This window comes from Thunnus thynnus, chromosome 14 (assembly GCF_963924715.1).
Source record: "Thunnus thynnus chromosome 14, fThuThy2.1, whole genome shotgun sequence".
NCBI lineage: Eukaryota > Metazoa > Chordata > Actinopteri > Scombriformes > Scombridae > Thunnus > Thunnus thynnus.
The window spans coordinates 25851955-26100483 of record NC_089530.1 but is presented as its reverse complement, the minus strand read 5'-3'; the positions used below and the strand labels follow the sequence as shown (position 1 = coordinate 26100483).

General features: G+C 39.2%; 6 protein-coding genes, 3 long non-coding RNA genes and 1 other non-coding gene across 13 annotated transcripts; 6 read left to right on the top strand and 4 right to left on the bottom strand.

The window, feature by feature from the left end:
- Positions 1-37288: 37288 nt before the first annotated feature.
- On the top strand, positions 37289-39358 carry LOC137196541 (uncharacterized). Its single transcript, XR_010931254.1, has 3 exons — positions 37289-37776; positions 38143-38219; positions 39131-39358. It is a non-coding gene; the product is annotated as an uncharacterized lncRNA (long non-coding RNA).
- A 6411-nt stretch (positions 39359-45769) lies between these two features.
- On the top strand, positions 45770-49175 carry ciao2b (cytosolic iron-sulfur assembly component 2B). The gene is made up of 5 exons (XM_067610711.1): positions 45770-46022; positions 47484-47561; positions 48020-48145; positions 48289-48334; positions 48559-49175. Exons 1-5 carry the CDS (start codon positions 45894-45896, stop codon positions 48657-48659), a joined length of 480 nt encoding a protein of 159 aa, XP_067466812.1. The 5' UTR covers positions 45770-45893; the 3' UTR covers positions 48660-49175.
- A 3350-nt stretch (positions 49176-52525) lies between these two features.
- On the top strand, positions 52526-78141 carry wipf1b (WAS/WASL interacting protein family, member 1b). 2 transcript variants are annotated; one of them, XM_067610709.1, is made up of 10 exons: positions 52526-52684; positions 62937-63044; positions 71864-71966; positions 72870-72984; positions 73164-73343; positions 73453-74179; positions 74615-74712; positions 74877-75101; positions 75896-76009; positions 76484-78141. In XM_067610709.1, the coding sequence occupies exons 3-10, from the start codon at positions 71907-71909 to the stop codon at positions 76534-76536; spliced, it is 1572 nt and encodes a 523-aa protein (XP_067466810.1). In that variant the 5' UTR covers positions 52526-52684; positions 62937-63044; positions 71864-71906; the 3' UTR covers positions 76537-78141. The 2 variants fall into 2 exon arrangements, with proteins under 2 accessions (XP_067466810.1, XP_067466811.1); XM_067610710.1 differs by lacking the exon at positions 62937-63044 and having other exon boundaries at positions 52535-52684.
- Positions 78142-80126: 1985 nt separating this feature from the next.
- On the top strand, positions 80127-80208 carry trnas-cga (transfer RNA serine (anticodon CGA)). Its single transcript has one exon. It is a non-coding gene; the product is annotated as a tRNA-Ser (tRNA).
- Positions 80209-80715: 507 nt separating this feature from the next.
- gpr155b (G protein-coupled receptor 155b) lies at positions 80716-92332 on the top strand. Of its 3 annotated transcripts, none has more exons than XM_067610705.1 (20): positions 80716-80825; positions 81424-81641; positions 81946-82093; positions 82206-82335; positions 82437-82615; positions 82803-82955; positions 83059-83126; positions 83638-83809; positions 84523-84678; positions 84945-85028; positions 85187-85310; positions 85416-85500; positions 85946-86033; positions 86177-86405; positions 86586-86663; positions 87117-87271; positions 87547-87642; positions 88360-88424; positions 88510-88647; positions 89529-92332. In XM_067610705.1, the coding sequence occupies exons 2-20, from the start codon at positions 81484-81486 to the stop codon at positions 90115-90117; spliced, it is 2895 nt and encodes a 964-aa protein (XP_067466806.1). In that variant the 5' UTR covers positions 80716-80825; positions 81424-81483; the 3' UTR covers positions 90118-92332. The 3 variants fall into 3 exon arrangements, with proteins under 3 accessions (XP_067466806.1, XP_067466808.1, XP_067466807.1); XM_067610707.1 differs by having other exon boundaries at positions 89471-89669; XM_067610706.1 differs by having other exon boundaries at positions 80726-80825; positions 81427-81641.
- Positions 92333-92859: 527 nt separating this feature from the next.
- On the bottom strand, positions 92860-102179 carry LOC137197355 (transmembrane protein 41A-B-like). Its single transcript, XM_067610708.1, has 5 exons — positions 101684-102179; positions 97609-97759; positions 96838-96999; positions 95239-95377; positions 92860-95148 (listed from the first exon to the last, which is right to left on the bottom strand). The coding sequence occupies exons 1-5, from the start codon at positions 101821-101823 to the stop codon at positions 94913-94915; spliced, it is 828 nt and encodes a 275-aa protein (XP_067466809.1). The 5' UTR covers positions 101824-102179; the 3' UTR covers positions 92860-94912.
- A 3978-nt stretch (positions 102180-106157) lies between these two features.
- Positions 106158-108741, top strand: LOC137196540 (uncharacterized). Its single transcript, XR_010931253.1, has 3 exons — positions 106158-107048; positions 108507-108582; positions 108660-108741. It is a non-coding gene; the product is annotated as an uncharacterized lncRNA (long non-coding RNA).
- On the bottom strand, positions 107819-108965 carry LOC137196539 (uncharacterized). The gene is made up of 4 exons (XR_010931252.1): positions 108886-108965; positions 108677-108755; positions 108483-108575; positions 107819-107960 (listed from the first exon to the last, which is right to left on the bottom strand). It is a non-coding gene; the product is annotated as an uncharacterized lncRNA (long non-coding RNA).
- Positions 108966-117903: 8938 nt separating this feature from the next.
- bean1 (brain expressed, associated with NEDD4, 1) lies at positions 117904-165064 on the bottom strand. The gene is made up of 5 exons (XM_067610704.1): positions 164901-165064; positions 156900-157019; positions 133392-133595; positions 131928-132069; positions 117904-119550 (listed from the first exon to the last, which is right to left on the bottom strand). The coding sequence occupies exons 2-5, from the start codon at positions 156922-156924 to the stop codon at positions 119163-119165; spliced, it is 759 nt and encodes a 252-aa protein (XP_067466805.1). The 5' UTR covers positions 156925-157019; positions 164901-165064; the 3' UTR covers positions 117904-119162.
- Positions 165065-175017: 9953 nt separating this feature from the next.
- Positions 175018-211521, bottom strand: cdh5 (cadherin 5). The gene is made up of 15 exons (XM_067610694.1): positions 210893-211521; positions 201091-201330; positions 200493-200772; positions 199787-199909; positions 199437-199604; positions 199098-199279; positions 196796-196900; positions 196111-196253; positions 195884-196017; positions 194539-194648; positions 193957-194059; positions 188628-188758; positions 188306-188420; positions 183355-183487; positions 175018-181561 (listed from the first exon to the last, which is right to left on the bottom strand). The coding sequence occupies exons 2-15, from the start codon at positions 201328-201330 to the stop codon at positions 181183-181185; spliced, it is 2346 nt and encodes a 781-aa protein (XP_067466795.1). The 5' UTR covers positions 210893-211521; the 3' UTR covers positions 175018-181182.
- Positions 211522-248529: the final 37008 nt, after the last annotated feature.

The following is a 248529-nucleotide window of genomic DNA, read 5'->3' as shown; positions in this document are numbered from 1 at the left end:
CTGCTGGCAGCTTATTGTGGTAAACCAGCAGAGTATGGAGGTGATGAATTAATGGAGAGCCTAACGACTGTACAGGATGGTAATGGAGCTCTTTGTGCATCAGTGGCTTCCGGGTTCACAGGGTTAATGGGGTATTACTCATCTAGGACCGTGATGGCAAGTAATCTGCTATGGAGGGCTGAGAGCAATGTAGGGAGGAAAGAGAGGAGCATGTTATGGAGGAGAGGAGAGGAGAGGAGAGGAGAGGAGAGGAGAGGAGAGGAGAGGAGAGGAGGGGAGAGGAGAGGAGAGGAGAGGAGAGGAGGAGAGGAGAGGAGAGGAGAGGAGAGGAGAGGAGAGGAGGGGAGAGGAGAGGAGAGGAACTGTAGGAGGAGCAATGTGAGAGGAGGACTGGAAAACAGAGGACACAGGAGGAAATCATTTGATCGTTTGTCTTTGTGATGGCGTTTTGTCCAAAGTTGTGACATATAAGTGATATACAGGAAGAGAAACCAATATTTTTCCTTCATTCTTCCTTTCTTTCTTCCTCTTCTTCTCTTCATCTCTCTCTTTTTCTCACTTTTCTACATTATTCATCCGAAATATACAAACTATATATTCGGTAATCTGATTAAAACACTTATATTGTTGTTTTTTTTGTTTTGACCAGCAACTCCACAGTGTAATTCAACTATTAATAGTCCTATACATTATATTTTGGAAAAGCCTTTGCGAAATAGAAAACAGCATATGTTAGTAGTTTGCTAATGATGGTATTAATATTTCATTATGCCATTATCAAAGCACTATTTCAATAGGGTCAAATATAGTATTCAAAAAAAGTTATTTTTTTAAGATATTAGTTATACACTGAAGCTTTCCACTGACTGCTCAGAGAGTCTTTCTCTGCCTCCCTCAGTGCTTTGTTGTTGCTCCGTGTCTCCTTATTGTTGTCTGTCACCACCTACACCTGTTTCCTCTCTGCCAACCTTCTGCTGATTGAGCTACATCAGCAGAGATGTTTGGCTTAAACTGAATAATAGCAAAATATTATTTGTTTTATAATGTGTGGCAATGAACTACTGACTATATAGTCTACTAAGGTAGCAACAGGTTCATGTATTTCAAAATCAGCAGTTTGCTTCCTTTGTTCAGACCGAAGAAGCTGAATGTTATTGTGAAATGAAACAGTCAGAGCTGTTGAAGCATGTGAACACATTCAAACGCTGCCACAATGAATGAATGAGACTGTATGTGGAAAGGTGGAAAAGATAAGATATGAAACCACACAATGTTCAGCAACCTCTTCCTTCACTACAGACGGCACTGTGCTCTTCTGCAGTCTCATACCTGCCTCGTATTTATACACACGTCTATGGATGTGTGGCGGTTTGTATTGTCTCACTGTGGTGTTTCTGCTCCCTGTTGCACTGAAGGTCGACATGTGAGCAATTTTTCATCTGAGCTGAAATTCATTTTGGCTGCCTGCCTCTATCTCTGTCTCTCTCTGCGTCTGTTTGGAGGAAGAGGATGATAAATCAGGTTAACTTAACTTTTCCTTTTGTCTGCGGGGGCAAAGAGGTCTGAGGAAAAGAAGTGAGAATAAAAACTTTATTTTTGCTGATTTCAGACAGTGACACATCTTATTACTGCTCTGTCATCTGTAACCCACACAGCTAAGTGTTGTGGAAGAGTTTAGATTGTTTTGTTAATTAGTTTTGGTGTTAGGATCTTACTAATGGTCCTAGTTGTGTGTGAAATATTAAAGATAAAGCATGCAAAATATTTGTATTGATGCATTTATCTATTTTGACTCTGATGTTTTAGTCTTTTTCACATGATAAATACAGGATAAATGCATAGGGAAGATATTTTAGATCATATTACTGTGAAATGGGTTAGCCTGTCCCAGTTTGCTATATTGCTTTTGCACCTGGAGGCATGTAATGAAGGGTTTTATGTGTGTGTGTGTGTCTGTAGTCATGTCCTTCAACTTGTTAACACAGACTCGATCTCTCCACACTTCTTCCCAAAAACCGACACGTGATTGAAACACTTAGGAGACAAACACAAACAACTGAAAATTGGCTCCGAACAGTGCTGGCATTTAAGTATTAAATCAACAAACAGCCAAAATTGGGTCCTTCATGTCCATTTAATGATAATCAAGAAGTGGTGACAAAGCCTGGGCTGATGAAAGGACTGCATTCAGACCGGGCCACGCAGCGAGCAGTCTGTCTAATGTATTCCTGTTCCTTTGTAAATTTGTCATTTGTTGCATTTTCAGTTTGTCGCTTGCAAGCTCTGATAAGGGAAATGGAAAAGAGAGGCTTGGATCCCCTCCAAGTTTTTAAAAATGATTTTTTTCCCTCTTGTCGTCCTTCATTTCGGAAGGTCTCACAAGCTCTAAGAATTTTGAGCTTCATCGGAGGTTCTTTAAAGGATGGTGCCTTTGGATGTTTAAGCCTATTAACTGGCAGTATTTTTTTTTTCCCTGGCAACCATTGGTTTCTTTTCATTTCGGTATAAAATTTCACAGAAGCGTGATGCCTAATATTTTTAATTGAACATTTAGTCACCCATTTTCTTGTCCAAAGTTAGTTTCTTGCCATATCGTGAAGTTGTGAGTGAGGACTGTTTTGTCTTTGTTGGTGCATTCATGAACACTCAACACTGAAAAAGCTTTTCATCTGGGAGCTACTTTGTCAGGAAACGTCATGAAAGTATTAAAAAGAAGAATGTTGATTTGATATTATCTTAAAGCGCTTTTGCTATTTATCACCTGACAACATGGAGCAAGATTTTATCCAAAAGGTCCCCTCCGGCAAATGCAATAATGTAATTCTATCCAACAAGTAAAGTGGAATAAATATTTACTCTGTTTGATAACCTACATGCCAAGCAAGCTTCAAATGCAGGTTGATTTTAACAGTGTGAGTAGAAATGCATTTTCTGCGTGAATGTTCCTCAGCCTTGGCACTGATTCGACAAGTCTCTGGACTCTTCTGGAGGGATGAACGCCGTTCTTCAAAAAGATATTCCTTCATTTGGTGTTTTAATGATGATGATGGAGAGCGCTGTCTAACACGTCAGTCCAAAATCTCCCCATAGGTGTTCAGCCGGGTTGAGATCTGGTGACTGTGAAGGTCATAGCATATGATTCACATCATTTTCATACTCATCAAACCATTCAGTGACCCCTCGTGCCCTGTGAATGGGGGTATTATCATCCTAGAAGAGACCACTCCCATCAGGATAGAAATGTTTCACCATAGGATAAAAGTGATCACTCAGAACAACTTTGTACTGATTAGCATGCCAGCAAAATGCCCCCCACAGCATGACAGAACCACCGGATCCCCTCATCCGATCTCTGTATGTATGTAGGTAGGTATGTACAGTATGAGGACCAGTATGCATATGTGAGTCTGTATGTGTTTCATTTGCTCCCATTTATTTATATTGTAAAAACAATGTTGAAAAAAGCTTAATATCTTAAAAAGTATAAAAATAAAAAGTAACAGCATAAATGTCCCTAACGAACTGAATATATTGATATATGAATGGATTCTGTAAATGAAAGTATGCAGAAGTAGTTAGCCAGCAAAAAACATACAGAAGAAAAAGAATAATAAAGCTTTGGATAACAATAATGTGCTTTCAGCAATCATATAATTAAATGAAGTGATGCCTTCCTGCAAGGTTGTAAATTAATATAAGAAACATGATTTTAAAAATGATAAGAAGTAAAGTATTATACTGTAGCAACATACAACTGGTTTGGTCTCGTAATGTTTTTCAAACTCAGATATTCTTAAAGGTTTTCTTCAAGAACTCTATTATTGAACCATTAAAGTCACTGAAGAGTGAAGGCTTGAAAGGAAGTTTAAGGGATTTTTTTTATAAGAAAAAAAAAATCCCTAAATGTTCTTCAAAGTCTTTTTACTTTGAGAGTGCAGCTGCTCCATGCTGCCATTTGGTATTCTGTTTATGACTGTGGAAACACAAACTGTGTCGTTTTGGCTGCTCTGCACAATCAAAGCCCATCCAGGAGCTTTGATTACATTTTAAAAACAGAAATTACAGTTTTTGTCAGGCTGGTGCTGGCAGAGGAGCCGCCCTGCATGCTTCATCGTGATTTAGCTTCTTTTGTTTGCTCAAAGGAATATGTGATTGTGAAGTTTACCTGTTATCAGCTCCTCACACACACACACACACACACACACACTTCAGACCAATCAGTAGTCTAAAAGACCGTCTGCACTGCTCCATTAGTGGACTATGAAATGAAAGTTAACAGATTTGCACCATGAAATGTGGCCTGCAAAGGCCAAGTGTGATAGGACTGTGCTGAATCACAATGCTGCTAAAACTACTCAGACAAACTAACCAAGTCACAACTATTCCTGACTCGCTGCCATATCTGCACTAATTTGCTCCTTCCTGCTGTATATATCCCGACCTTTATTGACCTGTATGCAGTTCAGCAACACGTACCTACTCCGACTCTGTAATCTGTCTTTCAACTTCTGGTCTACATCAGAAGTTGGTAAATGTTGTGTTCTGTACGTTGACATCTACTACTTGTGATTGCCTTGTGCCTACATTTTAGCAAATAACTGACTCATTTAATAACGGACAGGGCAAAGGGCTGAGTTAATGGCAACCGTAACCTTGCGCCGAAGATCTTTTTTAGTGTGATATCTGTGGTGAATGTGATCGTGTCAGGTCATATGACTGCCTCAAATATGTGGTCCAAACTTTGAGAAATGTATAGCAGGCTGTGTGAACCAATCAGGGCCGCAACTTTTTACTTGTATTTACTTTAGCCAGTCATACCGACCGGAAGTTGAGAGACAAATCCAGAAATTGGACAAGCAAAAAAAAAAAAAGGGGCGGGCTGCATTAGTTCAATAGGAAAAATTAGAATAAGTAAACAGTAGCAGTATTGTGATCCAGCTGCAGCAGGGCCATCAAACCAGCCTGGAGAACTGCTTTACCTTATGATATTTGGCTATTAAATTACATGGTCTGTAAATATTTGTGTGTACATACAAATGGCTTTTGCTGTCTGTTCTGTGCATGTCATACCATTTTGTGGTCGCCGGAGAGGTCAAACCAAGAAAAATCAACAGTGGACTTTGTTGAAGCAACAAGCTAAATGTTGAGAATGCAGCAGTTGTGCAAAAACACTGTGAGCATAATCCTTCCCTCTATTATAACCACAGATTGCATGTATTCATCATCTGTTTTGTCCTCTGGTGCTTTTACAGACACTACCGTCGTTTCAGGACTGATGTTATTCAGAGGCAGACAGCTCATCAAGATGATTGACAGGATGTGACGTCCGCTGAGGTCAAGTATAACTGTGAGTCGTGTAATTCGATGGTTCAAGGCAAAGAGTTACATTCAGTAGCTTTAATCATTTCAATGAGCTTTACTCCCCTCTGTAGAGAATTTCTCTTTTCACTTGTCGTCCTCCGGGGAGTTCAAAGGCCAGGACCAGCTGCTGAACGACACCAGGAGGAGAAACAGTGTCTTGCTCAAAGACATTACAGCAGTGTTTATGTTTTCCAAAGCGTGAGGCTCGAGACTCCCCGCTCAACAAACCTCTCTGCTGCTCCGACTGTTTCCTGGTGGCCTCCAACTGAATCTGGTTATCTGTAAGTTTTCTAGCCTAAGCTGCTGAATAAATAAGTGGCTTTTCCCCGGTGTGTTGCAGGACTTTCATCATCCTTAGATCTATATTCAAAGCTCCTTCACATAAATCGAGTGTGGAAAAGGTGATACAGCATCTGTTTCAAGGGGCTTCTGCCTTATTAGCGCGTATGCAGTAACTTCTACGCACAGTTTACTAAGAAAAGGGCTTGATTTCATAAACCCTTTTCATCATTCATCACAGCTCTTGATCAAACTGTTTACCATTTAGTATTCAAGTTTGCACTGGTGTGATTTTTAACATTCACTGGCCTGTATGTCAAAAATAAGACATGCAGTGCAACGCTGATCTCAAACCAGCAAACCTGGCAAACATTGTTAGCGTCTTCAGTCCATTTCAACAGCGGCACGGTCACATGGTAAGTAATTTTGGAGCTTTTGGAGAGATTTAATTGCCTTTTGGTCCATTTATTATAATGACATTCACTATTGCATAGAGAGGTCTCATACTTTGTTCAAATGGAGCCAAGAACATTTCATTTATTTTATTTCTTTTTCAGTTATTTTAAGAAAGTCATGTTTTCAGAGAGGAGCAGGACCTCAGACATCTGCTCCAGAAATATCAATTCAATCATACTGTCATCATTTTTTGTTTGTTTTTATCATTTAACTTTTGTTAATTTCCATCATACATATTTATCAGTGAAATTTCTATCTCGTAGCCCGGTATCACCTCGAAATCTGCGAAGGTCAAGTCTTTTTTTTTTCATTTTCTTGTTTGTGCTCTTCAATGTTTTTATACATCTTCGTATTTTAGCTGCTCTGCCTCTTCACACACCTTTGTAACGGTGTTAAGGACGGTCTATAAATAAAATGCTCTGAAATCTGAAAATATTTCCTTGTTCTCACCTGTCATCCTTTTTCCTCTCATCTTAAGTAGCTCACAAATAGTGAAAAGTGAAACTGGCTTATGTTTTAAATCCTACAGACCTGCAATAATTATTTTTTGTTTCAGTTACAACATAAAATGACGAATATAAGAACAATAAATGACAATCAGAGGGTCAGTATGCAAAGAAGGCATTAAAACATTAAATTATTGAATAAGTTAGATACAAAAATGGGAAAAAACAACACAATACAAATTAAAAAGTGAGCTACAGCATTCTACCTGTAGCAGTATAATCATGAATATCAATATGAGTGTTAATATTTTCCTTATAATTGTATCAACATGTTGGAAGCTGGCTGATTGTGTTTGATATCTGCTGCTTCTCCCTCACTGAACCCTGGAGATCTGATGCAGTTTAATTAATGATTTGATAACTGTTGATGTGTTAAGAGGAGCGGAGGCATGAAATATGTCTGAGCGGAAGCAGAACTAAGCAGGATTTCTTTCCACCTGGTTCTCCATATGCTTTGTGTCTGGTTGTGTTTTCTCTCTGTCCTGCTTTCTCTGTTTTTTTCTATGTTTCTAATTCAGTGTATCTCCTCTTCCCTTGCTTTGGCTGACACACAGAAACACACACACAAACACACATGTGCACGCAAACACACATGCACACACACACACAGACAAGCTTGAAGCAGCAGGAGACATGAAAATGCGTATGTGTTAAGAGCTTTGCAGACACTTTACCATTGGGGCTAGAGGGATGTGTGGAGAAGAGTGCTATTTTGTTTCATTAAAAACCAGCAGCGGTTCCACTTGTATCAGGACGGTGTCAACAGAGTGTCAGCGATACTATCTGTGAGTCAACTTGGATGAATAAACAGCTCTGCACAGTCAGAAGAACAGATGATTGCAAACTGTGGGGCTGAATCTGTTGTATCAGACCTTATCAGTGTGCAGGTGTGGAGTATCAAAGAGGAGCCACGCATGGCTTTCACTGCTGGAGGTGATAACAGCGTCTGACGAAGGCCAAAGCATGCAGATGTGGTGTAATATCACACATTGTTAGTGCAGATTAAATTGATCTTCCCGCTCTTTAAGATATATTTCAAAAACAACATTTTATCAGCATTAAATTCATTAAAACAAAAAGAAATGCACTTCACATGAGTTGTACAGAGCCTCTGAGGTCCTGAAAGATGACACAATATATTATCTTGTGTGCACAAGATAAAAAAAAACATTATCTTTTGGGGCTTTTGGGGCTCCATAGAGTTGAGGTGGATGATGAAAAACTAATGTTTTTTGTTTCTCAAATGATATAAATAAAAAAAAAAATGCAAACCCCCCTTTTAGTCTGTTGATTATAAACATTAATGTAAAAGGTTTGTGTTGTACAGATTGCACCTTCAATTGGTGTCATATGAAATACAATGTTTTGGGGGATGTCTTTATTCAAAGTACCTCAGTGCAATCAGTGCTTAGATGTTGGGCCATGCTTGCAGTATGCGGTAGGAATAATAATGTCAGTCTGTCACTGTCAGTCTACCACTTTGGTCTAGATTGAAATATGTCAGTAACTATTAGATGGATTGCCATGAAGTTTTGTAAAGATATTCATGGTACCCTGATAATGAATTATATTGACTTTGGTGATCCTCTGACCTCTCCTCTAGTGCCGCCATAAGGTTCACATTTGTGAGTGAAACATCTTGACAGCTTTTAAATGGATTACCATGAAATTTGGTTCAGACATCCAAGTCTCCAACAGGATGAACTGCAATAACTTTTGTGATCCTGTAACTTTTCACCTACTGTGACATCATCATTAGGACATTTCAATTTGTCCTATAGGCTACCTGGGTTTATGACTCAATACTTGCAAAGTTAATGATGTTCACATCAGCCCTGGCTATACTTTGTGTTTAGTTTTAATTAGCAAATTAGTTAGTTAGCTAAACTAAGATGGTGGTGGTGAATGGTGGTAAACATTACCTGCCAGCTGTTAACATGTTAGTGTTGTCATTGTGAGTATGTTAGCATGCTGATGTTGTCATTTAGCTCAAAGTACAGCCTCAAGATGTGTTCAGACAGAATGCGAAATTTGAACGTACGACCAATTGTGTTTATTCACCCCATAGACCCAATGTACTAATTGTACTTTAGCTGTAAGCTAGCTAGGAACAGACACACCATCTATGTCTGAGTGTTTTTGTGTGTTTGTGTTCAGTTCAGCCTCTAACTGAACGCAGAACTCACCAAAAATGTTTTCTTTTTAGCGTGGATGTGGATATCACTTTCACAGTCACTCTCTGGGTGTCATCCTGCCCAACCAGCAGTACCAGAGAGGTAAAGTAGTCAGCTGGTTTCTTCTTGACCAACGACAATCATTTGCTCAATGTTCTTGAGCCATTTCATATTATGTCAAATGCAGCTCGGTATGACGGACACATAGACATTAATGACACAATATTGTCATTCCTTCACATTATCTGGTGTTCTATGATAGAAGCAGGTTTGGTGAATGTGAAGCAGGTTTAAATGCATTAATAAAACACGATATTTATTCATGACATATGACTGCAGCAAGAAGCAGTGGAAATATAAACAGCCAGCAACAACAAGAGGGACAGAGAGAGAGAGAGAAAGATGGCATCACTGCAGGATGCAAGAAATAAAAACATTAGGAAGAGAAAAAAAACAACAACAAATCCAGGTCAGAATGATAAGTTATTAAGAACACTGAATTCATGTACAAAATGTAAATTTGCACTCTGCATCCCTGAACTAAGTGGGCTGCCCACAGAGAGCCTCTCCTTTCAGTCCTGGTTTAGTTTCCTTATTATATTAAATATTTTATATTCTATTTAATTATATAGTCTCTTAAAAGCTGCTCAGCTTTGCACTCACTGATTTTGATATTCTATTTTATGGTATGCATTACTTGCTTTTATTGGACAAGTATACACTTGTGATGTGCTATTGCATGTAGATTTTTATTGTGCATCTTGCTTGTTCTTTTTGTATAACTTTGTATGTTGTTTTTTACTCTGTACTGTTTGTTATTGTGTTGTTTCTTTGCTCTGAACTGCCCAGGGACTGCAGATGCGAATTAGCTTGGAGCTATAATCTGGTACGGTATATCAAATGGTGACATTTATGTTTGAGCTGCACACTGTCCCTTTTTAAATGAAATAAATAAATAAATATATGCATTGCAAAGGGTTTACTGTAGCATGTTTCCAGCTCAGCATTTTTTAAGTGGCTGTGCGCCAGGTGCTGAGTAGATATTTCAGACTGAATAGATTAAGAAGATGACACACACATACAGATTTGTACACTCTTTCATACACATAGAACAAATACACAAAAATGCTAACCCTACAAGTGTCAGCCTTGCTGCCGGACACTTTGGACTGGATCTCTCCCCCACTTCGCCCTCACCTGCCTCTGTGTGTTTGGCTGGCAGTGTGTGAAGAGCAGCCATCTGTTTTTGGATGAGAGCTTGTCCTTTCGTTGGCCCTTTTTTTGTTATAAATAAAGCATCTCCGGCTTTTTTCCCTCTTTTGTTTCAGAGGGAAAAAAAAACATTGAAATGTCATTAAAAGGGCCCAAATTTCCACTAAGAGTATAATTTGACCACTACTTTTTAGAGTGCAGGATAGGTAATGTGTTTATACACCATTTATCGGTTGTATTTATCTGGCTGTGTAACCTCTTGAGCGGGGGCGTCCTGTTGAACCAATGATCTTACATGTATTTACCATGTAACCATGACAACCAGAGTTTCGTCCAGCAGGAGACTATTGTGTCATGTCATACTCTTCTCTATCCACTATTTGCTATTGTTCTTCCTTTTAACCATCCAATTAAAGGTGAAATAAATAAAAACATTCAAGGCTATTCTGAAATTTTTTTATTGGTTATATTGTGTGATAATAACAGGGTCACAAACCTCATCACCAGACAACAACTATTCAAACTATTAGATGACAACAGTCTTAAAAGTCTCACTTACAATCTGTACACATCAACTATAATATAGTTAAGGTTAGGAAAATCATTTAAATGGCAAATAAACTGGGGTTTAGGGTTAGGCAACTAAAATAATTGGATAAAGATTGTGGTATGTTTAATAAAAAGGTGAACATTAACTTCAGATCTGTGACAGGATGTCAATGCACGGACTGTCAATCACTGCTGTCAATCACACAGCAGACATCAAAGTCTTCAAATCTTATTAACGGACCAATAATTTCTAAAATACCACCAGCATACTTATTAGAGTGCCCGAAATTAGCAATTGAGACCATAATGACTTGAAAAAGCTATTTGATTTAGTATTTCTAGAGAGAAGTTGACGCTTTTTGAATGGGAGTCAGTTGGAGCCAGGGATTTTTTTGGAACCAGCACCTAGTGACTGTTTGTAGCATTTAAGCTACTTCTGCATTGGCTTCAACCTCAAGCTGTGTTAGTCACCACTTCCCTTGGACAGAGCCGGGCCCAGTCTTTGTGTAAAGCTAAGCTAAATGGCTGCTGACTCCAGCTACATATTTACCACTCAGACATAAAAGTGTTATCAATATTGTGATCGAACTCACTGCAAAAAAAGGGAATTCATTTATTTCCCAAAATGTCAAAATATTGCTGTATTGTTTTACAGCCCAGAACAGTGAGAGAGCTGCAGTTGCAGACCAAAGCTGACATCGTCTTTTCAAGAGGGAATAATGATGCTTATGCAAATGTCCCCAACTATGGTCGTATTTGTTTACAGTAATTACACCGATGTATCACGGCTAATTTGACAATGATTCTGTATATCGGTGTTAAAAATGGCACATTTAGCAATTTAGCAACAATTTGATGTCCAGCATCCAAAAACACATTTGGTCAGAGTATTACATCATCTTTGCTCAGACACCTTCCACACGAGAGTCTCCGAGGCTCAGGGAGGAATAAGGATGCTAATATGCAAATTAATTATCTTCACTTTATTTAGTTGAGAATGTTTTTAAAAAAGTGTTTGCATAAAGTCGGGGAGAAAGTTGACCTGAATTCAGCAATACCAACATAGTCCATGTAAATAAAAGCTTGTATTACCTGCAAGTGCATCAAGCTACAATCAAATTACTGACATAATGTTTCATATGTTGGCATTTCTGGCTCTGTGGTTGGTATGGAGCTGACGGTGGTAGAGAGAAGGATCCTAATCCTGCAAACTGCTGTCTATCATGGACAATGACAGTCACCCACTGCATACCACCGTAATGAAGCAGAGGAGTACGTTCAGTGGCAGGTTGCTGTCAAAGATCCTTTGTCCCCCAGAGCCATTAAGCTCAGGAGGACGTTGAGAGTTGAGTACTGGACCTGATGCTCTGCACCTCTGCTTACTATGATAGTCACTTTAATTACTGTCATAGTAAGTTTATGTACTGTTTATTTACTATCATTGCACATTCTTTTTGCACCTATTACATCAACAATCTCCATACATACAGGACCGTTTCTTATTGTTAAAGCTAATTTTTGATTGTTACAGCCTAATTTTTATTGTTACAGGTCAACTTTTGTTGTGTGTGTGTGTCTATCTATCATATAATGTACCTTTGCAGGGATTTGTAATGTTACAAATAACTTTTTAGAGCAAAACTATCTGCTGCTTCTGAATATGTTGGGCTTTGCTTTTAATATATTTTAATTTCTTTTCATGTGTGAATCCTTTGACAAGAAGAATTGGAATCAGGATTTGATAAGAAGTGGACTCAAAATCTACTCAAAAAACCCCAAAAGATACCCAACTCAACTTTAATGAGTAGACATAACATGTACAGTAACCTTAAAATAATTAATACCTCAATCTTAGTCATTTCACTAGATCTTGAATGTTCCAACACCTTCTCATCGCAGGTCGTCAAATACAGACGCTTTGTCAACACACCTAACTATGTTGGATTTTCTCTCTATTGCTGTCTTAGATGTTGCACTTTAACGGAGAAGCTTGCTGTTGCACCCTGGGAACTCCACAGGTTCCTGTTTGCTGAACCTTTAAAACACTGTGTAGATTATTCAGCATTTAAGTGCCACTGTGGCTTCATTAGCTGCCATTAATTTCCTTAATTATAGTTTTAACAGGCCCTCCATTATTCCACCCTGTATTTTGAAGAAGTGCCGGGTTTTAACTAATCATCTCTCCCTCAACCTGAACAGTTACTCTACAAAAGGTTATTGTGCTTCGGGTCATTGAAAACCTTTCACACAGCCCTTAGAAGTAATTATGAATTCTTTATTCTGAGCAGATTAAAGTCACTAAGGCATGAAGCCGCTCTGTCCTCTGCACTAAACCTGAACAATCTGAATGGAGGCTATTTAGTGTGGAGGATGTTCCTGTTAAATCCCACTGATGAAGGTGTATTTTATTAAAAAGATTTAAAACCCACAAGGCAGCGGAGGAGGCGGACATAAGGAGTCCGAGGTGAGACCGTGGTTCTTTTTTCTCAGCTACTGTTTGTAGAATAAGGATGGCAATTTCTAAATCAGGTATTCATCATTTTAATTAAAAAATGATACCCTACGAATTATGAGGCCCCTAAGTACAAAGCACATACAAGAGTGAAAGCACAAACATTAATGGAGATGAGCTCCAAATACAGAAATGAAACAAAAACCACAACACGTACAAAAGTGAAAGTGCAACTTCAACAGGTGCTGATAGTCTGTTTTAACTACTTGAACCCAGATTTTCCCTTAAATATCTTCTCAAGTCATTTTAAAATTACCAAAAAAATAATTTTCTAACCTGTAAAATAATCTTTTGCTTTTCGAGAAATATTCAAAGCTGCAGTAGATGAAGTAGATGTCTTGTGCATCATTTTTTAAACCTCTCCCTGTAATTCGATTCAGCGTTTCTCTTTGGAAACTTTGGGATCTTCACCAGAATTACAAATCCATGGTTCTGTGGATTTGAACAAAACTTGCCTGCACAGCGTGAGTTTGTAGGCCTAATAGGCTAACCAGTAGGGTGAGCGGGGTTAAAGAGATGAAACGAAGGTTCTGTGAGCAACCAGTGCTCCAAAACACTTTAGGAAGGCTGAAAAGACTGAAAATCTCATTATTTAGACACATCAGGTCTTTGCCAGTAATTTCTGTATTAATGATTAATTAATTCTACTGTGAAAATGTGAATTTATTCTTGAGAGTTTAAGTTTTCTGATGTTTTTGCAACTCCTACTGCCCATAGATAGCGGTTGATGAAGACCGATCATAACGCAGGACCAACGACAATCTATTTCTTTATCAGTATCATTATTGATTTATTTAACATTAGACTCTGATGTTCCTCTGATTATCTGAAGTCCTGCCAGGTGACAGAGAGAGAGAGAGAAAGGCAGAGAAAAAAACAAGACTAAGAGCTAATCTTTAAGATAAAGGCACAGTGGTGCTTTGGGCTAATGCTAACATGCTCACAGCGCAGTGCTGACAGGCTGATGTGTAGTTGGTCAGAGGTTACCATGGAAACCATCTTAGTTTAGCCTGTTAGCATGCTAATATTTGCTAATCTTGCACTGAACAGATGTAAGAGAACAGAATATAATGAGGTTTACATGTAGACCAAAGTAGGCCTATTGGACAATGATTATAGCATGAAAATGATATGTTAAGGGATCACTGAAGTAATTAGAATTGCTCCTCTAGAAGGTCATTAAATACTGTAGCAAATTTCATTTAATAATTTTCAAGATATTTCATTCAAATACTAAACTGTCAACTTCATGGTGGCACTAGAGGAAAGGTCATCCTCTGGGGATCATGAATGTCTGTGTGAAACTTAATGGTTATTAATCCTGTAATTGAGGTATTTCACAGTCTGGACCAAACTGGACCAACTGACCAACATTGCCAGCTATGTCGCTAGCTGCATCCAAATGACAAAATCTATAATGAGTCAAATAATCTGGACCGTTACAGCACTTACACTTACTGACATTATCTCACTATCCCTGCCTCAAGTCTCCTCAAACTATCTTTCTTTTTGGTTTTTTGTGTTTATTTTACATCTGCGGTTGAACTAGTCATAATCTAATCATTTACTTTTTTTTTTCTTCTTATTTTCAAGAACAAATACCCAGATATTGTCTAAAGGAGCAGATCGGTTTCACCTGATTTTCAATTTTTCATGGATTTTATTGTATTTTATGTTCCCAAACATCAGAAAAGTTGTTTTGTTGTTGTTGCTGTTTTTGCTGCAAACTCTCTGTTTACATCAAGGTCCTCTCATGTTGAGCTCAGAATATCTTTCCTATAAATAGACTATTCTCACTGCACAATCTATTCTTATAATCTGACTATTGCCAAGATGTTTGCATTACTAATTTTTTAATCACATTTCCACCCATTTTATTATTAAACATAAATCCAGATAAATTCCCAAAGTCTCTGCATGAAAAAAATCAAATTAGCTTCACCTGAACACACACACACACACAGCATTCAAACCATCACAGGCTGCCAGGTGCTTTCCGCTTGGCAGCAGCAGTGTGGTAAAGCAGAACTGAATAATCAGTCCTAAACTAATCCGTTCTAAAATAGCTTCACTTCAGCCCATCCTCCAAGCCGTTAACATGCCTTACATGGAGCAAACTGATTTTTCCGGGCCTGATTAAACTCAACTTGCCTGTGATTGGTGCTGTTGATTGACTGCTCAGTGATTTCCCAGACTAATTCAGGTGGCTGTGATTGCCAGGGCCTGTTGTGTTGGCAGAGACTTCATTTCAACACAGATTAGTAAAGGGGAGCATGGAGGAGACATGTCTTTACTTCTACAGAAGAGAAAGCAGAATGATTTCTGATTTTCAGTGAAGTCTTCTCAGAAGACGGCCCTCCTTCACTTTAATTTTTGTTTTCTTCTTCATTTTCTATAAAGCAAAAAGACCCCACACAGTCTGATAACAGGTGGATAGTGGATTGAAAAACATCACAGAAAAGATTCTCATACTGCTTGTAAACTTTCTCACCTAAACTTGATCCTAACTCTAAATTTAATCCAAAATCTGAGTCTTGATCCACAAATGGCTCCTCACAGAGTTCAGGGACCGTATTTATCAAGCTTGTTAGAGAAGGAAATCATTCCTAACTGGCCAAAAAACTTTCTTAACTTAGGGAATTACTCCTATCTCAGCCAATATTTAGGAGAGCTCCAGAGGAGACCTCACCTGGCATTCAGGCAAAGATATTCTGTGAGTGGAGAGATGTTTTATGAAAGCTTGATAATAATATGTGTATTGAAAGTGTATTTTTAACTCCCCCAAAAAGTGTTGTAATGGGGAACATGCAGCGTTGCAACAGTGATGAATCAAACTTTAACTTATCGATGGCCAAAGCGCAAAACCTCCTATCTGCAGAATTTTCTGATTGGTGGATTTCGCTTTGGATGATGAGAACAAGGAAGGCTGCTCATATTCAGTCTGTCTGCAAGATAATCCCGCCCTTTGTTGTGACAGAAAAGTCACACAACAAAACAAAAACACAACGCAGAGTCCCTGGATGTGTAGAGAGGCTACAGCACGAGTGGGTCACACAATCACTGAACATTCATTTCCAGTGGACAAGGAAGCAAATATACTGAATTTAAGGAATTCTGAGCCTAGTATACTATAATGTAGTAACTATTACATTTACTGCATCTTTTTACCTGAAAACAAACTTAATTTTATTTTTAATTTAACTTTAATGATTAACTTAATTTAGAGCATCGTTTTGTAGAACCTCTTCCAACTTGCATCAAGTGCAAAAGCTCCTATCTGCACTTTGCGAGGCATTAATATCTAATCGGTATTGTTAACACATAATATAATAATATAGTCCAAAAACAGTGTATTATGTATTGGGTATCCTTAACAAATAGCATTCTGCAAGAAAACAAGTTTTTTTAGTTTTCTCAAAAAAGTGCATTTTTCAGATAGGAGGTTTTGCTCTTCGGCCATCGTTATACTGATATTGCACATGTGACATTGGACTAAAACTTACATGAACACAATCAGGTCTCTCTGGCTTGATAGGCTAATGATTCTCATCTTCATTACAGCAGGTAAAATATTTTTTAAAAGGTCTTAAATCTTATTATTAGAGATAGATTATGTTCACTGTGCATTTTCCAAGACTGTGAAATTACAGAAAAAATAATTTCCCCCTATTTTTCCATAATAATATAGAGAACTTCAGTTAACAGGAAGTGTAGTTAAAGGTGAATTGCACAGTGGGAGAGAAGATGCCATACAGTGGTGACCATAGCAACACAGTATGCAAGATGCTGCAATATTATGGGAATTGTAATGTGGTTGCTGAGTCAAATTTGGCTTACGTACTATTTTAATTTAGTTAAATAAGCTTACATTTTAACTCATGTGAGTAGCTAAACAGCGTGTATATACAGTATCTATGTAAGAGAACTACAATACATCATCATAGTTTCTACTTTGTGGCTCCGAGTATCATAGAACAACAAACTCTCTCCTCAGAGTCCTTCTCCTTACTGAAAGTTTCATAAATGATTCCTAAGAGTTATATTTTCAGCATGATTTCTAGTGACCAAGTGATTCTGAGAAGTTTGATAAATATGGGCCCAGCATGCACACTTGTAGACACACACACACACACACACACACACACACTTACAGGGGAAAGCAAAAGAGAAGGTGATTATGTGGATGATTATGCTGAAAATATCTCTGCTTTCCCCTGTGAAACTTGTTGAGATAATCACCAGAGGAAGCAGAACTTCAGCACTGACATGTTAACAAGTATTTGTGAGGGTGTAACATCAACAACAACACATCCACGACCTCACACACACACACACACACACACACACTCACACACAAACACACCCAGTAACAAATGGCATATTGTAGAGATTTGTGATATTAATTCAATGCCATACATCTGAGGTTTAATAGCTTCTACTTTCCAATAAATCACAATTCCAATTTCTTGGGAAGGAAAACAACAGTAGGGAAATTCATCATGAGGATGTGCTGTATACAGTTTTTGTAAAATCTCATTCTACGAATGCATTTTTTAATGGATTTTGTGTTGCAGTTTGTTTCTTCCCACTGAAATTAATTTTCCAGCTTCATAGAAAGAGGACAGCGACTGTTGAGAGTTACTGATTGCACATTAAAACGCAGGACTTGAACCTCTGTTTCTGATTTTCACAGAGTTATAACACATTTACAGACTAGATCCTTCATAATTTAGTCATGGTAACAGTTTCATGTAACATTTTAAACCCCTTATGGGTAGATATACTGGTTATCACTGTGACAGTTTAGTTTAACTGGGGGTGCAGAATATAAAAAACATATAAAGTTGGAGCACAAAGGAAATTTCTTGTACAAAAAAATAAAGTGATTCCAGTGAAAATGAGCACTACATATTTCATGTCGTGAGCCCATTAAGATGAAGTAGCAATGGATAAGAGTTCATTATGGATTTATGTGGATTAGACTACTGTTTGCTGATATTAACATTTCAGTAAAATGTGGATATTAGCTCGTTAGTGTTGTCTACCTCTGAGTAAATGAATATGATAAGTGTGTTTGATTGCATATCTATTATAGATATGATTAATAGAACACCTGGGAGGAAGATAATTTAAACTGATTATACTGACATTTTGTCTTTTTTTTCACAATGTCAGTATCACATATACTGTAAATTAAAATGATGAAATAGTGAAAATAAAAGATACGCAAAAGTAAAACTGTGTGAGGAAGATACTGAGGTGGACAAAGTCACTTCAAGTTAACTTGTTGACTTTCAGCCAGTTTGTGGCTCAGGAGCTACATAAGTGGCCCACGGTGTTATTTTTTGGGGAAAAAAAAAAAAAAAATGTGTGAAAACAGATTCTTGACGCTTGTATGTTAATCTGCTCTAATATCTGATTAGCATTCGTCCTTGGTGGAGACCAGTGAACCCTCAAGCCTGCTGGTTACAAAGTGAAAGGATTACAGTCTGCCATCAGGGGGTGTAAACATATGCACACACACACACACACACACACATAAATGAAGCTCACACATGGAGAAAAACACAAAATCATACATTCTGCCTATATGTTGTACTATAACCTGAAATTTACTGTAACCTTTTTCACTGGGATTGTCTCTTTTACACCTGGCATTAAAATGTGACCTGTATCTAGATATGTTATAAAGAAAAATACATGTAAAGGCACTGTGATTGGAGCGCGATCCGATTAGCCAGACTACATTTTTCGAGGAGATCAGGCTCACATTGTATTCAGATGTCAGCCAGATGTAAATGCAATTTGTACAGCAGTTGAAAGATCACCAAGCTCCGCCTCATCCTGACAGTTATGGGGCCTTTTTTCTATGAACAAAAACACCATCACAATAACAACATGGCTTTACTGCCAGCTACACCTAAGTCAAACCTTAACCCTAAAACCAAACCTCAAACAGAAGATCAGGACAACATGTCCTCAATTCTCTAAAATGTCTCTATTGTTACTGTACTGGTCCTCAGAAAGATAAATACAACAGTACAAACACACTCACAAGTGGGTCAACTGAACACCTGTACAAACCGCTGCAGCGTATTTTATGTTTCTGAAGCTTGTCATGTTCAATTTTTGTTGACACTGTCAGAGAAATGTTCATATGTTGCAACATACATCACATCATCATACAGTTTTTGATGCCCTGGGATGTTACAGTGTTGTATTGGACTGCAGCACAATAATGTAATGTTAATGCGTGATTTGATGGTTGCTTTGCCAGGTGTTGAGTTTTCTGAAGTTTAAAACTCTCCCAGTGAGCATTTATCCTGTAATTTACAGGTAAAAAAGTTAAAATCAGGGAAAAAGTTAGTTGAAAATGGGAATTTTTCAGACATTTGGGTTACTTATCGCTTCTGTTTAAACATAATTTCAATGACTGCTTTTAAGATAAGTTAAGTTAGAGCTTTATTCATCCTGTCCCATTTTAGATTATGTTTCAGGTATATGGGGTTATAACAGTTTTTTGAAAAAGGGAACATGTCCATAAAAAGGCAATTAAATTCCTTTGGGAGTACATAAATATGCATCTACTGTATTTTGTATGAGGTTGATAAATTGTGCTGTTAGATGCTGGTGGGCATTCATATAAACATATTTGGTTTGTTGTTGATTAATGTGTCTGAATAATCTGATGAGAGTTAGGTCATGTAAATGGCCAGACACGAAAATAAAACAATTCATTCATTTTGAGGGAAATTTAAATGAGTAAAACTGTTTATTAAATGTTGTTAATTAAATGTTATTTTAAATGAAATCAGATCTGAATGAGTATTTAGTATCTGCTACAGTGCATATTGAAATACAGTCATTTAAATGCTGTTGAAACAGTAGCTACATGTTAGATTGCTAATTCATGCTTACTGGGCTGGTTTAAAGCAACATTTTACTGCCAATTTGTTCCCTTGAGTACAATTCATATTTAATTTCTGTTGGATCTCCCTCCTCTAATTAGTTATACTGCTTTTAGCTGTTGTTGTCTGTGTCATTTGTCATGTTCACCAAAGGTAATGTGATGTCTATTCGGCTGTGCCAATTTTTAAAGTCTTGTCATTTTGTCAGCTCTCATGTTTGCAGCACCCAGAGGAAGAGATTTACCAGCTCTTTACTGCTGCTATGAAACAAATAACCCTCGCTCCTAAAGGCGTCCAGTAATGGCTTTAAAGGAAAGAAGTTGGGAGTCTTGTCCTCTTGTTTAGCCTGTGGGGAAAAGGCTGCTGTTCTGGCCACTAAATGATCAATCTATGCGGTGAAGAAATGCCATTCGATCAGCAGATTGGCCTTTCTGGATAAATCTCATTAACTCAGGAACATGCCATTCTGCCGTCACTCATCAAGCCAAAATGTCACAGAAAATTGGCACCTTTGCTCCGAGTGCAGAGAGAATTCATATGAGCCTATGAAATGTTCAACACCTTGAAATGTTCTGTTCACCGCCTTGCAAGGCTGCGACTTCTTATTTTCATTTCACACTCATCTCGGCTTCACCTGGTCGTGCAAGATTGTCGGGAAGTCTGGATGTCTTCCTCATCCGAACAACAGAAGTATAATATATCCCATCGCACATGGTCCTGATGAACAGAATGGGTAGAGCTCGGGACTAAAGTGAGATCAAAAGGGCTCTAAAAGATTTTTGAGCTTGCATGATTTTAAGAAAAGTTTCACAACCTGTCTTTGTATATCATATTTTGTGAGCATGTGGAAAAACTGCATGAATCAATTAAATAAATAAATTTTAAAAAAGCAGAATTTTGTGAAAAATTTGTGAATGTGTTTGCATAAACTTACTTGGAGATAATTCATACATGCATGACAGCAGGTCACATGACAAGACTTTTATCTATACACCACTACCAAACTCTCTAGCTGCAATATATACTTCAGAGAGTAGTTTGACATCCGGGGAATACGCTTATTCGCCTTCTTTATAGAGAATTAGATAATATGATTGATACCATTATCATGTCTGCACTTTAAATACCAAGCTACAGCCAGGAGATGGTTATCTTAGCTTAGTTTAGGCTAGCCGTTTCCCTCTGTTTCCAGTCTTTATGCTAAGCTAAGCTGCCTGTCTCCTTGCTGTAGCTTCACATTTCACAGACATGATATGAGAGCGGTATCTCTTTTAATCTAACTCTTGGCTAGAAATTGAATTAGCATTTCCCAGAATGTCCTTTAAAGGTAAACTGTTTCTTTAAAAGCCACCAAGAGTGATTTCTAGATTTTATTTTTGTGTCATTGATGTGTGCAGTCAGTCGGGGCGGCTGTGGCTCAGGAGATAGAGCAGGTTGTCCATTAATCAGAGGGTCGTTTGTTCGATCCCTAATTCCTCCTGTCCGCATGTCGAAGTGTCCGAGATAAACTCCAAATTGCTCCCGATGGTTGTGCCACCGCCTTGCATGGTAGCTTGCTGCCATCGTTGTGTGAGTGTGCGCGTGAATGTGAGTGTGAACGGGTGAACGAGCAGAGGAAACGCTTCAGATAAAAGTGTTATATAAATGCAGCCGTTTACCATTTCAGTCAGTCAGCGAGTCCGAGCCAAAAAAAGACGAAGGAAGGGGGAGAAACCTTCTTGACACACATGCTAGTTGAGCAGCTTTCATTGGAATAAATGGACCACAGTGTTTACTACATACAGGGTCAGATTCAACTTTCTAGACTAGATGAATTTGAGCGAGGAAGGACGGATCAACGATGCTCTCTTTACTCAACAGGTACCATCGTGATATCCTCGAGGAGTACGTTCATCTTTCATCAACAGGAGATGTCAGGGTGCAGTGGGAGGCGGCGAGGTCATGGAAAAGATCCGCCATTTAACTAGATAATTCATAAAATCTTAATACATCATGTGTGACTGGTCAGATCAAAAGTATTTGTGCTCGTGTAAGATGTGTGAATAACGACATGCAGTGTTACCGTGTGATGAAATGAATTCAGTTATAATTAGAAATGTGACACTGACACCTTTTAATCAAATATTTAGCCTTAGGAGAAGATGAAGAGGGTGAGATAGGAAATGTTGAAATGCTTTTTAGCCGAGAAAGCAGTTTTGTGACATCAGTACACCGCTATCTCTTAAAGACAGCTTTAATCTCAGAAGTTTTGCTGTGAGATTTTTTAGCTTTTTCGAGTTCTGCAGCTGTGAACTCTCTGAGGAGTGTTTAGATGATGACATGACTCAAGTATTTAAACTTTTAGTATAATTAAATTAAAAAGATGCGTATAAAGTACAGAAGGTTGTATTGCAGAACTGTCTTCATCCTCAGGACACACAGTGCTTTGACACAATTCAGCTATTGGAGGAATCAAGTTCCTGAACCTTTGGTACCTTCTATGATCTTTCATATTTCCTTCTGTTGTCCAATGAAGGAATCCCTGTATGATTGAAGCTCCAGAAATCTGTATGTAAATTTCTACTGAGGCTTTCCTTAGCACCGTGTGGAAACTGAACTATGTGGCTCTGCGTTATGAACTACTGAGAAACATCAACCTCTAAATAAACATGCTTTTTGCTGATGTTTTTAAATGTCAAATAAATGATGATCTGGGCTATATTTGTGAGAAAAGAGTGTGTGTGTGTGTGTGTGTGTTCAAGCAAAGTTAGAAGAGCCAGAGCAGATTCCTACTCTGCAAACACAGAGCCAGATATCATGCCTCCCATGTCCATACAACCCTGGGTCACATCTTTGTAATCTGACAGGGAGGAAACTCAGCTAAAAATAAATTCAGGACAGAGACACTGAGGATGTAGAGAATGGAGAAGACACTAGCAGTAAGGCTTTTAGCTTTTTTTGTTAGCTGTAGGCAGAATTTGTAAAGAAGCACCACTGGCTGACATACAATGAGAGAAAGGATGCTTTGTGTTGATCCTGAGGGTGTTTTTGCTTTTAAGCTTGAAGACTACTCTCTCAATGCCTTCAGGGAGGGAGTGAAAGTTTCAAAGATAAAAAAAAAAAATCAGGCAAAAGATTTGAAACATTTCCAGAGCATAAGAGCTAACAAGAGCGAACACAGAAATGCTTCGAAAGCATCTGGGATAGTAAAAAAAAAAAAAAAAAAAGGCTCTCAAAAACCCACAAGAGGAAATTATTAGAGAGACAGTTGGATGCTATGCTTTATTTGACCTGCAAATATGGCAGCTCAAACAGAAATGACAATACCAACATTGTCATTTTTATGGCCTGCTGCTGTAGATTTACTCTCTGGATGCAGCCCAGGATCAGTACGCTACAATGCCAACAGCATCAACAAAACACAAATGTTGCTTCTCCATGGGTGGTTCTGTTGGATTAATTAGTATATTCACCAACTTTGTGTTACATACATTTCAAACTGAGAGAAAGGGGAGCATTTACACTGACCCCCGTGACATCTCCCACAAGGAGTAAATGTCATTTTAGTGAAATGTCCACAGAGTCAAAGAGAAGAAAAGGATGGAATTTAAGATCTTTCTGAATAAGCTGGAAACAGTAAATATTTGAGATGGGAGAGAAGACACCCCCGGTTCATATTTAATTTAACATTTTCTCTCTGTTTTCCTCTTATTTTCTTATTCCAGGCTGGTTTCTGAATGGACACTCAGGCTGAAGTTATTCTCTCTTGGTTTCAGGTATATATTCACCCTGAATAATCTCTGAATAATAAAACATTTGTAGTACTTTAGAATAAACTACACAGCCTTCTTTCACTGTAGTCTGTCATTGGTCATGAGTCTGACCTGATCAGTCATTTAGTGCTACCCCCCCCCCCCCCCCCCCCCCCCCCCCCCTCCCCTTGAAAAGATGGACAGCATCTTCTATTTATTCACTGTTTGGTTAATATTGAGGTTTCAAACAAACGACTCAGACGACCACATGAGTGACAACATTAAAAGACTTGAGAAGGGTAAAGTGACTGAATGTAAATGCACAGCCACTAAAACAACTGAAAGTGCAACTCCTCTGTTTTTCTCAGAGTTGAACAGAAACACAAAATGTGCAAAATGTGTGAAATTCTGCTTCCTTCAGCCCACCGTTCTGGTTTTTAAAGTGCCTCTGTGACACATGTGCTCTGCAAAAAACATTTTCTTGCGTGCTAGCAGACAGATTTAGCAAGGTTAGTGGCAATGTTAATTAGAAAAGCACAGATTTTCGCAGCGAAATATGTCTCTGTTTTGTTGTGAATAGATTGTTTTCTTCATCATTCATGCTGTTCATACTAAACACACGGTACTTTGTTTATTCCAAAGAGACTTTTGTTGCTGCTGCCTGAGACATATAATGCATCACTGCCTGTGAACAAAAGGAAAAAAAAAGGAAAGAGGCACAGCAAAGTTGCACTGTATCATGTATCATAGGAGAAAATGTTCAAGATTATTACTTTAACATTCTCATTATCTTCTATGCGCTTTGGGACTCCCCACTGCTGAGCTGCCTGTTTGAAAGTAAAGTGAGGCTGTAGAAAGAGATGCATACACAGCAAACCCTCCCCGTGAACACAAGTGAAATAAATAAAACAAAAATGGTCAGCCCTTTGTTCTAATAGAGTCCATATATAGGACAAAAGAGTCCATAAATACTGAACTGTGCTCTGTGAAGCAGACCGGCTTCCCAAAGGGTTTCAATCAGCCGGCGCGGTACTCGTCGTCTTTCCAGTCCTGCTTCAGCCCGGTTTGAACTGCTTCCCATTATTGGACAGAGAGAGACTGCTCAGCTCTTAAAGCCTGCAGTCACTCAGGCTTATCTTAATAGAGATCTCCCTCTCAGCCCGAACAATCTATTGAATCATGTCAATTTGGCAGTGAAGGCCAAGTGAAAACACAATATGGTGAAGAGTTTATATATAGTGTAGTGCAACGGTGAATGCCCTGTGGTATTGTCTATTTACAGCACGGATTGAAGGTTCATAGATGTCATTAATTCACTTGAACCAGTTTTAAGAAAGTTTTTAAATTTTAAATTTGCCAAAAAAAAAAAAAGTTTAAATCTATGAGAATTTAATTTATGAGAATGAAAGAAATCCCAAGCATCTCTTAGATTATTAGTGTTATTGATTAGAACAGAATATCATCAGGTGTAATTTGAGAGTAAATGAATGTAATAAAAGTCTTCCAACAAGCCTCTTTTATGTCACTGAGTTGAGGAATGAACGACTTTTGGAACAGATTAACTTGATTGGACACAGATCAAGATATGGCAAATCACTGTAATCACGGCAATCACTGAGATTTGGTGAGATGTCAGTTGAAAACCTAGCTCAAAATATTTAAGTTTCATTATTGGTAATTCATATCACACAACACAACCGTGTGATGTTTGATTAAAAAATATATATATCAGTATTCAGTTGGTTGTAATCTGCAACCTCACCACTAGATGCCACTAAATCCTACGCATTGGTCCTTTAAGTTTAAAGTTAAAGAATTGGGAATGTGTTTTTAATTAAGTACAAACATGTGTGTGCAAAATTAAGTCTCCAAAACCACAATAAACCCCTGCAAGTTGAGTAAAACTGGGTATCTAACCTTGATACCTTTCTATGTAGTATCAAATATTGAAAAGTTGGCATCCATGGCTTGTTTACGGTTTCTATGATTAATGTAAATCATTAGACTTCGCTAACTTTAGACCATAATTTATTTAGTTCTTTATTGAACACTGATGCACTGAACATGTTTTGTTCAGTAAAAAAAGGTAAAATAAATAAATGTATTTTTAAAAGTAATGTTTTAGTATAAGTGCCGAAACTTTGGTATCGATTTGGAACAAATAGCTGAAATGTTTGGCTCTTTCACTTTGATATTAATGCAGATCAAAATATAGCGTTTAATGTGATTGCAGCGGTGTGTACTGTTTTAGATTAATGACTGAATAATGTCACATGTAAGCTCTTTCCTTCAGCTGATAACAGTAAATACCTGTAGCCACCAATAGACCCAGAAATGCCACTATTTGCACATGACTAATAGTTTTTAATAGTGAAGGATTTCAGCTGCAGCTCCCCAGATATCACTATTCATAGAATTTTAATGTAATACTATATTGATCACATATTCCAGCTGAGTTCTCCTCTTTTGAAATGCCGGCAGCCTCTAAATTGACTGGAAATTCAAAGACCAGTGTAAATGAACAGTTCACTCCCACAATATTTTTATGTATGACTAAAATATGGCAGCCAATCTATGAAGTGGAGCTTTTTCCATCTACTTTACCACTGGTAACTACTTGAAAATTTTCATCACTTGTTTTGCTCTGAGAAATGCCCGACACTTGGAGCCAGAATCTTCAATTACCATTCCTTCAGACAGATGTTATTTTCCTCTGAAACCCTGTGTGCTGGCCTGTCCCTTCTCTCCTCAGCCTCTCCTCCACCAGGCATGAGGGCGTTAAACTAAAACCCCTCATAGATCACACAGCAACATCACTACTGTCCTTAAAACAGCCTCTTCGTAACTGTGTCTCATTTTGAAGTAAAATGGGTTGGGTGCTCAGCTGGAAGTTTTCCACTGCCCTGGAAAGCTGCAGGGCTTCTATGCTTATTGTTTTCAGACGGACAGACTGACATCTTTCTTTGTGAAGTTAGTTTTACATATCTATCTTTGTTCTGTATTTGCTCTCGCTCCTTCTCTCTCGATTAAAATGCCCATCACTGCAGATTTAATTCACCGGTTAGTCAGTTCCTTCTGTAGAGCCAAATATGAATTAGACTGAGGGCAGTAGACAGGCCGCACTGACAGAACATAATTACAGTAAAAGGTCAACAGAGACCCAATCTGCTCTAACGATAGGATGGGAAATGTTGGCTGAGTCAGAGAGTGTTACACACTGGCAGAGACAGACACAGCTGCTGGTCATTAACCAAGGTGTTTAAACTTGTTTAAACTTCAGAACCAGTTTGTTGTTAGATTAACTTTTATTATTGTAAAACACCAGTGCTATACTGTTATATAGGCTCATCATTTTTGGTCCATACTACTTTCTTATGGTATACAACATGTACTATGTATTAAGTATTAGGGATGTGCAGAGGGCTCAGTATTTGTATTTATAAATGTATTTGTTGAGGCAGCAAAATTATTTGTATTTGTATTCTAATAAAAGTGGAAAGAGGCTCAAAAATCCTGTTTTTGTTTTTATTACACTTTTAATTTTAGAAAATTAAAGTGTTACAATAAATATTCATGAATAAACTACCTTAAGAAGGAAGTACCCACATCAGGTCTTGAACTGGAGTCTCCAAGATCATAGACGACTGCGCTGACTACTGAGTTACCTATTTATACTCCCATAACACAGAGCCTATTTTTTACAACATAACTTTGTGGAAAGGAGAAGGGGAACAGCAGGTTATGGAGAGTCCCTTGGGAGCACTTTGTGTGTGTCAGTAGTTCAGCTTTATCTCTGGGGAACACCCCCAACTCCGGGAGTGATGTCCAAATAAGGAAATGTGCGTCATGTAGCAGGTGGATGTGACTCCCCTCGTTGAGACCTGCTGATAGATGTAACAGCGGAGCAGTGGAGAGAGACTGAGATAGCGATGTAACCGACCTGTGCGCTGGTATATGACTTTTTTTTTATTCCCAAAAACATATAATTTTTAAAATATTTGTATGAAACAAATATTCATAAAAAACCCACTATTTGTGCTTTGCTGAATAACATATTTGTATTCAGTATAACACTAGAATTTTCTATATTTATTCAGGAGTGTGGTCTTTCAATTTGAAACATGATTTCTTGATTTCATGTTCAGGTTTTGTAATGCTTTCCTGCAAAAACCCTGCCCTCATGTTCAAATAGTCCCTGCTCATGTACAGATTTGCTTTGCTCCTGCTCAAAACTGTCTGCGCTCAAACATACTCTCACTTGCTCAGATGTTGTGTGCTCCAGTTTAAGTCCTTCTCTTGTATTCAGGTTGATTCTGTATGCTTGTGGATTTTCTCTGCTTGCACTCAGATATACTGTATTATTGCTTGTGCAATAGTCCCTCTCCTTGTATTCAGGCTGCTTCTGTGCACTTGTGAAACATGTGCTCTCAAATCTCTACCCTTGCTCTCAGATTTTTTGTGCATTTGAACTTATGCTCTCAGCAACAAGGAAGTGCTCTGACTCTGTAATTTTGCCTTTTAATTTCCTGTCTGCACCAGAAGTGGAGATACGTCACATTGTGTACAACATTTGCTGTGTGTGGTCACCTTGTGCCCACATTTAAGCAAATATCTGACCGTGTTTTATGAATAAATGCAGAGTGAGGGTCTCTGGCACAACTTCACCTACTTCCAAGGTGCACGGAGAAGGGAAATAAGTCTAGAAAGATGAGAACTCCTGCAACACTTGTATTATGAGGAACAACTTTATTAATTGACCGACGCGTTTCGGCTTGTGGCCTTCAGGGTCATCATAAAAAACATTACAAACACCATTTAAATAAAGTAAGTTGGGTATGAAAAAAGGTAAAAGGACCCTCTATATAAAGCACTTTACAAAGCCTGTATGCCATATCTAATAGGCACGTTTTTGGATGAACCCAAGTACCACCCCCTAGTTGCACCTTTCTAGTTAAGGGACCAAATATAGTGTCACCCATGTCCCTTCTTTGACAACGATTGGCCTGAAACCACATTGACCATATATCCAACCCATCTTTGTAGATGTCCCATCAGCTGATATGTGTCTATTTGTATATGATTGGTTGTCTTTTATACTTTTTTTTTTTTTTTTTACCTTTTTTCATACCCAACTTACTTTATTTAAATGGTGTTTGTAATGTGTTTTATGATGACCCTGATGAAGGCCACAAGCCGAAACGCGTCGGTCAACTAATAAAGTTGTTCCTCATACTACAAGTGTTGCGGGAGTTCTCATCTTTCTGTTTTATAAATAAAAATGATATACAATTTAATTTTGCAATGTTTTTGCCATAATAATCATTAATTACAGTTACTCCTTTGTATTGTGTGTTGTGTTTATATTATTCACACCCAAATTTTCTCATGGGACAGAAAAGTTCAGGACTGAAATAAAATGAATTGCATCGTGGGACCACAGTGTGCATCAACAGCACACTGAAAAATTGAGTAATTCATTTACTTTTACAATATGAATGCATTATATACTCAAAACCTGTTTAGAATTAATATTGTGACCTTGTCTGATCCTTTCTGAATATCGTTGCTCGTGCTGAATAACTCTTCTTGTGTTTATGCCAATAATACATACTGCTGTCACTGCTGCTGCAGGAAATGCATCTCTCCATGGTTTTTCTGTGTGAAGACCTAACAGACACCAGAGGGGTTTGAAACAGTACTTGTGAAACTTTTATGGACCGGGTGTAGGTTGAATCCCTGTTGTGTCGAATCACATGATGACCAAATTATTATTCTTTTAATGATAGTTGAGAATGTGCCGTTAAAAACATGTTATCGCATCCAGAAAAGATACAACATATGTAGAATTACATATACACGACCTAACATCATGGAGCCTACCTGCACATGTGCACAAACATCAAAACACACACACAAACACAAACAATGTAGCATCAATGTTTTATTTGCCAAGGTTGTTGTTCTCTCTTGTTGAAATCAACCTCCGCTGGCGGCTTCAAAACAACAAAGTGATTCTCTGTCTTGATGTAAGGCTGCTATAATAAATTCATTAGAACAAAGCCTGTGTGTTCTTGTATTTCTTGACATAATGAGACAGACAAGGTCAAGAAGAGTACACACAAGAAAAAACAGAGCTGATTATCCCTCCAGTAGCCTCGCAGGAAATACATTCATTTCTAAAGAGCACTGCTCCAAAATGTAAAACACTATATGAAGTCAATATTTATAAACACTTTACAGTTAAAACAGAGACTGTAAAGAATAATGGCCGTAGTCACCGTGACGTCTGGCACTGACAAAATGGATATGAGCCTGAAATGGTCCACATGTAAAATAGCAAATAAGGCCCAAATATCCCAAATCAAATGTGGGCCTTTTAAGGTAAAGATGCTCGCGCTGGATGTGGGCCAGTTCTGGTTTATCTGGTTTGTTCTTGGTTGACATATGGCATTGCTATGGTTTGCTTGTGGCCCAGATCTGGGAACACGGTATGTGGGTCGGATGAAAGTGCCAAAAGTGTTGGTTGTGAACCCGGATCTGGGCCACAGAAATTTTGCTATCTGGGTAGAGGGTCTTTTAGTACAACCAAACGCTGAACAAGACTTTTTTAAGGCGACCTAAATGTAAAAATGATTTTCATTTGAATTCCCTTCCTCAGGTCTTGTCGACTGGAGGCCAGGTTCCAGTCTAGCTCTAGATTCATAAGTAGTATACAAACATGAAATTGGTATCAATCTTCTCATACTTCTCGGCAAAGATGCAAATTTTCCAAAATCTTATGTTATGAATTGTTCTTCCATACTGTAATTTAGCTTTCTTGGTCTGTTCTGTACACATAACATCTATTGCATGTCTGTCCATCCATGAAGAGGGATCCCTCCTCTGTTGTTCTTCCTGAGGTTTCTTCCATTTTTTCCCCATTTAAGGTGATTTTTTGGGGGGGTTTAAAGCCCCTTGAGGCAAATTTGTGATTTGTGAATTTGTGATGTTGAACTATATAAATATATAAATAAATGACATGAACTATTCCTTTGAATTAACTTGACAAAACAGAAATAGAACAACACTTAACACATAATCTTGGTTGCAGTATGTTTCATCCAGAACTAGCTGTATTTGAATGTAATTCATGGGAGACAGTGCTTTGTTTGTGGATTATATCACCAAGTGATAACATATTTCTACAGAAGAGATCTGAACATAGAAAGACACCAAAAGGTATTTCATATGTGGATAGCTTAAACAAGAAAACAATTAACTATTCAACTAAATCCGTTTGTTTGACGTTATCAAAAGATGGTTAAAAAAAAAACAACAGTGACCAGTGTTAAAGTCTGACACTTTACACTCTGAGAGGTTTTTCGACGTGGTAACATCATCACTTCACTTCTGTGTTTGCTTCTGAGACAGAACAGTAATATTTTTTTAAAGCACTTCATGGACTGGCACCAGCTTATCTTTCTAAAATCCTCACACCCTGTTCTAACACTGGACCCCTCAGATCTGCTTCATTCCACATTCCCACTTTAAATCCAGAGGCGATCAGGTATTTTCCTTTGTTGGCCCTGAACTGTGGAACAGTTTTCCTCTCATTATTACACCCTCCCCTTCAAATGATATCTTTAAAACCCATCTTAAGACTCATCTCTTTTCTTTAGCCTTTTAAAAGTCATTATGAAGACATGACTGGTCACGCTCTGCTTTTATTATTTTTATTATTTGTTCTCTGTGCAATGCTGCTGTGTTTTTATGATTTTATCTAAATGTTATTTATTCTGTTCTTCATATGTGATTTTATTTTATTGTCATCTCTCTGTTAAGCACTTTGGTCAACATTTGTTGTTTTTAAATGTGCTTTTATAAATAAACTGACTTGACTAATTTGCTCACATGTCCACAAGAGGCTGATTTATGTGAAAACCTAAAAATGATCATTACTATTGACGGAGCACCAGGAGCGCAGGTCTGAGTCATCAGTAACCAAAAGATAATTTGTCAGCCCAGCCAGTGTGGTTTTGCTGGATCTTAGATGCGGACTAAAATTTGTCAAAAAGCTTATCATTTGATAAATAAGTGGTGGGTTGTTTGGCTGCGATTTTTCAAGCAGATATGAGGTCACAATTAAGCTGATGAGTCACGATTGAATCACTATGAGAGGACAAAATATGAATTAAAATGTGGATTTAAACAAATCAAGGTTTAATTTGTTGTTGGTGAAACATTGGTGATGGAAAGCGTTCGTATTTAGCTATCTTTGTGTTGGTGTGCGAGGTTAAATCAATATGAAATCCTTTCTACCTCTACACCCTCATGTGTCACTGTCTGTACCTACTCTACCACAAAGTTATAATCCTTTAATACTGAACTCTGCCTCTGAACCCCTCTCTCTCTCTCTCTCTCTGTTTCTCTCTTGTCACTCCGCAGACAGCGGGTACATTCATCATCGTCATTCTTACATTTATCAAAAGTTTTAGAAAAAGTGGCTTCAACCCAACTTTTAGCTTTTATGTGTCATAATAACATCTTTGAGAAGTTTCAGTCAGCTTTTAGAGCTTTACATAGCATAGAAAGCGCCCTCCTCAAGAAAACCAATGACCCCCTTTTAGCAGCCGACGGGGGGGGGGGGGGGGGGGGGGGGGAGAGCGCAATTTTAATTCTTTTAGACTAGTGCAGCTTTTGACAAAGTAGATCATGCCATTTTAACTGGCTGTCTTTAAACCTGGGTTAGCATCAGAGACACTGCACTTAGTTGGTTTTTATTCTTACCTTTTAGAAAGAACCTCTTCAGTCACCATTGGTGACTCGTCTTCTACAACTCACATTACCTGTGGTGTACCGCAAGGTTCAATTTTAGGTCCATTTTTTATTTTCTATTGAAATGCTTCCACTTGGCCAAATCATCCAACGTCACAATGTCTCTTTTCATTGCTACGCAAATGACTCACAGTCATACTTTCCCCTGAGAAAAAAGCCTATCTGCTGCTGTAGATTGTCTCAGTGATGTAACCCAAAATCAGAAATCATATTGTTCAGTCCCCCAAACCCAATCAGTCTCATTGAGAGTGGCCTTGGTCCCTTGTCTGCTAATGTGAAGCCTGCTGCCAGAGCTTTGGGAGTACTGTTTGATTCAGTTTTACGCTTTGAAACACAGATCAAAATAGTTTTCCAGTCCTGAATCCTTCAAATAAGAACCATCTCCAGAATTAAACCAGTGCTCTCATACTCTCACCTGGAAAAGGTAATTCATGCACTTATTTTCTCTAGACTTGACTACTGTAACTTCCTCCTTTCTGGCATAAACCAAAAGTCACTCTCTCACCTCCAACTAGCTCAGAATGCAGCAGCTCGGCTTACTTCTTACTGGTTTTAACAGACGACATCACATCACCCCAATCCTGGCGTCTCTCCACTGCCTCCCTGTTCAATTTAGAATTGATCTTAAGATTTTACCGATCACTTTAAAAGCTCATCTAAGCTACATAATAGAAATGTTGACCCCATATGAGCCAATTCGCAGTCTTAGATCCTCAGGTGGGCCCCTCTGACCGTTCCAAAGTCGAGGCTTAAATCTAAAGGTTACCGTGCTTTAACCGTCAGGGCCCCTCGGCTTTGAAACAACCTGCCTGAGGAGATAATCAGTGACTTCTTTTAAATCACTTCTTACATCCCATTTTTATAGACTTACTTTTATGTGGCTTTTTATTGCTTTTATTATTTTTATTTGTATTTATTTAGATTTACATTTTTTAACTTTTATCTCTTTTAACGTCTTTATCTTTCATCATCCTTCTGTCTTCTCTCTACTGTGTTTTTGCATCTTATTTTAACTTTATCTTAACTGTATATTAATTTTGTCTTCCTTTTATTTGGCCTTACTTTTTGGCTTTCTGATGTTATATTGTCTTCTGAATATTCTACTTTTGCTTTGTCTGCCAAAGCACTCTGTGAACTCTGTTTTTAAAAGGTGCTATAAAAATAAAAGTTATTGTTTTTATGATCAGCCAGTAGTCAGCCTGTTTTTGTGATCATGTTGTTTTTATGCTTTTATGAAATCAACAGACTCCCTGCAACCTTCCTCTCAGTCAGAACATACTGTTACGTCTTCTTCTTGAGAAAAGTAATTGTTTTTTTTCTACCTTTTTCTGAAAACAAAAACTTGAAAGATGCTATTTGACAGATGCTAGAGCCACATAAAAACTCTACACATATTGGCTTTAAAGTCTGAATGTTTGCTAGGATCAGGGTTTGAACTGATATCCTCACCATTCAACGTGAGGCTTTTTCACCACCAGGCGGTCTGTTTTTTCACATTTCCTTCATACTGAGAGATATGAGAGGAGGTGACCGTTCGAAGGCTCTACAGTTATGGCTTTTAAAAGATAATTCCTTGGAGTCACAGGGTCTTTTTTTTTTTTTTTAGAGGTTTTACAATGTGAAACTAACCAAAATGCCCTGCAGGGAGAAATCAAAAGTCTAGCCGAAGCAAAGGGCTCTGAAATGTAACTGCAGAAAGAATGACAGACATCAAAAAGCATCTATTTTACAATCTTCCAAAAGCAGATATTTTCTGTTGTGTGAATCCCACACATGAGAGCAGTCAAAATGTTTAGCGGTTAATCTTGAGAAAAAAAAAATCACAAGGGAATAGAGCAATGGGAGGAAAGTCAAAGCATTGATATATCTCTCCAACATCTGAAATATTTCCACAGAAAAATAAAAGCAACTCATCCTGTGTTCTTTACCAGTGTGAATTTGGACATTAACTGATACGGCTATGTTTGGAAATGTATGACCTCCAAGGATTCAGCCCACACCAAACTTCAGAAGAGTTATCAGACCTCACAAAGCGTGTTGGGAATGTAATGAGCTATTATAGATTCTGGACTTCTTGGGTATACCATGCAGGATAGTTTGAAAAAAAAAAAAAGATTTTCTCTTCTCTTCAGCTCTTTATTTGAATTTTTACTTTTTATATTTTTCATTTTATACATAGGATATGTTGTCAAGACTGTTACACCGAACATTTTAAAATGTCCCTCGGATCACAGAGCGTTCTTTTTTACATTTCTCATTTTAACAGATGTTTAAATTGAAAAGTATTGATTGCATGAAAACAGAAATGATTTATGGTTTAAGGCAACAACACCAGAATCCTAAAAGTAAATGGAAGATAGGAATACCTGAATACAAAAAAAGGATCTATAAACCTAGATCTCTAAACATTTTTGTTTGAATATAACAGTGTAAGAACAATCAAAAATAGGTTAACAGAGTAAATCATCCAACTATGTTTAGGTTAATTTAGTTTGTACAGTTGGATAAACTAAAACTATGTGAACTAAGTACGTAACTGAAGAATGTTGCACTTCATTCCTACTGTGTGTCATCCATTGTTTTGTCATTATTTTATTGTAGGCTACATGTTTGAATAAAACCATGCTAAAGGGTAAGGCTGGAAATGTTCTATATTTTAATTATTGTCAACAAATCTTATAACCTGAAGTCGTCCATGGAAACTGTTTGGAAAAGGACGGGCACTTTCCAAAAAAAAAAAAAAAACTTGGTAAGTGATTGGATGAAACATCTGTCCATCACAATCTATCCCCATCTTACCTTGCAAGGCAGCTGGATTCACGACGCTGATCGGCCCACACCACCAGTGGTCCGGACACAAGTGGATAACTTGAAGCCTGACAAGATGGATTCTCATGTGATCTCGTGATGTCGTTATCTCGCAGGTCCAGCTGCCTCACAAGGTAACAAATCTTATGTGCAGAGCCAAACCAACGATGAACTCATCCTACTTACAAGTATTGTGTGTGTCAAGCCCTCCAAATTAAACGACCAAATATGTTGTTTGACCATGTGACTTTTCTAATCTGGCACCCTGATCGGCAGTAATCGGCAGGACAACATCATTTGTCTGCGTTTTTTTTTTTTTTAATGATGTGATTAAGGTCTGGTTAGGTTTGGGGAAAGATCATGGTTTGGATTAAAATGATCACTAGTTATGGTTTTTTAAAAAACTGTCTCAACTTGTGGTTGAAAATGTGACACTTGCAGTTGGAAATGGGAAAGCAAAGTCCACTTACTGCAAGTTAAACCATCGATCCAACCTACCACCTGAGTGGCATCTGTCACATACAGGTCGTTTATGGCCGACTGACATTACAACCTATTGTGCTGTTTTTCTTGGGTGGACATGCTCCTTCTGAAGTTTTCTATCTTTCACTGTTTTTACTCTTTGGAGACATTTACAGACAAGTTCCAGTAACCGCTCTCTTCAGGGAAGGAACATGTCACCCAGTGCAGCGGTGTGACTCATTGTTTTTAATAGTTTTTGAACAACGGAAGTCTACAACACAGAGGAATAAGATATATCAGACTTTGGATACACAAACAGTACTTGGAAGATAAATTCATTGTTGGTTTGTCTCTGCACATGAGATTTGTTCACAATAAGAAAAATATAGAAAATGTCCATTCTTATCCTTTAACATGGTCTTAAAATGATAAATCTGCTGCTGAGAAATCAGAAACAGTGACAAATAAATACCATAGAACCATACATGGGAAAACTGCATCAATGCGTGAGATAAAACCCCCTCACAACTCCCTCTGCCAAGAGTCAACAACAGAGAATATCACATAACACTGTCACCGGGTTGAGTGTGTGTGTGTATTTGTGTGAGCATGTATGTGTGTGTGCATATATGCATCTGTGATTGATGGATAACGTTGCCAGTGTGGAGAGCAGACATCTGTGCCAATAAAATATTACATGTTGCTATCAGTGAGCTGTCATGTTGCTCATCCCTTTGTGAAGGCTCATTTCCCCTCAGCACAATGAGGAGCCAGAAAACACTGCTCTCCTGATAGGAGCTCCTATGTGGAGATAGCCGGCGGCCAGAGTGTCTGTGTGACTGTCAATAATAAATAAACTGAGAATGAAGCTGTGAAGAGGGAGGCTGCTAATCAACTGGAAGACCTGCGTTCCAGCCCCATGACGTTGGTGAGTGTCAAGCTCAATACCGCCTTGGTGTGAAGATGAAGCTGCCTGTAGGAGACACAAAATGAGGAACCATAAGCACACTTTCAGAGTTTTAGAAAGTTTCTTCCTCATCATTAATGGTATCTCATGTAGAGATTTTCAAATTCAAACAAACTGTGAGGAGCAGGGCTGGACTGGGACAAAAATTCAGGCCGGGAATTTCACACCTACCCAGGCTACCTCATAGACCAGGTGTACTCAATAGGAGGACTCCAGTCCAGATCCACACAAACAAACACAAATGACAATCCAGACATAAATCTGCATGTTTCCGCACAGCTAAATCTTCAAAGCGCATCACAAAGGTGCTCTCATTTCATCTCCCAGTCACAGTAGCATAACACCACAACTACAGAATTAAACTGACTGAAATCATCATATTAAGCTACAATCAGAATAATAGTTGAGTCAGCAACACAGCAACAGCAGGCAATCAAGGCCTGAACGGCAAACACAAGAAGCTCTTCTATGAAATAAGAAAATAATGTATGAGTGAAGACAAAAGGTGCCACTTTTCCCATTGAAATATGCTTTTTTGAACATAGTTTGTAGCTTAGGCTACTCTGGTTGTGCATGTTCTGTGCATGGGATGTAATTTTACTGTTCATACACCAAATACTTATAAGTTACTCCTTCAGATCGCAATTATGTTCAGTTTGTAACTGTTAAAACATATGTAAAAGGTATGTGCAACAGTTATTTCCCATGGCTTGTTAGCTAACGTTAACATAAGTGATGCTGCTAATTGCGATGCTAATTAGTTAGCATAATACAGCCTTTGGAAATGCATTGATTATCCAAGCAATTTAGCTTATGTGCTACAGTGTATACACACCTGTCGTGGGCTAGTGTTTGTGACCTTGTGTCTTTTTTGCAAACATATCGCTGATTTTTGGCAATTTCACCATGTTTTTGCCGTGATTTACCTTAATAATTTTGTATTTTGACACTGGCCTGACAGCTCAGGCCAATCAGGAGATGAATCAGGTCGGCTAGCGGGAATTGGCCCACCGGTCCTGAGGCTCAATCCGGGCATGGTGAGGAGTCTCTTTTAAGTATAACAGCTCAATTACGAGATGTGTCAGTAATACAAAGCTGTTACAGAGAGTGTTCTCACCATCTCAGTAACAGTGTGAAATGTCAGCAGAGGAAATACTTTCTGTATTCCTGTTGAAGATATAATTAAATAGCCCAGGTCCAGGTGAATGTAGGTTATGTCTGAGTGTGCTGTTTTTTCGGTCTATACACACAAGATAAGCTTCAGGTTTCCAGGACAGTCAAAGAATTTTTTCACTTACTTTCTGTTTCTGAACTGAAGCTAATCTATACTTAGTGTTTCTGACCTGAAGTTAATTTATTTTCTTTTGTTTCTGAACTGAGACTGATATGTTTCTTATCTGAAGCTGACTTACCTCCCCGTGTGACTGAACTGAAGTGGGTCTCATCAGCTCTCTTGACATTCAGCGACGCCAAGAAGAGAGTGAGTGATTACAGCCCCAACCATGATGAGAGATGACAAGTGACTCTGCCTAAATGAACAACCTGTTTCATCTCGATGTTTTCACCTCTCTTTCTGTTAGTCTCTGTGTGTCCCTCCAGATAGTGCTGCTCCTCTCCTGAAGAAAAATAATGACATTATTAATTAACACTCACTCAGGGAGGAAACCCCTTCCCACTGCAAAGTGCCATCAAACCCACACTGGAGAGCTGAGCTCATTCAGAATACTAAAAGCACCAGATGAAAAACAGTTGCGTAGTGGTGTTTTGTCTCTGAGCAAAATGAACGCTGGTTGAAGTTAAATGAGGCACGCAAAATGCTGGAGCAACGTTTACAAATTGGGAGCTAATTTATACCCTTGAAACACTTTTAGGCAATTAATGGTAATGACTAATCGTTCAACTGATTATTTCTCTGCAAAAACTTGCCTGAAAAATTCCACAGCAGCTTTACACAGAGACTGTTACATATGTAATTTAGTTACGAATAGATTTTTGTTTTTTTTTCCTTGAGCAATCTTACAGCACACAACATTTACACTTCAATCAGGTTCACATGATGCCAGACCAACTGGCAGATAAAAACACAGGTTTGTTATGGAGACAGTTTTAGACCGTGTGTTAGACAATTTGGCAATTTATATGACAAACATAGTATTGGGTGCTTGCTCTAGCTAAATTTGATTGGACTGGAAACTTTTCCCCAAGCTAAATTTGTTTGTAAATGTCCCATTTATTCCACTATGAGTGAATGTCTGCTATTTCCTCCTGTTACTACTACTGCTTTTCCCACGCTGTCAAAATCACTTTATTCACGTTCCTCGAGCCAAGGTCAGTAAGTCCCAAGATGCCATTCTTTAAATATTGCTGCAATACTGCTATTCTGTCTTTCAGCCTTGTGCACCCCCACCTCCTTCCCATCACCACTATGACCTTCATCAAACCCAGGGACACTCACCCACAAAGGTTTCCATCAACCACCTGCTGCCTCCAATCCACCACCACCATCATATAGACTTCATATGGGCCTACACTTTCATGAAGATGCTTCACATTGATGGAGTCTAATTGCCAAAAATCTTTCTGTTGCTCACATCAATACATTTTGTGATGCACTTCCAACTGGTCTCTCCCTATTGAACTGTCTCTTCTTGGCTGTTTCAGTGTTTCTGAATGTGCATATAAGTAGGAAACTAGACAAACTTCTGAAATGTGAATGTTTCTGATGCAATGCAATTATACAAAACATGGTTATTATTCTTAACTGCAACAATTCACTATATTTATTGCCTGAATTCAGAAAAGTTTTCTGTAAATAATATTTTAACATGTTCCTTTAACAAACTAATGTTTCTTGTTCACTTGTAGCGTATCTTACCTTCTTCTCATCAGAGAAAGAGAAATATGTCATCTGACATGAAATTGTGTATTTAAAATGTATTTTTGCCTTTACTGAACAGAGCATGTGAGGAAGGTGTTGTATTCAGTTATTAATTGTTCTGTTCTACATTAGACCATAATGTGGTGTTGTAGGCTAATAGACTATAGGAAAAAGGCAGGAAGTGACTTGTGTTGTTTCAATTGCATGGATGTATAAAGAGAACACGCTCTATGGGCCCCAGCACCCATAGAGCATGCTCACTAGAGACTTCCACTGGCCGAGACGGCTGACTTTTGGTTTAGTCCTCCGCTAATTTGAATGGGGTTAAAATAATTCAATCATGCGGCTCTTCTAGACTTTCCAAATGTTATCGGAACAAATGGATCTAATTCTGATAATGAAACAAGTCGTTTCACAGGGGTTGTGAAGCTCAAAAAATTCATCCACCATTTTACAGCCGCTTGTTTTCTAATGATTGCGTGCAGGAAAAATGCTGGGACCCTGTCGGACCTGGAGTTGTAATGCCACGGTTTGGCCACTATGTTAAATTGGCCTCAAAACCTGCCGCACTTTGCCTGTATGCCATGATGGAGAATGTGCTTTTCCACTGTTTTTAAAATCAGTAAGCATCCTACCTGATCCTGTCTTATTCTACTGATAAACCCTACAGACTATTTAAATAGAGGATGTTGTTGGACACCACATCATTGCACATTGTCTTTGTATTTTCTAAGACAGTGTTTGAGCTGACCTTGCAGCTGAAGATGCGTGTTTAATTACATGAATCACAAATGATGGTCAGCAGCTCGTCCTCTGTGTGAACAGAGACTATATACTGGTTTATATTTACATTCTAAACTTCACTGTCATTATTCAGCTGGTATTCCTCGCTGTGGCTTTGAAAAAAAAAACCTTTGTTTATCTCCGCCTTCGGTATAATTTTGACCTTGCGACTGTATTTTTCATTCAGTAAATCATAAATGATGGAGAGAATCTCTCTTTCTTGGAAGACACAGAGGCTCTGTGGAGCAACAAACCCGCTAACAAAATACAATATGTATAATACATTCTATGTGCTTCTCCTGTGGCCGTAAGCTATAGGATAATAAAAGGCTGTCGTCTCTGTAGGCTTAATTATACAGAAGGAAGAAATCTTAAACAATCTAAACCTGTCAGTTTAAAATATATTACTTAATGAATTATTGGTCAGCTGTCAGCCTGCATGTTTATCACATTAGAACATTAAAAATCTGAAAAAAATGCTGTTATAAAATCAAGACATTTATTTCTATATCATTGCCTCGGAGCTATGTATGCAGCGGGCCGTGTGTGAGTTTTGTCCTCGTCTTGCTTCACTTGAGTATCTCTGGAGAGTATCTCTCCACTTTATTAAAGCACCAAAAACATTACAGTTGTGGTTCTCTGTTCCTCAGGAGCCCGGAGCCCTTTCATTCTGATCATCTAAATATTAATAAGGGCCTAAAACCTACAGTTCTCTGTGATTATGGTTGTGTGTTGTGTGTGTTGTTGTTGTGATGGCCAACCGGTGTGTCCCGTAATTGATTTGCTGTGGTCTCAACACATCACAGAAAGAAGCAAACATGTGCCAAAAGAGACCAAAAGACAGCAGCCAGTTTTACCAATTAGCTCCTGAAGACCAGATTAGCGCTTGAGCTAAGCAGAGGACACCTGGGATGATCAGAGAGGTAATTTTGCTTATCAGATTAATTATTTGGAAGGCACTTTGGGGTGCATAAGATACATAAGAGGAAGGTGCCTTTTGCACTTTATTTTAGCAGCTATTGCCACTTACAGTACCCATGCCAAGCAGTAATGCTTAGATTCTAGTGTAATTGCAGTGTTTTGAGATAACCTGGGGGAAACTTTTTAGGTTTTAAATGGGATATATCATGCTTTTTTGTGATTTTCTGTTAATTTTATACTGTTATGATGCCCCCTGTTTATGTTAAACTTACAATATTACCTCTACTTCCTCCTCATGATGACATCAGATTTTCGAGCATGCCCACAAATCGCCGTCTGTTCTGTAGCTTTTGTTGCTAAGGTTGTTCACATCGTCCACTTGCTTATTTTGGATCGGATTCAGGCTCCAACATGTTCGGATGCATTTGAGAAGTTTCCATTTCAAGTAAAGAACGAGAAAAGAAAGAAAATCTGACTACTGTTGTTTGTTTACATAGATGTGGCTTTCAGGAGCTGGCCAATCAGAACAGAGTGGGCTCATTGGTGGGGGGCCTTAGAGACTGAACTGAGAGGCTGCATAATGAGCCAGTATAAGATAAATAAGGAGGTTTTTTTGTAGTAGAGCCCCAGAGTAAAAACACAGATCCGGAAATGTACGTGATACATTAAAATTAGTTGTTTTTAACTTTCTTGCAATGGTCTAACTTGTTGTGATTGTTTCAAGCATATCCCGGCCTTCATACTAGTTCATACAGTGTGTTCTCTGACTAAGTCTAAAGGCAAAAGTGTCTACAGCTGTTTGAACGGCCACACAAAGCCAGAGTGAAGGCCTGCCATTATACATAGTGTTCATAATGGTACAAACTTTTAGACATTCTTTCCTCAAAGGCATTCATGGTGTTGCACTTATTTGAACATACAAAAAGTGATGGATTATAGTTGTGTGACGAGAGCTTGAGAAAGAGGTTCAAACTCTGCCTACTCTGTCTCACCTCTGCACACCTGGCCAGTCGTTACATGAAGCGGAAACGCTTTCAGAGTGTTTGAAAAGTTACAAAAATTGTCGGAGGCAGGCCTCACAGTTGCAAAATTGGAAAGGTATTCAACAATTCATCAAACACTTTTGTTTGAAACACCTGACTGACCCTGTTTTCTGAATATTGATGCCCTTTTGTATGCAATTTATATTACAAGTTGTCTTGTTGTCGTCAACAGCTTTGCGGTCTCATTATATGCGCATCAGGTGTGCTGCTCTGGGCCCATCAACACCAAACTAGTCGAAGATTAAGATCTGGTTCCGTGTAAATATGGGACCCACTGTGTACTGAAACACTAAGAACAAACTAGAATTAATCATCTATTACACACAGTGCACAACAGCTGCGGGACAGTCTCATTTTCACCACATATGTAGTCAGCCCCATTGCTTCCACTGGTATTGTTAGGAATTTTAAAAAGACCAGTTTAAATGCAGAGAGGCTGAGGTTGTACCACTCTGACTGTTAACTAGCCACAAACAGTGCTCATTTTCCGGAAATGTTTAGACGTCAAACAGAACGTGGGATTGTTGTTTTTTTGTTTTTTTTTTTCCACAGGATGCCATGTCAAACTAAAAGCTCATCGAGATTCTCGACAGCCTACAGCAGCAAAGTCGCATTTGTCATTCTGGTAGTGCACAGCATTAATCTGAGGTTTTTAACTCTCCTCTTTCAGCTTGACGGGGACATTCTGGCTGCAAACTGCAAAGTTTTCATCACAAAATGATAAAGTTGTTAGGATCAGGTATAATGACTGTTGTACCACGTTATGTGATTTATAGATTTCCTTATTAATGAAGCTCTGGAAGAATTTAATATCAAAGATATGTGTGACATAGGTATGAAATGGTGTGTCTGTTGGGAAGTATCAGGAGAATAATGTTATATTAATGCTACCAATGGCTACACATTAATAATAATAACTGTAATTCTTCAAGAAACCAAACTAAGGAGAGGGAAACATCATTCTTGCTCAAACAAATCTGACGTGTTTAGTGAAGTCAGCCAATTATTAGAGAGACTGTTTCCATAGAATCCATCTTTCATAAAATTATCTAAAAGTTTGTTATCTGTTCATCCAAATTGTCACAATTAGACAAATATTTCACCCTTTTCCTCTGCTGCTGCCCTTCTGCATGACATTTATATTACAAAATGTCATGTAGGTGTCAGCAGCTATATTCAGCCTCATTATATGCACTTTTTTTTTTTTTTTTTTTTTTTTGAAAAGGTGAACATATGTTGAAATCATATTGATCAGTCTCCTGCATTTCCACTGACTTCAGCAGCTCATTAAGATTCTGTCTTGATGAAATCAGCATTTGGGATGTGGCCGCAGGCTCTGCTGGTGATGATCTCATCACTGTATTACAGGTGAGAGACATACAAGTATTCCTGCCATTTGTCCACTGAGGGTTTCTCTTAATCAGACTGTTTTTTTTAAAGCTGAAACGTGACACTCGGGACAGTATTTATTGTCTATAGGAAAAAACATTAAGTTTGAATTAAATAGTATAAGTTATACTGAAAGCTAGTGGGAGATGTCTCAATTCAAAAAAGTGTTTATCTAATCCACCTATCAGCTTTCACTTGTTTAGTAGCAGACAAATCACCGGCAGGGGAGACAGTAATGGAGAGTGTTTTCTCTCATTCTGTCCTTTACACCACTAACTGGCTCAGAAGGCATTCACTGATTTCAGGCATATGTTGGTTTCTTTATAACAAGGTGATCGTCTCAGCTTACTGACGCCACGATCTGTTACTCAGCCCTAATTTCATCATCATACTTTTCTCTGTGTCTATTACCCAGAAAGGTCCTTTCCCTGTTAAGTGCTACAGGGTGGTTTGTGTTTGTGGTTAAAAGAAGGAGTTGTAAGTTAGATCTGAGAAGTCTGACTAAGACTGGTGTGCACAAAACTTAACAAACTATTCTGTTTTTTTGTTTGGTCAATTACAAAACAAACTGAGCATTTTCATCACATACAGCCATGGTGTTGAGATAACTGAATTAATCACAAAATTACAGGTTAACAGATAGATTATTCTTAACCAAAACTCCTGGAGATAATTTTGTCCTTTGGCAGTGTAATAAACTTTGAATGGTGTTGCTGTTGTTGAGGTAAAATAGACCATTTCTGCCATCTGTTGGACAAAGGAGGAGTCATGATCAGCCAGTAAAGGAATATTTCACCTCAAACAACAATACAACTTATTCCAAGAAAATATTTTATTAATACTTAACGTGTAAACACATAAAGGAAAGCCATTTGAAAACCAGTGGTGGAAGAAGTATTCAAGTCCTTTGCTTAAATAAAAGTACTAATAAAATAAAACGTAAAAATACTCCATTACAAATACAAGGCCTGCATGAAAAATCCTACTTAAGTAAAAATATTAGCAGCAAATGTAGTTAAAGTATTGCAGTAAAAGTAGTGGTTTGGTCCCTCTGACTGATATATTATTATATATGACATCATTAGATTATTAATGGTGAAGCATCAGTGTTAGAGCAGCATGTTACTGTTGTAGCTGCTGGAGGTGGAGCTAGTTTCAACTACTTTATATACAGTTAGCTAGTTTAGTCCAGTGGTTCCCAACCTAGGGGTCGGGCCCCTCCAAAGCGTCACCAGATAAATCTGAGGGGTCGTGAGATGATTAATGGGAGAGGAAACAAGAAAAAACAAAGTTCTGATACACAAATCTGTTTTCATTTTTTGGACTTTTTCTCTAATCTTTGATTTTTGGTGTAATATTGGATCATTAAAACATTTATTGAAATGAAAGCATGTGAGAAGTTTAGAGGGAAAAATCACTATTTGGTGGAGCTGTTAACAACTCATAGACATCTGAAATGTGACCCCGACTACACACTGCTTTTTGTAAGACATCAAAAGCCAAAAAGGTTGGAAACCACTGGTTTCATCTTTATTGTACTTTAAAAGCTTGTTATATTATCCACTGTGTCAAATCTTCATCTGAAAAGTATCTCAAGCTGTCAAATAAATGTAGTAGAAAGTACAATATTCCCTCTGAAATGTAGTAGAGTGGAAGTATAAAGTAGCATCAGTAGTACTTCGAAATTGTACTTAAGTATAGCATTTAAGTAAACGTACTTTTCACCACTAATGAAAACAAAGATACAAAAAGGTAAAAGAATGTGAACGTGATTTGAAGAGACACAGAACAAGACACGGGTCACATATTTCAAGCTATGGCTCAAAAAATTGGAGGATGATTGTCTCTCTAAATAAAAGGACAGAGTTTCACACAATAATTCACCTTATTGTCACTTGTGAGCAGTTGTAGTTAGAACTTCTTAAATAGAAAACCGTCTTTTGTATTTAGAGGTGGAACTTTTTGGGTGTACTGTCACTTTAAGATTATTTCCCTACTTGTTGGGCTCTCTCGCTTTCCGTTATTCCCGGAAGTGTTTGTGTTGGTTTGCTGCAAACAGGTTGCGCAGTGTGTTCAACGCTAGCATCACAGGTTCAGAAAGAGGTATTTACAGTTTACCTTGGACTGAAACACCGTCTAAATGTCTGGGGGAACCCGTTTGGAGAACGCAAACCCTGTGATTTTCCAGCGGTCCGGGGAGAGACTGCTGACAGCGTCCGATGAGGATGAAGACGTCCACGACCCCATCGACGACAGAGAAATATTCGATATCCTGTTTTTGACACTAACTCACAGCTCGTTTTTCTCTGCTTTACATTGGTTTTACTCCTGACAAATATATCTGTACTCACTAACTTGTCTGGCTGGTTATACTGGTGACAGCAGACGTATTTCTTTCCTTTACTGGCTGTTGCGTCATTAAGTTAACATGAACAGCTACCTAAAGATGATAATAATAACTTTATTGATGTAGCACTTTTCAGAAACAAGTTACAGCGTGCTTTACAAAGACATAAAAACAGCAAGAAAAAAATACCAGATACTTATTAAGTAAATGGAGAATTGATAACGATGCTGAAGTTAGCTTCTGATTCGGGGTTAAGGGGAATGTTAAGGGAAACATAAATAAAGATATTTAGCGGCTGATTCTCTGTTTTTCATCACTTACACTCATGAAAGAGTGTTAGACATAGTAGCGAAAGCCTTAACGCTGTTTAAACCCAATGTCAGATTCGTGAAACCTTTATATTGCTTATGAAAATAGATAAAAGGGCGATTTCACTGATGTTACGCCATCCAGACCACATCAGAGCAAGTCCAGATCAAAGGCCACTATATTTAGACTTGTCAAATCTGGACTAGTTTACCAAGGAGACTCTAGAGATTGATTAAAACACAGTTTCAGATTTGAGAAACCTTTATTCTATTAGTGAAAACTGGAAACGTCTGATGTGGTCTGGATGGGGAAATACGGTGAAAGTGCGTTTTTTTTCGTTTTCCACAAATAGAATAAAAGATTCACAGACGTGAAACTGTGTTTTAATCAATCTCTAGAGTCTCCTTGGTAAACTAGTCCAGATTTGACAAGTTTAAATACAGTGGGCTTAGATCTGGACCTGGTCTAACGTGGTCTGGATGGGGGGGGGAGCAGTGAAATCGACGATGGTGAAGTTAGCTTCTTATCCGTCATTAAGGGGAAAGTTAACGGAAGCATAAATAATAATATTTAGCAGATTCTCCTTTTTTTCACCACTTACACTTATGAAAGAGTGTTGGACATCGTAGCAAAAGCCTTAACGCTGTTTAAACCCACTTTTAGGTTTGGGAAACCTTTATTTTGCTTATGAAAATAGAAAAAAGGGCGATTTCACTGATATTTCTCCATCCAGACCACATTAGACCATTTCCAGATCAAAAACCAAGGATCTCTGAATACCAAGTGTAACATTTCTTATAAAGGGAGAGCTGTTTCTCCAGATGTGTTTGTTAGATTTTTAGATTCATAATTGTAATTTTATTTACAGTAGGGTCTCAATATCTGAGACGAAAAGTGGTCTCAGACTTTATATAAATCTAATCCCTATAATCTCAGCTCAAATCTCAGTCTAGGGTTAGGAACTGCTTGTTTTATTTGTTGATTGAAAGGAATAATATAGTGACCGCATTAGAGTTCAGAACAGAGGTAGATCTAGTGTTGTTTTCATATTTTTGTCTTTAACTAAAGTTACATCTGATCAGATCCATCAATGACCCAGAACACCCCCTGTCTCTGGAGGAACTCAATGTCGTGGAGCAAATCCGAGTCAAAGTATGTCCTTGTAAATTTGTGTCTTGATGTTATTCTTAAGATTGTTTACAGGATGAGTGGAAAAAAAGCGTGATAATTAATTTAAATATAATCTTTCTTTTTTTTAAAATATGAAAACAGGATTAAACTTAACCTCGATTTACTGTTTTTCACCATGTTTCTGTCCCCTATAAACCTAAATTTACTGCTTTTATGGTTCCTGAAAGAAAATAGTGCCAATTCAATAAAATTCTGGAGACAAATTGGTTTATTTTGATATCAAATAAAATCAATTATTGGCAGATTTTTTTGTTGTTTCAAGAATGAAAAATATTGAAGGACTAAAGAATGTAGTAACAAAAAGGTTTTTCCAGGTCTTAAATACAACAGGCCACCTATAAATGTCTTCCTGTTTTGAATTCCCTTTTACTAACTTTGTATTTATTAAGCTCCCTTCTTTCTGTTTCTGTGTTGCTCAGGTGAACGATGCAGAGAGCACTGTGGGTATTGAATTCACACCCACGATCCCTCACTGCAGCATGGCGACGCTCATCGGTCTGTCAATCAAAGTCAAGCTGCTTCGCTCCCTGCCGGACAGGTTCAAAGTATGTGAACGTGTGCTGACACTGGGGATGCACCTTTAACACCTCGTCTCCTTTGGTCGATCGTTAGTTGATAATAACAGCTTGTTGGACGTTGTTGGATTTCTGCGTGTCTTCGTCTAAATGCAGTCTGTGTTTCTGCTCAGATTGACGTCCACATCACTCCAGGGACTCACGCCTCAGAGGAAGCAGGTAGGAAATATCACACAGAGACAGCAGATGTGATTAGATGATGATATTTTCCATTTAGTGTCAATATTACTGCACATATCTCCCGTTTGGGCATTGTTCATATCCAGTTCAATAAGCAGCTGTTAGCTACAGTGTCATAGGTGATAATAGTTACAGCTCATTGTTAAATAATTTGTTTTATTTACATGTTATGTGACATTTTTTTTATTGTGTTGTGTGTGCAGTGAACAAACAGCTGGCAGACAAAGAGAGAGTGGCAGCAGCTCTGGAGAACTCCTCGCTACTGGAGGTGGTCAACCAGTGCCTGACCTCCAGGAGCATCTGAGCAGCCAATCAGCTTTGTCATGTTCTGCTTTCAGCCTCTGATTTGTGCAGCAGAACGCACCGAACAGCCAATCATCTTTGGCTCTTTCTTTGACAACTCAGATGTATCTGTCTGACCAACTATCACTGATCCAGATGTGAATAGCTGCATCTGGTAGACACTGATGCAGCAAAAAACAGGATCATACAGAGTTCCTGTTCCAGTGTTTCTTGTAGGGAAGTGTAGGGAATCCCAGTTCAAAGAGAATAAAATAATCATCATGCAAACCGGTTTAGACAAAGCAGAGAAATTATTCTTCTATCTGTGAATTTTAGGGTCATCACTGTTAAAAAGTTCAGGGTTTATATTATGTAATTTGTATTGTAACGTATGGATTTAATCATTATTAGAATAATATTTGCCCTCAACGTCTTCTGAAAATCTGCAGCAACAATCGTCACCTGTATATAATATTAATGCTTTTGAAATTTTAGTAAAAGATTGCAGATCAGTAATGAAAATAAAATGATGAACATATTTGTGTTTTGTTTTTTTATTTATTTTATTTTTCAGGTATAAAAAAAATATCATCAGGCATTGAAATTTTTGGTCTTGGCCAGCAAGTATTACTAAATAACTGGCGGCTTTTCACTACAAATTACCAATATATACCTGATATTATGTCTCCTGAGGGCATCTTTTAAAGATGGATGAAAGTGTACCAATTTATGAATGACATTTCACCTGTCTGCTGTCTGTTGGACACAGCAAACTGGGAATTCAAAATTTGACATGCAAGTCTAGTATTTAAACATACACACATAAGGCCAGAGCTGTTTTTAAGGGAACTCAGGGAAATGTTTTTCTCTGGAGGACATAAACTAATATTAACAGATTATCAGATCCTAGTAAACAAAATAATTTGAAATAATCATGATAACATAATTTGAATAGTAATATTTTACAAGGCACTGATTTAAGTCACTGATTTTCTCTGCACTGGTGTGTTTCAGTTGTACCAGTAGACTCTGACCTGCAGTAAATCCCATAATGTTCAGATTGTGTTGACACTAGCTGTGTCACTGACTTGTTGTAGTGTATTGTATTAGTGTTCTAGTATTTTGTTACCCCACCCTAATGGATGTACATTGAGGTGAACAAAACAATAGTAACGACTTTCAACTCTCAACTTATTCACTTGAACCACAAATAAGTGATAGCACTGAAAACACACTTTTAAGGTTTTCCAACTGCTCTTTTTAGTACAATACTGAATTTTGGCACCAAATTTAAATGATGAACCATGAAAAATCAAACATCCCCATCCAGGTTACTGCTGCCATTTATGATGAAGAACATTATACGTATTTAGTCATGAAAACAACTTATCAGTGCACAAGAAAATATTGCAAAAGCAAGATTGACTGTCATGAACGATCCACACAGTAAAATTCCATATAACTCATCCATATAAAGCCACCAGGAGGTGCTCTTGTCCTGTCCACGCAGGTTCACTTCACTTAGGCGGAGATATTTTTGAAGTTTCTGTCCTTCAGATTTTAGGAGGATATCTGGCAGAACAAACCACAGCTCAGATGCGTCCAACATGCCTGTCCACCCACACCCGCCTCAATAAGGAAACTAATGCTGCCACAAATCTTTCATAACCAAACAACATGGCAGGTAGTTTCAAAGCAATGTAAGCTACACAGATATGATAATATATGATGCTTCCTCTATCAAAAATGTTTACACAGATGGTTGACTGACAGAAGCTTAACTGTGGGAAAACACTGTAGAAATAAAACTATCATGATACAAATAGTTTGAGATCTAGCTCTTGTTTGCACTTATATAAGTTGCATTGCACAGAAATGGCTGTTAAATGCATGTAACCTAATGCAATTTTTAAAAATCTATGAAAATATCACAGTGAACAATTTCCCGTGTAACCTATACTGTCGGAAAACAGAAGTAAACAAGGACGATCATGTAAACAATCCTGACTCTGTGTGAGATATTTGGTGCCATTCGTCACAAAAACCACAAACTTGTGGTTGATTCTGGACGTGAAAGACATTCTTTAACCCTATTCCAAGTTCTCTGTATAGTAAAGCCTTTACAATAGTATTACAGGCATATTTGTTTGGGGGAGTAATTGTTGTTCCTTAAGCCAGACTAATTCAAATTTTTTCCCTCTTGTTTCACATCTGGAAACATTGCATCACTGCTAAAACCCCGGATAAGAGACCCAGCCTGCACAGCTGCATTAGCCTGAAGCCAGAGCCGTGCATACACAGAGTTTAGTCAACCAAAACAACAGGGATCAGAGAGAGAAGCCTACTGAGTCACAAGAAGCAGCTCAGGAAGCCAGCAGGGTTACTTATTAAAATGAAAGTAGCCAGACAAACACAAAAATGCAGGCTACAGTGTATTTATGTGTATTATACTGACAATAATTTGTAGTTTAGAAGAGCAGAAAACTAAAGCGGAGGCAGCCATGATTTAAGGCTAGACAGGGGCCATGGAGATGGATAATTATCTCAGGGCCCCCAGTTGAGCCATTTTCAGGAGGCCGGGAATAACTGACAGTGGGCTAACTGACAGTTTCTAAACATCATATAAGAACATTTAGATTTATGGTTAAACAGTTTTGTCAGGCCAAGAAAACATGATCCTCTAGAGCTGTTTTCATGTTAAATGAGATTGCAGATGGTCTAAAGTGTTTGTTATCAGACATAATGTTTGCTAGGTAGATTTTTGTAAACAACGAAACCCTAATTTGATAAATGTAGCCATTTGTTACATTTATAAAGTTAGCCACACATAAGCTAGCAGACAAGCTAAAGGCTAGTGTTAGTGTTAGGTGATGAACAACATGCTAGAGTCATGTGTCCTTTATGATTATTTATGACTGCTGGCTGTTTAGACCTTTTATACTCTTAATTTGCTCTGTGGAGCAAACATCAAACACATTACTTCTCCATGTGTGCGTTGCTGTCTTTCAGACTGTTTTAACTGTTTTATTCTGGCTTTGATTGTCTTTGTTCTGTTTTTACCTCTTGTCGTATATGTTGACATGTGGTGACTATTGTAGTTTCCCCTTTGTGGATCATTAAGTTTATCTATCTGTCTAGTTATTTGTATGCTGTGTGAAAAAAAAAGTTTCCAGAGATGTTTGTATTATTTATGATATAATTTAGTCAACTTGATGCCCTCTGGTGTCAGTACATTAAAGGGACAGGTTCACAATTTTTCAAGTCTGTCTTAAAACAACAGTCAGGAGTCCAAATGAACACTGAAACAGGTTTTTCTTGCCATAATCATTCCTCTTGTTCATACTGGCCATTAGAAGATCCCTTCATGATGCACTTACAATGTAAATTAAGGTGTGACAAAATCCACAGTCCTCCTCCAGTGCAAAAATGTATTTAAAAATTTATCTGAAGATAATATGAATAATATTCAGCATCCAAATGAGTTAAATCAAGTAGATATCTTTCAATGTTTTTGTTTTTCTTACTATACTTCCACTGCAGCTCAACAAGGAAACACTGTCTGAAACACAAAGAGCGAATTTGATGCTAAATGAACATGAAATAACTAACTCAGACTGCTGAAGCCTCATATAAGCTTCAGATAAAACTTTGAAACTGTTCACATGGACACCTGACTGTTGTTTTAAGACACTTGAAACATTGTGAACATATCCTTTAACAAAATAAGCGCTTTAGTTGTACGCTATGTAATAAAAAAAAACGTTTTCAGAGAGTTTTGTATTATTCGTGGTAGCATCTAGCCATTTTAAATGCTCTATGGTGTCAGTACGATAAATCTCCTCCTCCAGCATGTTCAGTAGGCGAGAGTTAGCACAACCCGGTGTCTGCACGGCTCTAGATGAGGCTAGTTTAGCTGGCCTGCCTGCCTGCCTGCCAGACCTCTGCAGACTTCAGGATTGGCTGCACAGAGGAGCTCAACGCCAGCTACAGTATATCGACGGTCGATGGAAGACTATTAGCCGTGCACAGTACTTCACGCTGACAGAGGTAGGTTGAGCAGACATTTATCCTAAGTTTGGTCAAACTTTTATGTCTATGTGCGTGTGTGGAAAATAACCTCATTGAAGCGGAAACCGTGAGACCCGAGTTCGGGTTCACACAAGCAAAAAAGAAGTTGTCATCCTCCGGGAAGGCAGCTGGGAATGATTCCAGCAGTGATGGCTGTTTACTGTTTACTTCACCGTCTAAAGAAGCTTTTAGTCGGTTATAAACGTCCTGCAAACTCGTACAAGGCTCTGCCAGAGGTTTTGGCAACAAGCCAAGGTTTGTTCTTTCTTCTACCATCAAATGATGGTCAATGTGAGACTTGTATTAAACGTGTTTTTTTTTTTCTTTTAAAACTCCTTGTGTTTCCATAGACTGGTCTGCTGTGGGGGGAAATAGCAGGTCTCATGCAGTCCAGCATGTGTTTTGAGCAGTGAGAGGGAGGAGAGAAAGAGCTGAGGGAATGGACTGCAATGTTTTGACATATTTGGGTTTTGTTTTCGAAGAGCTTTGTAGGGAGAAGGGACCACTGGTGTGTACACAAACACACACACACACACACACACACACATACATGCACTCATAAAGAAATGCTGTTGACTTCAGCTGGACTTTCATCCGCATCATTAAATGTCAGAAAGTCAGAAAGCTGAAGGGAAAAAAAAAAAGGAATTTGTGTGTGTGCATGTGTTTGTTCGCAACCAGTTTGACTGAATGCCATTTGGCTGCAAGCAGTCACTCTGCATGCATTCACACAGACACACACACACACACACTTCCAAGGCTGAGCTAGTTCTGTAAACATTTAGTTTATAGAGAACGGCTTGCTTTGAATGGAGGAATGCAGAGTAAACACACGTCGATGCAACGACTAATCTGATGGGAAGCAGGGTAATGAAACTGCTTTCCACAGCGAAGAGGCCTGTGTAGTTTTCCTTATTACGAAGCAGTTTTGCAGATAGATGCTGTTGCTGGCTTTTCTCTGGTCCCAGTGTGACTGTTATGATTCATTTCAGCGGTTTGAAATTTACAGATGGCTTGATTTGAGGATTTCTTCAGAACTGCTTTGGCTGCGCCTCTGTGTGGCCTGAGTGGCTTTTTCTCGGTAAAGTGGAAGCGTACATGTTTTGAGTAGTTCTTTCGCTGGCTGGTTGGTTTGTTAGTCCCTGATGTCAGAGATGCAATCATGCAACAAGCAGGTCTAGTCAATATGGTTGAAATCACTGTATAAAAAGGAATATTTTTTTATGATAGTGGTATACTTTTTATCATAATATGGCAAAATCCCATAAAATGATCAAATGGATGTTGAGCATACATGCATTACATCACACAAAACCTTCAATAGCTCAACTCCAAGCTAGTAAATGTGATCATATCATCACAAATAATATTACACTGGAATTTAAAATGTGTATGTGTAAATATTTGTGTAGAAATGCCGATTGTGCACATATTGTACACTCCAAAACAAAACATATTCAATATCTGCTCATCCCAGTGTCAGTTGAAACTGAACTCACAATAGGTTTACTAAACAGATATGATCTGTCTCAGAGCAGATAGTAGTAGTAGTAAATAGGCTGCGGTTTGGCCAAAGAACAATGGGATTTTCCTGAATCAGTGATATTTTTTTGATTTTTTTTTGGGGGGGGGGTTTGGCTGTTGCTGAGGAGGAGCAGCAGCAGCACTACACACACACACAGGCAGTTCAGTTATTCTTGGATCCTGTCAGTATACCATGGGTTTCATCAAAACTTAAAAAGGGAGATGTTTTGGTCATAGCAACAGCAGAGAACAGCCTTGTTTATGTGCTCATGTTGTCTCTGGTTGTCCTCTCATTCATTTGCTTTGTTACAGAACTAGTTTTAGTTCATTGTAGCTCTGAGTTGTGGGCATTCCTCAGGAGCACAGTGTTGTTTAGGAAGTGAGGGGCTGGTTGAATCTCCCTGCTCTTCCATTTATTCAAATATATCTTGTGTCCTCTGTAGAAATGCGTTCACAGAACCTCTCATCATTTCCTGGTGTGTGTGTGTGTGTGTTCAGAGATAAAGAAATATCATGTGAAAAGAATTGCAACACTGTTTAGCGATGTAATTCTTGTGTTTTTTGCGGTCTGAGGATAGAGTGTGCTATATAGTGTGTGTGGGTAGTAGAAACATAGCCTTATGCATAATATGCTCTGTCTTTGTGCTCGGCTCTGTTTCCTGTGTGAAGCATGTGATCTGGCATCTCTCTGTCCATCCAACACAGAAACTCATGACCATGTGCCTCATGTGTTGTTAATGCAGCGAGCCAAAGTCATCAACAGCCACAGTCGTGATTTTCAAATGAAGAACAGATTTATGTGGTAACTCAACAACACGAGATGTAAAAGCAAAGTGGAGGTTGATGTTGCTAAGTTTTATTTACTCTACCACCACTTAGAATAAACTGTATGATCATATCCAAAAGGTCCAGTTTGCCTCCACAGTCCAAAGTTGTCCTTTGATGGCAACCTGTTCAGGAAGTATCATGCCCAAAGCATGCTGGGACCTACTGCCCTTCCCAGGAGAAAATGTATGGATATTATATTATAGAGCTGCAACTATTGGTTGTTTTCATCATTGATTAATCTGCTGGTTATTTTCTCAGTTAGTCAATTAATCATCTAGTCAATGAATGTTAAAAAATAGTGAAAAAACGGCCTTCATAGTTTCTTAGATGTCTTCAATTTGCTTGTTTTATCTGATTCCACCTTCTCAAATGTGAACATTTACTGGTGTCTTTAGTCTTCTGTGATAGTGAACTGAAGATCTTTGAGTTGTGGACTGTTGATCAGGACCACAGAAGACATTTGAGGATGTTATCTCGGGGTTTGAGAGACAGTGATCAACTTTTCCAAACAACCAATTGATTAATCGAGAAAATAATCGACCATGTTATAGCTTTACAAAAATATAATCACTGAAATAATGTGTGTTGCTCTCTGCTTATCTTAGATTCAAAGCTATATGTTGATCTTTTTATCTCATTTTTTAAATTATGATATCTTTTTTTTTTCCACAAGTGAATTGGAGTAAAACAGATAAAGTTAAAAGTTTCTAGTTTTGCCAGAGAAAATTCTCAGTGAGTCAAACCAGAGGTTGTCATGAAAACTGTATTACACTTAGTCAGTTTTATATTTCACAGCAAGTTATCACACAGTGGAAGCTTTTGAATGACATTCTTCTTCATCTTGGCCTACAGTATATGAGTCATTTGTGGTGTGATGTGTGATCACAAAGCATCTAAAGTGACTGAGTAGCCTGCAGGCGAACTGCACTAATATTCATGTGACTGTGACATACAGGATGGGAGGCATGTCATTTCTCCTCTCTTCTCTTCAGTCTTCATTGACCTTCTGTACTTGTTTATGCTAATGAATCTCCTGACTGTGTTTGCTCTTTGGAACTGCATTAGCAACTACCACATTTCAGGTTCTGTGGTTAGATGAGTAAACATGGAGAAACACTTAATGACCCTGATGACATTACTTCAGGCCGTGTATTGAGACGCAGGACTTACGCGTAGCTGGTGCAGATGTTGAGGAGTGACAAGGGGAAATATAAAAAATACTGAGACATAACCTGGCTCATTTTGCCAACCAGACTGTAGTTTGGCTGTGACTGTGGAAACATTTGAAAAGGACTGAGTTGCAGTGATGATATTATGATCTTGAGGAATGTACAGGAAGTACAAAAACATTATAATATGAAACAACAGTTGAGTGAAGGTTTTAATGTTCATTTTTTTGTTGAAATAGTCAAAGGCATTGATTCAACTTATTAACCTCAACTTATTTTTGATATTTTCCCCTTCCCACGATGCATAATGACGCAGTGTTTGCAACTGATGCATTAGCATTTTATTAGCAACCTTCTGGCCCCTTTATACCTCTGCAAGTTTCCTTTTGTTGCCCTGAAAACTCATGCATGACTGGTGATGCAGAGTGGTATCAATCGTCTCATCTAACTTTCAGCCATAAAGTGAAAATGTTGAACTGTTGCTGACTTAATAATTGGTATTCAGTTTAATATGACTCACAAATATTTAGGGATGCACTGATACCGGTATCAGGTATCGGTCCAATACTGTGCTCACGTACTTGTAATTGTAAAACTATTCAGATACAACTGCACCGGATACCATTTGACAGCAACGTGACATGAACCTCTCATCAGTTGAGCAAGTAGGCGGAGGAGAAGCAATGTCAGCAGTTTGGAGATATTTTAGGATAAGCGATGATGACAAAAAGCATAGCAGACTGCAAACTATGCTCTGCGAAATTATCAAGAGGAGGGGTGAAAATGAGCTCCTTTAACACAAGCAATTCGATAAAACATCTAAAGAACCAACACAACACCAAGTTCAAGGAATTTGCTAATGCTAGCAGTGGGAAACAACGACAACCAACTTTGCAGCAAACGCTGGAGAAGTGAGAGAAAATGTCCAGAGACAACCCATGGGCGGTAAAAGTAACAGAAGCTTTTATCCAGTACATTGCTCTTGATGACCAGCCGTTGTCAGCTGTCTTCTCAGTTTACTGGAGCTGAGGTATGAGATTCCCAGCTGTCACCACATCACAGAAACTGTATTACCAAAGCTGCACGATATTATGAAAAAGCACATCACCATTAATATTTGGACTGTCAGTGTCAGCCCCGTGTCTCTCATCAGTTTGACTGTGCAGTGGATTGATGAGGATTTTACTCCCCTGAGAGTCGTTCTACAAGCAAAGCAGCTCCGGGGTTCGCACATTAGCCAAGTCATCGCAGGTTCGTTTGATGATATGCTTCAGACGTGGGGGTTCTGAAAAGTTTTGTTCATGTTGTGCTCAGGGATGACGCCAAAAATACGATCAAGGCCATGAGTGATGCTGGACTCCCTAGCCTACCGCGTCACTCACACACTCCAGCTGGCTGTTAACAAGGGTCTTTTGGCTCAGAGAGGTGTAGCTGATGTGGTGGCAGTCGGTTGTAAAATAGTTGGACATTTTAAACGTTCCTCCTTAGCCTACTCCCTCCTGGAAGACATTCAGGAGCAGCTCAACCAGCTAACCAGCTAAGAAGACTCCAGCGAGATGTAGACCAGCTGGGACATCGAGCAGAGGCGGGCTGAATATGAGCTCCCTGACAATCTCACCGCTCACCACTGGACACTTGTGGAAAAGACTCTCAAATGTTTTTGGCTCCGTTTGAGTTAACCCGGAAAGTGAGCTCCTCTGATGCTTTGGTATCAGATGTGATTACTGCTGTGACCGTGCTTCAGAGACTTTTGACCAAAGAAACAGACCATGGCATCAAAACAATGAAGGGAACCTCAGCTGCAGCCGTCAAGAGATGCTACTCTGATATGGACGCCACTGCGTTGCAACTGTACTCGATCCGAGGTAAAGTGTGTGTGTGTGTGTGTATGTGTGACATAGGCTACTTTTGGAGATAAATTTCAGACTAAAGACCAGTTAATTGAGGGACGGCTTGTCCAACTGGGGACAAAAGCTGTGTCCCCAATTGGTAAAATGCAGATTTTTGGCTCAGTGGTTAAGTTTAGGGTTTGGTTAATGATTAGACCAGGGTTAGGGTTATATAAGTAGTGGCTATGGTTAGGGTTAGGGTAAGTCTTCAGGAAATTATTACAAATCCATGTAATGTCGCCAAAATTGGACGTGTGTGTGTCTGTCTGTTTGCTGAGCAGAATGATGAAAACAGAACTTTGTCATTATAACCAACCTCAAACTTTTTGACATTCATTCTGACAATTTCAGACTAGCTTGTCTGTTACCAGCTAAAATATTATTTTCTCTGTTTTAGATATAATGATGTTTTTTTCTGAAACATCAACACTGCTACAGAGGCCGAAGAGATGGTGATGCTGGAGCTGCAGAAGGTGTCTGGAGGAGAGGCAGACATGCAGGAGGATCTGGGAGAACCACCTGCCAGAAGGCAACGCAAGGCCCAGATTTGTTTGATGAGATATCAGATGAGCAAGCATCAACATCACTGAGTAGTACACCAGTGGGTGCTGCCATTCAGTTACAGACGGTTAGAGACCTTTGGAGAGACCACAATTTCTCAAGAAGACGAACCACTGCAGTACTGGGGGGGTTAACAAAGTGCGGTTTCACAGTCTGACCCAAATGTCATGCAGATACCTCTAGGCGCCATGTAGTAATGTGGAAAGTGAAAGGCTGTTCAGCTCAGTGTCACATATTGTAGATGAAAACAGAAACAGGCTCACAGCTGATAATGCAGAGAAGCTTCTTTTTATCAGAAAGAACCTGCCTCTCACCTTTTCGAAACAGGCTTATTCCTCACAGACAGCACGTACATCACATATCATTTCAGTTGATCTGCTACAGTTGTATGTTGTGTGATACTGAAACCACTGAATGTTACAGGTAACGTTTAAATAAAATGTGCGGCAGTGCCATGTTTGTTCAGGAAGGTTAAAATGTCAGCAACGGCTTCATGTTGTATATTTAATTTGTTACATTCAGAAAGTGATGAAAATAAAACATGTTTTCAAAGTCATTGTTAGACTTGCAATGGAATTACTAAATACTCATACCAGTACTCGGTATGAGGAAGTACCCAAATGTAAGTACTTGTAAGTACCCTACAGATGTTCCAATAAATGCTATTGAAATTTACTGCTGCATTGCCTCATCTTCCTCTAATCTATTCCCTCATTTCCTCCGTGACTCATATCCTCATTTGTATTCTCTTCTTATTCAATGCCTCTCTGTTGCGGTCGTCAGTGTGCGTATATTTACATGCACAATCAAACGTATGACCCAACTGGTCACTGTTTCTCATGTGAATTTGGTGTGAAAATTGCAGATGGGACACTCACAATTACTGCAATGTGATAATGTAATACAGGAAAACACCTCAGAAATCATGACAGCACATACCAAAACTAGAAAACTGCTTTTCAGCAAAAAGAAAAAAAGTATCACAGACACTGACGACGGCGTAATCGATCTCTGTATCAACAATCTTAAAATTGACTGAGTTCAATAACAACAAAATGGAACAAAAAGGGAAACAGTTTCCCACCAAATTGCTACTTACTGACTTCTCCAGAGCCACATTAGCAGCATAATTATAACCAGATTTGATCATTTTAGAATTATCACGAAGATGAGGAGCTTTTTATCCCAGGAGGACGCTGGAAAACTCGTCCATGATTTTGTTTCCAGTCGGCTAGACTCAGTGTTGCCAGATGTTCGATCATTATTGTAATGGTATGATTTGTACGGTGGCTTCTACTAGATTTTAGAACTGATTTTGAAATTTTAACACTCATTTTTAGGGCCTTACATGGTCTGGCACCCCAATATCTCTCTGAGCTATGAGCCAGGTAGGTCCCTCAGGTCATCTGGAGCAGGCTCTCTGGTTATTCCTCAGGTCTCCACGAAAATTGGTGAAACTGCTTTTAGCTTTCATGCTCCAAGCCGTTGGAACATCCCGCCCAATCGTGTTAGGTGTGCTACAACGCTATTGTCTCTGAAAACTAACTGAAAACATTCCTTTTTAGCTGCGCCTTTCATTAATCAGATTTCCCGGTCTTAATCATTTTATTTTATTCCTACTTTTTTAAATGGTTTTTAACTGAGGTGTATCATTTATGTGTTTGTTTTAATTGTGTTTACTTATGTTTTAAAGGTGCAGTGTGTAGGATTTAGTGGCATCTAGTGGTGAGGTTGCAGGTCCCCTTCCAAGCTTGTAGGAGAACTACGGTGGCCGCGAAACTCGCAAAAAACATGAACCCATGGCCCTCTCTAGAGCCAGTGATTGGTTTGTCCATTCTGGGCTACTGTAGAAACATGGTGGTGCAACATGGCGGCGTCCATGGAAGGGGACCCGCTCCCTCTGTAGATATAAAGGGCTCATTCTAAGGTAATGAAAATACAACAATTCTTATTTTCAGGTGATTATACACTAATTATAACATACTTATGAGTATTATATTCCATTTCTGCCAGGTCTGTTCCAACAGACGCCACTAAATTCTACACACTGCACCTTTAACGTGTACATTATCCATACATAGTTTTTGTGACTGCAAATTCTGTGGTAGCTCACGCTCAGTGAAGCACATTGTGCTTCCACCTGGAATGAAATGTGCTATATAAATAAAGTTATGTTTGCTTACTGCAGGGCATTGTATTGCAATGTAAATGTTTATATTACTTTGTCCACCAACAAAATGAAACTGGGTTAAAAAATAGAATTGGAAACATATGAGGTCGCAGAACGCTGATTGAGGACAGTTTTCAGATTTATGAGAAATTACCTTTTATGGGAATGTAGAGGTATTTTTAGTTTTAGCATGTTTGTTTCATTCTCAGTCATTTTACCAGTATCAGTTCACTTCCAGTGTCTGCATTAGTAGAAAAGGCTCTGTAGCTTTACATGTGGAGTCACATTGAGTTCCTGTTGCACATTTGTTTTGGATAGATAAGCCTATGTGCTGATTTTTCATTTAACTTGCAGTTTTTTTTTTTAATAGTGTAAGCGTTTTTTCTTGCAGTATTAGCCGATTGCAGTAGCCTCTGTGGGGAAGACTGGCCTTTTTCATGGTTAACTGAAGTATCAGCTCAGACACATTTTCCCCCTCACTGAAGACTGGTCCCTGGTAAAGAAAAACAGCTGAGTACATGGGAGAAAGCCAAGGTGTCTCTTTAAGACGCAGCTCTGGTGCTGTAGTTGGCTTGAAAGAAGAGACAAGAGGGAGAGTATTTGAAATGCAGTCGATGGTTGGCAGACTGTGTTGCGAGGCAGGAAGTGTGACACTGAGAGTACAGGAAGTGGCTGCTGTGGAGCTATGCTAACCCGTTCTCTTCTGGCAGGGGATCTATCCAGCAGCACCAAGCGCTGGGATCAATTCACTTTCAGTTCATTCAGTTGAAGCTGTACTTCATTTTCTAACAGGAAAAACATAAGCAAAGGCTCCTTTTTTAACATGTGATGTGTGAAAGATTTCTGGTGTCTTAATATATTTCAGAATGCAGTTTGAGAAAATCCTCTTTCTGAGGTGGATTAATTGCAAGCAGACAGAGCCCAGTCTTGTTGAAAGGACGGCAGCGAGAGACGGAAAAATACAATTTCCCTAAGAATTTGCAGCATAGTCACAACAGAAGAAATAGGCAATCAGAGAATTTTATGGAGCACACAATAGCACACACCAATTTGCCTTTTCCAGGTTTGCCTCATCTCCCTCTTAATCTATTCCCTCATTTCCTCCACGACTCATATCCTCATTTGTATTCTCTTCTTCGTCAGTATTTGCTTCAACTTCTTCCCAGTCGTCTTTTACCTCTCCATTGCGGTCGTCAATGTGTTTTCACAGACAGTCAAACTTATGACCCAACCGTACACACTGTTTCTCATGAGACTTTGGTGTGGGGAAAAAAAAAAAAAAACAGCAAGCCACGTCTGGTCTTTTTGATGTCATGGGTTCCTCTTTCTCTCCATCTTCTCCCAGGATAAACAGAGGAAGCACAGCATTGATCAATTATCAGCTGTGTCACTGACTAGATGATGAAACATCTTTACATTGTGGTGTGATATGAAAAAATCAGATAATAATCACAATAAGGTCAGTATGAGTTAAATTAGGAGTTTTAAAAACTGTAAATCATGCAAAGATATTCCAGTAGAGACCCAGAATATAAACACAGACCTGGAAATGTGCAGAATATTTCCACTTTATATTGAATTTACAATGTATTTTGTTTTTTTCAGAGGTTTGATTTCATGGATCTAGCACCAAATGAGACCAAATGAGTCTATTTTTAAACATTTTCTGTTATTAAATTTATTTTAGGGGATTGTGCAGCCTTGTAGATATATGCAAACTCAATGCATTTTGTTGGACTACCTAGAAGACCGAAATATGGTGGATTTATATTTACTTAGTTTTCATAACCTCGTCGCAGACTTTATTTTAGACCTAAACTCCAGTGGGAACCCCAGCACACGCCACCACCCCCCCCCCCCCCCCCCCCCCCCCACCCCACCCCTCCTCCCTCCCCCAGGTAGGGAACTGAAAAAGAGGAAGTGCTGTGTGCTGTATATAAGGTTTTTGTATGTCTGTGAAGAGGAGGGACTTCTCTGAATGTGTAATGTGAGTTTAGAGGAAGAGGAATCAAGAAGTTCTGCTCGGTGCACAATGGTTTTTTTAAAAGTTTTTTAGATGCTGCTAATCTTCCGCTTTTTTCTGTTTTCAGCTGTATGTGGCTGCTGTTCACGTTTTGCATTTTTATGAGGAATGAACTGAGGTGCTTCTTCTACTGTCTTCTGAACATACTGCTGATTCTTCTATGGACACAGATTGAGTAAGTAGTCTTATATTTCACAACCTTGTAGATGTAAAAAAAAGATTTTGGGGTGTTTTCTTTTGGTGATAAAAGTCAAAGGAACAAGCTTGAGTAGGTCTGAAGCCTGTCTCTAGTTTACTGACCACTTTTTATAGTTATTTATTGCCTGTTGTGATTATGAAGAGAATCTCTGTTAAAAAGACTTCTGATAATGTCGGTTTCTCCGCAGTTCAGCAGAGGACATCAGCGTACTAGTCCTGTTTAAAGCCAAGTGTCTCTCAGAATGTGTTTCCTGTGTGTTAGCAATAATACAAAAATAGTAATACAAGTCAGCAACAAAAAAATTAGTCATTGAACACAAGGATTTGTATCTGGTGTAAGACAGCAGAGGAGAGAGCCAGGCACAGTTTAACTCAGTCATGGCAGTATTTTTAAAATGCTAACCCACATGACAGGAGTATGATCTGAGAATGGCACAGGAGACGAAATTTGCTCAAACCAGCTTCAGTAAACTATCTCTGAATTAGACCCTGTTATAAAGTGAGTGAGCAGAATATAGCTTTGCCTCTTCAAGCATTATATCCTCTACGTTACAGAGCAGGCAGACGTCGCCTTGTTCAGAAACACCTTGTGAATGTGTCTGTCAAGCTAAAAATGTGATGATGGTAACGTGACATTTGATCAGTTCATGACTAACCGCAGTGATGTCAGGGGTCAAGCTCATTGTTCCAAATGGCTTTCATTTTGTCATCAGTGTATTTGTCCAATAAGAGCTGATACACAGACTAGAAGGTCCTTTTTATTGCATTTGATGCCTTTTGATTGTCTGATTATGTGTCTGTGTAGTTGTACTGCAGAGCATGAAGGTATGTCATTACCAATCAGTATCTATACATAGGAGATATTTGAACTGATTAGTCCTTGTTTGACATTTATTTGGTTCATCAGAGTGCTTTTATAATATATACAGTTAATGTATAGAGCTTTATCATATTTGGTATGTCACCTTATATTAATAGAAGTGGAATCTAGAATATCTGCTAATTGCATTTTGATTACTCAGAATAACTGGAGGTGAAATAAGGTTTTTCAGCTGTAAACATCATCAGTTTTTTTTGCACCAAGTGAAGGAAATGGCATTGTTTTGTTATTTTTAGGAAGTCGTTTATGCCATTGAGGAAAACCAGAAAAAAAACAACTGTTTTGATGATGGTGTTTCATGTCGCTCTGTGATTTGTTCCACCAGAGCTTGAAGTTTAGTAACTTTTTCAGAGGCATATTTAAATCTACTTAAGCAACATCTGGTTTCATATCACATGTATCAGGCACACACACACACACAAAGAATCTTTGCTAAATCGATGTCCCTCAAATAAAAAGACAAACACACAAGAGCCTTTCAACAGAGGAACACTCATTCGTGAACATTTCCGTTATGAAATGTATTCAGCGTTTAATTCTTAATTTGAAGAACGTCCTGCTGAGTAATCTAAAGAGTCTAAAACACCAGCAGCAGAACCACATCTGTTGCCTGATTTGGTTGCAGTGTGTGTGTGTGTCTATGTGTGTGTGTGTGTGCGTGAGCAAGTGCATGTGAACGCACCACAGGATGTTAGCTTAGCCACTCAGCACTGTTCCTGCATTGCCAACACATTTATTACTAGCCTGGGCTGCGCTGAAAACTTCTCAGATTACCTTTTCCCTTAGTTCACTTTCAAAATCGACTCAGATTTTGATCTTTTTTTTTTTTTTATGAGTAGCAGCTCTAGAAATTTTCCCTGATGATTCCAGTGGAGACAGGAATGTAAATGTACTATATTTGGATGTTTCTAAGTGTGTTTGATTTGTCTTAATTGTTACCTGAAACCTTGGCGTTTACTACCGAGCCGTCTGAGAGGTTGGGCGAGGTTAAGTGAGAAGTGATGGTAGGGTTTCAACTTGATGATATATCATACTTCCGCCCACCATCACCCTTGTTAAAACCACATGTTCCTGCATCGAACCACAACCTCTTTTAAGCGATGCCCAAAAAATGTCTTAAATGTCTTACTTACTCAAAATAATCTAATCTAATTAAGCTTCAATTGCTGACTTTGATCAGATTTCATAGTCACAATTACACAAATCTTAACCCACATTTGCACAAAACTGGGTGTTTTCTAACCCGGTGGAGCAGCAGAAAAGAGCAGAAGTTGAAGCCAAATGAAATATGGTTGTGATAATTTTGCCTTTTTATTGTCTGCTATGGACACAAAAACTGTCTCTTATCACATAACAATACACCAAAACTGCATTATGTCCCTTTTTAAACAGCCTCCAACGTGAACACAGTATATGAGATAAATCTAATTTTCATTTTCATACACCAGTTTTAGAATATATTTGCTGAGTTGATCCGTTTGGGGTGTTAAAGAAAGGACAGGTTTTGTAGACCAGGGTGAAAAAAAACCACTGCTGTATTGCGATTATAAATTGTGTGCAACTATGCATGCATGTGTGTGAGTGCAGTAACTCTAATGAGGTCGTGGAGCGCAGGAGGTTCAGAGGCAGGATGAAGAAGCCTTTTTTTATGGCCATTTGTAAACTGAAACATATGTGAGCCTTATTCTGTGTGTGTGTGTGTGTGTGTGTGTGTGTGTGTGTGTGTGTTCTGACGGTGTCTCTTCAAAGGATCTCCACCCTGAATCCCTCATATCTCCCTCTCTGCTTCAATCCGTCTTTTCTCTCTCTCTCTCTCTCTCTCTCTCTCTCTCTCTCTCTGTCTATCTCTCTCTCTCTCTCTCTCTGTCTCTCTCTCTCTCTCTCTCTGTCTCTCCCTCTCTCAGTCTGTCTGTCAAAGGAGCCATTGTGAATGCTTAGCTAATATTAGGCTGCATGTGTGAGTAAGAGCTAGGGAAAGGGAAGTTGTGTAGCGCATTTTAAATTTCAACACACAGGCCTGTTTCTGATGACGGAAGTCGATGTCTTTTCTGTGCTCACTTCCAGCTGCTTCAGTATCATCTGTGAATCTTTCACCGACTGAAAGTCAGCTCGTAAGAACATTTGCTTTGCTTGCTTCCAGTAATTACAGTTTTTTGGATATTTTGAACTGTCAGCCACCCTATCAAGGAGGGGGCTTTCCATCACAACCCCCCCACACCCCCCACACCCCTCTCACTTGCAACACCTACGAAACCCAGACCGGCACCTGTCTTCCTGCCTGATCTCATCTGCCGGCCTTACATCTGCAGTGGTGTCAGTGTCATAACGTAACTGCTGCAGGAAATGTGATTGTCTTTGTATCCTGATTTAAAACCGTGAAAGCTAGTCAGCCATATTTGAAAAAAATTACACCATAGACTGAAATAAGTTGTGACAGTGTTTACTTTCAACCACCTCTTGCAACCCCTACCCTTCCAGTTCCGCATGTAATGCTGAACTTTCATAAGTTCAGCATAATTTTTTTTTTTTTTTTTTTTTTTTTACATGTAATCAAATACCCTGAAATACATGTATCTGCTGTAGAGGTCTCAAACATGGAGGAGGCCAAATAGAAACATCTGCAGTTGTCAGCACAGTGGAAACGTGCACGTGTGCATTCGGCTTTAAATCTTTAACTCTGCCAGCTCGACTTCAAATGGCAACTTTTGCACAGAGGTTCACCGCTGTGAGTGACGTTTTCCTGTTCAGCTGAAGTTTGTCTTATGTAGCCAAAACTTTACCCTAATAACCATGGTTAGAATTATGAGCTGCAATAGTTCTGAAACAATAGTCATTTAAACTATTATTAGATTAAGTGATCAGCAGACAGCTGCTGGTTCACAAATGCAAATAACTTCCTACTTTTCTCTGCTCCATATCATAAAATGAATGCTTTGGGGTCTTGGGTTGATTGTCATGCTAAGTAAACAGATTTGAGGCTCTGTTGACTAGTGAAGAGCATTTAACTGGATTTTGATATTTAACAGGATTTGATTTGTTGATTTACTCAAAAGAAAAGGCACAAACTATGAGCACACATTTTATCATAGTAGTAAAACTTAGTCTGTGTTTTAAAGTTTGTGATGATTTCATAACTGTGTGGCCCAGTTTGTTTTTAATTTTCTGTCATCTCCAGACCTTTTCCTCCTGCTCTCCATTTGTCCTGACAAAGTTTTGGATTAAATTGTTAATCTACCATGAAGTCTAAACATTGTTAACATGTGTAAGAAGTCTCGATGTGAGACTGAGTGGGGCACTAACTGGCAGGTGGTAACTGTTAAACTGGTAAACTGAGATTTCTTTTAACCAGTGAAGGCAGATCATAGTTTCTCCTATAGCTATTAATCCTCGCCGAGGTGTCACTGATTGAAATGTGACTCTATTAAAACATGCAGCGCAGGTAGTTTCTATGTACTCCAGCTTCCCCTTAATATCACTCTTTAGTACTCTACTTCAGTGTGGGTACATGCAAACATCATACACAATCACAGTCTCCATGTAAAGTACAGCAGGATTCAGCTCTGACACTGATGCATGTGTACTGTACATGTTGTCCTGTTTACGCTCTGCTCTCACAAGCTTATTCTCTGTGATGCTTTACGGGCTTTTTTCCCATCATAGTCTATGTTGGGGGAAATAGGACAGTCATATAAAAGATGCATGTAAACAGCTTATTGTTATTAAGACCTTATATGTGGGTCAATCTGTATTACGGTTAGGTCAGTATATTGATCATATGATTTAGTGGCCACAGCTGATTTAACAGATATAAGGTTGTTTTACTCAACAACATCACAGAGACAGTTTGTAAAATCTGCTCACATAACCTGATCAGATCATTATTAGTCTGTGTTTCACTGCAGATTTTAGTATCTTATGATTTTCTTAATACTATTGTTCATATAGAATAACATTTAGAGGGAGACACTGAATCCTTGAATCTTTCAGTTTTTGGTCAAACTGGTTGCATTTATACACTGCACAGAATATATTAGACTAGAGCTGCAACGATTAGTCGATAAATTGATTAGTTGCCAACTATTAAATTAACAGCCAACTGTTTTGATAATTGATTAATTGTTTTCAGTCATTTTTCTAAGACTTATCTGGTTCCAGCTTCTCAAATGTGAATATTTTCTGGTTTCTTTAGTTTTTCTGTGAAAGTAAACTGAATATCTTTGGGTTGGGGACTGTTTTGAGGATGTCACCTTGTGCTGTGGGAAATAGTGATCGAGGAAAAATATCAACAGATTAATCGATAATGAAAATAATGGTTAGTTGCAGCCCTGTATCAGACATATGTTTGTGCCTTCAATCTAAAAAGCTCTCTTATATCAGAATCTGCTTTGACAAACATGTTCGTTAAACTGCACCACGTGCAAGAAAAATGCTGAAATAAGGTGAGAAACCTCTGTAACACGAAACATTCTAAAAATATTTAACGTGTAAACAAGCCCAACCACACGCCACCAACAAGTTGTGTGGTGCGAACAATTTGTTTCACATCCGTGCTTCATCAGGTTTGATCATTAGCTTTTATGAAATTATATTCAGAAATATTCTTCAAAATTGCTCCACTTACATGTTGCTAAACTTTTAGTATTAGCATATACTGTCTAGGCAGTCAGTTTTATCAGTTTTGGGTCTGCAAAAATGCTACACCACTCAAAACCAGTTTCAGTTTGGGCTCAAACTGAAACGACTGGGTTGGATTTAGATACTCAGGCCTGAGTAACCGCTCAGATGTTGGTGTCATTCTTGGACAGAAGCCAGGTTTAAGCTGCCGCACATTCAAGCTTTCTTCTGTTCCTTTGCTTCTGTAAATTTTTTACAGCGTACTGTAAACTGCATTCACCAGAAGATGTGAATGCTTTTTCTCTGAGCAGTGGAAACTGTTAGTTATGTTCAGAGGAGAAGAAAGAGACAAAATCTCAGTCTGTTTGACTTTGAGATATTGATGGTGGCAGACCATGCAGGGAAAGTAAGATAAGATAATGAGGGAGAAGTCACAGGGTGAACTTTGAGGAACAGCGTGAGTGAAGGAGGCTGATCGAGCATACGAGGATAAACTTCAAGAAGATGAAAAGCGAGTGAAGGAGGGAGGAAGAATAGCTGATAAACGAATGCAGTGTGAAGGAGAGCATGAGATTGATGCACGGTTGAGATGAAGAAAGTGAGCGGGATGAGGAGAATGTCAAAATGACGCATAGCTCAGATGGAGAGGTATCATCATCCTGGCTGCCGGATGGCTGCGGTGCTGGAGCCGCGTGGTGACTTCCTGTTTGTCAGCAGCTACAGGAAGTAAGAGGCCCCTAGAGGATGGTCTGACTGTATGTGTGTGTGACTTAAAATAAAGTGAGAGGCCGAGCTGTATAAGCGTTTGTGTGAGGGGAAAGAGGCTGATCTCAATGTGAGTGTGAACATGTGAGCGTATGTGTGACGGAGTCTTTAATGTGCGGTTTTTATCGCGCTTGTTGTTCTTGCCGTTTAACTGGTTTCCTATTTCATTTAGCTCAACCTGACCTGACCTCTTTGATCTCAGCGTAGCTACCTCTATTAATCAAAGGTAAAACAAGTGAAACTAATGGCATGAAATTGATTTGAAACTGTTTATCTTCATGAGTGATAATCAATTTGGCTTTACACTAAGCATGGCATCACTCATACAGTTGGATGCTTTTAAAAAATAATGCCATTTATAGTTTTTATTTATCAAATAATTCATACGAAGTTCAGTAAACCTAAATGAAATCAACATTTGGTGCAGGCAGCTTTGACTTTAAAACAGCACCAGTTCTCCTCGGTACACCTGCACACAGTTTTTCAGGTACTCGGCAGGTCGGTTGTTCCTGCATCTTGGAGAAGTTGCAACAGTTCTTCTGTGGATTTCGGTGTCTCAGCTGCTTCTGTCTCTTCATGTTAATCCCAGACTGACTCCATGATGTTGAGATCAGGGCTCTGGGGGGGCCAAACCATCTGTTGCAGGATTCCTTGTTCTTCTCATTGCTGAATATACTGTAGTTCTTTATGACTGCTTGGCTGCATGTTTGGGGTCGTTGTCATGCTGCAGAATAAATCTGGGGCCGAGTGGACGCCATTCTGATGGTATTGCATAATGGATAAGAATCTAAACATCTAAAGTGCCTAAAAGTTTTGCACAGAGTTTTTGGGTCAGTCTAATACAAGTTGTGTTTTTGGTATTTATGTCATGTAAATATTTGTATGTTTATATTATCTTTGAAATGCAGATAATGTGTTATATTTTTCTCTTTTGGTCCTGATCTACCGAAGTATCTCCCCCAATTCCAAAGATGTACTTTGAAGCAGCCCCCATTGTAAAATCTTATACTGGTAACAAAACTACCTAAATCAATGGTTTAAAGTGGAACTCCACGCAGAATCAATCAGATCAGACAGCTGCTGCTGCACTGCTCTCTGTGGGATGAAGCTTTCATCCATGTTGCTCTTCTGGCCCCAGCTGAAGCAGTGATGTCAGTGCAGGAGTTTTTCCATCAGCTGTCAGTTGCAGACCTACTTGTACTTCACTTATTGGGATGTGACCAAAAGTGTAACATGCTGAAACGTTAACAGTGGAGCAGCAGTTCTGTGTACAGTTACTCTAAAAGCTCGTCTAAAATATTACAGGCCTGTGTCGGTTAATTAATAAAATGTGATGTGATAAAATGTGTTGTTTCCTGCCAGTGGTTATACCAACGCCATCTTAATCAGGGAGGAGGACATTTTTGTATTTTTACATGCATATTTTGCTTAGTGCAGCTTTAATAAAATGCTTTGCTTTGTGTTGCTCTGGATATTACACGCATGGATTATGTGACGTTGTGTTAGAAAGGGGTAGTTGCTAACAGCAGCTGGTTATCAGTCTTTGTGTTTTTGTGTGTTTTGAAGTCTTGTTTTGCGGAACTTGACACTCAAGTTCCTGCTTGATTAATCATTTATTGTGAGTCTGTCATTGCCTGCAAGCTCACTATCAGCTGATATAAATTATTGTTGTTGCTCTCATATTTTAATCTGAGCATTATGTATTTTGCACAAGCTATGCCTACTATATCTTTATTTCTAGTTCCTCCAGGAAACCACTATTTAAGGAACACATCTTGCAAAATTCGCACAATTTCACTCTCTCACTCTGAGACATATTTGTGAGATTTTGCAACTTTCAGTTTTGTAATTTTGCACCCCCTAGAAGTATCTTTTCAAGCACAACATCTGTGACATCATATATTTAATATTACTCTGAGGGGATGTTTTGAACCCTGAAATTGGGTGTACCACACGCCAACATCTTGGCCGTTACTAAAGCTGGAAATTCCTTATTTGTGGCGTGAGATAAAGCCTGGGCAGAGCTTAGGTGCGGTGAGCAAGCAGCAACCACCACAGCTGAATGTGATGGGCTGAGATCTGTGCCAGTCAAGCAGATAACCCCTTAAAATGTCAATCTGTATCCTGCAAGCCGTAAAAATTAGCTTCTCAAACTTGTCACTAGAACTCATTTAAGGAAGTGAAAGTAACCGCTGTAACCAGCGCCTTACGTGGACAAAATATGTAGACTTTTTATTTCTACAGAAAGGTTCAGGGTTTTCCCAGTCATTTCAATACCGTCAGATGCCAGCAAATAGTTGCCACTAGAGGAAATGCAACTTAAGGCTGTCTTGCATTTGCTTAAGCATTCAGCTGTGGTAGTTTCTGCTTGCTTTAAATGGTCATAAAACTTTTTTTGGGACACATTAGAGCTGCCTTAAGGACCTTCATTTCTAATTTGGGAAGCACTGCAGAAGCTGAAATATCTGTCAGTAACCGGGTGCTTGATTTTTCTTATTGCCCAATTTTCTTATGTGTGTGTATCGTCTCTCTATCAGGGTACAGCGCCCAGTGCAGACAGAGTGAAGTGGAGCGAGGAAGATGCCTGCCCCACCTCCCCCACCACCCCCAGGGCCTCCCCCTCCTCCCTCCCTTGCTGTTGTAAGTCATCCTGTCTGTCTCTCTTTCTCTCTATCTGTCTGTCTGTCTTGTCTATCTCTCAGTCCAGTAACTTCTGTCCTTTTGACCCTGCTCAGCAGAGCTATCTTGTGGACAAATCATGTCATAACATACTGACCGTTGACACCAAACACTTTTCTCCTACTGTTTGGTCTGTGTGATCCTCAAGTCACTGCCTGTTATTGTTCATTCACAGTTTTACCTACACACTCTTATCTGAATTCCCCTTTTTTATGGTTTAAATTGATGCAACACGTTTAAAGTCACAGTAAAAGGGAAGTCAGAACATCTTTAGCTTCTGATGTATTTGGAAGGGAAATTGAATATTTGGATGATGTAGAATTATAAGAGGGATTTTAATCAATCCTTTTAAAAGCTGTGTATGGCTTAGCAGCTACAGTGCAATGCAGAGCAGTTGGACTGTTGTTGTAAATCAGAACTCAACCACTTTCTTTTGGAAATGAAGACACGTACCTCCCCTTGTGATATTGCTCTGCTAGCTACGACTATACACAAGCGGTCAAGTGCAGTTTTATGTGATGGGTGTGGTTAGCTTGTCGCAAAAATCCACATTGAATGGATACAGTTTTGTATACACACCTGAATTCAAGATGAGTCATCAAACATACAGTTTAAAGGAAGAGGCCAGACGGGGACGTTAATATAAAAATACTCAAAAAGGATTTTTGACCTATATTTGGCATGAGAGATAACTGAACAATTAACACAGGGACAAAAGATTAAAACTGAAAAAAAAACTTTATTTCACTGTCTTGAAGATCAATAAAGTCCATTGTTTTTTTCCCCTTTATGTGTGTTTTCTGCAGCTTTACTCTGTCTCAGTGACTATATATCCATGTATGTATATGTGTGTTTGTGATTCAGGCCAACACAGAGAGGCCGAGTCCGAAGGGAAGGAACGCTTTGTTGTCTGACATTTGTAAAGGTGCCAAACTAAAGAAGGCTGTTACCAATGACCGCAGTGGACCCTTATTGGACAGTAAGCCAAGACCACTTCAGTACCACTCATAATGCCCATCTTTATTGTCCCTAAAGGGTAAATTTGGTTTATAGCTAGGTTACAAAGGTAGTCTCGCTAACTTAGTATCTTATAGTAACTTATCTGTATACAAATGTGCATCAAACAATTATGTTAATCATTTTTGCTTGTCCTCTCAGAACCCAAAGGAGGTGGAGGAGTAGGAGGAGGTGGTGGCGGTGGAGGAGGAGGAGGAGGAGGAGGTGGAGGAGGTGGAGGTGGTGGAGGAGGTTTTGGTGGTGGCGCTCCTGGTGGTTTAGGTGGCCTGTTCGCAGGAGGGATGCCAAAACTGAGGTCTGCAACAAACAGAGACTCCTCTGGTAAAAAAAATAAAATAATATTAACAACAACAATACAAGAAGCACCGTGTCTAGTAGTGTCAAAGCACCTGTAACAGTTAACTTTACAGTTGCCTTTTCTCTCCTCCAGACTCAGGACCCAGTCGAGCACCTATGCTCCCCCCAGGAGGCCGCTCTAGTGGCCCCAGCCCCTTCGGTGGAGGTGGAAGCCCCTCTGGCCCACCTAAACTCCCGGGAGCCCCTGCTGGTTTCCGTAGCAACGTCCCTGATATTCCCAAGGGCCGTTCGAATCTCTCAAGACAAGACACTCCAGGAGGCCCCCCTCCTCCCGTACCCAACACACCTCGACCAAACCAGAGCTTCCTGTCTCGTGGGGGCCCACCGCCGCCGTCACTCCCCGGAGGACCCAGACCCAGCCATGCTTCTTCGGGACCTCCACCTCCTAGTGTTCCACCAGGGAGGCACGGGCCTCTCCCCCCACCGCCAGGAGGCTCTTCCCCTGGCCCACGAGCGGGCTTCTCCGGGCCTCCTCCTCCACCCCCAAACAGCAGCCGACCTCCTTTACCGCCAGCTCCTGGAGGGAGGCCCCCACTTCCTGACGACCGGCCTCCACCACCACCAGCTCCTCTGGGAGGTCATCGGCCATCTATGCCCCGCGATGTTCCCCCTCCTCCTCCCTCTGTCAACTCCAAACCACCTTCCTCTGTCTCTTCCCCCTCTTCTCGTTCCTCCACTGGCGGGGGTGCGCCGCCTCTCCCACCGGGCCGACCGGGCCCTCCTCCTCTCCCACCCTCCCCAGCTGGAGGGGATGATCACAACATCCCTCGTCTTCCTCAAAGGAACAGCTCACTTAGCAGGTACTGGTAAAACTTTCTCTGTCAGTTGTTAGTGGTATGATTAGCATTGAGACCAGGTATGTACACATTTCTTATCAGGCATCAGACGATGAGAGAATGCTCTTGATTGTTGAACTTACGTTGGTGGCTGTGTCAAAGTTTGCATAGATTTAGATCTAATAGCTGTTCTGTGATGCAGTAGGTTACACATCATGCAAACTTCTTCATGTAGCCTCCCTCTGAAAAGAACAGTCCCTTTTTAAAAAAAAAAAAAACTAGACCTGTTAAAAAAGTTGTTTGTTTTAAGCTCCGTCCTGCTTTATACACTTAAGTGCATTAACATGTGGGAGCCATCCAGATCTGATTAAATGCGTGCTCTCTGTTTAGCATGATTTTTTTTACTACAATACTGTATAATTATTCTGTAGATTAAGTGTAAGTGTTTCTCCTCACCAGCCCTTCAGGTCCACCGCATGGCCGGACAGGACCTCTCCCTCCCCCACCGAACGAGAGGCCGCCATCTCTTGGAAGGAACCAGTCTTCCGCACGCACAGGTTAGTAGCCTTGATTGATTAATTAAACTATGGATTACTGCTGTATAAAACCCATATGAAAAAGTGTTTAAGATGGAAGCTAATTTCAATGTGGTATCAGTATCATAAAAAATTCACTTCTTTTCTCATCAGCTTACATGTCAATTTTATGTCTACCTCCAAAGGGCCCCTTCCTCCCCCTCCTCCCTCAGGTCGTGGCGTGGGTGGGGGAAGTGTGAGGTCGTCGCCAGCTCCTTCTCCTCTCGGTCGGCCAGGCCCAGAGCCCCCTCGTGGTGGACCTGGCGGTAGACCCCCACTCCCTCCAGACAGGCCTGGGACAGGAGGGGCCCCCCCTCCTCCGCCACCCATGGGCAACGGCTTCCAAAACTCTCACCACAACCAGATACAGGGTGAGTAGATCCCAGAAGGTGCAAGTTTGGTTTAATTGAGTATCGATGAAACCATTTGGGGGGAAAATAGAGAGCAGGAAGTGAACACAGTGCTTGGGACCAAAAAAACCTGAGAACTCTGTATTTCACTAGTAAAGGGTAAGATGCAAAAATAGAATGATGCATAAGTGCATATATAGTAAATTTTAGGTAAATTAAAACGCTGACATTGAACAAAACAAGTCTAATATATTAATCCATGTGTGCAGGCTGAGGATCTCTCTTTTTCAAAGACTGTACCCTCTTAGTCTCTACAAGAGAAACTCGTTGCCCTCAGTGTTGTTTTTACCAGAAGTTCAACTCTGTTCAACTATGTCAGAGGAACCCACTGACCTCCGTTCCTGTTGTTTTTATCCCACTGCACCAAAAGAGAAAGTTTGATTTGGGAGATGGTGGGGACAAGAAGTGACGGAGATCCCTGAGTGCCTTGCCCCAGAAACAATCTGGCAGCTCACATTTTCTGAAGTCTGTCACAGTATTTTGTGACTATGTAGTGCTTTTGAATAGATTTTAGACACAAAAACATACTCTTGTTAATTCTGGATATGAAACTTTTAGAATACTGACTGATATCTGTCTATTCAGCGTTAAAATACAATGATTTCTTTTATTTAAATTTTAAATCTGACCTCTGTGTATGTTGTTTATCTTTTGTTTGCATTGTGTCAAGTGATGTTCCTCGTCATTGTATCATGAGAGTTTTGTCAGAATGATGCAGGACAGATCCACTGACCTCTATTTCTGTCCGTCAACAGATGAGTGGGAGTGTCGGTTCAGTTTCCATCCAGTGTCGGACTTTCCTCCACCTGAACCCTACGTGCCCTTCCAGAAGACCTACCCCAGCAAGATTGCCAAGACTGACGGCAAAGGTCAGACTCACATAAGCACACACACAACTTGTATTTACATAAAACACTTACATCAATGTTGGGTAAAAAATACAACGTTCAAAGTGTTGTTTCCCAGGAATTAAGAAATAGAGCCCTGCTTTCAACTTGACTTTTGTGCAGGCTGTCCAGTGGTATTTCTGAAATGTACATAAATGCATACTCTACTGGCCTGTTTGTCCAAAAGTAGACTACAAGTCTACAAGTGAAATCAGTTTTATTTCAAAAGCTAGATGGTACTGACTTGAGCTAACATTCCCATATTTGATCACCTTTTCCATTCGCAAGTTTTTGTTTGATCCATCTTGGAAACACAGACAAATGGAATATTAACCTGAAGTAAATAGAGCTGGATTGTGACATAGTGCCCCCCTGTGGAAGAAAATGAAATATTCTCTGGAAAACAAAAAAAAAACAAACCAAACACTAACTCCTGTGTATTTTGCTTCTTTGCAGGTTCTGGGAAGAAGGAGAGAGGAGCTCCTCCTCTTCCTCCTATATCCAGGTGAAGAAGAGGCATCACAACACCTGGAACTACTTTCTCTGTTTCCCTACCTGTGTCTCTCCCTCTCTCTCTCCCTCTCTCTCTCTCTCTGTTTTGCTCATTGTGCTTTGACCTGCAGCATGTGGATCATGTATGGACTATAATATGGACTTGAAGTACAGTTGACCAAGTAAAAGAACAGACTCACAGTGTGGAATTTACCCCACGTGCCTCTATAGCAGCAGAACGGTCGCATTCAAGGACCAAAGCGTGTTCATACTCTGGTATACTGTGTTCAGATAAAAAGAAAAAAAAAAACTAAGGCACTAGAAAAAAAAAAAGGAAAAAAAAAAGCAGGTTTACAACCATGCATGGCTGCAGCTGGATGATGCGTTTTTGGGTGGGCTTTCGTCAACCTGGTTGCTGTGAGACATAAATCACTTATGAACAGTATTTTCGCATCGTTATCCACATTGACTCTAATCCATGTTCCAGTGGAAGATGCTTCCCAGCACCAGTCCCAGAAAACTTTTTTCATCCCCGTACCTACAGTTGTCGATGGATTTCACAAATTCCACACTTACTGTTATATTTCACCACCCACCTGCACGTTTAGAATAAAACTCTAGACCTTCCCAGCCTGTTTACACAGACAGCATTAGCCGAAGCTAAATCAACGTCTTCTGGCAAGATTACTGTCAACATTGAAGTCCCAGGGTAATAATGACGCAATATTGCAGGGTTTATTATGCAACCATTTGGCTTCCTCAGGGGTGTTGAGAAGCTGTTAAATTTTTTTTTTTTTTTTTTTGCTAGTGTTTCCATTGTGCCTTTTTCTAAATGTAATTTCAGGCTGCTTAAAAGACTTAAGGGAATTAGCCAGGGATGCCTTTTGTGCCTTTAAATTATCTGTATGTATATGGTTCCCCTGTTTGTTCAGCTGGATTGGATCACCTCTGATAATGTAAAAACAGAAGCAATACAGCAACTCGAGTGGACGTCTAGAATGTTTAGTATAAGAAAGTGTCATAATAACATCATTAAAATGAAGCCTCCTATAATACATAGACAGACATGGAACTAAACTAAACATGGCCCTGCCACTGCTGCATAAACCATCAGGGGAAACGCGGGTGTTTAATTTGCCAAAGCCACATGTGCCTTCACAAGTATGTGTATTTACAGCTGTGCATTTCTGTTGGAACCACTGAAAGGTACTTTTCATTTGATTGTTATATGTGATATGTGCATGCATGTAACGTCTATGATTTGAAAACTCTGTTTTAACAGACATTGTATGAGGGTTATGGTAGCATTGGTTTACAGTTGAACTGATTTTTTTTTTTTCATTTCCTGTTTTGTTAAAAGCTGCCTTGACTTACAATGAAGGACCTGTGTATGTATCTGTGTGATTTAATCAAGTGGTATTGGAGGACTGTATTATTTTAAGTTATGTTTCAGAACTGTGCAGTATTATGTTGCTTCACCCAGCACTGCTTTGGTCTTTTTGTATACGTGTTGTATTAACTTCATGTGTTGGTCAAAGAAATCTTTTCTTAAAGACAATCAAACAGAAGTAAACCTATTTACATCAATAAATAAAATGCTTTAAGATGCTTTTTGTGCTCTACCTCGGGTGAAATTTTCTTTTATTTGACTGTACATTTTAAATAAATAATTTGACATTCCAGCACAAAGGACAATAATTTGATCAGAATACAGATGAAGTCATTTGTTTTGTGTTATTACATAACCAATATGCATCATTTACATTTTTGTGCAATAAAGCTGGGCAGAACATTCATACAAAAATGTGTCATGATATACAAACCGTCTGGGATTTTGGATATTATGTTATATAATATGATTTAGTTTAAATGCTGTCATTTGTAGAACTTCCACTACTCAACAACCTCTAATGATCATTTCTTGATTTTCTCTCCTGTAAATATCTATAAGCATCAAATTATCATCTGAAATATATTGTCACATTAATGATGGTATTTTGATTTTTTTTTTTTTATAGTCACCCAGCAACACTGTGGAATCAAATGAATTGCTCAATGTCACTGTCGTAAACTGAGGCTCCTCTTCAAGTTATGAGGGACCTCACAGATACTTTTTCGAAGCTCAGTGGGTCCGTTGTAGCCCCCTGTGCTGCTGTAGATGCTGTTACAGGTGATACAATAGCTCAACTACCTGAAAGTATTGTTCTTCTATGAACACAGTGCTGCACAGTTTCAATACACTGCACTGGGATTAGCTGTGTAATTTTGACATTATTAACCTAAAACTAAATAAAATCCAAGTTCCTCAGAGAGACTCTAATACACCAATGTTCGCCTGCGGGCTAACTGAATGAGATACAAAAAGTTGAAGTGGAACACCAGTAGAAATGATCTACCAGGAACACAAGGATTATTTTGGGGTCTTTTCACACTAATCTCCTAAAAGCTCAACAGACTCTTAAAGGACAGGTTCACAATTTTTCAAGTCTGTCTTAAAACAATAGTCCGGTGTCCAAATGAGCACTGAAATAGGTTTTTCTTGCCATAATCATTCCTCCTGTTCATACTGACCATCAGAAGATCCCTTCATATTGCACTTACAATGTATGTGATGAGGGACAAAATCCACAAGCATCATTCTGTGTAAAAATGTGTTTAAAAGTTTATCTGAAGCTAATATGAAGCTTCAGCTGCCCAAATGAGTCAAATCAAGTCGATGTCTCTCAACTTTAGTCTTTTTAGTGCCAAAGTTCCTCTTTTTGTTACTATACTTACACTGCAGCTCAACAGGGAAACACTGTCTGAGGAAACACAAAGAGGGAATTTGATGCTAAAAAGACTGTAAATGTGGCAGATATCCACTTGATATGACTAACACAGACTGCTGAAGTCTCATATAAGCTTTAAATTAACTTTTAAATACATTTTTGCACAAAATGACTGTGTGGGAACACTGTATTTTTGCCCCTATCACTTACATTGAAAGAGCATTTGAAGGGGATCTTTTAATAGCCAGTATGAACAGGAGGAATGATTACAGCGAGGAAAACCTCTTTCAGTGTTCATATGGATACATGACTGCTGTTTTAAGACACACTTGAAACATTGTGAACATATCCTTTGAGTGGAAAATTGATGGATTTGTCAGTTTGATCAAATTAAAGTTCCTTTTTTAAAGACAAAGTTATAGCACAATGATATTTTACTTTTCATAATTGGAAATCAGTGTGCAGTTTAAAAAAAACTATCAGAAATGTCTGTACAAGATTATGTGGAATACAACAGAAAAGAAACTATGATGTCTACTTTGTTTGACCTGCCGGACATTTGCCTGTAAGTAAGTGTAAGGTTTCAGCAAGTATTTAGACACATCAATCATTCTTTAATCATTTTATGGTTTATATTGTTGCATGTAAAATCCAATGAAACCTTCCTTGCAGTTCTAGATCTGAAGCTCAATTATTTGCAGTGTGACACTGATTTCAGAAACCTGTCTAACTGAGCTTTTGGCTGTGAGTATTGGTTAGAAATAATATATCTTCATGGGGTCAAACAAAATATAGACTCAGAGAAATTTGATGTTATAGCATAAAACACAGTGTAAGTGGCTGTGATGGCCGAGAGGTTAAGGCGTTGGACTCGAAATCCAATGGGGTTTCCCCGCGCAGGTTCAAATCCTGCTCACAGCGTTAATATTCTCAACTTTGGTCGATATAATTAATGAAATGATTCTTGTTCAGCATCATGGTTTCATTCAAAGGGCCTGTTATCTGTTAATAAGACCATCGAAACGAATATGTGATGTCTGTTAGGTAGGGAAGCAGCACCGTACCTATGTCACATTATGCTGCAAATTCCATGTGATGAAAATAGCCAGGAATTTAAAGGGAATAGCCTATTATAAATTTCTTCACCATTACTGTGTTTGAGGCACTGCTGTTCAAATTGAAGAAATAATGTGAACTTATTTAACCAATAAATAGAAAAAAATATAACAAACCACTTCACTTTGTTGGCTATTTCCTTTGGTAATCACATTTTTAAATTAAATATTCAATAAGCTTTGAGGTCAATTGCCCTCTCATGGATGGAACAGCCCGTTGTCACATACTACACGTTTCTTATCCAATCACAGTTGGATGCTGAAGCGAACCTGGACGATCATTGGCTCAGCTGCCTGTCATTCATTTTTCAGGGCGTTGCCACTCTCGGCGGCTGTCAGATCTAAACGGTAAAAACAAGAGCTTTTTCAACCCGCAAGTCAGTTAAATCTCGTGCTTTAAATATGGTCTATTAAGTAACAGAGGTAAGCAATTTAATTTCTAAACATGTCATTTTATATGCGATATTCGCGCCAGATGTGGACGATATAGCTTACGGCTGTATATGCCCTGATGTTTTTAGCATACACATAGCACTAGCGCTAACGCTCAGCTGGCAGTGACAAACGGCGCTGTCATTGGAAGCTTTTAGCTTTTAGTTAACGTGACATAGCTAACAGTTTTGTTTTGCTACAGAGCCTTTAGTCTGTATACATCTCCTGTCATTGACTGTGCTAACTTAGCTAGCTGTATGTTCATTCTGGGCACCGTGACAGACGGTTACTCAGCGATCCATCCCTCCATCCCCTTTGAATAAATTACAGTAATCGGTGTTATTGTGGGTTCCCTCCGGCTGGAAGAAATCACCACTTGCATCACGTGTTTTGTCTTAGTGACACTCATTTTCATGCTTCTCTCTCTATGATTAGACTGTTAACTTCTATCTCGCCTTCTCCCCCTCAATCTCTTTCTTTTTTTGTCTTCTTTTAATCTCTTTTCTCATTTATCCTCCTCTCTTGTTGTCACTTTCCTCTCACTTCTGCCTCCTAACTGTTAATATTTTCTCTCCTTGCCTTCCTCCAGCAGTGCTGATATTCCCCAGCCTTCAGCTGACCCCTCTGATATTCCCATCCAGTCATCACCATGGAGACTGCCAACAACTATGTGCTGATCCATGGGAAGAACATCTCCCATAATACCCTGGCAGGCTCAGCTGCTGGGCCCCACATGTCCATCGACAAGCTTTTCCCAGCTCTGCTTGAGTGCTTTGGTATCATATTGTGTGGCTACATAGCTGGCAGGTAGGGATGCACAAAAACAGTGACACACTGACTGGATATCCAGACCATTTGAAATGTTTGTTGCCCCAGTGTGTCATAAAATCTTTAGTGAACCTTTAGTTTACCCCTAAAAGTGGCATTGCTGATAGGGTTGAAAATAACAAGACCCAAGCAAATATCCTTTTAGAAGGTTAGTTTACTTTTGTAGGTATGCAGCCAGCATTTTAAGCTGTATACAGGGAATCTAGAATCATCCGGTGAAAAGTGAAAAACCACTGTGTGTTTTATGTGTGTTAATGGCTATTCCCTCCGTTCCTACCTACAGGGCAGATATCATCACAGGGAGCCAGGCAAAGGGTCTGGGGAACTTTGTGTCAAAGTTTGCTCTGCCAGCTCTGCTCTTTAAAAACATGGTGCTGTTGGACTTTGGAGACGTCATCTGGGCGTTTCTCTGGAGTGTCCTGGTCGCGAAGGTTGGTGTCTGTCTGTGAATCTCTGTCTCAGGAAAGTCTAAATCATGTAAGACAATACTGTGATAAAGAACCTCACAACAGCCTGACTTTGATGCTTTCATCCTGTTTGTAGGTGACAGTGTTTGTGCTGGTATGTGTGCTGACACTGATGGTGGCCAGTCCAGAAAACAGATACAGTAAAGCTGGTCTGTACGCCATCTTTGCTACTCAGAGCAATGACTTTGCCTTGGGATACCCGATAGGTGAGGCAGAGTAACACTGCTGTATATTCCTGTCACAAGTTGTCAGTGAAGAAGAATACTAATTCAGCTCTCTATCTCTTTCTCTGTCTCTGTTTTTCTAGTCGATGCTCTGTACCGGAGCACATATCCAGAGTACCTCCAGTACATCTATCTAGTTGCTCCGGTCTCCCTCATGCTCCTCAACCCTATTGGTTTTGCTCTTTGTGAGGTGCAGAGGTGGAGGCAGGCCAGCCATCCACAGCACAGCACAACTGGCATTCTGGGAGTTGTAGTCCTACAGGTACTGTTCATACTGGTGTTTTTATGGTGAATAACAAACCATAGCAATTGTAACACACCTATACATGCTTAAAAGTTAGATTTAAAGGCCCCAATCTGTACATTTGTTGCTGTCTACCACACTTTATTTTTGACACTACTAGCTGCCATTATTTATCCCTGTGAAACTCTTATTGTTACCTCTCCAGGTGTTGAAAAACCCCATAGTGTTCATGGTGATAGTGGGAATCGTCTCTCATTTTGCACTGGACCAGCAGATCCCTGCTGTGCTGTCAGAGTTCATAGACGGCCTGGCCAACTCCTTCGGAGGGGCAGCTTTATTTTACCTGGGCCTCACTATGGTGAGTTTGGCTTTGTTCAGTCATTTGTACCGTCCTGTTTTCAACACTTCTGAAACATGAAGGATGTTATCAGTGTAAAGACATCTGTCTGTTTCTGCGGCAGGTCGGGCAGCTTAGAAAACTAACCAGAGACACTGGAGTCGCCTTGATTCTCCTCATCACAGCCAAACTGTAAGTGGGACTGTGTGCATGTGCGTGTATGTAGTAAAGGATGGGGGATGATGGCCATAGTTAGTCCTGGTGTTGTATTGGACTTCATTATATTTAAAAGTGTTTTATCTTGAAGGGGACAAAATATTGGAAACACCTCAGTATAATGCAATCCAATGCCACACCATCTCTATGGCCTTAAAATTTACTTAAAATAGATTTTAAAATGTATCTCTGACACAAGCCAACAAATACTGAATCTTATAAGCATCACAAAGAATTTTTTTATTGTGGGGCTGCTTTATTGTGTTTAATAATTATAATAATCTGGTAAATCACAGCCACACTGGCTGGTGTATCCAAAACCATGTTAGAAAAATGATTGTAAAAGCTTTCTGGGTTTTGTGACAGTCTATCAGCGTGTGGATGTTGTTTCCTGGCCTGATTTTCATTAACTAGAACTACTTAAACCGCTGGTTAATAATGCTGATTAATGTATTTTTTTCTGTTCCTCACTACCTTCTCTCTCCAGTCTGGTGATGCCGCTGGTCTGTAAAGACATGGTGGATATTCTGGACGTAGGAGTGAACAGCACGAATGCCAACCACACCAGTTTGTCTAACTTTGCTTTCCTATATGGAGTCTTCCCAACCGCACCTAGTGTAGCCATCTATGCTTCACACTACAACATGGAGGTAGAGGTGGTAAGTACTGTTCATAGAAATATTATTTTAAATAGAAATTTGTTAAAAAAAGAGTTGAGCAACAACAATATTTGAAACATAGTTAAATAGAAGCCGTTAACACACAGCTCAATAACTCTTTGTGAGATACATAAATCAGGACTAAAAAAAGAGGAATCCTCTACTTTAAAAAAGCCTTTAAGCTTCAAAAAGCGTTTTGAAGCGGTTTGACCTAAAAACAAGTCGTTGTTGTTGTCATGGTGTGTCAAAATTACAAGGCCAATACCAATCTCCTGGTCAGGTCACATGACAGGAAAGCCCATAAGCCATAAAGGGATCATACACACACACATACACACACACACACACACACACACACACTGAAGCCAAACAAGCCGAGAAAATGCTTGCTAGTAGTGTGTCATTCGAATATTTCTGTAACTGTAAATGTCAACTGTAAATACAATACACAGTATTCATTGCCTTCTGAGACCCTCTCTTGTACCATGACACCACCCAGCTACGGTATATTCCCGTCCATTAGATGTAGTAGTGAATTATGGAGATTTTATGTCATTTTTTTTAACATGGAAAAGAAGCACTATCAACACGGACATCAGGATCTGATTTCTTGTGTGTTTGGTGTATTATAGCCGGCTGACGAAAGTCTGTTGTAACCAGATTTCTAGTCAGTGTTTTAAATTTGTCTCTCTCTCTCTTGTATTTCTGTCTAGGTAACATCGGGGATGGTGATCAGTACTTTTCTCTCTGCACCGATCATGTATGTGTCGGCCTGGTTGTTAACAATCCCTCTGATGGATCCGACGCCCCTGGTGACAGAGCTTGAGAACGTTAGCTTCAACATCAGCATCGTCAGCCTCATAGCACTGGTACGTGTGTTTGCACATGTGACTCGGAGTAGAGAGGGTCAGTCAAGCTGACAAGAACGAATACTGAAGGATTGATTTCTATTCAGTCAATAACAATTAGAATATCAATAAGATGAATATGAGTATTAATGTGAGAGCTGTTTTTCAGACTTCATGAGGACAGGAATATGGTTAGATTACATTTTATAAAGAGATTAAGGAAAGGACAGTAATTTACCAAATATAATGATATAAATCTATGATCATGTGCCTGTGTTTTCTCTCAGGTCTGGACCATAGCGGTGATGCTGCTCAGCAGGAAATTTAACCGACTTCCTCACCTCTTTGCCTTAAATCTTTTCCTGGCTCAGGTTGGTCTCCAGTCACAACTCAAGTAATTTAAAGCTTAAAAACAGTAGATTTATTTCAATTGTTGGACAGCATATGCTTCATCAGTGATGTCCAGGAAATGTCATTTGAGTACATTGGCTTCTCACTGACTTTCTTATTCTGCCCTTCTCTGCTCTAGTTCCTGGTGTGTGTCAGTATGATCCTGTGGAACTTCTTGGTGAAACAAGAGGATAATCTGCTCGGCAAAATTCTCACCTTCATTCTGCTCTACGGGTCTCTGTACAGCACGTACGTTTGGACAGGTGAGTGTGTTGTATTAGTGAGCGGTTAAGAACACTTCTGAAATGAACTGTGTTTAGTCTGTTCACACTGGTGTTTGCGTGTATGTGTTTTGCTCTCTCTTCTAGGTTTAATCCCGCTCTGTCTGGCTCTGACTAGCAGAGATGATCTGCTGAGACTCCGACCAGGAGTCTTCATGATTTTAGGTTGGGGGTAGGTCAACATGAACAAACGCCACCAGACATTTCTCTAAAACCTTTTAAATCTGGGTTGTTTCAATAGAGACCTTGTTAAAAAGCAACAGATTTGCATTGCAGATCAACATAAAGTCAAATCAAATATTTGATTTCCCACAGTTCAACTACTAGACAGAAATCTCAAACATTAACATTATAAGGGAAACAGTCATCTACTGCAGGCTTTATTGACTTGTTTTATGACGTGCAGGATAACTTGACACACAAATAGAAACATAAGGTTTCATGTTTTTTATCTGTGCATGAAGTTATCATCCAGTGGTCAGAGACTTGAGGAAAAACAAGATAATAAAATGAATTACTGGCAGGTAGATCATGGAAAATGCTTGGAATTTGCTTAGTTTGAATATTTTGTGTGTGTGTGTGTGTGTGTGTGTGTGTGTGTGTGTGTGTGTGTGTAGGGTTCCCTTTCTGATGGTCGGCGTTCTTATGATATCAGGAGAGAGGACTGATACCATAGACTCTGCCTTCTTCTATGGCAGAGCTCAGGTTAGAAAATAACTCCACATTACCTTCAGTTTTTCAACACAAACAGACTTCTACTTTTGGTTATGATAAAGATCTTCTCATGAATCCCAGAATAAACTGGTGATTAAGTAGTCTAATTCGTATTCTTTTCTATTCTACTTAAGATCATCAGTACAGCAGTGGTGCTTGCAGTCAGTCTGGTGCTCGGTGCAATTTCTCTGATGGGTCTCAGCCAGGGAGACAGGGAGCAGGGAGGCTACCAGGCCCTGAACAGAGCTGCTGTAACAGGCATCAACGACGAGCTGAGGACCCCTGGTGGCGTGGATGATTCACAACAACAACAACAACAACAGTCACAGACGGCAAATTCACCCGCCTGCAGCATCAACTCAGGTAGCTGGGTTCTGTGTTTATTATAAGAAGCAAATCTGTGTCTGTTGGAAAATGTAGGTTTCTAGGATCTCACTTTTTATGTGGACAAGTTAGAAGACAAAGAAGCGCAGTTTAAAGTGGTCCATAATGTCAACCAATGATCTACAGCAACTATTTCCACTGTTTCTGTTGTGTTTCCAGACCTGCACAGCTGTTCTCCTCTCCAGACCTTACCTGACATGATAGCTAGCACGCAGAGGGAGCACACAAACAGCACAGGTAACAAACACAAATTAAATCATTTAATTCTTCACCCATTGAATGTGCATTGCTTTATTTTCCATTTTACATATACTGTATTATTAAATTAACATGGCCAAAGTTTGCAAACTAATTCATTTCCAAAAACCTGATAGAAAATAATTGATTTCTATGCTCGAGTTTATATTCAGGCTCACATAATGTTTTCTTCTACAACTAAAAGGTTAACACAGAAACCAAAGAAAGATGCCAGCAATAATCTGCACAATAAAATGGAGAATTAAGATTTGGTTTACACATTTATAACTTAAGTTGGAACCCTCATCATTTCAGAAAAACAGACAAATATAAAGTTTTTCAAAGTGTGATGAAAGCTGTGCAGTAAAACGGCATGAAAATATACAGAAGCGAACATATAATCCAATTACCCATGAATGTAACTGTGATAATGTGGTTTTTTTTTCTCTCCAGGCCACACTGGGGCTTTGTGTGACGGACAGCAGAGTTCTTCCTCCTCAGAGCAGCCGCTGAACCTGCCGCCACCCGGTGGGCTTCCAGCCACCGATGATAAACAGACAGTCAGACACGTTCTGCTCTGTCTGCTGCTCATTGTCAGCTTGTTAGCGGTGAGAATAAAGCACTCTGTTAATGAGCGTGTGTGTGAACGTGTGAGTGTAATTAGCGAATTAGCGGGAAGAAAACCAGTCACTAGATGCTTGTTAAAGCTGATGGAAGGTGTGAAGGAGGCCTGTGTGTCACATCCAGATACTTGAAGAGTTCAGGGTTAAAAAAATCAACGTTAACTTACTTGGCTGACCTGTACAGTATATATACTAATTATGGAAAGCTTAGATATGTGTCCTGATGTTTGACTGGTGAGTGTTCCTGTTCCTGAATATAGAACCTGTCCAGCTGTCTGTGGTGGTTGTTCAACAAAGATCCAGGAAGACTTTATCTGGAACTACAGTTCTTCTGTGCCGTGGCAAACTATGGACAGGTACCACTGTGTGTAGTGTGTGTTTGTCCATGCATTTATGTACATTAAAGGGGACGTATCATACTCATTTCCATGTCTATATTTTTATTCTGGGGCTCAACTGGAGTATCTTTGCATGAAAAAAACTCCATATTTATCTTATACTGGCCCTTTATGCAGCCCCTCAGTTCAGCCTCTGTCTGAAACAGGCTGTTTTAGCTCCTGTCTCTTTAAGGGCCCCCCTCCTAATTAGCTCACTCTGTTCTGATTGGTTAACTCCCGGAATCAGCATCTTTGCAGACTTCTGGGTGTCCACGTAACCAAACAGTAGTAGTCAGATTACAAACTTCTCAAATACAACCATACATGGAATAACCTTACATACATGGAACAACCTTAGCAACAAAGACCACAGACCAGACGGCTGTTTGTGGGCATGTGCGAACAATCTGACATCATTTCGATGGGGAAGTAAAGGTAAATTTGCAAACTAAGTGTTCAGATCAGGCCAAAGCCCTGGCTTTTGACTTGAAGGAAGCATTTTTACATTCATTCACCTCAGGTTTTGGACATTTGACCATGTTTAACACAGACATCATAACAGTATAAAAATAACAGAAAATCCACAAAAAGCATATGTCCCCTTTTAAATGTTTAAAGACGAGGTGGGCACAAAAGTAATGTCTTCAACTATAACTATAACTTTAAATACAGTATTTCTCCTTCTCTTTGTCTCAGGGTTTCCTGTCCTTTGGGATCTTTGGTCTGGACAGACACCTCATTATTCTGCCTTTCAAGAAGAGGTGAGATGAGACTTAATGGTTTCTAGATTCATTTGGGACCAACTCAGAGACACATAACTACAATGATGGTTCTGCCTTGTGTCAGGTTGCTCAGCATGTGGCAGGGCAGGGACAGCGAAGAGTTGAGTCCTTCAGGTGTACCAGAGGAGGTCAGACTTACCTGTACCCAGTTTGTCCGTTACCACAAAGACCAGTGTGTACAAGACATAGTTCACACACGCAGGTACTAAACTTTTTGTCTGTGCATTTGAAAGTGTCTCTTTGATATTGATTTATTTAATTTTGCTCTGTTTTTGGATCTGAACTGTTTAGATGGTCCCCATTAGATAGATTCTGATCCTGTTAATTTCCACACTATAACCACTGTGTCATTATTTTATTTTCATTTGATTCTTCAACATATAGATTTCCCTCTGCATCTTCTTTGCATGTTAACTATCTGTTGATCTGTTTTGCTGCAGTTTGCTGATAGAGACCCTCTATCCACCAAGTCCTTTTTCCCAAAACAAGTAAAAGTTTAGCCATTACACATGTATGCGTTGTACATGGAAGCTGCATCATGGTTTGCAGCCATAACACGAACATATAGAAGCATTAGTTATAATCACTGCTGTTGCCACACTATTGGAAATGCATGTATTAATGTTTTAAAATGTAACTTTTTTTAGTGTCATGCAAGTTATAGTAAAAAAAGTACAAAATATATCTAATATGCATATAGGTCAGCTTTTTAGAGTGTGTTTCCCCTTGAAACACCACATCTTAAGATGTCAAATATGAAATTAAGCCTCTCTCGCATTTGACGCATAAAACTTTACTGGTTTAGTAAAGTTTTTGTCTTCAGCTCTAACACAATTTTTGTTGATCTCAGTTTATTTTCTTTGCTTCTAACACATACAAAATTCTTTCCACTATTCCTTTCCCCTTTCTCCTTTTTATTTAATCCTTGACCTTTCCTTTTCTACCCGTTACACATGACCTTTTTTCCTCCCTGCTTTCCTTTGCCTGCCCATTTCCTCTTTCTTTTCTTCTCTGTCACACCCTAGTGGCTCAGGGGAGAGTGTGAGCGCTTCGACAGGTGAATCCTTCCTCTGATAATGACAGGTTTGGAGGAGGAGGACTGGAGGAGGAGAATGGGCTTTTGAGACATTCCCCTTCCCGTCAGACCCGTCACCTTCCCCCGCATCAGGATCTCCAAGCCCAGAACCTCCAGGAGCAGCTACACGACGAGACAAAGAATCTGCACCGGATTCACCAAACTCACGACCCGGCTGAACCCTGCGGCCGGCGTTCCCCTCCATCCCGACCGCAGCCGGAGCCTGAGAATGAACGCCGAGCACATATTTCCGACTCAAATATCCCAGAGGAGCAGATTTCCCATCTCCAGTTTAAGCAATCTCATGACCCAGCTAATCCTCAGCCCCTACACGAGCATGGTCCCCATCTCCCACAACACCCCCAGTCCCAGCTCGAAAGCGCATTCCGGGGCAGTGACTTGGTAGACTGGCTGGTCGAGCGGGGTCTGTGTGCGGGGAGAGCTGAGGCCCAGCGCTACGGAGTTCGTCTTCAGCAGGGAGGGGTGTTAGATCACTCGACAGGTCAGCATAGGTTCAAGGACGAAGTGACGCTGCTGTACCACTTCACCCACGGGAGAGGGAGGGAGAGAGGTGCGGGATTGTCCCAGAACATGTGAGAGGAAGCGAGGACCAGATGGGGAGGAGGGGGGAGAAAGATGAGACAGGAAAAAGGAGACGAGGAGGTCCCAAGCAGCAATCACCATGGCTGAGTGCCAAAGGGGAAGTGCCTTACGGTGCAGTTTTTCCAACAACCACTAGATACTGTCTCTGGGAAGGCTAATTGTGTTGAAATCAATCAGGCAGTATTTTTTTTTTCCAATAAGAATCCAGCCCCTTAATAGCTAATTTCACCTCTTCTAATGTATGTTTTTTTGGCAATTTGACACAATTGTTCCATTAAGATGATATAAAGTGGTATATTTGAAGGCGTATTTACCTCGATTGACAGATGTCCTGGGCTGTTCATGGTGGTTGCTGCTTGCTTGTCCACTCAGGTCCACCCTGATGCCCAAATTTAAATATTTCTAGCTCTAGCTACTGAGAAGCTTTGTTTTAAGGCCTTTCAACAATGTATGCCTGACATGAGAGACATTAGATGAAAGAGAAAGAAAGTGGGACAAGTTTTTTTGATTCCATTTTTTAAACTTTTTTTGTTGTTTTTTTTTTCACTGCTCTGAATTAAGCTGCGTTTAATTGAGCAAGTGGACTACTTAACGACATATTTTCAATGTGTGAAGGACAAATCAGCTTTGTTTTAAGGACAAGTTGCTATTCAACCTATCATCCTCAAATATCATATTTTTATGTTGTATTTGCGTGCGAGTAATGAGAAGACGATAAGATTATACCAGTGAACCGACACTGTGGTACTGTATGTGTGTGTGCCAGCAAGCAGCGAGCTGCAGCGTCCCTCGTTTAAAGGCTTTGTCGCCCGCTCATTCTACGTTACCTTTTCTTTCAGATGACATGAAATCATCCTGAACCCTGCCTGTTATTTCACTATTTGATATTTTGCACGCTGTGTCTTTTAACCACTCTGGTCTACGTTGACTACTTGCATGACAGAGAGCAGTACGGTCTTCTGCTCTGCACTGAAACGTTTGCACTGACTGAATAACTACATATTTCACATTTTGAAATTATGCAACTCACTGGATATTTGTCTTGAAAATGTTTTTCATTGTGTAACTGTGCCGCTGCAGTCAATTTGAAACATTTGTTTGGGACTGACTGTAGTCACGTTACTAAATGGATTCATGCTGCCAGGATGGAAACTTTTGGAAAAATCAGCCCAAGCCGGACCTGAACTCAAGTTATTTGTTTGCCACTGAGTTGAACCCGCAGGATATACGTGTTTTAGGAGACTGATCCCCAAAACCAAAATTCAATTTCCCTAAAACCTCAAGAAGACAAAAGTGTGTAGTTAAGTGAGGAATTCACCAGAACACTTTAACTAAAACACCTCTGTCCATTTGAATTGCTAATTTTATCTTTTTACCCTTTGATAAGACTGAAACTGACTGAAACCAACGGTTATAATCCTAAACTTTGATACAGTTTATGTGTCCTGTAGCTTGACGACTTCTTACTTCGTCTGGAAGTCATAACCACTACTGATCTGTTGTTGCAACTGTGAGCAACTCTTAACACTAACTACACTACAGCTATGATTTGCCTGTTAAGTTGCTGCTGATTCGTGATATTGTTAATATGAAGTTTACATGTATAGGTGGGGTTGTGGAAGATGGCTCCATGGTGATATATGCACATATTAGTAGGGACAAAGACCACACTAATGTCAAACCGATGATGGAAAAAGGACTCTGACTGCTGATTTGATATTCTGTGAAACTTTTGTAAATATTCATTAATCTCTGAGCAAAGTCCCAATGGTTTGATGACCCCTCAACTTTTATTTAAAGCATCATAAACCTCCCAGAAACTTGTATGTGCATATATTTCTATCTTTGTCTTCTGTCAACTGACACCGCATTTAAGTTCATGCAATTCACATCAGGTCCTTGTGTTTACTGAGTTGTTAAAATGACTTTCTGTGACAGAGTGCCTGCCTCAGCCAATGTGAAGGTGTGTGTGCATGATCAAAATATGTTTTTGAGTTTCTGTGTGTGTGTGTGTGTGTGTGTGTAGGAAAGTACTGAGAGAGAGAGAGAGAGAACAGGAGAGATTTTAATATGAGACGTGTGTTGTTGATAGACATGACAAGTGTAAGTGTGGGTGTTTTTGTTTTGAAGTGTGTTGCTGTAAATCTATCAGGGTCGATGACCATGTGACCATAAGAAAAGGCACAAATAAACTTGCATCCAAATCTGATCCCCTTCTCGAGCAATTATTGATTCAAATGTAAGAAGATAAACTTGAAATACACCTCCAGTAAAAGCAACAGTATACAGACTTCACAGATTTTATTACACCATTCTTCAACATAAACCCTGCAAACATGTTAAAAAAAAAACATTTTTGGTCAAAGAGGAGAACAAAAATCTCTCATCCTAAGACCCACACAGCCCTTTAAAGCAACATAGTCAACAACAAAACATTTTCTAGACAGACGGCCTCTGCATTGTGCTGGTGAAAACCTCTGGCGTAAAAGTTCTTCTTAAACCTGCATTTTAAGTCTTAAAAAACTATAATTTCACTCAGTCCAGGCAACTTGGAGGGTTGGGAGGTCAATTTATTATCAGTTCCATCTTTTAACAACAGTAAGTGACCCTAATATGTATTTATATATTAGTGAATAGTGGTGTTAGTCATTTTATTTACTGATACTTTTCAGAGTTCCTTGGTATGATGGCACTTTAGGTCTTTTTGACATTCACAACACAGTGGAGCCTCCAACAGACTCCAGCTCACAGAGCCACAATGTTTTCACTGTTTGTGTTCAGAGCAGTTAAATCCTGAACTTCATCACTACACTGTCAGACCACAATATAAGATTTGATATCTAAAATAATACAAACTACACATTTTACAAAAGATCATCTTTAAATTATGTTAATCATGAAATACCTCTAAAATATACAGTAGAAGATCCAGATCTATAGTGTTTTGTCAATCAAGGACACCTCTTTGCGCTACAGTCACACCTGAATTTAGAGCTCATACAGTAAGATTATGTGACAATTATACATTCAATGACCCTACACTTAAACAGTATTGTTTACGTTTCTTGATAAGAAGCTATATTTTAATACTATTCTCTAAAGACTCTCTGCTCTGCAAAAAAACTGACTTTAAATAATAAATAAGTACACGACCAAACTATCAAACATTAACAGTAAATCAGTTGATAGTGACATAAAACATACTGTAAGGTGCAACACTGCATTCAGCTGAACAGATAAAGGACTCATACAGTAATCACACAGGTATGGTTTTCCTCAAATTCAATACATTTGTCAAGTTACTGCTCCTTCGACACACACATTGGTTGAAGTCACAGAACTGAATTTCTACAATTTCTAAATGTAAATGGAGGGAAACAAGAATGTATTTCTTAATATAATAAGACTTTCACTGGCTGTAACACATCCATCTGTATAGTGTCTACATATGAATGATCTGCTTCTGAAAGTACTGTGAAACTCTGCGTTTTCTGAGTCTGAAGTAAGAAGTGAGGAAGTAAACTGTAATGTCACGGTGCTCTTGAGCTGCACAGACGCACAAACTCTGATTAGAAGGATATAAAAAGCCGTGCTGAACGCTCGCATTGACTTCAGTGAGCTGCAAACTCCAAACCGCAAGCGAATGGGTTCAGAAAAGCATCAAGTTTATCGTATGTTGATGCTACGAATCATTCATGTCCTTTACTTTCACACCTGGTCTGCAGTGAGCTACTGGAAAACCCACCTGTGGATGCAGCCAGGATCACATTAAGACACGTGTAAGTGCTTTAGGAGACGGAGACGGAGAAGTTTCTGAAGCCCTAACGGCTGCAAATAAAGTAAACGTGTATGGAGAAGATATTAATGTCTAGCGGGTTAACTCTGGTCTCCATAATTCCCAGTAAAGTGTTTAATCAGAACACACAACAAAGACAAAAAAATAATCCAACGTGTTTACGCCAGAACTGTTTCTGGGGCTTCCTGTGCAGCTCTACAGTACATATTTATCACACAAATTACTTTTAAAACTCAGTGTGATAATTTAACAAAATGGCAACATAGTGGACCTATGTGCTAGTTTACTAAACTAGCACAGTTTACTAAAATAGGCCGGCGTGAGGGAGACTTACACTACGCTGAGATAAATGCTTTGTTACATCCTGTAGGAGTGCTGCAACTGACAACTATTTTCATTATTGATTAACTGTTTTACCTATAAAAAGTCAGAAAATAGTGAAAATTGCCAGTTATAGCTCATGGGGAAGTCTTCCAATATTTAGTTTTATCTGATCAACAGCCCAAAATCTAAAGATAATCAATTTGCTATCATGTATGACACAGAAAAGCTTCAAATCCTCACATTTGAGAAGCTGCAACTGGCAAATTTTTAGTGTTTTTACTTAAAAAAAAGAAGACAAAAACAATTATTCCATTATCACTTTCTGTCGATCAATCAATTCATCAAGGTATCGTTGCAGCTTTACTTTAAATACTTTCTTTTTTTTCGTAAATCCGAATATTTTTTTCTTCTTTTCAGAAGAAAACTTTACATGTGTGTATCAGGAGTCAGAGATCTTTTGGAAACTCTGGTCTTAAAGCCTGGTGTAACAAGACCTGAGGACGTTTCCAAATTTTAAAAACAGATCATACTAGAAATATGATGAGCCTCTTAATGTGCCCTTACAGAAATCACAAGGCCGCAGTGCACATAAGGTCACACGCCTACCAGTGAAGACCTTGAGTCTTCTGATACGAGGTTGCCTTTTAGGTTCCCTTTGTTCCCCCAGAATCATCGTCTCTTCCGGCCCTGCTTGTTTTTACCCTGACTCTGTCCGTTAACGTCCATGCCGTCCACGTGGAGATGATCTTTGCTGTAGCGTTTGATCAGCGCTCCCGGGACCAGAGCCATGAGGGCAATGGCCAGGAGCTGAGCCAGCGTCCCCCAGGAGAAGATGTCATCCAGAGAGGAGATCTCTGAGAGGATGGAGCCCGTACGAACGCAGATGAAGTTGTAGGGGATCAAACCTGGGAGGAGAAAGCAGCGGCGTAGTGGTCAGTGTTTGTAACGGTTAGTTAGTGCGCTTGCGTGTAATTTTTATGTGTGAACAGGCTCACCTATGAACACAGAGAAGAAGAAAATGGGCATAGGGATGTTGAGGACAGGACAGGTGATGTTTAGGAACCAGTTAGGAGTCATAGGGAAGAAACGAAGGAAAAGGAGGAAGAAGAACAAACTGCTACGATTTTCCTCCACCTGACACAGGGAGGAAAAAGCGGGAGAGAGAAGGAAGATAAAAGAAACATATAAAGAGATGAGAGAAAAAAAGAAGGGGGGAAAAAAGAAAATAAAGGCGGAAAAAAGATGAAAGCAGTAGCAGACAGAGTCGCTACGTTGTTTCTTGTCTATGTAAATCCATAGAGAGGTACTAACAAGACTGCATAAACATTAAAGGGGACCTATTGTGCTTTTTGTCATTTTCAGTCATATATATATAATGTTACAGTGTCACATGTTCATAATAAACATGGGCAAAGTTTCAAATAATGAGGTAAACAGAAAGCCAGCCAATCAGAACAGAGTGGGCTCATCGGGAGGGAGGACCTTAAAGAGACAGGAGCTAAGACTGCCTGTTAGAGACAGAGGCTGAACTGAGTGGCTGCATAAAGGGCCAGTATAAGATAAATAAGGAGTTTTATGAACTGTGAATCATGCAAAACTACTCTAGTGGAGTCCTAGAATAAAAATATAGAGCTGGAAATGAGCATAATAGGTCCCCTTTAAATAACACATAAATAATATCATAATAATAAAATAAACCCTTCCATCACTGCCGTTGTTTTTTCCTATTCTGTATATGCTGTTTTTTTCCATTTTCATCACAGTGTTGCAAAATGCACAACTGAAAAACTTAACTTTCCACTTATTACACAACTCTTTTTTAAAAGTCAGATTTTTTTCTTGATAATTATAGAGGCCTTTCTCAATTCAGCTTGGTAGAAAGTCACAGAAGTTAGGAAAAAAGAGGTTCAAATCCAGAGTTTGCCAAACCAGCAGAATGGCCAATCAAAACCAGCCCAAAAACCAGAACTCAAAATACGCCTCTGTTAAACCACATCCACTGCTTTTAAAGTCCAACAGCATTGCTATCATTCACTAATGTATTTTAATATCTACAAAATAACGTCATAAATGTTGCAGTTGCAGTCATCTGTTGCAGTTTTCCAGAGTTGGGACCAAAAGGCGTGCGTCACGCGGCGGAGAGCCTTACAGCACGTCGTGTGTGTGTGTGTGTGTACGTGGGTGGGGTGTTGGCATGGGTACGCGCTCATCTGGAGTCAGTTTGGTAAGATTTGGGTATAATAAATGATTTCATTGAAAATGTGGATTTTTATTTGCAGATATTATTCATGTAATTTGCATGTAAAATAAGTCTACCCATGGCAACATTTCAAAAGTAGCCCAATTCTGCAGGAAAACCGCAGACCTGGCAACCGTGTTCAAATCCCAGAGCAATTACAAGTGATTAATCTTCCATAGTGTTTATAAAACAGTTTCAATTAACTTCACATTATTTAAAACAACAAGCAATCAGTCATTGCAGTAATTTATTAAGAATTTATAATGACCAAATAGAAAAAAAACTACTGAAAACACAACTAAAGTACAACTATAAAGTTACACCCCTGTATTAATGACGGAGGCTACAGGCCTACCTTCCTCTGCAGCAGCGTCACCTTCTCAGGGAAGAGCTGAACCACGTGCTGCTTTCCAAAGTTGGAAGACAGCAGGAAGCAGAAAGTAGAGCCGAAAGTGGTGAGCATGCAGGCCAACAGCAAACCCTCCCAGGGCCCGAAGATCGCACCGGCTAACATGTTCTGAAGGAGAAGTTAGAGAGAAATGAGTCAGTTTCTGCAGACAAGACAGAATAAAGCAGATCTATGCGTTGAAATAAAAAATGGAACATGATTCCAGAAAATTCTTGAAATTAGCTCACTGGAATCAGAGGAAAAATGCATTTAAAAATAAATATAAATATATGTAATAGGCAAAATGACTTGTTTGGATGAAGATGTATGATGTTTTTAGACACAGTACACAGTTTCTCTCCTGGTTTTGTCAAAATGACAGTTTCAGTGATTAGTCATAAGTCAACAGAAAATAAATTGCTGACTATTTTGATTATCAATTACTTGTTTTGAGTCATTTTTAAGAACAAAATGCTAAAATTCTCTGGTTCCAGCTTCTTAAATGTGAGTATTTTCTGGCTTCTATAGTCCTCTGTTATAGTAAACTGAATATCTGTGAGTTATGGACTGTTGTATCTTGGGCCATAGGGAAAAGTGATCAATATTTTCACCATTTTCGGGCATTTTAAATACTGACGACTGATCCATTAATTGACAATATAATAACAGATGAGCCAATAGTGAAGATAATCGGTAGTTGCAGCCCTTGTCATTTGTGTGTGTGTGTGTGTGTCTCACCAGAAAGGAGGAGCCAGGGATGGCGAAGGACTGTTTATACAGGTAAGCGCTGCAGAACAGCAGCAGAACGTAGTCGTGATGTTCTCTTTTATAAAACTTGAGCATCTCTGCGAGCTCCCGCAGCTCGTCCAGGTCCGACGGGAACTTCAGCCTGAATGGAAACACACAACAGGACACACACGATGATGAACAAACAACTCTTTAGAGAATTAATTAATTAATAGAAATAAAAACATTGTTTACTGTTTTATTATCTCCATTTCTTGTGACCCAAAGAGTTTTCTTAAGGACAAAAGACATCAGAGTAAGTGAGACACTTTGTCCTGGAAAGAAAAGCTGTTTTGGAAATTTAAAAAATGTACTTTTTCAAATCTTCGAGGACCACAAACTAAATTACAGTCAGCTTGATTTTATCAGAGCAGCAGCTGAGGTGTCAAAGGTCGACGTTTCAAACTCTGCACAAAAACCAAAACTAGCTGCATGTTTAAATATTACATAATAGAAAAACTACATATTCTTGTGATTTTGGTGAAGTGGCTCCTTATACAGAAAATCATAATTATGAACTATTCTATTCTTCAGATAGGATGAAGAGGAAAGACCTTACTTATTTTAGAAACATTTGTGTGTGTGTGTGTGTGTGTGCGAGAAGGCGAGTGTGAGGGTAACAGGATACATTTGATTGAGCGACAGAAATAGCATCGCTGCCTGTAGACTTGAGCAGAGGGTAGAAAGAGACCCTCCAAACACACACACATACACACACACACACACACACACACACACACACACACACACACACACCAAAATCCCCCCACTTGAAACTCAAGATGCCGGCTTCCTCTACCACCTGCTCCGGCATTCAGCATTCCTCGTTTCTACTGGTTAGCGGACAAACATGCCGTTCCGTCATTGGTCGGCAGGTTGATGATGTGTTAGCGCTCAGATACGTGGAGCTGCGCGGATGTATGTACAGTATTTAAGAAGGGAAAAGTATCATCGTGGGCACTTTTAATTTTGCTTACTCAAAACCCCATGAGAAATGTTCTGTCTGTACATGCACAGACACACATATTAACACGAGTGAGACTAAAGTAGACGCTTCACAGGGAGGATTTTAACTCACAGAATTAATTACAAACACTGATATGAGGTTTGGTTATATTAGGTTGCAGCTTTAAAGGTGTTTTTAAAGCAACTAGAGTTGCAAATAATTATTTTCACTACTGATTCATCTCTCAATTACTTTTTTTTGATTATATACCTAATTGTTAAGACTATAAAGTGTCAGAAAATAGTGAAATATAGTCCGTCACAATTTCCCAGAGCTCAGGATGACATCTTCAGTGCTTGTGTTGTCCAACCAGCTGTCCAAAATAAAAGATATTTAATTTACAGTGATACAGAAAAAGAGAAAAGCAGCAAATTCTCACATGTGGGAAAATGGAACCACCGATGTTTGACATTTTTACTTGATAAATGACATAAATTATTATAAATTATTAGACTAAGAGAGATAAAAAAAATGTAGCATCAAATAACATTTCTGTAACCATTTTTGTCAGATAAAAATAACTTTAATAACCAGAAATATGCTCTTAAATGCATGCCAGCTGTTTTGCAAGAGTAGGTGTTACACAAATGGAGACTGGAAATCGAAAGGTTAATCTCAGGATTTAAGTGCCAGCGCTCAGAAAGCGTAAAGAAACAACAATAATAAAATAATAAAATAAACAATAATACTCCCAGTTCATCACACATGAAAGATAACTAATATGGTAAATTATTAATCCGATCTCCACTTTCAGGTCACTGAGGTCATCTAACCAGATGTTACTGGCTTTCCCACCTGATGGCTTTAAGTTAAAGGTTATCATGTGTTTTTGTTAAACAGGAAGAGTAGATTTTTTTTGTCTTTAAAAGCATCATCTGCACTCTGTAGCAGTTTTGTTTTGTCATTTTAATTCAGTGTATTAATGTAATTTTGTTGTATTTGGTTTTAATTTCTCCTCCTGTTGTTCTGTTAGCAAGAGTACAGTTATTTTTTCATATTTCCTGATTTGGTTTCAAACATACTAAATAAATAAAGCCGGCTTGTCTTGGTCTATAGTGTACATGTCAAGTTAATGTGTAACATGCCTGCACTGCAACCTACCTGCAACACAATTTAGAGCCATTTAGTGACATGAAAGAAGTTTACATTTCTTTTTAAGATTATTTTTGACACACGCACGCACACACACACACACACACACACACACATGCACATGCACACAGAAATACACACGCATGACTGGGCAAAAGGGGAAGTCATCTCATTGGATGCATTCACATCGAGTTTAAATGACCTCATCAGTAAGAGTACAGTAATAATATGAGTTATATCAATTTACTGAGTCTAAACACACACGCACACGACTCCTGCTCTTGGCCTCAGAGTGTCTTGGTCGACGTTATTTTATCAACCCAAGACAACCTCACACTCGTCTGTCTGGCACATTGCAGCGTACCACTTACAAGACTCACTAATGCAACACACACACACACACACACACACACATACACACACACACACACACACACACACACACACACACACACACACACACACACACACACACACACACACACACACACACACACACTCATAGATAAAACTACTAGAACACATTAAGAAACACACACACACATTCTGAAGAGTAATGTGATCAGTCCAATATGTACTGAAAGGAGAGAAGGGAAATTTAATATTTCAGTGCTATTTTGACTTTATTATTGTTATTATTGATAATGATAATAATAATAATAATAAATTCAAATGAAACACTGCAGTATAAATGTGGAGTAAAGAAATTAATTCCCTCATTCATTCTGTTAATGTATTACTTGTCCTTTCCCTGACCCCAGCGAGGGTTGGGACCCCCCCAAGATAAATATGGGTGGTCACAAGATGATTAAAGGAATAAATAAGAAGCACAGATTTCTTCTACTTAAAATTATGCTTTCTTATTTTGACTTTCCTCTTACCTCTTCATATTTTTTGTCACCTCTTTTGTGGCTTAGAAACGTTTCAAATGAAATGATCTGAGGAGAAAAAATGACTCTTTGGTAACCTGTGAGGACACTGATTCATTATAGAGGGTCACGAGTCAATAAGGTCGGGAACTAGTCCATCAGTGAGGGAGCAGACGAGCTGAAGCAATTAATCGATCAGAAGATCAACAGGAAATTAACTAGCAACTTTTTTGATAATCGATTAGTCGTTTCAGTCAGTTATGAAGCAAAAAGTCAAACACTCTCTGGTTCCAGCTGCTCACTTGATGAGGATTTGCTGCTTTTCTCTGTTTGATAACATTGTAAATTAAATTTTTTGCGGGTTTTGGACTGTTGGTGGGACACAAATAGACATTTCAAGAGGTCACTTGGACTCTGGGACCATGTGATGGGCAACTTCTGTTTGTCATTCAAAAAAAAAACAAACAAAAAACATAGATGATCATTAAAAAAATGTAATTGGCTGCAGTCCTTGGAAACACAGAGGCTGGAGAAAAGTTTAACAATCATGGCAGTGGGGTTTTTAATTTATAGGCCACCTGATGTTCAAGGTACTGCACTGTCATGCAGGGAAAAACCCAAACCAAGGAGCACAAGGAGGTGACTGCCAGAATATATATTTTAAAAATATGTAAAAACAAAACTAAAAACAGCTGTTTCATAAATTATTGTGGCTGTTATGTCAGTTGAAACTTAACTGTATGTGAAGAAGTAGCCTACGTGAGTAAATACACTTTTGGTTTGTGTGATTATTCTTTATAGTTTTTATTATAGTTTTTATTATATTTTTGTATGTACTGCTAAAAACAAAACATGATTAAGCCACTGTTGTTGTGGCTGATTTGAGAGTGACTCCCAGCTGGATAACATGAGGAATTAAAATGAGGTAACTAAATTAATATAGAATTCAAAGAAAGTGGATTAATTGTGGTTGCATTATTTTTATTTATAGGTCTCTCTCTCTCTCTCTCTCTCTCTCTTTTTTTTTTTTTAACTGTATGTCTCTTTCCATTACCCATACCTGTACTCTTGGACTGGCTGGTCCTCCTCCTCGGAGGCCGACGGGAGGTGCTCCGGTCCCGGGGGAAGATGAGTCGACAGCAGGTAGAGGTAGACGCTCGCCGCCGCCACAATGGCAGCCAGTCCCGCTAAGGAGCGCATGTTGCTCCCCGCAGAAACTCCCCGTTCACCGGCTGTTTAGTTTAGCAGCTCCGCAAACAAACTCCGGCTGAATTTAAGAGGAGGAGAAGAAGACCGCTGGAGGAGTAAAGTCGACGTGTTGCGGTTCAGTTGGACGACACCGAGGAAGGAGGGTGTCGCTTACCGGCCAGCGGGCTGCAAATGACGGTTGTCATTCTGGCTGAGGTTCGGCAGACGGATCACATGACAGTTTCTCCAGACTGTTGACATGTGTGCAGCGCTGTGGTTTCTCTCTGATTCCCGCTCGTTTTTTCCTCTGAAGCTGTAACTTTTCACGTTACGTTTTCTATAAATCGCCCTTAAAGAAATACATTAATCACTTTCTGTGTACAGGTTATGCAGTTGGATATGCGTTTATATAATAAGGCCACTAGAGGGCGGCGTGGTAAAGGCCATGAGGAGTTCAGAAGAGTCAAATTATGACTTAAAGGACAGGTTCACAATTTTTCAAGTCTGTCTTAAAACAACAGTCAGGAGCCCAAATGAACATTGAAATAGGTTTTTCTTGCTGTAATCATTCCTTCTGTTCATACTGACCATTAGAAGATCCCTTCATGATGCACTTACAATGTAAGTGATGGGGGACCAAAATCCACATGCAAACATGCCACGTGCCTGCCTGGATACAAAGGTCAGAAGATGTGAAAATTGACCAGTTTTTTCAAGATGGCCGACTTCCTGTAGGACTTAGGATATGGCTCCAAGAGGCTTTTTTGTGCGTCTTGACATGTTACATGTGCCTCCTGAATTGAATTTTTCTACGTTAATTTCGGAAGGCGGGGCTACAATTTTGAATTTTTCAAGGGGGCGCTGTTGAGCCATGTTGCCACGCCTATGCAAAACACCTATCCAGGATTTTAACTGGTGTCACTCCAGACATGTACAGCAAGTTTCGTGACTGTAGACCCATTCATTGTCCCTAAAATACAGCATCGTATGTCATGGCGAAGGATGTGTCGCCATGGCAAGGGCGTTTTGATATGGGTGACGACCTGCGGAATGTAGCATCACCAAGGTCTTACATCTTAGCTAAGTCAATTTCAGGTGCATCGGCCAAATTTCCTAGGAGTAATACAACAAAGGACGACGCATGATACTTCCTGTTGCCAGTAGGTGGCGCTATGACTTAGATCCAATATTGACACATGTATGTGTTGAGGGCAGGACTGTTTCTGAGCACAAAAGGTTTGGGTGTCTTAGGACTGTGCACGGCGGAGTTATGGCCGTTTGAATTTTCATGGCGAAGGACCGAAATTGGCGGCAGGGCCACACCCCCTCGGCAATGTGGAAAAGTCACGGTTTTGCTAGGTTTTCATGTCCCAGGTCTGTAGATGATACTGACCGAATTTAAAGTCGCTGGGGTCAAACCCCTAGGAGGAGTTTGTTAAAGTACGCGGGCTAGAAAGGTGAAAATTGGCGTCCAAATGGCAACTTTGAAGCAAAATGGCCGACTTCCTGTTGGATTTAGGGTATGGCTCTTAGGGAGTTTTTGGTGTGTCTGGTCATGATACATATGCAGACCAAATTTCATTGTTGTACGACGATCTGTATTTTTGTAGATGGCGCTGTGGAGCCATTTTTGGCGGCATTTCGGGGGCGGGGCCCTCGACGGGTGCCCCGAGAGCCCGTGCTCCCCTGCGTTGTTGTTGTTGTTGTTGTTGTTGTTGTTGTTGTTTCTTCGGCCGTCTGTAGACTTACATGCAAGTGATTTGACTTTCAGGGGTATTTAGTAGCTGTTGTTACTTGAAACTCACTGTAGTCCTCACTGTTAGTAGTCACTTACGCAATAGTGTGTTGAGTACTATGTCATCCATTTTGCAGTTTACAATAAAAATCTGTAAATATGCCACTTACAGATTTGTACCATAAAGAGCAAAATGTACAACTCGACACACAATTGTGTAACTGACTACTAACCGTGAGGACTACAGTGAGTTCCGATTAACCACAACTACTGAATACTCTCTAAAGTCAAATCACTTGCATGTACGTCTACAGTCTTGATTGTTTGGGGGCCAAGGTCAGATTCCTCGTGTGTGGTGCATTGTGGGCTGTTGCATGAGTGAGAAGACAGGGCCACGTTCAAGGTCCTGCCGCCCTGGACCACCACACCCTGCGTGCTGCCCTATAGTCGGGACACAGGGGGGCCGCATACTTACCACCTGACCGCCGAAGGCTATTTATTTTTTGTAGGTGCCTTTATAAATAGAGCATACAACTGTTATTTTCTACTTTCACAGAAAAACACTGTTACAAGCAGTGTAAATTAACGGTAACTTGTGTATTACTGTTAATTTGAACTTTTCACAAGCGGCATACTTACAGATTTTTAACGTAAACAGCAAAATCTACGACATACTCCTCGACACACTATTGTGTCACTGACTACTAACAGTGAGGACTACAGTGACTTTCAATTAACAACAACAACTGAATAATCACTCGTATGTGAGTGTACTGTCTATTGGCAGAAACAAACACATTACTGTTCTCGGTTTCATTACATAATGTTTGTGTGGTACCTGTGTTAGTGAGGAGCTTGGTGGCCTCCAGTAGCTTCTCTGTGTAGACTCCAGGCTCATAATTATCCATTTCAGAAGTGACCGGCTGGAAAACTCTGGCAGCACGGCCTCGGATAGCCTCAGCGGTGCGACCCAAACCGTCAACATCTTTCTCCTGCAGAGCGATGACACTTCTGACACGTCCTCTAGCATGTGGCTCTCTGGGACATCAAACAATGATGCAGTTAGTTGTACATATGTTTTTAGTCAACCACCTTGTTGCAAACATGCCACGTGCCTGCCTGGATACAAAGGTCAGAAGGCAGTGCGGGAATATATTCAGTTTTTTTAACCTGAGACATGCTTTAACCACAGATGGAACATGTCACTGTTGAGTAGATTTGCTTTGTCAAAGCCACTAGGAGAGCAATAAAATAAGCGCGGCAGAAACGTCAGCTCGGACCACTGTGTTTAACTAACTGACTGCTAACAGTGAGGACTACGGTGAGTTTAAATTACTTTTTTTTTTCCACAAACCTTGTTACTTGACATAATTACTCAGACAGCAACAGTGAATAAACAGCCGTTTGAATTGTGACTTCAAATGTTAAGAAAAATTATACAACTTCAAAATGTTTCTTTCAAACCGCGTCTCACTTTATTAACATTATAAATGAATGATGCTAAACATTTGTACACAATTAGAGAGTACTAGAACAAAGCATGGAGTTTATTCAGGTAGCTTAACATTCAAAAGTCATTTAAAGTGACAAAATATATCAACATGCTCCTCTAACTGTCACATGTCAAAAAATGCTGGGAAGACTGAACTGGAAAAATCATATGGTGAAAGAACAATGGGACAGCTTTAGTGGGTGTATGTCTGTAGCCTAAGAATCTGATGGTTTGGTACAGTACATCTGTAATCGTTGCCATGTACTAATGCTCACCACATTATTGTAACCAAATAACTGCATCTAATATCAGTGCCTGAAAATTGGCATTTTCCATTAAAGAAGCCCTAATTAATGTCCCTCTAATGCAAGTTGTAACCAGACTGTCCAAGTGTGTGTTTATATAAAAGTTTGTAATGAGCGAATGACTGATTGAGAAAGTGAATGACGGTCACTATGAGTAACCAAGACTAAGTGAGTAACTGAAAAGTCTGGCTAAGAGACTGATTGTGTGGGTGGGTGAGAGGGTTCGCTGTCCCATTCAAAAGCCCATTAGTTTCTTTAGGAGACTGAACACACAAGGGTTGACTGATGTCATCTTTCTCCATCTCCAGTGAAAAGACGGGGGGCCTCTCAGTGTTTATCCCTGTGAACCACCTGAAAAACAAAAACAGTGTGTATCATAAACTGTAGTAGTAGTATAAATAGCACACTTCAGTGTTGCATCTATCCAGGAATGCAACACAGCGATGGGATATTATCGACATAATATTAAGTCATTTGTCATATAAAACAAAGTAAAATGAAACTCACTGTAATTTGGAGCATCAGAATCACAAGTCCAGCTCCGCTCTCAGAAATGTTGACTTGCTGCTGAAACAAGGCATTATTTTAGTAACAGTACACATGTAGTAGTTAGCAAGACTGATTTCAAAACTTGCTATCTGATAGAGCCTAATTTGTAGAAAACTAATTGTTAAAAAGGCAAGATTCTGTGTTCCATACCCCGCACAACCCCAGAATTTGCCGTTCTAGACCTATGTAAAGAACTATAAAATCCTCCTTCCCCTCCTCCTTCTGTGCAAAAATATATTTAAAAGTTTATCTGACGCTAATATGAAGCTTCAGCATCCAAATGAGTCAAATCAAGCAGATATCTTTCAATGTTACAGTCTTTTTAGTGCCAAAGTTCCTCTTTTTGTTGCTATACTTCCACCACAGCTCAACAGGGAAACACTGTCTGAGGAAACGCAAAGAGGGAGTTAGATGCTAAAAAGACTGTAAATGTGGCAGATATCCACTTGATATGACTAACTCAGACTGCTGAAGCTTCACATCAACTTTTCAATGCATTTTTGCACAATATGACTGTGTGGACACACTGTGGATTTTGTCCCCCATCACTTATATTGAAAGCACATTTGAAGGGGATCTTTTAACAGCCAGTATGAACAGGAGGAATGATTACAGTGAGGAAAACCTCTTTCACTGTTCATATGGTCACCTGACTGATGTTTTAAGACACACATGAAAAATTGTGAACCTATCCTTTATGCAGTGACAATATTTATAAATCAGGATCTTTATAGGCACTGATTCAGTCACTGGGTTATTTGTACATTATAAAATACAGTGCCATGCAAACATATTAGACACTTTAGATGTTTAGATTCTTATCCATTATGCAAACCATCAGGGAGGCATCTGATCAGTCCTAAATTTATTCTCCAGCATGACAACGACCCCAAACATGCAGCCAGAGACATAAAGAACTATCTCCAGCAACAAGAAGGACAAGGAGTCCTGAAACAGATGGTTTGGCCCCCACAGAGCCCTGATCTCAACATCATGGAGTCAGTCTGGGATTAACATGAAGAGACAGAAGCAGATGAGACGCCCTGAATCCACAGAGGAACTGTGGCAGGAACAACCGACCTGCCAAATACCTGAAAAACTGTGTGCAGGTGTAACAAAGAGAAGTGCTGCTGTTTTAAAGGCAAAGCTGCTCACAGTAAATATTGATTTCATTTAGGTTTCCTGAACTTTGTATGAAGTTAATTAGTTAATAAAAACAAAAACTATTAATGGCATTCATTTTGGAAGTATCCTAACTTTACTTTTAGGGCCTAAAAGTTTTGCACAGTACTGTATATTAAAATAATACTATCTGCTCATCAAACATAGTTTTTACTGTTTACATTTCCGATTGTTTGCTCGAGGCCACTTATCTGGCTGCCTTACACATGTAAATACTCTCTTCCTTTAAACACACATGCATATGATATAGAATATAGTGTCTCCTTATTTTGTTATTGCACATGTTTACATTGTTTTATATTTTGATTGCATGCTCTCTTTTTATCTGCCTTTTGCAACGTCTCCTAGGAGACACTTTTCGTTGTATAATGACAATAAACTTAAATTGAATTGCATAATACCGGTATAAAGTCTAAAATAAAATACATATAACATACAAACATATACAAACATTTCTTGTACATGTCCTTTTTTGGTTTGTTTTTTAATGGTTTTTACATCTTTTTATGTATTTATGTGCACATGTCTTCTATGGAAGGATATAAACATTATGGTTACAATGAGGGAGAGCAGACTGACCAACATAACATGAAGACGCTAATCAATATTGTTTTGTCTAAGCAGTATTCTCATATTGCATCCATTTTTAATGTTATCTCACTGCAGGTTCCATCTCAGAAATCACATTCTTTAGTCTTTACCCTTTCCAAATACAAGTATAAATCATCAATCAACACAGGAAAATGCTTCAATGTTGACTTTATTTATTTAACATCATATGGTTGCAACAGTTTGGGCCATATTTAGAGGGAGCTGGGAGCGGGGGGGCGGTAGGGTTAGAAAGTTGATGCTGTTCCCCTTCGATCTCATTTATGCGGCTTAGCTTCTGCAAAAGAAATTTAGAACATTTAGTCACAAATCGTAAAAGACCTAATAACCACAGCATTAACACAACACAAACCCTGAGCTGTTCAGAGACTGAGAAGATATCAGTCTTGTTTTATCAATGTAACAGGCTTTCTATGTGAATGGCACGGATTAGACATGTATTTTCACTCGTCAGCTACTAAAGTAACCATCTTTAGTAACCATCTTTCAGCCCTTTACCTTAAAAATGCGCTTACTTTAAATTACAGTTCAAAAACACATAATCTCATAGAATAATTTCCTACTTATCAGGCAGCCTTTGGTTTTCATTCACTTCAGTATGATATGAAAGCTCACTCACAGAGACTTGAAATTTACTTTTAGGACAGAATCACAATTTTCAAATCTGTCCTAAAACAGTGTGCAGGTGCCCAAATGAACATTGACAAGTGTTTTGTTTGCTGTAATCATTCCATGACAGGTATGAATTTTAGAAAGTAACGTGAAAGTGAAATAATGTCACACACACACACATTTTTACCTTTTTTGTCTTTTGTATCCTGAGGATCGTTGTTGAAGAAGGCGTCCACATCAATGTCCTCGATCTCATCTACAGCTACTCCCTCTTCTTTAACTATAAGGTTGGAACACATTTGATGTAAGTAACAAATCCAAAGTTTTTGGTCAGTGTTACTTTATTAGACATTTATTCTCACAGGCACATGGAGGACAAACCTGGCTCGTCGTCAGTGAACGCAGCTTTCAGCCCGACCACGACAGCCAACAGCAGGAACACGAGCTGAGCTTTCATTTTCTACAAGAAAGCAGATGAAGGAAACGCTCAGTTTAACTGCAATCCTCAGCCTTTTGTTTTGTGATAAAGATTAATGATGCTTTTAAATAGTCAGGTAAAAGCTGAAAAGAGAAATTAAATAATAACTCACCTCTGTTTAAACTCACCAGCAGCAGTCTGTAACAGTGAAGTTTGAGGTTTATGATGCGTCTGGATTGTGACTGACTTATATAGCAGACTGAAAGGCCTCAGGCTGGGTGTGTCTAAAGAATCTTAGCAATCTAACCTGTTCAGTTTAAATTAGTTCCAAAAATAAATCACTCACTCGCTGTATTCAAAAGCACAGAGCGTGGACAACAACTCTTAACTGCTTGTAGCTGCATGTTGGAAAAATTTAGCACAGCAGTCAGATTGCATTAAGTTCAGTGACACATTTTTCTTTGCACTGATATATTCTGATGATGAATTGAAACAACAATGACTATGAAGTTGTCTTGAAGCTTTAATTTGAGGGTTGATTAAAGTAGTAATTGTAGCCATTTTGTATATAATGTATGGGATTGTACTGTTGTGTGACCACAGCGGGAAGAAACTTTGTCTCCTAAATGATAAAACAGAATTTAAAGGAATTAATGAGAAGCAGTGTCAAGTGTTAAGTCTGAGTATAATCACAACATTGAGACTTATCCTGAGGTGTTGGAAATGACCTAAAGCTCCCAGTTTAATGGAATGAATGAATTTGTTAACTAAATATCAAAACTCAATATCAGTGTCCTATGAAATGATGTTAACCAGAAGATCAGAGATATATCTATATATTTTTTCCCTTTAATGTAGTTTTCTCAGATGTCCTGTTGTCTCATAAAAACATCTTAAAGGACAGGTTCACAATTATTCAAGTCTGTCTTAAAACAACAGTCAGGTGTAAAAGAGGTTTTCCTCGCTGTAATCATTCCTCCTTATCATACCGGCTATTAAAATATCCCCTTCAAATGTGCTTTCAATGTAAGTGATGGAGGACAAAATCCACAGTGTGTCCACACAGTCATTTTGTGCAAAAATGCATTTAAAAGTTTATCTGGAGCTTATATGAGGCTTCAGCAGTCTGAGTTAATCATATCAAGTGGATATCTGCTACATTTACAGTCTTTTTAGCATCTAATTCCCTCTTTGTCCATAATGAAGGGATCTTCTAATGGTCAGTATGAACGATGATTATGGCAAGAAAAACCCATTTCAATGTTCATTTGGGCTCCTGAAAAACTGCCAACCTGTCCTGTAAATAAAACATGCCCTGACAACATGACCTATCTGAACACATCCAGTTTATGAAAGGTGACGCTCACACCACAAACATGTTCTAATTAGCCTCAAGCTAAACTACTCCACACTTCTCTTCTTCAAGGGATTCCAACGATGATGGGTGAAAAAAAGTTGCCTATTCATGTTTTGCCACATTGTCGATGAAGGGTTTCAGATTCAAGCTGTCGCCGCAGGAGTTACGTTGTCAAGATATTTGTATGACAATGAAAAAGAGAGGAGATTTGCATACAGCGCACTGCGGCAGGAGTAGCTCATACATACAGGATAATCAAAGATCCGTTATCATCAGTGGCAGCAACATGTTTTGCTCAGCTGTTCTTTGGGTTTGTAAGTTACATATGAGTGTTACATTCCTGTGAATATGTACCTGTATATGTGTGTACAAAGCAGGTTCAGTGAGTTTTCCAATGTAAACCTGCCTGAAGCTTCATATAAAATTAAGATAAAACTTTTAAATGCATTTATGCTCAACATGACAGGAGGAATGATTACAGTGAGGAAAAAACCTCTTTCACTGTTCATTAAGACAGACTTGAGAAATTGTGACTCTATCCTTTAATGAGATATTACACATATTACATAAACTCAAAGTGAACTTTGTCTTAAATAAGTTTTTAATGTCTGCGGGTTCTTCTTATAATTTCTTCCATTCACATATCACATTATCATTTGTTTTAAATGCAAACACACAATATCTTTATTTCAGTTTAAGCATTTGATTTATGAAAGAGAAATTAAAGTCCGTATCTTGCATCCTGTATTCAAGTGTATGTATGTGTGTGTTCAAAACAAGCCATTCAGATTCATATAAGAGTTCAGATTTATTCATTCTTTACCAAAGAAATATCTTTAACAAATTCTCTAATATAGAAACATAAAGAAACATTAATAAGTGCAGTTCTTGATACATACATGATGTTTGTTGTCTCAAAGAGATGGGAAGTGATACACGTGTCAGGCATTTACATTAGGGATGGGCCCGAATACAAATACGTTATTAGGCAAAGCACAAATAGTGGGGTTTATATGAATATTTGTCTCATACAAATATTTTTAAAATTATTTGTTTTTGGGAAGAAAATAAAAGACATGTCAAATACCAGTGAGCAGGTCAGTTATAGTCGCTATCTCAGTGTCTCTCTGCTCTGCTGTTACGTCTATCAGCAGGTCTCATTGAGTCACCTGCTACATGACGCATATTTCTTAATTTGGACATCACTTTAATTTTCATCTTTAATATTCTAAAATTATAAGCTTATTAAAAACAAAAAAAGGGATTTTTTAGCCTCTTTCCACTTTTATTCGAATACAAATACAAATAATTTTGCTGCCTCAACAAATACAGATACAAATACAAATACTGAGCCCTCTGCACATCTTTAATTTACCACTGTACTAATGAGGAATGTACCTACAAAATATCCAAGCTGAAAATAATAAGCGATCTGGAAAAATACATCTCTAGTTTGACTAAAGGAGTCACAATCGTTCTGAATAAACATTTTAATGAACAAATACTCTAATACTGATGACTTCAATGTTCTTTACATTTTACTGTTCCTCTAATTTAATAAAGCGTTAACTTCATTAAGGTAAACTTTACAGTCATAATATTCAATATTTGCTCCAAATCCCTTGCAATCACTGACAGTCTGAAGTCTTCTACTCACAGACAACAGTATTTATACAGATATTCATCTTCACCAGCTCTCCATGGTTTCTTTTTAAATATATATTTTTAGAGGTCTATCTTCATGTTGTCATTCCTGCACACAAACTGCTAAATATGAACTCTGAGAAAGTGACAGGGGTTGTGGGAAAGGATACCTGTTTGAGGATTGAGACTGAGATGAACATAACATTTATTGAGGGTAATATTATTTACCCTTTAATGAAATTCTCTCAGATATCCTGTTATCTTATATCAAAACTTAAAATAAAACGACCTGACCTGACGACATGACTGTTGTCCAGCTGATGCTGCGACCTATAAACACACATCCAGTTTGTGTAAGATGTGCTCACACCTGACAGCAACAAAAAGTCTCAGAGTCTTTCTCAACTGGCGAGAAAATCATGTTGAAATTCAACTTCCATCTGAGTTTCCATCAGACAAACTCGTTCTAATTAGCCTTAAGCTAAGCGGTAGTGTTGACCTATCTTCAAGAGATTCCAAATACGGATGCAAATATTTGCCCATTCAGGTTTTGCCACATTCTCTATGAAGGGTCTCAAGCTGTCACCACAGGAGTTCAACCTTTCTGACACAAATAAAGCAAACACTAAGGTCTTATCAAGTTGTTGATATTAGTCTAATCCACGTTTGCACCTGTGTTTTATGGAGACAAATAACATGACTATGATTTGCATGATAATGAAAAAGAGAGGAGCAGGAGGTGCTTAAACATGCAGGATAATCAAAGATCCGTCGTGATCCAGTCTCTATCTGCTCCTCAGTCCCTCTGCACTGCCCTCTGTCTGTTCTCAGCCCCTGCTCACATCTCCGAGGCCATGTTCTTTCCTCCGACTCCCCAGACCTGCCATCTTCAAGCTGTCCACCTGATGCCCTCAGACTTTCCCTCCTTTCCCCACTCAGTAATTGTCTGCACCTGCTGCTCATTCCCTCATCAGCTCCTCACTATGTGTACTGGTCCTTTTCCTTTGTTCTTTGCCAGTTCATTGATGTTGCTTTATAGGATACTTGCTTTCTAGCCATCCTGATCCTAGCTTATCCTGGACTTTATCTGTTCCTTGTGGTTTGATCCTTTTTGCCTGTTTATCACCTGCCTATCTGCCTTTGAACTGGTTACCTGTTTTTGGACTAACTCCTGTTGCTACCTGTAAGTGTGAGTTTTTTGCTTTTGCATTAAACCACCTTCTAATTTCACCTGCCTGTCTCATGAGTCCGCATTTGAATCCTCCACCTGTCTGTCCCGGCGCCATTCATGACAAGATCTATCATTATCAGTGGCAGCGACCTGTTTTGCTCAGCTGTTCCTTCAGTTTGTAAGTTACATAAAACTAGAACATTCTTTTGGTTATGTACCAGTATGTATGTACAAAGCAGGTTCAGTGAGAGTTTTCCAACACAAACCTGCTTTCAAGGACACGTTCACAATTTGTCAAGTCTGTCTTAAAACAAGAGTCAGGAACCCAAATGAACACACATGTTTTTTTTCTTGCTGTAATCATTCCTCCTGTTCATACTGACTATTAGAAAGATCCCTTCGTAATGCATTTACAGTGTAAGTGATGGGGGACCAAAGTCCAAAGTCCTCCTTCTGTGCAAAGATGTATTTAAAAGTTTATCTGAAACTAATGTGAAGCTTCAGATAAACTTTTAAATACAAATGAGTCAAATCAAGTAGATATCTTTCAGCGTTACAGTAATTTTAGTGCCAAAGTTCCTCTTTTTGTTACTTTTACTTCCTTTCAAGGAAACACAAAGAGGGAATTAGATGCTAAAAAGACTGTAAATGTAGCAGATATCCACTTGATATGACTAACTCAGACTGCTGAAGTCTCATATAAGCTTCAGATGAACTTTTTAATGCATTTTTGCACAAAATGACTGTGTGGACACACTGTGGATTTTGTTCCCCATCACTTACATTTAAAGCACATTTGAAGGGGATCTTTTAATAACCAGTATGAACAGGGGGATGATTACAGCGAGGAAAACCTCACTGTTTATGGGCACCTGACTGTTGTTTTAAGACAGACTTGAAAATTTTCAAACCTGTTTTAATGTCTGCAGGTTATTCTTCAAATTTCTTGTTCTTTATATCTTAATTTCTACTTAAGCATTTGATGTGATTTTTATGAAAGAGAAAATAAAGTCAGTCCCTTATATACTGTATTCAAGTGTGTGTGTTCAAAACCAGCCACTCAGATGTATAAGAGTTCAGATTTATTCATTCTTCTCTACTGAAGAAAAATCTGACAAAATCTCTAATACAGAAACATAAAGAAACATTAATAACTGCAGTTCCTAATATATACATGACGTTTGTTGTCTCGAGAGCGAGAGAAAGGAAAAAGAGATGGGAAGTGATACACGTGTCAGACATTTACACACCACTTATTGTACTTATGAGGAACGCACCAACAAAATATCCAAGCTGAAAATCATGTAACACAAAACGGGACTAAAAATGTGCAAGAAGTGGGAAAAATACATCTGTCTAGTTAGACTATAGGAGTCACACTCGTTCTGAATAAGTACTTTAATGAACAAATACTCTAATACTGATGACTTCAATAATCTTTACACTTTACTGTCCCTCTAATTTAATAAAGCGTCAAAATACTCCTCCGCTTAAACACATATGGCCATGTAGACCCAGGTGATCCTAATATCTTATTCAGTGTCCAGGATCACACTTTTAAATCTACTTTTTGTTGTGTGTGGAAAATTATTGAATAGGTGTGGAAATAAAAGCTGAATGTCGTACTGTAGGTCTGCAGTACCCTCTGCTGGGTGATAGTAAAACTGAGTTTGTGTTTACAGGATGGGATGATCTTTGTTGTGATGCATATTTTCAACATACATACATGGAAATGTGTGTACATACATATAAAATGTAAATTCATCTCATTTTAGAATGGCTATAGGCTTAAAACAGAGAGATGTGTGTACATTAGTGGGAGGTTACGGGGGTTTTAGAATTTTTTTTATTCTCTGTGTAATTCTACCTTTTATACACTGTATTATATAAATATATAGACAGTCAGCATCTCATAAAAACCCTTCATCTACTTTTTATCATTTTTACTGACAATGGCTTCTTTCTCACAAACAAAATGTCTCTTGAATCTGAAATTAAGCCAAAAGGAAAAACTGAAACATTACTAATACACCAAGAGTTTCTGTACTATTTAAAGAAAAAGCTGGAGATGTACAGGAAGAAACAGGACAGAGGAGACAATAATATCAAGGTTTCAGTTTGGTCATACTGGAATAAATATTACACTATACAAAATAGAGAAACATGAGAAGACATGAAGAAGAAGAAACGCTTGATCGTGTGATGATCTATTGTCAGAAATATGAAGCTGAAGGGAGATTAAAATACACTTTTTAACTATTAAATGTAATTTAAATGTAAATGTCAAAACTATATTTGTTTAATTACCTTAACAAAACAAATTTGGCTGATTTTTTCTCAGTGATTATTTCATTAATATTATTATAACTGCATCTTTAGTTTAGATTCCCGATCTACAGTCCATACCAGCCATTTAGTTGTTTGCCAGCCACTAATAAACCTCAACAAGAAGATGATGAAGAAGAAGAAGAAGAAGAAAGAACAGCGGCATTGTTGCAGCTTTCATTTGTACTTGAAAACCATCATCAGGAGCAGGTTTTAAAGTGAAACTGAAAGCTTGATTCTGCAACGATTACTATGTCTTCTTTGATCTCCTGGTTACTTACAACTGGTGTTGTCTGTTTCTTCTTCTGGGGACACATTATTTGGAGGACTGGTTATGCCAAATCTAGTATATGTACTGTATAAATGCATTATATCATTATATGAGGCTTCTAATCATACAGTCTGTGCACATCATGTGAGGTCCTTTCATGTCTTTTATATATGAAGTCATGTAATAACTCCAGTTATACACATCAAATTCCTTATAAACTACTGTTGTAATTACACTCATTTTTACATTTCATCAACACTGACACAATTATCACCAAATGATTAATTACCCTCGGGTTCATGTAAATTTAATTCCAAGCCAATCAATTCTAAAATATTTCTGTAGTATGTGTTTATTAAAAGGTCACAGTGGGAGTGCATCAGTAGAAGATGAATTGCAGTTTGCAGTTTTGAGATAATTAGATTGAAAGTAAATGGCTCCGCGTGTTAAAATTACAGTTTTTAAAGATTCCCTGCAGAGAGAAAAAAGAGGAAGAAAGAAGAAGAAGAAGAGAGAAGCAGACAAAAGAGAGAAGAAGATGGATGGAAGAGAAACATCGTAGGTGGTTAAAGAGTGACTCTACAGATGGGTGATCCATCACAATATAATCAATAAGAGTTGTTAACATTTATGTTGAAAGCAATGCTTAGACAACAAACTAAAGGTTGAGAATTGTGCAGTTGATGCATCTCTAGCTGCCAACTGAACCAAACGACAACACAAAGCTGATCTCTGGAACAACAGTTTCATTTTTTTTTTCTCCCCCTCAGTAAAATCTATCATTACAGCTAATTAAAAAGGGAATCAGTTAATGACTAAAATTCTCCATACCACATCTGTAAACCAATACTTCATATGATAACCTAACATTTAACAGCAAAAAGCTCTGGATTAGTTGCATTGAGATTATCATATGGCTACAATGTTCAAGCTAACAGTCTGAGGGCTATTAGGCACATCTTTTAACACACACAATAAACGCTTCATTAAAAATACCTATAAACATACGAAATTTGTATTGACCCATTTTCTAATTAAAGGAACAAAGGTTACATAAAAACAAATTATTATAACATTTAAAAATGAATATTTGCATTGTTATTAAAGCTCAGCCTCCAATGACTTCCTGCTTCAATAACTGGTGATAAATGGTGATGTTTTGTCTACAGGTCTTAGTGTCTCCAGGAGGTTTTCCCTCCACACACACACACGTTATATTCAGACATTACTCTCCTGCTTCTGTCTTTGTCAGATTATGGGAAATGATGGAAAACACAGAGAGCTGAGGTGATGCAACAGACTCTCTGGTACTTATGCAAAAAATTAAACTTAACTATGGTTAAGTTATAGTTAAGCTCTTAGGGTGGTTATGAATTATTGAAGTGTTCATTGTTGACTATGACTGGACTGGAAGCTGTGATGAAAGTGTTGAAGACAAACACTTCCGCTCCCGTCTATCACCCCTCTGCACTTGTGTTTTTGCAGCACTATGCAAACTTTAGACTCCCTATACTGACAATAAACATCTGTTGAATGTACTCACTGTTTTGCAAATTTGCTCTATCTAAATGTTTGTGACAGGCATCACTTTTCCCTGTAAAATGCAATTTCTAATACAGAATTGGTTTATCTGAAAAAGGGCTTTATATAATTTTCTGCATACAGCTCATACGACGGTCACCTCAGCAGAGGATTCAGCCACTCAACATTTCTCTGCCATTTTGGATTAGAAGTGATGCATCAAATAATTTTTTATTTGGATGTTGTAACAGTACATTGACATACTTTATCTGGGAGATGATTAGTCGATTGACAGAAAATGTTTTGGCAACAATATTGATAACTGATTAATTGTTTAAGTCATTTTTTTAAGCAGAAACGCCAAAAATTCTCTGGTACCATCTTATCAAATGTTAGTAGTTTTCCCAGTTTTCCATGATAGTAAACTGTTTGAGTAATCTGAATATGTGAACTTGGGCATTTTTCACTATTTTCTGACATTTCATTCACTGAACAATCGATTGAATATTAAAAAAGTAATTGTCAGACCTACTGATAATAAAAATAATTGTAGGTTGCAGCCTTGATAATAACACCTTGCCCCAGGTTTTCTGTGCAATTTCATAAAAACAAAAAAAACCATTGCAATAAATGAGCACAATATAAACTACAATTCATCTTAAGACTAGACTTGACATCTACTTCAGGTCCAAATTTCTAAAAAAAAAAAAAAAAAAAAAATGCCATTAATCAAATTACCTGGAGTCAAATGATTGACAGTTGGTAATCCAGACTTGTCTCAGAGAGGGTTAAGTGAGTCACATTAACACATTAACATCAGTTTCTTTGTTTAATTAGCCTATCAGTGAATAATTTTAGCTAACACAAACCATTCGTTGCTAACTGAGAAGCTAGCAAACTGAAAGCTTTAGTGCGATGAGGAAAAACCTCTGTGACAGTGCTGTTAATGCTTTAATGAGAGCGAAACAGAGAGAAGCAGACAAAGGCAGAAGCATTCATTTCTCCGGTGAACAGTGTGTTAAGGTCTACAGTTTTATGTGTGACTCCTCTGTTGCATCAACCCGACCTCATCGGGAGGAAGGCTCCGAGCTACATGTTGCTGCTGGGGTCCGGTTACAGCAGTGATATTACAACCACAGCCCTTGATAGAAAGAATTTATACGACAGTGGACGTGTTGAAACCCCCTCTCTGGTGATGACAGATGTATGCTGCGAATATTTAACAAACACAACTGGAAACGGGGAGGCGGGAGAGTTTTATAATTCACCCTTCCTGTCTAGGTAGTTTTTCCAATTAGTTTGGATTTTATGGTTGCAACCATTTTATTATAAAATCTTTCTTCTAACCATTATAATACTACCACCACACTGGAGGCTACAGAACAGCACACTGCACCTAATGTTTACAAAGTACAGGGACTGGGAATCAGCAGCGGTGTGCTGGTAGTTGAGGATGCCGCATACAACACCAGAAGTAAGTATACTTTAATCCAAAACATTTAAATTGGAGTGAGGGTCATACCAAAAGAAGTGGGAGGGGGTGGGTACTCTCTGTGTGCTTGTGTATACCTTAAACTAGACTACTAAATACCACATTGATATTGTTTACACTCAAATCTTTCTTCTACAGACAAAATCAGCTTTCTGTCATCTACAGTATGATGGATAAATGTTGGCATTTTGTAGCGGTAATTCAGCTGAAACTCCAAACACGTAAGTACGCTGGACTCTTGGATCAATCCTGATTCAAGAAACAGAGATTAACAGTCAAAACGTGACAAAAACTGAACTAGACGATGGTGTTATTACTAGATGTAGGAGAGTCTTTCTTCAAGGGAGCATCACTGGGACGACAAACCTTTTTAGGAGAGGAGTTGTCATACCAGAAACTTTACAATACAACGCAATCAGATGTGAGTTTTTGTTTTGTCCATGTAGGAAACTGCAGTCCAGGCTGGATTTCAGTCCACCGAAATGCTGATGTCAGCATATTTTCAGCCTTATTAGGTGTTAGCAATTGTGTGGAAGATGAATAAACCTCATTAAGGTCCATTGTTTGGTGTCACAGCTGCTTCTAACAGCCATTTTTTGCCCCACATCACAAGTGTTTGTTTCATGGGGACAACCAATGACGCAGGTGAAAGAAACAAATTAATTGTCCTACAAGATCTGGTTCGCCCCTGGTTGCCGGGAGTTGCCGTCGTCCCCCCTATCTGATTGGTGTTTGTAAAGGTCACATGGCATAAGAGGGAGGGGCTGTCCTTGCTCGGCCAGCACTGACTCGTAAGACGGCGCCGCCTCCAGCGGGAAGGAAATGGAAGCGATGTGCTGATGCTCCTGTTCCTGTAGTCCCAGCGGGTAGTGGGAGCGGGAGAACCAGGTGGCGCTGGCCGAGGTCTCCCCGTAATATGGAGAAGGATCCGAGCTGGTGTAGTTAGGCTGTTCCTCCTGCTCTGCCCCTGTCTGACAGGGGTCCAACAGGGAGTAAGGAGGTGGGTCATCTGTAGGTATGTAGATCTGAGAACCAGGGCCAACACACTCATCGTAACTACGGAGACAAATCCAAAATTACACAGTTAGTACAGTGATGGTTGAGACGGAAAGACATTTTTTATGTGTTTTTATTTCTGGCTTGGACATCTTCACCAATCTACAGTATATCAAAAGAGCATCAGCTTTATAGATAAAGATATTGAGAAAACTTTGCGCATAGACATGGCAGGTGACTGATAAGTGGAGCAAAGATGAGCAACTGCATATATGTGATAAAATATCTGATACATAAAAGGTCACTTTTGGATTCTGGATCAGTTTTGGAAGAATATTGCAACAAAAGCCTTTTGAATTTGCTCAGTTTTGTATCTGTAACTGGTCTCATCTCCAACAATCAGTAACAATGGCTGAGACTCATGGATATCCAAGTATTTAGAGCCGTCTGTCCTACCAAACTGACGGTAAAAAATAAAGGGTTAAGAGTTAAGGGTAAGGGTGGTTAAAAATTAAGTTGAAATAATTAAAACAGATGACCATAGCATAAACTTTTAGTATCATAAAATTATCCAGGAGACTTCTGTGTTGCCATTTTGAGACAACATTTCAGATATCACTAAAAGAAAGCTTGAAATGTGAATTTAGAGTGGTAAACAAGACTGAGAGTCTACAGCTGTGCTAACTCTCTGGGAGCTCTGGGAGGCTGCACTGAGCTAAATCCTGACATCAGCATGCTAACATGCTCACAATGACAGTGCTAACATGCTTATGTTCAGCAGGTGTAATGTTTTCATGTTTATACTGTGATTGGCTAATTAGCACTAAACACAAAACGCAGCTAAATATTTGATCATAAACCAAAGTATTGGACACTTCGATATTTTAACCTAATGGGGGTGTTAGATGAAATGTTAAAGGATAACCAAGGTTTTTGTAATTCATCCTGACATGGACATAACATAAATGTTCAAGTCTCATGGCAATCCATCCAGTAGTTGTTGAGACATTTCACACAAAACCATAAATGTCAACCTCATGGTGGTGCTTCAGGAAAAGTCAGACCAAAGTCAGTAGAATTCATCCTCTGAGAACCATGAATATATGTGGGACATTTCATGGCAATCCATTTAATGATTGTTGAGATATCAGACCAAAGTGTCGGACCGACTGAACAGCAGACAGACTGACATGCCATCCCTTAAGCCATACTGCTAGCATGGATAAAAATACTTCTGGTACTAGCGTCTTATCCCACTTTGCAGCTCTATCATGCAGTTTTCTGAATTAAATCCCATTGCTCCAACTCTGATGTGTGCGCAGCTGTGTGTTTGCTATGTCACTGCTAACTTCTGGATGCATTATGTGCTGACAGCTGTCCAGTTTCATCAGTATCCCCACACATGAAGGGAAATACTCTTCAGTGGAAATTGTATATGTAACAACAACATAGGAAAAAACAGCTACCATCTTTAAAACAAACCTGCTTTCATGCCTGATCATTTGCACCATTCAGATTTGTTATATACTGGACCCGTAAGCACACAAACAAACAAACTCTGCTCTGTTGGTAGCCTATACAAATGCAGTGCTGCATATTCTGTATCACACTCTGCAGCCCACAAGCATTCATAAAAGAACAATATTATCTTTCACATGTGCAGATGACAACTTTTCCAACAAAGTTCATAAAACATATAACCTTTGGCTTGTGCCTGCCTGTGTGTTTAATATTCCCCTCGGGAGATTTCTCTTTTCATGTTTCAGAGGTCAAAGATTGGGGATTAGTTACAGAACAGTATGCCAGGAGCAGGTGAGAAGTCAATCTCTTGCTCAAGGACGCCTCTGAAGAACAAGCAGGGTCTTTGATGTGAAGGATCACTCTCCTTTCTCACTACAGTACACTACACAGCTGCACCTAATGTGACTGGGACTCAGTGAAATAGCAAACTTCATTATAAATGTGTTGCAACACATGAAAAATGGTGGTGCTTTAAAAACATCTGACAATATTGTGATATAAACATTTGCTGTATTTCCTCAAATAAAAGACAGTAGTCAGTTGGTCTCTGATAATGGTTGAGGGTGTGGTCGACACAAACAAACAAAGGTCGGCCCCAGAAACAGGCCGGGGTGCCTGTTATATAATGTGCATGCCCGTCAATCATAATGTCCATTTCCACTGCTTTAATTGAATAAATTCAACAATATAATCATGCTATTTTCAACACTTTGTTGCTCTGGATCACTCATCTAAATTATTATTGTCCTGGTTCAGTCACTGTGGTTGTATGTGTGTAAATGTCTCAGCTTGTAGTAACGTACGTATTTCCACAAGATGGCAGTAGCTACATTAGAAGCGCCATGTGGGACCCGTGCAAGTGATTTAATTTTCCACAACACAGTGGAAAGCGAACTTGAGCAGCATGGCACTAAGATGGGAATTTGATGCCAAATTCAAGGAGAGAGTTTTGCAGTATGTGGAGGGACATTCAGGAGAGAAAACTGCAACACACTTTGATATTGATACAGGAAGTGTATGAGCAAATATACTAGGGAATTACAGAGGGAATTAGAAATAAAGGCCTCTCTCTGATATAAGCCTGCTTCCAATAAAGGCCTGGTTCCCACTGAAGTTGAGGTAAATAAAGGCCTCTATTAGAGGAAATACGGTAATCATTTTGCTTCTTGCCCAATGACACTTTGAGAAGATGCTTGAATGGATGTTGATGGACATGTAATAAAATAACAGTTTAGAAAAAATCTGTATGATTGAGGATGTGTTACCACCAAAACACCTTTACACTACTTCCTGTTTACAATTTACAAAAACAGGTTTTACCTGCACTGTGTTTCTACATGTATGTAGCTATTTTTTCACCTACTTGCTTGTGCATAACAGTGATATGTTTAATTCTCTTTGCCCAGCTTTGTGGTCTTTGTTTTGGCTGTGTGTTCATGTATATCTCCTGAACATCGTTGTGTGTAAGGACAATATGAGCCACCAGCAACTGGAGTCTGATTACTTGTATGAGTAAACATACTCGGCCAATGAAGCTGAGTCTGATTCTATTAAAACTGTGCAAATTGGGTGAATTTGAAAATGCTGGTCTGGCTTTGTTTGACAGGGCTTTACCAGGGTTACTGTAAAGAAAATATTACATAAGTCTTAATAATTGGTAACCTAAATTTCATATCAGCAGTGTTGCTTTTGCTAATTCTTCTCAAACCAAAACCAAATTTCTCACAAACCCCGTTCTCTGTCAGTCCTGCAAAATCTGAAGCAGCAGCACATGATGTAAAGCTCATTCCTCATACTTTGGCTTTTATAATAGTTTGTAATACATGGTAAATACACTATTATGTCAAATTTAATGTGAATTATTTTTAAATTGGTGTTTTAATGCCTCATATTTCACCACCAACATGTAGTCTAACCCAGCAGGAATCGATTAAGTCAGCAGCCTCCTTTTGTTCTTCACACATGCATGCACACTCACACACACACACACACACACACACACACACACACACACACACACACACAGAGAGAGCCTCCTTCCTGCTGTTTTGGCAGAGTCCCAAAAACGCTTCCCTGATGAACTCCTCCAGCAGCCCCGAGGTCAGGTTTCTACCAACCTCCTCCCCCACCCAGAGAGAGGGAAGAGACAGAGTAGAAGATATAAAATAGAATAAAACTAAACAGAAAACAGAATTATAAAACCACAGGCTGTGTGTGTGTGTGAAGCTAATGGTAGATGATGATGGCGGCATAGGAAGCAGTAAATCAGTGTAACTCGATCAGCACAGCGGTTAACTCAGTCTGGAACCACAGCGCTGCAAGCGTGCACGTGTGTGTGTATGATGAGTTAAGGTTTTGCCTTGCTGCCCATTATTCCTTATCTAAGTCTTTTTTTTTTTTTTTTCTTTGTGCGTGCACTTTCTCTGTCTCTATCACTACCCTGTGTGAGTGTGTGTGCCCACATGGCAGCTATTTTAAAGCAGTGTTAGAGTGTGTGCCCGTGGTTTTTTGCTAAATGTGTGTGTATACGTGTGCGTGTAAGAGAGAGGGAGAGCTATTTTAGCTTCGATGTGAGGACGAAGCTCAGTCAGAAAGACCTAATGTCCGCTGCACCCACTGCTCGTCATACACACTCACACCAAGTACCGCTATAAGGGACTGAAATAGTACTTTAAATGTGACCTGTTACCACATCATACCTTTAAATCAGCATGACCTGCTCAGTTAATTACACATTTTAATTAATTAATCACTTGTTGGTCATTTATCTAAACAAACCAGACAGAACAAACATTTATAAGTAAGAACCTCAGCACCTGGTTCAGAGAACTGGCACCCTTTTTTATTCCAGATACACAGGAGGATTGATGGTTTAGTACTATTAAATATAATAATAAAGTAATACTACTTAATTGCAATGAAACCTGTGACCCACCTGGAGATTTAGTAACCTCAACGTCCTCTTTTATTTATTTAAGGAGGATAAAACATGCACAATTTAAGGTCTATATTTTTATTCAGGGGCTCTACTGGATTATCTTTGCATGTCCCCTTTAAGTGTTTATACTACTAACCCCATTATACCTGGTTATAAATTCAGTATTTCTGCATTATTAAGACTGACAGTATGAGAGCTGCGATGATTAATTGATTGACAGAAAATAAATCTGCAACTATTTTAATAATTCATGAATCTTTTTTTTTTTTATAGAAAAATGCCAAACATTTGCTGGGTGCAGCTTGTCAAATGTGAGGATTTGTTTTTTTGTGTTATACATGATAGTAAACTGAATATCTTTGGATATGGGATTGTTGATCTGACAAGACATTTGAAGATGTCACCTTAGGCTCTAAGAAATTATAACATTTTTTTTTTTTTTACAATTTTCTGACATTTTTCAGATTAATTGATAATGAAAATGATTGTTAGTTGCAGCCCTAAACAGTATAATTACTGTATTTTCAGATGTCATCAAACCCTTAAAATTAAACTGTAGTGGTCTCTTTGCAGATGAGTCTTTTTCTCAACACATACTCATCTGAATTTAACATAAAAATCTCTCCCTGACACCCTCACACACCTCCACACATGCACACAAACCAAAGGATTGAGGGCAAATTCAGGTTTTTTTTTTTTTTTAAATTTTGTTCTTACTATTTTATTAGGAAAACTGACCTTGAACATTCATGCCAATAAGGCATGTTGAGGTGAAAATTGGGCGCAGGGAAAAGTGTGTGTTGGGCAGGGCAGGAGTGTTTCGGAGGTGTTGTAACACACTGTACTGTTAATCCCCGTGTCTTTGGTCTCTCAGGAGTTATAAGCTCCTCCGCTCCCCTGCGGCCCTCTGCTGTGTTTCTGCAAAAAAACTCACACTAGATAATGAACGTGGTGTTTTACACTCATGTGTGTTCTGCTAACATGAGTGTGCGAGCTAGGTGTGGCGGAGAGAAAATGATTTATCCCCTCTGAGACTCACGCTGGGAGTTACACAACTGCTTCTGTTTATCTGTTCGTCTGTGTTTTTGTCTGCTGCCTTTTTCTGCTTAAGATCCAGACACATCACGTAAATGACCCTCAAAATATTAAATCCATAATTATTAATTAGTTAAGTCAGTCAATTATGTTATTGCTCAGTGGCAGAGTTAAGAGATTGGTTAATTGCATATTGTTGCTGTCCTTATTTCTTGTATTATTAAAATGCATTCAGTTGTCGGGGTTTTCTTCTCCTTTCTTCTTCTCTTTCCTTACTCTCTTATTTTTCTTTCCTTCTTTCTTTGTCTCTGCGGACCCGCCCCTCTCCCTTGACTTGATTAACTTCAGATCTGTTTTATGTACACCATGGTGGGGAGTATAAGCAGACTCTAAAAATTACTGTTTTAACTAGGAGTAAGTTTGAAGACCAATCTGTCTTGTCACGAACCTCATTTTCAGCAGAAGGAAGAAGCTGCTTTTGATAAACAGGCCCAGATACACTACAGTACCTGCCCTGCCTGCTGGATGTGTATGTGGGTGCTTTTCTACAAACACACGAACCATAACAACTTTATAAGGTAACTTATATGTCAGAACTGTGTCTTTGTCTTCTACTATCTATTAGATATTTGTGACGAGAGCAGGGATGTCTAAGTCAGATATGCATACAGTACAGGTCAGGATCTAAGGAGGACCTCTCGCATTCATTCATGCTTTGGTTGTGACGCTCTGCAGAGCTGGACTCCATCTACAGCATACAGCATATGGTCCTCTGTGTGTGTGAGCGTGTGTGTGTTTATGTGTGTAAAACTGGCATGTACCTGCTTGTTATCACTGTGAGAAGTACCTACCTGTAGAGTAAGAGAACCATATAGATGCTGCGTAGTGTGCAGGTACAATGAGGATAAAGCCAAAGCCGATCTGGTTTCTCAGCATAAAGCAGCTCAGGGGATGAAACCTACAGTTAGACTTAACATTTCAAATGAATGTGTAGATGAAATTTAACAGATTAAGTCATGTGTCTCCTGTTGGTATATTTCTCTTTACATTACCTGTCTGTGTGTTGTGGCAAGATTTACTTTCTTTTTACAAGATAACAGGACAACACGGTGTATTTGAAGTGGATTCTACAGATTTGATTATTGTCCTTCCTCACCTTGTCTCTCTCTTTCTCTCTGTCTCACACTTTTACTCTCACTGTCGCCTGTAAGAAGCAGATCCTTGCAGTTCGGTGTCATTCTTCCTCTCAAAGATTTCACAGTTCATCTTGACCTGGGTGTTCCTGTTGTTGTCAGTGACACTGACCGTTATAGTGTCATATGACACAGAAACAAATGATTCTGTTGCCCTTAATTGATGAGGCTGCTGAACAGGTGATTTCGTAGCATTAATCTTTTTATATATAGTTTGTCTACTGTGTGTTTGTACTGGACAAGGCTGCTGCAAACTAAACAAATGCTGTATTTTATATTGTTGGTGGTATGGAAGTGCTATTTCTGGCAATTAAAAAATATTTTACTTACAGTTTGCAGTATTTTGTTAAGAAAGGAGAACTTTCTTAAATTAGCATAGAAACAAATGTGTTACATTTAACTTGTGAACTGATTTTGTGAATGTGTAAAACTACAATATTCACAAGTTTTTAAATCATAAATAATATATTTTTAAGGCATTATTGTTTGTCTAATAAAAAACATAAATATAATATTTCACTGCTCTGTATACTTCCTGTCCAGCACCAAACAATATACTGACAAAGTCTTAGTGGACATATTGGAGCAATTAGCAGCTAAAAAATCAGATATTTGTCTGTCGGCTTAACTTCGGCTTAGTTCTCAGCAAAAGACAAGAAGGCAAACAAACATAAGCTCTCAGTCCAACAACAGCTCAACAAAGCTGACATGCTCAACACTGCTTTGCATGAGCACTTAATACACCTCTGCTTCTAAGTTAATTGATAATATTTGCCCACACCAGCCAGCCAAAAGAAATAAGAGAATTGATAACATGAGACTAATAATAAAATATAGAAATAAAATCTTCAGTCACAGCTTCAAATAAAATGCTGATGTTGCTCTGTGTCACCATAACAGTTTTATAAGATATGTCAATGTTGCATTTACATCTCTAAAAAATCTATTAAAGCTGCTCTAATGATAAATTATAATTAATCATATCACCAGCATTATCAAACCATCCTCAAAAGAAAAATGACAGCATAGATCGAAAATAAAAAGTGTTATGTTTAAGTGACAGATGCCATCCAGCAGCCATAGTAACTAGGACCCAGAGAAGTGACGCAGTTCAGATGACGTTAGTATAAGGTGACAAATTCCCATAATCAGAGGTGGCAGGTTAGGTGGATGGTTAGATAGATAGATGGCAAAAAGTGGACTTAGCTGCAGGAGACCACTGTTAGCTTCCCGTTTCCAACCGTGAGTGTCATGTTTTTTAAAGCACAAGTTAGAGCATCTTTAGCGTCTGTACTGTGACGTATTTCCCTGTGAAGGTTTAAGAGAGGTTTAAATCAAATACTTTGCATTTGATTGTTGGACTGTCGGCTCCACACACACCTCCCTCACCTGTTGTTAGATCAGGAGGAGGACGAGGGAGAGATCAATGATTTAGACCTCAGCAGCCACATTAATTTGGAAATAAAAACAAATGCCCACTGATATCCAAACACACGTCTCCCCTTATTTCTCCCACATACCCACAAACAGTGAAGTGGGGTTTTATATGACCGGTGTGGCCACTCGCTCAAAGTCACATTTGACTGGATGAACTTTCGTAAATGCCCCTGAGTGCAGGATGAGTCATCAAACATTTGAAACTGTTTTACAGGAAGAGAAAAGAGGGATTTTAATCTAAAAATACTCTGATACTCATTATTGACATATATTTGGCATATAACAAGAGATAAATGAACAATTAACACAGGAACATGGGATTAAAACTGGGAAAATGTAGTTTTCATTTCACTGGGACTTTAAAAACCGTAACTACGATTGTCATGGTGTTTTCTGTTGCCATGACAACAAAGGTTGCCAAACTTTAAGGAACTTTAACCCACACCATGTTTCAAGTTTTTGTACCTAAACCTAACCAGACCAGACATCATGAAACGTCATTATTTTTTAACAATAATTTGTAACGGTTTTGGAAAGTATTGATGGAGGCGGCATATTAGAAAACACTCTTATGGGTGGTTCTGGAGAGCTGGTACAATCAGCCTATGTGGTCGTTTAATTACGAGGACGTGTTGGCAATAACAGTGAAAAAACGGCAGTCGTCAACACGCATCTTTTCAAACTGTTTGCTTCTACTTCTTTCCCTATATTATTCAGAATGAAATGAATGTGTGTGTGTGTGTGTGTGTGTGTGTGTGTGTGTGTGTGTGTGTGTATGTGAGAGAGAGAGTTCATGTGTGTACCGATGTTTGCCCAGTTCTCCCTGAGAGGAAGCAGAAGCTTTCAGTCTCCACAGGTGAGCTGCTGATCCGTGAGCGTGAGTTTATGTGAGAGTGTGTGTGTGTGTGTGTTTGTGTCGGAAGTGTAGCATTCACAATCTCAGTAGGTGAGCTGTTGATCTGAGTTCTCTGAGTTTCCCTCAACCATCTGTGGCACACACACACACACACACACACACAAACACACACACACACACACACACACCCTGCAGGATCATCATATGACTTCAGCTACCTGCTTGCTGACAGGGTTCCAAATAAATGCCTTGCCAGCATTATGGTAAACAAAATGTGCAATTTGTATGTATGTATGTATGTGCGTCTATTTGCATGTGTGTCTATTTGAACTTGTGTGTACCTGTGTGTGTGTGTGTGTGTGTGTGTGTGTGTGTGTGTATGTGTGTGTGTTGGCTGCTGTCCCATCGTTCGGGCCAAAAAGTGCGGCTCTCACACAGGCTGTCCAGAACACTCTGGTTCCCTGCCAGAGTACTGACGTAGCAAGCTAACTCCCCTTTCTCTCTTCCTCTCCTCTTGCACAGTCTTTCCTTTCCTTTCCTCTTATTTCCTTTCCTTTCCTTTCCTTTCCTTTACAAATATATAATTATGCCACATACCACAGCATTAATAGCCTAAGCTAGTTTGCAATGCCCGTCCCTAGATGGGCTTTTAAAATACATGAAACTCAACAGTAAAATACATGAAACTGCACAAGACTCAACAATACATATACATACATTACAACAAGAAACTCAACAACAGAGTAAATACGAAGAAGCACAAAACACAAACAGCTCATAAACAAACATACCATAAAATGTCTACTGCTTAAGCTGAAGTGAGGACAAAAGTTTTTCATAAACATTAAGAATGGATTAATCAGAACTCAGGTAGTAGCTGTAATGGTGCATGGGAACATTTTCCTGGCCTACATTAGGCCCTGAAGCTCCGAGCATCATTTGAACACCACAGCAAACCTAAACCCTGCTACTGACCAGGTGCATCCCTTCACAGATGATGTATCTTTCCAGCAGGATAGTATATTTTATCTGTGTTGCGAGAGAGCACAGAGAACAAGGCAGAAGCTTTGGTTTAGTCTCCAGGTCACAACCCCAGAAGAAACCTTAAGCCTCATGTTGAACATGATGAATGTTTGGCCAAAAAACCTGCAAGAACTGTGCAACACTATTGAATCAGCATGAATCAGGGTCCATGTGAAACATTTCCAACACTGCGCCGAATCAATTGAGGCCTCAAAGAATATGAGCTATGTGTAATAATTTCCCCACGGGGATCAATAAAGTACTTCTAATAACATGGCTGGTGAGTGAAGAAAATAAAAATCAATATCAATTCAAGCCTTCTGTGTAGACACTGTTGATGAATATGAAACTGGGCATGAATAATAAAGTAGAAAAACAAATGAAATTGAGCAATAAGTGCAATAAAAAATATCTGGTTCTTGATAAAAAGTCGAAGATACAAGCCTATGTACATAAAAACTCAAAGAGAGAACTTCACAATGACTCCCAAGAAGCACTTTAGCAAGAAACATCCACTTCTTAAAGCGGATATTGAGAAGGAATTTTAATATATGTGCCGTGTATGAAAATGCACCTTAGACAAGCAGACAGTGAGGGACAGACAGCTGTCTTCTTCCCAGTCGAGCCAACCTGGTTTTATGATTGTTGCCATAGAGACAGCACTAAAGTAAACAATCTTATAGCGATGTTGTGACTGGGGACGTGGTGTCCTGGGCGCTGCCTGAATAACTGAGTGTGGTTCAGCTCTTTTCCTTCAGATTCGCTGCAGTATTTCACTGGGTCCAAACCGGCACTTTGAATTGTAACTGCCGTGTCCTCGGTCAATTGAGTTTGTGTTTGTCAATAAACATCCATATCTCCTGGAGTTTCTGAATTGACGAGCTCAGTGTTTCTATAACAGCTATCATCAATTTTTTTTATTAACAATGTATCGAATGACAAAGTGTAATGTCAGAGTTGTCGTTCGTAGTGATGAACCTACAGAGAATTATCATCCACGCCGCGGCTCCTCTCGGCTTTACGGAGATTCATAGTTTCAGCTCATTGTCATTGTCGACTTTCAGAGAAAAAGCTCTAAACACCCACTTTACACAAACAGACACAATTAGCAACGAGCTGGTGGACATAGCGGAGCATTTAGCAGCTAAATAGCCAGATATTTCTCTCAGGAGCTGGTGGAGACCAAACACAGAGCTAAAAGAGAGTGAATATTGGACTTACATTCACCAGGTGGACAGAAACACGACTACACATGTGTGATGATGTTGCTTCTTATCTGCTAGATGTGTAATTAAATGACTTTTTGCTAACAAGTTCACCATATCTACTTAAAAAGGTTAATATATGACAGTGATGTGTTGTTTCTGCTGCCCCCAAAAATCAGATTAAAGCTTAAAGTTCTAATGCTGAGCTTCTAGGAACCTGATAAAACAGTCAAAAGGTTAAATTTCTCCTCTTTAGATTTATGACTCAATGTCAGATCAATTCATAGACTAAATTTGCTGCAGCTGGTGACCAGCAACTTCAGAAAGTCAGATACAGTCGTCTACGTGAGTCAGTAATGAACCTTCTCTTTAATGAAGAAATGAAAAAGTAAAAAGGAAGAGATAAGATAACTGTCTATACTCAAATCGATTAATTTAGGTGAAGTGTGAGTGAGTGTTTCTAAGGCAGAGGAAGGAGAAGGAGACTACAGCACACACACACACACACACACACACACACACACACACACACACACACACACACTGCAGGGGAGGGATGTATGTGAATTATTAAAGTTGCCAATTAGACCAGCTGACATTTGGATCAAAAACACCATGACATTGGCCTTTAGCGAGCTCTTTCTCTCCCTCACACACACACACACACACACACACACACACACACAGAACAGTGGGGGACATGAGCAGAACGGTCAGTTACATTTTAGATTTGACATTTGACATAATTGGCAGAGGGAGGAGTGGTCCGCTTGCTTGTTTTTACCAACATACTGTAGCTTGCGGAGGATGAGAAAAGGTTTGAGATTTCAATTTGATTCAATTTTAATTCACTCTCTGTATGTTTTAGCTCAACAGAACGTCAACAATTGTCCAATATCAACACTGCCTCCTCTGGGACCCGTTTCAGATTTGACCATAAAGTAAATACCTGCAAGGCAACTGCAATTAAAAGTAGATCCGAGAGTCATCTTGCATTTTAGTTTGTGTTCTGAGCAGGTAGAAACTGTTTTCTGTGCCAGAATACTGAAAACCTCAATCAAGAAAACCAGTAATGTATTCGGTTACAATAATGTTGTACTTAGTTTCCATTTAGAATATATTCTCAAAGGGTATAGCAACTTTATATTCGACATTATCTGTGTCACATTTGTTGCCTTTTCCTTACAAAACAACGTTGTGAGTACTTATGAATTCACACCAGCGCTTACCGTGGAGGTGAGTCGGGATACAAGCTGTTGACCTGTGACAGAGTGTCTCTGTAAGAGTCAAAGTCTAAACCAGGAGGAAAGTCTTCTAAGCAGGTAGATCTCAGTTCTCCTACTGAACCTCCATAAGAAAAACCATCCGGACCTGCAGAGACAGAGACATGCAGCTCAAGTCCTGTTTGAATGGAGCTTTAATCATCAAGGTAAATCCAGTAACATTAGAATAAGTGGGGTAATAGACTGCGATGTTTGTCTTTTACACATCTGTCATCTCCGTACAAAGAAGCGACAAGATAACTTGCATTTATTTATAGTCTATATACGTTCCTAAAAGGTTTTTTTTTTCCTTAAAAGCAAGTTACATGCATGAAGGTGTAGCTGTAGTGAATTTCAGACTTATATGAGCAACAGAAAAGCCTCCACATAAGAAATATCTAATATGTATGTATATATATATATAAGAACATATGTATAAATGGGTGCCTGAAGTTTTCCAGAAATCTTATTATCATATGATCTTTGTATTTACATTGTGTTACTTTTATATGCTACAACATGATGTATCTTTAATAACTTGGTTTTTCTCATTTTAAAACGACTTCTTGTTCTGATGACTTGTAATGACTTCAATAGTTCCATCAAAGAAGAAAAACAACCTGACACATGAGCGGAGAATTAATAACTTTGTTTCTGTGGTTCATTTATGACTTTGTTCAGTGTGTTGCTGTAACACTAAATAACTATCTTTGAAGTCTGAATGCTACGGCAGCATGACAAAAAAATAAAAAAAGATAATTTTTCTCATTATATCGAGAAAAGTGTCCCTCAAAAAAAAAAAAGTAGTGCTGCTGCTGCTGAAATGGGTGCACCTGAATGTTTGAATGAATTGAATTGATCTGAACTATAGGGCTGGGCCTATAGAAAAAAATGTTATAATTTCTTAAAGCTTAGAGCTTAAATGTCTCATTTTGTCCAATCAACAGTCCAAAATCCAAAGATACTCAGTTTATTATCATCTACGACGCTGAAAAACTTTAATTTTTCACATTTTAGCAGCTGCAACAACTGGATGTTTACATTTTTGCTTTAAAAAATGTCTAAAACCATTTTTAAATTATCAAAATAGTTGCAGATTTCTGACAACTGACTAATAGATAAATCGACTAATAGTTAAGTCTTACTTTCTTTTAGGGATAAGACATGATCATATTCTGCTCTAAACAACCTTTCTCATTATAATGAGATACTTTTTCATTATAACAAGAAAAATGTAAGACATTATTTTGACTACGGATGGTTGTGCTCTGTCACAGAGATGCTACAATCAAAGGTCAAGATGACAATATCTGAAAGACTGTCATTGCTCAGGGGAAGACATGTTTTACCTGCTCACTTCATTGTTAATAATTAGTTAGCTAGTTGCTCAGTTTGTCAGTGGGTGTGTTGGAGAATCAGTCACAGACTGACCGTAGCTTGCTCGGAGGTGCGGGTTTCTCAGTCGACTGTCTTTGCGCAGGCTGCCCACGATGATGGTGATGCAGGAGAGGAAGAGGACCAGACCTATAACAATCCCCGCCACCACCAGCGGAGACACCAGGAGAGACGCCTCCCCTCCTGACTCCCTCTCACTCCTGCAGTCTGGGTACTCCCCATGGCTCTGGTTGGAGCTCACTGCAGGGAGAGAGAGACAGAGAGAGAGAGAGAGAGAGATGGAGGAGGTCATGTGTGTGTATGAGTTTCATGCATGTACGGTGAGGTCATGTTATACTATAACTGCTGCCTTCTTGCTCCGCACACATCGTGACTCCCTCCTTATTCTCTCTCCTTCCTCTTCTCTTTTTCCCATCTTTTCAGCTCTCTCTCTCTCTCTCTCTCTCTCTCTCCCTGAGGACTTATTCCATTTCAGTGCGTGACAGATAATTAGAGCTAGAGTCTACACACACACACACACACACACACACACACACACACAAACACACACACACACTGTCTCCCTCTCAGTCATCATCATCATTAGATTACAGAACTGTTCCTGTTCCTCTCCATTTCTGTTTAATGTCTCATCTCTCTGTTTGCTCTGCTTGTCCACCCCTCTGCCTGTTTGTCTGTCTCACTGTCTGTCACTCTGAACACACGAGAGAGGAAGCGACCGTTTTTTTATTTTTTCTTTCTTTTGCTGATTGTTCACATTGCAACCAAAAGTAATGATCTAATGCTAATATTCCTGCTCTCTGTAGCCTTTTGTAAGTGTTTTTCTTACATCCTTTATTCTTTATTTGGATTCCCATTAACTTCCTGGGGTCCGCAACAATAAAAGAATCAGTGATTTAAAGTCACATTCATCAATAAAACATGAAAAAGCAAAACAAGCCAAATATATAAAGATTAGAAAATAAGTGAAATAACTCTGAAAAAAAGGTGGAAAATACAAAACATAAAAGCTGCATGGAGTTGCATTTTTCATTTTCATGTCATCTGACTTGCTTGAGTTTTAAAAAATACTAAATGAGGATGTGCATCATTGATGTGGCAAACAGTTAATCCTACATTTTGTCAGTCAGGTTTCATAATGTTGGCAACATAAAGCTGTTAGACTGAGGTAGCGTCAGCATCAAAGACATCAGACCTGTGTTTTTGTGATGACAAATTAGTGCTGTCAGAGCTAAAAAGTAAAGTAGAAATGTCATAAACATGTTCAAAATTACTTTAAAATATTACTTACTATAATTTTTGTTTTAATCATTAGCCAGTAGAAATGAAGAGAAGCTTCAGTAAATGAAAGGATCTGGTTCTCATGCTTTCTGTTGTTTTTTTTCTCTCTTTCTGTCTATCACAGCTCCAGATATAAAGCAGCAGAAACAATCAAAGTCTATAAATGATTTACACTCAAAATATCATTTTCATTTCAGTCTCTGTGCCTCTCTATTGCTCATTCCTCGTCTCTGTCCCCTCTTGAATGTCTGCGTCTGTAATTCTGTTGTCTACAGTAATTTGGTTTCACACAGACTCCCGAGAAGAGGAAAATGTTCTCTCACCCCAAACGATTCCCAGCAGACCTCTCTGGTCTCTCAGTAACGTCTCCCCCCACTCACACACTTCTTTGTCTCCTCTTTCTCCCTCTCCTAACATGATTTTCTCTTCATTTCGCTTCTCGTCTCTTCCTCATAAACTCCATTTTGTCTCGTTCTCTCCGGAGAGAACTCACAAGGAAATCTATAATTAAATAGATTTAAATTCACATAAACCTTCCTCCACTGTAACACTAAGACAAACACACATACACACACACACACATACACACACACACACACACACAAAGCAACAGACAAACTCAAAGGTCTAATAATCTTTGTAGCTCCGATACAAATTTAAAGCAACTTTCCTCCAAAAAAAAAAGGAAATTTAAAATGTGCATTTCATCAACAAATGTTACCAAAATATTCAGAAAGAAGTAAGAGAAAAGTACATAAATAAAAGAGCAGCATCACAAGATTTGTGTAATTTCCATGTGATTGTGTTATGATTATGTTATTTTCATGTCTTAATTTGTTTTTTCCTGGTGGTAAAACATCTACAGACATTTCTGCTCATTTTAGGCCATATGATGAGGAAACTAAACACCAGCAGACTCCATCACTCCATGATGTATCTTTACTTTACTGATACGCTAACTTTTCTACCCAAACTTAACTTCTTATGTTGAGTTTTAGTCAGATTTAGAGGTTTATTTAGGGAAAAATTCATAATGCACATGTAAAGGGAAAATCAGTCCTCACTGCCTGACAGAATATTGACCGATTTTACTCATAGATTTTGTTTTGCAGATATTTTTTTGTGACTGTGCGATATTATCCTATTAAAAATCATTGATCACTAGTAATATAATGTGACCTTGATTGTAGTGTTGCTATCACATCGCATTACAATGTTATTGAAATGTACGATTAGCTTTTGAAGCATCTAATCTTTGCTAAACTATATTCAGATAGTTTAACAAGGCTTATCAGGCTGTCATATAGTCATGAGTCCAGTGACAGTGAGGAGCAACAAAAACCTTTAACACTGACAGTAACATGTGATCAGTGCACACGTGGGATGTTTGACTGCTTGTTCGCTCCATCTGTCACTGCATTATGCCAGTAATGTAAACTCTGTGTCTTTGATTAACATGGAAATGATCAAAACTTCAGTAATGTAGTCGTTATGACGTCGGAGGTTGCAGTTCGTCTCCTCTTTCATCTCTCCTGTTGCAGCTCTTCAAACTGAAACTTTGCTTTGATTGAAACTTTTCATTGCAGTAAACAAAAAATAAAGACAAACCAGGCACATTAAAAGGCAATAAATAAGCTTCAACTGAGCTAATACGAACCACGGGATTATGAGCTGGTTTTTTTTTTGTAACACACTATAGTATACGATGTAGGAGGTGGGTGTATGTTCAACAGTAAGCTTTAGTGACAAGCTGCCAAAGTGAATTACCACTGTTGCTGTTTCATTATATATGAACATATAGCATACAGTCTCTCACACACAGCAGTAACCGAGTGTCATAGAGGTCTCTGCGTGTGTGTGTTTCTCGTGCAGAAGATCCTGCACGCACGAGCTCTGCTGAAGCGCCTTCGAGCAAGACACTGGCGGTATCGTTATTATCCGATTCACGCTGGCTCCAAAGACTTTCTTGGCTGAAATAAATTCCCAGCTTCTCTCTCTCAAAATAGTCAGTACATTTTTTTTTTTCCAAAAGTTAATGGTCTGAATAATTAATTTGGCTTCTCCTAATGTGTGTTTGGTAGCGACCTGGCATCTCAGCCAACACACTCCACCCTGGCGCTTGCTGGTTTGTCATCTCTCCATGCCTATTTACCGAAATCACTGTTTTTCTGGCTTGCCAAGATTTAAAATGTGATGCCACACCCATACCCGTGTGTTGTACAGTCTCCGGTCTCTTCCAACTTCAGATGCTCTGCACTCACCTTTGTTACATAATGAATATTGAAAAAGAAACAAGTAAAGCATGACACCATCATGTACAGAAGATTTAAAACATTTTCCAGTGTTGGATGTCTCAAGATTTAAAGGTTCCTTGTTAATCTGCTTCACTCTTGTTCATTCATCAGGCCTAATTCTGTAAATTCTAAATTTCCACTGTAGATCTCTTGAGCTACAATACCTAGAGTCACCAAAACACACACATGGACACACACACACACATATACAGACACACATAGAGACACACACACACTCACACACACATAAACAGAATTTCTCTCCTCTTTCTCTGCTACAGCTGGGTATGTTACCCTCAGGGATTTGAAATATAACACTATCAACATTTATTATAATCTTTCTCCTCTGTCTCTTCCTCACTCGCCCCAAATTATTGCATTGCTGCTTTCTGTCTACTCTCGTACCCCTCACTATCCACCTGCTAAATTCTCTTCCTTGGTTTTGAATTATATGGGGAGAACAAAAAAGAAATTTGCTGGGCGGCTTTGTCCAGTGGTCTTACAAGACAATACAATACAGCGTGTTGCTACACAGAAACTAATTTTTTGAGCGTAGCCATGACATAGTGAGAAAGGAGTTAACATTAACTATACAATGATTAAAAATAAAAACAAATAAAGCAGTACTGACCTGTCATTGTGACTTACTGACTGTAATATCTCCTCTTTCTCTTATCTTTCAGTTAGATCACATCTCTTTTAATGATCACTATACCTTATTTACTAGTAAACAACCACCATGTTTACACAGTAACCAGCAGCACTGATTTGATACTTTCTGACAATGAATTAGAGCAATTTTGTATATCTGATCTAATGGCTTTGAACTTTACAAGCAAGTCTTAAATTAGTATAAATTATGTTTAAACAATATAAATACAACGTTTTTTTCCCCATTTTGGCAAGCACTATGACAAATCAATTAAAAATAATCAATTGTACACATCAGGTTTTGGCAGTCCCGGCACACTAAAGAGCAAAGCCTTCTTTTATGTTCATAGTGCAGCAACATGAAACAATCATAAGTAGAAAAAAAAATTTGTGAGGGTAGAAAAGATGAGTTTTACTCCACAGAAAACATTGGGCTGCATGTGTGTGATCATACTGGCGCCTATGAGATTACATAATATCCAGTAATAAATCCATGAGTGTGAGGGCATATCACATACATACATAAACAAGATTTTACTACTCTGAAAATGTATCAAAGCAGCAATCATCCTAAGGTAAACAGATTAATGATTCTCTTATGTTACAAATTATACAATAATATGACAAATGTGCCCAGGCGCATACAGCACAGTGTGTTGCAGCAAAGTCGAGCAAGAATCAGTTTTTCTGCAGGACAACGCTGCATTTTTTTTAGTGAGTACTCCTGCTGTGCCAACATTCAGCTTCCTCATTCATTGAAATAAATGGAGGAGCTGCATTTTGTTGATGCAGCGCTAATTGCATTCTGAAAGCAGCCTTTTTTTCTCTGGGAGTTGCCAAGAGAAATATAGAATAAAGTTAATTAAAGTAGAGGTATGCGATAGACCTTGAGGGGAAAATTTGTCCAACAAAAATATGAATTGCATTGGCTCACAAACAAGAAGTAAATTAAACGACCAATACGTTGTTTGACCGTGTGCACTCCAGAACGATACATGGAGTTAACGTTAGGAGACAGATTTTAAAAAACTGTCCACTGTTGGGTGATACCATCCACCCAACCAACCAATCACCCCTACATGAGGAAATTTGTTAACTTATACAGACATCACATAACTATATGTCGTTTTTTGGTGCCTGACATTACGACTATTGCGTCTCCTCACAAAATAAGTCCTTTTAGTTTAACAAGTAGAGCAGTTAGATAGAGTTTTCTTAAGCATGATGTCAAAATGAATCAGGAGCATTAAGGGAAATAAATTTACAGAGTATCGTGTTCAGAAATTAATCTTTAGAGTATATTTTGTTAAAAAAAATGGCGTCTGTTAGACTTCAAAAGCACTGCAGGAAAAACAAAATTAACTGTCAAAGGTCAAACTATGTATGTGTGTGTGTGTGTTTGTGTGTGTGTGTCCATCCAGACCAGGGAGTCACTAACAGTCATTTATTTTTAGGTGTCAGAAGCTATAAAGGTTAAGAGCCTGTGATATTGACTGCTGCTGCGTACGCTGCATCACTTTGTACATTAGCTGCATACATTATACAGAAGCATCAAGCGGCCACTCAGATTCAATCTGACAGCTTGTCATTATGAGTTACAACCACCTTCTCCTCAATATGAAATATACCATAGCACGGGCTGACTGGACATCCACGGACATCGAGGCAGAAAGAGTTCTTTCTGGCAGGATGTTCGATAAAGTATGACAACAAATTCAACTCAAGCCAACGGTGGCATCAACGCTGATGTTCAGTGAGAGTAAACTAAGAGTAACTGGAGTCTTAAAGGACCATACCACGACTTTTCCACAGCTCACTTCCCTTTACAGCAGCATCAGTAAATAGTCTGTGCTGTAACAGGAAACAGCACAGAGTACTGATAGATGAACTGAAAGCTCCTGGAACAGCCTCCGAACGAAGAATTTCAGTATAAAAGCTTGCTTAACTCACAGCTAACAGTCTACAACCAATCAAAGCAGATACTCTATATCTAACTAAACTAAGTGCTATTCGATAGCTCACTAAAATCGAAGCTAACAGAATAGTACTCAAATGGTTATAGCAGGCTAATAGTTAGTCAAAATCAAAGCTCATAGAGGTCTGAAAATCAGGCTAATCTGTTGCTGAAACTTGAAAAGGGAAAATATTAGCAGCTCACTTCATTTCACTTACTCATTTAATTAGCTGATAGATTTGGAGCTAATGCTAATAGTTCACTTAAAGGTCCAGTGTGTAGAATTTAGCAGCACAGACTTGGCAGAAAGGGAATATAATATTCACAAGTATGTTTTAATTAGTGTATAATCACCAGAAAATAAGAGTCATTGTGTTTTCATTACCTTAGAATGAGCCCTTTATATCTACATAGGGAGCAGGTCCACTATGTTGCACCGCCATGTTTCTACAGTAGCCCAGAATGGACAAACACTGGCTCTAGAGAAGGTCTTTTTGTCCTTTTGCGGCCACCGTAGGTTCTCCTATACACTTGGAAGGGGGGTGGGGGTGTTCAGTTGGTCGCCATCTGCAACCTCACCACTAGATGCCACTAAATCCTACGTACTGGTCCTCTAATCAAAGCTGCCAGTCTAGTAGCAAACTAAAGTCAAAGCTAACAGTATATCTAGCTAACACAAAGCTAACAGTCTAATACCTCATTAAAGTCAAACTATACATGCAGTTTGTTTTATTTTCTGTCAAAGTTAAACTATGACGGCATAGTGATGATTTTTGATCAATTCATAAAAAACATGCTTTTCTCATAATTTGTAGCACAGTCATGGTGCTACAGTAAATGACGACAATGGCAGCGAGGTCTTCAAGACCTTCAATTGTCATTCATCTGTCATCCATCTATCTCCTGTATCCTTCTTCCTCCCTCTACCACTTTTACATTTCTCCCTTCATCCCTCCATCTCTCCAGCTCTTTACATTCATTCCTTCAGGCTGCACTTCAGTAGATGTGGACCGTTCTGAGCAACCCAACAAACCACTACACACTTTCCTCTTTTGATAGCTGACAGCTGGAGTGCTATCCTCCCACACACACACACACACACACACACACACACACACACACAGACACACACACACACAAACATCCCTCCTGAGACTTCAGCTTCTTCTTCAAGGTCAGGACACTCTTCAGGCTCTGTTTGTACACTGGGTTAGTCATTAAGAATTATCTGCATAGTAGAAACCAAAGCAAAATAAAACAGTGAGCTGTTATGTGAGCATAAACAAACAAATAAAATATTAAATAACAGCAGATCAATGAAGACAACAACTCAGAGAAGAACAAACAAATCAAACACACAGCAGGAACTGGTTTCATTGTACACCACATTTATACTCAGTGATTTATACCAGCTTTGTTGTATATTTTCATGTTTCCTCCCTGCACAAACTGTAAAAATAACAGGCTGTTCAGTTTGATCTTAACATGTTTGCTCTTTTCTTTCCTCTTTGCTCTTTGCTCCAAGTAGATACATAAATCTGTTGAACTGGGGATTGCCTCAGAGCGATTGTCCAATTGGCAGTGAGTATGATTTGAAAACTACATTGTAATTACTACAGACATTATTAGCAATGTTTAACTTTTTGTTGTTTTTGTTGAGTAGCTGTAATGTACAGTAACATACTGTGGATCCTCACTAATGGTTACATTATATTTATAATAAATGTTTACTGTATGCAGATAATGATGCAAAAATAAATTGTGCACAAGTAGAAGTGCTATTTTAAAACAGGCCCAGGCGGTGTGTGTGTGTGTGTGTGTTGATAATATTGTGTTTTCTCTTATATCTCCTATATAGGTAACTTTCTCTCTCTAAACAGAATCTCTCAGTATTTTCAGGTGAAAATGTGGTGGATACAGTTTGTGTACTTTTATGAGGTGACTGATTATCCAAGTCTCTGCATGTTTAATGAAACTCATTTAAATGAGTCCAATCAAATCCTAAAACACTGTAATCAGCTAATGGACAACATTTATCACATTTGACCCGGAGGGCTAATTAAGCCAGTTGCACATAACAGTCAGTGTCAATGCAGTTAGACCAGGATGCTCATTAGGATGCATTAACATCGTTGTGATTATCTGACCACACAGCTGGATTTTTAAGCCAATCAATCCTAAGTGATATTGAAACATCTCCCCTCCTGAGTGCAGTCATTTCCTAAATAAAACACATCCTTTTCATAATTCCTGAAAAGGAAAGGAAAGAAGGATGTCTGAAATATGTGAAATAGCAGCAGTAGAAAGAACAAACATTTCTTGCACATTTTGGAGATGGATGGATGCAGTATTGTTCTCCATCGGTTGAATGTTTCATTTGTCTTTCTCTTGTTTTGTTCTCTAATGGCCCTCAGCGGTGTAACAGCAACAAACCCATGAAACGATTTTACATTGATGAACCTCTTAAAACACGTCTGTGGTTATCTGTGATGATGGGGTTTAACAAAAGAGACGTTTGACTGTTATGGACACCCATTATGTTGTATAATCTTTATATTTACTGCTCAATAACATTTAAATATGTAATTATATGTTTAATTGTTGCTCTAAAACTGGGTTGTTCATAGTCAAAGGTGCCAGAATAAATCTAAGACTTTCATATTCATCTTACCATTTGAATGTTGATTAAGGGATGTCAGGTTCCTGTTAAATGCATGTTCTACAGGTGCATATCCAAAGTTATTTAAGTGATTTTTTAAATAGATATGAAGGCTTAGTGTCTGATTGGCCTGCAGGTCTGGTCGACTGGTTTGTTTTATCTGACATGAGGCCAAGAACTTTTATGTATCACACATTGTTGCTTTGCTAAACAACAAATATGCTGGACGGAACGCCATGAATCAAAAAAAAAACTGCTGTGAGGAGCGGTTTTTTCTGCATTCAAGTATGAAAAGTTGGCACTGAGTAACTTTAAGTCCTCCAAATTCTTGTTCATTGTTTGTTGGAATTGAGATGATTTAAAGTGTGCTCTACTGCAGAGTTTTTCTATCCAGCACTTTAAGGACACCGGCTGTTCTCTCTCCTGAGTCACGACTGTAGCTTCTCTGTTTTCTGTTACAAACTGAAAACCCTTCAGACTGCGACTTGCACCTGACCCGTACTGGATTTGCATCAATTAGCACAGGCACTAATTAACCTCTCAGCAGGTGTTGTTATTGTGCCAAAATAATATTAAACTTACTGTACTTGTTTAAAATTACAACAGACAGAAGGGATTTATTTCAGATTATTTTTGACTGGTTTTAAGCCTGCAGGATGCTCCAGGAGGAGAGCTATTTTTACTGCACTTTTGTAAAAACAATTATTGTGGTTCTTGTTTTCTCTGCAAATCTGCAATTTAATTCATGTGGAAGGGCTTCTTTCCTACTATTACTACGCCCTTTTATAAGTTGCTCTGAAGAAGAGTGTCAAAATCAAAATGACAGCTTAAAAAGAGCAAACCATTAATGCCATAATCATCATTCCTCAGGTCTAGAGAGTGTGTATGTGTGTGAATAAGAATATACCCAGTGTGTGTTGTCAGCATCAGAGTGCGTTGATAACAACGCAGGAGGATGACCTCCAGTCTCTGAACCTCTTGGGATGCGAGAGATATTCCGCTGCTTGCAGAAACACTGTTGTTCCTCTTATTCTGACACGTGAGCAGTCTGAAAACTAAAAATATCCCTTTCAGAAAGACTCAAGTAAAACATCACTGTTTCTATTGAATATGCAGGGATAAAGGGAAAAAGCAAGTGTACCTGTGTGTGCAGGGAAGGACGCAACTGCTGCAGCAATGAAATGAAGAAAAATATTAGAAGTTTGCAATGCCACAAATTAGGTAAAATCACATTAAAAATATCACCTTAAAAATAAGAAAATAAGCCAAGATTCAGATTTTTACCGATGTCAAAGGATCCATAAAGTGGCTGCAGTAGGTTTTACAGTAAAGGATGCACAGTATCTTTATTTGCAGAAGATGTCCAGCAGTCGTGGCTGTGACATAAAGTGACAGATGTTATCTCCTCACTTGTGCAGTGTCCTGGAAAAAGCTTCAACCTTCCTACCGCCTGGTCAAAGGACAACAAGAGGCTCAAAGAGAACGTGTCTCTCTAACACGCACATCCCCCCCTGTCTCTCTCTCTTTCCCCTCTGTCATCGCTGTCTCGCTGTTCTTTCCTTCCTTGTCTCTCTGTGATCCTTCCTGTTGTTCTATTGAACAGATACCAGGAGGAGTTTGGTGTTGGTGGAAGGAGGACATTGGCCATTAAACCATCATGTCGCATTACCACTGGAGCAGGGAAAGGAGGAGGAGGAGACGGAGGAGAAAAAGAGGAGGAGGCCCTGAAAACATCTTTGATGATGAATAGAGAGCCGAAGTCATGACGTCAATGCAATCTCTCATTTAGCGTTTCTTTCATCTGCCTTTCTGAGCAAATGAAGTGTCTTCCTGTAGTTTCTCCACTCAGCATCCACTACAGCAGTTGTTCTCAGAAATTTAAACCTTTGCTATTTTAACAAAGTTACAACTTTTTCATTGTGCGAATCATATTACAAACATGTCTGAACTAGCTGTGATCCCTCCACTCACTCATGGACTCCTCTGCTGTGTCGAGCCAATACGTTTAGACCGCAAGGACTTATGGGATGTTCATTTAAAAAAACATAAACACTGAATAAACAACATTATTAGATTACTGATGGGTGTGGTTGGGTTCTCTGCTGCACCTGTAAACACACCCGACAGTGATGTCACACAGTCCAGTTGTACACGTCACTGCAGCAAGGTAAAAAGTTAAAGCACTGGGGGTCAACAAAGGCAAGATTTTAATGGGATTTTAAATTGCTGTTTAAAGAAGCAGCTAGCTAAACCCTCCAAAATTCAAAACATCAAATCCCTTAAGCAAATCCATATCTACCAATCCGAAAAAACTAATCCTACGACCCTTTCAGACATGACACCTCGTTATATAAATGAAAAGCGAAACACGGCATGTGATCAAACAGGAATTAAGTAAGAGATTCGGTTTAGTGTCTTCTCATTTTTTGTGTCTGCGCTGTCAAACTTTGTTAAAATAGGCAGCACAATTTTCAAATAATAAAATGTAATGATAATGAAATTGACAAGAAAATTTATTCATTGTGGGAAGTCGGGGTGAACTTCATGCACGAGATAAGTTTTAAAATGCAACACTGATCCAACCTGTGAGATAAAAAAACACACTCTCCTTCCTTTATATCAATACTTCTCAGCTTACAGATGTTTTCCAACGACACCACTGCTTCTTCTTGTGCACCAGTTGCCAAATAATGTGCGAGCATTATTATATCTCTTCCTGTAAATATCCTGTTGTGTCTGAATTAAGCTGTGAGGAACATCTGAGTAACGGACACTTATTAAAAAGCTATTAGTTTAACAGTATATGAAGCCAGCGACATGAAAAGAGCTCTATTGTCCACTCTGTAATGCTAGCCTTTAACATCTACTTAAGCTAATTATTGATTTTTAGGGCGTAATTAAAAAGCAATGCATGAAGAAACTCTGTTACAGTGATAAGAGACTATTTGCATTAAGTTACTAACCAGCAGTGAGCTGATTGTGGCCGTCCAACAACAGCACAGGGGAGCATCAATATTACTGGAAAGAATAAAGAAATAAAAGGCTTTTACCGTTCTAAATTTAGGACAGAAAATATAATATATATATATATATATATTTAATTGTTTAAATGCAGGCATGTTCACTGTTTGTTTGTGTGAGGACTGTGGTTGAGGTCTGATGCCGTTTCAAGGTTGACAGCTCAACGAGACGACTGACAGGAGCGGCGGTGAGAATCGAGGGAAGATGAGGGAGGGTGAGAAGAGCGTAACACTTTGCTGACTCAAGGCAAAAAGTTGCATACCATCGACTAAAAATGACAAGTGGGGATTTCATGTTGACTGGCAGCGTTTACATCTCTGAATTTGTAAACGTGTCTTGGTGACTGCGTATGTGATGATGGTTTTCCGCACAGTTTGAATGTGTGAATGAATGTGTCTGTTTGGATATAACCATCCAATGAGCTGCAAAGATCCTTTGACAGCAAAACCTCAAAGTAAACTGGCTTCCATATACAATGTAGGTTAACCAGTATAGCTATATTATAATATTATTACATTACACTGGTATTCTAAGTACAATAGTGCATTCATTCTAAATCTAACACAAACACATCAGTATTAAATTAAGATGTGTATTAGATGACATAGTATGTGGGTCACAAAACATCACTGTGTGTATGAATATGGGTCAGAATACATCATACATCCCCTTAATCTCTCTCCCTCTCTCTTTCTCGCTCTCTTTCCCATGTGGGATAGATGGCAGAGAGACAGATTATCACACCCTGCTGGCCCACATTCCTGCCTTCCCCTCGTTTAATCATCCACCCCTTTTTATTCACTCGTTCAGCTCCTACCATCCCTTGTTGTTGTTTTTGTCATCACTTGTTTGGATCATTCATTTCCACGAAAAAAAAAAACCCCTGATCAAGCCTAATTCTGATGAATTATGGGAATTATGATTCAGAGGAATTAGGTTTTTAGTACAGCGTTGTCACATTTGTAGAGGTTTGAATACAACATGACGTTATTTGATTTTGTTCTGGCTCTTCTTTCATTTTTATATCTGCATTGATAGCAATAACACAAAAAGGATTCATACTTACCCTCTGGGATACATACATAGATACAGAGCGATGAATGATGTTGATTAAGCTTTCATCACTGATCACTAAAAACATTTCCTAAGAGACAAATTGTTTTCAATGAATGAATGAATGGTATCTCACATCCAGATTTATGCAGACTGAGGAGTGATTTTGTTGAGACCAAGCGGCGAGTATGACGTCTTCAGGCTGAAGCTAATGAAGAAGTGCGATGCCACCGACGGCGCCTAGATGCTGGCTCTAAAAAATCTCTGGCTCCAGTTTACTCCCAGTTTACTCAAAAAGCATCAACTTCTCTTTAGAAATACTAAGTCAATATTTGTTTTCAATTGCTAAATTGTGTGAAAACTGTGCCTGTGGTTATTATTGCTCCATTAATAAGATTTGAAGAGTTTGATGTCTGCCGTGTGGGTGTTGATTGGCAGCACTGATTGACAGATCACTTGTCTGCTGCTCTCCCTGCCTCCTGGACTCGTACTGAGCCGGACTATTGTCGCAATATTTCGGTATGTTTAATGTTACTTGAATATGATACCTGCCCTGTTTTCACAATTTATCTAAAGAGGCTAACATTAGCCCAAGTGTGCACCAGTCAGTGTTATCAGTAAGCTAGCGTAGCGGGGTGTGTTTCCAGAGCATGAAAGGCAACAACCTGCACTCCTTATTTGGAAGGTCCTGGACTTCAAACTGGCTCAAATACAAACTAATGCGTGAGGACATACCTTGCTATGTCCATCTTTATATGGTTGAGACAAATTGCAGTTAATACTAGAGGGAAATTATAGAGGGAGGAGGTTTTCTGAAGCATTACTTTGGGTATAAAATTCAAAACCTGTCCGGGTTGTTTGACATCAGCAAATTAACAGTTTTTGGAAAGTTTGCTGTGCTAAATGTTTACTGAAAAGTTGACTAGAACATACTTTAATTCAGTCAGGGTCACATCTCTATCAATAGGCCTGAGCAATCTGGTTAGATGAGAGAGGGTCAGGACCAATCAATGTCTTCATTTTCATCATGGTGTAGCCCCTGCGTATATAGGCTAACTCCTTCTTAAAGAAAAATGTCTCATTTTTTAATTCTTTACACATTATTAAGATGGATCTGGAGCTGTTAAAACGCACCTCTGATAGAGCTACAGGCTAGCAGTTTCCCCCTGCTTCCAGTGTTTGTGCTAAGCTACTCTAAACATGTCACAGAACTACCTTTGTGTTGAAAGCACAAAGAGTAAAATAATATCAGTCTTCTCATTTAGTTCGAGGTGAGAAAGCAAGCTAAAGTATTCCCCAAAATGTGAGAGTATTGGGACAAATATTGGCATTATGTTGTAGAGAAAATATTGCTTCAATGACAAATGTTATTAAATGTCCTCTGCTGAAAGTCTTCAGGCGGATTCGAACAGATTCCTTGTTAATTAGTTAGTTCATGTACTTGCAGCTGTTGGTTTGACAAAAAATTAATGAAAATGTTTTAATAAGCAGGTGCATTGGAGGCCTGGGAGGTTTACTGGATGTCCTGTGGTCTGGTTGTGTCAATGCAGTGACTTAGAGAAAAACCCGTATAAATAAATTATGTCTAAAAATGTGTATTTATATCTTAAAAAATGCAAATATAGATCACATAAACTCAGTGTGACTCTGTGGTGGAAACCAAAGTGAAAATAAATCCCGGCAATGACTGCCATATATCCTTCTGTGATTGGTCAGTGATCTCTGTAAATCCAGCTTTGATTGATCAATAAACACTGCAGATCAAGTTATGATTGGTTTGATTGGTGAATGAGCTCATAGATTCGACCCTGACTGGTCGGGGAACACTTTAAATCCAGCTATGATTGGTCAATCAAGAGTTCAGCACTACAGAAAATGTAACGTTTGATCCATCTACTGTCCCCCCCACACACACACTTTATTGTTGGCTATGTTGCACCCACACATGCACACACTTGACCATTTCCACTGAGGCCATCTGGTGAAATTCAGGAAATGAGCTCTGATTACTTTTTTTCACTGGAGAGTGTGTGGCTCAGATGTATTTGGGGACAATGACTAATTTCCTGTTGCCATCACACCTCACGACAAGTCACAACACAACACTTGTCATCTCTTGCTCTTCTTGTCCTTCTCACCTCACAGAAAACTGCTGCCAAGATGGGTGAGAATATAATTTTTTTTTTTTTTCATCTAATGAAGTAGCAAATTTGATACGGATTCATGGTTTTGAATGTTCAGCAGCTGAGTGCCAATGAGCACTTTCCCTGAATCTGTCTGCTATAAAACTCTGACAACTGGAAAAAATAATCTTTGACTAAATGTTGAAAAAGCAATATTCAGTTTTTTTCATTTTTGTCATTTCACGGCACTGTTCACACTGCCGCCTCACTAGAAGAAGCGCCCTTGTCTGCCTTTTCTGTAAGTGGCATTTTTATTTGATTGACAGGTGTCTCAGCCTGTCACACTCAGCTGAAGTGGTCAGACTTGCTTGTCCCTTCATCTTCTTTGAGGGTTCACCTTGTTGCTGTAGTTTCTTTGCCCAAAACAACTGATAAGATGGCGAAAAGCGGTAAACCAACGATCCAGACTCCACAGTGACTTATTCGGAAATCTATGAGTGACATCACAGACACAGTATCTGTTTTTACCCATTTCTACTCTACTACACATTTCTGCCTTCTGTCTGATGCATGAAAAGCTGTTCTTGGATGCATGCAGGGATAAACAACACCATCCTTGAAAAAACACAGCCTCTGTAGTTAGTACAATGTCTTTATAAGTTACCTCTATTTAAAGGTGCAGTGTGTAGAATTTTGTGGCATCTAGCGGAACGAACTATAATATTCATAAGCATGTTTACTCAGTGTATTGTCACCTGAAAATAAGAATCATTGTGTTTTTGTTACCTTAGAATGAGCCCTTTATATTTATATGGGGAGCACCTCACCACTAGATGCCACTAAATCCTACACACTGGTCCTTTAATAGAACATATAGGATATACAGTCAATTGAAAATTCACCTTACTTAGTCATCTATTCACGTCTCCTCTCTGGGACTTTTGTCTGATGACTTTCCACTTACACAATCATTTCTCTAACCACATCGCCACCTCTCTGACCTGACAAGACAGTTAAAAGCTGTGAGATTGTTCTGACGTTTTAAAAAAAAGAAAGTGTTAGGGGCAGAGATGTCCACTGAGAGTTTGACATGCAGTCACATGCCCAACTGGGGCAAGTTTAATCACAGTAAACCAACACAACAATTTCACACAAGACATCATGGCATGGTGAGAATTCAACTTGGAGCAGCCTAAGGGCGTTTTCAAACCTGCCTTGTTTCGTCTGGTAGAAACAGACATGTTTGATTCGTTTTCTTCCACTTGGTGTGATTGGTTTGAGCAGATTTGAACACAGCCATCCTACTCCAGTGTGCACAAAAACAAAATGAATGGTTCGATTGTGGTGGAAACATGATCCAACCTCAATCTGACTATTAGGCGTACTCTGCAAGTCTGAACTAAACAGCTTCTGTAACCAGGTACGCTTTGCTTACTGGGATGCAGGTGAGTTGATATGAAATCAACAGTTGCTAGCAGCTAGCAGCTAGCTGGAGAATGAAATGAGATCCAACTTGGACTAACACAACTAAGTATGTTGCATTTGGCCAGAGGAGCTTCTTCAGGACCTTCTTCTTGAATTTTACTGTGAAAAGAAACCGAAACAATGGAAAAATGCACCAAATTTACCAACTAATCTCTGATTCGGACCAGAGTAAACAACCTTTAGATTCGGAAACTCTCTTAGAAACTGTTTATCAAGATATCAAAATATATTGCTATATTTTCTTTCAATCACAGTATCATACTATAAATCATGTTAAACCTAGTCTGTTTCAAATCAGGGACCTGTGGCCTGCCAGACGGTCTTGTACAAACCTCACCCAAAAAACAGACAGGATCCCCCCCACACACGACCTCTCAGACTAATTTGTTGAAAATCTGTCTCTGTCTGCCAACACACCAGACAATCTGCCCGACAGACAGTGTTTCTATCCGTTTTTTTTTTTTCTGACAGGACGCTGAAGGAGGATTACACCCAATCCAGTGAGTGCTGGCGGCTCAGTGGCAACTGGAACAGTCGGATAAATAAAAGCCAAAATAGTCATAACATCATATCACAGAAGCCCATTTCAGACAGACCTCTCCCTTTTGAATTACAAGACTGTGATCTCTTTCTTTCCCTGACCCTCCTTGCCTCACACTCTGTCTGAGTCTCTCTTTCTTTGTCTCTCTATGTGTGATTCCCTGTGCGGCTCTCTGCCTTTTTGCTCATCCCTTTCCCTCCCTCTCTCTCAGAAGTGCTGTGTAGGGGATAACGATGGGCAAGAAAAGCATGGAGGAAAGGCAGAGGAGATGATGAAATAGAGGAGGAGAGGAAGAGGTGGTGTTTAATCATGTTAAAACAGCTCCAGCATACACCCGTCTGTGCAGCCTTTTTCGCCTCTACATGCACAAACACACACGTATTTATGGATCGCACATGTTGCATAACATGTTGTAAACTGTATGTCATGAAATTATTGGGATTGCAATATTGTAAACAGCCAACTTTTCCATCCATCCATCCTTACAACTAATAAACAGTTGTGAGCTATTCAGTTACACCCTCTATCCCTTATGTATTAATTTGATTATACATAGTAAATTTCACTTTTTTTACATGTAAAGTGGGAGGAGGGGGAGACTTCAAGTGTGGTCACCTCAGGGCACCACACTGTGCTGATCCAGGCCTGCATCCATCTATTCATTCAGCATGTTGACATTGAACAGCAGAGCCAATACATCCATTTCAAAATGACAGAGCTAATGAACTAAGGAGCAGGATGCAGCTTGGACTGACTGAGTGTACTGAAGTCAAAAGGATCCGGCGTTAGTCAATATTGGCACCAAAGACATTAGCAAAGACATTTACCCTTCACTTCTCCTTCCTCTCTCCCCTCCCTCCCACTCTCTCTCTTTTTTCTTATTCTTTCAGTCGTTCCAAGTCACCTCCCTCAATTTCTCTCTCCGCTCTTCTCCTTTAACCCACTTCCCCTTGAGAGTGCCACTGTTTCCTCCCGACACCCATTCCGCTTCGTATACCTTTCTCCTGTCCACTGCTTTCCCTTCTTCCTCTCATCTGTATCACATCCATCCTTTTCTTTTTGTTTCACCCCATAATTCATCACCTCTCTCCCTCTGTCAGGTGTTATAGATAGATAGATAGATAGATAGATAGATAGATAGATAGATAGATAGTGCAAAACACTTTTCCTCTGCTACTTGTTTTCCTCACTCTGTCTTTCACGCACACACACACACTTGACCACCTGTGGTGTGTATTAATTGTCTATGGGCCCTGATGGGGGGTTAGTGAGGTGGAACAGCCTTGGTATTTGCTGACCTGCCGGGCCGTGAAATCTCTCTGCGTATGCACACGCCTCATATCAATTTAAATAGATTTAAATAAACAACCTTACACTGTGACTAGATTGGACGAGAGCACGGACGGACGGATGGATGGACGGACAAGGAGAGATAGTTGGATGAGATAGAGGGTAAAATGCCGTTAAATGCAGTTTTTCCTCCCATTTCCATAAAGCATAGGAATGTGATGATTGATGGCTCGGTGGCGAGGAGGCGAGGCATCGTGGTGCAGCGCTGATAGATGGATAGATGATGTGTGCAGCGAGGGGGAACAGAAGGAGATTCCATTTCAGATCTGCCCTCATCTGATGCACGCTCACAGCGGAGCTCTAATATGTAGATTGTGTTTAGCCTTTATCTTTTGCAGTGAGAAGCTGGGGCGTGGGCAGACACACACGACCAAACTCTCACATGTCCTTTAAGTTATCACTTGTGCACATACACACGTTTGTTTAACTATTTAACGCAGTCATCTGTAACTTTTATGACACTGACACATCTATATTGCTCACGGTCATGACTGAGTTTTATTACATCTCATGATAATAGTTGTGTTTGTTTGTTTTGGACTAATCTTTCCAGTGTTTTAGCAGCAATTTGGCCAATAACGCTGTATAACACATGCTAGACAGTGTCTTAACAGAGTAAAAACACTTTTCAGCTTTTCAAATTCACTCTGTAATTATGTTTACTGACTGTGTGACCCTCTCTTCCAAATATGAAGACAGATGTGGAAGTTTATGCTGGCAGTTGAGGACTTCATGCCCTTCTCAGGGGCACAGCAACAGCAGCAACCCTCAGGCACAAACAGCTGCCATGTGGCACATGTCAGCCTCCATTACACACTGCAAAAACACCCAAAGGTGGGTCAGGATAAAGTTTTCAAAACCTTTGATTGTGTGGGAAAAGTTGACTGACTTTTTAAGCCTCAGCCTTGCTTTGCTTCTTTCATATGTGGCAGCTGCACCTGTATTCTCCTACTGGTGGTCAGTGAGCATTATCATCTGTTCAGTGCCTTGCATCAGTAAATATTTTAAAGAAGGGAGGTAAAAGTGTTAGTGATAATTGCAAATGATAATTGATTTGAAAAAACATGGAAACATGGGAAAAACATTGGATGTATGGAGCTCCAAACATTACAAACTTGGGTAAAGCATCAGCTTAGGTTTCCATGCTGAAATGTGTACATCACTATGAGAAACACATTTAAAGGAAAGATATATTACATTTTAGTTAGGGATTTTACTGTACATGATCTCCACAAGGATAACCTCACCTTACTACCAAACTTTCTTCCATTCCAACTGTACTTTTACCTTCACTCATTTTTATGGTAAAGGTGTGGGAGTCGTTGTTTTGCATGTCACAAGTTTAAAATTTTGTCCATAAAGTCCTGAACTTTTAGTTTTGGATTCTGAACAAGTCATACTGTGCTTTCACCAAATTTAAAACTGACTAATGATACTGTGGCTCCTGCAGATACATGCCCTCAATACCAGGATGAACACCGTACAGCGGCAACCAAGTCAAGTCCATTTTATTCATACAGCCCAAAATCACAAACCACAAATTCGCCTCAAAGGACTTTACAATGTGTAAAAACTTACAGCACGCTTTATTCTAAGACCCTTGCATCAGATAACCACTTTGCAACATCCTAGCAAGCACCCACAACACCAAAGCAATCACCTAGCAACACCATAGCAACCAACAAAAAACCCATACAACCACTTAAAAAACCCATGGCAACCACCTAATTGCTTTGTAAACATGGGGGATGATTAGTAGAATATAAAATTAATTTAAATCATGAATGCTTTCTAAAAGTTATCTTAAAATAATCTTCTCCAGATGTCTTTATTATTTCTTTATATTTTCCAACATGGCCTGACGTCACTTCCAAACTTGATCTCACATGGTTGGACTCTGGAACAAGTCTTTTCATAGGACTACGTAGAGCTGTGTAAAATGTCAACCTGTACAATACACCACATGGAGAAATACCTTATTTATAGAGCTGCCCATCCCAAAGCTTTTTATCTGTCTCTTCGCTCTGTTCCTTTATTCATCATTCTATTTCTTTTCCTGGGAGGGGAGCACTGTTGGTGGAGGTCTAAACGCCCTGGAGCAGCTGGAGGGATTTCAGGTGTCAAGGGAGGGAGAGAAAGAGTCAGAAACGGATATGAATAATAGATCAGAGAGGGAAAGAGAAAGTGGGAAAGGGAATGAGGTAGACATAAAAGGTGAGAGATGGAGAGAAGTCAATAGAGAGAAAGAGAAAGAGATATAAAAGGGGGTGTCAAAGGGACAGAGAGTCCGACAGGGAGGAAGCAGAGAGATGCATGGACCCGAGAAAGAGGAAGGAAGTAGGATAGACAGTTTTCTTGGAGGGCAACCATGACAGAAAAACATATCTATAAAAGTCATGCATCTGTCCATCCATCCGTCTATCTATCTGTTCATCCATCCAATCATCCATCCATCTGTTCCCCTGTCCTCCTGTCTCTTCCCTGCCTCCAGTGTGGTCAGGAGTTGTTGCATAAGACAGCGATTCATCTTTTATTGAGATGGGAAGCTTCTATAAATATGTCTACCTTGTTCTCTGGAGTTTAAAAGCTCAACCTGCCTGTAATCCAGCTAAAAATAACAGAGGATACCCATGACAACAACAACAAATCCAAATGTACTGTACAGTAGAAGCACACAGGACACAACTTCTGTTCTTTCCTGAATTATTTCAGGACTGAAAGTGTTTTTGTTGACAATAAATCATATATTTTTTAGGTCTTCCTTAAAAGGCTGTGCTCATTTACTGACAAGAGTTAAAAATGACTTACTTATATATAGAGCCCCAATATTGACTGATTTTAAAAGCCAGTGCCAACATTCTTGTTTTGAAGCTGCCGGTTTGCCTTACATGTGTTGATTTTCATTAGCTCAAAAGAATTTCAATTGAGTGTTTGTGCTTTCCCTCAGAATTTACTGGAAGTTTTCAGATCTTCAGGGACTCTGTGGCCCCATTTACACCTTGCATTAAAATACATTTTTGGTGATCAGATTGCAATTGGATAGTGTTTGACCACATGAAAGACACATTGTGGACAGATTGTGATCCAATCGGCCAAACCACCTCCGGAGATGGTCAGGGACGCATTGTGACCACATTGAACATGAGTGTAAATGCAATTTTGTTGTGAATCCACATACAACAATTACGTGGGCGGAAATACGTAATCGTGTGCAACTGCAGCAAGAAAGCAACGGCTATTGAACACACTTGGATGGAGTCAAGATCATGGATGCGAACTGAAAGAGAACTGGATACAGCGTTGGAGATGGAGCCCTGTTCATTCCGATGAAAGATGCTCAGTGGCACATGAAGTCAAAAAAGCAACATCCCTCTGTAAAAAACACTATCCAGATGAAAACATACTGCATACTCTCTACGGACCACATGCACCCATAGAGCTTGCTCATTAGAGACTTCCGCTGGCTAAGATAGCTAACTTCCAGTTAACTTGAATGGGGATAAAACAGTTCAACTGTGTGGCTTTTCTAGACTTTTGAAATGTCATTGGACTGAATGGATCAAATTCTGATTGTGGGGGTTTGTGACGTTTAAAAAATGTATCTACTGTTTTACAGCTGCTCCTTTTCCCATGATTGTGTGCAGGAAAATGCTTTTTGGGCCCCTGACGGACATGGAAGTTGTAATTACTTAGTTTGGCCACTATGTCAAATTGACCTCAAAGCCTGGCGCTGTTCCTGGGGGCTTGGTCAAGACAAGACCAAGTATCTGCTTTCAATTTGGGCCAACAAAAGTATACAAGCAAAAGTTGGCAATTCATATGACAACCGGGCAATTTATGAAGCAAACGGTGGAGAAGGGCTACAACCAGTCCTGGCTGCAATGTCAACAAAAAATTAAACACATGAAACTGGCATACAGAAAATTCAAGGATCGATGCCCAATATTAATCATTATAATAAAACACCACTATAATCAGTTATGTATCCTTGTGACCACAACTTCTTACAATAAAAAATAACAATAATAAAAGTAAAATGTTTTGTTTCATTTCCTAAACACTAAAGATGTTTTCATCTTCAATACATCATCTATTAAATCCTTCTTTGAATTTAAAGCACTTTGAAACTTTAGTCTTTTGTTCTAAAGATAAGAAGCTGTCATCTAGTAACTCACTGACAAAATGTAAGCCAATTTAAATAGATGCACCTCCAAATCTGAGGCCATGATGCTGGACTGCTCCCTCTGGGTTGGGAGTGAGTTGCTCAAGCCCAAGCAAAGGAGTTCTAGACTCTCAGGCTCTTGTTCACAAGTGAGGGTACGATAAAGCGTGAGGTTGACAGACAGATTGGTGCAGCATCAGCATTAATGCACACATTGTACCGGATCGTTGTGGTGAAGAAAGAGCTGATCCAGAAGGCGAAGCTCTCAATTTACCAGTCAGTGTACATCCAAACCCTCACCTATGGTTACAAGCTTTGGGTGGTGACTGAAAGAATGAGATCACAGACACAAGTGGCCGAAATGAGTTTCCTCAGGAGAGTATCTTGGCTCAGCCTTGGTGATAGGGTGAGGAGCTCAGAAATCCGGGGGGAGCTCGGAGTAGAGCCGCTGCTCCTTTGCATCGAGAGGAGCCAGCTGAGGTGGTTTGGGCACCTGGTTAGGATGCCTCCTGGACGCCTCCCTCTGTAGATGTTCCAGGCACGTCCAACTGATAGGAGACCCCGTGGCAGACCCAGAACATGCTGGAGGGACTACATATCTCTTCTGGCCTGGGAACGCCTTGGGGTGCACCAGGAAGAGCAGTGTTGCCGGGATGAAGGATGTCTGGGTTTCCTTACTCAGTCTGATGCCACCATGACCCAGTCTCAGATAAGCGGTGGTTGATGGATGGATGGATGGATGGATGGATGGATGCTTGGGTGGGTGGATGGATGGATGGATGGATGGATATTTTTTGCTGAATGATGTTTTTCTAATCACCTTACCTGACATTACAATGTAAGATTCGTCCCAGTCTAATATCTGTCTTCCAAAACGTATTCTCCTCCAAAACTCTCAATACCAGAAGGAAAACAGATAAGCATAAAAACAACATGAAAAGAAGTAGGAAAAGGGGTTCTTGTTCCTTACCTGAGCAGATCAATTTCATCAGCATGAACCCCTGTTCACTGGGTTTCCTATTGGCACATCTCAACAGGCAGGAAGCCAACTTCAACTGGTCTCTACCACACAGTGCTGCTATATATGTAACTACAAAGACAGAGAGAGAGGGAGAGAGAGACAGGCAGCAGATCAGCAGATTAGAGAGAGGAAAATGTGATGTGCAGGCCTGCAGGAAGAAAGCAGGGGAAGAAAACAAACAGCAGGCAGGTAGATGGAAAACGATAGAAATAATGAGAGTAAGAGAAGCTGTGTTGTTCTACCAAAAGAGAGAGAGAGAGGGAGAGAGAGAGGGAGGGAGGGAGCAGAGACTGATGTGCGAGTCACAACCTCCAAGCCCGGCTGTTTATAAAGCCCCAGGCAATGCGTGTGTGTGCATGTGTGTGTGCATGTGAGGCAGTCAAGTGGCTATCCACGCCTCCCTGTGTGTGTGAATATGTGTGTGTGTGTGTGTTTGTGTTTGTATGTGTGTGTTCATTGCTCTTTCTGGAACATGACCACAGAGTTCAAATGTTCCAATCAATACCTGTACCTAACCAATACTCTACCACACACACACACACACACAGACACACATGAATAAACACACACGACTACTGCTTTTCTATAGGGGAGTAATACTACAACAACATCAATGACTACTACTACTACTAATAATAATAATAATTATTATTATTATTATAATGTCCACAGTAAACATAATTTGATCCTTTCCTTTCCTGCATTTACACATGTATACCATCCACTATTCTCTACATAACATTTTTTTGCACTTGTGGTTAGATGCCTACTTGCATTTTGTCATCTCAGTAATGGTGCTTTTGTGTAATGACAATAAAGTTGAATCTAATCTAATCCATAGTAAATATTATGAAAGTAAAATAGGTAGAATACAGCATAAACATACCTAATGAGAAAAAAAACCCTCATGAGCAACAGTATGAGCATGTTTGTTTAGAAACGGTTACAAATACTAATAGCTTTGAGCTAGCTTAGTGTGCTTCATATCACAACCTCTTTATACTTAAGTTATTCATAATGTAAAACGTAGCACAGCACAAAGTTAAGAAGTTGTGATATGTAACAAATCCAACATGCTACCGAAGCTGTAAACGGAACCGCATTCCTGCACATGCTCAGTGCCTTACACAGAACTACTCTCCTGAGACTGAAAACATGATCGCTGTTATTAGTCTTTAGAGCCATTTCTAAACAAACTAATGTGCCTAAAACTCTTTGTGATGAAGTAACATGTCACCCTGTGCAGAATGGGATGCCATCCCACAGCGGTGTGTGACCAGGCATGGTGCCAGGCTGTTGTGGCTGTGTATGGTTTTTCCACACACTACTGAGACTCCTTTTTGTTAAATGAATACATTGTTAAATTGCCAATATGTCTTGTTTCTTCAAACTTCAACCATCCAATCCACCAAATACCAAACAAGAGTCAATGGCAGAATAAGCTGTTTGGCATTGGCAGAGAAGATTTGGCAAATTTTTCATGGGCGCAACCCAAATACTCAGCTCTGCTGCTCATCCCACAAATGCATGTCCCTTACAAATGTGGCACCATTTAAAAGGGAAATAAACAGGCTTTCCAACGGTATAAGATTTATTGCCAAGAAGCATTGTTACGACAAAGAAATAATCTACCAAACACAAATTTCCTTACTTTTTGTGCTAAGTTAATATATATACATTGAACAACATTTTAGTAAGTAAGCATCTCTTTGTCTCTGAGAAAATAACAAGGGTCAAGTTACGATCAACTGTATTATCAGATCTTTATTACTGTTTTAAAACCACCAGCCATTTCTTTTAAAACTCCTGTGCCCTCACACTATGCATCAAGTGGTTGGGCCTGACATCATCCACAACACATCCCCCATGCTGCCCTGTCCTCTGATCCTTCCTCATACCTCCACCTCACCTACAGGCATCTGTTAACGATGCTTCTAACTGTTACTGGACTGGTTTGTAGATTTATGTGATTGCATTGTGGAAGTTTTATTATTAAAGCCTACTATTGTTGGATTATGATGTGGTTCTAGTATTTTTAAAGCCTTGTATTTATTAAGAGATATTTTACTGACAGCCAACTTTAAAGCCTTTTTGGCCATTTGAGTCTCTTTGAATTCTCTCTTCTGAGATCTCTTTCATTTTTTCATCATACACTAAGAGTTTTTGATGTTTTTCTTGAACTTCTGAGTGAGTTTCTTTGGCTTCCTGTAGATCACCACCAACTGTTGGGAACCGCTGCAGATGTAGACCTGTAATACCTATATACCTATATACCTTGATTTGGGTAGACAAGATGTCAAACACACTGCTGCTGTCAACTCACGGCAATGAAAAATCATGAACACTGCTTAAGATTAAATACCTCACTTCCTGTCCACTGAGTGTGCACAGGAGCATTGGTGCTTGAGTGTGTGTGTGACCAAGTGGCAACAACCACAGCTTTAAATATCGAAGCCAATGCGGAAGTCCCTTAAAGTGCAATACCACTGACGGTTGCTAGATGCTGGCTCCAAAAAGTTTCTGGCTTCAATAGACTCCCATTCAAAAAGCGTCAACTTCTCTCATGAAATACTAAGTCGAAAGATTTTTTCAGTGAATTATTATGGGATTAATCTCTAAATATGGGCCCTCTAATAGGTGTGCTGGTGGTCATTTTAGAAAGTATTGTTCCATTAATAAGATATCAAGACAAATAGTAGCTTTGATGTCTGCTGTGTGGGCGTTGATTGACAGTTCACTCCCGTTAGCATTAGCGTCAGTCTGAGGTAGCGGGGTGTATTCCCAGAGTGTGAGAGGAAACACCCTGACCTGGCTCCAAACAGAAAAGATGGCGTTGATCATAAGCAGCAACTCTGGGCGTCCAACTGGCTCCAATACAAACCAACAGGTAATGTCACGCTTTGCTACGTCCATCTTTATATACAGTCTATGTGTGTAACTCACGTGAACCTACGATGCATTCTGCTTTGTTGTTACATAACTGTCCCTGCTCACATAGACAGATATTACAGACAACACACTCTGGCAGCTAGACTGATCTATCTCTCTTTCCTCTCACACTCACACACACACACACGCACACACACACACACACACACAGTTTTTGTTCTTACCCCAGTTTTGTAGTGTTTGTGTGTGTGTGTGTGTGTGTGTGAGAGAGAGAGACAGAGAGAGAGAGAGAGAGAGGACAGAACTCACAGGATTTGTGTCAACTCCGACCCGACTGCACAACACAAAGTTACAGTAACAGAGAAACAGCTACAGTCGGAGGAGTGAGTGAGAGAAGAAAAAACATAATCTGACCTCTTCTGAATTACAGTAAATGAGAGTTAAAACATCAAAAATGAACCATTTTACTAACAACCCTGTGTTATGTATTAATATGTTTCAGTACTCAGGGTTTTGTTATGATTATTCATTATAAAAATTGTTTGTTAAGATATTATAAAATTCAGTGAATTCATTTTGGATTAGAATTTTATTGCATGTTTACATTTATTGTTTTGCTTTGCTGATACCTATTTGTTTACATTGTGACAGGCCATAAATGCTTGTATTGATAAATGGGAACGTATTCGGACTAATAAATGTAATGTAACTATGTTTTGGGTTAAGTAATGAAGTTAAGTAAGAAGCACACTGTAGGTGAATCTGTTTTTTTAGCCAAATTTCAGGAATTTCAACCGCAGCATTGAAGCATCTTTATAAAATGATTACTGGCACCTCAAACTGAGCCTCATTTGAAAGGAAAGGTTGAACTTTTATATGGTTTAGCAAGGTGAAGCTCTCTAATCATTGTTTCTGAGATATTGGATATAACTGTGTATTATGAATTTACATGCTATCCAGGTAAATTAATAATCTTCCATATAATTTCACATCTTGGCAAGACATGAAAAGAGTCATGATGAGGAAGTGAGGAAAGAGCTAAAATGATGGAGACAACACAACATAAAGACACATTTAATCCCTGTTGTGGAAAAACAAATGCATATCACTCCATTTCATGCATTAACAGGAAGAATAAGAGACAGGATTTTTATGGATTTGAGAGTTTAAAAATGGAAATGATGTAATTTCTCTACAGACTTGCATTGCTTATACTGTACTTGCCAACAGGAGGCTACTGCCAATTTCTCAAAATCACGTATAAATGTCCTTAGAGACAGTTTGGTTAGAGATGAAAGGCTTGTGAAAATCCTAACTGGACGAGTAGAAAAGGATAAATACTGTATATACTTTAAATCTCAAATGCAATCACAAAATTTGCTGCTACTACCCTGCATGCAGTTGCACCAGAAAAATATCAGAATAGATCATTTGTTAGATCACTTAAGTGACGTCTCGCGTTTATGAGAGTTATTGTCCATCAAAAAACATCGATGAGTGTATGTCCTCTTCCATACCAGCAGTAAGCATTGGTTCCTTTTAACCTTGAAGGCCTCCTCCTTTTACCCTTGAACCTGCATTAACTGGTTTTTTGGTCACTTGGGGGAAACAAGCAGAAACAAGTTGTGAATGCAACACTGACATATCATGTTGAACTTGTTAGCAAACAGCTTATTCCCACATCCAGCAGTTACAGAGCAACTTTATCATTCATTTGGAGTCGTGTTCATGTCCACCTGGTGAATATAAGTCCGATATTCACTCTCTTTTATCTCTGTTTTTGCTCTCTACCAACTCCTGAGGGAAATATCTGGCTCTTTAGCTGCTAAATGCTCCACTATGTTCACTAGCTAGTCTATAGCTAACTGTGTCTGTTTGGTGCTGAGCAGGTAGTATACAATGGCTTTTTAGAGCTTTTTCTCTGAAAACAGCTGCCTGCTCCAGCAGCAAACGGTGCTATGAGAGCGCCGAGAACCAAATAGTCACAGCCAGACAGTTAAACAATGAACTGAAACTCGCTATAAAGCTTCGTAAAGCCGAGGGGAGCTGAGAGAGTCACTGATAATTCTCTGTAGGTTCATCACTATGAGCCACGCCTAACACATTACACACTGACAGCTTAGACAGTGGAGGACTTGTTGAACAGAATAAAATACTGTGAAGTTGCCACAAAACACAATCTATGATAGGCATTGTCACATATTTCTAAGTTGTTACACCAGCGCTGGTAGAAAAACAGCTCCAGACAGTGCAGAGCTTGTAATACTCCACTGATTAGTCAAAAGCAAGCAAGTGATGGGGAGAGAGATGGTCGGGAGATTGAGGGGCAGGCTCCCGGCTCAGGCAGAGAAAGAGAAACTAAGGGAATCAGCTATTGCCTGTAGCCACAACAGCACTCCATCATTTCTTCATCTCTCTCTCTGGTATTCCCTCTCTCTGATGCTCTCTCTCTCTCTGTGTCCCTCTCTCCCTCCTCTCATCCATCTCCTCCCAGCTCTCTCTGACAGTCTATTTGGCCCACACAGCCCTGTCATCCATTCAACCTGTCAGTCCTGGCAACAGCACCAATCTCACACCGACTCGTGTTTGTAGCCAAGCAGGCGGGACCTGGGGTTACAGCACCCGTGCCATCGTTGAAAGACCGCGGGTTAAATTCTAGTGACACACGGGTCAAAGAGTCGATCCAACAGTGAGAGGGTCAGAGGTTCAGTCCTCGTGGAACAGAGTATCCATCAACCGTGACAGGGTTTTCATATAATTACTGTATTTAAGTAACTTCTGAGGACTTAAACTTGTTAGATTTTTTAAAATGAGTACTTTTAAAGGGAAATTCCTATTTCTTTTACAGTCTGGATATTTTCACTAACACACAACCATACTTACACTACACTATTAACAATGAAAGATAATTAATGTACTATATCTATATACATAGACTGAAAAAACTACATTTCAGGATCATATCCAGAGACCAGTCTTTGTTTATTGGATTTGTTAGAACTTAAATAGTGAGTGCCAGACTGAAGTCAAAGGGCTTTTTGTAGCGTTGACCTTTATGGCTCAGTGGAGAGAGAAAGCCACTTAGATAACCCATGGCAGGGCTTTGATTTACTCTGGGGAACCCAACACTAAGACTGTACGCAGTCCTGACACTGTCAAGTGCTTTAGCTCAAACTGTTCACAACTGTCACTGCAAAAATCTTTAAAAGCTGGAAGTTTTGCTGTGTATCACGAATTAATTCCTGTTTGGAACAGCTGTGATGCCAAATTGAGGCTGCAACAATCATGAAACACACAGTTAACTCTTCAGTATGATTGTATTGTATTGTATATTTTTGTCTTTTCTTGGTTTTTATGCATTTTGTTTTTACCAACTGTTATCCAGTTCATGTATTCTGTTTTTATATTGACCCATGAGGTTTCAGTACCTGCACCTGTTTGTATTCCCTTTCTTTTATAGGCCTGAATAGTTTTTATATAACTGTAACACATCCGTGCATCACATGCGTGGTGATCTGAGTGATAAAGTAACCTACGGTATGAAAACATTTGGTCCAGCATTCGTCTCTGTGCTGTTGCTGTTACTGTAAGGTTGTAAGGCTACTGTACTTCACTGCTGAAACAAGAGAGTGTGTGGGAGGAAAGTTGAGTGAGAGAGAGATGAGCCTATCTAAAAATCACTATAACACGCCTACAACATTCCTTTAGAGACGTTCAGTGTGTTTGTGCCACTCAGTAGTAAATGTGGTTCATTTTACTTTTAATTGCCTCTTACATTATTACTGTGATTTTCCAGTTAGGCTTTTAATCATGGTATAGTAATTCAGTAACTGGACTAAAGGTAGATCTTGTTGGATTTTTTGGTCTTTTCAGGGACAGAACTGTCTAACACGCTGGTCCAAAGCTATAGCATATGATTCATTCAAATCATTTTCATACTCATCAAACCATTCAGTCAACCATTCTGCATTTGTAATGTGTCTCCACTCATTTATTCATGTTTTTCCTTTAATTTGTCACCTGTCTGTGTCTGTAGTATTGTAAAATACCGTATAGCCTGTTAAGAGCAATGGAGGAAGAAGTATTCAGACCCTTTACTTACGTGGAATAGTCACGCAAAAGTAGGTTCTGCAATCAAAATGTTACTTTTGTAAAAGAACAGAGGTTTACTGAAAAATATGCTTAAAGTATTAGAGTTAAAAGTACTCATTAGGCAGCAGAATGGCTCATGTCAGTGTTAATTACAACGTGTAAGCAGCATTTTCATATTACAGCAGGTTGAGGTGAGGCTACTTGTAACTACTTTATACACTGTTACTCTCAGAATTAATGTCATTTTATAAGCTGATCATAAGTGTTGAATGAACTATGCAACTAATAATTATTTTTTTTCTTGTCTACAAAATGCCTGAAAATACTGAAAATGCCTGATATAATTTCCCAGAGCTCAAGGTGGTGTCTTTAAATGTCCTATTTTGTCTGCACAACAGTCCAAAACTCAAAAATATTCAGTTTACGATCAAGAAAAGCATAAAATCCTCACATTTAAAAAGCTAAAAGCAGCACAGTCTTGACATATTTGCTTAAGGACACTGAAATAAATGTTCGATTATCAAAATAGTTGTTGATTAATTTCCTGTTGATCGATTAATCGACTAATCGTTGCAGCTTTATAGAGTAGCATAAAATAAATGTGCTCCGGTAAAGAACAAATACTTCAAAATTGTACTTAAGGTACACAAGTTATACCACAAGTGAATCAGTGTGACCTGCAGTAGGATGTAAATGATAGTTTTGATGCCCTCCTGTCAGTGCACCAGTAGGAATATTACATAATATCATTGTGATACTGCAGGAGGTAAAGTACTATGAAGACAATGTCACCATGCACTCACTCTCAAACACCAAGAGTATCAAAGGTATTGCACTACAACTATAACTCCCCAATTATAGTATCATATGTGTATTTATAATAGTTTTCGCATCACCATAGAGAGAGAGACAGAAGGAGAGATAGTAAATCGTGAGAGAGAGAGAGAGAGAGGGACACTGGCTGCTTACCTGCAAAGACGTAGAAATATGTTTTCCACGCGCTGGCAGGAGTCCTTTCATCAGCTCCTTAATGTCGCTTCACATCCCTGAACACAACGACAACATCCCAGTCCGACCACTGGCACCCAGTCCAAAGGTCCTCCCCCTTCTCTCTCTCTCTCTCTCTCTCTCTCTCTCTCTCTCTCTCCTCTCTCTCTCTCTCTCCCTCTCTCTCCCGGGACTTGGCCCACCTCCTCAGAATAGCGCTTCGTTAAACTCTCGGTGATACCCGAGATTTTCCCGCACGATCATCAACACTCAGATCGTCCAGAGCATCCTCCTCCGAGCCGCGTCCCGGCCGTCCTCACATCCGAAACATCCTCACCATCATCACTGTCACCACCCTCCAACCCGCAGAGATTTGTTGTTCTTCTTCCTCTATGATCATTCCCCTGTCGATACCAACATCATCATCATTCTCATCATCATCATCATTATGAGCTATCGGCTGCTTTTTCTCTCCAGCATCCTCCTCCTCGTCTGACTCTGTCCTCTGGCTTGCTCGCCGTGTCTCTGTCCCGTGGCTCGGCTCTGACTGCAGCCCAGTAAGTGTGTCATGCCTGGGAAGAAGAAGCGCATCATCCAGGGCAGGCAGTCAGTATACTGATGGTGAGACAGCCAGTCAGGAAATCCCTCACCAAAACAAACCGCAGTGATGCTCTGAAAATGTTGACAGAATATGCAGAAACACCAAAAAAGCTACAAGTTAAACGTTAAACTCAAAAAAACCTGCAGGTATTATCCAGATATATTTGGTAAGGTGGGGTCTAGTAAGGTGTTTCCTCCCACAAACAGTTAATTGTAAGGAAGTTTGAGTGATATCAAAATAAATAAACAGATATATTGTACATCCAAGTATAATTTGGAATATCATTAAATATTATAGTGATACCAAGTGGTAACAGAAAGAGATATAATATCAGGTATGATAATATATCAAATTACACTCCTGTTTCCATACTTTTTTGTGTTCTTTAGACCTTTTTCACTGCAAATATTTTGAAGTGCCACAATAGGAAAATTAACATTAACAATGGCTCTGTTTAATTGGTTGTAAGCCATGACAGTGAGGTGAACCAGCATGCACAATACCAGGACCCTTAAACCAAAGCAGCTAAATTTATTTTTATTATTTACACCTGTGCTTTTGCTGCAACATGTCTTCTGTGAAAAAGGCCTATACCTAAGGCCTATATGCTTCAAATTGTGCAACAATTTAGGGAGGGCTCCTTCCTTTCTCTACACAGCAATGCCAGCACACATAAAGCCAGATAATAAAAACATTTTTCCAAGAACTTGACTGGCTTGCACAGAACTCTCATCTCAACTCCATCCAACTCTTTTGGGATGAACTGGAATGCTGACTGCGAGCCATCTCTTATCAGTGGTCGACCTCACTAATACTCTTGTGGATAAAAGGGAGTAAAATCTATTCCTCTTGGAAGGTTGTTCGTTGACTGTTTGTTTTGGAAAGACATGTTGGGCGTCCACGTACTTGGTTCAGGTTTCTACATACTTTTGTTCAGGCTTTCACATTTTAATTTATTTTAAAGGCCCTGCACAATCATGCAAATACCCCACAAAGGAGACTTTAATTCTTCCGTCTGATCCAATGCTCTGACTTTCCTTGCACCTGTTAAGGCAGGACTTATACATATAACACCTTTACACCAAATGAGTACATGCTGATGTCATGTAACTCCCATCGTAGTGCCACCCACCTTCAATGAACAGAGCTATAATCAGCCACAACAAATGAAAACATTTGTGTAGGTGTGCAAAGCCTTTATTATAAGAACAGATATACTTGCCATTCCTTCAATCCTTGTCTGTGGACTTACTAACAAACTCTGCATCACTTTTCCATGTTTTACTGCCCACTGCCTGTTGGAAGTTAAAACTACATTTTCTTGAGTACTGAGGCATACTAGTACTGATACAGTGCTTTTTCCTCATTATATTTAAGAGGACAATGCAGTTATTGTTCACTATGATTTAAATTCAACATGCCATATCCTAATATACTGCGCTGTTTTAATGTAACACAAATGACTAAACTTATAACTAAATAATTTTAGAAAGGGAAAGATGCTCTAATCTCTAATCTCCAATAATAAACTGATCTCAAGCAATTTCAGCTTTTTTATGTTCAATAACACTCTCATTAGGGCTGAATTAGTACTTTTAGTTTTGATACTTTAGTTAATTTTACTCAAGCAGGTACTTCCGGGTCTGAAAATGAAGTCAATGCGGAAGTGCCTTAAACCTGCATTCTCTCTAATGGCCAACAGGGGGCGACTCCACTGGCTCTAAGTCCGTTTGTATGGAAGTCTATGAGAAAATGACCCTACTTCTCACCTGGTTTATTACCTCAGTGAACACTTTCCTAATGAGTTCATGTTCTCAATCGCTCGTTTCAAGTCTTCTTCAATACAGCATGATGTTCATTTTGTAAATTATGGTCCCATTTAATCTAAATTTGAGGATAAAGCAGGGTATGCTTCAGGGCGTGGCTACGTTGTGATTGACAAGTCGCTACCATGGCGACAACGTTGGCTAGGCAACGTAAACATGGCGTAACCTCACACAGTATAGTCGTAACCGTCGCTATTTCAGAGTGTTTTCAGCTCATGAAAGTTAATTGTAACATTATGGTCGTCTAAAAAAAATATTGTTCAGCGTTTGGTTGTACTAAAAGACACTCAAATGAGTCGGATGTTCAGTTTTCCGGTAAGTACATTTTGTTATAATTGTTTTAAGCCCGTTTTGTCGCTAGCAAAAATTAGCATTAGCATTAACATAATTAACCATAGACTGTAAATGCACCGTGCTAACCAAGCTAGCAGCTAGCGTCAGGGTCAGCTCCACCCTCTCGTCCAAATATGGTCACTTCTCATCACTTCTGGCTTCAGAAACCAAAGATGGAGAAGGTCAAAATGCCAAACTCGTGGCTTCAAAACAGGAGTCCACAAAACGAGTTGTCTTTATACATCAGTAGAGTCCATGAACCAGTGGTGACATCACGGTGGCTGCGTCCATCATTTTTATACAGTCTATGATTTAACTGCAATTAAAAGTTGTTTTCCTCTACTTGAAGTGACATGTAAAATAAACCCAGATGGGCTGACTGCTTCTTCCACCGCCGCCGATGTGAAGCAACCGGTGTCAAAATACCTCACTGAAGAACAGCATCCACTGCATCAGTACAGTTTGATTAAAAAATGCAAATTGAAAATAGCGTCCTGCTGTTTACATGTTTGGCTGGACATCAGAGGGCTTTTAGTGTGGCTGTCTTGGCAGCGCACATTAGATTAATTATCATTAAATTATATTATTATTAAAATGAACCATTTTAAAATGTTAACCTGTCAACACGGTCCCACCAGTGTGACACTTCAGCCTCTTTAGTTTAGTTCAGGATAACTTACGCTCATTTTGACTTTTTGGTTGTAAAATTTAAAGAGATGTCTTTTAAACGAGACCAGGGTTATGAACAGCAACCTTTTTATTGTGGGTACATTACAGCCTGGTAAGATTAAAGTGCCTTTGTCATTACAAAGTCAGCCAAATACAAATGATACAGGGTGTACTTTGTGTTTTAAACCACAGTGTGGCGACAGAGTACTGCTAGTTTTCTAGCCAGTTGCCAGATGTCTTCTTTCAGGATGTCCTGCTTTCTCCCTTTGTTGGTTAATGAAGTATCTATTATTTCATTTCTCATGTACATAAAGAGTATCAGATAAGGTAATTAACATCTGAAGCCACCAAGTAAAACACAGTCAAATAGCTTTTAAGCAAAATGCTCACTTTTTGCCTTTTTCTCACCTTTTTGTGTAGTTAAAATAATCTTTTAAATGGTTTATTTGTATCTGTGATTTTCATAAGATTCACAGGTTCTCAAGTGTAAAGATCAATTTTAAATCATTCTATTATACAGTTTGTATATGTTCATGTTAATCATTCAAATGTGCTAAAAGATATAGGCTAAATCATACCACTATAGAATCTCATATGTATTCAAGTACGGCACTTTTTTTTTGCATTGTTTTGACTTAAATCAACATCCATATGGATCCAGGCGACCTATTATAAATTATACAAGACTCTTAAACTGGATATGGGTAAAACTCTTTTGTTTTGCTGTTCAATGCAAAAGGGGGCAAACAAAGAGGATGAGAGACTGGGGAAAGGGGATATCCTCCTCTTCACATTGTTGTGAAGCATTTACCATCGCAGACAGGATGTTAGTCAAACAGCAAGAATGGCAGTCATTGTTGAACACACGCTTTGTGTATACATAATATTTTACATTACTTCAGCAGAAAATTCAGTCTTCAGTGTTGTAACACAAAAACTGCAGCATCTCCCAGCTGATTAGTTAACAGAACATTCCTTCTAATGTCTTTTTCTTTCTTTTTTTTTTTTTTACCAAACAGGGAACCACAGCGTGTCGGTGAGATGTTGGACCTCGGTGATGCCTCCATCTGCAACAGCTCCTGCTTTTGTAGCAGCTGTTTTGAAGTCAGGTTTGTTTGTCAGTGTGTCAGTGGGATGTTTGATGCAGCTCTGCTTTTGTGATGGTTGACTGCAGTGCTTTTCAAACCAGGAATGAGGACCAGGCCTGTTTCCAGTTGGCATGGGAGGAGCAATGGTATATTTGAGTAATCCTGCTCTACCGTAAGTCCCGCATGGGGAATTGAACCCCTAAATCTGGGAATACCATGTTCTACCTTCTTAGCTACATGCCACAGCTTTGTTTCTACCTCTGACAAAGACAACAACACACCTGCTTTACAGACCAACAGAGGACGTGAAACAAAAGACACCCAAACACGAAACCTGGCATACAGCATGAGGCCAGAACCTGTGTGTGCCACAGTGTTTAGTCTGTAGATGTTTGTGGAATATTCACACAGACAACCAAAAGAAAACAGTTTTTCTCCTCCTGCAATAACAATGGAAACAGAATTTCTATTTATGAGATATTATCAAAACATGTGAGCGAGGAGACAAGTTGGTAGGTTTTAGGAACAATGTAAGTTTGCTGCTGACAATGGATGACATTTCTTGTGTTTAATTGGGGAAAAAAACTGTTTTATTCAACTTCAATTCGGTTTTAAAGCATTCATTCCATTTTAGGGTTCTTTTGTAAACCAATTGAAACATATTCTGACTTCTAGTCAAGGTTTCAATGTTTCCAAAGATGCCAAACACTGTACATCAGGTGTAATTATAGGGAAACATACATCAAACTATGAAAGAGAGAACATTTATTTTTGGATTTACTGTATTGGTGAAGCCATGAAACAGCAGTGTTTCATATTTCACTATATTTACACACAGCTTCACTGAAGTGTGAAACAAACCGTTACTGTATGATGTCATGTTGAGAATATGTGACATTGTTGTTGTATGAAAATAACTTTTCCCCCTCAAAGTTCCCTTTAAATAGCTTTGAATTGAGAACAGTTTTCAACAAGGATCATAAACTCAAGATCACTTTTTCTTTTTCCAAATGTGTTTGGGATCATGCGACAGTTTGAAAGTTTTTACGTCAAGAACAATTTTTCAAGTCTGTCCAAAAGCAACAATCAGGAGCCCAAATAAACATCGACACCTGTTTTTTCTTGCTGTAATCATTCCTCCTGTTCTTACAGGCCATTAAGAGATCCCTTGATAATGTACTTTCAAGCGATGAGGGACAAAATCCACAGTCCTCCTTCTGTGCAAAAATAAATTCCAAAATTTATTTGAAGATAATATGAAGCCGTCCAAATTAGTCAAATCATGTAGATATCTTTCAAAGTTACTGTCCTTTCAGTGCCACATTCCCTCTTTTTGCTCGATCCCTCCACTGCAGCTGAACAGAAAAACAGTCTGTAAATATTTACTGAAAGGATTGTAACTGTGGGACATGTCCACTTAATCTACTAACTCTGACGGTTGAATCCTCATATTATCTTCAGATCAAATTTCAAATACATTTTTTCTCAAAACGAAGTGCATTTGGAGGATATCTTATAATGGCCAATATGAACGGGAGGAATGATTACAGCAAGAAAAACCTACTTCAATGTTCATACTTGCTCCTGGCTGCTGTTTTAAGACAGACTTGAAAAACTGGGAACGTTTAAAATTACCCTACACTGAAAAGTGTCTTTTGCTTTTTGTTGTTTCACTCAAGCTTCACTGTGCAGAATGATGTATGTGCAGAGTTTTCACATTCATCTGCTGAAGGGAGAAAATTCATCTGCACTCATCTTAAATCTGAGAACAAGACATGGACGAGCATAATTTGTGACACAGCTAGTTGTGAGCCAGTTGAGGGCCAGTATGCAACCTAGACAACTCCCAGCGCACAAACACTGAGAACTTTACAGTGAAGTCGGAGATATCTTGTGTCCAGCAATTAAACATATTTGCATATTCATAGATTCTGGAGTTTTCAATGAGGGAGTAGATGTCATTTCAGAGACTTTAATGAGGTAATTAAACCTTTTTTTAATGGAAAAAACAAATTCTAAATTTATGTTAAAACATGTCTGAGGGGGATCTTTAAATTTTGAAAGGTTGCTGTGTTTTGCTGCCCTCCAGGATTATTTTGGAACTACAGATGTTCAGTGAAATGTTTCAGAAGTGTATATCATACATTAACAGTACATTAAGTATTAATCTTTATACATCATCACAGTATATAGGAATGTAAACTGATTATGTATAACCATGTATCTAAAATGTGTTTTTATTTGATAAAAGTGTTGGAAGGCACATATTGTATAGAGGAAACATTTGATGATGTTAAAATCAGGTTATGAGGCAATGGATGAAAATACCTCCTTAAAAAACCTACACATATCAAATGCCTTCACACAAAATCATGTGATATGCACATGTAAGTCTGTTGCTGCAGTGTGCACAGGTAGGCACGCCACTCTCTCACATTCATCCGTGCTGTTTTTTCACGCTGACAGAAACAAACATAACTGCTCGTGACAAGATGCAGAGTATTCTCTAACTGGATTACATGCCGTAGTCATGTAAACAGCTACCCATATCAACTCCTTGTGCATGTAAACACATACTGCAGCCCACTTCAAAATTCAGACTTTCTTTGATCAGGCTTCAAAGGATTATCCTCTCGCAGTCTCCATGTAATCGTATTCAAGGATAAAGCATGTCTTGGTTTAATAGTCTGGTTTTGTCGTTTGACCATAACGCAGTGTTTAGCATGTTGCCGCTGGCTGATCCCGTCCCATACAAGCCACAAGTAGACCAAAGTTTAGCTGAGGTTGAGGGAGGAGGGAAGATGAGATGATAGAAGTATGCCTCTCTCTTCTCTTGATCACCAGCCGTCTTTCCTTTCAGTCTCTCTCCTTCCTGCAGACATCCGTCACATCTTCTAGCTATCCTCCTCGCCTGAATAACTGATGACAGGGTGAATTTGGTGTCTGTGCAGCTCCCAGGACTCAGTGAAAGCTTTTTAAAAGCATCCCTGTTCCTTATTAGGTGGTATTAGAAAGTGTTATAGGGGAATATGAGAACATTTCCACATCACCAAGATCTGACTCTTCATCAGATCTGCCTTGACAGATCTGATGAAGAGTCAGAAATCTGCTAGAAATATATTATGTAAAATTTTGGATGGATATGGATGTTAACTCTGTGTTTTAATGTTTTAATGAATGTCTAAAAGTATGAAGTGTGGAAAAAAAAACTTAAGTTGACCAACTGGAAGAATCTTCTTCATTTGACCAAAGTGTCCACCAACACATTCTGTAAATCAGGGTGATTTACACTATATGTGCTGTACAAGAAGGCTGAATCCTCATCATTTATGCAACGAGAACCTCCAAGGGATCAGAAATCTCAAAAGTACACAACAAAATGAATCTCACAGTCGCAAACTACTGTCACAAAAATAAGGGATGTAATTTAAAACCTGTTTTAAATGTTTATAAATATTTATACAAAGTAAGAACGGCAACATCTTAATTAAATAACTGTAAAAATGACTATAAAAACGTCCTAATACTAAGATCTTCGTTCATTATCCTTGGATGTAAGTTTCTGAGATTGTAGATCCAGACAGCATGTTTTTGTTTCGTAATAATGCCACCCCCTTATAGTCCCATATTTATCTTATCAATACCAACAAAAGTCTCTTTTTTTTCACCCTCTGATCACATGTTTTCATTACAGGTGAAGCTGTTTATAGTCTTACCTGTGGCTGGATGAATGAAGCTTTTTGTGTGTCTAAATGCACAAAATGTACAGTAAAACTATCTGTCCATCGGTGGCTTTTCTCTCTCTTTGGGCCTCCATCAACCCTTAAAGGAATAATCTACTCAGAATCTATCTTTTGATTATCACACATCAGTGGTCGAAGAAGCAGTGAGATAGAAGATATTTCACGTAAAGGACCAGTGTGTAGGATTTAGTGCCATCTAGTGGTGACGTTTAAGATTGCAACCAACTGAACCCTGCCTGGCTGAGTCATTAAAGCAACTGGCTGCACCTGAGAGACGGGAATGGCTTTGGGTATGTAAGACCTGCTTCCCCCTGGTCTCCTTTCTCTCTTCCTGGGCAGCCTTCATATCCTCCATGTTCTCTCAACTGCTAGATGACTTTAGGTTTTTGCTTAAAAGTCAACTCAGCTATGTGTGAACGAGCTTGCTGGTCAACAGAGGGAGAGCCGTACTGCAGAGAGCTTTGTCTCTGTCTTTGGCACGTTTACAAGCACTGCACTTTTAATTTGCCATCTGTAATGAACATGTGTTTGGCATAAATATAATTTATTTTTAATTTATAAATACATCTATTTTTTAAGATACTGGGGGATAGTTTTGTTCAAAGTCAAGGGGAGGGTCTTGCTTTTTTTTTTTTTTTTTATAAAATCAAATATTCAGCACCCCTCCCCATCCCTGTAATTTTTGTACTGAGCCTCAGGTTAACTTCCTGACACATATATGTGCATATATGTAGCTCGACACTGGGGATGTAACATTAAACTGAAAGTAGCCTGAAGGTGTATAAACACCTGGTCCTATTTTTAAAACATGATTTGTCAGCCAGATCAAAATCTCCTCTTTTGAGGTTTAAAAAATCTCTCTCTCTCTCTCTTTCACTCTCACTCTCTCAATCTCTCTTCTTTTTAGTACCCCCAATCCCCCCTCCCGTACAGTCAATCATGTCTCGTGTGGACATGATCACATATGGAGATCTGACCCCTCAATCCAAAAGTCCTCACAATAATAAAAGCACATGAACCTGTGGTGAATTTACACTCGGGGTAAAAAAAAAAAAAACAGAGGATATCCTCGGACTCACATGTCAAAGATCAAGGTGAAGGAGATCAGAGCTTTCCTCACGCTGCCTCACTGTGTAACATTTGACACGTTGGATTATTTTACAGCGAGGACCAGAGCTGATCTTCACCACATGGAATCTCATATACAGAAAACATTGACTTTATCAAAGCTGTGTGGAAATGTATACGTGTTGTGTTCATCAGTTTCATGTGTACACTCAAACTTTGTAGTTACTCTACAAATCATGCACCTGACCTGACCTCACTGTGGGGTTATATCAGCAAAAAACACCTTCTCCTTTTATGGGCCTGAGTGATGATTTTATCATGAGGACACATGATGTCATTGTTTCCAAACCAACCTTAAAACACTCCCTGAAAAGGCTTTATAATCATAACTCTGACATATGTTTTTTAAGTAAATATTTCTAGTTTTTAAATATGTTTCCATCTGCTTTACTTCCTTTTTCTATTTCTTTTTCTTCAATAGCTTGATGAGGAAAAAAGAGATCTGGTCTAATGGCCTTAAAGTATTTCAGTTTTTCAATACATACAAGCTCACTTTTTGGCAATATTTCACCATTTTCATCCATAAAAACACAAGTTCAAAAGTATATAATGTGAACATAATGTACTGATTTGTTACCTCTCATTTTTTTTTGACTAATCTAATCTTGGTAATCTTTTATTAGTTTAGCTTTCATTTCTAAGGCTGAGTAAGGTTGAGCGAGTGTTTTAAAAGCACAGGTACATAAAAACACCAATCATAAGACAAGAAAACATATTTGAGTGTTTATTTTTATTCTACACTTACAAAAATGTCAGGTAATAAAAAGTAGTTGCTATACACCATAAAAACAATATAGAAAACATTGTGTTCACCATCAAAAAATGAATTACAGTATTTTTTTTTTGAAAGTATAAAGGCACATTATGCTCCCTTGACAACCCTTACTGTATTTACACGAGAAAGAAATGTTTGTACTTGTTGTACTTGCTATTTTTTTTATTGGTTTGAAACCCATTTGTGTGTATGTACATGGGTACAATCACAAGCACACAGACACACACAAGTGGACAAAACAGAAAATCACGTATTCACTCCGGCAGTCACTCATGCGTCAAACACCACTCTTTCATTTATAGAAAATGAGCCTATTGTTACTTTTTACAGCAATAAAAAGAGATTGTGTCAAGTTTAAAATCCTCTAAATACAGTAATGATGTGTAAAAAATAAAACAAGGTGAAGCCAGAGAAAAATCACAATTAGGCACATTTTTTTTTGCTATATACATTTCACTCAGTACACTCCCTTAATAACACATGGGATACACAAATGAAATTACAGTTAAATCACTTAAAGGTCTGCTTTTTGAAAGTATTATATTGATATTCATGGGGCGTTTGTTTACTTGACATGAAGGTGAACAACTCTATTTAGTGCCTGGATCCCAACCTGAGAGATTCTTTGTGACTGTTTGGATCCAAAGTGATTCACCATTTGATAGAGGAGACAAATGCCATCATACAACCACTGGTAGCCAACAATTAAAAACAATACAAACAATTATTATTAAAGACAAATGTGGCACTTAAATACAGATATTAAAAACCAAAGCTGGCAACATAAATCAAAATGGCATCACTGTTATGGACGGGATTTTGGAGATGTCTGATGCTCCTACTGGAGCAACAGTTAAAAAAGAAACCAAAAATGGTAGCATAAATCACCAGAGATTACCATGAAAATGCCCGTCAAATGTTCCAAAATCAACATGTTTTAGTTGTTGGGCTGTAAACTACGAACCTTTATTCCAATACAGTATGTTGAAATCAACTGAACACATGCTCCATATCTTTAAGTGTTCAATGACTGATGTATTTTTTTCATGACTTTTCATTTGAGGTGGGAATGTATATTACATATTGTATATGTATAGTGTTTTTATGTGTTGTTTGCAGAACTCTGAAATGAGTGAGTGAAAACAGAGCTGGCTGAAATTGTCTCTCAAACTGTCTCAGACTTTCTCGTCCTAAGTGCACCCAACATTTATTATTGCTGTTAGGAAAGTAGATAACAGAGCGCCGCTGTCTGTTACAAGCTGCTGATTTCAACAAAAAAGATTTTGTTGTGCACATACTCAGCTTTTAAAAATAACTAAAATAATGGTAATAACAGACAAACAAATGCAAAAAAAAAAAAACAACAACTTTATATTTTTCTGTCAACATAGAAAAGACTTTTAGGGACTTCAGACATGTCAGCAGTGGTATCAAGTGTTGTCACAAGACATTTAACATTTGTCCTTCTGAATAAAAAATGGCTTGCTTGTGACTAGAATGTAACCATCAGTGCAAATATCCAAAATGTAAAACAAATAACATAAGAGGCACGAACTGAGGCTAAAAGTCCCTCATATATTAGAATATTAATTTTCTTGACTTTTTGCCACCAAGGTGAGTAGTTGCCAATTGTAAATTTTAAGTTTTAACTATTGTTATTCTACAAAGGTTTTGTCTCAGACATTTCTGAGAAAGAATTTATCACAGTTGCTTCATAAAGATGCCAGGGTAACAGGATGTTATCACCTCTTGCTTGTGCGCTGTGTCTCAGCGTTTCATCACACACGTCTTTGGTTTTGAAGTGGTTCTGCTCAGCTGGAAAACTTATCACTGCTCTTCATTGTTCTCTTCATCTTTGTCTCTTCTTAACCCCCCAACCTCATCCCATGTTTCTACTTGCCTCGCCCCCTTTTCCTCCCTCCAAGGTTGTTTCCCATGCCTCGCTAACGGGAAGTGAGCACAATGTGTCGGCTCAAGAGAGAGATAACACACACAGGAAGGGGCGGGCACAACTCCCAGATGGACAGGAAGTTGACTCCACTGTTTGCTTTAGCTGATTAGAGAAGGGAGGGAGAGACATGGGGAGGCAAACAAGGAAGAAGGAGAGAAAGACTGAGAGTGAGGTGAAGGAACAGGCTGCTCTAAGTATATATATGAACCCAACAGGAAAGCATTGAGAAGGCTTCCAGCTATTGTATCCACCGTTTATCAAATGGCATTCCAAGCAAGCCAGAGTTTTAAGGAAACAAGTTCACGTCCAAACAAAACAGAATAAACAGGAGAATAAATAAACTAAATTCTCCAAACCGGAGTGAAAGTACATTTAAAAGTAAAGGGACTGTCCCTCTGAAGACATGAGACTGTGTGTGTGCATGTTTTGTGAAAATATTGCTATATAAACTAGACTGCATTAATGGAGTGACCGTGGGGGCACTCTCTTAACTTCTTCCATTCATTCTCTATGGTAGTTCTTATCGCTATGGATGTAATCCCCCCTCCGACCACAATGTGGGTTGTAATGGCAGAGTAGCGCTGTTCGTGTGTCCGCTCGTTGACTCCAGTGAATATCGCAGAAGCAGTGATTCAGTTTATGACTAACTTTGCTGAAAACGTAAATTATGAGATAGTCATGTCTTTTTATGTATGTGGTGAATGAAACTCGCAAGATGAAATTTCAGCTGTCTGAGGCTCATCAGGAGCTATTTGTGGCCAGACTATCCAACCTCACTTTGCCGCGTGTTATTTGCGTGCTATTTTATTTTTGAATCGGCCTTGTAGTGTTGTAGATTACCTTGTCTCTTTTATGTTTATGTTATTCCTGTGTAAGAAAGACATGGTACTGGTCACTGTCTATCGGCGGTGGTACTTAAACGTTCATCAAATGATACATGTAGAGCACAGTGTGCTGTCCTCGCCATGTGCTGTCTTTGGTGCTGAAACATTTGAACGCGGCTGGAAACCTGTCTGACAACATAGCTTCACTGTATGTCTTCTTAGACATAAGCTTGCTTGGCTCAATAACTGACAATCTGTGATTATGGAAAGAATAGGACAGGGTATATCAGCTTTTTTACAGTTGTGAATTTTAAAATGACTTATCAGAAAGGCCCTTTGAGAATACTCCACCTTCTCAGTGCTGAGACTCTAGCTCCGCCCCTGGGTGCCACTTTACAGTCAGGCAAACTGATTTAAGTTGTCACTGATCTTTTTACCTCTATGGCCATTTTAAAATTAATTTCTAACTGCAGAAGCCATCATTTCTCTAAGGCCTTCATTTATACAAAAATGACTGTAGTTATAAAACCTAGTGAGTCATTGATAAATAGTTTTTGGCTGGATGCTCTACAGCATTTCCCCAGAAGACCAGGGGTCAAACAGTCCATGGGAGTGGTGGTTCTTGATTACTTAAAGGGCAAATAGAATATCTTAAATGTTAGCAGAGGATATTCTGTGCACTAAACATTGGGATTTTTCACTTTAAAGGGTGCTAACAATCTTGCAATTCATGAAATGTTGCTGCTGCTTTTTACTGATCTTTAAAGTATTGACTAATGACTTGCATAGAGGATAACTCACAAAAACTCTTGCAGTTATCAAAAAATAATGCACGATGAGGACGAGTATGGCTCCAAAGAGTGTTATTTTTGGATAATTGTATGCTTCAGGGTGGTTTATCCTGTTTATACCATGCATACTTACAGTATTGTTTATCAGTATTTTTGGAGTATACGCTCTTTTAGGTGGGAACTAAATAAACAGTGCTATGGTATGTAATTACAACTAAACCTTCCCATTAAAACCTCAACAACCAATCAGTCCAATTGTCCTATGATAAATCATAAAGCCTTTGTAAGTTTGCCTTATTGTTAAATGGCACCAATTGCAGTTAAGAAACTGTTTCAAGATTCAGAGAATTCAAGTTGTGTTTACTGATGGTCAGTGCTTTTTGTTTCTGAAAATCTGCAAAAAACATTCGAGGGATTGTCTAAATTTTAGATCAGAGATTTATGACCTCACAGTAGGCAAAAGGATGAGAGGTTAAAGTTATTCAAGCCACCTCAGAGCCATCGTAGCAGCACTCAGCTGCCCAACTAGCTGCTCTTGTCGCTCAGTGTTTCCTGAGTTGTCTGAATGACTTTTGTTCTAGTAGACCTCTGAGAATTTGACTTTCATCTCAACAATAAGTGTGATGATGGGTTCTGTCAAATAAAACATCGGAACACACTGTAATTCTGTCTGAGCAGCAGCGGTGCAATTTCCTGTCTGTCTGTCCATTGTCTTTTCTCTTCTTACAGCAGAAGATGACTGGGAAAACTGGCAAAATGACTCACTTAGAAAATTACTCCTCATTCATAGTGGTTGGTTTCAGGGAAACACAAAGACGGAAACGTTTTTTTTTTAAGTTTCACCTGATTTCATGTTAAGACTTGCGGCCAGATAGAGTTGAGGAAAATGTTGCAAATCTAGCTATATACTCTAAATGTAGCACAATTATTCAGCGCAGATTAAGGGAAAATGGCCACCTCATAAAATAACCTACTGGACATCACAAACTAATGAACAGTATAAGTTTTCCAGAGATGAACTTTCCTTAAAGACGTCCCTCTTTAGTATTTCAGATAAAGCAAACACAACTGGCATCAACGCTTTGAACCTCTTTGAGTTAAAACTCATGTGGCTGCTCAAAGTTTTTGCCTCAAACAATAAACCAACATATTTATATCAGCTTCAGATCAAAAATAAAATCACCTCGTTCTTGCCGTGGTTGTGGCTCCTTTGTCAGATATTTAAAAAAACAAAACAAAACATCAAAGTTGAAAGAGATTACATGCAGTCAATACCGAAAATAACCAAAGAGTATGAAAAAAATCTCAAATCAACGTGAGTTACTTTGACTTCCATTTTGCATCCCCAGTAGGAATCAACTAAACAAATTCCATTAACTTCCATTTATGTTAAAATTCCAATTTTAGTTAATGCAAATGCATATGCAAATGAGCTCATATCCAGATGACAAGACTGAAATATTATACCCAGGATGTCTCTCAATATTAGTCAGGACTGTAATGTTCTTTTTGCGGTAAATGTAAACTTTATGTCCATATTTAGTTTATTTATATCTATCAAGTATGCATGTCTCACAAGAGACATGCATACGTGGTAGATGTATATGTAGATGAATAGGTGCTTGCACAGCACTAATTTTAAGAGAAAAAAAGAGAAAACCTTTACCTGTAATTCTTTGTGCAATTAAACACTCAAATGGGATGCAAAATGGCGCTGCATGTGAAAGCTGAGACATGAATCTAATGCAAAAGAACATAAAGAATTTGAACTGAGTAACATCGCTGGCCAGCAGGGACCTGATTAACTCATCAGTTATCCAAGATGAACTCTGATTGGCTTCGGCTTGTAGTGCAGGGAGCATCTTACTGGGATCTTTTCAGCTAGAGAAAAAAGATTATGATGTCAAACATCACAGCAACAATCAATCCCCTTGAACATTTATGAAGCAGTTAATCTGCACTTCCTCCTATGACATCATGTCCTGGTGTTTAAAATATTTTCCCGACATCTCATTGGAGGAAGCAAAGGTTGCCTCGTCATCACAAAAAAAAAAGAAAGAGAGAGAGAGAAAGAACTCCATAAACAACAACTTCTTCCTTGATTCGACTTGATGGAGCTTCCTGGAGTTTGAAGAACATCTTATTTACGGACTATAAGTGAACAGACTGAGGATCCTTAACAAACTAATGGATTCAGGAATGACACTCGATAACAAAAAGTTAGTTGTTGTTACACTGGAACCAAGAGTGCCCTGATTCTGTTTTCAGATGCTAGAGAAGAGTTTGGAGACTTCGTCTGCTAGATCAAAGCTCCTTATCCAGAGACAAAATGGATGGAATAAAAACGAGGTGTTGCTTCTTTGACAATGTGTATATTTCCGGCATGCTTTTGGCAATGTGTGAGTGCATTTTTATGGCTGTTTTTGACCACTGGTGCACTGTGTTTGTATGTGAATGTGTGTGTGTGTGTGTGTGTGTGTATGTGTGTGTGTGTATGTTGGCATCATGTATGCTTATTAGCAGACACCATCTCCATTAGTATTGATGGTAGTGGTCAGGCCCATCCACCCCGTACAGCTCGGCCAGGGGCTTGAATCTCGGACCCCAGTCATTCAGGAAGTCATAATCCAAGTTCGAGCCGGTGGAGGAACTTTCCAGAGAGCTGAGGCTGCCAGCTAAGGACTCTGGTCCCTCGTAGCCGTAGATGTGCAGAGTGTCGTAGGGGAAGCCGTCTCTGTCGTGGTCCGCCTCGCCTTTCTTGACCTCGATCATAACAGCCATGTCACCCTTACATGCGGTGGGTTGATGGGGGGGTTTCTGGACCATGGCGTAGAGAGAGGGGTGAGGGTGGCGGTCCGGGTGGCGGAGTAGAGAGCCATCGTGGCAAGCGGAAGTGAGGATGGAGACATCGTAACTAAAGAGAGAGGAATAGTGTCTGTTATTGAACTGAGAGCTGGTTAACTCCTCTAAGAATGGGGTCATGAGCTGAGCTGTGTCCAGGGTCGTAACGTATAAAATAAGGACAATACTGTGCTATCGCCGGAAATTAAAATATAACCTAATAAAATATACTAAAAAATCCTATTTCACAATTAGACAGTAACATGTTATCCTCCTGTAACAGCCCCCTTTCATATGCTTGGTGTTCTCTGAGAACAGAAATCATTACAGTTTCTGTCACTTTTTTTTATCCATTCATGAATCTGAATCTGTCCTACCTTCTGCAATTTGAGGTTGCACTATTTAGTCTGTAAGATTATGTATGGTTTTAATACTATTCAAATATAGATTAGATTAGATTCAGATTATATGAAACTTTAATGACTCTTTTTGGGTGAACTGGGTCAGCAAATTTATAGGATACAGCAAAGAATATAAATATTGCAAATGGGGAGAGTTCATACAGTCTAATTTTTTCTATCAAGTATAAAGATTGTAAAATAATAAAACAAAACATTGATACAAAGAAAATTTAATAAGCAATGTATGAAAATAAACATATACAAAAACAAATATATATGTATTTAAAAATTAAAATGTGGCTGTGAAGATGCATTTAATATAAACAGAAATATTAATGTGAAGAAAGTTGACATTTAAAGCACAGATTCTTTTGTTTTCCTCCTTTGATTTAGTTTAATCACTGAAGTAAATTAGTGATGTTGTTTTGACTTTTTTTGCAAATTCATTCAGTTTCTAGTTTCATCATTAGACATTAATTAATTATTGTTGGTTGTTTAGTTTTAAAATAAAAACTTAGAGTCTACAGCCATGCTAATAGCTCTATGAGGCAGGGAGCTAAATGCTAACGTGCTAATTAGCAGGCTAACGGGAATTCGTTTTTCAGGTATTTGTTCATAAATCAAAGCATTGGACTTGATGATGGTGCTGGATGAAAAGTCAGAGATCACCAAAGTTACTACAAATCTTCCTGAAACCTGATCTCAGATGAAGTCAGATGAATGTCTGTACAAACATTACATGGCAATCCATCCAGTAGTTTTTCAGTCTGGACCACAGTGGTGGTCCAGATGAAGCCACACGGCTAAAAAGGCTAAAAACTCTCATTACTTTGTGAGATGTCACTGAAGAAACAGTAAATGTATCTCTGAAGACAAGGCTGCTGAACCCTGTCAGCTTATTTCAGTTATCATTCAAAGATACCCACCAGACATGTAAGATATATAAAAATCCTCTGGTTCAAATAATATGCGTCTAATATGTTTTTTTCCTCATAAGAAAGTACAATTGCCTCATTAAAAACCTTAAAATTACTTCTACTCCTTCTCCCTCTTTGAAAATGCCAAAATTGATGAATATGCAAATATTATTCATTTCAAGTTTTCCTGGTGGACACAAGATGTCTCCGACTCCACTGAAAAGTCTATTCTCGGTTTATCTGCACTGGAGGCTTCAAGTTTCCACACTTGTGTAAGTTGCATACTGGACCAGGAATATCCTCCAAACTAGTAGTGATATCACAAACTATGCTCATAGGCCCGCCCCTTAAACTCAGTTTTTCGATGAGCTCAGAAGAACTTCAAAAAAAATCAGTAGATAAATGTGAAAACAGCCTTCTAGTTTCAAACTCTTCACATTCATCAAGCTCAAACATCCAACTGAAGTAGCAAAACACATTTTTGAGTGGAAGGGGACTTCAGTATTCTGTATAAAGGTTCATAGAAGTGTATCTTTTCATCTTCATACCCGTTCGTGTCCATCTCTCCTCCTCCCTCCTCGTCATATGTGACCAGCTGCTCGTGGATCTCCCCGCTGTTCTTCATACTGGCCAGAGAATCCTTCTGGTAGCGTTTCCTCATCACAAACAGGATCACTATGACTGAAAGGAACAGCAGAGGTTGTTTTTTTTAAATATATTCATTCTGTTAAATTCTTTCTGTGTGTGAATCTTCTGTGTCAGCACATTTCTCAGCATCTATAACACAAGTTACATGCAGCCAATCAAAAGTACACTGCTGCAGATGAAAAATTCCCCAAACGTGCAGTTCTATCAGTGTGAGGTCTAGCCTTGCAAGATTAAAGCTGTCAAAAGTAAACCACTACCTGAGGAAGAAGTGGGTAAAGAAAATTAATTCATGTATTCAGGCAATATATAAAAGATGTAAAGTGTAAAAACCCCTCCTGTGGCATGACTCATCTCTTAAGAAATTAGTAAGCATTGATTCACAGTCGAACACAGACGGATTGTCCTGCTCGACCGACGGTTCTATGAATTTAAAATCGCGAGAGAAAATGAGGCCAGGAAAACCAAAACAGAATAAGAATTGGGGCAAGAAACAAATGAGGAAAGTAGAGCACTAACAAGGGAATGAGCCTGGAAAACAGAGCAAAAATGAGAGGAGAAAATGAGGAGCGGATGGTTGAAGGTGTCTGCAACATTCGCTTCAAGCACAAAAAAAACCTCAAATGAATCTACTCAGCAAGAGACAAACAGACAGACTCTGCAAAGAGAGAGAGAAAGAGAGAGAGAAGAGTATAAGAAACAGGAAGAAAGACTGAGTAAATACAGGGGGGAGGTGGAAATGAAGATGAGAAAACAAGGTGACGGTGGATGAGAAAGAAAGGAAAGGGAAAGAAAGTTGGAGCTGGCGGAGGTTGAAGAAATAAACAATTGAGAAAGAGAGAAGAGGAAACAGAGGGAAGGAAGAGAGTAAAAACAAAGAATGGAAGGATAAGTGTCTTAAAAGATAAATTAATGAGATATCAAGACTGCGCTCTCAAGAAAAAAAAACAGCATCAGTTGTTTTTGTTCAAGTGACGAAGATGGATGGTTCACTTCCTGTTTCCTTCTTACAGTCGATGCTGGTTCCAAATCAAAACCATGATCTTTCCATCAGCCTAACCGAGATGTTAGTGGTGCCAGATCAGAAAATAATTTTAGTTTTGGAACAGCTATTTGTAAAACACTTGCAAATATCTGCACTTTACAAACTCTTCTTCACTATAGTGTAAATGCATGTTCTTCTTTTAACAATGTGTGCATACTGTATATTTTTTGCTACATGTATGTTTCTATTCTTTGTTTACCTGCATGGGCCACATGAAAGACTAATTTCCATCAACTTGCAACGAATAATGAAGTTTTTCTGATTATTTGTTGTTTTGGAAGGAAACTATTATGTTGTTTGATTTTGAGGACTAGTTGAATATATCGCATGAAGGTGGGAACAAACTTTAAGATTATTGAAATCAACAAAGACTCAACATCCCACACTACACTAACAATCACAAGTGAGATTTTTTTTGTCTTTATATTCAGCGAGAGAACGTTTTGAACAACTGAGTATATAGAGAGGAAATACACTGGATGACAGCCAGTAGTGTTAAATTGCCAGTAACCCACAAAATCTCATGAGAACACGAATTATCACATGTTCCTGTACCAAAAACAGAATTGGAAATTCATCAAAAACAGTTTGCCTTGCTGATTTCTGATCCAATTTGCACAGAAATGTGGTTGTAGAAATGTGGGCAACGAGGACTGTAAACTGTAAATGTGACAAACAGTCTTGATTCAAGTCATAAAGCATGTTTAAAATCATTTTAATGAGTATGACAGGAAGCAACTCCATGATATTTTTCTCAGTTTTCATCACCAGTGGTCCCACACTAGAACTGGTCTGATCCATCGTAACGCACAAGTCATAACTATAATTGTCCCAGCTATCGTAATGTGACCTACAGGAGATTTAACACTAAGAAAGGCATAAAACAGACTTTAACAAGTTATATGAAGACAAAAAACCAGGTTCAAACAAGCATTTTTGCTAAGTTGCTACACTTATCGTCCAAGTTGATGAAAAAGTGGGGTAAACGAAACAAAGTAAAGTTTTTCTTTTTCTTGCTTACGCCCTGTATATAAACTAAAGAGAGGAGGAATGAGGACAAGGAAGCAGGAGAAAGGAAGAGAAAGAATCAAAGGAAAGAAGAAACAAATAAGGGGAGCAGCCATCGACTGAAGGAAGGAAGAAATGAGAGAAGTGGAGGGTGAGGAAACGAAGAGAGAAGACACAAGAGGAGAGAAGGAGGAGAGGAAGGATAAATTTGACATTAGATTAGGCCCCGAGCCGCGGTCCCGATATGAACCTCTTTCTCTCTCAGTGGACGGGCAGCATTAGCCATGCCTTTTAGTCGGGGGCGAGCGGGACTAATTTAAGTTTGCATGGGAAACCAACAGATTAATCTTTTACAACACATGCTCTGCAGTTTAATAAGCTCGGGAGATATCAGACTTAGAAGGACGAGAAAAGGAAAAAAAAAAAAAAAAAGAAGAAGCCCTTTCTTTGTGGAAAAACGACTGAGAAAATTTTCTTTTCGTGTGTCAAACCCGACTTCTTGTGAGAAAATGCGTCTGTGAATGGGGAGCGCAGTAAATTGCTTTGGGCTCTGGCAGATAATGACAAGTGCATTAAATAGTTAATCTGGCCTGCGTTGGGGGGGTGTTTGATAAAGAGAAAGAGAGACAGAAAGAGGAAGAGAGGGAGACAGAAAGAGAGAGAGACAGAGAGACCCAGAGGGAAAGAGAAAGAGGAAGAGAGAGATGAAGAAAAAAAAAAAAAACGGAGGGGAAAAGGCGCGATAGTGAAGGAGTGTATTAATAGTTAATAGGTTGAGTGTTTGGTGGTGTTTGATAAGCAGACGGCACCTAAAGAGCTGATAAACTCTCCTCATTACCACTCCTATTCTTCTGCTGCTTTTCCCACAATTCTCCTCTTCGGCGTCTCTCTTCTTTAACCTCTTTCTGTCTCGCTCTGTCACTCAGTCGGTCTCATTTCACCTCGTCTAAGTCGTCTGTCTGCCTGTTTCACCCCTCTCCACCTCCCGTATCTAACTCTAGATATAAGTTTTTTTTTCAATCTGTCACTCCGCCTCCGTCCCTCTTTATCTTTAAGTTCCTCTTTCTTCCTCGGCACTTCTCATCCCAGATCCCTCTTGTTTGGCCAACTATCTCTGGCGTGACTTGCATCCAACATGACAAGTGTCTTTTTTTTTTTTTTCCCCCAGAAAAAAAAAAAAAGGAGCAGGGGGCGAAGGTATCAAAGAGAATATTGAGCTCACAACTGCAGGCATTATTTCCACATCCGCCGCTGCATTATTCATAAAACCAACAACACCGGGAGGGGAAAAGTTCCCTGCAAAAACACAAACCTTATTTATGGCAAAGCAAGGGCAAGTGAGTCTGTGCACATGCCCCAGTCCCTCAGTGTTGGCATTTTGCATCTTTCATTGATGCCATCTTCATGAATTCCTCTCAAACCATAACAACTACATGGATTTAAGAAGGTATTTTATACTTGTTTGTTAACTGGCAATAAACCAATCAAGGCTGAAACTAAAAGTCACTCATGAATGTCTGTTTAAGCTGCTTTCTATCCCTGATTCAAACTGTGGCCATTATACAAAGGCTTATCTGCACATCCAGTGTCTGATAAACCCTGAGTCATATAATAAGTGATACTCTGTATTTTCCAGAATAGTGATTCATAACTCAGGATTTCCTTCTTCCAAATATGAAACATGACATTAAATGAACATGGCACACAAACAGGAAATATTGTTTTTAAAACACTTTTAAAGGGCCACAGATTTCAAGTGTGTTGCACCTGAAACCACACCCATCAGTGATGTCACTGTGTACTGACACACCCTGGGGTACACTCCTACATCACTGCAGCAGGGTGAGAGGTTAAACCACTGGAGGTCAGCAAATAACTTATTTTCAGCTGCTGTTAAGTTGCTTTTTACGTTTAATTTTCATCAGATAAATCAGTGAACATACTGTTGCAACAGAATGCTGATAGATGATTCAGCGAAACCTTGGAAAATGGTTCAGTGGGGAAGTTTTTGAACAGTCACTGCAGATCTGTGAGATATCCATGCACTGCCACAACTGTATTGTTTAGATTTGGTTACATTTAGATAATCAAACATTTAAGTGACACACTCATCCAACACCCTGTCTTACACAGCATGACTTTTTGCTGTGCTATATGAACATCACACTATTTCACGCATCAGCATGGTTTTAGATGTAAACCGTATTCTGCAGGATTATCATATGAACTGAGACTGAACTGGATGTATTACTGTTAGTTGCTTTGACCTGAACAGTTAAAAGTCTTGCTCAACAGTTTTCCAAATTTACTTGGTAGCATGAATGCAGGTTGGAGGCTGCAGGAGGCTGGTAATGACGTGTTTCATCCCTCCACTTCTGATAATGAACAAGCGCAGGATAAGTGCAAGGAGACTTGGTTTATATTAGTATGCAAAAAAATGCAGAAGCCAATTGCTCTATCAGTTTGACATGCAGTAAATCCAAGTATCCTTGAGGTGCTCTTGAAGATGAAAAAAATGGTCACCGACAAAAAAAAAAAAGAAGTCCTTCAGGCATGCTCATGTCGAGCAAGGAGAAAAGACATTAAAAGCCTTTATTTGGTCCTGTTAAAAATGCAGAACGGTTTCAAACTCTCAATGTTATCTTCACTCTGATGGAAAACCCTGCTCACATTGTTTGGTTGACAGGTGCGCTCTGAGAAATGCTGCGCAGAAAAAAAAAACTGCAGCAATTTGTTTTTCCACTGAAGATGGAGACTATGACAGAACAAAAGAAAGACAGAAAGATGGTACTTGAACCTACCCAGTATGGTCAGTATGCAGAGCAGAATGGCTATCAGGGCATGAACACTGACTCCCATCCTTTGAGCAACAGCTTTGCAATGTGTAGGAATTCGCCTGGCATCACAACGACACGCCTACAACAGGAGGAACAAGCAATCACTTAATTAATAAATTAGTTAAATAAAATGACTGATCAAGCAGTGATTGCTACAAATACTGATGACTGTCTTTTGTGTAAAAGGAAACAGTCGATTCTGACTAAATACATTTTGTTATTCATCTGTGCAATTAAAATTTGAAGCAGTTTAATGCATCACAGACGCACAAAAACACACACAGACCTTGATTGCTAGTTTGGTGACGCTGGTCTGGACGGGTCGTCCTCCGTCACTGATGCTTACATCCACGCTGTAATCCCTGGGGTCATCCAGGCTGAACGGCCCCTGTTTCACTAAGATGTCTGCTGAGTTGTCTTTAACAAGGAAACACATAAACACCCACAGTTAGTGCACAAAATATTACAGCCATGTTTGCAACACAAATGTACCTTTCCTTTCTGCAAAATCCATGTCGAATCCGTCTGACTCATCCCCTCTTCTCACTGAAGCGAATCTAATGTTCACCTGCTCAGTTTATAGAGTCTTTAGAGTCTATTTATACAAATGTCTGTTCCGGAGATAAAACAAGATATGAGAGCCAGAAGAGTCCTTACATAAAAGCAGACAGGTAATTTGTCATTATTTGTCAGTTTAGTGCATTTACCATTTGGGTAATTTAGGATTATAGATAATGGCAGCGCCTTAAAACCCTGCAATCATTGGACCAAAAGTTTTATAAATGGTCAAATGATTATTTCCTTTCCTGAGCAGATTCTGTGAGTATAAACGTCTGTACAAATACAATATAGCCCCCAGTCATTTGAATCTAATCTGGTTAATTGGTGGCCGGACTAAAGTTCAAGACCACCAAAAGGGAACAGAACAACACAACAAAAACGAACATAAACGTGTCGAGCAGAACGGAGCAATGTCTCCTCTGTAGACCCGTCCAACAATACAGTCATTAGTCAAATCCCCACCAGGCAGAAGTTTCCTGCTGTGATGGTGGGGAGAGCCTTTTTCCACAATATCCCACCACTGGAGGAATTTCAGTGAACACAATTGCAGGAAAGACCCTTGTGTACGCTCAAACCTCGACACACTGTATACCTCTGTTAAACTCTCACACAAAGAAACATATAGTTCTGGTTTAAGGGCACATTTAGATAAAAAACAAAGCAACAAGTCCTCCAAATTAATCATTTACATTGGTCATTTGCCCATGCACTCCACAATGAACCACAGGAGCGTTTTCTAATCAGCAGGACAACATCATTTGTCAAATAATGATGTTTTATGATGTGACAATGCTGTGGTTAAGGTCTGTTTAGGTTTAGGCACAAAAAACACTTAGTGTTAAGGTTTTTTGTGCCTAAACCTAACCAGACCACACCAGCTCTGAGTGTGTAATATTGCCACAGATGGGTCTTCATTGGATTTACTTGAAAGCCCCATTGGATCTCATGCCAAAGGTACCTTGTGCATCAGTATTTGACGACCTGGGATGAGAACATGTTGAATCATCCTATCAATAAATCATTAAAATTACTTTTCTTCCAAAGAAATAACTCAAACTGTTCAGAATGTATTCTGTAGATTATAGAAACTGAGACACTGTTTCTGTTTAAACCTGCAATAACTGATTTTTTGGCAACTTAGGGGCAGCGGAAACTGCAAACTTATTCGCAAACAGTTCCTTATTTCAACCAGCAGTCATGGAGCAACACTATCATTCACTGGGAGTCGTGTTTCTGTCCACCTGGTGAATGTAAGTCCAATATTCACTCTCTATTAGCGCAATTTTTGGCTCTACCGACTCCTGAGGGAAACATCCGGCTCTTGAGCTGCTAAATGCTCCACTATGTTCACCAGCTTGTCGCTAACTGTGCCTGTTTGCCGGTTGGTGCTGAGCAGGTGGTGCCCAGTGGGTTTTCAAAGGTTTTTCTTGGTAAACAGCTGTCTGAGAGCGGTGAGACCGAACCAAAACAGTAAAGTTGCAGCCGGACGACAAAACAATGAGTTGAAACTCGTTATCAAGCTCCACAAAAGTGAAGGGAGATGCAGAGTTGGGTGATACATTGTTATAAAAAAATATCGATTATAGCCTCTTTCATCTTTTTGTTTTTTGCTGTTGTTATTTTTTGTTTGTTCTCAATTAAATTCATCTCAATCGTGTCGAGGTGGAGGCAGAAATCTCGCAGACGGATTTTAAGATACTAAAGCAATTAAAGCCAAAACCATCTGATGGCAAGATGCTGCTAGAGGTGTGAAGTGAGAAAAGATTTTTTTTTTCTAGCTTAGGTAAACTGACTCTTTCATGAAAGTTGCTCCCTATGTAATTATGTTTATACAACCACCTCGCTCAGATCAGGTTTCCACTGTATTGTCTTAGACATAGTCAGTCAAAGTGTGTGTGGGAGGACACGGGTGCAGATGAAGCCTAACTGAATAACTGACTAACTGAATAAAAGATGAAAACAGTTTCTGTCCTCCCTTCATCTCATCCCTGCTCTCTGTCTTGTCTCCTGCTCCTTTTTTTGTTTGAATTTATGTCTTTCCTGTCTCTTTAGATTGTCACACTGTCCTCTCTATATTTCTTTTGTTCTCTCTTTTTCTGCATCTCATTAGTCTTTTTTTTTTTTTTTCCTCACTCTTTGTCTTCCTCTCTCTTCCTCTCACTGTTGTCTCAGTGTGTCTGTCTGATATTAATGCAGTGAGCTTCGTGTAGTCGCCTGGTCTGAACACAGAGTCCTGTCACTTCACTGTGCGGCTACACTGACTGTTGGAGTGTGTGTGTGTGTGTGTGTGTGTGTGTGTGTGTGTGTGTGTGTGTGTGTGTGTGTCTTCCTGGATCCCGTAATGAAACCGTGGTTGTTTTTTTGCAAGTTTTAAAGAGCTTGTAGCCGATAAATATTTTAAAAGTCTTCACTTTGCAGCTCTTGTTGCATGTGCGTGCCGTGTTTTGAGTTTGTGTGTTAAGTGGTGTGAGGTGCTGTCAGATTATTTTTGGGGGCCACAGTCTTGAGCCACAGGGGAGAACAGAGGTTCACACTGACAACCAGCACTTATAGAAAAACCATCCACCTCGTCTCCTCTCCTCCCTCTTTTCATTTTTCTCCTATCGTCCTCTCCTCCCTTTCCCTCCCCTTTACTTTTCAAAGTCTCATTCGAACATTTGATTTTTCTTCTTTTATCATGTCCTCGTCTCATCTCCACTTCGCTCTATCATTACCGTCATTTCTCCTCCCCTCTCTTCACTCTTCTCATTATAGTTACTGCTCTACTTTGCTTTTTTTTCTTTCTTTTCCTCCTCTCTTTCCTCCCCTCTTCTCATCCTCTATCCTCCTCCATTGTCTGCTTTCCTTTCAGTTTTTGATTTTCTCGTCATCTTTCTCTTTGTTTCTCTCACCTTTTCCTCCTCTCTACTATATTTTTTCCCATTTCTTCTCTCCTATCAATTTCTTCATACCTTTTCTTTTTTTTTTTTTTTTACTCACTCTTTTTATTCTCTTGTTTATCCCTCTTCACTATTCCCTCCTTCGCCTCCCCACCTCATTTTAACACAGTCTTATTTTAATATCACCCGTCTCCCTTAATCCTGATCTCTTCCTCCTGGCTCCTTTCATCTTTTCTTGCAACTCTGCCTCATCTGTCTTTCCATTTGCTCCCCTCCATCTTCCTCTTCCTTTTTCTCCATCGGTTCAACATGTCAACCCCTCCAGGCATGAGCAGAGAGGAAATGGATGAGGCAAGTTCATGCTTTTTTTCCCCCCCTGTTTATCTTTCTTTGAGCATGTTTCAAGTTTCACTTAAATTAAATAGTAACACTTCACCTAAATCTTTCATCTGAATACCTTACGCTTTCATCTATTCACACTTTTAATATTTGACTAGAACAGTTGGTAACACTTTTCCTCTGGCTTTCATGTATTATGAGGGTATGTGATGATCAAAAATTATGAAAACTGTTTTACTTGTGCCGTTTTGTGTCCTAAGTTGAATAACCCAAATAGGCTTTAGAAACCTGACGTAACAGAGCGCCAACCTTTGCCTAAATATCAACGTCTGGATCAAAGAAAACGTCTCTGCTGAGTTTAATACCATCCTCTACAGTGTTTGTCACAGTCTGTTTATTTGAGCTGACATTTTTTTAATTGTTCATTTATATTTTTACACCCAAATACACCAGATCTGCTGAATGTAGGTGCTGTTTTGAATTTAGAATAATCTTTTGGAAACAGAAAGCTTGCCACCATATGACGGAGCTAGCACCAGACAGCTACTGAGGCAAAGAATAAATACAAGTGTGTTTATTCAAATATATAGTATAAACTAAATTAGGAGGTGTAAAAGCAGATTTCACAAAGCACTTTGAATTGCATTCGACTTAAAGGTGCTATATAAATAAAGTTTGATTGAATAATTTGGTCCAAACTGATATTTCTCAGCAACTATTAGATGGATTGCCATGAATTTTGCCACAGATATCCATGGTGCCCAGGGGATGAAGCCTAATGACTTCCCTGACGTCTTGTCTAGCACCAACAAAAAGCCAACATTTTCAACTATTGAGTGAAATATCTCAACACATAACAGATGGATTGGCATCCATCATAAGGTCAAAATTTTAACTTAAGTTTATGACCAAATACCTGCAAAATTTGTAACATTCCCATCAGCTACAGCTATACTTTCCATACGTCTAGTGCTAATTAGCAAATGCTACCATGCTAACAGGTTCAACTGTCGGTCAATGTTGATGGTGAACTCGGTAAACATTGTACAGTACCTTCTAAACATCAGCATGCTAGCATACTGATGCTAGTATTTAGCTCAATGCAACCTCACAGAGCCGCTGGCCAGACTATTAGTCCCGTTTGCATGCATAAACAAATATACAGTGTCCATATGGAATATATTAAATTTATTCCATAATTTTAGTGAAATTTAGTGAAACATTACACTATATGCCAAAGTCTGTTTCATGTTTGATCAATGAGGCTTTGTGACCTCTGCTGACTGAAGTTCTCTTATGTCTTACTACATTTTTTGTATTCCCACATACCTATCAGAGCACTAAACACATAATCAAAACCTAAATCGCTGTGTGCGTGCCCTCATTCGTATCCCAAATTGTCCTCTTGGAGCAGTTTTCCATTACACTTTTCCTCATCATTTTGTTTGTAAGTAGCACCACAGCAGCACTGCGTGTAGTAATGACATGTTCATCCTACAGTCTCGGATGGGATGAAATTATAATACATACAGAGTCATCTGTAAATCCACTGAGCCACTTGCTCTCATTATTTTCAATATTTGCTGTTGTGCATTCCAGACAACACTTATGGTCCCAGACAGATTCTCTAAATCCTCCGTCTGGCTCGGAGAACCAAAGCATGCTTTGAGAAGTTAAAATAATTTGAACTTTCAGCAACAAAGCACTGCGCTTTAAATGGAGTTTCAGTCGTTGCATAGCAACAAGTGCTGAGGCCAGTGCTTCCTTCAACCACCATTTAGAGCAACAAGCAAGAAAAGAAGAGTAAATATATACTCAGAGCACACAAAGACTTACTGCCATTGTCCTTGATGGAGAAGTTGGAGCTCGGATTGGCCAGGCTGAAAGTGAAGGAAGCTGGCTGGTCGTCTTTATCTGTGGCTCTCAAAGTCCCAATCACCTGCAGATTTAAGACAAACAAACTATGAAACTGACATATATTCATCCTGCATTCAAACTTACTTCATATCCACTGAAGTCCTAAATGTATGCAGTTAATCTATTCTTAACATCCTACTATTGCCAGGATAAAGTCACAATTGTATACAGTATACGGTAAACAAAGTCCATTTACCATTTTTGTGGTCATTTTACATCATTTCAATTCACAATTTACCTAATTTACATTGTTACCCAACTGCCATCCAATTACCCAACTGCCATCCTGGTCTCAAGTTGTGACAAAGACATTAGTGCTGGTCCATTTTTTGAAAAACATAATGCCACAAAGACTATTATTATATTACTAATCTACTGAGTTTCAGATGATGCAGGTCAGGCTGATAAAGAGTCTTTAGAGATGCAATGAATAAAATATATAAAAAAACATCCAAATCAACTGATAACCTATAGAAAATACTGTAACTAACAGTCTCTTACCGTTCCAGCATTGTCGCTCTCACATAAAAAGATCTCATCCACAGACAGTTCAGGCTTGTTGTCATTGATGTCCTGAACTATAATGTTAACTTTGACAAATGACTCCAAACCTAAAGGAGAAGAGACAACAGCACATGATTAGTTTCAGTCTATTGTAATGGTGGATGTTTGTTGCGGGGCTTAAAATTTTGCAATTACAATGGTAGCACTGGCTCATCACATCTTATCTATCTCACAGTGTGCTGACAATGGAAACAGTCAACATTGCAGTTTGATGTAGCAAATATAATGAGAAATGTTTGCACGACGCTTCTAAAAAGAAGTGAACGTCATGTCTCGGGGAGTTGCCTGCAGGGATTTGACCTGTAACTCTGTAATTTCATCTTATTGAACTTAATATGAAGGCAAGACAAATCATCCTTTTTAAACACAGACACAAGTGTGCCAACAGGAGAGCGAATTATACTTTAAATCATACATTTATTTGAATTTTTCTTATGCTGGTCACTCCATTTTCTCAATTTCTTTTTGCTCAAAACATTGTCAGTTTATCTTTTTTATAAAGCCTCCGAATTCTTAAGTTTCTATGTTTTTTTGCAGCATTTGTGATGACTTAATATGTTATCTTCACTTCTGTCTTGATCTTGATCTGACAGTGATTATCCATGAAGCCGATCAGCTGTGTCTTAATGGAACTGATTAAGGTCAATTGACAAAGGATTTCTATTTGTGAGCTGTGTTTTTTTTTTTGTCACAAGCAGCTTTTACATTTATTTTACATCAGTGATGTTTTTTTTTTGACATTTCCTCTTTTGATAAACATGTGGGTCTCTTTAATGTCTCTTGTACTGAGATTTCGAAACTATCTTTAGTACAGTACATGTACTCTATATCGAAGACCTTGTCAAGCTCAAGGGACCATTGTGTTCCTTAAACATCGTGACAAACCACTAAAATAGATCTTTGAATTTCATTCATTGCTGGTCTAAAAATATAGAGTTTGGTTTCGAAGCTGCAAGTGAACAAAGAGACACTCTAATGTGATTTTCCTGCTTACTCTCTCCTTCCTGTGTGGGTCGACCAGGTGTTGCGGCAATGTGTTAAATCTATAAAAAAAATACCCCGTTAATGTGTTGCACTCCTTCTCCTCACTAAATCCAGAAGAGCTGATCAGTGAACAACAAGAGAACACACTGTCTTTTTTGGCCTTTCTAACTCTCTCTCCCTGTATGCACATTATCGTCGTCAAGGAACACACATGGTTTTCATTTTTTTATGTGAGGATCTATTGTTTTTAAAGGAAGCAGAATTAATAATGCAGTCTATGTGTGTGCGCGTGACGTACCGCTTGGCTCCTCCTGTGCCTTAACTTGAAACATGTGTGTGGCCTCCAGCTCTCTGTCTAGCGTCCTCAGGGTTGACAGCTGACCTGTGAGCGGGTTGATAGTGATCGGACAGTCCTTGTCTAAGATGGAATACCTAAACCAAGAGAGCAGCAGATCATTGTAACAGCAGTTTTGACAGATTAATAACAGTATTTGCTGTTTTTAAGAAGCGTGCACGGCATCATACCGTATGCTCTTGTTGGCTTTGTCAGGATCTCTGGCTGTGATTGTCCCTATGTTGTTCATAAGCCTTTCTTCCACCACATTGAAAGTGTAGATGGGCTGGGAGAACACCGGCGGCTCGTCTACGTCCAACACCTTGATGATTACCTGTAAATTTAAATGAATTCACTTGTTATTTTGTCAATATTTAAGATTTAAATCAGTTACATTTGTTGTACTGAACTTCTTCCTCCTTTTTTTTTTCTACAGTGTCATACTTTAGGCTCATCCTGTTACACAATATAATAACTGAGAGCTGCCTCCTGAAGGTCATCTGGTAGAAGTGATGACTGAGCAGTTGGGAGTTGGGACTCTTCGGGTCTGCTCAAGAATTCACAGTATTTAAGGAGAGTAAATGAGATTCATCTGCACTCCAGTTTCCAAAGGTTTTCAGTGTAGTTTGCTTGTGTAAGATGCCAATTTGGACCTTACTGAGTAATCTTAGCGGGTAAAGATTATGAGAAACACTGTTTCCTGGCCATTGAAGGAGACTATCTGATAATCAGCTGAACTCAACAATGATTTTGATTGCGCCTGTGGTACAGTACATCCTCTTCTTTCCCATTTCATTTAAAAAAAAAAAAAGAAAAGCAGTGTGAAAATGTCTGGAGGAAGGCTTCAAGACTACAGAAGTACTATCTGATATTTACCTGGGCTGTGGTGACAGCGCTGGCCGCGTTGTCAGCAGGAAATCGCAGGTTTTCTCTCACTTTGACGGTGAAGGTGTAGCTGTCTGTTGTCTCATAGTCCAGAGCCTGAGGATCCAGGAAGAGATGAATGAATGTCCACAAAAAGTCAAAATTTCAGAAATAGTTTCTGCACACCGTAAGGCTTAGTAACTCTTTATCTTCAAAATTTGTACAAACATGAATTTTTTTCAGTTTCAGTTTTCTTTTCTGACCACAAAGAGTTAAAATCAGTGCTGGTTAGATCAGGATTTGATTTAATATTGAGCACAGGTTACCTTTTCATTCCTCTCAACCGTTTACATGCTCAGATAATTTTGTCGCCGTGGTGATTTTTGACAGAGAGACTACAAACATTCATCAAAAGGACTGAGAACCACAAAGACTGAACATTGTTTCATTAATTACACAAAACAAATCAGTGTGTTCAGTTGTAAGTTACAATATTTCAACCTGGATTTTTCCGATATTTGTTTTTTTTTTCAAAGGGTCTGAAACCCGATTGCACAACTAACCTGAACGTCTCATTTCTACCTCTCATTAACATGCACCTCATATTCATGCTGTCCGGGTCTGATGAAGCCGGGGATATATTTATACCCGTTATTAAAATGCGTCTTCAGTACACACTGACATCCAAAGTTTCTCTGCCCTTTCACTAAAATACTGCACACTCACTCAGCATAACTTTCCCTCATTAATGTAATGTTTCTGACCCGACTATGTCATTGATTAACATCTTATGCTGCTTGTTCCCCATCAATGAATTTAATGTGTTCCACAATTGGATAAATCCTCAAAAGTCTACATTTTTTCACATATCTTGCTCCTGTTTTTAGACCTGGGACATTACTGCATTTGCACTTTATTTTTTATGTGTTCAAATTGCTTCTCTTATCTTCAGTGAATCCTCGGTACATTTACACCTTTGTCTGTTCACCGAGCGCAGCTGTCGATGTCAGGTGTAAAAAGGCTCTAAATGTCGCAACTCAGCCGAAACAACCTGGTTAAGCTCATACTCTGAGTCTAAGAAACACGGTAAAATGCTCTGTCTTTCCTCCACGTTTAAAACATGTTAGCATGGAAAAACTGCACATAATTCCCTTCACTTTTCCATCATCTGACATAGTGTTACGTTTACACTTTCATGTCAACAAATATATGGTAGTAAGCAGTGCTTACTGTCACATTTCTACCTGGATTATCATTTCCCCCCCTGTATTAGAAGCAGCCTACTGTTCACTAAAATGTTTTTTTTTTTCTGGTGGACTGTTTTATCTGTGGATGGGACACCACAGGTAAAGAGGAATATTCTGTTAACTGGATTATTCATGGTAACAGGGATACTCAGTCGCAGGGTATCAAAGGCATGTGTAAACAGCTTAACAAGAATAAGACCTTAACCACAGTGTGACCGATAGCCGGCTTACTCTGTACATGTAAACAGAGCCGTTGAGAAAGATGAGAGGGGCTACAGCGCTGAGGGGCGAGTTGAGCAGACAGAAGATTGTGGTGTGATTCGATTCCAGGCCAGCGTGGGTACAAGCTATTACAGGGCTCATTTCATTTGAATACATTTTCAGCTCTCTGATGTCCTAAATACTTTATCAGAAGAGCACAATTCAGTGGAGTAAACCTGCTAGAATTTCTGCAAGCATAAATATCTCTCCTAACCAGAAGGAAGCCAGGACTTTTGGATTTGAAATTCCATGTTATATATTATTGTCATCCTGCAAAAAAAATCTCACATTTGACATTGCAATTTTTCATTATCTGATGTAATCCACAGCCATGAAGTGCCACCATGTGCAACTAAGACATTAAAGCTAAATAATGCTTCTGAAAATGTCAATACATGAGCCTTCTTGAAGTCCTGAAAATCCTGTCGGAGTACTGCGGCCCGGATCTTTAGGCTTTTTACTCTTTGGATGTTTGTAATGCTGGTGATGCTGGATTTTAAGCTTACTCTATTTTTGTGCTTGTCTCAAACCGGTCTGAATAAGAGCATCACTTAAATACATAAAATGTGACATGAACATCAAACCATAGCTTATTGTGCCCATCAGTTATTGGGCCTGAAACACTACCAAAAGCAACATTCAAAATGTTGGATTTACAAGCTCCGCATCACAAATTCACTTATGTGTGCCAAATAAAAAACAAACGAATCAATGTTCCTGCATAAAAAATAACACGAGGAACCAAAAAGGAATACCTTCATAAATAGGAATAACTTCAAAAAATGTTTGTCTGTTCAGCCTCTTACCTGTTTGAGCATGAGGTTGCCGTCCTTGTTGGGGCTGAGATCAATGTTAAACATTTTTTTATGTTCATCAGGAATAATGAAGATGGGTTCTTTGTTTTGAATCTGATCTCTATCCTCCAACTCCAGAGTGCCGATCTTCTCATTCAACTTGTGGTTCTCTGGAACCTGCAGTTCATACGTCCCTGTGGACAAAAAAACAAACATCACATGTATTGTGAATATTTAATAGATCAAGTTATCATTGCAATTTGTCCAAAATGTACATATATTTATACAGTTTCTTCTGAAAATATGTGTTAGTCATTACTAAAGTTTTGCATATTACTCTCTGTTCCTTACCTCGGGTGAAAGAAGCTATGTTGTCGTTGGTGTCTGTGATGGTGATGGTGACAGAGGTGGTGGCTGTGCTGCCAGAAGCCATTCCTCTCATGTCCTGAGCCTGAACCACCAACACATACTGACTCTTGGTTTCCCGATCCAGAGTGCTTATCTTGCAGCTGATCACACCTACAGACAGACGGTGAGAGGGACAGACAGACAGAGAAGGGAAGGTGTTATCTTTGAGGTCAGCTCTGACTCACATTCAAGTAAAAATAGGCTGTACATCTACAGCTCTCCTAAATTAAGGGAGAAAATGGTAACGTGCTGCAGGGTAACAGTCTCGTTGGACGTCGGTGCGGCCAATTTACCTGTAACGGTGTCGATTTGGAACGCAGAAACGTCTCCGTTTGGGGTCAAGGTGTACCTGAGCTCTCCGTTAGCAGTGGTGGGGTCATCAGCATCGGTTGCTCTTACCTCGACTACTTTAGTTCCTAGATGAAGAAGATAAGTGTAAAAAAAATAATTTGCATCATCAGTAAGACATCTGATGTCCAAGAGGTTGATTCTGAATACAACAAAACTTTTCTTGCATTAAGTAACACGGCTGTTTAACTGATTGATGCATTATGATTATGTGTAAGATGTGTGCTATTTAAGTGACCAATGTGCCTTTTTTCACAGAAGGATGTGCTAATGATTGTGACAGGTGCTGACAGTATGATTCATATTTTCACAGACTTTTCACAGTCCAATTTATTTTTAATCTAAATAATTACTGGATAGAAAATGTCAAATATGTCCTTGCAGTAATAGAAATATTGTCCTGCAAGAATTTTCTTAATTTATGGTCTTTGCACAAGTTTTTCTTTCTTTTTTTCCTTGTCTCCTCATTGAGCTTGGGCTGGGTTGGGAACCATTGATGTCGTGGGCCTGTAAAGCCCATATAGGGATAAACAAATAAACTTGATTTGACTCTCATCTTCGTATTCCGTCACATATTGAAAAACAAAACCTGTGAGCAATGTTTCAAATAGGTATTTTTCAAATAATTATTTCAAAAGTAACCCTACTTACCTATCGTGGACCTCTCCATAATGGATCCATTGTACGTTCTGGGGAAAACGGGGGAGTTGTCATTGATATCTGTCACCTGGACAACAAAGTCTCCAGAGTCCTCGATCACCTTGTTGTTCCCATCGTACATCCGGGCAGTCAAATGGTATGCGCTCTTCTCTTCTCTGTCCAGAGATCTGCTGACAAACAGGTCTCCTTTGGGATCCACTGTGAAGATGGCGCCTGCTCCTTCGCCTTTTATTTCAAACCTCTTCACCTCCACTCTCTGACTTGACTTCAGCTGTAAATGAAAACAAAAGGGTCTTATAGCGAGGAGTGAGGAATCAACAACCTTCCAGCGAATAAATAAGCTCTGGGAAAATTGAGTATTCTGGCAGAATTGCTTAGATATTCATCAAAGGGCTGGTTAGCAACAAGTTAATGCCCCAGATTCCTGGCATGGTGCAGCATCAAACTGAATGGAAATGACAGAAATACACATTTCCCTTCCCTTCAGACAGCCATGGCAAAGAGAGTTAAATCCAGAAACCTAAGCCTTGTGGGATTGTTTTAGTTGGATGCTTCGGACAGAGAGTCCTAACTGCTTTTGTTAACTTACCTGTCCTATCTTGTAGGGGATGGGTGCAGGTTTCTCCTCTTCCACATAGAGAGAGTTCCAGATCCACTCTCTCTTCTGCCTGAACAGGACGGGATGGGACTCCTTCCTAACAATCTCAGCGGGTCCTCGCCTCTCGTCATCCACCACAGGGAGGCCTGAGTCTTCAGAGATGCTGAGAGAGTCGGACAAGGCCATGATGGCCATAAGCCCTGTAGTCCACATCTGAAGCCAAGCCATCATCTAGGATGGGAGAGGGAGTGGGGGGGGGGGGGGGGGGGAGTGGAGACAAGAGGGGAGGGGTGGGTAGGGTGGGTGGATGAATGAATAAGGGTGAAGAGAAGGAAGACAGGAATAAGATGTGAGAACGCAGAGACGAATATGAAGGGAGAGGAAATGAGAGAGGAGAGAGGGAGCAGAAAAGAAGAGAGAGGAGATCACATTAAAACCACTTATCAGCTGTGGACAGACCCCTTCACTGTGCCAGGGTGAGAGACTCAGAGTGAAGGCCAAGGACTCGCTGTCCCCTTACAGTTCACCACTGAGCTCGAGGTCTAGCTATCATTTAGGACCAGGGCTCTTAAACCTTTTCAGCCTGGGACCCAAATGAAACATTTAACCTCTTATCATGGGACCCGGGCTGAAAGCATATCACTACTGTGGTCATATGGGGATCTATTAAACATAGGCCTGTGACCCATTTTAGGTCCTGACCCACTGGTGTAGCATGAGAGGGAGCGAGAGTGAGAGAAATATAAAAAGGGAGAGACAGCCAGCCAGACAGAGACAGAGAGAAGAGTTGACATTAAAACCACTTAGGATGTCTGTCTTTATCAGCCATTAGAAATGCCATTTACCATGAAGGGACCATTTGACATTTTGAATTTTTGATTTGTATTTCTTTTTTTCCTCTTTAATACAACACATCAAATTGTGGGTACAAACCAGTAAGAGCTTTGCGACCGATACCAGTTGTTGATTCAAACAGCATTATAAGAGTTTTATACAATAACGTTGAGTTAAAGTCGTGTCCTGACAGACGTTAGTGATAGAAAATGCATCCTTATGTGTTTCATGTGAGACAGCTGCGTTTACACAACAAGGGTCCGAGCACATCGCAGGGCTCTGGCGAAATGAACAAACGCAGTCGTCTGGCAAAAAAGTTAAACATGGCTCAACGTTTGCCGTGACATAATGCAATGTCTTCTGGCAACAGATAGCACTGCACTGGCCAAAACAAATAAGTGCAAGCACACATTCCTGGTCGATTCTATTGTTTACCTTGAGATCATCGAGATGGAGGATGAAACTATTTGTAATAAACGGGTTGTGAAATCCTGTCTTAGAATATTAAAAACGGAGTTTCTGCATTAGATAAGCTTTCAAACTCATGGATTTATTACTCAAAGAGTATTCTGTCTTCTCACTTTTTCCTATAGCAACAAGTACACACCAACACAGACCCTTTGTCATTTTTAAGGCAGTGCTGTTTATTTATTATCTGAATGCTTGTGCAGAGAAATAGAGAGACAAACCAGATGAGCATAAGTATTAGACAATTTGAAATTTTGTGCTGACGACGACACTTCTGGAAAAGTCAGGGGGATTACCAACATCTGTAAGATTTATCCTCTGGGGACCATGAAATGTCTGTACAAAATTTTGCAATCTATCTGATATTTGTTGAGATAATTCAGTCTGGACCAAAGTGGTGAACCCACTGACACTGACATCCTTAGAGCATGGCTAAAAATCAAAGCAATGTCACAACAGACATTTACACAACTGTATTCTCTGTAATACTGCGTAGAGTTGCAAACTTATTCCAACTCAACTGAATGACAGGCCAAAAATATGCCAACTTAGAGACAGTTGACTGCAAACACTGTCTCATGACCTACTATTTAAAGGGTAGTTTCTTACAACATCACCGGTGCCTGTTACAGCATACACCAGTGATATTCACTTACTTTCTTGGAGGAATGTACACTAATACAGAATAAACTGTCCTAAGAGAAGGGAGTAACTCATTACTCATACTATAAAACATGATTATTTTTTAACAGTGATTTGTAAGACCAGCATATTATGGTCCTATTTTAGAAAGCGGCATATTATGCTCCAACGGGTCGTTCTGGAGCGCAGGTACAAACGAGCTTTGCAGTCATTGCATTTGGAGGAGTTGTTGTTTAGCACTATTTAACCAAAATGTTTAAGGCACACAAACACCAGCAGTCTAGTAAAACTTTAGCTTCTCCTCTCGTTCCTTCTTACTGCCTCTCCCTCTCCTGTCTGTCTCTCTGTCTCTCCCCACTGGGCTCTATCTAATAAAGCAGAAATGCCAGCGAAATAATCTTCAAAACATTTTAGTCTATATGTGCTCTGTACTCCAGAAGATATCTCCGCGCAGCCCTGTGCCATCCCAGTAGACAGATTAGAGCATCTTATTGTCTCCCAGCCATTAGCAGCGGGGAGGGAGAACGAGAGATTATGATGAGGGGATTATACTGGCACAAAGACTTCTCCCTCTAATGGCCTAATCTCGTATTCTGCTGACCTCCCCTGACCTCTTCACACGGCTCCCCACAAATCAGCTCAAAACAAAGACTCAACAGTGTTTTTTGGCCTTTAGTTCACATCCTTTTGTTTGGTTTTTCATTTTTCCTCTTGTGTTTTTTTTTGAGGCTTTGTTTATTTTCCTTTCAGTACTAAATTAATTAAACAGAAATGCGTCATCTTTTGCAATTTTCTATGGACTTCTGAGCGTGAATGGTTGCTGATAGTACATGTGTAGCAGCAAATATCTGTTTTTTCCTGATTGTGGATGCTCTGTATCCGTTCACATAAGCTCATTGGAAACAGCAAATGATCACAACTAAATTAAAACTTAACACTAATGACAAATACATTAATCTCATTCACTACTAACGTCTTACTTCAACACTTTGTTCTCGTTCAGACTTCAATTTCAGCTGCACTCCTTGGTATCTATTTAGCTTCCCCCTGTTGGTTTTAGTTGAGTTCATTTCAGTTCGGTGTGTCAGTACGCCCACACCACAGAAGTTGAGAGCGACTGATTGCATTCGGTTTCTTCAAACAGTCAGTCGCAGTCTTCACTAAAACTTTCACATTCGCTTCACACTCAGATAGGGCTACTGTTTGAAACTAAACACGTTTCCTGCAATGTCCTTGTCCTCACCCTGCTTAGCTTTTAGCTTTGCGTCAGCCCGTATCCTTCCTCTCGACATGTCCTGAACAAACAAAGTAATCACGGTCTCCGCTGTACATGTGTGTTGTCACATAGAGCTTTCTAAGACATGTAGGACTGACAAATAGGAGTTCTTAAATTACTTTAGATGAAATATAAAGAATAAATAGGAATTAAGTTCCCTAAACTTTCTATGTTTAACTAAATTTGAGCATGAGGACATTTAGTAGTAGACATTCATTTCATATATACCTTAAACGAGTGAATCAGAGACTGAATCCAAACAAAAAAATGAACTGTTTAGCAGTGTGTGGATGGACTACATAGGCTGGTTGTTTTCTGTTTGTTTTGAGTTATACAGCTACTCGTGTTGTTGCTGTTTGCTCTGATTCAATGGGAAGTTGAAAGATATACAGTGATAAAACTCTTTGTTGTGTTGAATTGAGTTTCATATCATCATTGTGAGCTGGGATGAGATTTCGGGAATTAGGAGTACCATTGTGTATTGAAAGTTTGAGATCATATCTATAAAAACATGCTAACAAAAATAACATCACCAAGAACTTCACCAAACTCTTGCTGTATGAATTTTATTTTTACTGGATAAATAATAGAACCCAGCTTTCCTGAATTTTACTAGACGTTTCCTCGCCATCCATTACGACATCTTACTCATGTACAGTATACAACAATATCCTGTGACTGGATTATTTCTGTGATGACGAATCCATTGGGGGCATTTTCCCTAAAAGGGCATTTTTTAAAAACAACCTTTCCTCCTTCAAAGGCCAACGTCTTACTCCTCCCCTTCTATCAGCAACAGGAAGCATAAACACAATGCCTCTGGGAAATGCCGCCGGGTTTGTTAATTAAGGGTCATCATTAGTAAGTGGACACACCCTTCCTGCTATTCAGCAACTGTAGCTGACTGCATGTCTCAGTTTATAACTTTTCTATGTGACGTTCATTGTTCTGGACATTCGTCTGCTGTCTCACTTTGTCTGTCCTTCACCTGTCTGTCTTTCACTCATTGTTATGGTTTCTCCGTCTCTTACTGTCTCACTCTCTCTCTCTCTCTCTCTCTGTCTGTCCACCTATTTCTTGTTCGTTCTGTCAATCGTTTGACAATTTCTCTCGTTCTCTCTTGTTGAATCTATCCAGGTGAAAACTGCATCTTGTTTTTCACAGTCTATTTCTGTCTCCTGTCTATCATTCCTCCCTTTTTTTTTTCTCCTTTTCTCACCTTTTTTTTCATCACCTCTCTTCCTTTTCATCCCCGTCACTCTCTCTCCCTCACCTTGAGAGCAGATTTAGCACCTCATGTGATGGTGTGGAGGATGAACGAGCCCACAAACGTAGTTTAACAACTTTTATAGTCGCAATTTAACTCGCAGTTTAATTCTGAATCATTATGATAGAAGAATCAGAACATGGTAAATGATGTATGTTGAGGAGGAGATAGTATGTAACAGTTTTCATTTATGCCTGTCATGTTCGTTTATGCTGGAAGTTGTCAGTCTTACGATAATCAACTTTTTAATTCACTTCTCAACTGAAAGTTTCATGCATACAAATCTCACTTTAGGATACACAAAAGTTATTTACCACATCATTTATCAAAGGCATTTTTCAGCAGTATGGAGAATAAATAAACATCCAGGAATATCTGTAATTACATCTGTACATTGTCTGCAGGCAAGGGAGTGTGTGTGAGTGTGTCGGAGAAGCAGAAACAGACAGACGCAGAGATACAGTTGTCATTCTACGGGATGTTTTGTGACTGGCAGACAGGTCTGACCTAGTTTCAGTCTACCAAAGGCTAAAGCGCAGAAACGAGTCAACAAGACTTCATAATCCTGGCGGACGCCAAAAGGTCGTTGAAGTTCACGCTAAAGTCTTGTTGTGTCGCTTCTGTGCTTTAAAGACAGAAGTATGAATCAGTTTCGGTGGGATAAAGGATGTATTGCTCTTTTGTCCATAATGTGGTGTTTGGCACCTCTTCTTCTGTCTTCGACACATAAACTGAAGTAACAAGGAGTAACATATTTTGTTTTTACTTCTCCACTGCAAGTTTGCATCATTCACAAGAAGTGTGATATTAAATTTATCTCTTTATTATCTTTTTAAATGTTTTTAAAAAAAAGTGACTCAGTGATCGCAAAGTCATCTGCTAACTGACCATTTCCCACCTGACACCTAAATAATAAGAATTTGAGGGTACAAGACTAGTCTGGTTCCAGATCTTCTCATCGCTGCTCATATCTCAGACTTGTTTCTCATTTCAAATACCTCTGCTATTTTGCTCGTTAACTGTTTCCCCAGTTGGAAATACAACTGAGCCAATCAGCGTTATGTGTTCAGCATTTCGAATTGGGACAAAAGAACCAGAAAAATGGTGACATGTTGATTAACTGCAGCAATAAATGTTGTAAATTGACTCTGAAATAGCAACTCTTTAAAAAACAGCATATATTGAAAATCTTTAATTGCTTAACTGCTTCAAGCAACACCTACCACAGCTGAAAATAACATCCGTTGGATGGATACATCACTCACTTGTGACTGATTACAGCAAAATAACAACTCATTCAAAATAGAAAACAGTTTACATCAGAAAGGCAAACAATAATAAGGTGAAACAAAATTGTAATTTAGTTTGATTATGAGCGAGTCTGAACACTTCCAGAGCAAAATATCTCAAAAATATCACTACAATAACTTGCCAGATTGCTTTCATGTTGCATTTCCTGCATTTCCCCTGAAGGTGATTCTTCCTTAGTGACTCCTCAAAACGTTCCTCTAACAGCATGTTAAAGGATCAATATTTTTGTTATGGTCAACAAATCTCGTGTGCAGAGCCAAACCAACAATTAACTCATCCTACTTATAAGTATTGTGTGTGTATCCACAGTCTGATATATCTTGTTCCTCTGTGCTGTAGACCTCTGATGTTGTCCAAAAACTAAACTTACAAACACATCAATGAGCCACAGCCACACTGCTGCGCTGGGTGACATGTTTATTCACCCTGAAGAGTTTTGGTATGTTAGGTTGTTCAGAAACGGCTCCAAAGACTAATAACAGTGATCACATTTTCAGTCTCCAGAGAGTAGTTCTGTGTAAAGCAGACGCCATTGAACATGTGCAGGAATGCAGTGTTGTGTTTACAGTGCTTCACTAGCTTGTTGTGCTACATAGCACACATGAAAATCTAGTGGGCAGTTCACCATGAAAGATGTTGAGCACTTTCACGCTCCGTAGAAGATCAATACTACCTATTTTGGACACTCTGTCAGCTTTTCCTTCAGCTCTTTGTACACAAGATATCTACAGGTTAGATTGCCATGAAATTGTTTTAAGGATATCCTTTGTCCCCAGAGGGTGGTCACATGACTCTCTCTGTGTACCCTAATATCAAAATTTACACTTGTACAAAAGTAAAGCCTTCTGCATACTGTAACAGACTGACTGCAGTGACTCCTCAGAGGAAGAACCTGTTTACGTTTGGTTATTCCATTATCTGGTTTGTAGATCCAACCTGAGGTCAGTTTTGACATTTTTCAGGCTTTAGGCTTTAAGAACATCAAGACCATGATGATGTTTTTCATGTTCATCAGTTTTTTATTATGAACACATCAGCCCTTTGTTGAAAAAAAGGCACAGGCAGCACTTTCAAAGCAACACGTCCTCATAATTAAAAGGCTACATAGGTCGACTGTACCAGCAATCTAGAACGACCTATAGGAGCATTTTCTAATGTGTCGCCTCTATTGATGTTTTCCAAAACCGTTACAAATCACTGTAAAAAAAATAATGATGTTTTATGGTGCGACAACGCTGTGGTTACGGTCTAGTTAGACCAAAAACCAAAACTACTTGGTTAGAGTTGGGAAAGATCATGGTTTGGGTTAAAATGATCACTTGAAACATGGTGTGGGTTAAAGTAACTACGTTCTTAAATTTAGGCAACCTTTGTCATCATGGCAACAGTAAACACAGCGACAATCGTAGTTACAGTTTTTAAAAAACTCTCCCGACTCGCGGTTGGAAACCAGAAGCGAACGGCGGTGTCCTGCAGCTAAGTCCACTTTTTGCCATCCATGTATCAATCTATCCATCCACCCAACCCGCCACCTCTTAATATGGACATTCGTCACCATCTGAACTGCGTCACTTCTCTAGGTCATAATTACTACGGTCATTACATGGCTAAAACATAACTGTAGGTCATTTTTGCCGGCTGAATTTTTGACCCATACTGATGTTTTTCTTGTGAGGATGGGCCGTATCAGAGCTTCATATCTGTGACATTTGACTTGTGAATAGTCTGTTGTCTGTTGTTGAGATTAAAACAGGTTTAATCACAGAGCAGCTTCCAACAATCTGTCTGCCAGCAAGTAACACTAGGAACCACTATTACTCCCTCACACACACACACACGCACACACACACACACACACTGTGTCCTCACTGACACCCTTGTCATGTCACAGGGTGTATTCATGCTCTGATTGGTGTTCACGCATTCGCTAGTTAATTCTATTTTCTTTCACAATCAGACAAATCAAATCTGATCACAGCGAACAGATTATGAACGATGTCGGCCAACTTTAAAACTGACAGTAATGACCAACAGTAATCTGAAAATAATTTAGAGCCTAGCGTGTTATGCACATTGGTTTCGGCTCAGCTGTCAGATTCGGTCTTAGCTGAAGGCGAAACCTCCAACTACACCACCTCCAATAGTGGAAATGGTAACAGAGCCTAATTATGGGGACTGAGATTTCCTGTTCATATTAAAAATGCTGTGAATGATCATATAATGTATGTACATATTATTAAAATAAATATACTGCTGATGATTTCCTTAAAAAGCCTCCATTTTCAACCAGAAACATCACTACTGCAGGTGGAGTTGATTGGCTCTCACTAATAAATACATGTTTAAATCGGTCCAATCAGGCCAGTTTGTACCATTTGCCAGCTGTGCACCACTTAGGGCAGCCTTCAGGTGCATCACTAGATTTCCTATAATTTAAAAAAATATATTTGTCCTTTTGTTTTCCTACAAACCTTGATTATTTTTTGATGCATACACATTTTTCATGTTGTTGAATATACAGAAAAACTCTCTGGACGACTGAATATCTATCGATCCATTCCTTGGAATTGATTTTAAAACACTGCAATAGAGAATTAAAGGTTGTTCAAATACAAGGTAAAATATGGTTTATTATGTAAAATGTAGAGCACAGGTCAGTCACTGAAAATAAAATCCTAACTGGGTCTTTCAGTAGTAATCAGTGACTTGCAGCTGAGCTAACATCGCCACAGCTGGACAGCTTGTCAACCACTCTGACATATATCTGAATGAATGAATGGCTCTAATCATGAATCTTGTGTGTGTGCATGTGTGTGTGTGCACAATTGTGTATGTGTGTGTGTGTGTGTGGTAGGGTGAAGTCTCCCAGATGGCACCCAAAGGATTTTCCCTGATAGTTCCCTCTCCAGGAATTAGACCACTGGGTTTAGTTGCATCAACGGCTTTCGCCGTAACAACCAAATCAAATCACCTCTGTCGCTCGGGGCCATGGATCCAGACCCACAAAGAAAATCCACCGCTCGCTGCCCAGTAACAATTCCCACACAGTACACGGAGTAGACAGAATAACAGAAACACTTAGCGTTGTAATGGAATTCAGGACAACTACACCACAAAGTACAGCCTCAGAAATGATCTAGAAAACCTCTCAAACCTGCTCTCAACAAAAACATCATCTTGTAAAGTGTTATTTTGTCTACCTATTCATGTGGTATAAACTGTTGAGGAATGAAGAGTCTCATCTCAAAATGTGGGAAATCATCAGCTCACAAAATGACACCCCTCAACTGACAAGATCTTTGCTACTCTGGAAATGAATAAATGCTCTCATCAATACTTTACAGTCACACCAACTTGACGTGAACTTGACAGTTTGTGTTTTTTTCTGTCTCTCTCTCTAAGGAATTCCTCAAAATGAACAGCTGAAGACCACCTAGTGGATTTAGTTTCCTTCTTAATTTTTTTTTTCCCCTGCTCTGTTCGCAGATCATCCTGTAACATCTTAACACTCACAACCGTCTGTCTTCAGGACTATCCAGCCTCGCGGGGGGGGGGGGGGGGGGGGTAGAAACAGCGCTCAATTACAGCATTCAAATCTACAACGAGCTGTCGGAGATCATTGGCATAACATATGCGAACAGTGACGGGGGTCGACAGAATGTCCTTAAAGGGGGTTATAACCATCATTTCAAGTTATTTCTGTACCTTCTCTCAGACAGTTTGACTGAGTGTTTCACCCTGGAGTCACTGTGAAAGTAGCCTGGAGCGTTTTTCAAAGGATCTGTGTTACATTTTCTGGATAGGCTTCTACTTTCCAATCCCAAAGAAATTAACGTATTCACACCCTGCTCTGGAAAAACATTTAAATCTCTAGGTGAATGTTTCTTTCTGTTTCGCACGCACTTGCCATCTATTCGCACACACATTCACACTTGCGTAATCCTTCTTTCTTTTATCATTTTCCCAAACCCCCAGGATAAAAACTGAAAACTTACCACAGAAATGGAAAGTCCGAGGATCAGACCTGTGTTTTTTGGTCCAAAAAAACGAAGCCCAAATCCTTCAAGGTGTGCTGTCTCGCTCACTCAAACTGGGGTTATTCTTCACTAATTTGGCAGGTTTTGGTAGAAATTAGTGGCTGGTAGGTGGTTGTCTCCTCAACAGAGAGTATAACCACCTACTGAATCAACTATCCCTCGCTCTTGCGCTCTCTTCTCCTGTGAGCTGGTTTCCACAGTGTAAAAAGAGAGCAGCAGGTGTTGTTGTACAGGCAGGGATTTCTCTCTCTCTCTCTCTCTCTTTCTCTCTCTCTCTCTTGATTTTTTACCAGGTTCTCAATACAAATCCTTTTCTAGACTGTGGACCAGAGAATAAAGTATATGATGATGGATTTATCCTGGAGCTGGATTTCCAAAGAAAAACTCTTTGAGAGTTTATTTCCACTTATTGTTCCATTTGTTGTTGTGGAAATTTCAGTTGTCTCTTCCTCTGTAAAGTTTTTCACCCCAAAATGTCTTTATCGTCCTGTTTTCCCTCCTCAGGTTGTCGATGTTTTTTCCTCAGGTGAGAATCCAACAGGTTCTCTTTTCTTCCTCCTGTCTCTGATGTGGTTTTCTCAGCGGCCAAAAGTGGTGAACCACAGTTTCCGACCGCAGTTCTCTCTCTCTCACACAGGTCACTGCCCACTTCCTCTTCCTGTTATTGTGGTCAATCTTCTTTGCTGCTACCGCTCCTTTTCCTGCCCTGGAGTGGAAATAAATGGAGACTGTTGAAGGGACAGAAAAAGAGAGAGAGGCAGAGAACCAGAGAGGGAGCACCACATATGTCAAAACAGCTCAAAGACGCTCGGAGAGGCAGAGAAAGCAGCCGGCTCATGTTCATGAAGCAGATGGAGTGAGTGTGTGAGGGAGAAGGAGGGAGAGGGAGGGTGATGGAGAGTAAGGTGAGAGAGGCGTTACTTCTCAGCCCCTTCTCGGAGAGAGAGAGAGAGAGAGACGGAGAGTGGGGGAGAGATTTATTATTCATGTGTGTGAGATAAGGATTAAGTTAAACAGGTTATTGGGGATAATCCTCAGAGATTTCCCCACATGAGGCTAGTAAATATTTCAGAGGGCTGACTTCGGCGGGTGAGTGTGTGTGTGTGTGTGTCTATCTGACAGAGAGATCTTGTCTAAGCTGGTAAATGAGATGAGAAGGACGCCCCGCCACACACACACACACACAAACACACTTCATTTATCTCACCACCCCCTTCTCCTCTCTTTAGGTGAGGGGGGGGGAGGGGGTGGGGGGTCGGTCGTCAGTAATTTGGCGAATTGGACAGGAAAGCCGGCTGTGTGTTTTTACAAACCTCTCCTGTGGCAACAGCGGTTCATTTCCATCACTCCCTCCCTCTCTTCTCTCAGTCTCTCCCTCCCTCTTTCTTCTCACTCTCTCTCTCTGTTTGCTCTTCTCTCTCTTGTTATTTGCAGTTTCACTTCAGTTCTACATACAATAATGTCATCACAGCTGGGAGCGGTATTACCAGAGCATCCACATGACAAAAATCAACATTTACTTTGAATCCCGCTCACTTATTGTAGTACAGTACCAGACGAAAGTTTCTCATTCAAGGGAATGTGAAGGCGTGTCCAAACTTTTGACTGGTACTGTAGCTGTGTATGTGTGTGTGTGTGTGTGTGTGTGTGCGTGTGCGTGTGTGTGTGTGTGTGATCTCTCTTTCTTTCAGTGGTGTGATTGGTCCGAGCCATGGCTGTATGCAAAATGTACATTATTTTTCCTAAAGCCCTCCACTGTGGTTAAGGGTAGGTTTAGAAAACTAAAACTATTACTGAACTAATCACAGGAAGGGTTGGTAGCAACAAGCATGTTTTTTTATCCAACCGCCCACTTTTAGTCTGGTTCGAAGTCTCTGCGTCGCTGCAAACATCTCCAGTTTCTTCAACAATTCAAATAGGTGTGATGAGCCCGTTGAAGACCGTTTCCACCAGTTGGAGAAATAGTAGACCAATCAGAGCTTAGTGGGCCGGATTAAATATCATCCTCCCACTTCAGTCGCGTTCAGACTGACGTGTGAAAAAATACAGCCTTCTCATTAATTTTAATGGAGCCAGTGAGTTGACGCAGCGGGAGGGCTTGACACAACAGCACAAGGTCCTCCGGGAAAAAAGTTGAACCGAGCTCAACTTTTGCCGCAACGCAACGAAAAAGATAAAACAGTTACCGACGCGATAGCTTCCCAGAGTTGTAAAATTCCTGCCTGTGAGAATTACAAACTGCTGTTCTGTGTTTTGGCGCCTGACAAGCCTTTGAAGCTCATTATTCTATAGCTTTAACGCAGGGCTGTGTTTGTTCTGAATGCAACTTTAGCTAGCTAGCTACCTAATCCTTAATATCTCAATCCCAATATTTAGCTATCACTGTAAAAAAACAAAAGTTACACTAAGCACTACTACAGTGGCAAATGCTACTATATGTCGACTGAAATGACATCAGTGGGATGGAAACGTCACTTGCTATTTGGAAAAAAAAGAGCAAAATAATCCCCTCACCCAAACCTCAAGCACAGTAAGGATGCCAACGCAAAGAGACCTGGTTCAGCTTTTGCCACGGTGCAATGTGACATCCCCCCAGAAATCCCCCCCGACAAACAAATACATGCAAGTGCACATTCCTGTTAGATCAGATGACTTTCTAATAGGAGTCCTACTGTTTACCTTGCAGTTATCAAGACGGACATATAATTAACACCATGATAATTAGTCAGAGTTCCTGTCTAAAACTTTTAAGAACAGCTGTGTTCTTACTAGTATGAGTTTTTTTAGCATCTTTAAATTCAGGGATCTGTTACTCAAAACGCCTTTCCTGGATCATATTTCATCGTTTCAGAGTTTTGAGGTGTTTTAACATCATGCCGCTGTCTTTGTCTGTCACTGTCTGTCCACTGTCTGCCTTTCTGCTTTTGAGAGACAACGAACGATCACATTTTTTCAAGAACCACAGGAGGTTGTTGTCAGAGGTCTTTTTTAGGCGAGCGAACAAACGACCAATGCTGTCGTTTTTTTCTGGTGAGGAGAGTTTTTCTTCTTCTCGCTTCTCTCTCTTTTCTCTGCTTGTATGCATTGCTTTGAACCTTTTACTCTTTTCACTGTGTGTCTGAATGTGTGTGTGTGTGTGTGTGTGTGTGTAAGTGTCATTTTAAACAGATAAAGAACCTCGTGAGTTGGATGACAGTTACACACCAGAGAGAGAGAGAGAGAGAGAGAAAGCATGAATGGCAGAGACTTAATGTATTTTTTAAATCTTTCACCCACTATTATTCTTCAGTAATTAATTAATAGACTGTGTGAATTTGTGTATCTGAATGTGTGTATGTTCTGTGTACGTTACTTAGTGTGAAACCCTTTTGTGAGTGTTATTAATATTTTGAAAATCACCTTAAAATTGAGTTAAATTTGTATCAAATTGAATAGAGCGGAGGCAGTAATGTAAGTACTTGAAAGAGAGAAAGGGAACAGGAGGGGGAATAAAAGAGAAGAAGAGTTCACCCTCATGTCGGCTGTCAGTTTTCTTTCAGTAAACCAGGCGACGTGTACATGAATGACGGTTGTCCCGCGAACAAACAAACAAAACATCACAAATATGATAGAAACTCTCTTGTTTACACATCGCTTTTCCTCTCCCCCTTCTGTGTCGCTCTGTCATTCTGTCTTTTCAAAAATCCTCATGCTCTTGGCCTACTTTCCTAAAAAAAAAAAAAAAAAAAAGACACTTTTCGCACTAGAAATTGCATCCTCGCTCCGCTCATGACATGTAAGGAAACGGGTGATATTCTGCCACTGGTGGTTTGACTGGAGGAAGACCACTGGGAGCTTAACATCAAGGGCTGGAGGACTGAGAGAGAGAGACGGCAAGAAGAAAAAAAAAAGAATCAGAGAGAGAAAGAGAGAGGCAAATGTCTAACATGACAGATTTTTTTTTTTAAGTGCTATATCGGCCTAAAGGGTCGTCTTTCATCAGTAACACCTACACTGCTTTTGCCATAAGCACATTCAGGGGTTAACACTGTTGCAAACACTGCTATAGTACAAAGGTGGGTCATATTGGATTGAAACTCCACGTTGCTCTGAAAACCTACATATCAAATTGAAGTGCTAATTGATGGAAAGCATCGTATTAAAGCTGATTTTAAGAGCGAACGAGGGTTGAAGTTTCTAATTTTAAAGACTCAGTTCACCCAAATATGAGAGAAACATACAGTATGTCTCCACATACCAATACAACAGAGGTAAATTTGTGGCACTCAAAGTATTTCAGACTAAACTGTGTCTTTCTAGAAACAATAAGGTACTCTACAGTCTCTTTGCATGTTTTAAGGAGAGAAAAATCCCAATAAAAAGTGCGACAATGTCTCTGCAAACACGTTCACTTGAGCTTTTCAAATGTCATTTTTTAATGCTCTGAGCGCCACTGACCTTTGAGTGAACTGACCTTTTCAAGCTTCTTGTGATTACTTATTCATTGTAAAGTATTGGCTTCTTAGTTTTAACAGTTGGCTCCTATAGGATGTAACAAAGACTTTACCTTCACTAAAGATGCTTCAGAATAGCAAATTCTGATCCGTGTTGCACTGGATGGTTCAAGAAATGTACCGCACCAGAAATGATGCATTTTTTGTGTTTTAATGAACGAATGGATGTTGCTGTAAGGATAAGGACTCAGCATTTTTGTTTAATTCTGTCCATATAAGCTTCTTTTGTTTAAAAAATACACTTCCAACAGGACATTGGATACAATTTTTAGTTTATATGCAGTTTTTAAATCGACAAAGACAAAGAAGCAATGATTCAAATTTTGTTTTATTTGTTGAAAAAAATGTTTACCAAAGATTATAACCTGGTCTTAGTCGAGTCCTTTGTAGAGTCTAACTTGGTGCTTAAAGAGGGAGCATGAATATGAGTAGACGGGATCTCACATTTAATTGGATAATGGTTGTGTGATGAAATTAAATGTAATTTAGTTAAATACTGTTCAATGAAAGCATTGTTTGTTCATTTTTAATGAGCTTACAGTGTGAAACAAGTAACAGAGGTTATTATGAGCAATTTAAGAGATGAATATCTGTTCTTTTTAACCTTTTCGAGCTTCCTTTTCTCCATTCCCGTGTCCTGACCAATCCCGACTTAATTCAGTTTAATCATAGGGTGTGGAGCGGTGGAGATATACAAATATCTCCATATGCTCCAACACTGTGTTGACTTTCATTATTTTTAAATCGTACTGAATATTTTTCTTTCCTTATTGCTTTTGGAGATTGGGAATAAATGTCTGCCTGTTTTTCTGAAGCCTTGAGACCAGCGGTGTGTTTTGTGTTTTTTGTCCCCCTCACCCTTTCATCACAACAACTTCTACCTCCATGCTACCTTTCGTTGCCACAATTACCATTCTGCGCATTGTTATCTGCATGCAGCAGGCAGTACATACTTGTGAAATCAAAAGAGCAACAGACTGCAGTTGTGAAATCTGACCTTCTGTCAGGAGATTAGCTTGCTGGACAACCTTCTCATTAAAGGACCACATCACAGTTTTACTGTATCTCAATCAATTCCCCCATAGATCGAAGATAGCATTATATACACCGTTAAATTTAGCGACTATTGTCAAATATTTGTTCCCCGCCTAATCCTCTATCTGATGTCGCAGTCATAAGATGAAGAGTAGCAAGAAAAGCTACAGTTTTCTGGTTTTAGATTCTTACTTTAGCTCCCCTTTTTCCAAATCTCACAGTCTTATCTGGTAAAGAGAATGATTACAGGTCTTGGGGCTGAAATGAGTCTTTCTTGCTGCCGTTTGGTCGGTGCTTGCATCATCATGTGTAGGATTTTGGGTGGTGAACAGAGGCTGCCAACATGTTACAGAGAGTATTGACAAGTGCAGTGGAGTATAAAGGCATGTCATGATATGACACAAGCATAGAGATAAGGTTGAAAAACTGTGAAGTGTTTCTTTAAATGATGAAAAGAGGCACCAGAATCCTCTATGTGTCCTTTTTTTTTTTAATTACTTTATTGCAGGTTTTTACATTTCAAGTTGTCAGTTTCGTCACTTGTTTCTTTCATCCTGCCACTTTTATACATTTTTACTATGGGCATAACCGAAGAAATGAAAGAAAAATAGAAAAGGGGGAAAAAATCTATGTGTCCTCGGTAGATCATTTGATCAAATGCTTCAGCTAACCTGTACTGTTAGCACTCAATTTCACGTATAACAGGGAACGTGAACACACTTGTGAAAAGTAGGCTACACCCAAATAAAGTTTCACCATGAAACCACGAGCATTTAACATCAAAATTTTTTAAATATTATTCATGCACAGATTACACTTTCTCCTCGCAATACTCTGCTTAAGTCTCATATGAATAGACAGAAATAAGTCTTCAGTCTTTATACAACTTTTCAGAATACTGTACACCCGCCTCGCACAGTATCAGGCCTGTAAGAACAATGTTTCAATGCTTATTACTGCTCAAGCTGATCAGTAAACAAATCGAGCGTGTATTTTCAGACATGATTCATTAGTCACGCTGCAGCACATTTGTTAATCGCCTCGCCACCACATAAAAGGCTGCTAGAGAAGCTTTATGTAAATGACAGTTAGTACATTTCACCATAGTGATCAAACACTCTCACTCCGTTGTTGCATCAGAAGCACCATTCATTTCCTATAAAAAAAAAAAGCTACATTTCCCTTATTATTTCAGTTGTTGTGCATTTGGGTCAACAACACTGGAATTTTATATAGAATTCAACATATACATACCAGGGGTGCGCCCGAATACAAATACGTTATTCGGGAAAGCACAAATAGTGGGTTTTATACAAATATTTGTTTCATACAAATATTTTAAAAATTATTTGTTAGGGGTTTTTCCCCAGAGATAAAGTTGAGCTACTGACACAAGCAAAGTGCTCTTAAAGCCTCTCCATAACCTGCTTTTCCCCTTTTCCTTTCCACAAAGTTAGGTTGTAAAAAATAGGCAATAAATGAAGAGTTAAAAGCAATAATTGCCTTTGAAGTTCCTCCCTACACGTTACATACTGTGCTGTCTCTGTGTTATGGGTGTAAAAATAGATAGGTCTGACTGCAATGAGGCGATGAGTAAAGTTTTAGCTCAGTAATCATAATAATTTTCTAAAATTAAAAGTGTCATAAAAACAAAAACAGGATTTTTAAGCCTCTTTCCACTTTTATTCAAATACAAATACAGATACAAATAATTTTGCTGCCTCAACAAATACAGATACAAATACAAATACTGGGATCTCTGCACATCCCTAATACATACATATATCTTGAGTAGAGATATAAAAATAGCCAATATTATGTTTTGTTTATTAAAGTCTAATTGAAATTTGAATTCTCCTCACTTTTTGTGCAAGAAAATACAAACTACAATGATACCACAGCTGTTGTGAATATTTTTACATTTTTCAAAAGAAGCTAAATCTGGTTTTTAGACATTTTTCTGGAAATATCATTTTAAACCTGTCAGGAGGCAAGAGCTGGCATTGGTTGGAGCTGTCAAATTTCATGATGCGGAACTGACCAGAGCACAATATATCCCACGTTAATACAAGATGTTTCAGTTTCTTTCAAAGTTATCTGTCAATTAACGATTTAAACCGTCTGTTGTTCACAGTTTCCAAAGGTTTGTGCTGTTAAGTTTGTTCCAGTCTGGAAATGGAAGCTTCGACTCCCAGTGTATCAAGCTTAGATTGCAAACATTACTGTACTTCAGAGAGGCGTCTCTCTGTCTCTCTTTCATGCGTCAAGATGTGGTGATGCAAAATGACCAGACTCACAGCAACAGATAGTCCTTCATAAGTAACACGAATCGAAGAACGACACGGAGTAACGTATGGAGTCACACAGGGAGCGACGGCAAACAACATCAATCAGATATAGATTTGCTATTGATCTCCACAGACAGGAATACATATTTTCCTCTGCACCACCGTCGTCCTTTTCTTGTTTTTCTCAGCTAAAATTACACAGAACACAATAGAAAGACAGAAACCGGCATACAGTAAGCCCCCTATAAAAACGCTCTTCTTTCTTTATAGTGACTCTGGCCCAGGATGAATCTGTTGCTGCTAAAATATTATCTAAGTGTGCCAGTAAACTCAAGTCGCTGTCTCGCAGAACAAGGCTGCTCGACTTTTCAGTTTAGAAAACTTCTCTTGTCATCATTGACACAGTGTCTTTTTGATTATGCGTGTTGTGCTTGTTACAGTGGTTTGACAGCTAAACTTAGGAACAAACTGCAGGTGATGCGGTGATGATTCTCCAGAAAAATGATATACATGAGGATAATGAAGTGTAAACGTCTCTACTGTTGCTTTCTGGCACCTGTTCTAGTTCTCTGGTTAGCCGTAGTTTATTATTTGAGTTGTTGACTGAAATTACCTACAAACTTGAGTCAAGAACAGATGTCATGATATGAAGGCTCAGTTCAGCAGGAGGTCTTATTTACAGACTAGGAATAAAAGCCAAAAACAAACTCAGTGTTCTGATGCTGGCGGCTGATTTGACACAGCAGGTGATGTTTTGTTTTCTGTAGACTATGTGAGTTTAAATTTGAAGTAAAATTCTGATGCTTTGCACTCTGAAAATGTTGTGAAAATGGAGTCAAGGTAAACAAAGAAAAAAAAGCCCAACTCTCCGATGGCCTCGGTTAAAAAAAAACGTCATTTCAGCTTTAACCAGCTTGAGTTGTTATGGCACACAGATCCGGAGAGATGGGACATTAACCCCCGCTGTGTGTGCGTGTGTGTGTGTGTGTGTGTGTGTGAATACTTTTGTTTGACTATACAATGCTTGCTTACATGTGTGTGTATCTACCATTTTGTGTGTGTGTGTTGTGTTGTGTTGTGTAAATAGACAAAGATCCCCGAGGACAAATGATGAGGAGATGATATCTTGTGAAGTGTGCCCTTTAAAAATAGCAGGGTCGCTGTCAACATTACTCGGCTTTAGATGAGCTCTCTGTCTCTGTCTGTGTGTGTGTGTGTGTGTGTATATATGTGTGTGTGTGTGTGTGTGTGTGTGTGTGTACTCCTGCATGCCACCATGATCTATGTGTGCATCATTATGTGTGTGTGTGTGAGCACATGCGTTTCTCCACTGTATTTGACTGAGTTTTCTGTGTGTGTGCGCAGACAAGTAAACAAGTAATAGCTATTAAGATCTGTCTTCATGCATGACTGAGCTCTACATGCCCTGTGTGTATACTGTATGTGTGTGTGTGTGGTTCAGGTATTCCTCACGTTGTGGGGACGCAAATCTGTTTAAACAGTCGCATTGTGGGGACTCGCCTCCCTTATGGGGACAAAAAGCAAGTCCCCTTAATGTAAAATCATTAATTTTAGGGTGAAGACTTGGTTTAAAGTTAAGGTTAGTTTAGGGTTATGTTAAGGTTAGGGTAAGGGTTAGGGTTAGGCATGTGGTGGTTATGGTTAAGGTTAGGATAAGTCTCCAGGAAATGAATACAAGTCAATGTAATGTCCTCTGAAGTGATAGAAACACGACTGTATGTGTGTGTGTGTGTCTGCAGAGAGGTATGAGGTGCATTTAACCAGAGCTCCTATGACTGATGTACATGGTAATGTGAAATACTGCCTCAGGGTAACACAGACACAGAGAAACAGAGAGAGAGAGAGAGGGGGGGGGGAGTGGGGGGGTTGGGAAGTGCAATAAAAGAGGAGGATGTTGAGACAAAGAAGCAGTATAAAACAAATTATCATTTATATGTTAGTATAAATCTAATATCGCTCCTCTGTGATCTGACGTCCTCACCGTTCGCTTCACGTTGCTATAAGGCCACGTTCATGTCATACTGTGTGAGATGGATGATAGAGATGAGAAAGAGCGCCGAGAGTTCACGTCATCTGATAGCTCGAGAAGGCTGCGTGAGGATATAAAATACTGTGCATTGACAAATTTACATGATATACATTAAGTGAGTATAAAGTTGAGTGTAATTTTCATTGAACGACAGACTTTGGCTGACATGAGGCGTCCATGCTTGTTTGTTTTTCAGCCGCTTCTATATTAGTGAGCGCCGAGTCACATATATCTTCAGAAAAATAAACGTTTCTCAGGCGTTATTACAACATGCAGCACGGAAACTCGAAATTACGATAACTCCGATGTGAAATGACACGACATACTTTCTTGCAAAGTACAGGCCTTTTTCATGGCAGACGTTTTGGCATGTCAGACCGAGGAAAGAACAGCTGTAACCAGCAATCACACTGAGTGGTAACATAAATGATGGCTCCATTCCATTCAAGCATCCCAGTAAGCCATACCAGTGAGAAAACATGCATAACACAGTACCAGGGCCCTGGAGATGGAACACCTAAACTGTCTGAAGAATATCTATAGCAATGAAACTGTATGGTAAGTGGTATCTGTATTAGCATTTCAGTGACATTTTTCTAGCTAGCTTGAAAATTAACACTTTTGTGCAACAATGAAACAGAGTTGTTTTATTAGCTTGATATTTAGATTGATATTCATTTTGTTACCATTCCTTCAGTCGGTGAAACATTACCTGTTTGTCACAGAACATCTGACATCTGTCATTTTCAGTCGACCAGGCTGTGTTTGCTGGTGTACAGTTAGCTTAACTTCGGTCCAAAAAGCAGAATTCATGTGTTATATTTGTGAAATAAGTGATAATGAAGTGTCATGATGTGGGAAAAGAAAAGATAAGGCATTGTTAACGATTTCCATAGTGCAATAATATAAAAACAACACCAAGTCGATTGTTTTCTTGATGCTTACCAAAGATTCAAAAACATTTTTATACATTTTTCACAGCAGAAATTGTGATATCTCATAACAGATAGAAAGCACAGATGTAATAAATAACAAAAATTCCATTTAGATGTATCAGTTCCAGGGACCTGGTGTTACGGATGCTTATTCACTGGCATGACTCACCAGGACTCATATTGAAAAGGTACCATCATTTGTGTTATTAATTAAACCTGTGCTTTACTTGCTCTGACGGGTAAAATATCTGCCGTGGAATATGGAGATGTTGGTGGTAATTCAGAGGTCCAGAAACAGGTTATTGCATCATCCAAACAAGTTGGAAAGTGGTTTGAAAAACATAAACTAAACTCACAGGGATTTGTGTAATTTTTCACTTCTTTAAACCAATTTTTTAAACCAGTAAATACTGTTCAGGTCAAATTTGGCCCATTTTTAAGTAACCCAGAATATACATAGAGGCTCTTCTGGGTTAAATTTGACCCATATTTATTTAAAAAAATCAAAAATATTGTTGCTTTCTTTTTGTCACAATCAATAAAATTCATGAAATAATTACACTTGGCCTGTTTTATGTAACATATAAGACCATGATCTAGTGTGATTGTGAATGTTTTTCTGCCATAAACAAATAATGTAACACCTCCCTCTGCTCTTTGAAAGCTTAATTAAGTATTAATCGCCCATTTTATTAATGATTGATACTGTATTTATGAATAAAGAAATAGATTTGTGGCTCAGAAATTTGGTATAGAGACTAATTACGAGGGGATACTGTGAATGGTCAGAATATTAATTGTATGTGAGGGTTAAGAATACAGGGTTTTCATCCAGTAGCTACAACTTGTTATGTGTTTGGAAGCACAGTTTCAGTTATGATGCCTGAAAACACCAGAAACACTGATCGTCTTCTCACTGAGGCAAATAAATGCTATTTTAAAAATGCAGTTTGATCCTGAAAGCAGGAGATGTACAGTAAAAATGCTGGAGAGTTGGTGAAAAAAAATATGGAGATAAAGAGGAGGGGAGACGGATGGACAAAACAGTCTCCCTCTCACACATACACACACATACACACACATACACTCAATAGAGAATTTATATGCAACGCCTCCATTAAAATCCAGAGATAACGACCTACAAATCTCTCCCAAACGGACTCTCCGCCCTGCTGCCTGGTCTTGTTTCACCAACACCCCCCCCACCCCCTCATCTCTCCTTGTCTCTCCCACCTGTCTGTTTCTTATTGCTCCTGTCTTTCATCACTCCCTCTGCTCTGTGGCCGAAACCTATCAGAGGTTGAATCAATGACGAGATGTCTGAGGGTGTCTCTGTGTGTCTTTGGGTGTGTATGTGCGTGGATCTGAGTGAGAGAGAGAAAAAAAACGTGTGCATGTCCTTGCACATTGCGAAAAGAGATCAGTGTGTATTTCTTCCTCATTATGGGGAGATTTTGCGATTGTGTGGTTTAATGTGCGCTGCCTAGCTCTCATCTCTGTCTTTCATATATCAAAAAGTGTGAAAAAAAAACACATTTACAAGTGTGTGTGTGTGCGCGCATATGTTTGTGTGTGTGGCTTTTTGTGTGTCTTTGAGGATGCTAACTACTGGATGCTAAATAATGCAGTATTCTGCCGAATGCCTCTCCTCCCCAACAACATCCTGATTAGCGATTCGGGGTTTGAAAATGTTAATGCTTTTAACGCAGTCACTCCTCATTCACATCAAACTGGAGAAAATAGCAGGACTGGAGAGGCTCGCACATATGCACAAACATGGACAGAGGCAGAATCACATAGACTCATACCCGACCGCAAACATAGACAGACACAAACATGCAAAGACACTCACAGAAACACAGAAACTGACACATACGCACACACATAATAACATATAAGGCAAACACACAGCTGGCCTATATAAGAAGTTAGAAGAACCGTATCATTTTTATCTTTTTTTTTTTTTTGTTTAATCTGCAATTTGTGCTGCCATTTTAGCCTAGAATATCTAGAAAAGTTAATTACAGTAGATTAACTATTAAAGACGTTAACTATTAAATAAAAATGAAATAAAAAATAAATAAATATGACACTACTGGCTGTCAAAACCAGGCACCTTGAGGGTTTTCAAGTCGAATTTGACAGTGATTTTACCCTATTTCTAAACATTTGAAACGTCCAATACCCGATGCAGTGAGGTCATCGTCACTGTTAACTCTACTGTTGTCCTGTGGAGAAAATCTGCTTCCTCTAAGAGTCATCATCCGCTTCTTTTCACCTGCCGCTGTGTAGCTTCACCAGTGTGGTATGACATGTTTGGTGGTTCATACTATCCCTCCGAGATCACGTTTCTTCCAGGATGGGTTCTTCATTTTTTAAGTCCGTCCAAAAACAATAGCCGGCTGCCCAAAATAAACACTGAAACAGGTTTTCCCTGCTGTAATCATTATTCCTGTTCATCCTGGCCATTAAAAGATCTCTTCCTGATGTGCATTCAGTGTAAGGGGGCCAAAATCCACAGTCTTTTTTTTTTATGCAAATGTGTATTCAAGAGTTTATCTGAAGATAATGTGAGGCTTCAAGCCTGGTCAAATCAAGCAGATATATTTCAAACTTACAGGGTTTTTTTTGTATAAAATTCCCTCTTAGTGTTTGGACAGTGTTTGCCTATTGACATTTGACTAATCTGGATGTTTGAAGCTTCATATTAGCTTCAGATAAACCTTTAAATACATTTTTGCACAGAAGGAGGACTGTGGATTTTGTCTCCAATAACTTACATTGAACATGCATTAGGAAAGGATATTCCTAATGCATGTTCATATTAGGAGTGTTCATATGGGCACTTGACTATTGTTTGAAGACAGACTTGAAAAATTGTGAAGCTATCCTTGAAACTATCAAGGTTTATTGATAAAACTTTCCCAAAGCATAGAAAAGCTATTTAATGTGTGTGCTATCATATCAGTCTATCAGTCTGTGCTGGCAAGGCCTGAAACACTGTGCAGAAGTAAAATAAGACATTTTTGGCATATGTACTGGATGAGCAATATTCATTGGAATGAGAGGCGGCCTTCTTGGACTCCAATATCCAGTTCCTGTAATAGATACAGCAAAGGGAGTTTCTTTTCCAGTGAAAACATCATCTCTGTGGCAGAAATCCACAAGGTTTATAGAAAACGTCTTTACAGTTTTTGAAACAATAAACAAGAGACACCTATAATCTCCACCCACTGATGTTTACAATATTTCTATCAACATGTTGTTTAGATCAGATGTTTAAAAATGTTTCACATGTCACTTGCACCATCTTACAGCTGCACACCAGGCTCATAGGTGTGGATGGGCCTAGGTGGGTGTGGATGACACACACTTGGCACTCAGGCACTTCTTTTTTGCTGGAACATTCATAATGAATAGCAGCCAATGAGGACTGTTTCAATTATCTGACTATGTGACTGATTAAAAAGTAACAAATCTTGTTTCTTGCTTCTTGTTTATTGTATGATGATAATGATAATAGGTCAGATTTTTTTCAGTGGCAGTGCATTTCGCAATACCAGATTGCAAGCAGCTGTTTCTAGCTTGAAATTGAATAGATATAGCTCACACATTTCTGCCACTCCACAGATTAGAACATACACATTTCCTGCAGTACCACACGTCGACCGTCTCATTGCCGACTACAGCAGCTAGCTACGCTAGCTTAGCCGAAAAATTCACTCACTGTTGTGGGAAATCCTCAGATGGGCCAATAAATCTTCAGGTCACCCACAACTTAGTATTAAAGTCAAAACTAATAAGAGAAAGACTCAAAGAAATACAGCTGGTAGAGTTCAATGTGAATAGGTTTACTCTGCATAAAGAGCAATACAAAGCAAAACGAGGCCTTGATCCCAAGATAAAGAACCTAATGAAAAATCATAAAACATTAAATTATATACCTCTCATAACCCCTCCTAATGTGGCGCTTATTTGCTAAACCCCGCCTTGCTTGATTTTAACACTTTGGTAATAATCCAAACATGACTCATCTCAGAAAACAACGGTGTCTCAGACTTCTCCAACATGTATCAGTTGTACTTGGCATCTTCCGCATTTCTCACAACACACAGGGCCTAGCGGACTTCGCTCATCACACACAGAACATTAAAATGTGACATTACTGATCCTCCCCTGCCGAGTTCCCTTGGGAACTATCTCTTATTGACATAAATGTAATCTTTGCACAATTACTGGCCTATTCATGGAAAGGCAGTTTTCCACCACATCACTAAGACTGAAAGAATAGTTACTCACAGCTAGCAGGTCCCTGGTTTGGTCGCTGGGTCACTCCACTCATTTATTAACTTTTTACACTTTCTAATATCCACAGAGTTTCTCACTCACTCCACACTCTTCTATGCATCTGCTCTCATTAACTTTTTCCTCACCACATTGATTGTCGCACATGCATAGTCCACGCATAGCAAGAAACAGCTCTGGGAACAGAAGCCTACTTTCTGCTAGCTAGCTGCTTTTAACGTAGGCTAAAATAAAAATCATGGCAAAAAAAAACAGTTGGCTTAAGTTTGTCGTCATGATGAGCAGGAGGAAGAGAATTCAGCTCATATTCAGCCGTCATTCTCAGCCCAGACACCTCCTCTGGCACCAGTTTCTCCTCAACAAGTAAAAAACTGGTATCAGGGCATCAAAGATGACATACAGACTGAAATCTTTGTCCCTGCTCTCCTTTAAAAAAGAACTGACTGATCGTTGGACTATCATGAAATGTGATCAACACCAAGCCGTGTGTGTGTGTGTAGGTGTGTGTGGTTTATATGGCCACTGTTCAAGTGTCATTTTTAACATTACTGAGCATGTTGGTGCCGGTGTACTTCTATCCATACACTTGATTAATGATGCTGTTGCGTCTGTCAGCTGTGTGAATATGCGGCCGCAGTGCCAGGCTATGTGATGCTGTTAATGTTCGTCTGGGTGCCTGTAACATTACCTCTGATGATGTATAAGGCTTGTATGATTAAACTGTGGTGCATTCAGGCAAGTATAGTAGTAATGGCCTATTTTGGTTAATATATGTGTTTCAGAACCTATTAAGTATGATTGGTCTTGGACAGGGTTAGGCCTACCTGATTTTCTCTGTGCCCACCCGCACTGTGATTTCTGCCTACACTACCGCTGCACACTGAGCAGCGCAGCTCAACACTTTGTTTACAGGCAAAGGGAGAGATGCTCGACTTCTAAAATGAGGCAATAGAAAACCAACTCACATTGTAGCGTGGAGCATTAAAATGCAGAACCGTGAAACTAGAATGCATTTTATTCCCCCTTGTTTGAATTTTGGGCAGCGCTCAGCAAACAAGGTGAAAAGAATGAGCTCCCGATTTACCAAAAAAAAAAAAAAAAAAAAGTGACAGAGAAAGACTTTATCTTTTCAAATGACTGAATTCAAATGAACTCACAGTGCAATGAACAGAAAATGTGTTCAGTTTAAACTGCCCCAGGCAGTAAGGAAGAAATAAACATGCTCTGCACGCTTCCTTTTGTTATTCCTCCCTGCCTTTTGGTTTGAAAATGGAGCATCTTTGGAGGAATTCTACATCCATGTGCCATTTATAGAGAAAACAATATATATGTGGTGTGTTTTCAGAGTTTTAGACATCAACACTATATGCGTTGTCCTTTTATATATTCATAGATGTTTTTGTTTGTTCCCTACACCTCGCTGCTTTATTGATATCCTTACTTATTTGTTGTCTTTTCATTTTGCACAGGGATATCACAGTTTCAACCACCTAGGAAGTAAATTCTGCTTATCATCACATGTTTCTCTGGATTAGAACATCAGCCAAATGTGTTAAAGGTAAAAATGTAAATTATTTTATATTCAAGGTCCTCACAGTGTGTGATTTTCTTTGACACTGACTCATGCAGGTGTAATACAGAGAGCATATCAAGGTTAAACTGTTTTGATGTTTTCAGTAGGTGATCTCGCTCTCTCCCTCTCTCTGATGATGCAACCTCTCCTCACTCCTTGCCAAACGGTGCTATAGTGCCCAGACTCTAGGACTGTCTCCAACGTGCCTTTTTCTTGTTTTTTTCTTCTTTATTGGTGTGTTTTTTTTTCTCCCACCCCTGCATATGATTCAAATGCCCTCCCTAGAAGCACGCGGAGTGCCGAGCGAGCCAAACAAATCTGACTGAGTTGTTTATCACAAGCGCTTGAATGTCAACTTGGCAAAACCTGCAGCTATAGCTGTTGTGTGGAGAGGAATGAGAGTAATTACACAGACTGACAGACACAAACACACACACACAAAAGCTTGCAAGAGATGCAACAGTGTAATCAGAGACACAAACACACTCACACGCAGTGGGTTTTTTTTTCAATAAACAGACTGAGGCGATGCTTTCATGTTGTCTTTTAGTTTACTGTATGATGAAGCAATTAATTGTCTGTCTCTCCACCTTTCTCTCTCTTTACTTTATCTTTCTTTACCTCTCTTTTGCAATCTTCTATTTCCTCTTTTCCTTCTTCCTTCTCTCTCTCTCTCTCTCTTCCCTATTTCCAGTTCTCTCCCTTTTCCCCTTTTCCCCTCACTTTCTCACTCTGGTGCAATGATTGGAGACTTCAAATTGCCACTGAATTTCATCATAAAACCCCACTCTACTCTTACTGCCCTTGTTGCCTCCTGCCAAACACACAAAGATATGCAAGCACACATGCGAGCTCATGCTAACATGCAACTATAAACCCACTATTCAGGGTAACTATTAACAAATCCACGTCAAAACAATTGGGGAAAGAAAAGGCTCAGAAAGAAGATCAACAGAAAGAAAATTGGAAATTTCTTGCTTGCAGAGAGCAAAGAAATATTGATTGAAGCATCTGATACACACAAATCCACTATTCAACAAAAGCACACAGAGCAGAAGAGGAAGATAAGAATTAGGAGTGGGACAAAAAATTGATATTACAACATATTGCAATATTTCCACTTGTGATGCATTATCAATACACTGGCACCAAGTATTGATACATTTGTTTTAAACATAGGACTGCTCAGTACTATCCTCCGCCTCCTTATGGACTGGTGAAGGCCAGATAGACAGCAAATGTAGGTGCCAACGGAGAAGAAATGCAAGTAAAATAACCAGCCATGAGCATCTGCTGTCAGACTCTCTGTGTCCGCGCTGGAAACATAGAGAGTCTGTCGGAGCTTTGACAGGCACTAGAAGCACATTCATGGCCCTTTGTAAAAGTTTCTGTATGGTATCTGTGTTGTAGCTGAGCTAGCGGCTCTACAAGAGGCTCTCCGGTGTGTGTGTGTGTGTGTGTGTGTGTGTGGGAGTGTCAGTACATAGCCGTAGCCCTGCTGTTTATCATGTTAACGTTTAGCCTACCGTTGTCCCTCATCAGCCCTGAATATCTTGTAAAGCTCTGAATATAGCAGTTAGCCCTATGTCATACGTGCTCCACCCTCTAACAGACTTCACTATTGGTTTACCCTACGAGACTCCACCTCAGCACCTGAGAAAGATCTTTGCACTCACCACCCTCCTGGGGGGTAGCACCCACGCAGCACCCTCCCCCTATAAAGCCCCAGCACATGCATTGCTCATCTCCCTTTTTCTCTCAGCCGCCTTTGATAACAGATCATCTGCGAACTTCATTTCACCCTCCGGTGTCGCAGAAGAAATCAACATGTCCATGAGGTAGGAAGACCCAGCATCCTGCAAGCTGTAAAACCACTCCCTTGCTGGCTCGTTCAACCCTATCCAGGCAACCATGTGTCACCGTTGCCCTTGTGACCACTCACTGCAGCTAACTGTCGCTCAGGCCATGTCAGTAGCTAAAGCAGGCTGGATAGCTCTGGCTGCATCATGTCCTGCTAGCATCTGCTCTGGGTTAGCACAAGCTAGCAGCACCGCTTTGACCCAGATTACATTTTTGCTGTTTTGCCCAGCCCTAGTCACAACCCTGCATTCTTATTTTAGCCTGTAAAAATCTGTATAAAATGGTAAATGGCTGCTTTCATCCAAAGCAAGTTAAGTAAATACGTAAGTAAGGAAAATTTATTCGTACAGTGCTTTTCATCATTAGTCACACAGTGCTGTACAAGAGCATGAATGCAACATACAAAAAGAGAGAAATCATAACAGATGAGGTGACTTCCCAAATCACTTCATTATTGTTGCGTACAAGTTACCCAAACGCCTGTCTAAACAGATGTGTCTTTACTTGCTTTTTAAATGAATCCACAGACCATAAGGGTGCAGGCAGAGCATTTCATAGCTTAGGTGCAACAGCTTCAAAAGCTCAATCACCACGAGTCTTAAGGCGAGTGCGTGGGACAGACAGCAAGTCTAGCATATTTGACCTAAGACAGCGAGCTGATGAGTAGGGGTGTTGTAGATCAGCCACATCTGCAGGGGCCTGACCATGCAAACCTCTGTAAGTAATAATAAGAATTTTAAACTGGATCCTATATGCAACAAGAAGCCAGTGAAGAGATTTAGGTCTAGGGGTAATGTGAGATTGTCTGTTTGACCAAGTGAGAAGTCTTGCAGCAACATTCTGGATTGTCTGCAGTCGATCAAGGGTATAGATACCAAGTGAGGAGAACAGTAGTCAATGAGAGATGAGATGAAGGCATGTATAAGCATCTAGTTCAGTTGTTGAAACTACAGATCTCAGTTTACTAATATTTCTTAAGTGGAAAAAACAAAATCTGGTCAGCTGCTTAACAAGGGTGTCAAACAACAAGCAGAGGAAAGAGGCCCAATACTTTGTATAATCACAGGGGCAACAACCAGAACCTCCGTCTTATCAGCATTGAGCTGTTGAAAATTTATAGCTGTCCAGTCTCTAATAGTGTTAGCTATTAATCACGTAGTGTTTTCACCCATTCACATACACACCAATGGCGGCAAGCTACCACACAGGGTGCTGGCGCAAACATCGGGAGCAATTTGTGGTTCAGCATCTTGGACACTTCGACATGTGGACAGGAGGAGTCGAGTATCAAACCACCAACCTTCTGATTAGTGGACAACCCGCTCTACTTCCTGAGCCAAAGCCATCCCGCTATAAATCCATCTGTTGGGTCACTCCTCACTTTGACTAATTATAAAACCACTTTGATTCATCCACTACCCAGATCTAATCAAAAATCCTTTGGGATACAGGAAGTGATGATTTATATGTTTCAAAAAGTCGGTTTACTGGAGTAAATCTGAGTTGCCATGAGCAGTGATATCTGCCAAGTTTGAGCCAAGTTTCTTTTTAAGACACCGCTCTGGTTTTTATGCATAACAGACTGTATCTCCTGGTCAAATCACTGCTGGATCCACAGGGGACAATATTCACCTTCTAGCACAAATACAGCAAAAAAACATGCTATTAATCATTATTTTTAATTTAACAGATATTTTAGAAAATTGTGCAAACATCTGTACCATGAACCATTATTAACTTCTAATCCAGATTTACATCACTGTGAGGATAACTTCCATGATTTATTTTTAAGTATTTCACATAAAACAGCAAACTCTTGTGAAAGCCATGGGGTCATTAAAAATAAAAAGGTTTTCCCCTTGGAAAGCTGGAGTTTGTTCAACAACTTTTGTATTAATCTGGCTCCTAAAAACTTGAGATATCTCAAGTGCAAAGCTCATATTTTGGCCCAGGAAGCTCACTGAGTATCCAAAATTGAAACGGTAAATCCTCCAGGAAGCATAAATGTGCTTTTTCATGGCAAACTCCTCATTACCCTGTGATTTTATGTGCACAAGATGGCCTGTTGGGAGGCCTGAAGGAAAGGTCATTACCTTGTGAGCCAGCTGGATTCACAAGATCACATGAGAATCCATCTTGTCAGCCTTCAAGTTATGCACTTGTGTCCGAACCACCGGTGGTTCGGACCAATCAGCGTTGCGAATATAACTGCCTCGCCAGGTAAGACAGTGATAGACGGTTATAGGCAGATGGTTCATCCAATCGCCTGCCAAGTATTTTTTAAAAGTGCCTGCCCTTTTCCAAACAGTTTCCATGGACGACTTCGTAGATGGTTCTGTGTAACAAACCATCTGGTGCTTCAGGTCAGAAAGGTCAAGTCATCACCAAAAATATCAGGACTTATTCTCTCAGGACCATGAATATCCACAGCAGATTTTATAAAAAGCTGGCCATGAATTCTTTGAGATATCTTGTCATGTACTACACATCGTCATCTCTGCTGCTAGCTGACAACTTGAAAACTCATCTGTAATCTTGAAGTTGTTCAAATTCCACTTTGATCTTACAAGTGAGGTCACTTCATTGTCAAGTTGTGTACAAAAGGAAATTGGTCACAAAGCTGACACAGACCTGAATCCTATGCTTTGTGAATTGAGTGAATTATTATGGCATTTAGAGTCACGCTGGTGAGCTGGCTGTCTGCTATCTTTAACACATGACGTTTTACGCCATTTCCACCGAGGGGACTGACTCATATCAGAAGTCACTTCCATAAAAGGATTTCCTCCCTGCTCACATCTGGAAAGCCAGTGTGTGTGTGTGTGTGTGTGCACGCACCAAGTCAGACAGGGTAAAAGACTTAATCTCATCTAGCCAATCCTTAATCAGGTCTCTCCAGTCCTTCCTCTAGTTTCCCTAGCAACAACCCTTCACTTCCTCCAAGTATCCTGTAATCTGGTGGTGTGTGTGTGTGTGTATGTATGTATGTTTGCAGTCATGTGCGTGTCTTTGTGTGCATGCGTGTTTGCTCTGCCATTGTCTCTCTGAATGTTTACCTTTGCGGTTGTGAGTAAGCCTATGTGGGTGTGTGCGTGTGTGTGTGTGGTTTAGTCTTCATTAACCTTTCATCATTGAAGCCCCCTTTACACTTGTCATTTCAATTTTGTCATACATGAAAAATCCAGATGCAATTTAATACACTTTAATACCACATATATGTATCCCTGTTGGACACATCAGAAATCTGATTGCAATCTGTCTTTGTTTTCCTGGACTACATGCAAATAAGGGTCGGTCGTACTCCAGTCCAGAGGGTGGTGGTAATGCCCCAGAAGAAGTAAAACTTCTGCACTTCTGCACTTTAGCAAACTGGCTAACAACACACACAGGAATTGTATTTATGAACTACAAGCAAAAGTTTTATCATATTCACAAGCTCTTATTCAAGCTGCTCATTCACCCATACCAATCGTTTCTTTCTCCAAACATGCTACAATCACTGGAGCAGGGAGATGGCTAAGATGGGAGATTACCCAGCTACCACAGGGGGACAGACCCTGCAGAAGCTATTTATATCAACAAGTCCTCCAAAATAAACATACAATATGTAATTTTCTGCCGCTAGGGGTCTCAATCAAATCTCTAACAAAAGACGGGGTTTGACGACGTCATGGAGTAACGTGGGATAATGGCAGGTTTTGTCTTCATTGTTAAACGATTACCTTTTCCATCATTGCAGTCAGCTTCTCCCGGTTAGGATTCTTTCAGTGTTTATTGTTCAGCAGGTTTTTACTGGAAGCCGAATTATCTGCAGAGGTCTCCTCCCTTCCAAAACAAACAGACCCAGTGATTAACACTGTAGAAACACTGAATAAAGCAGTTTCACATTAAAAATCAGTGTTTCTCCCACGGTGTTCAGCGTACACAGGACTTCCGGAGGGGCTGCGAACCGAGCCGCTGCTAACATTTGCTCAGCTTGTTTTTCTGATAACTTAAGATCCAGACATCCGATGACTAAAATCCTCCATCCAGTTAAAAGATATAGTTGAAAACGACCAAGATCTAAAAGGTGTATTATGGAAATGTGGCTTAAAACTGGATGAAAAGTCAATTTATGACCAGTTCTGGCAGCGCACACAACCACAACGCTGATGCATGCACAAAGGTGACCAATGGTGACCATTACCTTGATTAAAATTATGGATATCTCTGGGTTTGAACATTGTTGGAAACATTTGGGATAATGTAAGTACACATAGGTCGAGTCGTCTAATAGGTCATTTGACTATGTTCACTCCAGAGCGACACATGGGAGCGTTTTCTGATGTGGCGCCCCTAACGCTATTATAAAAATTACCCCTATTAAAAAAATGTTTTCAACACTACACAACACTATGGTTAAGGTCTGGTTAGGTTTAGGCACAAAAAACACTTGGTTAGGCTTGGGGAAAGATCTTGATTTGGAATAAAACAATTACTTTGCGAAGGTTAGAGAAACCTTAAAGTTAGGCGACCTTCGTTGTCATGGCTACAATAATAACGATGATATTTATAATTTTTTTTTTTTTTTTTAAATCTGTCTCAGTTTGTGGTTGGAAATGTGACACTCCTGACCTGACATCAATTGATCTGATGCTTCTTGACTGCATTTACACTTGGATTTTTTGATATCCGATAGCTATTCGGTCTGCTCACGATGCATGAAGTGGCTAAGTAAGTGTAAATGAATAAAAAAAATATCTAAAGCTCCCCTAATACTGAAATAAACAATGTGAATTTGTTTTTGCCTGACGCTCCTGGCAGAATGTACAATTCATCCTGACTGTGGCACTACAGCAAAACTCACTGAGTCTCCAAAATGGAAAGGGTTCATCCTCCAGGGATCATAGTGTGGATCAGATTTTGACATTTCTTATTTAAGTGGAAATATTGGCCTGGTAGTGGCACTATCTTTAGTCTTTCATCAATTAAACAATTAATTACAGTTAAGAGTTGTAGTTACAGTTACAGAAGTAGTTGCATCATTATATACTGCAGTTCTTACAGTGATGTTGAAGTGAATGTCCAGCTGTGGTCTGGTCACAAATTTCCATTCGCTGAGCAGGAAGACGGAGGTTAAAGGGTTTCACGGTGCTCTGCTGTGTGTTTGTGTGTGTGTGTATGTATGTGTGCATGTGTATGCTGCTACTGTTTCAATAGAAGGAAGTCAGTGTGACCCTAGACAGTAGAAGAATTGCTCAGTTCACAGCTGCAAAGAAATTCCCCTGGTAGCCACTGTGGTCCATTCTTTGAATTTCACGCTGCTCACGTCACTTTGTCTAGTAGACAAGTGTGGGCCACTGCAGGTGAATTATTAGAGAACAATGACAGAGTGATTCATTCCAGTGCATTCTGAGTGAGTAAAAGGTAGCGGCCTTTGATCAGCACACTGTCTGAAAGAGCGGAAAATGGCACCGACATGCAGCCAACACTAAACTCATACAGATCACTGAATCATCATAAAATATAACTACAAATAAAAAATACAAAGTCAACAGTCGAGATGTAAAAGATAGAGGTAAAAGACAGAAAAACAGAAATCAAACAACATACAAACAAGTGACAGATACAACATGAGTAGACACTTTAAAGACAAATAGAAAAACACAAACACACAAAGACAATATCAAGTGGATTTTACAAGCTCATATTTAGCATGCGCTAAGCTAAAACTAGCAATGCACATTAAGTGTATCAGTTTATATCGCAACCTGTTACTTTTGTAAATATTTTTTGTATACTTTTTAAGATTAAAAAACTGGTATTCATGATGAAAACTACTTGTCTGTATTTTCGATACACTGTATTAAGGACTTTATTGGAAGATGATCACTATCTTGTGTGCTTATGGTAGAGGGAGTATGACGCCATTGACAGGCGACCAAATGAAACAGATCGTTGTCTTGATTATAATTACAGATTTCTCTGGGTTTCTAAATTGTTGGAAACATTTGGGGTAATGTAAGTACACAACAAAATATATAACATAGGTCTAGTTGTTTTTAGACATTTTAATGCAGAATAGTCACATATTACAGCTTTAAATCAATCACTATGAAAGTGATTAAAAAAACGCCCCTAAAACACAAATCGAGTCAGGATAAAAACTGCTGTGTGAATACAAGGCTAATTTCTTATCTCATGTACTTTCTCTCCCTCTCTCTCTCGCTTCCCCTTGTCCTTCAGTGCCCTTGTGACATGCATTTCCCCTCTTGGTATTCTCTCTCTTTCACTCTCTCAATGGCAAATTCCCATCGCTTGCAGTTTCTCTTCTTTATTCAGAGAACTTCATGAATATAACCAAAAATGCTGAGTTTTCCCTTTCAGTCACTGTGTTCCCACAGAATAGAATAGAACTGAATACAACTGAATATAACAGAGTACTATAGGAAAGTAGACCTCAATAGATAAAACTAAATAAAGACTCTTTTTTTAACATTAAATCTCTTTTAACATCTTTTCATGTACAGGTTAGCCCTTAATGTGATTCAGTGTCTATAGTCAAAGCCAGGGGAACAGAAACTTTCATTTTCACACTGCAAAACCTCTGAAGAACACCTCCACTTTATGTCCTCAATAGTAATATTTGTCTGAAGTCTAATGCATATTTCACTCTTAGTCCCAGCTTCATTTATATTCAGTTAAATTCTGCATCTAATGTTTATTTTTAGGCAAGCTAGCAGTGTGGCTCTAGGGATGGCAATGATGGTCTGTTGATTTGTTGGTCGGTCGATCTACCACTTTGATGCAGACTGAAATATCTCAACGACTATGGATTGTCACGAAATTTTATACAGACACTCGTGGTCCTCAGAGAATGGAGCCTTCTGACTTTGATGAGTTTTTCTCTAGCCCCACCAGCAGGTTGACATTATTGTTTTTTAGTGAAATATCTCAACAACTATTGCATGGATTGCCATTAAATTTGGTATTAAGCTTGATTTATGGCCAAATACCTGCAAAACTAATGACATGCCCATCAGCCTCAGCTAAATTAATTAACAAATGTTAAAGGATAGGTTCACAGTTTTTAAAGTCTCTCTTAAAACAATAGTCAGGTGCCTATATGAACATAGGAAGAGGGTTTGCTGACTGTAATCATTCCTCCTGTTCTTACTGTCTATTAAAAAGTCCTTCGTAGCACGTTTTTAATGCAAAAATGTATCTGATCTATATGAGGCTTCAGCAGTCTGAGTTACACAAATCACAAGTGGATACCCTTTAAAGCGACAGTCATTTCATGTCAATGACACTGCTGATTCAAAGGTTATGAAAATTTTAGATGTTCTGGCCTGTTTTGGTCTTGTGCAACGTGTAAAGAGGGCCACCCACAACCATGGGAATACATTAGATTTGGCCATTCCTGTTTCTGATCATTTCTGTTTTGTTTTTTTTAATGCTACTATATCTGCATCAAAACAGTGTAATGAGACTGTTGTTGTAAAGAGAATCCTTGATGACATTGCTAGGACTAGATTTTTAGATATAATTAATACTTTCCCTCCATCCAACACTTGCTCGGTTGATGATCAAGAGCACGGTTTTAATAATAAATCGAGGTCTTCTTTTGACATTGTTACTCATCCAAGAGTTAAAAAAAAGACAGCCAGCCAACAAATTACCTTGGAAAACTGCTGCTATTCGTCAGCTAAGAGGAAACTGTCGCAGGGCCGAGAGACAGTGGAGGAAAAGTAAATTAAATGTCTACTTTGATGTCTTAAAGTCTCGCATGAGAACTTACAATAATGCTGTCAGAATAGAAAGACAAGCCCATTTCTCAAACATCATTCTTGAAAACAAACACAACAACCCCAAAATCCTCTGCTCTGCCCATCTCCGGCTTTCAGTTTAAATGCTCAAGCCTCAGTTCTTAAATGTCAGGAATTTGCATAATTTTTAAAGAAAAAAATGACACCATTAGATCCAGTATTATAAATACATATTCATCAACTGTTTGGGATCTACCGGTGAGTGAGCCTCCACCTATGACATCCTTTAGTATGACAACAGATGATGAAATTAATGTCAATATCAACAAAATTAAGTCATCCACATGTTCACTAGACCCTGTTCCTATCAGAATGTTTAAATCCAGCTTCCAGTGCCTCTCTCACAAAACAACAACAATAATCAACAGATCTCCGTAATTAGATACATTCACCTCTGCTTTTAAGACAGTTTTAATAGAACCTCTGCTTAAGAGGCCTGATCTTGACATTAGCTACCTCGCTAATTACAGACCTATTTCAAATCTTTTCTCAGCAAACTTCTTCAGAAGACTGTATTTGACCAACTACAAGATCATCTGAATACTAATAATATATTAGATAAATTCCAGTCCAGCTATTCGACCCACCATAGCACTGAAACCACTTTATTAAAGGTAGTAAATGACCTGATAAGTTCGACTTATTCAAATAATGGGCTGTCCTCTGTTTGTTAGATTTGAGTGCTTTGATATAATTGATCATGACGTTTTAATGAATCAACTTGAGAAATGGTGAGGTCTCTCTGGTTCAGTGCTTGACTGGTTTCCTTATACTTATCAGAAAGAAAATTTTTTGTTAGCTTAGGCGACTTTGTGTCAGACATTTGACATTGAACACGGTGTTCCTCAAGGAAGCATTCTAGGTCCTGCTCTTTTTTCTTTATATATGCTCCCTCTGGGCAACATAATTACACCATAATGTCAAATATCACTGTTATGCTGATGATACACAACTATATATCTCTGTTTCACCAGACAATCCCAGTTCTTTTAATGCTCTTTTTACCTGTCTCACTGATATCAACATTTGGATGAGTAAGAACATTTTTAAAAAGAAATGAGCAGAAAACAAAAATTCTACCTGTTAGTCCAAAAGCAGAAAGGCAGAGACTAGAGTCAATGTTTGCCAGCCTGTCCAAGCAAATTAAAACACACATTACAGATCTAGGAGTGATTTCAGACTCTGATCTTAATTTTATTAGCCATTCTAACAAGGTTGCAAAAACATAATTTCTTCATCTGAGGAACTAGCCAAAATTAGACCATTTTTTAACTGAAGAATGATGCTGAAATGCCAGTACAAACAAAAGAGATCACGTTACCCCTCTGCTCGCATCCCTGCACTGGTTAACTGTGTCTTTTACTTATCTACAAAACCTTACATAATCTAGCACCTTCATATATCAGCGACTGCCTTTCATTTTATGTCCCAACAAGAACTATCAGATCTTCCACTGCCGTTCTTTTAGAAGTTCCTAAAGTGTCCCACAAGAAATATGGTGAGGCTGCTTTCTATTTTTATGGCCCTAAACTGTGGAACAGCCTCCCCTTGGATCTTAGAACAGCAAACTCCCTTGAATTTTTTAAAAGGAAATTAAAGACCTATCTTTTTAATTTGGCTTTTAATTTGGGTCAACTTCACTCGTATCATTGTTAATGTTTTATTGTATTGTGATCAAACAGCTACTCCTCCGCTCTCTTTCCTCCCCTGATATTTATCGCTGAGACTCCATTACAAGGAATTTCTGTCCCAAAACAGATTTTCTGAGAGCTGAGAGGGGTGATACTGCTTTCAAACCTAACGTTTACATGCAACAAATCCTCTTTCTCTCCCTCCCCATTTACACAAAATCCTCACCTCTATCACCCTTTCTCTCTCTCCCTGCAGTTAATGCTTCCTACATTATAGAGGTTTTGCATTTATGCCATCATGACAATACTCTGGGGCTACTTGATGTACAAAATAAATTGAAAATATAGCATACAACAGCTTGAAAAGTAGAGATACCAAAGCACTCTAAGTTGTAGGTTTGAGTTCAGTTAGATTTCTGTGTTTTTAGTTAGATAAGAAGCCGGCAGGCAAGTTATAAAACAAGAAAGTGGAAAATTCTCAGAGTCTGGTATACTAATAACAACATACCAAAATGTTTATATGGTGCAGAAGAGGGACTACTGTATTCTGAAAGAGAAACTATCCCATAAAAGGTCCCAGTTGCACACAGTTTGAAAGAAGTCCACACAGTTCCAGTCAGAGTGGGTGATTCTTCCTCCTCCTCGCAACATCTGTGTGTCTAAAATAGCATCACGACAAGCATCGCCAACAACAGAGCTCTGTTATGACAGCTACGCACTCTGGCCACAACACCGCCCGAGCAGGCGCGATGCAATCTGTGACCGAAGGGTGTGTCCAGATGGAGGTGTGAGGGGTGAAAGGTTGTCTTATTGTTTGTGTGTTCTTGTCATGATTTGTCGGATTCCAGAAGTTGAAGATCAAAAGTTCATGTAAAACGTGTTGGATGGAAAAGATGGAAAAGGCTTGTTGTTTTTACAAAGGCATCATACGCCCTCAAAGAATTTAACACTGTAGATTTTCATTACACCCAATTTGATCATTATTTGTTTTTACACATCAAAACTTTGGTCATGATTTATTTGAATGTGTTTGTTTTTGTTTTCAGTATTATAGTATATATCTCATGTAGCATTTTTATGATTTATATGGTTTTAAAGTAAAATTCTTGCAAAAACAACAGAGTTTCCAGTGAAGACACTGTCATCAAATCTGTGTCCAGGTTTTATCATGGTAGCAGTTATGTTTGCTCTTAAATTCTTTGCTTACATTGTTTCCTTTTACATTATTTTCATTGATGTTAAAGGAATTGATGTTAAAATCATTGATGTTATTTTCCTTTTATGGTCTTGTTTTGAGGTTGGGTGGGTTGAGTGTGTCCCAAAGGGGCATTTAGCGAGTGATTGGCACAGGTCAAGGGTCACCTTTCATCAGGGGCTGCATAACAGGCCAGTACAAGATAAATAGCAAGTTTTTTTTTAAACTGGAAATCATGCAAAGATATTCAAGTAGAGCCCCAGAATATAAATATAAGACCTGGGAATGTGCATGATAAGCGTCCTTTAATGTTTTCTTTTGTCTTGTTCAATTCGCCCTTTTCTGAATCAAGGTTTCAGTTACAATGAAAGTAATTTTCATGGGTCATTAAGCTTGTTAAAAGGAAATGGTTAATTCACTTATCATCTACAAGTAAATGTGGCAACCACATGTCCTACAAAATTATATGCCACTTATTTGCTTTGCCAAATTTGTTTTGGATGAAATGTAATTACTGCTTGGATTTCGTTCTGGCAACATTTCTTCAATTCATGAACTGTGACATTCGTATACAACTGAGGTGGATGGTTGTATAATGGTGTGCTGATAAAGAATGTAATCTGGGCAGCATGACGTTTCCTACAAAATGATTTTTTTTAAAATGCAAATTAGTTGTATATAAAGAGGATATTCAAAAAACTGGGTTTAAATGTGGACAAATTAAATGGCACCCTTGATTGAAGCTCTTAGTAACCATTTTTGCTCATTTACAGCTTTTTTGTCACTGTTTTGGTTTCGTGTTTCTAGTTTCACATTATATATATCACCTGAAATTGCTCAAGTTAGTTGGTAGGGACAGTATTTCCTAAAAAAGGCTCTTTTTTTTGTTCATTTCTGTCCCTGCATGTATTCCAGACCTGTGCAGAGTGTCACCGTCTCCCGTCACCACCACCCTGAAAAAGGTCAGAAAAAGCCTTCAGGTAAAAGATGATGACGTCCACTTATAAACAGAGGAGACGGTGGGGGGTCTGACATCGGCTTTACCCCAGGCGACAACAGCATCTGGAGCGTGTGTGTGCGTGTGTGTTAATCTGAGCAGAGTGTGTGTGTGTTTAAAGCGCAGTGGGATGATCTGCCTTCATATCCACCAAAAGGGGGGGGGGGTGGTGGGGAGGAGAGGAGAGGAGTGGGTGGGTCTAAGCTTGTTATTAGGAACACCAGTCTTATTCTCTGGACAGGGACGGGAAATCCCTGTCTATCTCTGTGATTGTTTCTATCTCTCTCTTTCTCTGGATTTGGACTCCTAACTCCCCCACGGCCCATCCATCTTCCTCCACCCCTCCTGGTATTGTAGCATAAGCAGCATTTCCCTGAAAGCAACAGAAAATTGATTGTGATAGGGTTAAGCCAGTTCTAATGTCCACACACACACAAAAGAAATCCCTCCTCCCAGTCTAAAGGAATGGGATTATAATAAAGTGCTGCACGAGCCGTAAGACCTGGTCCCTGTTTTTCATCATCTATAGACGGGAGGATTCATAAAACTATAAGTGAGGGAGATTTTAGGGTTAAAGGACAATCCATTCTTTATTCTAGCCTGAGCCTAGAGTATTTTTACAAATGCGCATTTTTTTTTACATTACTACTTGAAACCTGCTGGAAATAGGTGCCCTGCTGAAATGTATCAGTTAAGATTTGCTGTTGTGCTGGTTGGTTTGAAATATCTGGTGAGATAAATGTAACACCTGCTGGATCACCGGACCAGAGCCATTTTAAGAAAGAAACACATTACAAATGATCCTTTTCCTAATCTTCTTATTGTTTGTCTGATAACATTTTGTGTTCTGACCAACTAAAGGTGCAACAACAGAAAATTACTAATAATAATGATGGTAATTGATTGATTGTTGTAGTGATTTTTAAGCGGAAATGCCAAACATTTTCTGGTTCCAGTTTCTCAAATGCGAAGATTTGCTGCTTTTCTCTGTTTTATATCATTGAACTCTGAATATTGTCGGGTTTTTCACTGTTGGTCAGACAAAACAAGACATTTAGAGATGTCGCCTTAGCCTGTGGGAAATTATAATGGACATTTTTCCCTCTTATCTGACCTTTTATAGACTAGACGATTAATCAGTCAATCAAGAAAATAATCGTTAGTCGCAGCCCTTCGACAAGCATTTCAGTGTTGTTTATGTATCATCTTGGAAGTCCCACACCTTACCACCGTTGTGAGCATACCACAAAACCTGCGGTCTTCTCAGAAAAGTCTGTTCAGCAATGACAAAAACTAATTCTTACTGGGGAATGTCTACTCATATTTTAGCTACACTGCTATCAAAGCAGGAAATTGAAACTTTTTTGAGACTTGGAATCTATCAATTCCTAGAGTCTAATTCTGCACAATATATTCATTACTATTTAATAATTATTTTTTCCTCAATAAGACTTTAATGTTGTTGAAGTTCATTTAAATTAAGAGGTGCATTGACATGATGTGAGAAGGTTTGATGATTCCAAAGTCCCAAAAATGTATTTCCTACTTAATAACGTCATCCTCCTTACAGTATCCATGTTTGCGTCTCGTTTGTTTTGTGCTTTACCTTTTCTGACAAACATGTGAATGCACTGCTGTGGTGCACCAGATGACCTACAGACCCTTTCAATCAACATCCTCTACAATGACGTTCCTTTGACAAAAAAGAAAAGGTATAATGTGGACATTTTCACAAATTCTCAAATATTTACAAAAATAGATACACTTTATATCTCTATAACCTTATATCACCTGAATGGCTGACAGAATACCTGTAAAAACAAATTTAAAAAGACAAAATATAGAAAAGGCTTTGCATGCTTTGCAAAATGCCCCCATTCAATCCATCACACATTGAGTGTACAGAATTTTTTTTTTTCTAGACTCCCGTAGTTTACTCTTCAGCAGATACACAAAGATTGCAATCATGTACATTCTGTCAAACCCCAACACACTATTATATTGAATTCATTTATTTTAACCACCAACAGCTCAACGGAGAGACAGCTATCGTTGCTCATGAGCGGGAAACTGCCTGACTATGTAGCAGGGCGATGCTGAAAAAAGAGCCTGCACGCTGCTCGGTCAAATAAATAAAGGTTAGCAACAAATAAAACAAAGCTACCAGATCGAGGAGAAGCAGCAAAGCCAAAAGGCGGAGTTCATTTAACATACAAACGCCTGAGGAGTTCACTTAGTCACTATTTCAGGCAAAGCGGCTCACAACAGAGGTGGAAGGATCGGATTTCAGCACCGAGGCCCAGTGTCTCTGGGCTGAAGGCTAATCGGCCACAGGAGATGACACGGCTGGGTATGATGAGAAGGCAGACAGAAAAAAAAAAACATATAGTGAGACAGAGAGAAACAAGGGCGGGCGGGAGGTGGGGATTTCTGGTAGGCACCGGCACACACACCCAGAGGGATAAGGCTTTCAGTGGCCGGGGGCAGCAGTTGTTTTTGATGCCTGATTAACAAATTAATCTGCAGTCCTACTCAATATGGATTAATGAGCTATAAATAGGTCTCATTAATCTTCCATAGAAATAATGATATTAGCATCATTAAGAGGATCTGGATAGTTAGCATCATTTGGGTTTTTATAGACCACTGCCCACTTTGTGTGCATGTGTGTGTGTGTGTGTGTGTCTTTGTGTAATCACATCGGGGGGATAAAATTGTGTTACCTCAGTCACACTGTGCGGACATTTACTTCTTATCTGATGACAAAAAAATTCTGTCCCCGCAGGTTATCCAATTATTTCGGGTTTATGGCTTCGTTTTAGGGTTAAGGTGAAGGTTATTTTTAGAGATGACAGAACAGGTTTTAGTGATGACAAAAAGGTTGTGTGCAGCACCTCTACTTAGTTTTCTGTTGGGTTTTTTTTTTTTTAACAGTCCCAAGCCTTGTAAGCCTTTTCTTAAAACAAACACAATCCAGACCTCCAGAGCACGATGAGATGGGTGTCTGGCTATGTGAGATTTTTTGCTCTCGGTATTCTTTTAGATCCTTACATGCCAAGTCTTTTACAAGCCTTGGAGGTAGCAGCAGATAGTTTAAATGCACTGTAACCAAACTAAAGTCCTTACATTTTGGGGATGCAAGTTTTTCGTTGAACGGCAACAGATTGCATGTTCAGGTAGAGAGATGGCGCCGGCAACGCTTCTTCAACTGCAGAAAAAATCAAGAGTTTCATCCTTTTCTTTCATCCTCAACTTTCTGCACCGAAGGCTTCTGTCTCTGTTTCTTCTCTGATGGATTTCTTTCTTTGTGAACACATCAGTGCGAAATGGCGGCTCTGGAAAAAGGCTTGATTTTGAGTGAGTGACAATTAAACCTGAAGTTTGTCACTGTTGTATTAGATGATGGACACAAATCTATAAAGACCCAGTGTAGCTGTACTGGATATACTCTCACTATAATATCACATCATTTACTTTTGGCCTGTTATCTGTGGGATACCAAGATGTGACAAAGCGGACACAGAAACACAAAGCATATGGGGTATAACACTGAGAGGGAGGGACGGAGGGAAGAAATGAAAGAGAGAAGTAACACGGAGGACCACTTAAACACACACACACGTCAGTGCGCAGTATATAGACATGACAAGTACATGAGAAACACATTCCTCCACACACGAGCACACACACACTTTCCTTTCTGCTCTCATGTTTCCAGTCAACATCACTCTCTCTCTCACACACACACACATTGTTGTTCCAGCTGTGCTGAAAACAGCTAGTTGATGTGTAACATAAGGAAAAAAACACACACACACACACATGCCACTGAAACACAATAGAGGCACAGCATCTTTTTCCTTTGAAATACTGTTGGACATTAAAGTTGATATTTAAGTGCATGAATACTCCTCCAAAAGCCACAAAAACAGAAATTAGAGGAGACTAGATAAAATATCTGATGTTATGAAAATGTAAAATGTTCCATTTGCTCTGCCAGCGTGCAAAAATAGAGGAAAACATACAAGTTTGAGATAATATCTGCTTTTGCAGAGTACATTTTTGCATCACTTTGTGCTTGAATTCATCTCTAAGAAGCTCTAACATATTGCAGGATGTTTCATTTATCTTTGTTTCTCAGGTAAACAGCCAGGAGAAACAAATTAAAATATGTCAGAAAGTGAAAGTTAATGAAAACAAAGTCTCTTACCTTCCCAGTAAAAGTACATCAACAGTACCACTCGCTGCATTTAACCAGACAAAGAGTCTGTTCTGCCTTATACAGGCTGAATCTGGGGGTATTCATGGGCCATTGAGGTGTATGTGTGTGTGTCTGCATGTGTGTTTAAGGTCTGATGTTAATAGGTCTCATTATGAACAACCTCTAATCAGTAAAAATAGCGATGTAGGTCAGTGTTTAGTCTGCACACACACATGCACATAGTATGACACACACACATTCTTCATGTTTCACATGATCATTAAATTTCAAGGCACATGTGTATGTGTGTGTGTGTGATTACATGGTGCTGGGGTCTCTGAGGCCACTTAAGCCCCGTGGTCGCAGAGGGGCCTCAGCACACACACACACACACACACACACACGCTCAGTATGAGGTCATCGGAGAAAGAGTGACAGCTTCAGGAAATGAAACACACCTCAGATTACAGCTAAACAACATTAACTAACATTTAAAACATGTGGCTTCGTATGACTCGCCCTCTCCATCAAGAGCGTGTGTTCCTTGATTGAAACCTTTCCCTCTTCTGTCGGTCGCTTTAAACACAAACAGCAGAGTGTGAAAATCTCACTCTGAGAACACCCAGGACTGCACACACTCAGCAAAGTTGGAAATTTCCAGGCTTATTTTCCTCCCTTCAGAAGATGCCATCTGCTGCTATTTAATATTAAAATCAAGTTTCAGACTCAGGTGATCCCTCATAGTAAACACGCAGGTTTCTGTCGAGTGTTGCCGTGACACAACTCACTCTTTGCAACATCACAACAGGAGCTCTCCACCAGGAAATCATATTTAACATCACATTAACATCCACACAGGGCTTGAAGTTGTGTCCTTATATAAAACATTAATAGGTTAAGCTCCCAGAGTGTATGTATGTGATTATAGCGTCTTTCTAATTACTTTGATGACATAATGTCCATGTTTTGTTTTCAGCCCAGTCATCTCAATGTTCCCTGGATGTTAGTGGGGATTCAGACCAAAAACTGTGTTGTTTTAAATGCAGAGGGGGTGATGTTAGTAGGGGTCTGTTGTTTAAGGCATTATGAAATACTATCTAGAAAGTGCAGTTGCCATTTTGAGTCCAGTTTATGTATTTAAAGAAGCTTATTAGACACCAAAACACTGCATAGCGGTTTATAATACTCATAGACAGGATTTTACAACTCTGGAAAGTTATTTAAATGTTAAGTTATAATTAACATTTGAATCTTTTGTCACATTAGTCGTGATGTCACATTTTGTTGCAGAAAAAGTTGAGCCTGGTTCAACTTTTCTGTCAGATGACCCTGCACTGTTTTGCCGGAGTCCTCTGCACTGTCTCCACCTCTGTGCCGACAGACAGACCGCCCCCATTCAAATGAATGAGAGGGCACACAGGACTAATGTTGGGCTGATTAAAGAGGTTATCATCGTTCATCACAACCACTTATTACTTTGATGGGAGGCATCACACTCAAACAGTTTTCAGTTAAACACATAGGGGCTTTAAAATGATATTTTTGATTTATTAAGTTAATAGGCTAATGATCTCCTTAAAAGTAAAAGCTTGTTCAGGCCAAAATGATCTGATAGTCTAAAAACTATTGAAATCAGTTTTTAAAACCTTTTTAAAAAAGAAATAATTACTGTAAAGTTTAAGTACAGGAACAAAATCTGAGAAAAGCAAGTTCAGGTGGGTTTAACTTCCATGTTGTCACTGAATCATGGGACTATTTTGAGGAGAACCACTTCAAAGTGAGCTAGTGAAACAACTTTCACCACATGCTGACAGCAGACAGTGTTGTTTGAAGCTCCTACCGGATTTTGGAGGTGAGACCAAGAGGCTCTCACCTCCAAAATCAAAGTTTTTTGCTCAGACACATGTTGAGGAGCAGCATCTATCTGCCTCCTCTGGGCTTGTTTGAGAAGAAATAAATGAAAGATCTGACTGATGAAATAAAAGCATCCTGCACAGAAAATTCATCAGTAATTGATGGTATGCAGTCAGACACAAGTGGGTGAAACTAAAATATTTCCTAGATTGTTTTCTGAGAACAACTCAAACACTGTGTCTTTGTATTTTCATTGAAAGAAAGCTGTAAAAAAAGTTTGCAGTCTGCTTCTTCACTGAAACTGAGGGCATTTTAGGATCACATTGTTTACAATGGACTCCAGTTTCATGGTGAAGTCATTATCAAAACCACTAATGTAGCATAATCCACTTCTCCGCTATCCTTCCATATATGATGCATCTTATAAACGCTCATTTTTTTTGGACAAAATTTGGCTAAATCCACCGCTTTCATCTCGGTTTACATGCAAGACTCTGCAGCTCAGTTACTGATTGTACTGTAAACTAGACACAGACAGAACTAAATGGGCCATAGTGACTCTAAATGACACCAAGATTCTCTGGTGAAACAAGCAAAATAACTGCCGTCTTGACCACAAAAATCCTCATAAATCACTGGAGTTTTTTTGGGTTTTTTTTTTACCAGCTTACAAAACAGTAACATTATAGTTTTTTAAACATTGGCAGAAAATCTTCACATAACATCTTCTTACTTACAAATAGATTTTAAGTCTTTTGGAATGAAGCCCTTCAGCTATTATGGAAGATTTCCAACACAGGCCCTGGGCTTGGACCCAACATGATGTATGTCCCTAATTTCCACACGCACGTTTATGTTTTATAAGGGAGAGCTGGCACGTGCAGCCTGGATTGTCTTACAATCTCATTATGAAAGAAAAATGTACATAAACATTTACACATGTACCTTACTCTTGCTCTGTCTCTCTCTCAGACATTGATATGAACCCTTCCTACACCTGACTTGACCAACTGAGTTGTCACAATAATGTATGTTAAGTTCCTATACAATAAAACCTTCTTCTCGACGACCGCTTGTGGGGGAGCAAAGAACATTTAGTATCTATTTTAAATGGATGAAAGAGAATAAAACTTTAGGTGATTTGTAGCTATGTAAAGCTGTGAATGATTATACAGTAGGAAAATAGTAGAATATGTGAGACTGAAACCCTGAAATGTTTAAGCCTATCAGAGTAAACTGCAACGTTTCCTGAGAAAAATCAAACATATTGTGTCTTTTCCAACATGAAGTCTGCTGCAGCAAAGCAAGTTTATCAGCGTAAACTGTGAAGGATGAGGTTGAAAGAAAAAAGGAAACAACACGGTCAATTA

Excerpts from the sequence above, each read along its gene's own strand:
- ciao2b (XM_067610711.1), top strand. The coding sequence starts at position 45,894 with ATGTCTGGGGGAACCCGTTTGGAGAACGCAAACCCTGTGATTTTCCAG. Across the intron at positions 48,146-48,288 it reads CCCTGCCGGACAGGTTCAAA|ATTGACGTCCACATCACTCC; the intron begins GTATGTGAACGT and ends GTTTCTGCTCAG. Across the intron at positions 48,335-48,558 it reads TCACGCCTCAGAGGAAGCAG|TGAACAAACAGCTGGCAGAC; the intron begins GTAGGAAATATC and ends TTGTGTGTGCAG.
- wipf1b (XM_067610709.1), top strand. The coding sequence starts at position 71,907 with ATGCCTGCCCCACCTCCCCCACCACCCCCAGGGCCTCCCCCTCCTCCC. Across the intron at positions 73,344-73,452 it reads AACAAACAGAGACTCCTCTG|ACTCAGGACCCAGTCGAGCA; the intron begins GTAAAAAAAATA and ends TCTCTCCTCCAG. Across the intron at positions 74,713-74,876 it reads CCAGTCTTCCGCACGCACAG|GGCCCCTTCCTCCCCCTCCT; the intron begins GTTAGTAGCCTT and ends CTACCTCCAAAG.
- gpr155b (XM_067610705.1), top strand. The coding sequence starts at position 81,484 with ATGGAGACTGCCAACAACTATGTGCTGATCCATGGGAAGAACATCTCC. Across the intron at positions 85,501-85,945 it reads TTCATGATTTTAGGTTGGGG|GGTTCCCTTTCTGATGGTCG; the intron begins GTAGGTCAACAT and ends GTGTGTGTGTAG. Across the intron at positions 87,643-88,359 it reads CCGTGGCAAACTATGGACAG|GGTTTCCTGTCCTTTGGGAT; the intron begins GTACCACTGTGT and ends TCTTTGTCTCAG.
- LOC137197355 (XM_067610708.1), bottom strand. The coding sequence starts at position 101,823 with ATGCGCTCCTTAGCGGGACTGGCTGCCATTGTGGCGGCGGCGAGCGTC. Across the intron at positions 97,000-97,608 it reads TCCCTGGCTCCTCCTTTCTG|AACATGTTAGCCGGTGCGAT; the intron begins GTGAGACACACA and ends CTTCTCCTTCAG. Across the intron at positions 95,378-96,837 it reads TGACGCTGCTGCAGAGGAAG|GTGGAGGAAAATCGTAGCAG; the intron begins GTAGGCCTGTAG and ends TCCCTGTGTCAG.
- bean1 (XM_067610704.1), bottom strand. The coding sequence starts at position 156,924 with ATGCTGATGAAATTGATCTGCTCAG. Across the intron at positions 133,596-156,899 it reads GATGAAATTGATCTGCTCAG|TGAGCTCCAACCAGAGCCAT; the intron begins GTAAGGAACAAG and ends CTCTCCCTGCAG. Across the intron at positions 132,070-133,391 it reads GCACCTCCGAGCAAGCTACG|GTCCGGATGGTTTTTCTTAT; the intron begins GTCAGTCTGTGA and ends CTGTCTCTGCAG.
- cdh5 (XM_067610694.1), bottom strand. The coding sequence starts at position 201,330 with ATGATGGCTTGGCTTCAGATGTGGACTACAGGGCTTATGGCCATCATG. Across the intron at positions 199,280-199,436 it reads CATAGCTTCTTTCACCCGAG|GGACGTATGAACTGCAGGTT; the intron begins GTAAGGAACAGA and ends TTTTGTCCACAG. Across the intron at positions 194,649-195,883 it reads GGCACAGGAGGAGCCAAGCG|GTTTGGAGTCATTTGTCAAA; the intron begins GTACGTCACGCG and ends CTTCTCCTTTAG.